Below are 288,358 nucleotides of genomic sequence, written 5' to 3'. Positions count from 1 at the left end.
CTGGGGCTGAAAATGGGAACTGGGAGTGAAAATGGGCATGAGGGAAGAATTTTTTGCAGGGAGGTACCAGGGATTTAACCCAGGAGTACTTAACCACTAGGCAAAACCCCCCCCTTTTTTTTTTTTTTTTTTTTTTTTTTTTTTTTTTTTTTTTATTGTACACAAATGGGATACATGTTGTTTCTGTGTTTGTACATGAAGTAAAGGCATACCATTTGTGTAATCATAAATTTACATAGGGTAATGTTGTTTGATTCATTCTGTTATTTTTTCCCTCTCCCCCACCCCTTCCAGCCCTCTTTTCCTTCTATACACTGCTTCCTTCTTCCATTCTTGCCACCCTCCCTAACCCTCACCCTAAACCTAACCCTAACCCTAACACTAACCCCTCCCACCCCCCATTATGTGTCATCATCCGCTTATCAGCGAGATCATTCGTCCTTTGGTTTTTTGAGATCGGCTTATCTCACTTAGCATGATATTCTCCAATTTCATCCATTTGCCTGCAAATGCCATAATTTTATCATTTTTTATGGCAGAGTAATATTCCATTGTATATATATATATATATATATATATATATATATATATATATATATGCATGCCACAGTTTCTTTATCCATTCATCAATTGAAGGACATCTAGGTTGGTTCCACAATCTGGCTATTGTGAATTGAGCAGCTATGAACATTGATGTGGCTGTATCTCTGTAGTATGCTGATTTTAAGTCCTTTGGGTATAGGCCAAGGAGTGGGATAGCTGGGTCAAATGGTGGTTCCATTCCAAGCTTTCTGAGGAATCTCCATACTGCTTTCCAGAGTGGCTGCACTAATTTGCAACCCCACCAGCAATGTATGAGTGTACCTTTTTCTCCACATCCTCGCCAACACCTATTGTTGCTTGTGTTCTTGATAATCACCATTCTAATTGGGGTGAGATGGAATCTTAGGGTAGTTTTGATTTGCATTTCTCTTATTACTAGAGATGTTGAACATTTTTTCATATATCTGTTGATTGCTTGTACATCTTCTTCTGTGAAGTGTCCATTTCCTTAGCCCATTTGTTGATTGGATTATTTGTATTCTTGGTGTAGAGTTTTTTGAGTTCTTTATAGATTCTGGAAATTAGCGCTCTATCTGAAGTATGAGTGGCAAAGATATTCCCACTCTGTAGGCTCTCTCTTCACATTACTGATAGTTTCCTTTGCTGAGAGAAAACTTTTTAGTTTGAATCTATCCCAGTTGTTGATTCTTGCTTTTATTTCTTGTGCTCTGAGAGTCCTGTTAAGGAAGTCTGATCCTAAGCCAACAAGTTGAAGATTTGGACCTACTTTTTCTTCTATAATTTGCAGAGTCTCTAGTCTGATTCCAAGGTCCTTGATCCATTTTGAGTTGAGTTTTGTGCAGGGTGAGAGATAGGGGTTTAATTTCATTCTGTTGCATATGGATTTCCAGTTTTCCCAGCACCATTTGTTGAAGAGGCTATCTTTTCTCCATTGCATATTTTTGGCCCCTTTGTCTAGTATGAGAAAATTGTATTTATTTGGGTTTGTGTCCGTGTCCTCTATTCTGTACCATTGATCTACCTGTCTACTTTGGTACCGATACCATGCCATTTTTGTTACTATTGCTTTGTTGAAGATGTGGTATTGCAATACCCCCTGCTTTGTTCTTTCTGCTAAGGATTGCTTTAGCTATTCTGGATTTCTTATTCTTCCAGATGAATTTCGTAATTGCTTGCTCTATTTCTGTAAGGTACGTCATTGGGATTTTAATTGGAATTGCATTGAATCTGTATAGCACTTTAGGTAGTATGGCCATTTTGACAATATTAATTCTGCCTATCCAAGATCACGGGAGATCTTTCCATCTTCTAAGGTTTTCTTTAATTTCTTTCTTTAGTGTTCTGTAGTTCTCATTGTAGAGGTCTTTCACCTCTTTTGTGAGATTGATTCCCAAGTATTTTATTCTTTTCAAGGCTATTGTGAATGGGGTAGTTTTCCTAACTTCTCTTTCTGAAGATTCATCACTTATGTATAAAAATGCATTGGATTTATGAGCATTGATCTTGTAACCTGCTACTTTACTGAATTCACTTATGAGTTCTAAAAGTTTTCTGGTGGAATTTCCAGGTTCCTCTAAATATATAATCATGTCATCAGCAAACAGGGATAGTTTGAGTTCTTCTTTTCCTATTCATATCCCTTTAATTTCTTTGGTTTGTCTAATTGCTCTGGCTAGAGTTTCAAGGACGATGTTGAATAGAAGTGGTGAAAGAGGGCATCCCTGCCTTGTTCCAATTTTTAGGGAGAATGCTTTCAGTTTTTCACCATTTAGAATGATATTGGCCATGGGCTTAGCGTAGATGGCCTTTACAATGTTAAGGAATGTTCCCACTATCCCAATTTTTTCTAGTGTTTTGAGCAGGAAGGGATGCTGTATTTTATCAAATGCTTTTTCTGCATCTATCAAAATAATCATGTGATTCTTAACTTTAAGTCTGTTGATATGGTGAATGACATTTATTGATTTCCGGCTCTTGAACCAAACTTGCATCCCTGGGATAAAACCCACTTGATCGTGGTGCACTATCTTTTTAATATATTTTTGTATGCAATTTGCTAAAATTTTGTTGAGAATTTTTGCGTCAATGTTCATTAAGGATATTGGTCTGAAATTTTCTTTCCTCGATGTGTCTCTGTCTGGTTTAGGTATCAGGGTGATATTGGCTTCATAGAATGAGTTTAAGAGGGCTCCCTTCTCTTCTATTTTATGGAATACTTTGAGGAGTATTGGAATGAGCTCTTCTTTAAAGGTTTTGTAGAACTCAGCTGAGAACCCATCTGGCCCTGGACTTTTTTGTTGGTAGGCTTTTGATGACCTCTTCTATTTCATTGCTTGAAATTGATTTATTTAAGTTGTGTATGTCCTCCTGGTTCAGTTTAGGTAATTCATATGTCTCTAGAAACTTGTTGATGTCTTCAAGGTTTTCTGTTTTTTTGGAATACAGATTTTCAAAATAGCTTCTAATTATGTTTTGTATTTCACTCGTGTCTGTTGTGATATTTCCTTGTTCATTCCGAATTTTAGTAATTTGAGTTTTCTCCCTCTTTCTCTTTGTTAGAGTGCCCAGTCTGTTTTTTATTCTTTCTATTTTGAGAGAGGGTTTTGCTAAGCTCCTTAAGGACTTGCTAAATTGCTAGACTATCTTTGAACTTGGGATCCTCCTGCCTCAGCCTCTCAAACCACTGGGATTATAGGTGTGCCCCACAAGGCCCAGCTATAAGGGAGGGATCTTTAAGGGGTAATGGAAATCCAACTTTGGATATAATCAAGTAACTCAGCAAATTCACTAAAAATCATTGAATTCATTCTAAAGTGAGTGAACTTTATAGTATGTAGATTATACCTCAAAAAATCTATTAATTTTTGAAAGCAAATCAACTTAAAAGCAGTTTACAGAAAAACTCCTGAGAAATGAATAGCACCGTTAATATGCAAATGGTGCTTGAGGACAATTTCCAGGTAATGGAAATTGGAGAGACTCTTTGTTCTACGCACTCAAGTTCCATTCCAGTATTCGTATTCCTTGATGCTGAGACACTGAGTTGAAATCAGAATTTATCATGGAGAATCACAAAGACGGTAGATCTGCCAGACGCAGCACCTTGCTCAGATTTTCAGACCTCCATTTTACAGCTGTTGTCATTTAAAAAACAACAGGTATGGAGAGAAAGTGTTCCATACCACAATTTCCATGTAAAATTAAGAAACCAAAACAGTAGCTGAAATCAAAATGGTCTATCCTATACCAGTTTCTTGATTTCACTAGAAAATTTCACCCAAGTGCAAAATCCTGTGTAGTTTAAAAGGTTTACCCAGTTCTCTGGCATTCTGAAATTCATTTTCAGGCTGGAAAGTGTGGGAAATATCTGTTTCTTGAAAAGAAGTCCAGCTGTACTCAGAGAATAAATGAGCCAAACTAGAGAATCTGGCGAGACATAAACATGTGGGTTGCCATTATTTGTTTCCTAAAAATATGTTTACTATAGTGGAGTGTGTTTCCAGACTGCCAAGATGTGGAATCCTCAGTACATTCTTTTAATTCTCCATCTGTTCAGGATTTTGCCACTTTTATTTTTATAACATGAAGATATTTCAGTCTTAATAGAATAAGAGACAAAGACTAGAAAAAGGCACACACACACACACACACACACACACACACACACACACATATGGCATATCTATATACACTTGATCAATATAGATATATTTTTTTCAGTGTGCAATAGCCTCAGAGGGTTTTTCTCAATAGAGTTTAGTTTTTCTTCATTTTTCATTCTAAAGAGAAAATTGTACCTTGATGATCATGAATGATATTATATCAAAATATTTGAAAAGCATTTTATGAAAAGCAAAATCATGTATAAGAGCAATTGGGTAATGGAAAGAAAGCTTTGTTCTCTCCTGGCTATGTCCCAGTACATGGGCAAACTGCCTGGCTTTTTGAGGCTTTCCCTTTTCTTACCTTTGAAGTACTGCAGAGATTTGGGGAAGATAATCTGTTGAGTGCCTCCTAGGCCTAATATCTATGATTCAGGAATTTTTTTAAATGAATTTGTTCAACAGACAATTAAACAATAGTTTTGTAAATAATGTTGTGTAGTATCACAGAAATACAATGGTCTTTGGAGTCAGAAATCTGCCTTTGCCACTTTTAAGTTTATGAACTTGGTCAAGTTATTTCAGCACTCAGAGCCTTGATTTCACTATCAATAAACACGAGATTAATTCTTCCTGTTAATACTTCATGAGGCTATCCTTCATCGATTTGGAATATGGTGAAGGGTAACACCAGTTGCTATAATGGATAAATCCCCCAAGTTTCAAATTACATCATGGAAGTTTATTTCTTGTTCATAAAAGATTACAATAGCAGAAAGGGAGCAAGACCTCTTCCTGTGTAGGTCTGCCATTATTAACACACAGTTTCCCATGTTGCTGTGGAAGGAAAAAGGAAGAGTGGAGAAGGCATACATACTTCAAAACAACAGTACCTCTGCCCCAGGCATCAGCAGGCCTGTGTTCCTTCTGAGGGCCGTAGGGGATAATCTGTTCTTTGACTTTTCAGCCTCTGGAGACTGTCCACCTTCCTTGACTGTGTCTGTATAGTCCAGTCTCTACTGTCATTGTCATATCTCCTTCTTTTACTCTGATTCTTCTGTCTCCTTCTTTAAGTACCCCTATGATTACATTAAACCCACCCAGAGAAACTAAAAATAATCTCCCCATCACAAGATTTTTACTTTCATCAAATCTGCAACATCTCTTGCCTTTTAAATTTATATATTCCCAGGTGTTTGAGATTAGGACATTATTTGGGAGAAGAAGGAACAATTTTGCCTCTTATAGACATGAAAGAAAAGAAAGGAACTGCTTATGCTTTAGGATTTGGAGTATGACATGCACTTGAAAACCAGCTTTTCCTGATGAGATAACCTTGAAATTGACCCCCACTTTCCTCTTCTGCAAAGTGGGGATGACAATAGTGGTTACTTCAGAGTTAATTGTAAGGTTTTAAGAGATAATATATATATATACAACAATGAATCCTGCATGCACACACAAATAATTATAATGCACTAATTAAAATAATAATAGAAGGGAGATCAGTAGAGTAAACGAATCAAGAGAAGGAAGGAAGGGAGGGAAGGGAATGATGAGATTGATCAAATTATGTTATGTGCATGTACGAATATGGCATAATGAATCTCACTATTATGTATAATTACAATCACAAATAAAAATAAAACAAAACCTTGTTGTTATAGAACTGTAGGTTGTATTTTTTAATAAGTCAACAGATTTAATAATTGATAAATTACTAAACCCATTTAAACGAAAAAGAGAAAGAGAGATAATGTCTGTAAATTGCCAGAAATATTTAGATGCTCAGGGCAAGAGTTTCATCATTATTTTACCATTTCATGGTATTTTTTCGAATCCATAATACTACTTTATTATCCTGAGGTCCTCTAACATCACAAATGAAACAGAAATGTGTAACATAGTTTCTTAGTACCATGAAGAGCATAAAAAGACTATCAGTCATATTTAGCATACTGACCTGTTGGCAGGAAAGCACACTAATGCATTTTAGAGAAATTTGCAGTAGAAAAGACTGAACAATATGGTCCTTCTTCTATGCTTCCCCTATATTCCAGGATATTGTCATGGCCTAAGCTTTCTGACCACTGTTGTCTTATTATGTACTTGATTACTCAAGAAGTCATTTGGCAAGGAGGAAGGAAGTGGAAGCATTTTCTCCATGAGGTATATATAGGTCATACAAACTGAACACAAGAATTTAGACACAGTGATCAGGAGTTAGAACGACTTTCTGGGAGGCCAACTCTTAGCATGAGAATCAAAGCTTCAGGGCTAAACACCAACTCCAGCCCAACACACTCCACTTCTAAGAGGTTTAAAAGCTTCCCTTATTAATCTTGCCACTGTTCTAAGGTGTCATTTCCAGTTAGAGAAATCTTCTGTTTGGTATCCCATCATACACCAAAGATTTTTCAGAATTAGATTTATCATAAACAAATTTTACTTCCAAGAGCAAGTAATATGGTCATATTAGAGTTAACTTTCAGGTAAGATCTAATCACCCAGAATGTCTTCAAAGTTCCTTAATTTCCCCCAGCAAAACAACTATAATTATGTATATGTGTCTGTGTATCCATACATACATATGTGTGTGTGTGTGTGTGTGTGTGTGTGTGTGTATGTGTGTATATATATATATATATGCAACTCCATTCTAACATGGTAAAGCCCCACCCCAACATTAGTTTTGGATGTTAAAACACAATAACCTGAAGTCCTTTAGAGAAAATCAAAGAAAAGTTTTTGATGTTCATACATAGGGCAGTCCCAAGGCAAGTGGTAAGGGGAATGGATTTCCTGGAGAAGGGCCAAAGGAAAGAGGTCACTGTGCACAACAGCCTTTTATAAAGAGGAAGTCTACTGGTAGCAAGAGAACCACAGTCCTGAGGATTAAAGAGGTCATAGAATAGCATATGAACTAAAGGGATGGAGCAAGAGTGTGTACATAAGTTGACAGACACAGAGTGGGAGAGGAGACTCAGAGTACTGGCACTAAAGCAAATGTCAATCAGCAGGTTCAGGGTTCTTTCCTTATTTCTACCTATTGTTGTCACACATTCATCCATGATATTTGGGTTAGCATACAACCTCCCAGGATTCCTGCAAATGCTTGTACTTGAGAGACCAAATTTGCAAAGCCAACCCCCACAAAAACTAATCATCACCATCATCATCATCACTACCACCACCACCAGTGCATGGAGAAGCCCTGAGAAGAAATCTGTGGCGTGCAGGGAATATCCTGGACTATTTTGTTTTGTTGTCTCATCTTTTTAACTATTCTGGAGACTATTCCTGTGTTATTGACCCAGATGCAGTAGGAGGTTTCCTTCAAGGCATAAACTCTCATTTCAGATGCCAGAAGGTAGCCTAATATTGATCTGTTATTAGGTACCCTAGGAACCAGGGAACTTTCTCCGTCATTCATGGAATCTATCTTGGGCTCTTTGATGTGACAAGAGGGTTGAGCAGTGCCACGGGAGAAACAATAACCCCAGGGTCACAGAGGTTGTAGTTTCTGGTAGGCAAATTCGGATCAATGTAGACATGTGAAGACCAGATGAACTCAAAGGGGAGAGAGGAAAATGGGAGACATCGCTGTATGTAATATTGTTTGGTAGGAGAAGTGGGGAAGGGGAAGGGGTCCATGAAGCAAAGGGTAATGAGGAAGCCCCTGAGAAGGTCAAAGGAGAGCTGAGGAAATCACTAGGGACAGCAGGTTACTGGGGAGAATGATGTGTAGTTATAAAGGGGTGGAAATTAGTCATCTAAGTAGTCTCCCAGGCCTGGGCACCTCATAGAATGCCCAGCAACTGCTGCAGGTTTAGCTCTCAGGTGACGTATTTTCTTACTGTTTCAAGGATACTGTCCATCAGGTTAAGGAAAATAGGGAGTGGAGCCAGGAATAGAGGAGAGTGAAGAATGGGTAGGAAGAAGAGGGGAAATCAGAGCTGATGTGGTTGCAGCCATCATGGTGGGGAGGGCAGATATAGGGATGATTTTTGTACCAGATTCCAACTGATGGCAGGAGGTATAGTGCTAAGTTTCTGTGTTGGTGTGAGTGGGGATCCCAATTCATATTTTAGACATGCAACAAAAAAAGGATAAGACTAGTGGGACTAAGTAAGTTAATTAGAAGGATACTTATTTACACCAAGAGGAAACGCTATGAAGAAAGAGCAGCTTAGCACAAATCTAAAAAGGCTGAAGGGTATTGGCTTCTTGCAAGACATCCTCATATTGTGTAGGAGACAATATGGAGTTCACAGAGACTTACATAAGTAGGGTGGATGGGACCTGTAATTAAGCAGTCTCAATAGCCATGGTGCCATTGCCATTGGTTAGGTTGGAAGCAGAAAATAAATAGCCAGAATAGATTGAAATTTAGAGAGCAAATAAGGAGGTTGAGAAGTTATAGGGGATACAGGTAGAGGGGAAGAATCACAGTTAGATATGGGAGAAGTGAGAGGATGAGGTAGCAGAATCTCTATTTGGCAAGTTTCAGCTTGGAATTGAGTCAGCAGGATACCTTGGGTTCCCAGTGTTGAGAATGGGACTTTGGAGTGTGCTGAAATTACCATTTGGGATACCTTGGTCTCCTGGACTGGGGTCATCATCTAGGATGCCTTAACCTATGAGTTGAGGTCATCATTCTGGAGATGATGAATATGCTGTTAATTGCTATTGACTTCTGGATAGTACCTGTGAGGTCCCCAGGGTGGTTGGAGTGGATCCTTGGTATGAGCCCTAGATAAACCCCAAGACCTTGAGGTAAAGATTTACACATGTGGAATCATTACACATTTGACTGAAGATCAGTATACCTTTGACTCTAGAAATTATGCTATGTATATGAATGTGTAGGGGTGCTTTGAAAAGTTATTTAGAAGAAAATAGTAATATTTTGTTACTAAAAAATTAACAAGATAATTTCTCCTTTTAACATATCCATTATTTCCAGAGACTCGTTTTTCTCCTCTGCTATGAATCTTTTTTTAAAATATTTTTTCACTGTAGATGGACACAATAATTTATTTATTTATTTTTAGGTGGTGCTAAGGATCAAACCCAGTGCCTCACACATGCTAGGCAAGCACCCACCAATGAGCCACAACCCCAACCTCTCTGCTATGAATCTTGATTACTGTTATCTTCACTCAAATGTAACAAGCCTGATGCCCCTCCTATCCTTCCCCTTCTCTACTTCAATAAATTTTGAACCTTTTTTATTCTACCATATAAATTTTCTCAGATTCATTCTTCTTTTTCATTGTCTCTGTTACTACCTTACTCTGATTCTTTCTATTCCTCCTAAATTTTTATGATGGACACTTATGTAGACTATCTTGTCATTGCTCTATTTTTTTATGCCGCTACCGAAGTATTGACTTATTATTTTAAAAAATTATTTTGGTTATATAAATGTATGGGATACGGCCTGATATTTCAATACACATATACAATAGGAGCTTGTTAAATCCTGGTAATTAATGTAGACACAAGGAAATGATAAGGAGCTGGAAACTTTAATTACCTTGAAATAACTTCTTAGGGGACTCTGTGGATCGACTGCTCCAAACAAATGGGGTGACAGTGTGTGCATAAGGAAGTCTGTGACATTTGACATTGAGTTAGAGTGGTAGAATCCCAAAACTTGCCTGGAGCAAAACAAGGCAGAGCCAGGCCAAGCCAGAATGTTCTGTAGTAATATGTTTTTGGTTTTGACATGTAGGACTTGACATGCTGGGGTGCCTGTTTATTATGATGATAGTCATGATCATCATCATCCTGAATCCTGCAGTAGTCCCCCATTCTGTATAATCATAATGAGGTGAAACAAGAGGCATTCTACTTAGGAAATTAATTGGAAACTCATTTTAAATCTCCTTTTTCTCCCTGGAAGATCCACCCAGTTATAGGTGTGAGACAAGTCACCAAGATTTTTACTCTTACAAAGAAGGAACTCCAATTAGCCAACTTCCAAACCTTCATATCAGAAAAGGATAGAAAATATTGGCAGAGCACCTCTGGGCACATAGGATTACCTGTTTGGGGAACAAAGCAACCCAATTTTCAGTGGGTTCTATTCCATTATCCACCATTGATCCAGAAGCCAATCTGATATGCGTTGTGTTAGGATTGAAATGGGTGGCAGAGAGCAGGTGAAAATAAATGGAAGGGGAGGTCTGCTTGGATGTTATACATTACTATATAGATGAGCACTGCCCTCTTTTATGGTGATAAGGTCACGGGGAGAGGAGCTCTTGTTGCATTGTGGTAGGGTGTCGTAGGACATAAAAGTCAAAGTTTCAGGTTAACCAAGGCAGTGAGCAAAAGAAGTCCATATGGGAAACTCTTGTCCATTTTGTAATTTAAGAGAATGTCCCTGAGTAAACTATTTTGTCTATTAGGGCTGATGCCTGTGAATGATAGGAAAAATGGGAGTTCCAAAAAATGTTGTACATAGAGTCCACCCAAAATGAATCAGCAGTAAAGTGTGTATCCTGTTCATGATACTTGGGGACATGAAGAGAACTAACAACTTTCTGGTGACATCTGAGCTAGTGGTTTTGGCAGTAGAATTCTGGGAAGAGCTAGCCAGGAGTAGGCCTATCTAAATATTAATTATTATTAAGTAAATGCAATTTGTAATTGGCAGGTTGGGGCCATTAATAAAATCATTTTGTAAGTGAGAAAAGGAGTGCTCATACCTTAGTATGGATACCCACTGATCATATAGCCAGTGGTGGGACAGGTGGGAGTATTGGGTTCAGACTAGAGCCAGTGGCATGAAGATGTTAGGGTACTTGGTCTAACTTCCAAACCTTCATATCAGAAAAGGACAGAAAATATTGGCAGAGCCCTTTTGGGCACATAGATTTTCTTGTTTGGGGAACAAAGCAAGCCAATTTTCAGTTGGTTTCATTCAGAGCCCAGGGACTCTGATAAGCAGATGTCTTTTAGGATCATCAAGCCAAGGGCAAGGACATAAGGTAATATATTACTTTATTTGAGAAATGGAACAAGTTGGTCAATTATTTCATAGATTGGGGCCTTAGCATAAGCTGAGGCATGAGAGACTCTATCTGTAATGTGTAAATTCTGAGCATCGATATAATCTCAAGATGTTTGTGTTCCTTGGTCCTAATCTAGTGGCACCCATTTTAAGGGTTTTCCCTTTAAAATTTTTGATAGTTCACAAGGAAAGTAGGTAACCTTGGATCCAGCATCAATGGGTGTGGTGAAAAATTGGGAATATGTGGAAATCAATATACCACCAATGAAATATATGGGGGTGGTCAGTGTGTCCAGTGACTGCCAGATCTCTCATGGGGAAAGGGACAGGGAGCACCATTGTTGCCCTTCTTTGGAAGGGCAGTGGTAGAGATATGAGGTTTATTGGAACTGTGAAAGGAGAGGCTTGGGTTGTAGCAATGGTTGGTATGGTGGCTGGAGGAGCTGTAGCAATCATTTGAAATGACATTAGGAATAAGTAGTTTTCAAATGGCCTGTTGAAGTAAGGCTTGCCACTCGTAAAGTTCCCCAAAATTAAAGGACCTGAATCCCTGAGCTTTCAGTACCAAACATTTAGAATAGAACAGGATCTTAATGGATCATTATTTGTGAGACCCTTGTTTCTGTTCTTATAATCATTATTACATTACAAATTTTATTGGGGTTACACAGTGCTTCAATTTAATACATGGTGGCACCTGGGACAGACTCATGTGCGAGCTAATAGTTCTAATCTGTTTAGAGCAATGTTCCCTGGCCTATCAAATGCAATAATGAGGCTCAATAAATGGGAGGAGATACTTGCAAGAACTGCTGGAGGATGTCTGGGTCTAAATCGACCTGTTCAGGGCTGGTTAGGACATCTCTTCCTTCAGGGTATTTGACATAGTGATAGATTATAATAGGACCAAATAGGACAATGTCTGTTTTCTATAATAATTGGCAACTCTCCTCTAAAGTAATCCAATTACTAAGGACATGAGCATTAAGAACTATGGCAGTTGGGATAACTGTTCTCTGTGCCACTAGCACTCACGAGTTGCAAGGTCAGAGAATGAGTCTGCCTGCCAGGTGGGGGAAGGTTTGGGTACTTTTTGAGGAGTTAGGTCAGGGATCTCAATGGGTTACTAACTGGAGGAGACACTGGCCATTTGTCTTCTTCTAGGATTATGTTGAGTTCTGAACCTATATTAACAAAGTTCAATAATCAATAGGCCCTCCTTTAAAAAAAAAACAACTTGACTGACATATGAACTGAGGTTTTAATATAATGCATGTATTGTGAAATGATGACTACAGTCAAACAAATTAACATCTCCATCATCTCACATAGTTACCACTTTGGTGCGTGTGGTGAGAACACTTAAGATCTACGCTCTTAGCAAATTTCAAGTACATAGTACAATATTATTAACTACAGTCACCAAACTCTACATGAGAACTCTAAAACTGGCATTATAATGATAAACCAATGTAAGGTATATTATTGCGTAGCTGAGGGATTTGAGTTAATATTCATTCATTGAACGCTAATTGCCAAATTACATTTTCCTGACTGCTGGGAATGGTGCAAAAAGAAGAAGTTTCAAGAAATAAATTTAGGAGAGTGGTTACTGAAGAATACTAGGATAAATTAGGGAAGAGAGACATATCTGTGACATAAGGAGGGGAGGGAGGAGGGGAAAGAGAGAGAGAGAATCATAGTGTAAGATGCCTATAAGCAAAAGAATAATGGCTAGAATGAGAGAGAGTGCTATGTGTGCCGCTTCCCACTGGAGCAGAGGAACAGAAGACAGGAGGGGGTGGGAACTCTTCACCTTCCCCATCATACTTAACAGTTTCCTCTAACGCCTCTTGTTGAGTGTGTCATTTTTTCACATTAGCATTTAGTCCTTTTTAAAATTCTTGAGATAATCATAGTAATTATTCTGAAGCTACAATTCACATAATTAATGTATCAGGACTGGCTGTGTGAATTTTAGAGCAAAATCAAGGTTAAAAATTTGAAGTTATACTTTGTCGTCTTCCAAGTTGTAGGTAAATGTCTCCCACCTCTCAACTCCAGCAGCATTTATCTGTTGTGCTTTGGATCCCGGTATTTGCATAAATTGGAATCATCTCTAATGGCTGTAAATTCATTGAACAGAAGGACCATGTCTCTCTCATCTTTGATCTCCACCGCCTAAAACAATCCTACCATATTGCAGGTGTCACTCCAAGTCTTAGAATGAGCGATAGGAGAAAGACATCATTAAGAAAATTAGCCTATTCCTTGGCTATTTGTTCTGGATATTTCTGTGATAGATTGGAATGTCTACTTGAAAGCTAGAGATATTAGAGATATTAGATATAAGACTATTTTGACCACACATTGGATGCAGGCAATTTGGGGCATTCTATGAAAGTAATAATAATAATAATCACAAATGTTGGCAACTCACTTTGCAAAGAACTCATTGGCAGTTTGAGGACTGTTCAGACCTGATAACTTTTTTTTTTTAATAATCTCAAATTCTTTTTAGGAGTTACCAATTTGCTATTACAATATGATTTTTTTTTGTGGTGCTGGCGATTGAACCCAAGGCCTTATGCATGTGAGGCAAGCACTCTACCAACTGAGCTATATCCCAAGTCCTCAGACCTGATAGCTTTTCTACACCTATGCAGCAGGATTTTTTTGAAAAGTTCTTCAGTTCAAACTGGTTATGTTTGAGATGTAGGTGCAAAAGTTGTACACACAGTTGTTGCAGAAATAAGACATATTTTTTGGTGGGGAGGTGCTGGGGATTGAACTCAGGGGTGCTTTACCACTGAGCTACATTACCAGCCCTATTTATCTATTTATCTATTTTTTTTCTTTTTCTTTTTTTTTTTTTTATTTTTGAGACAGGATCTCACAAAATTGCTTAGGGCCTTGCTAAGTTACTGAGGCTGGCCTCAAAATTGTGATCTTCCTGCCTCAGCCTCCCAAGTGGCTGGGATTACAGATGTGCCCCACTGCACCCAAAAAGACTACAATTTTTGAACAATAAGAGGAAAGTTTAAATCAGGAGCCAAAATGAGAGGTCAGGAAGTGGGAAAGGTACCTGAGTGCTGAAAATAAAAATGGCAGGCTGAAATAGGCTCAATGTAGCTTAGCAGAAAAAGAATGAAAGTTGCTGCCCTAAGCCTCTAGAGTCTTAGTTATGTGTATGGGTTATCTGTGGAACTTAGATCTAAACTTCAGTTTCTCATGTGCACAAGGGGTTAGTAATAATGCATACTCTGTTTACTTTCAATGCTGCTTTGAAATCAACAAGGACTGCTATGACCTTGTAAGTTTTCTAAATGACATTTTGTAGGTAGGAGTGCTGGACAAGGCAGAGAGGAGCTTTGAAGGGTAGCATTAAGATTGGCAAAAAGGCAAAGTAGAGTGTTTCATGAAGATGAATAGCATGAGCTATGAAATAAAGTAAAAAGTCACACGGAAGGACGAAAATTTTAGCCTAATTGGAGTATGCTATAGAATGAGGACATATCCACATTAAAACAAAAACAAAATACATCTGATAATCAAAGTTAATTTGTGACCTATGTTTTTATTTGCTAAATCTGGCAAAACTACCTAGGTTTCCCCATATCTGTGGTCAATGTATCAAAAACTGAATGTGTCCCTTCCACCAGGTCTTCAATGTCTCCTGGTTAGGAGGTATTTCTCTTCAGTACAGTGAGAAGAAAAGGGAAGAGCTGTATCATTTTGTGTTTAGGAACCTAGGCTCTGGGGTCATATATCCAGAATTTAAAGTTCATCTCTCCTGTTGACCAACTGTGTGATCCAGGACAAATTTATCTGAGACCCAGTTTCTTCTTCTGTATAAGAAAAGCACCTAGTCTGTGGATTGGAGGATTAAATAACCTCTACACACATTGCTTGGCAGAGAATAAGTGTTAATAAAATGTTCGATGCTCTTTATATAGCATGTTTTCCTCCTGAGACCCTTCTCCTGTCCTTTGGGGACCTGGCTCCCAATTTCCCTCCCCTCTGATGCTGTTGCACTGAGCTCCTTTTAAGGACTCTTCATCTTTTGCTCATTCCCTAAGCACTAACAGAGCACAGGATTCTGTCCCTGGCCTTTGCTTTTCACTTGGCATGTTTTCCCTATGTGCTCTCAACAATCCAGCCATCCAGAGCAGCACTGAGTGCACCCTGTAGGGAAGACATTCAGCACACAGAAATGAAAAGCCTAGATCTGCTCAGAGGAATCATGAACTTGACTGCCAAGGAGATTGCACAATTAAAAGAAGCTAAGATCATCCTGCTCCATGTCTTGACTGGTACCTGTCTGCTAATGACTAAAAATCTTGTGTTATTTTCCCAACTCTTCAGTATTCCTAATCCACTGTCTCTTGCACCACAGGATGTATTCAGCCCACAGACACACAAATCTCAACAAGTCCAGGGTAGAACTCCAGGCACTTTATTTATTTTTGTCCTGTCTTACTCCCTGCTTAGTAAACTACACCAACCAGTCACAAAAATTGCTTGATCTTTTCCTCTTCCCTCCCTGAAGTTAGGATCGAATTTGTATCCAGTCTAGTTATTGTTTTTGATATGGTTGTCATTTTGTACTCTGAGCAGTAGGTAGAATTCTAAGTTGACTCCCAAGATTTCTCACCATATCCATGCCAAGCATAACCCCTCAACTGGGAATGTGGTGAATTTCACTCCTATTGTGAGGTTAGGTAATATGGCACAGCTGATTTAAAGAAAATGGAGTTATCTGGATATTTCTAATGTAAACACATAGTCATTTAAAAGCACAGAGTTTATTCAGGCTGGTTGCAGAAAGAGAAGTTGGAGAGTTGGAATCCAGTTAACTTGAAGAAAACAAGCACCCCTATAGTGAACTCTAGGTGGAGAGGCAGGGCTCCCAGAAGCCGAGTGGCCACCCCCTCACCGCTAACAGTACAACTATGACCTCAGTTCTGTGACTGCAAGGAAGTAAATTTTGCCAACAACTTGAATGAGATTGCAAAAGGATCCCAAGCCCCAGATAAAAACTGCAAGCCTGGTTGACACTTTGATTTCAAGGTTGTGTGACCCTATCCGGAGAAGACACCTTACCGAGCCTACTTTTCTGAGCTACAGAATTGCAAGCTAATAAGTGGGTACCATTTTAAGCTGCCAAGTTTGTAGTATTTTGTTGTGCATGCAGAGAACGAATCTACCAATTTATAAATTACAGGCTACTTCCTGTATTTTTCAGGGCAGCTCCGATGAATTCTCACCTAGACTTTTGCAGTTCTCTCCGATTCAGCTCCTTGCTTCGACTCTCAAACTTTCCCAAATTATCCACTTTTACTCATAATGGAAGGATCTTTCTTAAACACAAATCTGCCCACAGAACTCTGCTATTTGAAAGCCTGTCACAGCCTTCCAAAACATTTTTAACATAGATTAAATGTGCCTCTAATATTTTTCTCCTGTGCTCACCTCTGTGGCCCACATTTTGCCCCTCACCTCAGGGTCTTTAGACTCACAGCCTCTCCAGGTCATCCCTCTGGCCCTCTGCTCTTGCTAATCTTTTTGTGGGCATATCCTTCTCCATCTTCTGCCTTTCAATAAGAATCAGACTCAACTATTCTATGCTTTTCTTGGGTATCCTTGTAGAATTAAACTCTGTCTTGGGTCCCCATGATGTCTAATTAATATTTCTAACACAACAACTGAATACTTTGCATAGGTGTTTGCTTACATAATCTGTCACCCATCTGGAGAGGAAAACCTCTGTCTGGTCCACATGTAGGTCCAAACAGTGTCTGGCATGATATGGGTGTTGAATAGATACATGATCAAAAAATAGTTACTTACTGAAGAAACAACCTGCTATCATGCTCCTACTCTCTTCCTGTACCTGCTTTCTGATTCTTTCTTTCTTTCTTTTTTTTTTTTTTTTTTTTTTTTGAGGCAATGGTTAGAGGCATCCATATAGAATCAAATGGAACACCATCTGGGGCAGAAAGAGCTGTCAAGCAAAGGCTGACATTAAACACCATTGCTCCCGTCATCTGAAGAAAACTGTCTGCTATGTCACTTTGTCCAGCATTGTGACATAATCTTCAGGTATTTGAGGCTGGATATTGAGTTTACATAATGTATGAGCATCCTGTTTCCCTGGCTCCTTCTCTTGGACCCTGCATTTTAACATTTCTTTTCACTCACAGGCACGCCGAAAAGGACATAAATTTTATCATCAAGTTTATTACTCGTTAGTAGTCCCCAGAGTGTTAAGGCAGTAGAATAATTTGGTCTTTAAGTCATCACTTTACAGCCAAAGAAGTGCAGCTGTCAAGAAATGAGTGTTGCCTGTAGGATCTCCCCAGTGATTTGAGAGGCCCAGGGCCCTGCAGCACCAAGAAGGCATCCATATGGGGTTTCTCAGCTACGGTTATTCCTGCATTCTGCTTTTGTTGTCTGAATGTTTGTGCCCCCTCAAAGTTCTTAGGCTAAAGCCTAACCACCAATGTGATGGTATTGGTGGGGTGCTTTGGGGAGTGACTAGGTCATGGAGCAGAGCCCCTCATGAACAGATCAGTGACCTTATTAAAGAGACTACAGGGAGCTGCCTGGACCCTCCCATCATGTAAAAACATAGTGAGGAAACCCTGCCTATGAACCAGGAAGTGGAGCCTCACCAAACCCAAACCAAATCTGCTGGTGCCTTGATCTGGGCTTACCAGCTCCCAGAACCATAAGAAATCAGTTTTGCTTGTTTATTAACAAGCAGTTTATGGTATTTTATTATTGCCAGCCTGAATGGACCTAGCCATCCACTTTATAGATTCATACATAGGTCCCAAAATATGTTGGTTGGCAGAGATGATCCAAACTAATGGCTAAAATAAGCATTTGTACAATCTTTTAATTCCCTTTGTCAATCTTTTTCCCCCCTGTTATCTAATCATTTAGGGAAAGGGAGTTGATTTATAAAAGCTGCTTTTTCCCAGTTTGTGTGAGTGTATGTGTGTGTCTGTGTGTCTGTGTGACATCCAGGATCCCCAGACAAAAGTTGCTGAAAAAAATAAAGATCAGTAGCTTTTCATGCAGTAGTAACACTCATCTCAAAATACAACACAGAAAAATTCCACCATGACTACACACACATACACGAGAAATTAAAGCTTATATTCATAACTTGAGTGAGAAATATATAAAAGCTACTTGAAAAAAATCTATAAAACTTTACTGGTGATAGTAAAAGAAGAATTTAATAAATGTAGAAACAACCATGTGTTCAGATAAAAATATTTAATGTTTTAAAGATACTAATTCTCTCTAAATTAATCAGGAAATTTACCACAATTCTCATTAAATTACAAAATATTTTGACAAAGTGATTCTAATATTAATCCAAAAGAGTAAACAGACGAGGAGAGCCAAAATATTGAAAAAGATAAGAGGGATAGATAAGCATTTTCATACACCATGATTTATTGAATCTAAGGTTGCCATAAGACATATTATTAAAAATAAAGTTTTAAGTGTTGCCAGTTAAATTGTGATATAATTCTTTTTTGTATTCTAAGACAGTCTGATTTTGGAGTCCTTAAAATGTAAAAAGAAAAAGAAAAAAGAAAAATCTTAGAATCAAAGAAACAGTATTAGAACATTTTATAAAGCAATCCCAATTTAGACAATGTGATACTAATGTCAGAATATATAGAATATTAAATTATAAATAGATATATTTGTACAGACATAATGAAGAAACAATAAAGGTAGGCTTTCAGGACAGTAAGAAAATGAAGGCTAATTTAATAAATGGTACATGTGTAAATAACTACTGGAAAAAAATAAAAATTGAAACTTTTCTTTTTCATACAGAGAAATGAAGTATAAACAAATTAATGTAAAGCTAAAAAATAAAATAATAAAAATGCTAGCAGCAAATTTATGTAAATTCTTAACAGTCTAAGAATGGAAAATATCTTGGTAAACATTATCTCAAAGGACAAGACAAAAAAAATAAAAAGATTAATAGATTTTATTTCATAAAAATATAAACTTGAATATGTTTTTTTTAAAACAAGGTGATCAAAATGCTAAGTGAAATGATAAACAGGAAAATATCTATAATAAATTACCAAGTTTGATAAGTAGAAGAATGTATAATAGGAAAAGATGAGACCATGAACAGGTTCTATATTTTGTTAATTCTAGGATGCATATGTTTTATATTTTCGTATCTGTAAAATCAGGTTAACTCTTCCAAATGAAATAAGAAGTAGGTGTGTAATAGCAGAGTATAGTGTTGTTTGAATTATTTGATGGTACATAAAACAAAGGTGTGTTCTATAATCAATGGTGTTTTAAAGTCAATGAAATGCCATAATTTTAAAAGGCATAAATGCCTATAGTCAATAAACATAAAATACCTCATAGTAATATGCAATTAAATTTTTAAAGAAATATAAATTGAAATTAAATATTTTTGTCATGTCAGATTAAGAAATATACTGATATTATGCTAATAACCAGTATAGGCCATGCCAGAAAAGGGCTCATCTCTTATACTGTTCATGAGAAGCAGATTGGTTCATTCATATTGAAGTTAAAAAAAAAAAAAAAAGCACAACATTATCATGTCTTTAAAGTGCACATTTCTTCTCAACCGGAAAATCTTCAACCAACTTTTCCCCAACATCCTTTCCTATGAAGTTGATGGGTCAACTCTCCAGCTCCATTCATTGTCCATGGGTGTCATTGGTAAATAAAAACAGAAGAGAAAGAAGAAAGAAAATGGTAAGATCTTAAGATAGCAAATAGCATATGAATTAGGAATGCTGCTTATAATAGAATACCCAGTTAACCTTCGCTGAACCAAAAACACAAACATATTTGTGTTTTTCGAATGACAATACAATGTGAGATAGGTGATTGCCAACACTGGATCAGTAACTCAACAACAACATCATTGAAATCCTTTTATCTTTTTACTTGGCTGTGTTTAACCAACTGGCCTATTGTCCTTACCTGTTATGGTTTGGATGTGAAGTGTCCCCAAAAGCTCACGTGTGAGACAATGCAAGAAGGTTCAAAGAAAAGATGATTGGGTTATGAGTGCCTTAACTCAATTAGTGAATTAATCCCTGATAGGGATTAACTGAGTAGTAACTGAAAGCTGGTAGGGTATGACTGGAGGAGATGGTAATTGGGCGTGTGGCTTTGGCATATATATTTGTATCTGGCGAACAGTTTCTCTCTCTCTCTCTCTGCTTCCTGGTCATCATATGAGCTGCTTCCCTCCACCATATTCTTCTGCCATGTTGTTCTGCCTCATCTCCAGCCCTGAGGAATGGAGCCTGCTGTCTATTGACTGAGACCTCTGAAACCTTGAGCCTCAAATAAACTCTTCCTCCTCACAGTTGTCCTGGTTGGGTCTTTCAGTCACAGGGGTGAAATGCTGACTAAAATGTTACCCTTGTCACATCATTGATACAACATGGTTGTGACTTCTCACAGCTATAGAATGCCTGACACATAATAGGTTCTCACAAATGTTAGTGCCTTTCTCTTCCAATTTCTGGTCCATGATGCAGGCCATGGAAGAGTAAGAAAAGATTCACTTCCTCTTTGTTCACCTAAACAGGTCTACTTCCCCCCAAAAAGGGATGGACTGACCTGCCATCTCTCAGTAGCAGAGATTTCTTGCTCCACAGTCACATATTGTTCTGGTCCAGTCAGTCATGGCTAAGATATTAGAACTGAGATCACCCCAAGGGTACTGCCCATGCTCTGGAGTTTAGGAAGAGGAGATCCAAGTCATTAGAACTTCTTTCTTTACAAGGTAGATATGTGGGAGGCAGGTCTGGCATCTCAGGTTTCAGAGATCCTCCAGCAGACCCTGCCTAAGGGAGAGAGGTACACTAGTAGGCAAAGCATTAACGAGAGGGATGAGGAAAAAGGAAATAATGATCTATGGGAACTTTTAGCATTACCAAATCAGATGTGAAGTTTTTTTCTTTTTCTCATTCAACAAGGTTTTGTTTTTGTTTTTGTTTGTTTGTTTGTTTGTGGTGCTAGGGATTGAACTCAAGGCCTTGTGCTTGCAAGGCAAGCACTCTATGAACTGAGCTAAATCCCCAGCCCAACAAGGTATTTTTTTTAACACTTACTATATGCCAGGCACTGTTCCAGATAAGGGAGATATAGCAGTGGCTTTAACAGACAAAAATTCCTTTTTTTCTGTTTACAACACAGAAACATACACATACATACACACACACACACACACACACACACACACACAGATACACACATACACAGAGCTGTGATCTGTGCTCCAAAAGGCTGCCTCCTTGCAGACTTCACATAACTCCCTTACCTTCTAGATTTTGGTAGGGTTTGACCAACAGAAGGCAAAGCAGGAGATTGGAAGCGGAAAGGTACAGAGTTAAGGCATTTCTTTCCTTCCCTCCCAAAGTTTTGAGCCATGGATTCTGTTCATGATTGCTTCCTCTAGTCCACATGCAACTATTAGGTGACCCCTTCTTCACAGTCCCAGCTCTCCCTAGGATCTGTAACAGTCTCCTTACTCCTATATAGTGGTGATACCTCCCTACCACTACTAGTCTATGCTCCCACAAAGGTCCTTGTTGGCTAACTCTGCTCATTCTGTACATATTCCCTTATCCTAAGTCCTTTGAACCACTGGAGTCACATTCTGTTTTCTGCCAGGACCTTGACTCAAAGCCAGCTACAGGGACTGGGATGCAGCTCAGTGCTAGAGCACTAGCCTAACATGTGTGAGGTCCTGGACCCAATCCCCAGCGCCACTGGGAAAAAATAAAAAGTCAGCTACAGAATCTCTGAGGCCTAGCAAGATGAAAATGTGAGGACAGGGTATTCAGGAAGCATTTAAAAGGTGTTGTTAAAATGTTAAAATATGCAATTTTTTCCTTTGAAAAGATTTTATTATAAAATATAATAGAGTTAATGGTGATTCATAAGTAACAATATAAATGTACATACTGAAAAGTAATATTTCTGGCTTCATACTTGTATCTAATGTAATAAATATTATATTAATGTTACATCTTAATTTATCATAAGATTTTTATCTATCTCACTTTACTATAAATCAATTAGGTCAGCAAATTTTATAACTTTAGCAACTTCATTTAAAAAAATGTGATTCAAGAGACTTCAATCATTTTTAACAAATGATTGAAGATTGCAAATAATTTTTGATAATTTTTACTTTCAAGAAGTAGTCTGCTGGTATAGCTATCACTGGAACTGTTAAGAGTATTTTATAGCCTATGAAAACACTCGTGTAAATTTCAGACAAATTATTTTTTATTTTATTTTTTATTTGTTTTAATGTTTTCTCTGATATGTGGATGCTCATTCACAGTAAGGGGGGATAGGGAAGAATAGAGTTACTTTATGTTAGGTAGAGGGGAATGAAGGAAGGGAAAAGTGTTTGGGGGTAGGAATGACAGTAGAGTGAAACAGACATTATTACCTCATGTACATACAGACAAATTATTTTGAAATGTAAATTTTATTTCATCTAGAGCTAATAATTCTTATTTAAATTTCTTTCTAAAAAGATTTAACTGTACATACAAATGGGTTTCATGTATGTTACATTTAATTTTAAATGTAAATTTATGCAATTGTATTTATTTCCTCTGACTTTCTTTAACTTGAGAATTCCTCTAAAAAACTGAACTTGGTTTTATGATTTGTAAAGAATTCAAAATGCTTGTTTATGCATTCTATGACTATATTTTCAATTATAAAGAAAAGTCAATTTTTAAATTGTCTTCCTTGTTATTAATTGGTTCATCTAAAGCTTCACATGATAATGATGTTATTTTCTGTCAAATGCAGCAATCTTTATATTAATTTCTATTTCTGAGCTTATAAATATTTATTTTGTAGTGTTGCAACAGTTTTTAAAATCACGGACTCCAAACTCTAAAGAATTACAATAACTCCCTCTTAGGCTTTATTGCAAGGTCAATGTATACAACATTTTTATTTTCTAGTTATTTGCTGAAAACATTTACTGTTTGAACATCAGTAATTTCTGTCCTGGTACATAAGCCAAGAGTTAATATTTGTAGAAAGCTTCAGGAGCTGCTCCAGGGATGGACTGGCAAGTCAACCACTTGCCAGAAGAGGTCCTGGAGCTGCCCTCTGCAGAGACCCTCCTCATTTCTGCTGTGCTGCTTCTGCTACTTTCGTTACTGTCATCCCTGCCAATCCAAGCCTGATGGTAGCCTTCAACACTGCCTCAGGGCACCATGGCACCCTGACCTGCCCATGGCGCATGCAGGCACATCAGTTGGCTGGTCAATGGCTCACGTGGGCATTGCTGCTGGACCAACTATGTGTGCATGCAGCATCCTGTGCATCATCTTGGTTCAGCTTCTCTGTGCATCCTCTACTGTTACATTGGACCTCACTTATAACACACAAGTTCAAAGGTAAATCATTGAGAGCTTCAAGAAGTAGCAACAGAAGAGGTTAAAACCAAGCACACGGCCCTTCTGAGCATCGGGCCCTGTTCAATTTGTACAGGTCACACAGTCATGAAGCCAGCCCTGCCCTGACATAGACACTCCCTAAAATTTGTATTCTTGTGGAAGATGAACAGATAAACAAGCATTGATCCTGGTAGAGTTAATCAGGTTTTATGAAAAATAAAGCAGGGCAAGAAGACAGTGTCAGGGGACAGGTGCATGTACTCCAGTTAGAGTGGTCAAGGCAGGCCAATGATGAGCTGGCACTTTTGCTTGGATGCTTCCTGATCACTTTTCTCATGGCAGACTCCTCACTCTACTGATTCAGCTTAAACCTCACTTCTTGGATGTAACACCTTATCCTTATCCCATGTATCTCCCCACAACTCTGTCCCTGTATTTTTTTTTAATTCCTTCATAGCTTGAACGACAATGATAATCACATTATCTCTTTGTTTACTCACTTGAATATATTTCAACTTTATCTAATACTATGGATCGACCATTATGAGTGTATGCCCCAAGAGTTCATGTGTTAGAAGCGTGGTCCCCAATGAAGCAAAGTTAAGAAGGGCTAGGACCTTTAAAATGTAGATTCTAGTGAGCAGTCACTGGGGTATCAGCCTCTGAAAGAATTTAGGTAGATCTCATAGGACCCTGGTTAGTTCTTGCAAGGAGGAAATATAAAATTGACCTCTTCCTAGCCTCTCTGGCTTCTTGTCTTACCCTCTTACACAAGCTCCTGCCATGGTGAAGCCATGCACCACACGTCCTTCACAAGATCTGAGCCTGGTGCCATGCCTTTGGACATCTGGAACTGTGAACTAAATAAACCTCTTTTACTCATAAAGTTCCAAGGCGTTGGTATTTTGTTATAGTAACAGCAAATGGTCTAATGTGTCTATTTAATTTTGTTTTATCTCCCAAACAAAATTATAAAATCTATGAAGACAAGGACTATGTCTTCTTATTCACTGCTGCCAGGGGATAGTCTCTCATAGCACCAGGGACACAATAAGGGATGCAAACAAATGAAACTCTCTTCTGTATTTACCACTACAATACAAATTCTGTGACTTGGCCTTCTGTTCCTGCACCTGACATTAGAGAATTTCATCCCTGCACTTGCCATCTACTAAGTGTGTACTTATATTTTAAGCCTGCATCTTTGCCTCTTTGAGGAAAGGCTCAATTCTTACACACAAGCACACATACACACTTCAGTTAATCCAGCTATCGTCTTCCTTGAGTTCCCAAAGTACTTTATCCCCTCCAGTGCCACAGGACCAGTACCTGGTGTCATATTGTATGATAATTATTTGTCTCTGTCTCCCCTTAATGCTATAATCCTCTTGCGAACAGAGAGCTCACTTCAGCAATCACAGTTTCTAGCGCTGCCCTAGCACATGAAGGCGATCCGCGTATAGTTGGAGAATAAGTAGATTCATTTTAGGAGCGTTTTTTAATGCACTAGCTGCTTCTGTGATCGGATCAAACAGACCCTGAGGTTAAATAAGCATGGTATTATTTACATAGTTTTATGACTTTCAAATGAAATTTTAAACACAATAATGTACACTCTTGAGCTTTTAGAGTCACTTTGCAATTCAATATCCCATCCTACCTCCGACTGTGAAAGAACACAGAGTATTTGCAAGGTCTTGAGTCCAGAGGTAAAATGCTGAACCACAAAGACACCATGTTGGCTCTCAGCTCTTGTTATTAACTAACATTTACTGCTGGACAGAAACAGACCTGCAGTGGGCAGGAGAAGCCAGAGGTGGAACGGGGCTCCTCTTGATGTCAGCTCTGAAATAAGACAGCCCCGTAATTTTTCCATTACAGGTGGACACAGAGGGCCAATCTCTAATTACCTAGGTGATAATTATCCTTAGGCCGGCAGCCAAAACCTAATCCTGACTCTGCCCCAGGCTGGCAGAGGGAGCAGGTGCATCACAGGGTGGGCTTATTAGATTCGTTAGAGATTAGGGCTGTTCCTTAGAGTGTGGTCAGCTTGAGCAGGGCATAAACTTGCTTTAACTCCAGTTATCTGATTCTCCTGTCATAGACACAACACTTGGTGCCCTTCTGCCATACCATCTCCCCAATTTCCTCTCTCTGGTTCTCAATGAAAGAAATTGTAACCTTCCTTGGCTTTATATGTTAAATTTTAAGTGTGAAATTTAAAACTTTGAGTCATAAATACAAAGTATTTTGTAGCTAGAAGGAACCTTAAAGATAATCTAGTTCATTTCCTTCAGAGCTGAGGGTAAGATGGAAGATAAGATGGTCGTATCCCCACTGATCGTGTATCTAGAATGGCCAACATGTCTGACTGAGCCTTCTAGCTCCGTATGAGAGTGTCCCAGAGTAGGATTGCTCTATTGAAAACTCCTTTTCCGGCTCTGTGATTATAGCCTTAGTCCTGGCTTCCCTTCTTGTCCCTCTATCTCATGAAACATCTCAGAAGACAATAATATCCTTTCACCCAAACCCACTACAGAAATACTTACAAAATTCTGCCACTCCACACCTTCCAATTTGCAGGCAGTTCCAAGTGAAAAACAGAAGTGCCACCAGAGAAATTTTTAGTAAAAGCATTTTTCATATCCCAGGGGTAAAAAAGTCAGTTTTCAGGAAGTCCCATAGGATAGAAGACCCTGGTAAACCCTGAAAAGCCAAAACAAATCCTTTCCATTGCTCTAAGACATCTGAAAAGACTATGATGTACAACCATAAAGGACAAAAATAAGCTTCCTACTCAAATAAATATATTTTATGAATTTCCCAGGGTCACCTCTTTGACTGGTGACCTGAAAACTGACCTCAAATTCTGTGCAACTAGACAACAATATTCCAATCCTAAGCCCAGAGCCCCACATCTAACCCCAGAGAGAAAAGTCTCACATATAACCATGATCCCCAGCTCAATCTTCACTCAGAGCACAGCAAGGAAGAATCCTAGGGAAAAACTTGCATCAGAACAGATGCCAGAAAACCACTTCAAGAGTCTGTTTTCCATCAGGCAGAGAAGACTAAACATGCTTGCCAGCTTATAAGCAAATTGATTCTTTAAGAATCAGCTCAAATTCCACCTCCTCTTGATGTGGACCCCCCAAAGCGATAGGTCTGCTTTTTCTTTATGCCCTACTCCAACTTTTTAAAAAATGTGAACCTCTATGGCTCTGTGGATCTTTTTCATTACTTGTATGATAAAATTTCAGTCAGCAACTGTCACTCAGCTTTCCGTTGCTATGACAAAGTACCGGAGGAAAAATTTTGTTTTGGCTCATGGTTTCAGAGTTTTCAATCCATGGTCACTTGGCCCTGTTTGGACTATGGTAAGGCAGAACACCATGGCAGGGAGTTGTGTGGTGGAGCAAAGCTGCTTACCTCATGACAGCCAGGAAGCAATGTAGGAGCAGCATTCAAATATCCCCTTCATGAGCACACCCCAATCACCCGACTTTCTTCCATTAGGCCCCTCCTTCTAAAATTTCTACTACCTCCCATAAAGTTCCAGACTGGTGGTCAAGACTTGGACACATGGCCTTGGAGGATATTTAAGATCCAAAGCATAATAGTGACCAACCATTCAGACACAAATCATCTCAATCACTCCTAAATGGTTTAATACACATATCAAATGAGTTTCACTCCTGACTCTGTCCCTCCTTGCAGAAGTTATTTAAGCTAGTAGAAACCCAGATTCCTGATTTGTAAAATGAGATAACAATGCCTAACTCTCTGTCCTGAGGTCAAAGTGAGATAATCTACCTAAAGTAATTTACATGGTTTTTGATAGTCAGTGAGGTACTCTATAAATGTTTTGTTCCTTACCCTGGTCTCTTTATTTAGGCATGTAATTCACACATGAAAACTCTTGCAGTCAAAAAAATTTGGAATTTTCATATTCATAACATCCCCATTGGGTCTGGGTTAGTATGATAAAAATTTAATGTATTTTTTTCAATAATATGCCAAAATACCTGGCATGTGTTTAAATAATTGGAATAAAGTATATAAGTGGCTCAAATCAGTCTGGTCAGATTTATTGTTGAACATGAGGTACAAACTTCTGAAAAAGTTTTGATTTTCAAAGTCCTTTGTACTTTGGAACCATAACCAAGAGATGGTGGATCTGTGTTGATGATTTATAAAGGTACTGGATTCCACTCTGTTGTTGTTGTTTTTTTTCTTAGTAGATATTTTTCCTTTTTAAATTTGTTTTTATTTTTGCAAACTGCATTTTGATTCATTGTACACAAATGGGGCACAACTTTTCATTTCTATGGTTATACACAATGTAGATTCACACCATTTGTGTAATTATACATGTATATAGGGTACTGATGTCTGTCTCATTCCACCATCTTTCATACCCCTGCCCCGGCCCCATCTTGTTTCCCTCTACATAATCCAAAGTTCCTCCATTCTTCTCTTATCCCCCACGCCCATTATGTATCATCATCTACTTATCAGGGAATACATTCAGCCTTTGGTTTTTTGGGATTGGTTTATTTCACTTAGCATGATATTCTCCAATTCCATCCATTTACCTGTAAGAGCAACTTTTGCATTTGTGTTTCCTTAGTGCCTGCCTCCTGGTAGAAGCTCAATAACACTTTTTCAATGATTGAGCAAATGAAAGAAAAGAACACACCCTCCTTAAGAAATATGAAAGTGAACTCCTCCTTCCATCTCTCCAAGTGGATTGATCCTTTTGCTTTTCCTCTGCACTTGACCCCCTGCACAATTACATTTCATTAGATACCAGGGCTTAGGGGGAAAGATACAACATGAGTGTAGACCTACGCTTAGGGGCAAGGGAACTTCTGGCATTTTCCTCCTTGTGCTTGTATAAATTAGTCTTTCTGAGAAAGAAATATGATTGGATATTTTCTAAATGAATTTACTCAAATGACTGCTTTGGTATTTGGAAATCAGTTTTCATGGTATAAATGCACTTAAAGGAACAGGTTAAAATTTTAAATTGCTTTGTACACAAAGAGCTGAAAATGTGACTCAAGTTTGCTATGATACATTGAATGCTCTTCTACATTTGATGCCAACTATCTGATGTCATAATAAGTACAACTATTTGTGCATGCTCAATACAGCATTAAGTACCTTAAATGCTGGGCAGGTGCTGCACATACCAGAGAAGTTGAAGGGTTAGAGAATGGTCCATGAAGGAGGCCAAATGAGAAGGAATCTTGATCATGAGATTTGGGATGGATTTACCTTTCTTGGGAATGCAGATACCCTTTCTACTAACTGGGAAATGAAAGAAGCCATAAGGGGAAATATGGATAGATCTATAGGTAGGAGGTGGCCAGAAGATGGGGAAGCATCACCCCAGTGGTTATATTTTCTTGGTAAGATGTGGCACAGGGTTATGCCCTGAATGAGCAGAAGGAATGAAGCAGAGAACTCGAACAGAGTGAAGTCAGAAAAGACAATGGGGATGTAGGGCATAAGGCTCACTTGAGAACCAGAGATGACTGTTGAGAGTTCTGTGGGAGATGATGGTCATGACTTCAGAATCAGAGCTGTTGCCAAAGTTCTGTGGGCTTCTCAGCAGTTTTCAGCACCTGGGGTTCAAGAGCAAATTAAAAAAAAAAAAAAAAAAAAGAATATCACTGATCAAATAAAGTTAGGGGATTTCTCCTTGTGGATATAATAGAAGTTTCACAGGAAAAGGAGTTGAGAATATTTACAAGAGAGTACTTCAGTCATTGATTATGTACTCTGCTCTTAGGAGTAAAGGATCTGAGGACATGGCAAGAGATTTGATCTTTCTTCCCATATCTGCTCTTTCAAAAGGCGAGCCACATAGAGTTAAGCACACAGACTTTGGAATTTGACTTTATGCATTCAAAACTCACTTACACTTGGTTACATGATCTTGGGCAAGGTACTTGACCTTTCTATACCTCTTAATAACACTCACTACACTGGGTTGTTGTATTAAATGAATTAATGGACTGGAATTTACAATAAAATAATCTTTGTAAATATTATCTATTATTCCTTTGGAAGTCTCCGTTTCAGTAACTGCCTCTCCATCTACCTAGGAAATCATTATAACAACTTGACAGTTGTCCTTGACACCATCCTCTCTTTACACAGAAAATTCATTTCAAAGTCCTACCACATTTATCTCCAAAATGGATTTAAAATCCCACTACTTCTTTACTTCCATGACTACTATGTTAGTCTAATGTACCATCATCTCTCACCGGATACATGGCCATATCCTCTAACAGCCCCTGGCTTCCTGTCTTCCAAGTCAGTAATTTTTGTTCACATAATAATTGGGCATGGGGCTGGAGTTGTGGCCCAGTGTTAGAGCACTTGCCTAGCATGTGTGAGGCCCTGGGTTCGATCCTCAGCACCACATAAAAATAAATAAAATGAAAGATTCATTGATAGCTAAAAAAAGATTTAAAAAACTAATTGGGGTGTTTCTCAACCTCATCCTTATTGGCATTTGGGACCAAATATTTAGGGGAAGAGACTAATCCCGTGCATCTTACTGTGTTTGGAAACAGCTTCTACCAACACAATATCAGTAGCAGCGCCCTCTTTCCCCAGATGTAAAAATGTAAAGTCCCACCAGAGAAAGAGAAAAGGGCTGAGGTCTCCATATTGTCTTCACTGGCGGTTCCCAATGACCTAACTTCCTTCTACAAGGCCCTACTTCCTAAAGGTCCCCACCTCCCATGAGCCCCAGGCTTCATCACCTTCTTCTTACTTGTCTTCATCTCAACAAACTTCACATTTTGGGAAGCTCTTCTGGTCCACCACAGCATCCTAAGCAAAATACGGAATTGATCTCAGTCTCAACTGGGCACCAAAAAACTGCAGGTCAACTGAATGAGAGCCGTTAAGGGGGAGGCCCAACATGTACATTCTTGTGAAGTCCTATTCCTAACTCAGGGGGACATCAAGACGGAACCACTGGAGTAGTTTTTCCATAAACAACATTAACTATCTGATTGATGAAGGGGAACTCTCTGCCCTCCCTCTATTTGACTAAAAGCGGGATACAGATTCACAAAGCCAAAAGACATCCTGCCCCTTCTCTTAATCACAGAGGACAAAGTTTAACCACTGAAGATAGCTTTCCATCCTCATGGGCCTTGAGATGACAAGAAAAGGAAATTATACTAAGAAGTTTTACTAATTAGCATTTATCTGCCTTCCCCCAAGATGTCTCCTGTAGAAATTCAAACTCCTTTTCCTTTGTATTGTCACTTTTTTTTTTTTTTAAACACTTTACTCTTCTTTGGTGAACTTGCTGTACAAGCTGGAATTCAAAGCCACCTCTTTGAGAACTACTTGTTTTCTGGGGTGGGTACCGGGGATTGTTTCCCCATTCTATATAAAATATGCCTGTTAATAAACTGGTTTTTCTAATGTTAGTCAGTTCTAAGGGGAGTCTATTTCAATGATGAACTCCTGAGGGTTATATCTTTTCCCTGTGTACTTGGTGTGTGTGTGTGTGTGTTTGTGTGTGTGCGTGTGTGAGATATATGTGTATGTGTGTGATGTGTGTGATGTGTTTTGTTACATCCTCTTCACCCTATTCTTGAGGGAGGGAGTCTTGCCCTAGGGCTCTGAGGATGGCCAAACACAGGACATCTGACATAGGACAGATGAGCTGTCAGGAGTTTATTAATCGCCTGGAGCAGCAGCCTGGGGTAGGAGGCATCTCTTGCCATGTGGAGCCACATAGATGCACTCAGCAGAAAGAACACACAGGAGCTGTAGGAGACAGATTTTGCAGTAACAGGAGTGATTGGCTTGTTTGATTAATCCTATAGGCTGGTAGTAAAGTAAAACCCACTAGATTGAGGACCAGATGGGTACCACTGATCTGGCTGAGAAGAGAGCATTTCCCATGGGGTGGAGGACACAGTAGCGAGAGCAGGGGAACTCGCAGTTAGGCTTTTGAGGCTCTGGGGGGTTCAAAGATTTCCAGGCATGCCAGGCGTAATCCCAGTGGTTCAGGAGGCTGAGGCAGGAGGATCACTACTTCAAAGCCAGCCTCAGCAATAGCAAGGTGCTAAGCAATTCAGTGAGACCCTGTCTCTAAATAAAGTACAAAATAGGGTTGGGGATGTGGCTCAGTGGTCAAGTGTCCCTGAATTCAATCCCTGGTCTCCCCCCGCAAAAAAAAAAAAAAAAAAAAAGATTTCATGGCAGTACATGAAGTTTTAAAACTTCCAATTCAGTGTGTGCAGGAGGATAACAAAGCACACGTGATAGAAACGGTCCTTGGGAATTTAGTGAAAAATGAAGGTCAATCATTATTCACAGGGATATAGGAAATGGCACTGGCAACATGCTGGTTTTTCCTTTTGAGGGGAGAAGCCAAGGAAGGAATATTTAACCAAAGACATGAGCGTTGAAGGCAGCTGGTAGTGCCTACGTCTTTCTGACTCCAAAGCCTGGGTTCCTCTCTTTGGTCCACCAGGAAGCATTCTTTGCCAGAATTCTTCACATTTACTAGAATCACACTTGACACATGGTAAAGACTGATAAAATTTTTGGGCATAAATTTATTCCTTAGAATGAGTTTAAAGGTATGTATTAAGACAATAATTTTTTGTCAGGTTGACGAAATGGAAGCTTCTGTTTTTTTAAACTGGGACTCTTGTGTATTCCCCTTAGTATTCCACTAACCCCTGGAACTCTAAGAATAAACTTGGTCTGTCACTTGTTGAGGTTATATTCTTCTAGCGGACACAAACAAAAAACAACAGAGAAAATGATATAAAAATTGCTAAGTGTTTTATAAGAAACAAAAAGTCACAGGGGTAGAGAAAAACCAAAGGAAGAGAGAGGTACCACTTTGGATAGCATGATGAGGTCTCTCTGGGAATAAAACTTAAGCTGAGACCCAGAGTTAAAGAAAGAGAAGAGTGGGTGGGCCAGTGTTGAAAGCAGAGGAGTTGGTTTGCACCAGGACTCCAAGGCAACAGAAACTTGGATTGACTCCGGGAACGGGAGTTGCGGGAGGGGGGGGGGGGGGTTCATCTCAGGGAGGCAGAGAGCAAAGGAAAGAAAGGGCAGAGACCACGATGAGGAGTTTGGAGGGGTTTTTTTTGTTTTTTTGGTTTTTTTCCTGAATGCAATGAAAGAGCTGAAGAGTTTTAAGCAGAGGAGTGGTGCAGGGTCTAATTTACATTCTAAGAAGATCACACAGGCTGACATAGTGGTAGACAGATTGTAGGGGGAGGGGGACAAAAAAAAAAAGGTAGCAAGCAGCCAGCAAAGAGATCATTAGCTAAGGCAAAAGGTAATGGTTGACTCCCCAAGGCAAAAATGGATATGGAGAGAACGAGGTGGCCTTGAGATAGAGTGTACTTCACTAGTGGAATCAATAGGAATTTCTAGAGAATTGATTAAGAGTTGAAGTAAGAAGAAAAGAATTCAGAATAGTGCCCATGTTTCTGGCATGAGTAAATAGGTGGTGCCATTTTTGGAAAAGTAGAAGAATATGGAAGAAAGGAGTTTGGAGGCAAAAATCTAGTGCTCCTAGGCAGTCCAAAATTGTTAACTTGCTTGAGGCCACATAGCTAGAGAATGACACAACTTGGATTAGAATTTATCCTGGGATTCTATCATATTTGTGAATAAATTACAAACGACCATGGTTTAATCTGGGCAAAAAGGGAAATAAATTTATTGTGATTTACAGGTAATTACATTAAGCTGCAATCAGGCCTTTGCTATTTTAGAAATAAAACAAAGAAAATAAGAAAAAAAATGGAGAGAGAATTACTACAACAGATTATCGATGTATGCATTCCAATCAATGGTGGTGTGTTTAATGTTGCTAGGTACTGAGAAGATATCAAAATTGACAAGACTTGGCTCCTGACTTCAGAAAGTTTATAGTCTATTTCATTGATTTCCAAATTATCTGTCCAAGAGATATCTGTAGATATTATAAGAAAATGGTTCCATGGGCAATGAGTTAACCAAATATAGATTTCTAAATTGCAGAACTTCTCAGAGCCCTTATTCCACCAATGCACTTTGTGAGACCTGAGGGTAGCAGGTGTGTGTGTTGTGGGGAGGCGTATGCTTTATGGCATTTTCCAAGCTTGTTTGAACAAATAATCTTTATTTGGCAGACCCCCTTTGTCTTTTAACATTGTAGCATACTTGTGTTTCATAGAATAGCATTTGGTGAAAGTTTATCTAGTAGAGAATGGAGGAACCATGAGGCTCTCTCTAGCAGACGACAAGCTCTCTAATACTATAGATTTATACACAGTAAAGGGACTCTTTGTGTTAATAACAACTATATTCACTCATAGCTACCATCCTAGGAATGTTGGCTGAGCCCCAGCCTCTGCCAGACTCTCTAAACTAAGTGCAGTACAGACAAGAAACCAGATGAGGTCTGTTATTCCTGCCTGGAGCTTAGAGCCCATTGAAAAGACAAGGTAACCTCAGTAACTATGTGAATATTGCATTAAGTGCTGCGAGATTCTTATGAAGGTCAATAGCAGAATGGTTCAATCCACAATGTAGATAACAGTGGTTTTGCCTGAGAAAAGTCCTATAAGAAGCCATCACCTGAAGGTTGAGCAAAAGTCAAACAAAAGGCTAGAAAATAATCCAGCAAGAGAGGCTAGCAGGCAAGAAAACCCTGAGACAGAAAGACCCCAGGTTGATGAAGCACAATGGGCTAAAGTTCAGCAACCCAGGGGAAGAATTTGGATTCAAAGTTGTATTTCATTTAATCCTTAAGTGAACCCCATGAGACTGGTGACAGGATTATTAGTGTTCATATATTACAGATGAAGAAACTAAGGTCCAGAGAGTTTAAATAACTTACTCAAGGTAATGCAGCAAACAAGTGACATGATAATTAGCCTCTTAATTCAGAACTGCTTAATTAAGTAATTTAGTACTGGGGATTGAACAAGGAAAACAACCATTGAGCCACATTCTCCTTATTTATTTAATTAATCAATTTATTTATTTTTTTAGGCAGTGTCTAAGTTGCTCAAGGCCTTGCTAAACTGCTGAGGCTGGCTTTGAACTTGCAATCCTCCTGCCTCAGCCTCTAGAGCCACTGGGATTACAGGTGTGCATCACTGTGCCTGGCCAGGACTGATTAATTTTTTAAAATTAGTTAATTTAAAATATTCTCATTGAAACATAAATTTTTATATATGCATGTATATATAAATAAATTTATGGTTTATAACATGATGTTTTGAAATAGATATACATTGTGGAATGGCTAAGCCAAGCTTGCTAACATATGCATTACTTTTAAAGTTTTTCATGGGTGAGAACACAAAAAAAAAATCTCTTTTTTTCAAGTATAGAAATTTTCAAGTATAGAAATATTGTTATGGACAATAAAAATGGTGATTGTACAGGCCTGTAATCCTAGCAACTCAGGATGCTGAAGCAGGAGGAACTCAAGTTGTAGTAGAGGAACTCAGTAACTTCGCAAGGTCCTAAGCAACTTAGTGAGACCCTTTCTCAAAATAAAAAGTTAAAAGGGTTGGGGATGTAATTTAGTAGTAAAGCACCCCTGGGTTTAATCCAGAGTAGAAAGAAGAGGAGGAGAAGAGGAAGAAGAAGAAGAAAAGGAACATTGTAATTAACTATAGTCATCATGATGTGCAATAGCTCTCTTGAACTTATTTCTATTGCCTAATGGAAAATTTATATCCTTTGACCAACATCTTTCCCCCACCACCCTCCAGCCCCTGGTAACTTTGATTCTACTCTGCTTCTGAGTTCAACTTTATTAGATTCCACACTTAAGTGAGATAACACAGTATTTGTCTTTCTGTGTCTGGCTATATATCTTAACATAATGTCCTCGGGATCATCCATATTGTCACAGATTGCCTTCTTTTTAAAGACTGAATAGTGTGTGTATATATATATACGTATATATACGTATATCTATGTATATATATGTATGTGTATATATATATATACATATATATATAACTTTTATTTATCCATTCAGCCATTGGTGGACACTTGGTTTGATTCCATATCTTAGCTATTTGAATAGTGCTGCAATAAACATGGGAGTAGAGATGTCACTTCAACAAATTGATTCCATTTCCTTTGTATGTACAGCCAGTAGGGGGATATTCTCTTTAAGTTTTGGAAAAGAAGGAAGGAGAGAAAAAGTGGACTGAACTCACAAAGGGGCAAGGTCGCTGTCCTCACACCTGCCCCATCCCCCACCTCCTCATCCCCCCCCCCACCTCTGCTGCTGTTGGCTGTCACTCCCCTGGATAATTCTTCTCAGAGTCTTTCCCTGCACATGCTGATGAAGCCACCCTCCCCACCCAGTCCCACCACCTCCTGAGACTGGGCCAGACTGGTCTGAGTCAGTTCTCCCCACTAACCTTGGCTGTCAGGTCCCTGTCCTTGGAAACTTCTCCAGGCTCAGCTGTTTACCCTCCCCCAACTTTTCTGTTTCTGGAAGCTTCATTCATGCTGTGATTATGAAGGGGAACCCACAGATAGCCTAGGAGGAGGTGAAGGTCTATAGCCATCCACACCTGCCCCCAGATATGACCTTAATGAGAGAGATCATTTCCTGGAATGTTTAAAATCAGGAAACTTGTGCCCAAACCTGCAGAAATGGGAACAGAATTGAAATGAAAACCTGTACTAGTGTTGCTACCACAGCTATAGCTTATGGAAAATTCACTGAGTGGCAGATACAGAGCTTTACCAGCACTATCTGCATTAAGCCTCACAGGAAACTTATGAAGCAGGCATGATTAGGATCCCCACTTTGAGGACAATGAAAGAGACAGAGAAATAAAACCTCTGACCCTAAGTCACACAAGGTGTTGACAGCAGACCCTAGAAGTGAACCTAGGTCCAACTAAGTCCAGAGCCCTTGCTCTCAAGTCCTGTGCCTGTACTCAATGCCTGGTAAGGGCCCCTGTGCCTTGATCACGTGTCTCAGTTTTGCTGAAACTATATACCCAACATCAGAACTTGCCACTTAAATTAACTAAGACACTTTCAGTGAAATTAATTGTCAGTGCTTTTTAAAATCAGAAGCATACACAAAACAAGAGTTTCTTCAAAGGTTAATTAATTCAACTCAATTCATCAAATATTTTTGAATCTCACCTCTGTAACAGACAGGGGTGGAGGAGGGAAGGTGAGAGGCCAGAGGAGGGAACACAATAGGAAAACACTCAGTCCGTGTTCTCAAAGAGCTTTTTATCTGTAGGTGAAAACACCCTGTGATCAGAACAGGACCTACATAAGTTTGTAAAATGAGTTAGTCATTAAAAAAAAAAAAAGAAAGAAAAAAGGTGGATAAAAATATTGTCTGAAATGAACACAATCCAGGCTGACATTTCATTGGGCTCAAGTGTTGGAGACAGAGACACACACCCCAGTCTCCCCGGCTCTGCTCTGCCTCACCATGGTAACCGACGGGGCCCTCATCCGCCAGATGGTTTTTTATATCCTGAGTGTAGCTGAGGAGGAGAATATGCATGAATGGATGGCTGAATTACCCTCACTCTCTCCGCAGCCCAGTGACCCCAAATATGTCTCTCAAAATGAATCCCTTTACAAGCAGCACATCTTGAGAAATCTCATAACTACCTGCTTTGTATCAGAAAATGAATGCCTTCAATAGGTACAGACCAAATCCCAAGAATATCAGCCTATGGCACAGAGCTGGAATGGCGCACTAGTTTGCTAGGGCTTTCAAGACAAAGTACCACAGACTGAGTGGCCTAAACACCAGGAGTTTACTTCCTCATAGTTCTGGGGCTAGAAGTCCAAGGTCAGGTACTGGCAGGTTTATTCTTCCCTGAAGTCTCTCTCCTTGACTCTGAAGCAGTGCCTTCCTGGCATGTCCTTACTGATCTTTGCCTTTGGGGATGCATCTCTGGTGGGGTTGTGTGTGTGTGTGTCCAAATTTTCTCTTTTCAAAGGATACCTGTCAAATGAGGGACCACCCTAAAAACCTCATTTTAACTTTATCATCTCTTCAGAGATCCTGCCTCCAAATGCAGTCATATCCTGAGGTGGAGACTTCAGCATGTGAATGTTGGTGAGACAATCCAGCTGATGACACAAGGGACAGGAAAATGGGGCTCTTAGGTGTTCTCCTCCTCCATCTCAGGCCCCAGTAACTGCCTTCAAAGTGTGTCAGATTCACTAGAAGGGTACATGTGAAAAACCCAGAGTTCCTTCCACTGCCCGGGGGTAACACGCAGGGAGGTTTGGACTTCCCGAGATGAGAAGGCAGGATCTTTGGCTTTGAGAAGCCCTCGCCGCACAAATCGGAAGCAGACACAACTGTGGAACAGCTTTGCCAATGCTTGTACTGAGGTATAAACCAGATTCAGTGGGAGTGTTGCCCATCTTGGTGCCTTCTGTCTAGGGCAGTCAGAAAGGACTTCTGATGGGGGAAGATGCTTGAGCTGAGTCTCAGAGAAATGAAGACGAGGAGACTGCCCACAGAAGGAAAGACACAGTCATCTGAGGAGGGAAGTACGAATACAGAGGAGCAGAGACTGAGAAGTCTTGGTGTCTGAGCAGAACAGATAATAAAGCTGGATCTTAGCCTAAGGGGACCCAAGAGACCCAGCTAAGGATGCCACAGGTAAGAAGAAGTAAAACAGTCTGGAAAAGGGGGTCAAGGCTGGGATTGTGGGGTAGCTTGTGGGGTAAGCCCCATATTGGACCTGATCTTTTGGGGAAAAAGGAGCTGCTGAAAAATTGAATCAGGGAAGCAACTGGTCAAATTTTCATTTTGAACATGTCACCCCATGGAGGAACCATCTCCCCACCCCTTAATGTATCACACCTTCCATGGCTGGACCTCCCCAACCTCTACCACCAGAACTCCACACCCAGCCTCCCCTCCACCATCCTGAACTAATTGAAGTTCCTGGACCTTTTTCTGCTCTGGTTCTCCTGCCTGCTGCTCCCTCCTCTCCATCCTATAGCGCACAGCAGGGACCTCTCTCCCTGGGAAGACTTCCTTCTCAGGAATCCATGGTCTAGAGTAGGATTGCCAACCCCACGATATTTTATTGCCAGTGCATAATTTATTCCTCTCTGACTACATCATAAGTTCTTTGACCCCCATGGACTATATTTTTTACCTCTATAATTATAGTGCCTAGCACAGTGCTTGCTTATTGTTGGAGTTCAATAAACTAAATAGACGGGCACAGTGGTGCATGCCTATAATCCCAGCAGTTTGAGAGGTTGAGACAGGAGGATTGCAAGTTCAAAGTCAGTCTCAGCAACTTAGCAAGGCTCTAAGCAACTCAGTGAGACCCTGCCTCTAAATAAAAAGTATAAAAAGAAAGAGCTGGGAATGTTGCACCCCTGGGTTCAATCCCCAGTAAACTGTCCCCCCCCCCAATTAAATTAAATAAATATTAAAAGAAGAATAAATGAAACCAGGTGAGGAATGAGAAAATGAATTTTTTTTCTGCCTCTTCCAGTAACCTACCTTGGGGCCTGGAACAACTTATTTCACTTCTCTGGGCCTCATGATGTTCATCTGCATTATGAGACTATTTATCTCATCTTCTACTCCATTCCCATCCTGATTTCCAATATCTTAATCATTCTCAGGCAAAGACCAACAGTTCCTGCTCTGTTTTAAATTTTGTTTTCGTATTTCAGAAACACTCATGCTTCCTGCGGCTCCTTGTCACTTGTCACTCATGTCAGTCACCTCAGTGCCTCCAATCTGTTCCTTACTTTCTCATCTTCCCCAGATCGCATCCTGGCCCGTGCTCAAGTCGTTAGCTCTGCCTTCCTCAACCAGCGCTTTTCATTATTGGAGCCTCAAAGCAATTTCTTCCTCTGTGAAGCATTCCCAACCACTCCAGCCCAGAGCTCTCTTTCTTGGCATCCATGACCACAGCACTCAGAGGAAAAAGCTAAAGCATTGCTGCATTGGGAATAAAGGACAAAGGGGCTATTCATCCATTGAACAAGTATTTTTTAGCATCTACGGTTTTCCTGTCTTCTACTGGTTGCTAAAGTTACAATAATGAGCAAAGCATATAGTCCTGCCCAAATAAACTCACGTGTCTGCATACGCTGGAGAACAAAGTACAAATACAGGGACACCACGAACATCCAGTAATTGTGGGGAAGAGATGGGAAAGACAATTACAAAGAGACAGTGAGAAACTTTTGGGGTTGCAACACCTTCATCATCTTAATTGTGGAGATGGTCTTACTGTGCATTCCTATGTCAGAACTTAAATGTACCCTTAAAACATGCACCATTTATTGTATGTCAAATATGCCACAATAAAACTATTCAAAAATAACATCATTCTGATCAAGAAGATGAAAAAGAAGATTTGTGGTGTACATGCTGTGTGTGTGTGAGGGAGAGAGAGTAGGGGTGGAGAGAAGAACAAACTTGGCAGGAGGCTTTTTAAAGACAGGGAAGGAGAATAGACCTGTAAGATATTTTATCCTCTTAAGCATCAGCGCTTAGAAAGAAGTTAGACCCATAATTTCAATTTTCATTTGGGAATCTGAGGCTCAGAGGGTTGTGATGGTTTTCCTAGGGTCCTATAACTCATCTCTGGTCATTAATACCATGAATAACAACTACTTTCATTTAGGCAACCACTAAGAACCATGCCCGGTAAGAGGTGCTTGAAATCCATTATCTCCCCAGTCCTTACGACTTCCCTTCTAAATAGGCATCATTATTCCCTGTAAGAGGAACAAGGAAATGGGCTTTGTTAAATACCTTGCTGAAACCCACATGGCTAGAAAATTGGAGAGCTGTGATTTAAATCCAGGTCAGCCTGAATTCGAAAACAGAGTTTTTTTTTTTCATTTTAATAAAACCTGGTTTTATAATTACTGCGATGGACTTTGATTACAAGTATTGGGTGACAGTACATAAATCTTATAGCACACAGGACCTTTGAGGGTGATGAAAATGTTTTGGCACTCGATAGAAGTGAAGGTTGTACAACACTGTAAATGTACTAAGGCCACTGAGATGCACATGTAAAAATGGTTAATTGAAATTTAAATCTTATGCAAATTTCACTTCAATAAAAAAACAAATGTTTAACTTTAGTAAATGTAAAACAGCATTATCATTAAAATCAGTAAAATGAAGTTATTGTTTCCAGTCCTATTTTATTATCAGGGGTATTATTTTGAAAGCCCTCTGGAAACATTTTTTTAAAGCTGCAGAAGAATAACATAGAACAAAGCAGAGCATATTCACAGCAGAGAAGAACAGCAGCAAGAGCTCTCAAGCATGGTGAGAGGAGCTTCGTGCAGTCAGGGGCCTGGAAGTTTTCCACCTTTCACCCTGGGTGAGCCTTTATGCTTTTTGAAAGCTTGGATTTCTGAAGTGAGGTTTGTACAACCTGTTCTACTTGCTTCAAAGTCTTTTTGTGGGGCTCAAATAAGGGAAATAGTTGGGAGATCTTTGTAAATCTAAAGAGCCAGACAAAATGGAGGCATCATCATTATCATTGAAAACACTGTAATTTGAGGGAAAGCGTCTCTGAGGCAGGGCTCTGGTCAGGAGCAATTATGTTCACAAAGCGTCCAGTGAGGCAGTAGTGAACCTACACAGGCTCTGTGACTCATTTGGCCAATGTAATATGATGTCCAAAGTGATACTGTGTCAGTTTTGGGCACAGTACTTTAGAAAACTGGCAGCTACTATTCCCTGTATCCTCCTGTCGCTCTTGGGGAAGCCAGTCAGTCAGCACGTAAAATGTCCTGACTACCCTAAGACTCCTGTGGTACATAGCAACTTGAGCCTGCTTAGTTTGGAGTACCTCCTTAGAAAGAAATGCTAATCCAGACACCCAAACTCAAGCACTAGACATGTGTGAAGAACCATTTTGAACATCAGCAAATGCCTTCTGGATACAAATGGTAGAGCAAGGGAGAGTCAGAACTGAAACCGCAGGCATGCCCCAGGAGAACTGTATCTGCGGTTCTGGGGGGCTACCCAGAATTGAGGCCCCAGTTGTCATGGAACAGGGATAAGCTATCCCCATTGCCTAAATCCTTACCCCATAATTATGAACATAATTAAAAGGCAATAGATATCCAGAACACTAAGTAAAGAAAGACCATGGAACCTGGAATTAGGCTGAATTTGATTCTAGGTGCTTCTACTTACTCATGATATACTCTTAGGCACTTGAATTAGCATCTCTGAGCCTCAGTTTTCTCACCTCTCCAGTAGGAGCAATTACACCTATATTGCTGGGCTATTGTTAAAAATATGCAAAATGTATGCAGACTTGCAGGCTTGTAGCAGCTTAATAAATGGTTATCATTTTAATTCTTGCTGAGTTTTCAGTCCTGCATAAAAAAAAAAAAAAGTGGAAATATTTTTGGAAACATTTCTGCAACTAATTTGTTAGTTTGATTCAGTTGAATCCAAATAAGCTGCCAGATTGCTTTCCTAATCAGAGTCCCTTTAGCAGGACTCTGCCCTGTGAAGAGCTGCTTTTCCCTGAGGGTACCACATCCTGAACCTCCAGCATCTAGTCCTTCTTTTCCCATACATATCCCTTTGAACCTGAGGCTCTGTATTGGATAGCCAAGGATTGGAGTGCCACAAAAGGCTTCCAGGATTAGGAACTGCAGGTCAGGATCATAGTGTGAGGGTTCAGTCCTTTTGACCCTTCTAGCTATTTAAACTCCTGACTGTTTGAGGGAAAGACATGAGGTTTTGATTTGTAGCCAACTTTCAAGTAGATACTCTGCCAGTCAATTCCAGTATTGCAATTGTCAGTTCTGGATGGGATGTGTCCGGACCTTTGACATTAATGTATATGGCTAATATCCCCTTGAACCCTCTCCTCTGCCCCTTCATTTGCTTTCTCCTACCATAGCGACTATCTGGCCAAGCTGACAGCCCCCACTACCACTGCAGCTGCCAGGGCTCTTTAATTTCCTGTCCCTCCAAAATCCAAGAAGCTTCTTAGTACCTGCTTAGAAAGACTGATTTATCATTTCTAAATACCAACAGCAGGATTGCTGAGGAACGTGAGCAGCCAGCTAGGGAATGGAAACGTGGCTTCTTTATAAATGTGTCAATTTAACTAAATAGGATTTTCTTTACTCGCCCCTCCACCCGCCCCAATAACAAAGTCCAAGTAGTGAAAAGATGAGGAGCTGAAAGAATAGAGTTGGTGAAAGAGATGACCCCTTGGCAGCAAGCCTCACTTGCCACGGCCACGTGAGGAACGTGGGAGGCTCTGAGCAGTCTGCCCAGCCACCCCCAGATAAAAGGCGTCATCATTGGCCTCGGCTCTGTGAAACAGCAGCTGGAGTGCTGCGGTCTTGATATTTATTTCCCGTCTTCCTGTAAACACAGTAGCCCCTTAATTAGTGATCCGGCGTCTCTGACGTCAGACAGCAGCACTCCTGGGGCAGCAAGCCATTTATCACTAGCTAAAACCGGCCTGGCTTCCAGGAGCAATTGGTGCCCCCAGACGCCTCTCTCTGTCTGGAAAGAGAGCCAGAAGGGAGCTGCGGCAGCGAAAAGAGAAATGTTCACACCGGCAGAGTGCAGCTAATTTTCTCAGGAGCTGCTGCTGGCTATTCGCACAGCGCTGACAATAGCACAGAGCCGTGAACGATGCGGGGCGGGGGCGGGGGCCTCTTCCCTCTGCATCTTCTAGAAGGGAACTTGTGTACTGAGCCCCGGGGCTTCAGAAAACCTAATTATGTATCTGCCTCATCCTCATTTCATAAAGGAAGGAACCGAGGCTCGGAGAAGTTTTTGTCCTATAGCTATCGCCTACGTTTCAATTAAAAAAACATAAAAAATTTACACAACTGGGTTATTGAAAACAACAGAAATTTATTCCTCCACAGTTCTGGAGGCTTGAAGTTGGAAATCAAAGTGTCAGCCAGGCCATCGTTTCTCTGAAAGATCTAACAAAGAATCCTTCCTTGCTCCTCTAGCTTCTCATGGTTGCCAGGGATGCTGGGCATCTCTTGGCTTGTGGTAGTGTAACTCCAGCCTCTGACTCTGTCTTCGCGTGGTCCTCTTCCCTCTCTAAACCTGTCTGTCAGAAGTCCTCTCTTATTGTAAAGATGCCAGTCATGGAATTAAAATCCACCCTAATTCAGTATGACCCCATCCTGAGTTGAGTACACCTGTAAGGACCCCGCTTCCAAATCAAATCGATACACAGGTTCTGGGTGATCATGAATTTAGAAGACGCTATTCCATCTAGTACAGCTGTAAGTGACCAAGCACAGATTGAAGAACATATGTTTTCTTTATGACTGATGAACTGTAGCCAGGAAGGAACTCCCTGCTCAGTACCCAGGAAAAACCACAAACTTAGTTCCTGGGCAGCAGTAGGTTCTCTTCATACAGGGTCTTGGTATACAGGGAGGCATGGAGTCCCACCCTGTACCTCACTGAACTTTCTGAGCCCTTGTCCACCAAGATTGCACTCATTCTGTCAACACTCAGACTTTCCCCTGTGTCCTTTTTGGGCTCCATAGGCACAAGCTCAAAGGAAATCTCTAAGACCTGGCATCCAACAGTCCCAAAGCTGATGTACACAATCAACTCACTAACATTGTCAGGTTCCTTCCTGCCACCTCTTCTTTGCACTTCAGGGAAAGAGAGTTTGTCTCTTGAGCTTCTGCCCATGGATGCCCTTCAGGCAGCTTTTTTGTGGCTGCTCAATTGGGGGTTCATGAATTTATAGCCCTGAATCCTAAACTTCCTACAACATTTCCACAGGGTTGTCATTGCCACAGGTTTGTATCAGGGCAGCAAGAGTGACTGTGGTGCTTGATTTGGGTGTCAGCTGGATTGAAGTAAGGGACACTCAGCTGTAAAGCATTAATTTTCCCCAGTTCTTTAGTAAACACAGAGCTATCCAACTTCTGCAGAAAGGGAAACCCAGGTGGTTTCACATTTGACTAGGCTGATTGGCATTGCCCCAGGTTTGTCTGTGAGGGTGTTTCCAGAGGAGGTTGGTATGTGAGTGGATAGACTGAGTGGGGAAGATCTGCCCTCAGTATAGGCAGGTCCCATCCAACCTGCTGAGCACTCCAATAGAACAAAAAGGCAGAGGAATGGTGAATTTTTTCTTTTTCTCCTGGAGCAAGGACACCCTTCCTCTGCTGCCCTTGGATGTCAGAACTCTGGGTTCTCCATTCTTTTGTCTCTGGGATTCACACTAGTGGCCCCTGGCTTTTGAGCTTCAGTCTGAGTTACCATCAACTCCCCTGTTTCTGAGATCTTCAGACAGGAACTGAGCCATGCTATTGATGTCCCTGGGTCTCCAGCGTGCAGAAGGCTTCTCGTGGGATTTCTCAGCCTCCATAATCAAGTGAGTCAATTCCCCTAATAAATCCCTTTCCATATCTCTGTGGAGTCTATCAGTTCTGCCTCTCTAGACAAGCCTGACTTAAACAGTGACATGACAAATAATCATGATTTAGAGTGAGACAGACCAGGGTTTGACCTTAAACTTTGCCTACTTTGAGCTGCAAGGTAAGTTACCTGTCTTCTCAGAGCCTTGGTTTTTTCATCTTTAAGTAAAATAATATTTACTTGATTGGATTGCACTGAGAAGAAAATAGGATATACAGTAAGTGCCAGGTACACAGCCAGGTGCTTAACAAATACATAATAGGTACTGTCAGTGTCCTCCCATGCAGACCCCCTGACCCCTACCCCTTCCATGTGCTGCAGCCTGGCTTCCTGTGCCAGCATCTGCATTTCACCTCTCCTGCTACAGACACCTACTTTGCAACCCAAGAGATGGGCTGAAAGTGTCAGGGAACATAAGTTCCCTGGGAACAGCCCTGGACAAATGACTGTCAGAGCCAGGGTATAAAGCCCCTGCTCCTTGTCTCTTCAGTGAAATGACTTTGAGCTGCATATTCCATGCTGCTTCTGGAGGTTCCTCCGTGGTGACTGGCTTCCGTGCCCTTTTTTTATTGTCTCACTTCCCTGTCACTCTTCTCTCCATGATCCCTCTTTACTTCCCAAATAAGATATTGGCATTGAAATCCTTGTCTTAGGGTCAACTTCTGAGAAACTTGAAACTAAAACAAAAGAAAAGATATTACTATTACAACCACATACACAGCTCACTGGTCAGACTCTCTGATAGTTAAAGAGAATTCTTCATTATTTTGAGCTGAAATCTGTCCCCATGTAGATTTCATCCATAAATCTCAAACTTGTCCCCCTAGACAATATGAACTCCTCTTTTTTTCCTACTCCAAAGATCTCTGAAGACAGTTTTCATATGCCACCCATCCTGCCTTTAATCCACAGTGAAATCTTCTATTCTCATAAACTTTCCTGTGATACACTGTTCTTCATATGAAAAGTCTTCTGGTCTGTCTCTCTCCAATTCCACCAGAGTCAGACCTATATCCTCCGGGAGCAACCTTTGCCACCCTGTTCCTAGCAATATCATTTGCTTTGTTTATGCTGAATCTTGAATTGGATCAACTTTTATGGTATTATTATTAAAAGAGAGAGAAGAAGAAGGAAGAGGGATGAAGGGAAGAAGAGAAAAGAGGAGAAAAAGGAGAAAGAAGGGAAGGAGGGCACAATCAGATGAGTAGTGCAGCATTTTCCCTAATGACTAAGATTCATCCAGTACTTCTTTTTCCAGCTTGTGTAGCAGAAAGCCTGATTTAGGGACACATATAGTTCATCCCTTCAACATATTCTCAATGCCTAATATATGCTAGGTCCAGGGGAATTGAGAAAAGATGTGATTCCTGATGCTCAGGAGCTCTCTGCTAATAGAGAACAGCTGGCAGCTACTTCTTCTTAAAATCCTAGCACCCTAATATTTCCTTTAAGGAGCATTCTCTTCCCTACTTTTAGTTCATGTGCTTTGGGTAGAGGTGAATACTAGACCTCGTCCACAAAACTGAATCATTCCCTTGGCCACATAATTGGTAAGGGAGGAACACAGAATCCAAGCTGTGCCAGAGAGAAGTCTACCAAGGCTTTCTCCTTCCTCTGAAGTTGTCGAGCAAGTAGGATGTAAGCTACCTATGATCCCCCTCTCATCTTGGTGGGGAGACCCATGTAATAGTGAAGCTAAGTCAGAAAGAGACAGAACTGAGCGTTAGAACAGAGGGTACCCACCGACTTCACTCCAAATATCAGCTGAGCACAAAAGGTGACCACAAGTAAAGACAGCTACCTTTTCAGTGTTAAGAATCAATAAGCTCTGCTTTTGTACAAGTTGAATTATTTCTATCACTTGCAGAGAAGACAGTCTTGACGAACATACAGTTGAGCTAACACCTATAATATATGGCATGTGCTATGAGTCAGCAAATATTTATTGAGCAGCTACCCTGAATGCACTTTAATTTTCCATATTTCCCCTGACCTATTACAGACCATTTTAATTTGCCCCATGGACTGAGACAGGCATGTCCCATGCTTCTCCAGGGCATGGCAGATGAGCTGGGTCCTAAGGATAAGACTGCAAACAAATTCCAGGCAGAGGAACCGGCATGTGTTGATGCATGGGAGTGAGAGAGATTAAGACATGTACGATGAAGTGAAAGTACTGAAGATGATTTGAAACGATCTGTATTATCTCCTAGAGCTTTAGTTCCCTCACCTGTTAAATGGCTAACTCAAAGAAGTAATTTGAGAATTAAATAATAAACATATATAAAGCATCAAATGCAATCTACAACATAGTCATTCATAAATGTTTGTTGCTTTTCTAAGTGCTCATGTATTATACATTATGTATTTTAAAACTGTCCTGAAAATTCACATTAAATTCATTAAGTGAAGAAAATGACTCCACATGGTAAGTTAAATCCACAAGAACAAATTAAGACAACCAGAAATGATAAATAAAAGGGTAAATATAACAAAAACTAAAAATATTTCTTAGTTCTTCTTCCCTCTCTTAGCTCTTGTAAAAGGTATAAAGTTATATAAAGCAATAAATATAACTATTATTAGGCTTATAAGTTATAAATGTAATATTACTTTAAATAATACAACAAAAAGGAGGAAAAGAAAATAAAGCTATATAAGAGTAACGTATCTATATTTCACTGGAATTAAATTAGTGTAAACCTAAATCTAATTTTAATAAGATGCATATGCTAAGCCTTAGAAGGAACACTTAAGAATTTTTTTAAAAAGAAAAAAAAATCATTCAAAAATTTAAGCTACATTAGAAAATATTTATTTAATGCAAAAAAGCAGGAATAGAAAAACACATAAAACTATGAGACAAAATATAAAATAAAATAGTCAATGAAAATTCATTCATATCAAGAGTAACTTTATATGTGAATGGATGAAACAATTTAATCAGCATGCAGATTGTCAGACTGCATAAAAATGTCCAACTATATGTTGTTCACAGGAAATACAGTTTAGATTCAAAGATACAAATAGTTGAAAGAAAAAGGATAAAAAGATGTTATACAAGCATCAACTATAAGAAATCTGAGGTGACTGTACTAATTACAGACAAAATAAATGTCAAAACAAAGAATGTTACTGGAGATAAAGAGGAACTTTTATGGGTTTTTTGTTTGTTTGTTTTGTTTTTTGGTTTTTGGCTTTTTTTTTTTTTTTTTTTTTTTGGGTACTGGGTATTGAACCCAGGAGTGCTCTTCCACTGAACTATATCCCCAGCTTTTTTTATTTTGAGACAGGATCTCATTAAGTTGTTCAGGCAGGCTTCCAACTTTCGATCCTTCTGCCTCAGCTTCCCACATTTCTGGGATTACAGACCTGCACCACTACACACAAAAGAGGTATATTTTTCAATTATGAAAGGAATTCATCAGGAATAAATAATGACAAACATATATGCACTTAATCTCAGAGCACCATAGTGCTTTAAGCAAAAATTGACCAAAATAAAGAGAGAAATAGGCTTTTCAACAATGACAGTTGTAAACTTCAATACCCCACTTTAAATAATGGAGAGAAAAACTGACAGAAAGTCAAGAATATAGAAAGACTATAAACAAACTAGATCTAACAGATATTTGTAGAATACTATATCCAACAAGAACAGAATATTGTCTCTAGTGCACATAGAATGTTTTCCGGAATAGACCAAATGTGGACCATTACAATACTAAAGAAATGTAAAGGATAGATATATACAAAATATATTCTCTGACCACAGTGAAATGAAATTCAAAATGAGTAACAGAAATAAATAGAGGAAAATCACAAGTATGTAGAAATTTTGAATGTCTGCTATGTTGTTGTCAGAATCTGAATGTACTCACACCTGAGGGTATATTTCTGGTGTATCTTCCTGAGAATTCCAGGTCATTTTCTATATTCTTGACCATTCTTTTCTGTTATGCTTATGGTCAAATAATGATGCAGGAACACATCAGAAAACAAATTTCATTACCTTCTTGCAAAACAAACTGTGTTCCAACATTTCCTAAGTCACATCTTTGCAACTCACAATACATTTTTGCATTGTTCTTGGAGTAACCCACAAACATCATTTAATACTGAATCTGACTAAAATGCCCCCAAGTAAATTTCACTTACTTGAGAGGTGTCCCGTAAGCAGTATTACCAATCTGTCAACTTTCAGGGCAAACACTTCTTTGAATTTCTTTTCTATTTTTTCTTTTTTTTTTTTGGTTGTTCAGCACTTAGGATTGAATCCAGGGGTCCTTTACCACTATGCACTATGTTATCTCCCCAGTCCTTTATACTTTTTATTTTGAGACAGGGTTTCATTACGTTGTTGAGGCTGACCTAAAACTTGCAACTCTCCTGCCTCTGCCTCTGGAATTACAGGCATATACCACAGTGTCTGGTCATTGAATTTCATATTTATTTTTCTTTGTGCCATTCTAGAAGGGATGTCAGCTCAGCAGGAGCTGGAGCGCTGTCTGCCTTGGTCACCTCTATATGTCTACTAGGACTACAAACAGTGGCTGGCACATAGTAGGAGCTCAGACAATACCAACTGAATGAATGGATGGACTTTACTGGCCAAAACAGACAGCCAAATGAATCATCAGCGCACAAGCCCACAGGAGGTGGTAGAATGAACCCTGAAAGGAAGAAGGCCTAGCACAAACCCTTCATCACTGGTTAACCATGTGATCTTCAGCAAGTAACTTCTTCTGAGTCATAGTTCCCTCAGTGTAAAACATCTCTAAAGTCCTTCCCAGAGATAAAACAGTATGGGTGAATTCTTAAATTTACTCATCTCACACAATGCTACTTGAAGAGGGACAGGCATGATTAGAGAAAGAAAGAGAGGTATACAGAAACTTTCCCAGTGATCTTGAAGGAGACTTCTGAGGACTTTGAAGGACTTTGCAAGTGATGGTTGTGTTAGTATAATGTCCTCACTTTCCCAGAACACTTAACGACTCTCTTTTTCCTAGCTCTAAGTATGTCATTAGAGTGTTCTTATGCCCATCATTTGTAATTAGGGCCACTTTTGAGCTCCTGACAAGTCTGGAGAAAGAATTTCATGATATAATTAGGTTAGAGACAGAAAAAGACCTGGAAAAGGGAGATGGTGTGCTCAGCGAGGGGATGGCTTGCCATGGAGCAAACCGGTTTGTGAGGAGTGAATGCCAAGAGAAAAAAGACAGAAAAACTAATCCTTAGGAGGAGGAAGAAAGGAAGAGAGGGGGAAGAAATGCTGGATTAACCAGTTCCTCATTCTGTCCATCCAAAGGTGGTATCAACACCAAGCCGGGGATGTGGGGCCAAGCAATGAGGAATTTACTTCTGTGTGAGAGAGGAGAGAGAAATTACTCTTCTGATGGGTACTGTTGTCTAAACTTGTTAATTGAAGACATTCACTTTTTATTCTGTTTGATTCTCGTGCAACTGGGGTACAGTTTTGATATCGTCATCTGTCATCTGTGACTGCCTCCTCATCCTCATATTCAGATAGGTAGTGAGCTGTGTGCTAATTGCCTCTAGGGAAGAACCTGGCAAGGCTGAAGGCAAAATCTCCCTGAAAACCTATCCCCAGGAGAGTCAATTTGTCCCAGAAAATCATCAAAGTAAAAGGCTTTCCTCCAGATAAGGACACAGCTTATGGCTAGATGAAAAAGGAGGACAGGGGCAGAGAGGTCTGTGTCTCCTAGAACAAAGGGAATCCCACACAATGTGTCAGAGCCACAAAGGGAAGGGACCTAGCCTGTGCCTCCTGGAATGCTGCAGAGTGAAAATGCAGGACCCACAAGACGATTGTTGCCTTCTGGGTTCTAGATAGTCCCAGAAAAACCCCTGTGTCCCAAGCACCAAAGGGAAGCGTGTCACCAAATTTGATGGGAGTCATGACATTTCAATGGCTTTAGAAGACAGGACACCATTCTATACTCCCCAGTCCTCAATAAAGGGGTGTGTGTGTGTGTGTGTGTGTGTGTGTGTGTGTGTGTGTTGGCAACTATTGTGTATTAAGTTTTATCCCCCAAAATATATATTGAACTCCATCTAAACTCCATTACCTATAAATATGACCTCATGACCTCGCTTGGAATGATGACATTCAGGACACACTAACCCAAAATAGTTGAATATTTTAAATGGAAGGAACTTGAGAAAATGACCTAAGAGGAATGTATCCTTGACTTTCACTAACTCTTTTCCATTCAAGCAGGTCTTGAAACTTGGGAAGGATTTTCTGACCTTCCTGAGCAGGTTATAAGAACCTCATGCATTGCGTGTCCTCCCTATTCCCAAAGGAAATGAGTGTCCTCATCGCTAAAGATGAAGGGACATAGAATGGAATCTGAACAAGAAGTCCCTGATAAGTTCCCCCCAGTTTACATTCACCTCCTCCTTTCCACTCCATCATGTCTCTCTACAACTGTCCACTTTTCATCAAACGTACTCTTCATAAAATACCCAGGTTTCATGTTTCTTTGGCTCTTGAGTCATGTAAATCCTATATTAGATACATTTGTATGCTTTTCTCCTGTGAATCTTTTGTTACAGGGCCACAGGCAACCTAAAATGGATAATAGAAAAACATATTTTTTTCTCCACTACTTTGTATTTTTTACTCCACTACTGGTAATAGGGCCTTTGCAAAGGAAATCAAGCTGGTATGAGATCATATGGATGATGGTGGACCCTAATCCAATATGACTTGTTTCCCTATAAGGGAAAAGAGACACAAACCCTAAAAGAAGATACCCTTGTGAAGAAAGAAATTAGAATTTTGTACCTTTAAGTCTAGGTGCTCCTTAGGCTACCTGGAGCTGGAAAAGGTAAGGAAGGATCCTCTCCTAGAGGCTTCCAAAGGAACATGGCCATGCCAACAACTTCTGGCCTCCATAACTATGATGGAGTAAATTTGTCATCTTTAAGATTTTATATTTAATTGCTTTTCTCCACAATTTCAAGAGGGACAGAGATTGTTTTTCACTGGACAGTTCAAGTTTGGTCTTACAGACAGAAATTAATTTGAGTTATTAAGAAGAAAATATTTCCCATATTTCATCTGTGGGATATTCAAATGTTCCCTCTAGGGTTTTTCCAACTGAAACAAATTGACAATAGGCAGATTAATAGGAGAAAAGACAAGCAAATTTATTCACATGCATTTATGCTACGGAGCCACACAAAATATGAAATTCAAAGAAGGGCCTAATGATTAAGGCTTAAATTCCCTCTTCATGGGAGAGAAGAAAATGGAATGAGAGACTATAGACAATTTTAGAGGAGAAGTAAATGAGTTTTAGGGAGAATGAATGAGCCCAGGGAACAGACAATGACTGGTACAAAATTCCTCTAGGCTCCAGGTATGATGTTTGAGTTTCAGTCTTTCCCTGGGATACAAGTTTAATCTTCCTTGGGTAATGAAATTTCAGTAAGAAGATTTGAAGCAATTGCATTCCTCTTTGGCTGTTCTGGCCTTTAGGTAGATAAGGGAAATTTGAACAAACCTCTTCCCTACATTTGCTACTCCCTAGGTACTCTCAATTTGAAGTCCAAAGTGTCACATTTTGGGGGTATCATTTTCTTGATTCTAAGAAGCACAATTTTTTACATTTAACATCTCTGAAATTAGAGTGTATATTTGATGACATGTCAGAGTTTAATCAATAGCATTTTTTACTGACATATAAAATAGCCATGTTTCATTGGAATCACTGAAATACTGTTTCTTCTATGATTATAAACTAAGTTTAATTCTTGCTACAATTGAGGGGTACACTCGAGAGTTATAATAGATACTCTGGGTTCTAATCCCATCTTCTTCACTTACTAACTGCCTGATCATACCGCAGCACTCAGATCTCTTGTGCTTAGTATTTGCATTATATTCCTTTTTCTACTCATACATTTTCAACTATACTGTTTCTTGATATTTTAACTGCATCTACTTTTCTATCTAGTCTAACAATCTTTGTGTTAATGGAAGCATTTAGCCAATTTGTCCAACCCACCATTATTTTTATGGATGTGTTCCTTTTTTCTCTACATTTTTTGGGTGAATCAAGTATCTAATTATATTTCTTTTTTTCTGTTATTTATGTCTATTATGTATTTCTATTATCATCTATTACTGTTATTTATTTCTCTTATTATTTATGTCTATTATGTATTTCTATTATCATCTATTACTGTTATTTATTTCTCTTATTTTTTTTTTTAACTACATATTCTTTGGCATTTTCTGAAGCGGTTCCTCTAGATCACTGTTAACTTATCATAGTCCACCTTCAAATAACAGTGTTAAGGCAGTTGAAACTAAAGAGGAGACCCTGAGGCCATCCAGATATTAGCCTCAATATAAAGTTGTGAACAACACTGGGGCTAGAAGAACAAAGGGGACAAATAGTGCCAACCAAAGCCCTGATGCCAAAGATACTTGGGGAATCTGAGACCATGGTGTGAAAGCCTGTTGGGTAGAAGCTAAACCATTGGCAGAGATACCCCTCAAAGCAGAGGAGAGCAAACACCCTGTCTTCATCCTCACTCTGGCCCTGTAGGGAAATATAATTAAAAATCTGCTCCCAACCTAGAAAACCTGTCCACAAAGGCAGAAGAGGAAGTAAACAACTTCATGATTGAATAAGTATTAAACTTGAATGTGACATGCATCACAGGCATTCTACTAAAGATTGTAAAGACAGAAAGAAATCTAATTCTCTTATATGGCTAGGTGTGTATGATCCATTACATTCATGTTTTTTTTAATAGTGCAGTTTTCGGTTTTGGTTGTTTTATTGGTTATTTTTAGTTATACATGACATTAGAGCCCATATTGATGTAATTATAAAAGCATGGACTATATCCTGTTCTAATTCAATCCCCAGCACCTCTCCTTCTCCTTCCCTACCTCCAGTTCCCTTCCCTCTATTGATCTTTCTGCCATTTACCCATAGTTACACATTTTTATTTTGTTGTTTCTTTTTAATTATACATGATGGTATAATTCATTTTGATATAGTTATGTGAGCATGGAATATATCTTATTCTAGTTAGAACCCCATTCTATGGATGTATATTATGGTGGGATTCACTTTGGTGTACTCATATATGTACATAGGAAAATTATTTTGCATTTATTCTACTATCTTTCCTTTTCCTATCCCCCCTTAATTTCCTTTTGTGTAATCTACTGGATATCTATTCTTCCCCTCTCCTCCCTTACTGTAGATTAGTTTCCACATATTTTTACCACAAAATTGCCATGAAACCATGTCTGAGAATCTTTCTTAACTGAACTCTTTCATCTGAAAATGTGAGGTTAACTTTAGGAGTAAACCTAAATGTCTGGAGAAGTGCATTTGGCCACTATGTCCTTCTGTGGACCTGATTTGTGACTAAGTCTTGCATCACAAGTCTTGACCATAGTGCCATATATCTAGTGATTTCTGGTATTCAGCTGTAGACTAACTTTACCTAGCTTTGCCTGAAAGGGGAGGAAAAAAATATCTTTCTTTCTACACTTTTAAGATCCTGGCTGGGGCTACTACAACAAAAGACAGACATGTTAATGAGAGATAAGCATAAGAAATTATTTAATATACATGACACAGGATCCACTATGAGGAAATGAAGTCCTGAAGAAGTGCTTAGACCTGAACATTTTTATACAAGTTTTGGTGAAGAACAACAGTTATGGGAGAACATATTAGGATTAAAGTATGAGCTAAGAATAGTAAACTGGGAAAATTTTAGCAAGGCCTATTCATTCAGATTCTTCTCAGCATTTCCTCTATCATTGAAAATAAGCTCTTCCTTTCTTCTGGATATAGGAAGGGCACCTCTCATATGGGAGTCTGATGGTCTGCTTCAGGGAAAAGCCAGAGAATTCTTCCATTTCTCAAATTCTTTCAGCTAAGGTGCAATTAAGTCTTGAGTGAACAAGGTACCTGCAGCTAGGCTATTCATCGTCTATTAATTAATCTTCTTGCTAATTAACTTATCAAGTACCTACTATGCACCAAACACTGTTACATACTAGAGATGACAAATTCCTCCACTCACAGTATCCACCTTCCCAAGGACAGAAAATCTTCAGATTGTCTGTGTCACACAAACCCAGGGAACACTGTTTATATTTAGAATATATGAATAGAAAACATGACCACCATATCCCTCCCGTGCTCCAATTGTGCAACACAATTAACCCTGCTCAAATTTCTCAATTTTAACATTTAATTCATTTTTAAATAGAAGTTCAGGCAAGTCAAGCATAAGATTATCTTTAACTTGAATAAGACTGAATAACAAGAAACTCATAAGATCCTATAAGATTTTTGGTCTCTTAGATTGCAGCTTTAAATAGGTCAAAGGGCAGAGAAGGCAACAAAAGTAGTTTGTATTTGGACACATTCCTGCTCAGTGGAATTCAGACCAGAGCCAATAATTCTAATGGTTCAAGGTGCCTCTGAATTGATTGTTCAAAGTATGTTTTGCAAAACACAAAAGAGCTGTTGGTGAAAATCCTTCTGAGGTCAGATAAGTCTGAGAAACACTAAGTTAAATGGGATTCTTTATTGGAGAAAGTCTGGGAGACACAGATCTGCTAGTGAGAAATGTGGATGTGTAAGAAAAGAGAAAGGTGTGGATTAGACCAACAGAACACTTTCCTCAGGAGGCAGATGTCAGGTGTGGGGAAATTCTCCTTCAGGTGATCCTTCAGCCTTGACAGAATCACCTGTCCATACATACATGGGTGGAAGATGTAATATATGGCAATGAACAGAACTGGGGTGGGGAGACACAGTGTCCCTCAGGGAAAAGGTAAAATTGGATTTTATGATACTCTGTGAACTGATCTTCGAAAAATAAAAACCAAGACCAGGCATTCAGCTCTCTGAGGGTAGGCATCAGCTCTGCCTCCTCAGTGATTGTGGTAGTGTCCATCACAAGTTGTTACTCAAAAAGGGTTTGTTGAAATAAACTCAATGCTCAGGTAAGCATACACATCACTGGCTTTGCCACAGCACAATACGGGTTTATATGACAAGCAACTGCGTTCCCTTAATTCATCATAAACATTTTGCCATATTATACCCCTAGCTCTGCATGTGGGGAAAAAAACCGTTCTTATCAGCAACACAGAATATAGTATTCCTTCATTCTAATTTCCTCTGAAATTACAATACTAATCAAGAGGAAATCAGCCCTGCTGCTGAGGCTGAGAGGCACTTACAGGTGACCTTTTCAGCATGGAAATTGTTACCCTCTTGGCTGTACCTGCCCTGAAATTTCCCAGCACTGGGAAATAGCTACCAGAAAACAGACATGGGGCAGCAAATGCTGTCCTCACACCCTGGCTGATTGTGGTATAGCAGAGAGCAGCACAGCGAACAACGAATATTACTTTTACCTATCCCTTTTGGAAGAAAAACTAAGCAGCCATGACCTGCTATGGGTCAAAATTTCTAAGCAGTGTTATTTTTCTTCTGGGTTTTAGATGATTTCCAAATTCTAAGAATAAGGACAGGATACCTTCCGGACAGGCTGAAGCTGTGCTATCGGTTTTTGTGATTCTCTCTTAGTGTGTACCAGCAACAAGTCCAGCATATTAAGTGTTTGGTGAGCCTATTTTTCTTTTCGAAAATGTCAGTGCTGTCGTAATCTATAAGAAGAACCTAACCCCCTAGGGGAGCAATTTGGAGAGAGGCTTAGTCATAAGGACACTTGTATTGATTTCACCTGCCATCCCCTGAGCTCTGCAAGGACCCAGAATTTTCAAAGGAACAGAGCCTTTATTTATTACCTTTATTTTTTACTGAAATCTTTCCATTAACAAGGCTGAGCTAGTTCTTTTATTTTTATTTGCTTGCTATGAAGAAGTAAGAAAAAGTAAGAAAAGTCAATAGTTATGAAGGTTTTGTCACATCGTTTTGTCCAAGCCTACTCCCTTCTTCTATAGGATTTTAAAGCAAATCCCAGATATCGTGTCATTTTCATTCCTGTGTACTTGAATATACATCTCTAAATACATGACCAAAGTAACAAAGTATAACAGCATAATTCATATGGGTAATTACATTTGAAAATTATAAATTCTCCAGTTGTCTTTTTGATGGTCTTTTTTATTCAAATCGGGTCCTTAAAATAGGGTCACACATTAAATTTTCTGGTCCCAGTACAGCTTCTGTCAAGTTCAACTCTTATCTGGTTCCTAAACCCATGAGACTTCTTCCCTATCTTGCTTCTTTCCCTAATTTGTCTACACCTTTTTGTTGTTGTTGTTGTTGTTGTTTTCAAAATGAACAAGAGGAGCTATCTTACAATTATTCCTAACAGGAATCAAAATACGTTTTTAGTCCCAAAGCTCTGTGCTGTGATACGTAATAAAAAGTAGAGAGAAGGAACAAATGATGATACAAGGAAACCAATATGGCAGTTTTGAGAACACCCATATGGGAAGAAGCACCAACCTGTTTCCCAAGGTGGGCTGCAGGGAGCTGGGGGCAAGGCGTAACTGATGCATGATTCTGCCTTTCTGTTGGCCTACAGTATTCATTTCCTGTTGTTTGCTGTATCAGATTATCACAGACTGGAGCTAAAACAATACTGATGTATTATCAGACAGTTTTGGAGGTCTGAAGTCTGAAACAGGGTCCTGTGGGCTGATATCAAGGCATTGGCAGGACTGTTCCCTCTGGAGACTCTAGGGGAGAATTCATTTCCTCGACTTCTCCAGACTCTAGAGGTCTTCTGCACTCTTTGACTCACGGTCCTTTCCACCATCTCCATGTGTCTCTGCTTCTGTCATGACCTCCTTTTTTAACTCTGATCTTCCTCCCTCGTTTTTATTAAGACCCTTGAACCCATCCTGATACTTCAAGATGAATTTCCTGAATCAAATTTTTTTTAAATTAATTGTACCTTCAAAATCTCTTTTTCCGTATAAGATAACATACTCATAGGTCTAAGGAATTAGGCCATGGACATCTTTGAGGGGTCATTTTTCAGTGCACCATGCTTACTAAAGATTGTCTAGTGAACAGTTGAACTAGGAGAGAAAGTACTATGGAAGTTACTAAGGCAGTTTGTGATTCTCAGCATTTTAAAACTTTTAGAAAAAGAAATTGGGAGTGTAAGCACTGATAAACCAGTTGAATAATGGTCCTCTATATAATGAAGTGTACAATATGTATAGGGGAGCCAATCGGAGCTGATGATTATTACTCTGAATAATGAACATCTCCAGGCATAAGATGTATGACTCTTATTATGCTAATGTTTAGGAGCTTAAAAGCAGAGCATGAATAATAATCATGATTCACTCCTTTATGTGCGATATGAAAGAGGCAATAAAACACTACTATTGTTAAGCACAGGACTTGAGTTCTTTCTCTACCTCTTATAACAAAAGTAATCTGAGGTAAGCAAGGGATACTTTCTCATCTGGAAAGATGAAATAATAACTTTCTTGTATGGTTGTTCAGAGCATAAATGGAGGTAGGGCTGGGGGTGCTTGTTCAAGAGCACTTTGTCATGTGCCCCTTAATTAGACTACCCACGAATGAGCCACTATTCACTGTTACGTGGTCCCCACTCCTTCCAGACTCTGAAGAATTGCCCTTTTGCAGGCCCCTTGATGTTAAAAGGAGGCATGTAACTTGCTTTAGCCAACACAGCGTAACTGAAGACTGCAGCCAGTCTCCCTCAGCCTGCCATGGTCATTGTAGGAGCAAGCCTTGAAATAAAACGTCACTGTGCAAAATGCCTGAAATCCTGAGCCTACAGATAGAGGACAGGCTCACTAAAAAGCAGCCCTGGATCAAAGCAGAAGACACATGAACAATAAATACACCATTGCTTAAAACCACTAAAATTCTGAAATGTTTCATCCTGTAGAATTAAATAACTTACTCAAACTTACTATTTCAGAGATAAACTTTAAAGTTGGGGAAAACTGTCCTGGGGGGATTTTGATATTAAATGCCTCAAAGCTTCACAGCTTTCAGGGTATTGTAGCATTATTAAGAATGGTTGTGTTGTTGTACAAAGCTTCTTGTACTCAAAACACCATGTTAAGCACTTGAGGTTCTTTGTGCTATGTCGTTATTGTTCACGCAAGTATCTGCAGTGCCAAGAGTGACACACAACACAGTGGGCACTTAATAAACTTTTGATGAATTAATGTGTTTCTGCTTCCTATCAGGAAGGTATTTTGACACTAACAAAGAAAACTAGAGTTTGAGTGGTGATGGATAGAAGGCGATGGTGTGTGAGCGTGTAATGTGCTTCACATAAGCATTTGTTTGCTTTCGTTCTTTCTCCTTGGTGTTAGCTGTCTTCCTTACCCAATGCATTGAGTAGCCTGAGTAGACTGTCTTCTTCTACCTCTGCTGGTTTGCTGAGATGCTTTAAGGCTATCAATACAGAGGCAAGGTGAACAAGCAAACGGTGACAGGTCTCTTTTTAAAATTAAGAAATATACCCTAAAATGCAAAAGATTATGTATGCATATTGGTCTAGTTTAGAGTAAAAGGGGAAACATATACCACATGCCCTCCCAGAGTTTCATCAATAGAAATTCTAGTACCTCTGAAGTTCTCCGGCTGCACCACCTGATCACCCTCTCCTTCTCCATCCATAGGCAGTCAACCTGCTGTACTTTATGGTAATCATTTCCTTTCGTCCTTAACTTGTACTTCCTATTGTACTTTCTAGATAATATATTTTTGCCTATATTATACCTAAAATCATTCTATCTGTATTCTTCCATAATTCTATTTTGCTTAATATATTTTTGAGATTTATCCATATTGATACATGTTCATTTTCACTGCTGTGTATGATGCTGTATGAATTTATAGGAAAAAAGCATCCATTCCATTTTTGATGGACATTTGGGCACTTCCTCATTTGTTTCTGTAATGAGCAATTGTGTTATGGTTATTCTCGTACATGTGCAGGATCTTTTTTTCCAGGTATTGTCTTAGTTAGGCTTGAGTTTAGCCCTGAGTGTCAGAAACACCTGGAATTCTGTTCGGCTAGATCAGAAATTCAAAGGCCAGTTCTTCATTAACAATGGAGTCGTCAAGTACCTCACATGTGCAAAGCACTAACAAAGACAACATTACAAACGCTTAGAGCAAGCTCACTCACAGACAGGACAATGCGGTTGAACTGCCATAGGCACAGGAGGTTATCTGCCACAATAAGTGCAAGGAGCACATGTGAGGCACAGGGTGTACCTCTCCAGGAAACAAGCCCAAATGTAGGTCTCACATTTAATTTTCCCAAAATATGATGAGAAGTCTTCTTTTGATGTAGCACCCAAGCTGAGGGTTTTTCTTTTCTACTGTAGTTATACTTCTACCAGCACTATTGCCATTCCCCTTGCCTAGAAAATTACATGTGAACCAACACAATCTGACCCTCATGTAGACATCGTTCTTCCCCACCTCACCCTTAATGAATGGTGTGTAAGCTAAACACTATTACAAAAATACACATGCAGCATGATTTTTTTATGTGTGTACTCATGGTTTTCCACAGTTGACCACCCAATCCTTGAATGCAAACCCTTGCTGGATAAAACTCAGCATCCCCAATCCTCTATCCCTATCACAGTATTTGATCACTGCTCACTGACTAAACTTTGCCTGAACAGTCAAGTAACAGCATGATGCCTGTCTACCCACACCAGGTTTGAACTTGTAACCTTGTTCTAATTAGGCCTCAGCTTTAGGCAGTTGAATGAACCAGTGACAAACAACCAGGAAGCTGAAACAAGGAAAGCAGCTGCCATTCAATAAACAAGCACTTGCCAAAAATGAGTGCACAAAGCATTCTCTGTGTGAACACCAAAGTGGACCCTAACCGGCCCCCAAATGGGATATCCTCTCTATTAATATTATAAAACAAATCATGGGATGATGTAAAGTGCTGTACAACCTGGTAATCAGTAGCAGTTGCTGCTTTTGGAGTCCCCAGAGTTGCTTGTGAAGGCTCCACAATGTGGTTTTGTGACATGCTGAACCATCTATTATGCTGAACTAGACAGGACTCCTCTCTGCATGCGCACACACACACACACACACACACACACACACACACGTATACACCACATCTTAGAAGGAATCGTAGCACACCATTGTATTAAACTTCATCAACCTAAAATAATCTAAAGATAGGAAGTCAGGAAACAGCAAGACATTTGACAAGCCTTTTCTCTACGTGGCCAAATTTCTTATCTTGGGTGTCCTTTACTTCATTTAGGAGATACAGCCTATGGAATTCCTCATTTTTAGTTTTTCTGGGTCCAACAGACCATCACAGTGTTGGGGACACATTGTCAACTGAGTCCTATCTTCTCTTGCTTTTATTGGAACCCAGGAGTTCCAGGGTACACTTTGATGAGAGGAAATGGAGATTTCCTTAGCTAGGTGTCATCCTTAGTGTCCTGCATTTGTCCCCTACCTACCCCCACCCAGAATATCCTTCACTACCCCACAAAAGAGGCAGGGGAATCACTTCCTATTTCTTCTGAAGATATTCACAGTTTATCAATCCACAGATCTTCATTTCCTGCTTAACCCACCCCCATAAGACCTCTGCATGGCAGAAGCCAACTGCTGATGTACCTCATACAACTGGACACTCAACAATCATATGTTTAATTGAAATGGAAAACAGTAGGCTTGCTTAAAGTACCACAGCAGCTTTGGGGATACTGAGAAATTACTCAGAAATTCCAACTGGGAAACTATGGGAGGCCTACCAGAGAAGGTGGTATCTAAACCAGACCTCAGAGAATGGAGTCTAACTTAGTAGACAAGTAAGGGGATCAGGCATTCTGACTGATGGAATAGCATGAGTAAAAGCATGTTCAGGGAACACTGAAGAATTTGATAGCACAGATCATATGAATTGATGAGAGGTAAATCTGAATGAATGGACTAGAGTTAGATCATGAAGATGCTTGGATGCCAGGTTAAGAATCTGGATATGCCCCTTGGCTCAGGAAGCTGAGGCAGGAGGATTGCAAATTCAAAGCCAGCCTCAGTAACTTAGTGAGACCCTAAGCAACTTAGTGAGATTTTGTCTCAAAATAAAAAATAAAAAGGGCTGGGGATGTGACTCAGTGGCTAAGGGCCTCCTGGGTTCAATCCCCAGTACACCCCCCAACACACACACACACACACAAAAAGAATTTGGATATGATTCTGCGGGTGGTTGGGAGCCAATAAAACTTTTTGTGAAAAGAACTTCACCTGTCCTTTAGAAAATCAGATATACACACTAGGGGGGCAGTTAGAAGCCTACAGTAGCAGTCCAGATGAAAGGTAGTGGATCCACAGAGAGTCACAGTAGGAGTGACAAAAAGGGGACCACATTAGCAAGCCACTGGGGAAGCTCGTACTTCGATGCTGATTCTCTTATTATTAAACTGAGTTGGTTTAGGGGCTGGTATTGTGGCTCGGTGGTAGAGCACTTGCCTAGTGCGTGTGAGGCACTGGGTTTGATTCTCAGTACCACATATAAATAAATAAAGGTCCATCAACAACTAAAAATTTTTTTAAAAAACTAAAAAATTGAGTTGGTTTAGATGAACCAAAGATAACTAGAAAAGATTGTCCACATCCCCCCCCCCGCTTTTTTTTTTTGACCATCCACATTTTTATCCAGGGGCCAGGGAAGAAGAAGTCCTATTAAATAAATACACAGAAACATGGAAGACACAAATAAAATAGATTTGTAGCAAAATTGCATGAATCATGCACTTTCAGCATACTGGTTACTTTAGGATCTTTCTCCTACATTCACTATGAAAACCAGTGTTATTCTTAAGTTCAGATGAGCATCCTCAGTTGGTGGGAACTGCTCCATCTCCAAGTCCATGTCATATTCGAGACAAATCATTTTGAATGGTCTTTCATGCTGAAGGGACACTGACATATATATTAGAAAGGACTTGGGAGCCAGACAGACCTGGGTTGGAATAGATTTAATGCAAAATTGCATGAGTCATTCACTTTTGACATACTGGTTACTCTAAGATCTTTCTCATGCATTCACTATGAAAACCAGCATTATCTCTAAGGACAGATCAGCATCCTCAGTAGATGAGAACAGCTCCATTTATTCATTCAACAAATACTTATTGATCACTTACCATATACTAAGTACTGTGTGCATAGTGAACGAGGCAGTCCTTGCCCTCAAGTTGTTTTGTCATCTGGGAGATGCAGGAAGTCTCACAAAAGAGGCTATTTCCATTGACAGCGATGTCAATTATGATGGAAGCCAGCACATGGTGCCCCTAGAACAGAGGGGACAGTTAACTGAATCCCAGAGGAATAAAGAGACACTGGCAGAAAGGTGGGAGGGCAAGGAAGGGGAGGACATTCAATAAAGAAGATTCAGAATAAAAGCTTCAAGGCGAGAGAGGGCTTGGTGTTTTTGAAGGAAGCATGACCCCTGTCTGATGGGAGGTGAGGATGGTGAAGTCAATGGTGTGTGAGGACTGCAGCTTCCCAAACCATCCCAGGGAGCTGGGATTATGTCCCAGGGGAGTGGGAGCCACTCAAACCCTATAAGCCAGGAAGCAAGAGTCTTGTGTTTTACAAAGCTCACTCTGGCTGCAGAGAGGAGGGTGGCTAAGAGGAAGGTGAGGCTGCAGCATGGCTGTGTACCATCCATCATGGGATGTCTCTTCTGCCATAGAAATCCTCCTCCTTCAAGACTCAGCTCCGCTACCCCTTCCTCTGTGTTTCCCCATCCATCACAGTTAACTGTTCCTTCTTCAGCATTTCCACCCTCCAGTTGCATATACCTTTATTTCCCTTAGTAAGTCCAGCTCTAAAACACTTCCTGGGGTCCTGAAATCAGGAGGTCACCCTTGGTGAATTATGAAATGTTGTGCAAATGTTTGCAATGTGATGGCAGAAGAAATGAGGTTTTTTTTTTTTTTTTTTTTTCCTTCCCAGCTAGATCGAAAGTTCTCTGAAAACAGTTGTGTACTAAATCTTCCAAGGACATGTCTCATTTTAGATAAATCCTTATTTCAAATGATCTTTCATACTTTGAAGGGGTACTGACATATCTATTAGAAAAGACTTTAGAACCAGACAGACGTGGGTTGGTACCCACAGCTTCTGACTCAGTTAAGTAGTTTTGAGTTTGTTTTCCTGAGCTTTGTCTGTATCTATAAATAGAAATAAAAATAACTATCCCACAAGGTTGTTGTGAGGATCAGAAGTAACCTATAGAAAGTGCTGGCATGGTACCTGGTAAAAAATAGACCCTAAGTAGTAATGACTCTTATCGTCTCCATTTGTATACACATGCTGGTGAAACTGAGTCTCAATTTAGAAAATGATATTCTTAAGAAACTAATAGATGAACAATAAAAGCTGGAATAAAAAATTCTTTGCTCAGATAAAATTCAAGGAACATATCTCAGAAAAATCAAGTTCCTTATAGAGAGTATACTCAGAATTTTCTGTAATGAATTTTAGGCCAAAGATTTTCCATTTTATCTGCTATTCCCTACCTATCCTTCTGTCTGTCCATCCATCCATCATTAATTCAGTCAAAAATTTTTGAGTGCCTATTACAAGCCAGACATTGTACAAGGTACTGTGACAAATAGAACTATGAGTCAGTCACAGATCCTACTGTTAAAGAATTTATAATACACTAGAGATATCTGCTATGGAGTTGTGTAATTCTAAACAGAGACAGAAAGTGATACGCACTTTGAGAGAATCAGAACATCCTGAGGAGTTCTGATGCAGGAAGAATAACAGTTGGGAGACAACAAGAGTGATTTTCATGGGAGGAGGCCATTGTATAAGAACTCTGTGTGTAGACAGAAGTCTTTTGAAATTGATTAGACAAAAGAATTACCCAACAGTAATACGAAATGAAGGGGAAAAAGAGAGTGAATGCGTCTAAGACTGATCAGAAATGGAAGACTCCCAACTGGTGAAATGACCTTTTTAAAAGAGTGTACGAAGATTTTTAAGTTTTGAACCAAAGGGAGAGAGCTTGAAAAGTAGCCAGTAACATCTAGGTGGTAAAGAGAAATGTGCTTCTAAATTCAGGGAACATTTCCTGCTCAGCCTGAACGCTTGGAGCATCTCATGGGCAAGGATAACATAAAAGCTTGATACAGCTGCTTCCAGAATAGGTTTGGAGAGAATCTAAATCAACATATATAGTAGAGTTAGAACAGCTAAGGAAATTGGAAAGCTGAGCTTTTGGAAATAGGTCCAACTGTTAGGAGTATTAGGGTGGCAGTTATTGCAAGCAAAGTGACTACGGTCTAGAAACTGAGATGGTCCGGAGATCCTCAGTGTTTAACTGTAGTCTGCATATTTAATATAAAATATAGGTGTTACTGAGCATTTCCTGTTAAATCTATATTTTACCATGATGATTATTTGCCCCATATGTTCAATATTTTCTATTATGGAAGGAACATGCCAATAAGAAATTATCCCATGAAACTAATTTCTTCATGGAATTAATTAAAAACTGTTATGATTAAGGTAGCGCATACCTATGATCCCACCAAATGTTCTGAGTCATGCTATTTCAGGAGTTAGGTGAGATCAATTCTAAAAGATCAAATGATAATACTTTCAACCATTCAATTCAACCAAAGAGTTTGGGTGCAGGAAGCACATGTGGCTAAATCTGTTTTCTTCCCTGGACAGCCTGTGAAGGGAGAAACCATATCTTAATCCTCTGTATATCATACCCAGAAGATACATATGTTTATCTGAACACCTATATATAGCTTCCCCTATTGCACCTCCAGCAGTCAACACGGTCCTTCAGACAACCTAGCTGGTGGAGCTGATTCAATGATGTAGACAGTAAATGCCACAGGAATTCACTCCCCAGGTAGGTCCCCAACACTACTGCTTTAGATATGGTAATACTTGCACTAGAAGAGAGCAACAGAGGATGCTTCCTAGTCCTTGAGTCCACTTCAATGGCAGCCCAGGGAAATGGAGTTGGAGATGAGAGCCTTGGAGGTCAGAGGAAGAAGAGTAGACCTTGCAGAGTATCATGAAGGCATTGCACCTATGCACAGAAATGGGAATTCAAGCAAGTGAGATGCCCTAATGGACAGGAGGAGAAGAAATGCAGGAAAAATGGACCAAGTCCCTGGATCAAACCTCTTTAAGGGTAGGAGTAGAAGAGAAGTCAATTCAGTAAAATTCAAAAGAGGTGATGGGGTAAAGCCTCATCCAAGTCAGAGCAGTGCCTTGGTTGAAAATGAAGCAGGTTTCTGCAAGATAGTGTCAAGGAGGAAAGTAGATAGTTGTTTTTTTTTGTTGTTGTTGTTTGTTTGTTTTTCCTTTCTTGTAAATGTTAAGTTGAAGAAGAAGAAGAAGAAGAAGAAGAAGAAGAGGAGGAGGAGGAGGAGGAGGATACATTAGAGGAAGCATCTAGAAAGAAAAAGAAGTGAACAGGCCTTCAGTGAGGTGCAGCACACGTCTTTGAGTCTGTGTCTCTCTGCTTCCTCCCCTTTTCCCCAAGCTTTGATTCTCCACCAGACGCCTCAGTGTAATTCCTTTTTTGGGGTAGAGCACTTACCAGGTCTAAAATAAGCCCCTCTCCCACCCTCTGCCATTGACTCATTAGTTTGTTAAGGTAAAATAAATGTACTGAAACACATTTTTCTTGTGGTTGTCAGTTAAGTTCTTTCAGGACTAAATGTACATTCACTTACGACACTGAGAAACCTCTACATACCTGTGACAAGAATTTGTCTGAAACAGTATGTGATGCTCCTTCACTCTTCTCCTCTCCCCTCTAATGTCCCACCCACATCTATCAGGGCCTGGGGTCTTCCCTGAAGGGAAAATGTGTTTCCTTTGAGAAGTGACTGAGTAGTCAGCAAGCATCATGACTAAGCCTGATGGCTGAGGTGTGCACATCTCCCATGAGGACTCTCCACCTCAGGGACTTGAGAAAGCACCTGGATTCTGTCATCCTGACATAGAAAAGCAAACTTTAGTGATCATCTTGGTTGCACAGAGAAGGAAGGGAATGATAGACAGGACTTCCCAAAGCCAGGACAGAAGTCTCAGATCTTTTACCACAATGGCAGAGCAGGGGCAGATGACATCCTGGCTAACAGGCACTGATTATAATCTGCTCTTTGTTGCTAAAGAGGACAAAAATAGTACCACTGACATTTGTTTGAGCACTTACTATAGGACAGTCACTGAATGCTACATATATGTTTGTTCATTTAAAACCACTTTATGAATTAGATACTGTCCTCAAGTCAATTTTGTCCAAAAGAGAAAAAAGCAATTAAATAACAGCAGATAAAGCAGTCCACTCTGACCACCATACACTAGCCCCCTGGGGTTCAGATTTTTCTCTTTGCATTTACAAATAGGCATTTGATGGCTCTCTAGATTCTGCCCAGTTTTTCCCTGGTATACACAGCATGGTGTTGACCATATCTGCACCTGCCTTCCCGTGAATGTGCAAGTCATTCATCAGAAGAGACGACAAGAATTGGAACTGATGGGAGGAAGGCAATTTGAATTTAAAAAGTTTTATTAGATGTTCCAAATTGTCCTCCAAAAAGGCTTTTTCGATTTATATCGTCACCAACAGTGTGCAAGGTGTAGGTCTTTTGCTACTCCTCAGGAAAACCTGCTGTTATCAATCTTCTTACATTTTGTGTCAATCTCCTGTGTGAAAAATGATGTCCTGTTATTATTTTAGTTGATTTTCCCCTGATTACTAGTGAGGCTGAGCGTGTTTTTGAATCTTTTAACACTGGCTATTTTTCTTTCTTCTCTGAATTACCTCACCAGCTCTCATTTATTTTTATTTGGGGCTATTTGTCCTTGGCTCGTTGATTTATAAGACTTCTTTACATATTCCACATTCGTGATTTGTTCGGTATGCTGTGGATATTTCCTCCTACTCTGTAATTTCTTTTAGTTTTAGTCTATGGGATCTTCTTCCATTTCATTTTAACGTGTTTATCATTTCCTTACTTGCTTTTGCATTTTATCTTCTGCTGTATTTTATTTTATACTTTCATGGTTTTGTTTTTCCATTTGATTCTTTAAAACATCTGAAATGTATTAAACACGTGTGCCAAGCTCTTTCCTCTTACCTATAGACACAAAATATGATGAAGAGAATACTAGTCATAGAGCTGAACCCCAAAACAAGACAATTGAATGGAAATGACTGTCCTTCCATCTGAGAGTATGCTGGGAGGTGCTAGCAGTCTGTATCCTCGGCTGTGTATGTACAGCACCCAGACAGCTCAGAGGTCAAATTATTTTCAATGTTTTTCAAGGTGAACACTGAAACCACTGCACATTAGTACTCTGAGATATTAGTAGGATATTAATAATTACCAATGTCACTGTAAGTGGGAGAAACATGGTTAAACAACTTTAATGGACTTTGGTGGGTAGGAACAGCTCAATTAGGGAACATCTACTTTGCTCATAGGCTACAAATGGTCTTCAGATGGAAGTTTACATGATATTGAAAAATCCAAGGGATGATTTAGTTCAGAGCCAAGATTCTCAGATATGGCTACATTTTGTTATGTCCAAGGAGCAGAGGAGAAAGGGGGTGGGGTGGGCATTGATTCAAGTCTCTCCACTCCAGGAATTGAATTTAATTACTCCAAGGTGTGGTTTGGGCATGGGGATTTTTAAAAAATCCCCCAGGGATCCTAATGTGCAGCCCAGGTGGAGGACCACTGATGAGTCCAATAGCTTTGTTTAGACAGGAAGACAAACATCTAAAAGGTGGTGAAGCATCATGGCCAGTTTGGGGAACAGTGGGGACCAGATGCAGATGTCCAAATCCCAGGCCTAGCCTTTCCCTTCACACTTTGCTGCCTTTCTGTGACCCATCACGAGGTTGTAGGGTTCAACCTCGAGCACGCACTGCAGGCACTGGCTTTGGCAAAGAAGGTCCGCACTCATGATAGGGGAAATATATTCCAAGGCCCTAAGTGGATGTCAGCAGCTGCAGATAGCACCAAACCCTGGGTATACTCTGCTTCTTCCTATGCATACTTACCAATGATAGCATTTAATTTATAAATTAGGCACAGTAAGAGAATTACAGTGACAATGTGCCATACATTTTAGCAACAATTTTTTTCTCTACTTATTGAGAAGTTTTACTTAAAGGAAGAACTTTACAAATTCTCTTTGGCAAATCTGAATTGCCAGCATCACTACTCTTGCATTTTAGGGCCATTAGGGAATATAAAGGTGACCTAAACACAAGTTGACTGCATACCACAACAGTCAACTAAGGTGACTTCTGAGTGACAAAAAGTGGGTGCTGTATACTGTGCAGATACACTGAACACAGTGATGATTCCTATGAGGAACATGAAAGGGAGCTGGTTGATTAAGATTTTATCACATTGCTCAAAATGGTACACAATATAACACTTATAATTTTTTATTTCTGGAATTTTCCATTTAATATGTTTAAACCCCGGTAAACTGCAGTAATGGAAGCCTTGAAATTGAAACCTTGGATAAGGGGATATGACTATTATCATGTGCTTGTTGTTCTGAATGTCCTCAGTTTCCTTGTCTGTAAAAGGAACTGATCATATTCCTTTTCCCTCATCTCAGAATTATTCTGAGAATTGAATGAGCTAATACATATGGAAGTGTTTTGGAAAATGAGCATTGTGCAAATGGAAATTAGAGTGGGCAGGTAAAGGCAGGAAAGAGGAATAACACAGTGCTCTGTTCATAAAAGAGGTTTGGGAGATGTTTATTGACAATAATTTATGATGAGAATAAAAAGCAGCTGCTCTTACATAACGGTTTCTTCACAAACACACCTGGAATCCCTGGCTTCACAGGCAGGCTGTCAGCATCACTTCCCTCAGGGAATCCTTGATTACGGTTACCATATTTCCAGCCCCAAGCATTCAGAACATAAATCTCATGTAATTAACATTTACATGCATATGCATGAAAATTTATATACTTTTGCATGCTGTGTTCAATAGCCTCCGAGTTAATAAAGTAATGCACCCTGTGGTAGTCACGCTGTGGCGTCTTTTTCCCTGGTATGGCCCCAATTATAGAGGACAATCGTCAGTCCCAGAGCGACTGGACACAGGGAAGGAGCTGAGAGAAGTGGCAGCCAAGGAGGAAGAATCCCAGCACCCAAGTGCAACGGCTCATCCCTGACAAGAGCAAAGGAGTGTGGGGCCCTGGGGCTCTCCTGGAGAGTCATGAAATGGCCATCTGTTCCTGCAGAGACTTGGAAACTTTTAGGGCTTTGAAAAACCAACCTGCTCAGTGCCTGGGGACCAGATCACTGCTGAGCCACAGAAGGAATTTACAGAAGTCTGAAAGGCATAAATGATCACCACAGACTATTCCTTCAGCAACCAACTCTTGCTGACAGCCCCAGACAGTCTGTGTCATTCATAATTAATTTATGTGTTGGGTGCTGGGGACACAACAGTGAACATATAGACCCCATTCTGGTACCTGCAGAGAACACAGTTGCATGGAAAATACAGATGAAAAGAAAGTCGATGGAAGAATAAAAGAATCACATTTTGCAGTAATATGAAAGAAGCAACCAAGGGGCAGGAAAGCATGGATGGGTGGGGGAAAGAGGACATATGCTTTAATGAGGGTGGCTGGAGGAAGCCTGGTGAGACTGCAGATAGACTGTGAGGAGGAGTCCAGCAGAAAAGCAGAAGTGGGGAATGTGAGGGGGGACCAATTGTACCAGCCACAAGTAGGTGTGATGTCTAGATGCTTGGGTGATGGTCCCGGTAATGTTCAAAATAACCGACTCCTGGCATGGGTGGACCTGGATTTGCAGAATTCAAAGCTTATATGACTTGGGGACTTTATTTAAGAAAACAAAAATCTTAATATCATCTCACAGGTTTAAAAAAAATCTGACACAGCCTTATGAACATGGTCTTTGAAAGGTGTTATGCAAGTAAGGAACCCTGAAGCTTCATTTTCATAAGCTTCACAATAAATCCACCTTTGAAGACACTTAGATGTGCCAGGGCTTGTGCCAGACATGAACTCTGCTACTGCTGTCCTGGAGTATCCCTGCTAAATCTCAACAATGCAGGAAATGCGAGGTTTCTTGGGGAAGAATACCTCAGAAGAAGTGAGGCAAAAATATTAAGGATAGTGGTGACAATCATAGCTTCCAAATCTAAGTTGCAAAGCTTCATAAATTTATATTTAATATATTTTTAAAATATTCAGAAGGAAGGAAAATGATGGAGGCATCGATGGACTAGAGATCTTGTAGAAGTCCTAGAATTTTTCAGGTGGGGGTGCCAGAGAAAATGAGCTGAAAAGATGATGGAATGATAGGAGAGTGGGTGCCTGAGATCTGTATACTAGAAGTGATTCATTTTCTGTTGATGATCAGGTGTAGGAAGTGACCAGGAGGTGGGCGGCAGGTTCAGCATGGAGGAAATGTCACTGGCATGGAGGACTGGTGTGTGGGATGGCTCACCCATGTGAAAACTTCAGCCACAAATAACACCATCACAAGATGGGTTGAAGGCAGGCAGTGAGGGTTGTTTTTAATCAAAGAGGAACACTCCCCATTGTGTAAAAATCACCTATAGCTCTCATTTCCTCAGTCACTAGGTGGGCTGTACAGGATCTGGAAAGAAAAACGTATACAGCATCTTATTTTTCTCCCAGTGGGAGATTCTGCTGCTGGTGTTAAAATCACAAGCAGATGCTACTGCAGCTGTCTGGGACTTGTCTGAACCCATGGTTAGTTATAAAGTTATAAATGTTGTACTTTTCCTTTCCTTTCAAATGGCCACAATCTCTACAGACAAATGTGTTATTAAAAGGGAGGGGGAAATGCAAAATAATAACAAATACTGTCACCACATCGGTCTGAGGAAGTCTCCAAAGACAGAAAACTCTTCTTGGACCTTCTAGGTTCTTGACCAAGTAGTAGAGTAAGAGAAAGTAGTACCCACTTTAGAACAGAGGTGTGGTGATCTCAGAGAGGACACTGAGTTGCCTCCTTAGTCAGGGATTTTAACATTTGTAGAGAGACAGCAATGAGGGAACAGAACCAGAGGAGGAGTCAGGGTGGGGTTATGCAATCATGTCAATCTTCCTTGCGCTTGTGCATTGCCCTCATGTGTTCAAATTGTGCTTCTTCCTCCATATCTCACTGGCATCTTAAGTCTTCACCCAGGGGCATGTGTCTTACAATTATAATAAGGCTAGGGTCATTTTTTGGTCTCCAGTCTTTGATGTGTACACTCCCTAAAGGAGTGGTTCCTCCAGATGAGCCATGGTTACCGGTATCTTGAGGTTTTGTTGCCTTTTAGCTATCAGCAAACTGCGGGCAAGGATGTGGGTGCAAGGACATGGGCTGGTTGCTCAAGAGTTGTTTGTTCTGATTCCAGGGTTTATGGGCTTTTCTCTTTGGAGACTCAGTGCTCTCTTTGTATCCCTCAATTCCTATCTTCAGACTTTACAATATGTAACAGTTTTTGTTTTGTAAAAGCTGTTCACATTTATTATCTCATTTGAATCTCAGAATGAACCCATAAAACAGCATATCCCCATACAAGACAGAAAGAAATCGTCTCCAAGAAGGGACTCAAAGTCAAGGGTCAAATGTTTTGTTTCATATATGGAAACTAAGGCATGGGGGTGAGGGGTGTTAAAAAGCAGGGGGAGAAAAGGTCTCATGAAAATAGAAGGAAGACCAGACCAATGGAGCAGAGGAAGGTTATCCAGAGGGAGGGAGAGTGGAAGAGCATGGGGAAGTACTGGGGAATGAAATCTACCAAATTGTGCCTTGTCCATGTATAAATAACCAGAATGAATCATTTGTACACACACACATACACACACATACAGTGCTTTAAGTAAAACAGTAACAATAGAAGGGAGATCAGTAGAGTAAAGCAGCAGATTTGGGGAGAGAAGAGGGGAGGGAAAGGGAAGATATTGGGGAAGGAGATGGATCAGATGAATATTATGTGCATGAATGGTTATGGCATAATGAATCCCATTATTATGTATAGTTATACTGCACCAAGGGGAAGAAAAGTTCTAGAATAGAAAAATGAACTCCAAAGAATTTTTAAAAAGAGAGAAATACTGGAGCTGAGACATCTGTGGCTGTTCAGACTCCTTTTCCAGTGCTCTGTCCACCCTATCACATGCCTCCCTCATTTCTTTTATGCCACTGTCATCAGCTCAGCTACTTCTCCCAGATTGATCGATTGTCTCTAACATCGCAAGCCTGTTGATCTCAGAGCAGAGGGGCAAAGGAGAGGGCCTAGGACTGTGGCATCAGACCTATGGGAGTTTGCTTCCTTCCAATGAAGTTTGCTCACTAAGGGGACCCTGCTGGTCCTGAAGGTCATGAAACCCACTGGAAAAAAAAAGACTAAGTTGTTGACGATTCTTGTTAATGAGGCTAAGTAGTAATATGGGTAATCTCTAATTTACCAATTTAATATGTGAGGGTCTGTCCACAGGTATGGATGCACATATACCCCAGGCAGCACAAGGAACAAATTCCCAAGCTGCCTTGTCTCTGCATTTGTGCACATAAATGCCATCATCTGGAGTGGCCTTCATGTCATCACTGCATGTCTTAACCTCATGTCCTAGCTTAACTGCCCAACTCTGAAGTGATCTTGATTTTCCTGTCTAGAGATAAACGTTTCCTCTTCTGAACTCCTTGTTGCCCTCCTCAGACCTCACTGAAGTTACTTTCTATCTTGAGGCAGTGGGAGTTAGAAAATAATCTATATAGAGAGAATACAATACTTTAAGGCCAGAAAATATGTATTATTCATATTTGTGAATCTCCCAGCATGATCATAAACACAAACATGTACGGGCTTTGTCAACAACCTCCAAAGAGGGACTGTTCATTTATCGGGTCCATCAGTCTGCACTCCACATTTTTATTTGAGGCATCTAGAAGCACTGACTATAGAGGTCTTAGCTAAGATGAGGATAGACAGATTGCAATTGTGGAGCTGAGAGGTAAAGTCAGAGTGAATGAAATCACCCCCGGAACATAGGATTAGCAAGAAGTGAAGTGGTCTGAGGCCCAAACCTCAGACAAAGAGAGAGAAGACAAAGAGAAACTTCTAAGAAGGAATAAGCAGGATGCAGAAGAAGAACCAGGGTAGAGCAGTCTTAGGAAGGAGTGGTGGACAGTGTCAACCTCTAAAGGGATCAAATGGGAGCTTGCTTAAAAGAGTCTATGGGATTTTATAACAGAGAGGATGTGATGTTCTTTGCCACAGTAGATTGTGTGAAGTGGTGATCCACAGTACCCAGTTGCCTGTGTCCAGGATGTCCAGGATGTGGACTTGCAGTGCTAAAACCAGGGAAGCTCTGGGCAAGTGAATGAATTGGTCATCCAAAAAAGAATCAAACTCTAGGGTCGAAGAGTGACTGTGAGGGAGGAAGTAGCAGCAGAACTGGAGAGCGCTTCTAGGGCCACAGTGAAATTGAGCCAAAAAAGGGAGGATTCCTATAACAGACGCCCTGCCCTTTGTATGTACAGCCCCCTGCTGTTATCCTGCTCCAGAGAGGTATGTTTGTTACGATCAGTGGACCCACTCTGACACACCATTACCACTCAAACACACAATTTTCACTCTTGTACATTCTTCAGGTTTTAACAAATGTATAATGGCAGGTACCCACTATTACAGTGTCATAGAGTAGTTTCACTGCCGTAAAAATGCTTTGTGCTCTCCCTCTCTAACCCCTAGCAGTTTTTGCCTTTTTTTTTTTTTTTTTTAACTTTCTCCATAGTGTTGCCTTTTCTGTGTCTGTGTGTGTGTGTGTGTGTGTGTGTGTGTGTGTGTGTGTGTGTGTGTGAATGGTGATTGAATCGAGGGGTGGTTCCTCACTGAGTTACATTTCCAGCCCTTTTTATTTTTTATCTTTTTATTTTTTATTTTTTTTTTGAGACAGGGTCTCACCCAGGCTGGTCTTGAATTTGCCATCCTCCTGCCTCAGTGTCCTGAGTTACCAGAATTACAGGCACCACCATGCCTGGCTCTGTCTCTTTAATAGCAAGAAAAACATAACCAGACACCTCCATCAGACCTCTGTTCACACTTTGTTGGGCAGAACTCAGTCCATAGCCACCCCTGAACAAACCCACTGGGGTTGGTCGTGCGTGTTAAATAAGCACAGTTCTGAAGCTAGAGCTTGCCTTCCCCCATGCCTCTATAAGTAATAGCTGCCAAGACTACCCTTAGGGTTTTCTTGCTTTATCTTCAAGAAACTTGCAGTAATAAACACTTTTGTTCAGTTTGTGCTGCCTTCTCTCTACGGATACTGGTTTAACACCATATGGCTGGTTTTGTCATAGTAGCTGAGAAGATGACCATGAACACAGTGCTCAGGTGACGGGGAGCCAGCACCAGTGTCTGGCTGTGGTTCTGCATCCTGCCATCTGCGTGATGTTGCCTGTGGTGCTTGTCTGTTCCTGGGCCCGCATTATTCTAACGGCTGGAAAATGACTATAATGAAAAGTATAGATATCTATCTATATTTATTTTATTTCAATAGCAAATGCAAAGTTTCTGGATCAGGTATCAGCCCAATTATTTACTTAGAGCAATATCATTAGTGGTTCCCCATGCTCCATTTACCCCCTTGTGATGATGTGAGAAGGACAGATGTTCACACTGCTTGCAGAAGGAGGGAGTCTGTCCTACAGGAAGGGACACCTGAATTTTGAAAATGAGAGTTTATGTAAGATGGACTGCCTGGCTGCCACCCTCCCCACCACAGAGAGGTAGAGAACCTTTGCTCTCTCACATAAACAAGCCCTCTCTGGGCAGAGAAGGGGAAGGTCCCTACCTGTTTACAACCCTTTAAAATGTAAACACATAGCTCCAGGGCAGAGGAACCTCTAATTTGTCTGAGGTTATGAACCGACTTTAACTTCCAAAGTTTGTTTGCCACTTGCTCATAGTTTGCCAGGAATTTTTGCTCGTGAACTTGACATGACATACAGAGCTCCTTCGAACCTGGTCTCAATCAGCATCCCCCTCTCTCTCATTTCCTTCTACATAATCCAAAGTTCCAGGGGGGGTATGAAATATGGTGGCATGAGACAGGCATCATTACCCTATGCACATGTATGATTACACGAATGGTATGAATCTACATCGTGTACAACCGTAGAAACGAAATGATGTACCCCATTTGTATACAATGAATCAAAATGCAGTCTGTAAAAAATTTAAAAATAAATAAATATTTTTTTAAAAAAAATCAGCATCCTCTGCTCCACAGCTCATTGTTCCCTTTCCCTCTCACACCCTGTCCTCTCCCATATTCCAGCCACCCTGTACTCCACTCTCCTTGAACACCAAGGGCACCTCCATGTCTCTGGGCCTTTATCCACTTTATCTCTCTTCTAAGAATGTCCTTGACTGAAAAAAACAAAACCTAATGGAATTCTTCTATTATGCCTTCATGCAGAGCCTTCGTACCCTTCTTGTGTAGACCTCCCTGATGCTTTAACCCGGGTCCCACCATATTCTCTCCACTCTCTAGCAGGTAGCCACACACCTCCTGTCTCCTTCCTGGCAGGCTGGGATTTTGTCTAATTCATGTAGGCCCTTTCAGGGTCAAGCACAGGGCCTGGCTAACAACATAAACATATTAAATTGAGCTCAATTGTTTGTGCAAGCTTGAGGAAGAAAAGTCTGAAAAGGGAGTGGGCATGGGCTTCATAGAATAATATTCTCTTGACTCCCCAGAATTTTTAGACATCTCAGATGCCACTGAGCTGGAACCCCTGCCTTCCTGGGGTCCTGTTGCTACTGTCCCTCTCTTCTCTTCCCTCCCAGTCTCTGGTTTTCCTGCTGCCCCTCCTCCAATTGGCCAGTGACGGTGGCTTCTGCCTCCTTCCCCTCTGCCTTGCTGGATGGTACTGAGCAGAGGGAGGAAGGTGACCTTCCCTGGAATTGTCTCCATGGTGACCAGGAATGTAGCAGCCAGTCTTCCAGCTGCAGGCAGGAGAATGAAGCAGAGTTTCTGGCCTGCTTTCCTCTCTTTCTGAAGCAAAATTCATGCCTGACATTATGGAAGCAAAGAACTTAGGGCAGGTGGTTCCTCCTCTGTGATGCAGACTATTCCTCTCGGACTTTACCTTTTCCTGTCATCTCTGACAGTTGTCCATCTCTCCCCAGAGATGCATTTCCTATGGAGTGAAGACTGGGTCTACCCAAAAGGCAGAAAGCAAGATTATGAAAACCCTTACACATCAAACCATCTGTCCTGCTGATGGAATTCATTTGCAAGGGCACCATGAAGAGATACTGAGATAGAGCCTTCTCTTAGCACAGACTCCTGGTCATGGCCTTTTCCCTTTCTGAACATGGTAATGATCATCTCTGTCCTTACATGGACCGTAACATCTTCCCTCCTTAACCCTTGTTTTCTAGCTGCCTGGCCCTGTAGCCCATCCTTCTTGTGACTTGTAACTGCTATATTCAGACTGACCAGACCCTCTGGACAGCTTTGAAAACACATCTACCATCCATCCTTCCTGCCCCCACATAATCTTGCCAAGATCCCCATCAACATACTCACTTTTAGGGCTTCCCCAAAGCATAGCATCGACATATGCTGTCTAACATGGTTCCAACTAGCTGTATGTTGTTATTTAAATTTAAATGAATCTAAGTAATATAAAATTTTAAAAGTCATACTAATTACATCTCAAGTGCATAAGAGTCATGTGTGGACACAGGCTGCACACTGGTCAGTGTGAGTTTAGAATGGAGTACAGATCCAATTTTGCTATGTCCTTTCCATGTGACCTGGGACATGCCATTTCACCACTTAAATCTCAGTTTTAACAAAAGAAAATGAGGATGCTCATTCAGATGATTTGCTGTGTAAGGGGTTTTGTAATCTTTGCCTCCTACCTTACCTAGGTTGTTCTGAAGATTAAATGAGGTAATTATGTGAAAGTGCTTTATGAACTCTAACAAAATACAAGGAGTCAAATTGTGATTTACTGATTTTCTGTGTGAATCGTATGCAATGTATTTAGAGGCATCTAGATTAGTTCTTTCTCTGATATCATCACAAGAACACTATGATCCTCAGCATCATGTAAATACCCACAGTCCTCAGAGTGAAAACTCAAAAGTACAAAGAAAATTAGGTACGCTACCATCCACTTACACTTCCAGTCGCAAGTGAGAATTAATTTTAATAATTAGGTGAGTTTCCAGCACAGGTTTTCTTATATTACAAATAGATTATAATGTCCTATATCACAACTTTGTGTTGAAAAGTATTAAAAAAAAAAAAAAAGTTTACACGTGCACTGGTTTCCTCTCTCCTTGGGGTAGTTTGGTGCTTTGTTCGCCTCATAAAAAATACATGAACATCAAATTTCCCTAGCTTTGTCAGCCCAGAGAGAAAGTAGGATCATGGAACCAAATAGTAATTCCCTGACTGTACCTGTGATTTCTGAGATTAGGGGACTGTAAAAGGACTTGAGCAGACACCTCCACCTATTCACATCACAGGCCTCTGGGCCTCTGTGCTTTTCTGTTACTGTGCTTCTCCTTGCAAGGTTCATAATTGAAGTCCAGATTGAAGCATCTCTCACACACCTACTGATGACTTCCAGGATCACTGGTGCCTATATTGCAGTTCCTGGGAGGTGACCAGGGAGTCTGGTTCTCTGACCAGGCTCCTCTGACTATATCCTACTGCAACATGGCCAACTCAAACCAAGTGGAGAAACACTTGTCATCTAAAAAGCAATTACATTCTTGTTTCCACTTCCCTTTCCAGGTTTTAGGCAGAAATTCTCAGAGGAAAAGACAGAATAAACTGAAGTATGAGTAGGACACCTCTTATTGTATTTCTCGCCTAATAATGATCTTTTTGCTATACTCAAGTATGCCTCCTTTGACAGATTTTCCTCTTAAATTCTTTCCCTTGAAGATCCCTGGACCAGTGGACAAGGTCTACACGGACCTATCCCTCCCTTTCCACTATGCAAACACGTATCAGTATATTTGCCTATCTAGCTCACATTTTAGAACCCTAAATATAAGTTCATCATGTCTCACCTGACCTAAGTACAGGCCTTCAGCTAACGCAGATATCACAAGAGCTGAGATGTAGTGCCTTTGGAAGAGTCCACCATTTTCCTCCTCCTGGAGGTGGAGACATTATAGCATACTGTTTAAGAGACTGGACTTCAGAGTTGGGATGTCTGCATTCACATTTCAACTCAACCTTGAGCAAGCTTCTTCAACCCCTTGAGTGCCAGTTCTCTTATCAATAACATGGAGCTATAATAATAAATATCTCATAGTGCTGTGGTGAAGAAATTAGAATTGTTTGTAAGCTGGGTCATAGACCAACTAATTTTAAAGTATTCAAATTATTCAAAGTATGTCTGTCCTCTGGAATTAAATTAGAAATAAATAATAAAGATCACTTGCTTGGAGATTAGATAATCCATGTATCAAATAAAGTACTCGAGCTTTGTTAACCTGATTTTTCTCTGTGCACTTATATCCTTTAGTTATCAGTGAAAATTTCTGGGGAATAAAAACAAGCTTCCCAAGCAGGGAAGCTAATTGAGTGCAATCTCAATGAGAAGTATCCCTAATCATTGCACTCAAAAAATACTGAATAATACAGGACACTCAAAATCATGGAGTTGGGCTTCTTTTATCATGTGGGAAAATGTGTTCACAATAAACATGAGATTCATCCATCTTAACCATACATTTGCACAAACACACAACTAGGTGAATTTCTATAAATGCTTTCCAAAGAACCAAGCATATTTTATAGATTTCTGAAAAAGAAGTCTTAGAAGCACGTCACAGTCTATTTCCTTTGACTTTTCTCTGTACAATAAACACAGGAATCATAAGAGGGAAAAACTGGAGATTAAAGATGCTATTTCTGAGAAGCAGAATTTACAGGCCACAGGCCCTGGGGGAGAAGAAAGGATGCTATCTGACTCACTAGTGTTCTTATTGAGAGGACCGTGTAAATTTTCCCAGCTTGCTAAACAATTTGCACTTGGCTGGAACCAGGACATTCTGTATTTGCACTCATGCCTAGCATTTCCATTACCACATACGCCAAAGATACATCTCCTAGGAAACAGGAGAGATTGATGATGAAAATGTGAGTCATCACTCAGGGTTATGAATTAAGCAAGCCTTTTCCACTCAACAAACATTTATAGAGCAACTATATTTAGTGAGACACTGGGCTGGGGCAACAGTGCCACTAAATGTAAACATCCAGATGGCTTGTTATACAGAAAGCATTGGATCGATTTCACAGACAGGCGGTCTAAGAAGTGAACAATGGACATGAAGTTGAAGGTTAGTTTCCTAGTTCAGCTCTGACACACCCTCACTCTCCATCAGCAAATAAGTTTATTAACCTTGCTCATTGCCACACAAGGCAAACAAGAGTAAATCGTGCCTAATCCACCACACACCTCCCCCCCACACACCACTTCAGTAAGATAAAGAATGTGAGAGCTGTTTTAATAGAGTTGAGGAAGCTCTTTGTGCAATACCGTGGGGCATCTCCAAGAAAGTATTGTTAACTGTTTTTAGAAAAGGTAGATAAAAAAAGCTTCCAATTTTTAAAGAAGAAAGAAAAACAATATATCTATGTAGTGTTTAGCGCACAGATATGTTTGAAGATACACACATACACACACCCAGTACTGCCTTTGAGAAAGGTTACAGTACAGAAAGCTAATAAGGATAACAGGGAGGTGTTTTATTATATGTCATTTTTGAATGTTTAAATTGTGAACCACAGAAGTGATTAACTAGTCAGAAAGCATAGTACTTAAATAGATATAAATATTAAATCATTTCAAATATAATGACTTTTCTGTGAAGACCAGTGCTCTCAATAGTTTACTATAAATATTTGTAAATAGAAACTAGTTATTAATATGAAATCAATATATTCATCATGATAGGAAAGCTTGCTGAATAAGAGGGAACAAAGTCTCAACCCAAAAGAATCAGAGGTCATTGGTACAATGACAGCTTTCAGAAATGGCAGATAGAAAGAGAAACAGAATCTTGGTTAAAGTTCTTTGAGAAATCTTCAATAAAAATGGCCAGCAAATGTATGAAAAAATGCTCAATATCTTTTGCAATCAGGGAAATGAAGATCAAAACTGCACTGAAATTTCATCTAACTTGTTAGAATGAAAATCATCAAGAATACAAATAATAAATGCTGGCAGGGACATGAATAAAAGGAACACTTTTACACTGATAATGGGACTGTAAATTAGTTCTAAGAAAATCAGTATTAAAGTTCCTCAAAGATTAGGAATAGCCCAGCATGGTGGTGCATGCCTATAATCCCAGTGACCCAGGAGGATAAGGCAGAAGGATAACAGGCTCAAGTCCAACCTCAGCAACTTAGCAAATCTGAAAATCAAAATCAAAATAAAAAAAATAAAAAAAAAAAAGAGGCTGGGAATGTAGCTCAGTGGTAAAAGGCCCTGGGTTCAATCTCCAGTACCAAAGAGATAGAGAGAGACAGACTGACTAGGAATGGAACCACCATATGACCCAGATATACCACTCCTTGGTATTTGCCAAAAGAATTAAAGTCAGCATGCCATAATGATATATGCACACCCATGTTTATAGCAGAGCAATTCACAGTAACCAAGTTATATAATCAGCCTAGGTGTCCAGCAGAAGATGAGTGGATAAAGAAAATGTGGTATGTATACACAATGGAGTTTTATTTAACCATAAAATGGAATGAAATTATGTTATTTGCAGAAAACGGACAGAACTTTAGAGCATTATGTTAAGCTAAGTAAGCCAGACTTAGAAAGTCAAGGAACTTATGCTTTCTCTCATGTGTGGATGCTAGAGGGGACAAAAAGGAGAAATGTGTGAGGGGTTAGCTCAGGGACATCTTAAGAAAATAGAAGGCAGACTGGTAAAGCAGAGGAAGGGGACAAGAAGGAGAGGGAGGAGAGGGAAAAGGGAGGTTCTCAGGTACCAAATTGACCAAATTCTGAAAGAGCCAAGAGTCTCCTCCAAAGTTCCTAAAAATAACCCCTAAGGAGTTACAGTGGACCTTTACAGTTGGAAGGAAAGAGGTTAATTTTTGGCCAAGGTAGGGATCACCCACTTGGTCTTGATCACCCTGCACAGAAGTAAAACCAAAGATACAAGTGGTAATGTGAGGGTGGAAGAAAAGTCAAAGAGCTGTCCTGCATGGACAATTAAAAGGGAAAGACAGTGGCCCTTTAAACAGAACCGGAGATACACACTTGTGTCAGCCCTACCAAAAGTAAGCAAAGCCTAGACCTCATGCAGATGGGGTTCCTACCATGATTGTCTAACCCTGAAACCCTTCCACCAGGCACCTCCTCAAGGAAGGCAGGACTCATGGTTCAGACAAGTGTCCTCTGTTGTTGTTTTGCTTTGCTTTGTTTTGTTTTGGTACCAGGGATTGAACCCCGGGGGTACTTAACCACTGAGCCTCATCCCCAGCCCTTTATTTTTTTTATTTAGAGACAGGGTCTTACTAAGTTGCTGAAGCTGGCTTTGAACTTGTGTTCCTCCTGCCTCAGTCTCCTGAGCCTCTAGAATGACAGCATGAGCCATTGTGCCCAGCTTCTGTTTAGATAGAGCAAGAAAATGGCTATTTGTTTTCTGATCCTAACTATGTTTTTTAGTAGTCTATACTCAGAGCAATTTTAAACAAGAAAGACCCACTATATGATTTGCTTAGTTAGGTATCTTCTGACATAGACTCCCTTTGTATTCTGCTTTACAAATTTATAATGATACTTATGCTTCTAGGTTTAAGCATCTGTTGCTTTTTCACTTCTATGCTTCCGTCCTTGTGTAAAGACTAGTTTATCACTGAGCCAAGAAACCTGCAAAGCCACATTGGCTGACACTCTAATTCCCTGAAGGTTGAGGAATGGACAAAAGACAGAGAACAAGGATTTAGACTCTTCACTTTGTCTGCGAACTACAGTGGATGGCTAAAAGCAGGATTAAGGACTTGGCCTCTCTGCCTCCACTTTGCATCAGTCTCCTTTACTCCAAGTCACCTTAGAATCCAGGATCAAGGGCTGATCTGTTAAACATCTTATGAGTTAAAGTCACCTCTCAGGCAATAACAACTTTCTTATGCCAAAAACGGCCCTAACCCTGAGAGACCAATCCTGAGATAATGATGGACAGACCACACCTGATCAAGTTCCCCTGCCTTAGCACCTGTGAAAAGCCTCCAGCTGTGACAACTCCCAGCCCTTTCCCTCCCTCATTGCCTCTCTGTAAAACCTCAGTCATTGTCAGCCCCTGGAAGACAGGGCTAAGGACATGGGTCCCTTGTCTTCCTAGTGTAGCTACACTAATGCAAGCTTCTCTCATGCATTTCAAAATAAATGAAAGAAATTGACCAACTTACGTGCATGTCTGAATATGTCACCGTGAATTCCTCTATTATGTATAATTGCAGTGCACCAATAAAAATTAATTTAAAAATAACAAAAAGAAAACCTTTAGTTCCTATACCATCCGTAGTCATGGTCATGATCTTTGAGTAGACATAAGCTAAGTTCTTCTCCACTCCCCATATATATTCTATCCACAGAATATGTATGTTGGACAGTTGGTTGGATGAGTTGACAGATCATCCACTCCCAAAGGCTTATCAGTTTGAAAGATAATAGTTCTAGTCCTTACTCAGAAAAGAGAATGTGGTACTGAGACTGGCAGCTGACCAGAATTTATAGTCTTGTGAGCCCTTGAGTTCACCCCTCTCTCCCAAGCCCCATAAAGCACTGAGTGAAAACTTCACAATGTATGATTTCCTAAATGTCCCTAGGTCAGATGGTGGCAATAATCTGAAAATTCCATCTCTACCCATCATCTTCCTCTGGGTTCCTACCCACTCTCCCACCAGCGTTTACTTATGTCTTCTTTAATTGACTTTGGTGTGTTTTGTAGTTTAAATTGTATAGGTCTTGGACATGTTTCTTTGAATACATTCTTAGATGTGTTTTATGCTACTACAGATGACATGTTTCTTTCACTTTCTGAACATGGGAATTCAATTAATATTTGCACATTAATATTGTATTCTGCTACCATGATGAAGTCACTTAATGGAGTTAATAAATGTTTGCTATTGTTATTGCTATTTTGTAGGTTCCTTTGCATATTTTATACATACAGTCTTGTCATCTGTGAATACAATTTTTTTTTTCTCCTCCAATTTTCCAATTTTTTAAAACTTTTTTATTGCCTAATTGCATTTTCAGCACTTCGAAAATATCATTTGGGTAGGCATTGTCTTTAGTAAGTCTGCTAACCACTAAGCCATATCCCCAGCCCTTTTTTGTATTTTATTTAGAGACAGGTTCTCGCCAAGTTGCTGAGGGCCTTGCGAAGTTGCTGAGACTGGCTTTGAGCTTGAGTTCCTCCTGCCTCAGCCTCCTGAGCCACTGGGGTTACAGGCGTGCTCTCCTGGACCCAACTTTGCTATCATTCTTATGCCCTATAATGTTCTCTGGATTCCTTTAAGAGTTTATCTTCTATTTTTGAGCTTTTTACATTTATGAATGTAGATATGTTTTTTTCCATATTTAATCCTGCCTGGGATAAAATTCATGTATTTGATGAATAATTTTTTCCATTATATTTTAGGGAAAAATGGCCATATTTTTCAACTGGTTTTTTGGTCCCATTTTGTCTCCCTCTCTCTCTTCTGTTTTGGGGGCTCTGATTACACTATATTAGACCAATTACCATTGTCCCATACATTCCTGACACCGTACAGATTTTTTTCTTATGTATTTTTCTTTCTGTTGTTCATCTCTTCAAATGCACTGATCCTTTTTTCTGCAGTTTATATTCTACAGTTAGACCAATTCAATGTATTCTTCCTTTCAGATGTTGTATCTTCAGTTCTAAAATTTCGTTCTTTAAAGTTCTTGTCAGTTCATTCTAATATGTGGATCACCATGGGACTACTACTAATGATTTTTAAGTAGCTTATTTTTTTATTATGTAGGAGACATTGTGTATAAAAGACTGGAGGAGATGGTGTGCTAGTCAGTTTTTAATTACCATAACAAAATATCTGAAATAATTGGTTTAAAGAGAGAAAATGTTTGTTCTGGTTCACAGGTTTGGAGGTTTCAGTCCATGGTCTAGTGGCCCAATTGCTTTTGGACCTATGGCAAGGCAGGGAGTGCATGCTGTAGCAAAGCTGCTCACCTCATGGCAACCAGGAAGCAAAAGAGAGAGGGTATGGAGGGGCACTTAGCAAAAGCACTGCAGATGGCTAGGTTGATTTTTCTTTTCCTAGAGAGGCCAAACACTTTTCTATGTTTGGAAACTGAGATTAGGGAGCGAGCATTCAGCATTTGCTAAGCATCAAGTTCCTTTGGGTTGAGGTCTCACTTTCACTAAGAGTGAGCTCACCTTGACTAGCCTAGTGACAGGCTGTACACACCTGCAAGAGCAGCTAGGTAAACTCTCACCTGAGACGACTGAGGGTGTTGTCATTATTGGGCTCAAAGTCTTTGAATTTGAAGAAAGAGGCTGGAAAGGAAAGAAAGTGAAGCCAAATGGAAACGATGCCCTGAAGGTGTGAGATTCTTGCCGAGGATTTTTGGATGGTTTTATGTATCTACCAGTAGACGTTCAGGACATTGTGATCAGGCAGTGAGAGGTCTCAATCTAACATTTCTGTGGTTTCAAAGAAATGACAATGTTGGAGGGGAAAAGGTACACTCATACATTGCTGGTAAGGTTAAAAATTAATGCAGTCACTCTGGAAAGGAATATGGAGATTTCTTAGAAAACTTGGAATGGTCACCATTTGACCCAGCTATCCCACTCCTAGGCCTATACCCAAAGGACCTATAATCAGCAAACTACAGTGACACAGCTAAATCAATGTTTATAGCAGCTCAATTCACAATAGCTAGATTGTGGAACCAACCTAGATGCCCTTCATCAGATGAATGGATAAAGAAACTGTGGTATATATACACAATGGGATATTATTCAGTCATAAAGAAGAATAAAATTATGGCATTTACAGGTAAATGGATGGAGTTGGAGAATATCATGCTAAGTGAAAAAGACAATCCTAAAAAACCAAAGGCCAAATGATTTCTCTGATAAGTGAGTGATGATACATAACAGGGACAGGGGGAGGCAAGAATGGAGGAAGGATGGATTGTATAAAGGAAGATGAAGGGTGGGGAGGAGGCAGGAGGGAAAGAAAGATAATGGAATGAGACAAACATCACTATCCTATATACATGTATGATTACACAAATGGTGTGACTCTACTTCATTTACAATCAGAGAAACGAAAGTTGTACCCCATTTGTGTACAATGAATCTAAATTTTTTTAAAAATTTAAAAAAAAAGTAATGACAATGTTAAGGACCAGGTGTGACCATGGAGTGGAATGGAAGTGAAGTTGTTGGCATGAAGGAGGACCAGGCAGGGGGGACTTGTCTGACCCCAGGGGATCAACTTGAAGTCTGCTAAGACTTTTAAAACCAAGAGGAACAACTTCAGCTCCTTTATCACAACAGGCAGGTTATGTGAAAGTTTCTGGAAAGAAATACAAAAGGGTCTGATGTGTGATTAAAGCAGGGCAGCCAGAGTCATGTTAAGAGAAATGCGTGAACCAGAGCCTCAACAAAAATACAGTGAATGAATCTCCAATTAAGTGAATGGAACTGAATGATGTCTAGCCAAACATCCCTGAAGTGAGCAATGCCTTTTGGGAAGGCGCTAACAAATTAAATTGGACATTTTCTGTTCAGACATCTGCTGAACATGAACAACATTTCAATTAGTGTCGCACAAGAAAGATTATTCCTGTCAAAATAAGTGATTTTTCTGTAGCTTTCAGGGATGTGATGCCGAAGAAGAAAAGAACAAACTTGGGACATGAATGCTGGGTATGTTTTTAGAGTCACTGTGGTTTTGTATTCACTGGTGTCAGAGAAAGAAAAGCAATTTAATGAAATATATAATGTCATCAACCAGGATAACACGTCAATCTGGAGATGGAGGGTAAATGGTGGGCAGACTGAATTCCACAGGTGATGGTAGATAGTGAGCTGAGACAGCTGTGAATGGCTCCAAATCCTTGAAGAATCCACGTCTGTGTCTCTGCTTCTGTTTCCAGGTTGCCAGGAGTAGAAAAAAGTATGTACCTTGTGGGTTCAGGAGTCAATCAGCTGAGGTCCCAGTCTGTGAATACCTCTACTGGATTCTGGTTAGTTCTAATTCCCACTCACCATAGAGACTACACTCAAACTTTAACACTGTCCTGTTTCAGTTAGGATTGTATTGGGTCTATATAACTGAAATCAAAATGGCAGTTTGCAAAAATGCTAAAAGATTCTCAACCAGATTTAAAAAAAAATCAGAGATTATCATTTCAAGTATACTAAAGAAATACCACTAAGTTATTGGGACCTAAGTACCTATCGTTTTGCTCTGTCATGCTCAGCAGATATCTTTTATCCTCCAAGATCCAAAATGGCAGCTGGATGCCCCAGCCATCATGTCCACATTCTAGATAGCAGGAAGATAAAAGGAAAGAAGAGCAAAGGGGTACTCATCAAAACTGAGTTACCTCCCCTTAGAAAGACTTTTTGGAAGTTCCCTACACTTCTGTTGATATCTTACTGGTTACCTGTGGAAGTGCCATCCATTTTTACATAGTTCTTACAGGAAGAGGTTAAGATGTTAAAACCCGTGGTTCCCATGTGGTTTCTCTTGTCTCTTTTCATATTAACCTGTGGAAATCATATACTCACTCAGCTTTCTTCTAATGCTAAGCTTAACCTAGGCCTTGGAAATGACATAAGTAATTTCAAATCAAAAGGGAGAGTTTTAGGAAACCAAGTTGTAGCAAGATTCAAGACACATCCACTAGGTGATACTTGTTAATAATGGAATGGATACATTGGTCTCCATATGTTGGCATCTTTATTCATTCCTCTGTTGATTTTTAACTCAGAGGAAGAGGCATGTGGACTAATGCCCCCTTAAAGTCCAACAGACTCCAGTCACTGCATCTGTGCCAATTGCTCCCAAGACTCTCGGGGCAAGATTCTTCTTTCAACTGTCCTTCTGACTGTCTTCCTCACCCATTCCAAACTTCTCCTATATTATTTGTTTGGTTGGTTTGTTTTTAAATCTTGAACTTTAAGCACGATTTTTGAAGTTACAAAGCATATGACTCAAGATCTTGAGGTTCAAATTTATTAAACATCAGAGAATGACATACTCCATGAAGATTACAAAATGGAGGAATCTCAGGGTTAGGAAGATCTATCAAGTCATTTTTTCCACATTCTTGGTCTTGGAAGATGGCCCCAGTACCCCCCAAATTTCAGGAAGAGGAAAATATGAATGGCAGAAGAGAGACCAGAACAGAGCCCCTCATGAAGAAGGCAACCTCGTGTCCCTTTTAGACCCTCTCACCATCCCAGGACTACTTCTGGGTCCTTCAAACAGTGCTGCATTTTCAACTCAGGGTTCTCTAGATGGTTTCTCTCCCTTGCAAACAACATCTGATGTTCATTCATTCCTTATACTTGCTCCTGAGTATGTAACACTTAATGAAAGCGCATGTTTTTGTTTTGCTTTGTTTTTAATTTTTTTTATTTTTTAATTTGTTCTAATTAGTTACACATGACAGTAGAATGCATTTTGACACATTGTACACAAATGGAGCACATCTTCTCATTCCTCAGCTGTACATGGTGCAGTCACACCTGTAGTGCAATCATACATGTATATAGGGTAATAATGTCTGTCTCATTCCACTGTCCTTCCCATCCCCACATCCCCTCCCCTTCCCTCACTCCCCTCTGCACAATCCAAAGTTCCTTCATTCTTCCCTACCCTACCCCTCCATCATGGATCAGCATCTGCTTATTAGAGAAAACATTCAGCCTTTGGCTTTTTGGGTTTGGTTTATTTCACTTAGCATATATTCTCCAGTTCCATTCATTTACCCTGAAAATGCCATAATTTCATTCTTCTTTAAGGTAGTGTAATATTCCTTTGTGTATATGTACCACATTTTCTTTATCCAGTCATCTGTTGAAGGGCATCTAGGTTGGTTCCATAGTTTAGTTATTGTGAATTGATCTGCTATAAACATTGATGTGGCTGCATCACTGTAGTATGCTAATTTTAAGTCTTTGGGGTATAAACCGAGGAGGTCAAATGGTGGTTCCATTCCAAGTTTTCTGAGGAATCTCCATACTGCTTTCCACAGTGGTTGCATCAATCTGTAGTCCAACCAGCAATATATGAATGTACCTTTTCCCCCACATCCTCGCCAACACTTATCATAGGTTGTATTCCTAATAATTATCATCCTAACTGGAGTGTGATGAGATCTTAGAGTAGTTTTGATTTGCATTTCTCTAATTGCTAGATATGATGAACATTTTTCATATGTTTATCAATCAATTATATTTCTTCTTCTGTGAAGTGTCTGTTTAGTTCCTTAGCCCACTTATTGATTGGGTTATTTGTTTTTTGTTTTTTTTTGTTTTTTTTTTTTTGGTGTTAAGTTTTTCAAGTTCTTTATAGATCCTGGAGATTAATGCTCTATCTAAGGTGTGGAAAGCACATGTTTTTAAGTACAAAGTAACATACACACACTCCCTTCCTTCATTTGCTTCCCCACCCCCCACCCTGGGGATTGATGGATTGAGTTGAGTCCCTCCTCTGCTTCCTTTCCTCCCTTCCCCCTTCCATGTACCTGTCCATACTGCAGAAATTGGGAAGTTTAAAACATTTTCAGACTTCTTCACAACTAAGGTGCAGATATAAATTATGTCCCACCAAATAGATGCACATGTGCAAGATGCAGATGGTAGAAATGGAGCATAGTCCTTATCACCTTCCCCTTTGTTTTCTCCTAGCTAATGTTCTCTTGGAGACAGGAGGTTTTTTACAGCAGGGTTGCTGTGTATTCTCCACCTTGCTGGGTAGAGAGGCTGTTGTCATACAGGCAGTGGGGATGCGGGCCTCTTGATATGACTTCTTGATCCTTGGAGGCAACATTCAGATAGTTCAATGCGGGCTCCTTGGCTGCAGGGTGTTGAGTGTTGTTCTGTGAGAAACATGCTCTTGTGTCCAAGCCCAAAGAATGGAGTAGGAGACACAGGAGCAGCAATTAGAGGGGCTTTACTTTAATGTCAATCTTGCAAGATCGGGTGACTGGTGGTCAGGGACCCACAGTCTGGATACAGTGTTTTATCCCCTAGAGCACAAGATTGGCTGAGCACAAACTTCCTGACCATCACCTAGGTTTTACTATCTCCTCTAGGATTGTTCAAAGAAATATACCTTAACTTTACCCCACTTCCCTTTGTCTTCTTGGGGCAGGAAAATCCCCTGGGATCGAGTGCCTTTTGACACATACACAGTTTACCTCTGTTGCTCAGGTTGGGGGCCCCTTCCTTCTCACCTGTTTGTCAAGAGTCTGTGAATTTTTACACTCTGGTGTTAACTGCCTGGAACTTTTCGTTCTGTTCTTCCCTCCAGCTGCCCTTCTTACATCCCAAGTCATTTTACATTTAAAGCTAAATACTGTATTCTGAAAATGGTCCACCAAGATTGTCTATTTCTCACATGTTCCTACTCAAAATTTCCAGGGGTGGCCCGAGAGATGGTAACTCCCTCAGGGATGAAGAGTTGTTATTCTGGGAGTTAGGATTTCTCTTCCCCACCCTCCCATTATTTTTACTAACATCTCATTTCCTACATGAGAATACTTTTTGCATAAAATACCTACAGTGTCTGTCTTTCCTGCACTGACCCCTAGCTGATATACTATCCTACTTTCTACCCTCAGCACCTGCAAGGTTAGGGTGGGAAACTAATGACATTATGGCCAAGTACCCAGCAATGCCCAAATCCCGCTCGGTTTATCTCCTGTTCCTGAGGGAACTATCCACAAAAGGAAAAATAAGTAAAATTTAAATTCCCACTTATTCTTAGTGTGCACAAGCTTAACACCTGACTGCAATGCTCTGGTAAAAGCCACAGTGGAACCTGGGACCCCTAATGTCCATCTTATCCCTCTGAGAGACTGAGTATAAACAGGAAGAAAGTCGAAAGAATAGACCAACAGAGTCATCTAGAACCTGCTACTGCATCCAGCTGTAAGGAAGGAAAAAGGAAAGAAGAGGCCTATGCACATGAAGACACAGTAACCCTGCCCACTAGTCAGTATGGCCCAGCCAACTGTGCTGGACTCTGACCACTCTGACTGACTCTGCTGCCCATGGAGGGATCTAGGAAAGTTGAGAGAAATGGGCGACCATGGGAAGAGGTCATGGGATACCAAGAAGGGGCTGACGGGGACAGAGAAGAGGGACAAGACTATTGAATACCCCTCTGGGAGTATCACAATCTCTCTTCCGCCCCAGTGTGAGTGCTGGAATATGTAGTTGCATTCGTGTCTGTCCCACTTGCCGATCTGGGACCTTCAAATCTGCACAGACGTATAGTAGGTAGGAGATGGTATGTGAAGGAAAAGGAGGGAACAGTGATGGACAGCTGGCCTGCGTGGGTCAGTGGTGATGAGGCAGGACGTGTTGATCATTATCACCAAATGGGTGTGAATTTTTAAGATTAGTTGGCCTAACGAAAAGACTAACAGAGACCCTGCTAGAATACACTGATTTTTCTGAGCGAAAGAGACTGAGAGCAGAAATCCTGAATGCATTTCTATTAGGCTACTTGACCTAAACATTGGAAGGGAGCAGGTGACGTGAACTTTAAAGTTCCTTCTGAAGTCCCTTGACTCCACTCTGTACTCTGGAAGCACCTCAGAATTTCTGTAGCCTCCAGGACCTCTTAACTCAAAGAAATCAACAAACACTAACCTCTACACTGGTAAAAACTGCCTCCTTCAGCCCCCTCTGCCTCTTGCCATCCCCACCAACATGGTCTCTCCCCCTCCCATACCTCCAGCATGATCCATCTACTGCAAGGCCCTTGACAGAGGCCAAACCAACGGTGTCACCCAACCTTGGACTTTCAGCCTCAGAACCGGATCTGGAAAGTGCTGGTTTTGTGACCAGTGATGTGACTTCAGTGCAACACAAAACCACACAATATTCAAACCATCAGAAACATGGAGAAATTAAGCAAGCTGCGCTATCATATGACCTAGGCAGAGATGCTTTTGTTACTCACTAGAAGAAACAGTCTCTGTTTTCGTCCAAGATGTATTTTTTTTTTTTTTTTTTTGCAAGGGAATGGAACTTGTAAACCACATTCTTGCTGAAGAAATTCCCTGTTTCAAATCTTGGAAATGAGCACCACTGCAGGAAACTGTTATTCGAGAATCGCCAGCCTTCATTGTTGAAACTCACCAACTCGTGGCCCATAGAGGCGAGTTGGTAAGTGTTGTTCCATTAAGGATGAAGCCCTTGCATCACTGTGTTAGTCTGTCAACACGTTCTCATGGTGACAGAACTTATATGAGGGTGCATACACTCCTCAAGAGCAAGATGACAGCCCAGCCTGGGGAGCGAGATAAAAACTTAATGAAGGAAGCACCCAAGCATGCCACCTGCTTATAATGCACAGAGATGTTATTTTCGCAGTGTAAGATCATTATGGAAGTCGTCCTCTGTTCATTGCTCATCTCATTCCAGTTCTGATATAAATGACAAAGAAGGAAGAAAGAAACATCATCAACAGAAGGACAGGTGGTGTCCCCAGAGTCTTACAGCTTTTAATCAACGATTATAAGATATTACTGTGAAGTCTTGTCTGGAGAAATTATGGAAATATCCAGACATGATGTCTGAACTCTTGATTTCAAGGTGTGAAGGAAACCCAATGGAAGTATCCGTGGATACAGATTTGGTTGACACTGTTCCGGAATCTTCTATACCTGTTGCCCTTGGTTATGTAGGGACCATGGACTTCTACATGTGGAGGTGCTGTATAAAAACTGATGCAGGAAGAAACTTAAAGTCAAACATGAGGTTAAGACAAGTTGGTGTTGCAAAAAAAAAAAAAAATGGGGGTATTGTCAGGCTATTCTAAAGACCAAAATATAGCTCTCGTGGAGGATTCAATTGTGAGAGGCCATACCATCCCACCCAGAATAAAACTGCTCAAGGCAGAAGAAATAAACATTAGAGAAGCTTCACCACCAGTTGTGTATTCAAGCTTCATGGGAATGAAGTTAAGCACAAGAGAAGATTTCAATACCAATAAACAAGAATCCAATCACCTTGCAGGGTACCAAGGAGCAAAACTGTGCTGTATATCTGTCAGTAGGAGAAGTATTGGTTTCCTCTGTACAAGAAGAAATAAACTTTAAAAAATAGAAAGTGAAAAAGCACAATATTATAACTTGAGAAAACAAAATGGTCTGGGATGTTCTAAAAAGAACAGTCACTGTGCAGTTCTCTCCCTGGAAAACACCCTGCAGAATCCGAGCAGAAGCTGGTAGAAATAGATGTGTTCCTCCAAGGTATGAAGTTGGTGAAGAAGTTAAGTGATTACACCTTATCTGTTTGTTCTTACTCTGTTGCTACAATATAAAATTCTGAATGCTTATAGTTACTTCTACAAGATTTGAGACTTTGTTTTTTTCTGAAAAGGGCACCAAAGTGTGCTAATTGTATGTAATACAAAGATATGTGACGTTCTTTTTTGTTTTTATTTCTTCTTGTGGTACTGGGGATTGAAGCCAGGAGCGCTCTATCACTGAGCTGCATCCCCAGCCCTTTTTGTTTATTTTGAGACTGTGTCTCCCTAAATTGCTGAGACTGGCCTAGAACTCACTGGAACTCGATCCTTCTGCCTCAGCCTTCCAAGTAGCTGGGGTTATAGGAGATCAAGAGCCACCATGCCCAGCAGGATTCTTTTTGTTGTTGTTATGTAAACTCTGGCTAGTCTTTTTCACATGGTCAGAGATGGCTGGTGGTGAGTGGCATCTTTCAAGTGCATTCTTTAAAGGGTTTGCAAGAGGTTGGACCAAGATAGGAGATATGATATAAACAGAACAGGTTAAATGTAACATTCCATGCAACGTTCGAATTCATGCCCATGAGGTGTCCAGCCTCTATAGTTCTAATTCTATGACCTTGGCTTCCCTGTCAAATCTTAGACACCTCTTTGGGAAAAAAAAAAAAAAAAAAAAAAAAAAAAAAAAAAAAAATCTATCTCTTTGTGTCTCAGTTTCCTTACCTGTGTAATGGGATATTTATATTATCAAATAATTAATAGGAATGTGAATGTCAGTTTTGGTGCTTAGAACCATAATGTCACCTCTAAATTTTAAGAAAGTGCATGATTACCAGTTTTCAAACAAATTTTTTTTTTTTTTTTTTTTTTTTTCCAGTACTGGGGATCGAATCCAGGGCCTTATGCTTGCAAGGCAAGCACTCTACCAGCTGAGCTATCTCCCCAGCCCCCCAAAAATTTTTGAAATTAGTATGCAACTGAGATTTCAATCACAATCAAGGGGGACATACAGTTTGCCAGATCTTTGTCATCTCTCTTTGAGATGATGTAAGAATGGTTATAAAAATAGCAGAAAAGTTTTTCCTACATTTTTCACAGGAAACGTGACCCATAATATTTAGTACCCTAACAGTATAAGCCTAGCAAGTAAACTAGTACATTGGAAATAAAAACCGAAATTTCAAAATCCAACACTCTTTATCCACAATAATTTTCATATTTTTTCAAATTAAGTGCTTGATTGCTTGCAAGCATGTATACATGTATGTGCACATACACATACATAGGGTTGAAATTAGTGGTAAAGTAGAAACACCCCAAGGGCCAATTTTATTTTAGGATGAAGGAAACAATGACTTTTTTGACATAAGGATGCTCATATCCAAATATTAACTCACAATCACACTTTTCTACTTCATTTTATTAGGATCTAATGAGTTCATCAGGTTTTGAAGCTTTTTCATGCAACTGTGAAATTTTAAAGATTAGGAAGACCTGTTTACCAACCCCTGATCATGTAAGCTTTTTAGAACATTGGTGTCTGTTTCTGTATTAGGTTACCACAATTTAATGTACACAGCATCCAGGGTCACTTAGAACTATGCTGCTTATTAATAACTGAAATGGTTCATCTTCATTGGGTGTGCAGTGCCATATGTTGTATTGTGGCAAGTCGAGATAAAGCTGGTAGCTCCTGAAGAACTCACACAGTGGACAGAGAGTGTAGCCCAGTGATACAGCACTTGCCTAGTATAGGTGAGGCCCTGGGTTCCACCCCCAGTACCAAAAACAAAACAAAGCATGATTCTGTGCTGCAAGGCTCAGATAACTCTGAAGCAGCGATGTGGGCAATCTGGCCTTGCAAAGCCCTAGGACTTTGTGCGAGTGTAACCTTGAGTTTTAAATGTATCCTCAGGGCAGCATGGAAGTGGTAAGGGCTGTGGGTGGATTTTTGAAATGCTCTTTGTTAAATTTGATACTTAAAAACAAGAGATTTAGGAAAAGTACCGAATCAAAGTCTCTGATTTAACTTTTGTCTTTTCCATAGTTTTTATTTTATTCTGTTGAGATACTTTTATAAAGGTAAATAATACTGTGGCAGTTTGGTATCCTGTAACTTTCTTAATATTTGTCCATCACTGACTTCATTTCACTTCAGGTTCCTGAAGTCTGGATTAAATTACTCTTTTTTAACCACTTTAGCTTCAAAAGTTGTTTAACTGCTTTAAATTTTCATAAATAGAATATTAAAAACCACAGAAAAGATGAAAAAATGTATTTCTACAAGATCTTATTGTGAACTAAAATAGGCCTACTTTTTGTGACCATTTTATGACCCCTTGGTGACAAACATATGTAATAAATAGGTTTAAAAAAAAAAAAAAAAGACAGTTTCTGCCAATTCCCCTTATTTTTGTTTGGACTAAAGAAAAAAATATATCTTTCTGAAAGCAAAGCTGCACTTCAGAATTTTTTAAAAACTCAAAAATGATTCATTATGAAAATGGGCAGAAGAAAGTAAGAAAAGTTCATTGTGCAAAAAATAAAATTCTACTTTGTATTGTTGAAAGTGTGGTTTACATGGTTGGATGATCTAATCACAGATTCTTCAAATTTACTTCACAAGCTCTCTGGCAATGCTAAGGTGAGTACCACTACACCTGGCTTTCTTAAGTCTTTCTTCTCCATTTTTCCAGATTGAATGATTTTATCTATCTTCAAGCTACTGACTTTTTATTCTATAATACTAAATCTGCTTTTCATCCCACCTCATAAATTTCTTGTTTCCATTACTGTACTTTTAAACTCTAGATTTCCCTTTCCTTTTTTATAATTTCTATTTATTGATTGAGAATTCCCTCTTTGCCAAATCATCTTATCATATTTTCTTTAATCCTTTACAAGTAATTTTTTTTTACTTGTTTGAACATATTGGTAATAGCTGCTTTGAAGTCTTCGCTACTAAATTCAACATCTGAGTCTACTTAGAGATGGTTTGTTTTGATGGTGTTTTCCCTCAGTAACTCTTATACTTTCTGGTATCTACATGTGTCATAATTACTTTTTAAAGTATTAAAATATATTGCAGTGCTGGGTGCGGTGGCACATACTTGTAATCCCAGCCTCTTGGAAGGCTGAGGTAGGAGGTCACAAGTACAAGGCCAGCCTCAGCAACTTATCAAGGCCCTAGGAAACTTAGTGAGACTCTGTCTCAAAAATAAAAAATAAAAAGGGCTGTGGATGTAGCTCAGTGGTAAAGCATCCCTGGGTTCAACCCCAGTACCAAACAACAGCAACAACAACAAAAACCCACTAAAATATATTATATATTGCAGTAACTCTTCATTTATTGGTTTATTTCTCTGAAATATTGTTGTTTTGCTCTGTGTAGTAACTTACCTGTACTTAATTTGTAGAATCTATCTCTCATGCAATATATAGCCATTCTTGTCTCTGCTTAGTATTTTTAAATTCTTATTTCTATTTTTTTAATCTAGTTTTTAAGGGGTACCCCATCTGTATCTTCTGACCAATCACTTGTTGATCTTAGCAGTCAGCCAGTGATTGGACATAAGATGCTCAAACCTTCAGCCAGCAAGACTTCCACCAATCCTGATGGAGCAGAGCATAGATTGACTTTTGTGCATACAAAGTTTTCAGGTACATCTCCAGGGTGCTCTGGATTTTTCTTTCTACTTGGGCACACTGAGACTTCCTGTGCATGCACGTCCTCTCAGTCAGACAGTGATGAGCGGAGAGCTTATCTAACACCCAAGGTCTCCCTGTTGGATTTCTGGCCCTAACCCCAGACAAGCAAAGTTGAGGGCTCTTTCTGTGTATCCCCGAGTTTTCTAATTTTAGTGACAGTGCCCTCCACTCCAAATCAAGTCAAACCCTCCTGGCAGCCAAACTACTGGTTTCCACAAGCAGCCCCATATCACCATCGTGTCAACAGATCTGGGGCAGGGGTACAAGCTAGCCCTAAGCAAGAATGCCACAGACTCCCATTGTTCTTGTCCAAAGTTCAGCAGTGTTTCATGATAAATGTTTCTCAATTTGTTGTTTGTTCCAGAACCCTGAAATGGTTGTTTTCAACAATTTTTTCCAATTGTTTTTGGGAGAGATTTGTCTACTTCTTCACTCTGCATTATTGGAAGTCCTGCGTCCAATTCACTTTAATGAGGTTTGGGTTTCTCATGAGTAAAATTAGGTCTCTTTCTTTTTAGCCCTATGCTATTTCCATTGATCCAAGGCTTCCAGAGGTTTATGAGGAACTAGAGGCATATTAAAAAATGACAAGGATGTATATGATATGAGCAACCTTGCTTGACTATGACTAGCTGAGGCATTTTGGAAGAATTTGAGGCAGCTCAGAGACAAGAACACCACTAGTACAAATTTCAAAAGATGATCTTGCCTCAAATGTAAATTTTAAAAGATGCTCTTTCTTCAAATAAGAGATTATTCAATTATTATATTATTGTAAAACTAAATACCACATAGGCCACTCAAGAAAAATGAAAACCAAAAAGGTAGCTACCTCATCTATTAAAGAAGGGAGGAGAAAGGACTGAATGAAAACAGGAGGGACAAGAGAATGCTGGTTTCAATTCCATAAATTGAACTTACTTTTTAAATATGTGGCCCAAATATATGGGCCTACCCAGAATAAAGTAAACTAAGCCAGGTGCAGTGGTGCACGCCTGTAATCCCAGAGGCTCAAGAAACCGAGGGAGAAGGATCTTGAGTTCAAAGCCATGCTCAGCAATGGCGAGGTGCTAAGCAACTTAGTGAGACCCTGTCTCTAAATAAAATACAGAATAGGGTCGGGGATGTGACTCAGTGGTCAAGTGTCCCTGAGTTCAATCCCGAATACTCTCCAAAAATCCTTTCTAGTTAATCTAATCTTACCTGTGTAACAACAAATCTTTGATTTCTATTTTACTGAAAAAATAATCAAGTTCAAAGGATCCTGGAAAATATGTCCATGAAAGACTGAGGTAGTACCAGGGATCAGGGTTCAGATTGTGGGTGTCTCTGCTGGTGTGTTTAATGTACAAGGTAGCTAAGTATTTACCTGCCACAGTCATCTCTCCTGCTGGACTCCATAAATTCCTTGCGGACAAGGATTGTGTCCTATTAAGTTCTGCATGCCCAGCACCAGACCTGCCATTTACACAGCAGGTGTCTGATGAGTGTGCTTATGATTAAATTCAGAATCTAAAGCTGCCCAGCAAGGTAGTAATTCCTCTGAAGGTGGTTCTCACAGCCTCAAGTCAGCTCAGAGTGTGGCCCAGTAGTTTTTTCAAAAACTTCTAATACCCTTTCATGTTTTCCACTAAATTGGGCTTTACAACTTTTCCTCTTAGTTGTGAGCATTTATGTGGTTAAGTTGTTCAATGACAAATTGCACATGATATATCATGTCAGTTCAGAATCATCAAGCGAATTTATCATAGAAATTACATTACATGGTTTTATTAAGAAAAAGACCCCTTTTCCTAACACAGTCATATATTCCAATTAAAAAATATATTTTAGAGTGTGAATTGAACAAAATAAGCATTTCACAGTACAAACCCAAAATTAGAGAAAGATTAACTGTGTTTTAAAGTGAGGTGAACAAAAATAATTTATCAATTATATTGTTTCAAGGGAGTGGACCAAAGGATGAAAATGTATTTTTAAAATTCTATTACCATGAAAACTCATCTGGGGACATTTATTTACAGGGAAATGAAGTAGAAGCAGAAGGCTGCTTGTCAATAGGAAGCCTGCCAGCCCCAAAGCTAGAGCCATTTGGGAGATAGTTCCCAGAAATTAATTAAGAGGGCACATCGAAATCAACCAGACGTGGGTCGAAATCTAGGGCTTAGCATAAAATAACTACATGATCTCGATCAAATTACAAGCTCTGTACCTTCATGCAGAAAGCAGGACACCTGCAGCGGAAGCCTAGTTAACCAGTACACTCTTCTAGTATCAACTGCTGCCTTACTGTCTATAAAGTTTGGAGTTAATTGAAACTATGAACTGTCCCCCTAGAACATGTGTCTGACTCTCTAACAAATCTGAAGAAAAGGGCATGTGACAGTGATGGAGCATGGCTCTGGATCCACCATGGAGGGACATCAACTAAGGGAGGAAGGGTACAAACAGGAAATTACTCCCATTTCACTCAAGGCAGGGTCCTCGGGTTCATAGGTCAGTCTGCAGTAGGCGGTTATATTATCATAATGAAGAGCAGGGACTTGTCAGTCACTCTGGATTCTAACCCTCACTTTATCACTCACTAGCTAGCTTTGTGACTTAGGAAAAAAAAAAAAACCTGTCTTCCCTGTGCTTCAGTTAGGTCATTTTCAAAAAACTGCATAACAATGCCCATCTGATTGGATAGCCATCAGAATTAAGTGTGGTCTGTGTGGTGTGTTTATCACACCAAGGCTTGGCACATAATAAGTGCTCAGCTTACTCTTAGGAGTAAAAGTAGTTTTAATATGAATAGTACAGTCTCCATTTCCAAGTTAGTCCGGGAATGAAATACCTCTCCCAGCATGATTAAGAATTGAAAAAAAAATAAAAAAATAAAGAGTCACAGTTCTAAAAGGACAGGGTTATCAGGGAAGATGGGGAGGGCAGCAAAAGGCAAAGGTTCAGACACAAAAACAAGGTGTGTGTGTGTGTGAGAGAGAGAGACCAACAACAGGGTAAAAAGACAGTAACAAGAATTGGGACAAATATCAGCTTTTACCTAGCGGCAGGTATGCCTCCATGGGGTTAGGCCAAACTGAGTAGCAGGCAGGCTGAGCTGATGGCAGAGAACTCTGGGAAAGCAGATGGTCAACTCTTGAACTCAAAACCTGAAGTGCAAGAACTCTTGATGTGTCCAGAGAGCATGTACTTAGCAGCATCTTCCACAAACTAAACAAACCAACCAACAAAAAATGCTTCCGAGCAATATTTGTCATAAAGACCACAAAACAGAGTGCAGGCATCTCTCTTACTGATGGGGAGTTTGTCATCTCTCCATTCAGATCCTCTTTAACCTTGTTTTACAAACAATTTTAACTAACATTTGTGTTTGGTTTCCTAACCCATGACAGGTTTTGGATGAAAGAGGAAATTGGTGGGAATCCTGTCAAAAAGGGAGACATTACAAAATTATTTTTTTAAAAATAGAAACAAAACCTTAGAAGATGGAAAGATCTCCCATGTTCTTGGATAGGCAGAATTAATATTGTCAAAATGGCCATACTACCTAAAGTGCTATACAGATTCAATGCAATTCCAATTAAAATCCCAATGATGTACCTTACAGAAATAGAGCAAGCAATTATGAAATTCATCTGGAAGAATAAAAAACCCAGAATAGCTAAAGCAATCCTCAGTAGAAAGAGCGAAGCAGGGGGTATCGCAATACCAGAACTTCAACTCTATTACAAAGCAATAGTAACAAAAACAGATGGTATTGGTACAAAATAGACAGGTAGATCAATGGTACAGAATAGAGGACATGGACACAAACCCAAATAAATACGATTTTCTCATACTAGACAAAGGGGCCAAAAATATGCAATGGAGAAAAGAGAGCCTCTTCAACAAATGGTGCTGGGAAAACTGGAAATCCATACGCAACAGAATGAATTAAACCCCTATCTCTCACCCTGCACAAAACTCAACTCAAAATGGATCAAGGACCTTGGAATCAGACCAAAGACCCTGCATCTTATAGAAGAAAAAGTAGGTCCAAACCTTCAACTTGTTGGCTTAGGATCAGACTTCCTTAACAGGACTCTCAGAGCACAAGAAATAAAAGCAAGAATCAACCACTGGGATAGATTCAAACTAAAAAGCTTTCTCTCAGCAAAGGAAACTATCAGTAATGTGAAGATAGAGCCTACAGAGTGGGAGAAAATCTTTGCCAATCATAATTCAGATAGAGCGCTAATTTCCAGAATCTATAATGAACTCAAAAAACTCTACACCAAGAATACAAATAATCCAATCAACAAATGGGCTAAGGAATGAACAGACACTTCACAGAAGAAGATGTACAAGCAATCAACAGATATATGAAAAAATGTTCAACATCTCTAGTAATAAGAGAAATGCAAATCAAAACTACCCTAAGATTCCATCTCACCCCAATTAGAATGGCGATTATCAAGAACACAAGCAACAATAGGTGTTGGCGAGGATGTGGGGAAAAAGGTACACTCATACATTGCTGGTGGGGTTGCAAATTAGTGCAGCCACTCTGGAAAGCAGTACGGAGATTCCTCAGAAAGCTTGGAATGGAACCACCATTTGACCCAGCTATCCCACTCCTTGGCCTATACCCAAAGGACTTAAAATCAGCATACTACAGAGATACAGCCACATCAATGTTCATAGCTGGTCAATTCACCATAGCCAGATTGTGGAACCAACCTAGATGCCCTTCAGTTGATGAATGGATAAAGAAACTGTGGCATATATATACAATGGAATATTACTCCGCCATGAAGAACGATAAAATTATGGCATTTGCAGGCAAATGGATGAAATTGGAGAATATCATGCTAAGTGAGATAAGCCAATCTCAAAAACTAAAGGATGAATGATCTTGTTGATAAGCGGATGAGGACATATAATGGAGGGTGGGAGGTGTTAGCATTAGGGTTAGGGTTAGGTTTAGGGTTAGGGATAAGGAGGGTGGTAAGAATGGAGAAAGGAAGGACTGTATAAAGGGAAAAGAGGGGTGGGAGGGATGGGGGAAGGGAAAAAATAACAGAATGAATCAAACAACATTGCCCTATGTAAATTTATGATTACACAAATGGTATGCCTTGACTCTATGTACCAATAGAGAAACAACATGTATTCCATTTGTTTACAATAATTAAAAAAAAAAATAGAAACAAGTCTTTCAAAGCATAGCAGCATTGTACAATTTTATGCGAGAGCAAATTGCCTTGGAAGCCTCATAAATCAAGAAAGGACATTATAGTACCGGATATTCATAATGATAATTTTCAATCTCCTCATCTTAGTAAAACTATCACCCACCCCCCCAGTGGATCAAGCCCACAAAACCAGAAGTCACTGTCTCTGCCTCATACTACATTGCCAACCCACTGACAAATCATATCAGTCATGAGTGAAAATATGTTCTAGATTCATCTGTACACTCTTCCTTACCTCCATCATTACCACCCTTGTCCAGCTGCCACGGTCTCTGCCTGGATCATAGCAACGGCCTCTAACTGGACTCCACAGTCATCCTTCATCTCACAGAAGCCAAAGTGAACTTTGCAATCTAAACATTGTTGTATGTCACCTCCCTGATTTAAACTTTGAGACTTTATTTTTTTCAGTGGTTAATAGACCATTATTTTATTGATTTATTGATTTGCTTGTTTATTTATTTATTTGGGCAAGTGCTCCACCACTGAGCTACAATCCCAAACCCTAAATTTTTAGCCTTCTATCACCTTAAAAGGAGAATAAAAGCTCAGTATTCCCTGTGAGATTCCGCCTTTGCTTCCAGCACCCCTGTGCTCCACTCTCCAGTCACACACGTCTTCCTTCCTTGGCTCTGTGGCTTAAATATGTTGAGACCTCCCCACCTGAGACGCCTGCACTTCTCTCCTCCAGGAGTGCTCTTCCCAGGCCTGCACAGACACCACTTCAAAGGGCATGTCCTCCCTGTCTCCAACCACTCAGTCCAAAGTTACACCCAGTCACTATTTTAAATTTCGACTGATACTTAATTGGACATTTTTTTCCTGTTTTAAAAATAAACAAAAACAAAACAACTTTGACAAAAAAAAAAAAAAAAAAACTAAGTTATTTCAGTAGTTTTGGGCTCAAAAAATTCAATGGGACAACTGTGTTTTCTCCTCCAGGTTTACCTTACAACCAAACTCAAGCAGAAGCTGCCCCACCCCCAGAGGCCCCATTTTGCACAAGAGGGAAATAACAGAGAATTCAGCAGGGTGGCTCCCTCTCCCCTTAACCCTTCCCAGTTCAGTGCACTGGAGGGAAGGAAAATCCCACCCTAGCCAGTCCACCAAGTCACTAACTCTGGGCATCCTGCAACAGTTCCATCTGACCTGAGCTCACAGACACTGCGGGGGTGGAAGAGGTGGAATCACAGCAACTTCAGCAATCTTGAAGCCTCCTTCCCAACTGGGTCCCCAGAAGAGTAAAGATGTCCATTTCCCTGCAGCACAGAAAAGGCCAGAGGAAAGCAGAACAGCAAACCTAGGAAACCGGCCCATCCACAAGCACAAAACTCCCTTTCCATGAGTAACCTATTCTCAAGCCCACTGCAAGGGATGGGCCAAGTCACTCAGGAGAGGTAGAGGGGCCTCCCTGAGGATGTCAGGGATCTTCTGAGAAAGGACAGAGCACGTGCCCCCAGCAGGCCCAAGTCAGTCAACACACAGGAGCCCCTTCTCCTCATGCCCAACGGGCAATTTCAGGATGCTACAGGCCAGGGCTCCTGGCCTATTTTTGGACCCAGTAACAATGTTATTCAGAACAAAAATATGTTGGTTAATAAAAATCTAGAATTATTGTTTCTTAAGATATAAAAAAATGGGGTATATGGCTGTTGGACACTATCATCAATGAAACAGCAAAATTAAAAAAGAGGGGAGAAGGAAGAGATGAAGACCAAATGTGATCTGTTTCACAGGGAAACTCAGGGAGGACCCTTGCCACTGCACTAATTGGACATATTTATAGGGTACAGTCAATGATTAAATCAGGATAATCAGCATATCTATTGCCTCAAAGATTGATCATATCTTTGAGCTGGGAGGCTTCAAAATTCTTTCTTCAAGTCATTTTGAAATATGCAATAAATTATCATTAACTATAGTCACCCGATTTTGCTATTAAACACTAGAACTTATTTCTGCTGCCCAACTGTATTTTGTACTCAGTCACTACCAACCTCTCTCTGTCCACCCTCCCTTCCCTTCCCACTTTCTGGTAACCACTATTCTACTTTCTATTTATGTGAAATCAGTTTACTTGGCTTTCACATGAGAGTGAAAGCATGTGGAATTTGTCTTTCTGTGTCTCACTTATTTCACTTAACGACCTCCAGGATCATCCATATTGCCACAAATGACGAGACTTCCTTCTTTTAATGGATGAGTAATATTCCATTTTGTGTATATATATATGCTACACTTTCTTTATCCATTTTCCTGTTGATGGACCCGTCAGTTGTTTCCATGTCCAGTCTGTTGAGAATAGTGCTACCATGAACATGGCAGTGCAGAGGTCTCTTCACTGGTCATTCTACTACTTCACCCTGATTTTTTTTCTTTTTTACATGACATTTAACACTACCAGATATTTCTTGTTTATTTCAATGATTGTGTTGTCTCCCCACACTGGAATGCGATCTGGTCTTTCTCATACTCCCTTATTTCCCCAGTATTCCCAGTACCTAGAATAGGTGCCTAATAAATGGTTACTACACATGGATATCAAGGAATAAGCCTATCCCTCAGGGTTTTTTTAAAGGAACAATCTATAGTTCTCAGACTTCATTACTATATGCAAACAAGTCACTCACAGCCCCCTCACCACTACTCAGGTCCTGCCAGGGACCAATCAGCTCTACTGTGGCCAATAAAAAGAGTTGAGGGTACATATACACAATAGAATATTATTCAGCCTTGAAGAAGAATGAAATTATGGCATTTGTAGGTAAATGAATGGAACTGGAAAAGACCATGCTAAGTGAAATAAGTCAATACCAAATAACCAAAGGCCAAATGTTTTCTCTGATAAGTGGATGCTGATCCATAATGGGTGTGAGTAGGGAAGAACGAAGGAACTTTGGATTGTGCAAAGGAGAGTGAGGGGAAGGGTGGGGTAGGTGGGGATGGGAAGGATGGTAGATTGAGACAGCCATTATTACCCTATATTCATATATGGAAAAACATTTTAAATAAAAAGAGCTGAGGTGTTTTTTGCAAAGGAAGGACACTGATGGAGAAGGTATTTTAGAAAGGTGGATCTGGACAGGCAAGAGCCAGTTTGGCCAGCTAGATTTCCATTGTATCTGTCCAGGTGTGAAGTGATGGAGGCTGAACTGGTGACAGTAAAAGGAAGGAACAGACACAATGATCTTTCTGGTGGAAGAAACAACATGTTGGAGACTGATCCGATTTGTGGAAGGAACCACAAGGTGGAACCCTGAAGCTCAAAATCTTGAAATGAAGTCCAATGTATATATGATAAATCTTACATAAAGTCCAATGTATATATGATAAGCTCCTTGACTTACAAAGAAATATGGATTCACAAATTGATAACAGCAAAATTTTCCTTTCAATTTACCTGACATGATAATTATGAAAACAATGCTTTTTTCAAAAAGCCTAGATTTATTTGATACCAATAAGCATATCAACTAAAAACCTTTCAGTAATTATAATTGTGTACTGTGCACATACAATTATTTTGAATGGTTTCAATTAAAAGTAGAAGTTGGGTCTTCTTAACATTTTGATGATTTAACACTTTGAATTTTCCTTGATGTGGTGCATTAGTTTTTTACTGCTGCTGTAGTAAATTACCACAAACTTGGCAGCTTAAACACAGTTCTCCAGGTGAGAGGTCTGGCCCAGGTCTCACTGGGATGGAGCCAAAATGTAGGCAGGGCCACTTTCCTTGCTGGAACCGGGAGAGGAGAGTCCATTTCCTTTTTTTTTTTCAGCATCTAGGCCACATACATTCCATGGATTTCTCCAACCCCAAAGCCAGCAGCTTTACATCTCTCTCACCCTCTAAGGACCCTCAGAATTACAATGAGACTGAGACAGTTCCCTGTCACAACAAACACAATTCAATCATCCCTGCCCACTCCCTTGTGCCACACAAGGTAACATATTCACAGGTCCTAGTCACTGGGGCAAGGGTGTCTTTGGAAGGTCCTTATTCTGTTATATGTGATACTATATAGCTATTATTATTATCTTTAAGAAATATCTTTTCAATGTGCTCATTGCTGTGTTCTATATCTGGGTTCTCCTAGTAGCTGCTCACAGTCGTAAGACAAAGAGGCAAATCAAAAACTTGGTCAATGTTATTTCCAATGTTTTAGAAAATTCATTTGTTTGATTATATATACCCCCTACCTTGTCCTAGGCAACACTATGGAAGTTTGAAGCTCCTAAAAAATATGATAAGGATGGTGTTCCAGGTACAGAACATCAACTTCCTCCCTTCCTATCCTTTCATGTGGACATCCTGCAACAGCAGAACCCCACAGTTCAGAACACAGGCTCTCGGGCCAGTCTGGTGCCTGGCTCTGTCATCTACTAGCTGTTATCTTTGCACATATTACTTAATTCTCTGTGACTTAGCTTCCTTATCCATAAAATGGGAGTTCATTTATTCAACCAATATTTATCAAGCACTTATTATAGGAAAGCATAATTCTAGGCACTGAGGATTCAGCCAGGAAAGACAAGTACAGATGGCCCCCAACTTATCATGGCTGGATTTAGTTGGATGTTGACTTTATGATGGTCTGAAAGCAATATGCATTCAGTAGAAAATGTACTTGATGGCCAGTTTTAAATTTTTATCTTTTTCCAAGCCAGCAATATGTGATACGACACTCTCTTGTGATGCTGGGCAGTAAGCCACATCTCCTAGTCAGCCATGCAGTCATGAGGGGGAAACAGCTGATACTATAGTGCACTGTGTGGCTAAGCTGTGATGTTAGTAGGTTAGGTGTATTAAATGCATTTTTGAGTTACGATATTTTCAACTTACAATGGGCTTGAGGACATAACCCCACAGTAAGTCAGGGAGCACAGGTCCTCTGTGTTAAGAAACTTTCTACACCCAACCTCAACGTCACATCTGTCCCAACCTCAGCCCCACAATTCTCTGGACTTTCCAGGATCCAGCAATGGAATAGGTGATGCCCAGGAGAACAGAGGCTGCCCAGAAGCTTGCCACAGTGCCCCTGCTGGCATCTGCGGGCTGCACGAGAGCCAGGACTCAGTGTGTTTAATATGATCCCTGGATACAGCAGGGAAAGGAAACACAATCCATCTCGGACCTGGACGGTGAAACAAAGAAAGAACAATAGACAGGTCATGAAGAGGAATTGAGCAGAGAAGGAAAATAGTGTCAACTTTAAATAAAGTGGGCATGGAAGGCTCACTGAGAAGGAAGCATTGGAGGAGAGACCTCAAGAAGGAGAGGGCGTGAGTCCTGTGGGCATCCTGAGAAGAGCAATGAGACCAAGACCCTGAGCGGGGAGCAGGTCGGATCTGGTCTGGCAATCCCAGGGAGCCATAAGTGAACCTGGAATGGAGGGAAATCATAGAACCTTCTTCACAGGACAGTGGTCAGGGTTAAGTTGACTACATTTGATTGGCTAATCAAATGGCTGTGACCTAACCTCTTAAAACAAGGTCTAGCATGAGGTGAATTTAAAATAACTCCCAAAACTCTTAATCCAGGAGTACGCCCCTTGAACAAATTTCACTTTTCCTCCTCCCTAGAGTTGAATTGCATTACTCAAACCATCTTGGAGTACTCCAATATTCCCTGGTTTTCATGTGACGCTGAAGAGCCTTCTCTCTGAATAAGCCAGCACCTTAGACCATGTCCATGGAGATATCCAGAAGTAACAGGGTCCTCTCGTACCCCAGGATTCTGCAGTGTCAGGTCCTGCATGCCCTTCCTATAAGAGAAGAGTCTAGGATGTTCAGCAATTCCAAGCCTGAGTCCAAATCTTTAATAGTCACTTTACATGTAATGCCTTGGAGATTCAAAATAAAGTAAAATTTCTACCACCTGAAGGGTGTGCTTTTCTTCTCTTCTTCCCCTAAACATCCTGCTGGCCACTCTGTATTTGCCCAGGACTATAAAGTTCTCCCTTGGGCTTTTCTAGCAGGTGCTCAGCAACGGGCAGTTACTTCTTTATGATAAGGATGGTAGCCTGTATCTCAGTGACTAAGGGACTCAACTCTAGGGAAATGATTGGTCTATGATGCAGATATTCAGTCCTCAAAGGGCTGTAAAATCCCAGTTGAACCCTCTCCCCCACAAGACACACACACACACACACACACACACACACACACAAAGTAATCAGTAGGTCCAACCCCCCAAATATGGTCAAATCAACCTTTTTTTTTTTTTTTTGTAATCTTAACTCCTTGTCTTCCAAAATTCCAGGAGTTCAATGGCCAACTTCCCTCAAAATCAGTTTTCCCAAGCAGCAGCCTTGCCCAACTGATAAAATTGTTATGTCCCAGATCCAGAATAGTGGGTGCATATTTGTCACATAAGAAACTTCTAAACAGACCACTCAAAAAAGCGGCACAGCATAGGAGAGACAGGCCTCTCTTGATAACACATATATCCACACTGTGCAGATTAAAGAGCAAACACTGAGGACAAAATCAGATAATGCAGTGTGAGCTGTTTGTGTCTGACATTTTTATTTGATCTGTCTAAACATCACACTACATCTCATTAATTTCCTCTGCCTGATTTGGGTGAGCCCTAGAAGACTCGAATAATTAAGATGTACAGACAGGCACACAAATAGTGTAACTGCTCTTTGAATATGTTGGTTACTGACAGAGCTTTCAGAAAGATATTGTGATACAGAAACTCCATTCTGTTCTCAGTTAAAAATGTTCAAGAGCAACTTGCTAGCAGACAAATGTCCTAAGGACAGGCCACGACAAGAGCAAAGTGTGAATACTGTGGGCATGCACTACGCAAAGCCCAAAGAAATCACGTGTTTCCTCCCCTGTGCTGAAAAGAAATGATGGTAGGGCACATGGTTCACTCTTAATTGTGCATGATAGTGTAGAGGCAAGTGATTTAAGTTGCATGATTTAAATAAGCTGAAACAAACACATTCTGCTCACCGGTATTGTTAAATAGTTTGTGAAACAACACTTTGAGAAGAGGCTGCTCCCTGGCCAACAATATCCGTGACTATTTTAATCTGCAGATCAGTTGTCACAGGTCTTTCAGTCTGAAGCTTATTGAAAAATCTCAATTTCCTCTCAAAGGGAGAACTCATTAGGAGTCAGCACACTCGGTCTCTGAACTGCGTACACCTAAGCCAGGGATAATGAACAAATTTTCATCTAAAGGGCCAACTCTGATAGACAGGATTCTGCATCAACATTCAGCTAACAACCGAGGGTAACATCTGTGTGGGCGCAAGACGGGCAAGAGCAGCCAACGAACGACATTTTCTTACTTACCTTGGTATTACCGATGCCTTGAACGGCACACAGCTCAGAAAGCATTCAGTGTAAAAGCTGGTTGAACAAATAAGCAGCAAATTAATTGAACTATAACCTCTGACTGTCATTTTTTTAAAAGTATGAAATTGTAGAAAACACACAAAAAACTACATGAGCCAGGCATGGTGTTGCACACCTGTAATCCCAGTAACTTGGGAGGCTGAGGCAGAAGGATGATAAGTTCAAGGCCAGCCTCAGTCACTTACTGACACCTTGCCTCAAAAAAGAAAAAAAAAAAAAAAAAAAAAAATAGAAACATCTGGGGATGTAGCTCAGTGGTAAAGCACTAGTATAATCCCTGGTACCAAAATACAAAATAAAAAACTAGAAGACATTAGCTCCAGGGCTAGCAACTACCTGGTTAGTTCTTTTTGCCTCTGAATCTCAATTTCCCCTTCTATAAAATGTATGCAGCAATGTCTCTGATTAGTCAGCAGTTGAAAAGATGTCCTATACTGAAAACAACACAGCACCATATATTTTCTAAAGCTAGATCCATCAATTCACCACTTTGCTATCCACTTCTCAGAATGAACCTGTCTCTTACAGCCTGTCTGACCCTCAGGACCTTCCTAGAGATGTGCATTTTTCAGTGCAGCCCCCTCCTGCAAACCAGCCTCAGAAAGATAGAGAAAGACAAACAATCAGAATATTGGAAAATGTAGTTTGCAGTGAGTAGTCTCATCCTGATGAAATTGTTAACTCCTGGGCAAAATTACAAGGTGAACTTTACAATAACATAATAAAAGGAGAACATGAAAAATCTAAGTGCTACACAGTGACATTTAGATACAAAAGAAGAGGTCTCCAGAGGTATCTCCTTGACAACCAAAGGCAGAGTGGAGGGAGCGTGACCTTCCATAGCCTGTTTCTGTTGAAACAAACTATCACTTCATTATATGGGTTCTAAGTGGGGGGCTCTCTGTGCGCCACACATGTAAAAAAAGAAAGTTATTCATTAGGGTAGATTTCCTGCTCAGTGTAAATGATTCAGAAATGAAAATTCCATGAACATTAGAGAATTGTATTCAAACTATTTAGGCAACATTCCAGCTCCTCAAAGATCAGGATCCATCTATTCCTCATTCCCTTTCCTTTATGCAGATCTCAGCAAAGACTTGTCCTCCCTTGGGGTGAAATCCAAAGTCCTGGTAATGCTAAGCAAGTCTGGGCCCTGCAGGTGTCCCCGGTGCCTGGGCTACTGCTTGCCCCCCTCCACTCTGCTGTGGACATAAATGCCTTGGACTTGTCATGCGAGTTCCCATTCTAGAACTTTGCATTCACTGTCTCCTTTCCCTAGAGCACTTCCACCTAGAGATTCACAAGAACCTGCCCTCCACTTCCTTCAGATCTCTTTAGACTTCTTGCTTGATCAGAGAGGACTCCCCACACCCGTTCTGAGTTCACAGCCTCCACACCAACTCTCCAGTCTCTAAACTTTTTAATGCTTTTCTTCTGGAATGTTTCTCACAGGTGTGTGTACACACACATTTAAACGTTTTTTACTTGCTTGTGGTTTATCTCCCCTTAATAAAATGTAAGCCCCCCAAAGCAGGCAGAACGTTTCACCTTCACTGCTGTATCCTCATGCCTAGAATGGTGTCTGGTGTGCACTCAGTAAAAAATGTGTTGGATGAATGAATAAAGCCTTCTGCCCAGCCCACTCTCCCATCAAATCCAACCGTTCTCCCTTTTGCCCACACTTCATGCACCCTGCCATGTTATCCCCTTCCTGTTGTTCCCCCACCTAGTCCAGTTGTCCCCTTGTGTTCCCAGGTCAGGGGTGGATTTCTGTCTGCCACACCCAAGGGCTGAAGTGACTGGAAGAAAGGACAAATTTGTCAGAATTTTCCAGAAAAAAAAAAGATCACAGCAGAAAGCAATTGTGACAGGGAAGCCATGGAGGAATGGAAGGATAATTTAGCCTAAAGAAGAAGAAGGGACAGACTGAGAGAGAAGATAGTGATACCATCCTCTCTAAATCTCAGCCTGAGACCTGTGTTTGAGGGTCTGCACGGTTGCCATGGTCCACAACGTAATCCTCACTCCTCCCTTTTCTCCCCACTTTCCATCAATCACAATCTTATCTCAGGATCGATTTAAATGCCCCCTCCCCAACTTCCGTCATCTGCCCTTTGGAGTTCATGGCCCACTGCAGCCTTGGCTGGGGCCTCCAGTCAGCATTTATGCAGTGTTACTGTATCAGAAAGGGGTCTGTGGGCTTTTTTTACTTATTTTTTTCTCCAACTAGATAGTAAACTCCTAAGGGACAAAAGACATATAGGCTTTCGAGCTATTTGAATCCTGACTCTGATACTCGCTACCATATTTCATTGGAATAAAACTAACATAAGATCGCATTTTTATATGCCTCTAAAACCAGAAAAATACTGCCAATTAACTGTGGGATGCCACAAATTGTAACCTGTATGGATTTCAACGATCTGAGAATAAGGAAAGGGTGCATCTAGAAATTGATGGAATGGGGGAGATGCATGACCTTAGACAAGAGCCCTGGGTTCTTTGAATTTCAGACTCCTCATTTGTAAAATGAAAAGCATACTTTTCCAATCATCTGACAAATATTTATTTTGTGTTCATTTGGTGTTGAGATTTAGATTTTTTCCCCCCTTCAGGTTGAAAAGAACAGCAGGAACTGGCCTTGATTAACTTGAGCAAAAGGGAATTTACTGGAAGGGTATTAGGGGCTCAGAGAAGTAAAAAGAGACTGGGGGCAGGGAGGCTCAGCAATGAACTCGAGGAGCACCCAGGCCTGGCCACAGCCTCTCACCAGGATGGGCTGCTCAGGACAGTGATGCTGGCATTCCACCTGTCCTCTGGACCTTGGGTAGCTTCTGAGCCTCAGCTGGCTGGAACTTGCTCCCTGGGTGCAGGAATCCAGAGCTGCAACGTTTGCCCCTTTTGGCTTCCATAACACTGAATTTGCCATCCCATCAGAACCATGCATAAGAGAAGAGAGGTAATTCAGCGGAGAGATTTGAAAGGCAAGGAAGGGGGGATGAGTGCCATGTAGCCAAAAAAAAAAAAAAAAAAACCAGATAAATTCCACACCTTCCTATTATGTGCCAGGCATTATGTCCCAAAACAGTCCTGGTCCCTGCTCTCAAACAGTGACCGGTCTTGACATAACTTAGAGGAAACCGTCCTCATGGCTTTCCTCCTCCTCCTCTGGCGGGTCCTTCTTTGCTAGACTCTCATCCACTCTTAAGTGTTGCCCTGTCTACACTTGCTCCCTTGATGAATCTATCAAAGCTCAAGGTATTTTAAAAATATCTGTACACTAAAGACTGCCAAATGTATTTATTCAGCCAAAATAAATCTTCAGACTTACATATCCAACTGAAGTCTCAGTATCTCCATTGAGATGTCTAATTTGAGGTTCAAATTTATCCTGTCTAATTCCTTGCCTTTCATCAGTCAAGCCTACCCTACCATAGTCTTCTCGATTCAGGAAACAGTAGCTCCACCTTGCCAGGAACCATGCATTCATCATCAGCTCCTGTCTCTCTCATATCCTATAACTGATCTGTCAACAAATCCTGTTGGCTCCAGGCCTGACCACCTGTCACACCTCCACCATCATGAACCTGGTCCAAGCCAACCTCATCTCTCCTAGATTATTATAATAGCCTCCTACTTGGTGTCCCCAATTCTGCCTTTGCCTCCCTACATTCTAATTTCAACACAATGTTTTGAGCGACTCTTTGAAAATCTAGATCATATCATGCACCTCTCCTCAAAATCTTGTGATGGCTCACAAGACCTCCCATGATCTTGCTTCGAAACTCTCCTAGCCTTATCTCCTGACTCTCTTGTTCACACACTCTGCTCTGATCCTCCACCAAGGTTTTGCCATTGCTCTTGCCTCTTGCTAGAATATTCTTTTCTCTTTATACACATTTTCCTCCCTCATCTTCAGCACTTAACCAAAATGTCATCATTTAAATTAGGCCCTCCCTACCTGCCATATTTAAAATTGCAACACTCCCCCAGACACAACCCCCTTCCCAATTTTCCATGCCTCTCATCACTATCTGGCATACTATATACTTTATCTATATGTATTTGCACCTCACTAGAATGTAAACTGCATTAAGACAGGGCTATCCTTCTCTGCTTCCAACAGTACCCAGCACAAGGTATGCTTGCAATAAATATATGCTAAGTGAACTAAGTTACCTAACCTTTCGAACATCACTTGAAGTGAATGTAGGCAATAACTCTACCTGCAACACAAGATTCACATGAGAGCTAGTAAAATACTATGCACTGTACACTGAGCTGCAGGGTATACATGTGAGAAAGAATGAGAATCTGCTTTCCACCTGGCCACATTTTCACACCTTGCCCTTTAGCAATCCTTCACATGGACTAAAAATATGAAAATTATTTTGCTACCTGCAAAACAGATTAAAGATCCAACAAAACTTTTTCCTTCTTTCCATAATAAAGATACATTTTCTATGTACTTCTCATAAAGCTCTCATTACCAATCCCCAGAAAAACCCGCAAACAACACAGGAAGAAGCTGAAAGGCAATTTTATTAGATAGTATTCATTGGCAACATTTCAGAAAGCATATTTTAAAGCACACAAATATTTTTGGCTTTTATTAAGGAAAATGAAGCATCTGGTGGCCTGAGCAAGTAGGAAAGGGAGAAGATATATACAGTGGGGGAAGCTGGCTGACCTTGCTGTAAAAATATTCCCTGCGGCTGAATCACAGGCACTAGCATCAATTAGACTTCTTCCCCAGACAAATCTGAGCTATATGCATATAATCATACATTCTATGTGAAGCTCCAAACAAAATGAGCTCTTGGCCCTCTCCCACCTGGGAGACTAGGAACATATGATTATAACAGATAGCAACGGTACATGTTTCAGTAGATTAGGAAAGGCAACAGAACAGAGAGTAATTGAACTCAGTGCGGTGTGTTAGGAAGAGGCTGATCTTCTGGCATTTGCATTCCATGCAGGAGCTTTCTCTCTCTTCATCTTCATGGCTTGCCTGTCCAATCAGACAAGTCAATTGCAGAAGGATTCCATCTTGTGTAAATGCAGAGCAGAGGAAGGATTATCCAGGAGAAGCACCTGCCAGGAGCAAGGCTCAGGAGAACCTGAAAGGCAGCCACCATCTTGCATGACTCACAAGCTCTACTTAGGTAATCATGCCTGGAAAGCTGCCCCTGTTGGATGCTGGTGAAGAGTAGAGTATGGGGCCAGAAGAAAGGGATAAGGGCCATTGTGGGAATAATATAATAATAAGATTACGTATTAAGCGTTTACTTTTTCCCAAGATGGTGCTAGGAACATTAACAGGCACACATTGTGTAATTTCATACTCACACTGACTCCATGAGATTGGTACTAAGAATATACTCAATATTCTACATGTGCAGAAAGCGGTTCAGAGAGGTTAACCAAGGCTTCTGGGGCATCTCCAGTGCTAACACTGAGCCTCTGAAGGATTAAGGAACTTTTCATAATATGAAGCACCAAGTCACAGGTCCGACACACATACACACATAGACTAACTACCCCGCATTAGTTGCCTTATAAAGGGCCACAGAAGGACCTTGCTCAAAAAGCCACCTCCACCTGTGCACTTTACCTGAAGAACTCAGCAGATGGGCTGCACTCACAAAAGTTCTGACTAAACTCTGGCTGTGTGCCCCACAAGAATCCACATTGATGTAGCTGAGAAGGTATGGCTTCTAAATCTGGGCTTTTATAAAGAAATGTTGCCATCTGCTGGATACCCAGTTACACTTTTAAAAAGTATCCATGGGGAAAAAAAATTAAAACAAGGGAAGGGTGATGCATCTTGAACTTGAGTTGTTCTTGTTTAGTCTCAACTGTTTCAGCTTCCATTGTAGGGCCTATCTTTGTACTCTGCAACTAAATGGGACTTCTTCTCTTTGTTGACAAACCCCAAGCTTCAGAATTTTCATTCATCTAAAAATAACATACTGCTATCCACTGCCTACCACCCTCCATATAAATCAAGTCCTCTTCTTGTTTTCATCAGCCTAGTAATGTCAGCTCCATCAACCAGGTTGTTTAATTAAGAAACCTGGGAGCCATACCTGCCATCTCCATTGCCCCCACAACTCCACACAGTCCCTCACTGGGTCCTAACAGTTCCATCTCTAAAATATACCTCAAAGTCATCTGCTTCTCTCTTCACCCACTTGGTGGTTGAAACTATCATCTCTTGCTTAGATTAATGCAATTTTTCTGTTTCAGCCCTGGATCCTGACTATACTGCTAAATTCATCTACACATCTCATGTTGCTCTTCCATTCTCATTGTATACCAGTCTTCTTTGGGTTTCTACAACACCCCAAGTTTTTTCCTGCCTCAGGACCTTCACATATGCTGCTCTCTCAGCCTGTTGCTCCTGACTCCACTGTGCTTGAATATCATCTTCTCAGTGTTCAGGTAATTGGACATATTACATTAGCTTCAAATATATATTAAATCTCCAATGTTTTTATGGCATCTTAGCTTTTGTTTTTCCTTTCAAGATATATTCTTTTTGTATTTGTTTTAAATGTGTGTGTGTGTGTGTGTTAAGTTTTCCAGTTATTCATCCATTTCAAGATTTTAAATTCCCTGAGGGAAAGAGTCATATCTATTCAGTTTACCTTTGCATCCCTAGTGTACAGTATAGAGTATTATGTATAGGATTTTTTTAAAGAGAGAAAGCTAGCTTACAATTATGACCAATATTATTACTAATATTATTAATACAAATACCTTATATTGTTAGCTTGCAGTTTATTAAAAATACTGGTTGTCACTTCACCAAAGAGATGGCAAATAAGCTAGTGAGAAGATGTTCAGTCTTATTATCTTTTAAGGAAGTGTAAATTTAAAATAGAATGAGATATGGCTACGCTTTGGTCAGAACAACTAAAATAAAAAATAGTGACAACACCAAATGCTGGTGAGGATGCCATCTCACTCTCACATTGCTGGTGGTTATATAAAATGGAACAACCAGTCTGGAAAATAGTTGGTAGCTTCTCAAAAATTCAACATACAAATACCAAACCCAGTAATGCACTCTTGAGCATTTATCACAGAGAAATGAAAACTAATGTTCATATAGAAATGTGTATACAAATGTTTACAGTCACTTAATGGCAATAATCCAAAAATGAGAGCAGTCCATATATCCTTCAAAAGGTAAATGGTTAGGGGCTGGGGAAATAGCTCAGTTGGTAGAGTGCCTACCTTGTAAGCACAAGGCCCTGGGTTCAATCCCCAGCACTGCAAAAAAAAAAAAAGGTAAATGGTTAAACAAACAATACTACACAGCAATAAAAAAAGAAAAAGAACTACTAATACACACAAGAACTTGGATGGCTCTCCAGAGATTTATGCTGAGTAAAAAAAAAAAAAAAATCTAATCTCAAAAGTTTATATAATTTATGTTTCCATTTATGTAACAACTTTTGAAATGACAAAATTATAGACCTGGAGAATAGATAAGTGGTTGCCAGGGGTTCAGGACTTCAAGGCCTGTGGTTATAAAAAGACACCACCAGGAATTCTTGTGATGATATGAATGAGCCGTGTCTTGTCTGTATCAATGCCAATTTCCTGCGTTTGATATTATGCTATAGTTTTGCAAAATGTTACTATTGGGAAAACCAGAAAAGGAAAACAACATTTTTCTGTGATGCTTCTTACAACCGTATCTAGTCTCTCCACCTTTAGGGCTTAGTCTCTCAATTGGTGTACCTTGACTGGGAAACAAGCTTTCCTTCCCTTCCCTAGGTCATACTTGATGATCATGATGAATCAACCTCAGTGAAGACTTGAGGGTGTCTGAGATCATTTCTGACATGGAGCATGGAAACTGCATGAAGCACAGTGTCAAACACAAGCACTCCATATCCATGGACTATTCCCTAGGCATGGTTGCTCCCACTGTTGTTGGACCCATGTTCCAGGGCCACTTCTGCCCAGATCAAAGTCTTCCCTCCTCTCCCTCTTCCTTAATCTATCTCTCCTTCATACTGCATCTCAGGAACTATGTCATTCCTTCAAACTTGTCCCCACATCCAGGGAAATAAAAGTAGTTTAACTTCAGAATAATCTTTATCCAAGGAGAATATCTTTTAAATTTTACTAAAAATATCTAAGAATATCTTTTGCAATTTTGCTAAAAGGCATCTTTTTGTCTCAGCTACTCCTGTCTGATCTAGACCCTAGTTTTTGCCTTATCTGTAACCAAAGAGCCACCTAAGTGTTTTGCAACCAAGAACAGTCCTTTCATCCAAGATGTGTCAACAAACTCCTAGACCAATGTTTTTCAAGTTGAAGGTCCTCGACCCATTAGTGAGTCAGGACACCCTTGGAGTCAGTTGACACCAGCATTAATTTAAAAGATAAAACAGCAGAAAAAATACCACAGTGCAGCATGAATAGTATCTTAAAATTCAATATGTGTATTACTGTGAGTGGTAGTAAAAGAAATTGTTTTGAATTTGGAATACAGAACTAGCTACAAGAAATATTTAAAATATTAACTTTTTTCTTCATCTGTTTCAAAATAAAATTTAGCCTTCTAAAGTCTACTGAATAAAAGTGTTAAGAAGGAAACCTATATTTTCTTCTCACATTTCTGTATCAATTCACAGAAAAAAGGACACTTCCATCCATCTTCCAGGAGAGAAAATTCCTACTCATGCTTCTCTAGACCCCATGACACTGCCCCAGGAGGAGCCAGCAGGTGCTAATTCCAGTGACTGAAGCCAGATTCACAAAGGGCCGCCTCTTCTTTTTAAAAGCTTTTATTTTAAAAAAGTTAATGTGTGCATTACAGGAAACAGAAAAACATAAGAAACAAGGAACACAGTCATCCAATCACAAGCAGCTCAGGTGGACCTCCTGAGGGTACATACCTAACATCCCAGTGCGTCACACAGGCCAGTTTGTAATGGCTGCTGGTCTGCTTCCTGCATCCTCTTCTGCTTCACGTGCCTGTGTGCAGAGGGCCATCTCCCCTTCCTACCCTGCCCCCTTGACCCCTCAGGGAATCACATCCTGGACACAAGCTGTCTCTTAGAGCTTGCGCTTGCTGGACTACAACAGTGTGGGTGAGGTCTGCCTGCCCTTCCCCACTGCCTAGCCAGTGAGTTCCCTTTATTAGAACAGTCTGAACATGTCCAGGCCTGGGCATTCTAGACTCAGCCATCTCCCTCCTCCCCTGAGAGAGGAGAAAATTCTGTGAGGCTTATAGACACAGCCCTCCAGCACTGCTAACCAGATAACCCCTACTATTCTATGAAGTAAATCTAGTTCCTTGTCTTTTAATTGGCTTCTAATTGGCTCTTGATTGGCTTCTTTGGTATTGGAGGTTTAGGGCATCAAACTCCACCTCCAACTCTTAGCAAGGAATACATGAAACTCTTCTAATAAAAAAGCCGGATTTGTTTCATGAATGCAGTCAGCCTCCATAGCTGCAGCTTCCTCATCAGGGAGTTCAGCCCCCTGCTGATCAAAAGAGAAAAAAAAAATTTTTTTTTAAATTGCGTCTGTGCTGAATATATAGAGACTTTTTTCTTGTCATTATTCCCTAAACATACAGTAGAGCAACTACTTACATAGTATTTACATTGCGTTAGACATTATAAATAATCTAGAGATGATCTAAAATATACTGGAGGATGTGCTTAGACTATGGAAATATACAATATTTTATTTGAGTATCTGAGGATTTTGGCATTCTCAAGGGGCTCAGGAACAAATACTCCATGTGCACTGAGGGATAAAGACTGTGTTTATAAATTTGCTAATTTTCTGTAAGACTTTAGGCAAGTTTTTATTCTTGTTATCTTACATTCATCAAATAAGGCAGTGGGGCTGGACGTGATGTGAACGCCTGTACTCCCAGTGACTTGAAAGGCTGAAGCAGGAGGATCACAAGTTTGAGACTAAACTCAGCAACTTGGTGAGGTGTTAAGAATTTAGTGAGACCCTGTATCAAAATAAAACGTTTTGGGGCTGGGGGGGAGATAGCTCAGTCGGTAGAGTGCTTGCCTTGCAAGCACAAGGCCCTGGGATGGATCCCCAGCACCCAAAAAATAAATAAATAAATAAATAAAACATTTTTATAAGGGCTGGGAGCATGGCTCAGTGATTAAGCAACCCTGGATCCAATTCCTGTTACCAAAAATAAATAAATAAGGTAGTGGGACCTAATATCTCATCCATGAAAATGGAGATAATACCCACCTCACAGGGTGAGGCAGAGATTTCATAAGGTAATATGTATAAAATTCTTAAAACTATTTCTTGTATACAGACAAGACTTAATGTTAACTACTAGTGTACCTGTTATTTTCCTCCAAGTCCTTAGAAAACCTCTTTTATAAATTATAATACATGTATGCAATGACTCGGAATTTAATCTGAGATTCTCTCTTTTTGTAGATACCAAAGAAGAGAAAACATGAAAGTCAATAGTAGAAAGTAAAAGAAAAGAAAAAATGTCATTAGAAGGAGAAGAAAGTTAAATAAGACATATTCTAAGGACTGAAAGAGAGGGAGGGAGAAGGGGAGAGGGAGAGAAAGGAAGAAAATGAGCCATGATAATGAGGCCTGGAGTCATGGAAGTTTATGTATCTTCCTGTGATCTCATTCTAAATTCAAGCAATAGAGCTTCACACAGATGTGACTATCTGAAAATCAGAACCTGATACTGCCACCATCCAGACTGGCACCATTTTTACCTGTCAAGCAAGCACTTTGTGCCTGGGTGGAAAGTTGCTGTACATGATTAAATAAAGTTGATTGATCACAGGAGTGTCTCTATTGCTTCCTAACCTTATCAAACCAACATTAAATGAAAAAAAGGGGAAAAAAAAGCATAGGCCCTTAAAAACAAGGAAAATGGGAGACTAGAGCAGACAACAGAGGGAAAATAGATGCTCATTCAAGTAAGAAGGACTGGCTTAGCAAAATCAAAAGCTGAATCCAAATGTTCACTGAAGGGAAGGAGAACACCAACTAAAGCAAGTTAATTCATTGTATCAGAACCCAGACAGGCTCAGAAATTCAAGGCACGAGCACTTTTGAAGATAGGGATATAGGGTGAGGCTAAAAATAGGAGGATTGGGGTCTTTATTTATAAGGAACCCTTGGACCTCCAGATCCTGCCACTTCCTTTTGTAGGAAAGGAAGTTAGGGAACCTGCGTCCTCACCTGGCCAAACAGTGGAGCTGTGTTCCTATTAGAACGTAGGCCCAGGTGGGCAGGGTGGGTCATCTGTTTTGTATACTGGTGGGTCCCCAACCATTTAGAATTGTGTCTGGAATAATACTCTAAGGGGATGTGTGATAAATGTTTGCTGAATGAATGAAAATTAAACATCCTAAGAGTATGGACACAAGTTGAAGGCACAGAGTACTACAAGGAAAAACAAGGAGATTAAGTAAAGAGCTAGATTAAAAACAAGAAGCCACCAGGAGACCTCCAGGTTCCTGGAATACCAGTAGCCAGGCTTAAATCCTTCCCCAACCCCAAGTGGGATAGCTAATCTGACTAACCCAAGGGACCTGTGGAAACCAGAGTTCTACAGACAATACAGCCAAACCTCTGCTATATTACCTTACCTATTGCCATCACTCAGGGAACCCTGCACACATGGAGGATCCAGTCAGAATCAGTCAAGGATTAATGGACATTTGAGGAAAGCAACTAACACGAAATACATAAATGAAAAGGAATTTTAAAAAGAAATTTTTAAAAAGTTGGGCTCAGAGACTGAGGCAGAGAATCATAAGCTTGAAGCCAGCCTCAGCAACTTAGCAAGACCCTGACTCAAAATATAAAATAAAGGACTGGGATTATACCTTGGTGGTAAAATGTCTCTTGGTTCACTCTCCAGTACCAAAAAATATTTAAAAACTAAAAATAGAAAGCAAACCAAAATACAATTAAAAGAACAGAAAAAAAAAAACCTCTAAAAATAAATAATTACTAGTCTAAAAGAGATGAGAAGAATCATATTTTACTGTTAAAAAGCAAAATGTATGCGTGGAGTTGTGGGACTGAAGAAAGCAGCATTCCAAGAATAATGGCAATCTTTTAAATGCTAAGAAATCAGAACAACTGTCAATAAAAATAGGCACCATTAGACTGTATACCTTTTAGGGCTGGGGTTGTGGCTCAGTGGTAGCATGCTTGCCTAGCACATGTGAGGCTGTGGGTTCAAGCCTCAGCACCACATAAAAATAAAATAAAGGTATTGTGTCCACCTACAACTAAAATACATACATATATATATATATATATATATAGAATGTATACTTTTTAGACAGAAAATTCAAAATAATTTTGAATTTTAAAAAATTTTACATATACATTTGTTAAATAACACATATTTTTAATTTTGTTTATTTAATTACTTAATTAATTTTAACTGATATATATTATGCATATTTATGTTCTTCCATGTGACATTTTGATACGTATACATTATATATTCAAATCAAGGTAAAGTATCCATCTCCTCAAATACTTATTATTTATTGATATAGGAAACATTTAAAATCCTTTTTCTAGAAAGAACCACATGCATATACATCATCATTATCTATCGTCACCTTACTATACAATAGAACACCAAAACTTCTTACTCCTATCTAACCATAACTTAGTGCATTTAATCAACCCTAAGAGAGGAGGGATGGGGAAAGGTTGATTAACACTTGATATATATATATCATTAGAACGAATGCAAATAAAAAGGTACAGGTCAGAATTAGAATGTTTGTCTATGGATAGGAAGGGAATGGGTCCAGGAATAAAAGATTAAAAGGTTTCAAATGGGAAAAAATGGGTCAATTAAATAAGATCCTTATCCATATAGTAATAACACAAGTTACCAATGGAGAAACATGGTTAGGCAAAGCTTCCATGTTTTAAGAGTGTTAAAAGAGAGAAAGCTATTGTGTTCTTCACAATTGTTTTGGTTGCAAATGACAGAAACCCAACTTAAACTGAAAGCTATGTACTGGCTCACTGAAAATTCCAGGGGTAGTTCTGTTGCAGGTAGAGTTGGATCCAGGTACTCAAATAATGTCTACAACTCTCAGATCTGCATCCCCAAGCTTAAATCTTACGATGACCACATTGCTTTGTTCATTAGTGTATGTGTGTTAGAAATTCAGGAATGGCTCAGCTGGACCGTTCATTTCTGGTCTATTTGGTGTCAAGTGGGCAGGCCAAGGTCAGAGTTTCCTCTTTCAGAATGTCTATTTCATTCACATGCCTGACATTTCAGTGCGCCTTGTCCCCCCCCATACACACACACACATACACACACATACACCAATATGTTGTAGCTTAGTTTTAACTTAATTGCTGCTTACATAAACTATCCTATGGTAAATAACTTAGCACATCTACAATTCATTGTATCCATATCTCTTGAGTAATTCAGTCTGTCAATATGTACTGATGAGGCCTAGGAATGTTCATGGTCTTGTACTTATTATTCTAGGTCCATTGTTTAGTTGCTAGTTTAGTGGCTAGGTGGAGCTAACAGGCTCCACAAAAAACTAAGCATATATGAATCTTGGTGGAGAGTAGACACTGTGTTCTTCTGAAATTAAAAGCCTGTAGGTAAGTTCAGTGCAATTGTAATTGTAAAATTAGAAAATGCTGCACAAGAGTAGGGTCATTAACAGCTGTGAACTGAGTACTGAATGTACATAGAAAAATGCCATAGAAAATCTCTTTCCAACTTTAGTTTGTTTTAAAAGTTGTTTTATTATAATAAAATCTCAGATGTTTTTTTTTGTTTGAGGGGAATAAAAAAGAGGCATGATAAGAGGTGCCTTGTAGAAAGAGCAAGCCCATCTCACCTAGAGGGGATTGGGAGACTAGATCTGTCATCTAGAAACATTTTTAATTGTGTACTTCATTAGTAAGGATGTGGAGCATGTAATCCCAATATATGTGCCTTTATTTCTAAATTGCATATCAGAACTATTGTACTAACCAAAGGAAAATTAATAAATAAATAAATGCAGTTTTGTTTTCTAACATGTTTTCCTGCACCCTGGTGGATCACTTTGGAGATTCAATAAAAAAGGCCAGTGGAAACACCTTTGCAATTATCAAGTGTAATTTTTAAGAACATTGTTCAATTGTTAAGTTCATCTGAGGACACTAACTATTTAAGGATATCACTGTAGTCTGTCCCTAGATTTCTTCTTAAGGAAGGAAAACTAGGCAAGCTTCTGGAGAACTGAAGAGCTAAACACAGGGCCCAGAGTTACTAGTTCAAGAAAAGTCTCTATTGTGAGACATAATTAATATTTGTAAAGGACTTGGAGCCAATCATATTAAAGAGGCAGCGTCAAAAGCAAGATTCATTATTACTGCCAGGTTCCTGAATTCCAGGTAGACTCCAAAAATGTGACCTAATCTGTCAATATCTTTGGCAGATTTACAGACTAGTTTGAGCAAAGTCACCAGTATTGCCACCCCTCAAGGTCCTCACACTGAAAATGAATCTAACTTGACCTACATCCTTCTCATTTCAGAATAGGAATAGAATAGGAGTCTCTCTCTCAGGAGAGTCTGTTCAGTTTCCTTGATTTGCATTCAAGACTTCCCTTTATCTGGTCCTGGTCTGACTTTCATTCATTTATTCAATATTGAATGAGCACTACTATGTATCAGGCAATATGACAGGTGATGGGGAGACAAGAGTGAGCAAACAGACATAGGAATTGCCCTGGTGGAGCTTATAGTCTAATGGGAGAAGCCAGACAGTGATATTAAATAACGATAAGTAGAAAAGAAGAATGCATGATTTAGAGTGATGTGGGAACTTCTGCTCTTAGTGGAGTTGGAGAAAATAAAGTGGGTTTCTCCTTCTACTTGAAACAAACAAGTAAACAAAAAGTGGTAAAAATATATGAAATAACAGTTTTCAAATAAATTTACCTCAAATTATGAAAGCACAGCAATCCCTGAGATATGGAAAACAAGTGAGGTGGATCCAACAAACTCCACTGAGGGAGTTTCCAGGCCATAGCATAGAGAGGGAATTCAGGAAAAGGGTAGTGGACTTGAACTGGAGACATGTCTTAGCCAGCTTTCCACTGCTGTGACCAAAATACCTAAGAAAAACAACCTGAAGGAGGAAAGATTTATTTTGTCTCATAATTTCAGAGGTTTCAGGGCATGTGGTGAGGCAGAAGGGCTTGGCAGAGCAAAGCTGTTTATGGCGGCTAGGAAGCAGGGTGGGGCCAGGGACAAGGTACAGTCTTCAAGGGCACACCCCCAAAGTACCACTCCCTCCAACTAGATTCTACCTCCTACAGTTTCCCCCACCTCCCAATAGTCCACTCAACTATACATATGTTAATAGATAGCCCACCAATGAGGTCAGAAACCTCAGGATCCAGTCACTTCCCAAAAGCCCACCTCTGAACATTTTTGCATTGGGGACCAAGTCTTCATTGCATGAGTCTTTGAGGGACATTCCAGATCTAAACTATAAGAGGAGATAAAGATGAAAGTAGAGATCAAAATGACTAGAATTACCAGGAAAGAGAATCAGAAAGAAGGAAGTTGTGCAGAAGGAGAACCCAGAGACTAAAAGCTCCCCTTGAATATGAGGATGAATATGAAGAATGAAGATGAGCTCATGCAGATATAGTTACCTGGCTGTATGTACCTGGGTTTCACCAACTAGAACAAACCTCAAGGTGGTGCATGAACTCCAGAATAGTATTCCCTACTAACTACCCAACACTGGAGAAAAAGCTGTTGGCAAGAATTAGAAGTAACAGTGCCTATTGCTCACACAGGACCAGGAAGAGTGCCTTTTCTTAGCCACCAGTCTGGAAAATCTCAAGATTTATTGAGCATTGGGTAGGCACACAGGTCTTATTTCTATAGAGGAAAAATTAGCCCTAGAGTGACAACCATTCCAATCCTGCCAAATAAATCTTAAAAGCAAGATCCAAAAGGATTCATGTTTCCAATTAATTTAACTATCTTCCAGAAAAAGCTCAAGGGTTGTTTTTTTTTTATAGAAATACTCAGCACAATCCACCAGAGACCTCCATAAGTAGATCCATGCCCCAATTGGAATGGGACCATAGATGATGATTTAACATAAGATATTCAACTTTCTCTAGTAATCCAGGACCTAGAAGGAAAAACAATAATAGGGGGGTTTAAACAGGAGAGGAATGTGGTTAGAACATTCTTTAAATTAATGCACCTTTATTACCTTCAAAATTTTAATGTGGTATATACTCTCAGGATAGTCTCAAGACAGAAACAATCCATATTTTTATTTTTAAATATTGAGCCAGGCATGGTGGCACACACGGATAATCTCAGTTACTTAGGAAGCCAAGGCAAGAGGATTGCAACTTCAAGACCAGCAGTCTGAGCAACTTAGCAAGACCCTGTCCCCCACACAAAAAGGTCTCAGGGAGTGGTGCCTGGTGATGTAGCTCAGAGGTTGAGTAGTTGCCTAGCATGTGTGAGCTCCTGAGTTCAACCCCCAGTATCACAAAAAACAAAGCATAACTGAGAAATATCAAAAATAATCCCAAAATATCAGTACTCATGTAATACTGAAATATTAAAAAGAAAAAAGAACTTTAATCACATTTTCTGAAATTCTCCTATACTCAGAAAAAAAAAAGCATTTTAGATATTTTGGGAACTGTGTCAATGGGAGTCACAGAGATTAGAGGCTTGGTACTTTCCATCTCACCAAATTCCAAAGCAAAATGAAATGATCAAATCTGTTATCAGAGCATCAGAATAAATACTTTCCATTCCCATTGCTACTTACTAACCAGTCTACATAGTTGACTACATGAGTCAAAATCCAATAGAACAGGCTATAGATGAACCAATAATCTAATCATTATCTCACAGGCTGCTTTCCTTTCTGACACTGCAAGGGCCTATATTTTCTTCAGGGAAGATCTGAGGTGAGTAGCTGATGAAGAGAATGTTTCTATTGATACATTTAATTACTTAGCATCTGAATACATTTTAAATCAGGGCCAATATCCAGCTTTTCTGGCTGAGTTCTGGAAATGAGCAAGGACCTGGCATTGTTCAGACTGGCATCAGTTACGCTTGCTCCTGTGGTTTCTGCAAGTAGGGAGCTTTGCTGCTGGGAACCACTGACCATGAAGGAGAAAAATCCCTGAACCTACTCTGTGCATTTGAAGGCTAGATGGATTGCATGAGAAGGGTGAGCTGGAGGAATGGGGAGAAAGAAGATATGCTCTATCCAAATCACAGTGTTTTCTCTGCGGCCTGACACGTTCCCTCCGCTTCCCTGGCTTGGTGTCCTTTGGGTCTGGGTCTATTCTTTAAGCCCTCATCCTTCTCCCAGGATAATTATGTTCCCTACTTCTTCAATCATTCTACCTTGGACCCAAACCAGAGAGGGGAAACTCAATCCTCCCTCTGGTCCTCTTTCAAGTGAAACGGCGTCTGAGAGCAAACTTATCACAAGAATGAGACGGAAAGGAAAAGCAGGAGAAAGAAAAGAAGGAGGAAAACAATAGGTTGGGAAGGAGCGGGAGAGAAAGGAGACTATTATAGATCCTAACTCCCAAAATACTGGTATTTTCACTATGTTATTATAATCCCTACCTAGAACTGGGAGATACTTTAAAATATACAGACCGTATTTTTAAAAAATAGAAATTGAGATACACTGAAATCTGAAGAACTGGAGAAACCTAAGTTGCAATATGCCATACTTAAAATGTTTCCTAGTTCAATTGTCTACACAGGGATTGCTACACTTTTCCTAAAGAAATAAATATTATATGTTAGGTTTTGTAAGCCGTAACTCTGTCACAGCTATTCAACTCCACCATTGTAAAGCGAAAGCACCCATAGATAATTAGGTAAATGAATGATGTGGCTATGTTCCAGTAAAACTTCACTTATAAAAATAGTGGTGCTCTGACCTTCGGGTCATAGTTCCCCAACTCCTGGTCTACCCAATTCCTTTTTTTCTTCATTGTATAATATTAAAAAGAATACATTTAAAACATAAAATTATGTGATTCATAGAAAAGCTACATGCTCACTGTTAAAAAAAAAAATTGATGCACTATAAAAAATATAGGTTACCTGAAATCTCACCACCCCAAGAAAGTCACTTTTAATATATTGCTAATTATCATTGCAGATATATTTGTAAAGAAATTTGTGTGTGCCTGTGTGTGTTTTTTAAAGCACGAATTGGAAATTCTTTACATGCTGTTCTATAACCTGCTTTCTATGCTTAAAAATACATTCAGGGTATGTTTTCGTGTGAATATATTTAGATCCATATTTTTTTCATGGAGTACTATGGATGGAGTTACCATATCTCCTGTGATGGGGATTTAGGCTAGTTTCCCAGACCCTCTACACCTCTACTTTTTAACTGACCATTGGTTGAACTCTTCTAATGGTGGATATTGGCTAACTCTTGAGCTCATGTATTTGACCTCTACATAGCAGTATCTGGGGACTTCTGATTTGCATATGGATGGGGTGTAGCTTGGTAATGAACCAGAAAACTCATACTGAGTTAGTAATCAACTACCTTGAGTCAATGCCTCCTTTTTGAGTCACTCCCACCCAGGGCTTTGATGACTTCCACCCATCTGAGGATGGAACTGTGTTAAATTGCCTTCTGATCTGTAGCCACAGTTTTGGTCAAAGTCCCTGCCTGTGGCAATACATGTTTCAACAGGTTTCCTGGGGATTTCCAAGACTATGGGTGCTTCTCCCTGACCTGACTTCTACATGGGAATATGGCAGCCTCTGACCGAGCAGAAAAACCAGTTTGTGAAACACTTGCCCAGATATCCTACTCAGAAAAAGGTAGCTCTCCATAACTTCCAGGGCAGGTTCAGGCAGAGCATGGCCATATGCAACAGGACAAGTAAAATATGTGGGGAGCAAAGCTGCTACCCATACAAATCGTTCTAAAGTCTGGGGATACCTGGTCACCCAGAGACTGACTGGTTTGCCTCATTGTTGTTTTTGTTTTTTTTTTTTTTTTTTTTTTTTTTTTTTTTTAATTTCTTACTGATACTTTGGTTAGGGTATTGTTATTGAATATTGAATAAAAGTTCACAGTAGATTCGTTCATGAATTGCAATTAATTTTAAAATTTGGCTGTCCTGAGATGTTAGATCATTTTTCTTGCTTGCTTTGTGAGCAATTGTGTAATGAAGAAAGCCACTTAATTTTTAAATTTAATTTTCATAGAATCAGGACTTTAGAAACTATTCTCTTACAATCCCTTCATTTAAAGACAAGCAGAGATGCAGTGAGGCCAAGTGATTGTCCCAGATTCATCAGTTTTGTTTGCTAATGGCAAAGACAGGATTTAATCCCCAAAACCTCATCTTATGAGGCACAAATTTCCCTTTATTCCACTGCCACTTCTTCATAAGATATCTGATTAATTCATTTGTTTATTTCAAGTGAAGGGGAGAGTGGAAAATATAGAGCAAGAACATACAAAGGAAAGGAAAAAGTGTAAAAAAAAAAGTCTGGAGAAGAAAATTAGGAAATTAAATAAGCATATAATATCAGGAAGGGAAAGTACAACTAATAATTGCCCCAGTGCTAACAGAGAAGACCAAGTTCAGGTCCTCCAACATTGAGCTGTGTATTCCTATTGTGATTGACTAGGAACCAAATGAGATCCAGAAGATAACCAGCATGTAGTGTATGCTGTGGAGCTTCTCTCAGATCCCTGATCAGGGCTGCCCCAGCTATTCCCCAACTACTGTTAAGCACTCCCAGCTGTCCATCACTGGGTACTGCCCTCGGGAACTTCTTTGCCAAAGGTTTACCACTTCCTGGCAAGATAGGATATGGAAATGCAAAGGTCCAACTCACTGGACTCAATTTGAACAAACTGAAGAGTGACCATGCTTCAGTCCTCCACTGGGCTGCAGGCCCAGCTGAGGTTTCAGTTGTCCCCACATTAAGAGGCAGTTTCTCCTTCCACAAAGTCTACCACTCTCACTTCCTTACATGTGTGTTTTTTAACCACTCACCAATAAACCTTCACAAATTGCATGTTTCCAGGGAACTCAATTGTAAAATACTACCCAGATTCACACTCCTATTGCTGTCAGAATTGGACTGAAACAGGTTTTGTGACACTGAGGTGGTCATTAACCTAGACCATTCTCAATTACTATACTTCTGTGACCAAATCTGTTTACGTACAACTTGGCATAACTCATTCTCCTACAAGGTGGGCCTCTCACGGTGTGGGATGATGGCCACTAGTGTGTTTACACAGATGATTTTTGGTAGAAACTGGCTAGGCTTGTTTTTACTTTAATAGTGATTATTTTAGCTTTGGATTCCCCAGAAGCAAACCTTGAGATGAGGACCCAAGTGAAAATGATTTATTAGAATCCAAGCCGGCTTCACTGATGTGTGACCTGCAGAGACACACACATACCCATGCAGTCATATAGAGCCCTATGCTTGGTTTAATATATGGCTGCTGCCATTTTGAAATTCTCAATTAATTTGTGGACATTTTTCATTATGTATTAGGCCCCTCCAATTCATGTTGCAGGTCCTGATCAGGACGTATTACAAGGGAAAATTGGTATGGGAGTAAGAAGTACAACTTAGAAGAGTAAGAAGCTGAGGAAGGATGTGATATGAAAGTCCCATAGAGGAAAAGAGGAATTTGGCCTCATCACATAGTGAGGGACCTCTGTAGACAGTGTTGGTCCAACTGGGAAAGGTCCAAATTAGTTGCAAAAGAGTTGGAGTATTTTTACCTCCACACTACCCTGTTATTGGTTAAAGGCTAGATGTGAGGATGGAGGAAGTTAAATACCAACCATTTCCAGTTGTTCTGTGTGCAGGCAAAGCAAATGGTATAGCTGAATGTGGTACGCTGACCAGAATACACAGGTACTGGTAGGCAGGAAACACACCCGGAACCAATGTGTATGAAGTTGGAAAAGGATCACAGGGGATATCACCAACACTAGCAGCTATAGCTGGAGTTAATCATGTACTTCAACATGAACTAGAGCACTTGATTTGATTCATGATATTGTGGGTAGAATTGCTAACTGCACATGTAATATATGTAAGAAGTAACAAAAATGATTCAATTAAAAAATGTAAATAAAAAGTAGGAGATACAGTGATATGAGGATGAAATGTGAGTCACTGAAGTTTGGCAAACAATAGCAGAGAAAGAACACTGGATCCAAGGCCATCAGTAAAAGTACAAAATGTAGAGCTAGGTGCCCTGGGTTTGAATCCTAGCTCTGCCACATTCGGATTGTTTGACTTAACTTTCCTGTGCCTACTTGCCAGGGTTGTTAGGGTGATTAAACAATTTAATACATGTAAAGCTCTTAAAGCAACATCTGCTATGCAGGAAGTGCTGGTTAAATGTTAGCTCTGACTATTCTTGTCTTTCAACTAATTTTATCAGGAATTTTTCCAACTATCTGAAGTGCAATTGTTCCTCAAAGCCCATAGGAGAATGGTTCCAGAACCACCTTCCCACCTGTTATGGTTTAGATGTGGTAGCCCCGAAAAGCTCACATGTGAGACAAAGCAAGAAGGTTCAGAGGAGAAATGATTGGGTTGTGGAGTCTTAACCCAGTCAATGATTTAATCCCCTGATAGGGATTAACTGAGTGATAACTGAGTGGTAGGGTGTGACTGGTAGGAATTGGGGTGTGGCTTTGGGGTATATATTTGTATGTGGCCAGTGGAGTCTCTGCTTCCTGGTGATATGAGCTGTTTTCCTCTGCCACACTCTTCCACCATGATGTTCTGCCTTACCTCAAGCCTTGAGGAATGGAGCTGGCCTTCTAGGGACTAAGATCTCTGAAACTGTGAGCCCTCAAATAATCTCTTCCTCCTCTACAGTCGTGCTGGTCAGGTCATTTAGTCACTGCAGAGAAAAAAGCTGACTAAAACCATCACCACCACATCCTGTGGATACCAAAATCTGAGGACAACAAAGTCTCAAATAAAATGATGTAGTATTTGCATATAACCTATGCACATCCTGTATACTTTAATCATCACTAGATTACTTATAATACCTAAAACAATGCAAATGCTACATTAATAGCTATTATACTATATTGTAAAGGGAGTAATGACAAGAAAAAAGTCTGTACTTACTTTTCAGTACTGACTTAATTTTTTCTCAGATAGTTTCAATCTTCAGTAGGCTGAATCTGAGAATTAGAACCTGCAGATGCAGGGAGGGTCAACTGTATTTTATTTTCAAGTTGTTGAAGGCTGATACTTTCATACAAGATAAATATAAAATGGATGAGAAAAGTGAAATAAACCAACATACAAAATCAATGTTTCATCAGGCATAACTGCTATACAGAAGTTTCTACATGTTCAGCTTCAATTTCTGCTCCCTTTCCATGACAAATGAGTAACAGTTTATAGACTCTTACTATAGTATAGTCTGTGACCATACTTTGAATAGCACTGAACTAGAAAATCTTCAATAAGCCACTTAGCTCTGGCACCTCACCTTCCAGATTTTTTAAGAGACTAACGAAAGAAGAATAAAATTAGGTACATGAAAGCACTTAATAAAGTCTATAGTGCCCCGGAAAGGGAAATTTGTGGTAGGGCCATAGGAGTCAATTCTGTTGTCAGGACGTTCTGTTTAGGATATATCCTTCAAATTGCCAGTATCTGAATCAGTCTAGTGTTTCCTAATGTACAGAGCAGGAAATAAAGGGCTTCTCTGGCAGGCTACGACTTCCACCTGAACAACCATGCCATTCACAGGCTGCTAAGACCACACTACTGGAAAAAGGCATCAGCTATAGCAGGGAGAGGAAATGTATGGTTGTCCCTTCTGTACCCTACCCAAATGATTTCACAAAAACTGATACTTGAGTAGTGGTCAAGAGGAAAGCAGGAGTGAAGAGAAAGTCACTAGAGCAGTTCTTGGAGCCTAGCTTCCCTGGGGCCCACTTCTCATCTGCTGGTGAAACTGAACACTTACATCCTTCACCAATGCATCACTCCAAGAATGGACTCTGCCCACACTGGTTCTAAGTGACCCACTTTGACCTCACCTTCTCTTTTATCCACCCTGTCAAACAAGAAAGCAGATACCTAGGAATACTCTAGAAGTCTACTAAGTAGTAATGTAGTAAATTTCTGTACATCCACCTTCTTTATTCTGTCAGGACTTAGAAGCTTAATTTTATTTGTAAATACTGGGGACTGAACCCAAGAGTGCTATACCACTGAGCTACATCTTCAGTACTTTTATTTTGAGGCTGGGTCTAACGCCGGCAATCCTCCTACCTCAGCCTCCCGAATTGGAATTACATGCGTAATTACATGCTCCACTTGCTTGGGGGCTCCAAGCTTTTTTGAAAGTAAGCCTCCTGTCAGATTGTTATCTCCCCATCACCTTCAGCACCACACTGGGAATGAAGCAGGTGCTCAATACTATTTTTGAAAAGCGGTATGAATACTATGAAGTCTGTGGAAGCCAAAGTGGCTCTTCAATCTACCCAACCCCGAATTCATCCAGAAAAGGCCAACCAAATCCAATTAATTCATTACGCAGAACGCTGCCAAATTCTGGGCATTCGGAAACACAAATTTCATGCGGTTGTGGGGAGGTGGAGGGAAACCTCGTGATGGGTGGATACACTTCAAATTTAACAATCTGGTCATACCTCCGCTTCTGGGAAACAAAATCTCTCCGTGGCCCCGGGGCCCTTTAAATGTTACTGTGGCTGCTTTCCTCAGAAATTTCTGGAGCAGAGCCTAACTTTTGTGTAGGGGTTTGGCAGCGCTCATCTTCGCAGCCCAGGGGACCGCTGGCATAAGGGCTGGAGAGGCGTTCGCACGCGAAGGAAACTTGCAAGGAGTCAAAGCGGCCAGCGTTGGGCCGGTGGCGAAGTGAGGGCCCCGGAATCTAACTCAGGTCCTCGGGGGAAATTCGGGGAAGTGGGGATGGCCAGGGGCGCGAGCATTGGCGAGCTTCGCCCGCTAGCCGCGTCTCCCCTCCGCCGGCCGGACCCGACGCGCGCAGGGCGGCCCAAGCGCGGCACTGCGCGGGCGTCCGGGCGGAGGGAGGGCGGGGAGCGGGGGAAGGAGTCCCGGCCGCCGCCCCGCCCGTCGGGCCGTCCGCCCCGCCCACCCCGAGCGAGGCGGAGCCGGCGCCCAGAGGAGCGGGAGGAGGAGAGGTCGCAGCCGTCTCCAGGAGCCCTTAGAGACCGAGTCCCCGGCGGCGGCGGCGGCGGCGGCGGCGGCGGTGGGGCCAGCGCACCGGCAGGCGAGTGAGCACTGGGCGGCGGGCGCGGGTGCCCAGTCGGTCCCCCCGGGGTCAGGGGCGCAGCGCGGGGCAGCGGCCCGTGAGTTCGGGTGCTGGGAAGCGAGATGGAGGGAGGGAACGGAGGAAGGAAGGAAGGAAGGAAGGAAGGAGGGAAGAGTGTCCCGGAGGGCGGGGACTGGGTCGGGGCACTGGGCGCCAGAGAAGGGGGTGGAGGAGGGAGGGCAAGGGACACCGAGACCCAAAGCCAGGCGGCGCGCGCCCTCGACGGGCGGCGGCCGGAGCGCGCGGGGAGCAGGGGTCTCAGGGGCTGGGGCCGCGGCCCGCGGGCTTGGGGGAGAGGGAGGAAAGGTCCCCCCTCTGTCTCGCTTCCTTCCTGGCCCCCGCCGCGCGCCCCGTGCGGGTCGCGGAGGCCCCCACTCTCCCCGCAGTGCTGGCGGTGGGGCCGGGCTGTGCAGGAGGCTGGAGTCTGGGGGCGACGGGCACGCCACGCCCCTCTTCCCTACTTTCTTCCTTCCTTTCTTGCGACAGGCTGGCTGGAGTGCAGCCTCGGCACCCACTAAGCGTTTGGGGGTCTAGCGGGTAAATAGCGGGTCACCGGAGAAGAGAACCCAGGTGACACGCCCCGCAGGGGACCCGGAGCAGTGACCCCGAGGCTGCCCTTTTACAGACTGTATTCGTAGGTGGTAAGGGGGAGGTCAAAGTTCAGGCTGGAGTCTTGAGTGGTTTTTTGTTTTTTTTTTTTTTTTAAGTTGCACGGACACTTACTTCGTAGATCAGGGTGACTTCTTTTCATTTTAATTAGGCATATCATTAAAACTAATTTTGAAACGCTGTCACTAGCGTCTCCGGACACTCAGTTGTCCCTTGCCTTGTGTATTCGTAAACTTCACTTAAACCATTCATAAGTTCCGAAAGGGAAGGGTGATTCTCGTTGAACTCACGCGGTGGAGTGAAACTTTGGACAATTGGAAATCTGAGTGAGGGATCTGAAGAGGCCTGTCATCGTGTGGTCATCCTGTGCGGGCGTGGCTGTATACAAACAAGGGGACCGAGAAGGAATGGCCAAACCCCGGAGTTGGAAGGCAGGTCCCCTGCGCCCACGTGCCAGCGCACGTTAAATGGCTGCACCGAGTGGAAACAAACGGGAATTTATTAGACCTTGTGGAGTTGAACAAACTCCACATGATTAGCTTCCTTTCCATCAGTTATTTCCTCTCCCCACTGCTGTCTTTGCGGACACTGTTTATATTTCCTGGGGCGGTTGTAGCTTCGCCTGAATAGATTGTCTATAATGAATCTTTTGGATGTTGTCAGAGGCAGGGTCTGTGTCTGTGTGTTCTCTATGTTAAAAGCAGAGTTTGACCTTGTTTTTAAAGTGCTAGTCACCACGTTGCACCATTGCTGCTGCTTCTCGGCTCTCGATGTAAATTATCACAGGATCCCGGCCCTCCCCCAGCAGAACCAGGAAGGCAGGCAGCGCTAGGATGACGGGATTGAATTTTACTATTGCCAAAACAATCACTTTCAAGTAAGGAGCTAGGTTTTTTGTTTTTTGTTTTTTTTTTAAGCCAAACTATGTATATTAGCAAGACCCTTTTCCAATAAACAAACTTGTGGTTCACACACACAATTTCTAAAGGTAATCAAACATTGTAGAGACTTTAATGACAAGAGGACTTTTGGATCAAATGTTCTGTCCCTTCACCTTCCTTAACAGTTAACCAGCACCATAAAGCTCTGGTTTAAGTCCAGAAAAAATACAGAACAGTCTAGTGTGTCTTTAGGCCATATAAACAAACGCAATTCTGTTTAGCTCAAGTAATTTACTAGGTAAGGGGCTCTGGCATGATGTATGTCACTTAGATTTGTATAGAAATATATAAAAATGTGAATCTGTGTTTCACAAGAGACTAAAAAAATATTTATGAAAAAATTATGTGTAGAAAGTCCCAATCTTATCTGAAAGACTAACTCTCCAACAGTTAGATTTGTGGTCTTGGGTTTGTGTTGTCACTTGTTAGAGAACATGGGTATTTGTCAATTTGTGAGAGCAAAGGCCTTCATGGTTAAAAATTTTGAGGAAATAGTTAGCTAATACCAATTTAGACTTTTTATATTAAATACCTTTCATATCTAGCAGTAATAAAAAAAAAATCAGGTTTAGAATTATGTCATTTGCTGTGTTAGATTTTCATTAGGTGGATTTGTTTCTTTGTTTTTTTGTTTTATTTCAGCTTAAGCCGAACCTACAAAGGTAAGTTGTGGAAGCCATATAAATTTTTCTGATTCCTAATTTTGAAGATAAGCAGTTCAACAGAGGTTTGGGGTGTGGGCTTTGATGTCAGACAGACTTGGATGAGAATATTAGTTATTTAGCATTTTTTAGTCTAATTTGTAAAATAGGGATAATAATGGCCTCTATCTCTAGAATTTTAATAAGTGTATGAAACTATTTTCAGAAAACACTTTGTACCTAACCTACAGCAAATGTTCAAAATTTTAGATGTCTTACTAATCTAGCTTCATCAGCAAGCTGATGGATAAATTATAAGATGGCAGCCTGAATCTTCCAGAAATACTAGATAGAGCAATTTTAAATTCTAAAGAAGGTACCTGTTGTGTTTGTGTTCAAATATGTATATATGTTTGTCATGTTTCCACCACAGCAGTATGAATAATTATTATTGAATGATTAATAATTTTAATATGCTTTTAGAGCTGCAGTTACGGTTGCATGATATTTTTAGGGCCAGTCAGAAACATTTCATTAATTATCTTTCAAATTTGAAAGGACTGTTTATTTCAAATATTTGTGTTTATTAGCCTTTGGCAGGAAATTAAACCAGGAACAGAAGTATTTGTCTTTAACCAAGTATGATTTTTAATTTAAGTGTGAAAAAATGTGATCTAAGGGTATCTGGTTATTTGCTTTTGCATGTACTAATGTGCAAGGCCAACAGATAAGCCACTAGAAGTGTTAGGACTGATTGTGAGCATTTGTTTTATTTTTAAACTTTTGTGAGAATGGATGTTCAGTTAATTCAGGGACTCTACTCATTGCATCATTGGATCATTTGCTAAAATTTGCAAAATTTTAAAAATGCTTCCATCTTTAAAACAAACCCTTTAAGCTTCTATGTGTGTGTGTGTGTTTTCTTAATGCACATCAAGTGCACAGAATTGGACTGATTGGAATCTTAGCTCATGCCACAGATGACTTCTAATTTTACTAATTGTTCCACAGGGACACAGAGATGGTGGTTTGTAATAATTTCATATGACTGTAAAGGGTATAGTGTTAATATGAACTGTTTCTTGCCTGTGACAGTATGCTCTGAAGCAGTGGATGACTTGATTGAATAAATTATTGATTGCTTGCACTCCTTGAACATCATAATATAATGACAGATTCTTGGCTCATACCTGTAGATGTGCATACAGTGGACACGTTACTTAATCCCTGTGTGCTTCATTGAATTGTTGTGAGGAATTAAATAAGTCAATCTATATAGAACATTTAGAACAGTGCGGGGCACTTAGTCACTGTTCAATGAATATTAACATTAAATTGTTTTTTGGAATGTTATTATATAATGAGCATGCTTATTTTTATAACAGAAAAACAGCTATCTGAAATGGTAACATTTTCCAAAATATTTCTAAGTCTTGGTAATTTAAAAAGTCCTGCCAAATAATAACTTAAAAAGAGAACATATAGTAATTAGGCAATATCATTGTCTTTTAAATATGAAATGGATTATAATCTTAATTATTCAAATAATTATTCTAGATCTCAATTCCATTCTCCTTTCTTTTCAGAAACTTTTAAAATCAGTAATGCATGAAGTCTGCTGTAGAGTAAATGGGGGAAGGCAGTATACAAGATTTAGTGCATTATTACAGCCATCTTAAAAATTTTCAACTATGCATTTTTAAAAGCCTAGAGGAAAATACAAATGGGTAATGGGATTACATCCACCCCAATTTCTCCTGTTTTTCCCTAATCCACATGTATATATAATGATAGTTCATTTATATAATAGTTACTCAAAACAAACTCAGGCTTATTAAAACACTTTAAAATTCTCAAGTTTAATGTCAAAACCTTTGCAATGAGAATTATGTAGCAGAATAAGGGAGGTCCTTCAGAAGCTTACAGGTTTATCTTCATAAGAGATGTTTGAAAAATCCACCAATGGGTAATAAAAATCTGCATGCAGGCCACGTTCACTGACCTTGATTTATGGAAGATGACCATTCCCAGATGCAAATGCTAAGCTGCATTTGTTCAGCACCTTCAGTCCTATCAGACACCTGGCCTACAGTACTTAGGAAGACATCCATGCACTTGGTTATAACAAGAAAGTTTCATAAAGAGTAATCACAACACAGTCCTTCCTGCAGTATCTCACCCAGTTCTCAGAAAGACCCAGATAAGGAGCCTGAGGTTCCCTCAAATTCCCAACCTTGCTCAAGGGGCAGGGACAGAATTTGCCCCAGAGTCATTCTGCCTCCACATCTCCTGAACTAAGGGCTCTGCCAAGAGCCACAGTAGACATGTATCCAGCTAGATCTGGGAGTGAAGAGGGCTTTATGAAGGCAGTTCCATCAAGGAGCTATAAATGAGATCAAGAGAAACATGAGAGGGCACCTTCTAAGAGAGAAAGGAGCCATCAAGAGAATAATCAGGGCCTCCCATCAACTTCACCTCTCTTTAGCCATCTCACGGTCAGTGTCTCCAAAATGACTGTGAGACTCAGCAGGCCTGAAGTAAATGCAGAGGCCCAGTGCTTTGGTGACCTCTGAAGTCTGCCTTTCCCATCCCTGCATGCCCAGAGGAGGTTTGACAGGTCCTGAGGGATCTGGCCTCCTAAGTCCTGCTCTAGAACCAGCTTCTGACAATAGGTCCTGAGCTCTCTCTCTCTCTCTCTCCTTCACTCTTAGGAAGGACAGTTCAGTCTTAAGCAGGTAGCTTGGAGCCAGAGAAGAGTGCAGGTGATTTGACTGAAGGTAACTTGTAACTGGATTACTCCCATTTACTGCCAAGTCTCTCTTGAAAATCATTTCTAGTGTCACTTAAATGTTTGGTTTATCATGTCAGGTTTTATTGGGTATCGTAAAAGTGCTTAGCTGTGAGTGTCTGGTTGCCATCCTGGGACAAGAAGGGTTTTTGTCTTCTTTTAATGGGTCTGCATTGCAGAAGATTACTTTATAATAAAAGCCAGAGTGATGCAAACTATTTAGACTTGTGATATTTCAGCTCTGCTGGAGGATTAGTAGCTAAAAGAATTTTTTTTTTTTTTTTTTTAGGTCTGAGTGAATCAGTTGCTGAGACTCTTTTGTACTTTTCACATTGATTGATTGTAAATAGGTGATGGGAGCTGGGGGCTCAGAAGCTCTTATATTCTGTGTGCTTCCTTAAAGAAATCCCTACCTTTCCTTTTGCAAGCATGGTCATGTAATTGACACAGGATTCCCTTTGGTTGATGGAGGAGAGAAGCATAAGCCTTGGTTGCACTTGAGTTGGCGTGGTCACAGATGCTCACTGGAGTGTGTCTGAATTGGTTGCCATGTCTTCGCTTGCGTTCTATGTATACAGAATTGCCTTCATTCAAAATGGCTGTGTGCAAACCCATGTGAGCCGGTTGGGGGTGGCATCTTATCTTCACTGGTGCAGAATAATCAGGCTTTTATTTAGCTGCAGATGCTGCCAGCCAAGATATCACTAGTCACTGGACACTAAACCCTTAGCCCCCACTGGGACATTTTGACTCTGATCCCAAGCTTATGGTGACCTCAAATTTTGTCTGCTTCTTGAGGAAGAATTATTGCCGAGGAGAACTGTGAAGCTTCTTCTCAAATGAAGATTCAAACTGAAGCCCATGAAATCCCAACATGAGCTAAATCTGAGGATGGAAAAAGGAACCAAAATCCAAACTGTGTTTGGAGTTTATTGAGGCTTACCAAGATCTTATGGAGATAAAACCATCACCCAGGTTGATTCAACCAAAATCTCAGGTAAACTGAAAAGGTGTCAAAACCAATAGACTAGGAGTCTGAGCTATATCTAGGCTAATGAAACCTTTTGAATTATTAGACATGTGTGCACATTAGACCACAGGTCTTCATGTAGGTTTAAGTCATTGACTGTCCTCTGATGGACTTCTTTCTCTTCAATTCTTCATTCCTTAAGGGGCAGGTAAAGACAAGTACTTGGGGAGTTGTTGACATTGTTTACTATTAATTGAACAGAAACATGCTCAGTGTCATCTGATCCATGCTAAGGTACCCTGCAGCTCTGACATAGTTTGTCTGATACAGGGGAAGAAATAGTAATAACTCCTGAGGATATGAAGAGGAATTCATGTTATTCACTGACCAACTATGGGCCCTCCTCCTTGGGACAAGTGACAATGACTGCAAGTGCCTTTGGAATGTCACATTTTGAAAACGATTTTTCTAGTGTAGGTAAAAAGTGCGGAGCCTTGATGCCAGAGCCACCAGAGACTAAAAAAGAAAATTCATTTGTGCCCCCATTAGTGCCAACTGGCACTGCATACTTGCTTTCTCTTTCAGGCTGGTCCTTTAACAAGCCTACTGTCAGAATCAGCTTCCTCTTCCTGGCTTCTGTTCCTGGGAGGCATTTGCACAGCAGGTGGGATGAGCCCTGTTGGGTGGGTGTGACTTCTAAGGCAGTGGTGCTGAGGATAAAGGTGCTGTCCTGTACTTTGGACCTCGGCCTTCTGCTGTTTTATGGAGAGACTACACCTTGTGAAAACAGCCAGCAGGATTAGAAACATGAACACTTTCACATTTAATCTGGTTAAATGTACCATTCTTCAAGCGAACTCAGATTCCCAAAGCAGAAACAGAAGATGATTCCCTATGGAATTTCATTAAATAGCAAACTCTCCTATTGCATTTTCAGTATGATTCAATTTTACAAAATTCCAGCAGTTTTCAACTTTTCAGGAATATCTCCAGAATTGAGGATTCATACATGCTTTGCCCCCTTTTTTAAGGCTCGTGTTTGATGAGCAGCATGCCTCAGCCATTGCTGTCTACATGCTGAGAGCACATAAATGCTACTGGCATGCTGCCTGGAGTGTTTCTACCTTTGCCTTCAGTTCACCTGCCATTCTCAGACTTCCTTCTGGGAGTAATAAATATCAGGGGCTCCAAGCCACTCACACCCAATAGGGCAGAAGTCACCCTGTCCACACTCACTGTGCTCTCACCTCCTGAACTCTGGACTTTTTCTGCTCAGTGACTTCCATGTGAGAACTTTCCTGCCTATACCCAGGTCTTCTTCTTGAGCAGAATTCCAGAGCCTCTTCTTCACTCTCCTGGAAAGAGCTATAAAACCTCTTCATTTTAAAATATAAGCAACATATTTATTTGGTTCCTCCCCCAAATCTCACCACCATATATAAAAAGGAAAACACTGAAAAATCTTGCTCCCACCCTATCCCCCTCCATACCTTGTCTATGTTGTCTACACTAGCAACAGGTAAAAGTAAGTACATAAGAACATGTTTTACATTATTTTCCATTCTTTCATGAAAGATGGTAATATTTATCTGTATGTTCTATGCCTTGCTTTTTTTTTTTTTTAAATCAACAGTAGGTCCTGGAAATTTCTCTCAGCACATAGAGATCTCCCTTTTTTAACAGTAAAATTGTTTTCATGGTGCAGTATATCATGGACCAAGTCCCCTATGTGAGACCCTTCAGTCATATCCAGTCTTTTGCTATTACAAACAGTGCTGTGAAGGATAAGTCTTCTTGCTCTTGTGCAGGTGTCTCTAAGGACTGATTCCCAGAAGTGGGACTGCTGAATCACTGGGCTCTATAACCCCCCTCTGGAAGGCCTGATCACTGTGCCCTCTCATGGCACTATATTGGATGGCTGGTTCCCACAATCCCACTAGCAAGAAAAGTGTCAGCTCTTTTTGGTTTTGCTAATCTGGTTGGTAGAAAATGGCACTTCAGAGTATTTAAATATTTTCTTATTACAATTAAGGTAGAGGTTCAGGGCCATTTGTACATCTTTTCTTGATCATTGTCTGGGATAGTAGGTTTACTTTATGGGTCTTGATTGATCTTTCCTTTTGCATACATCCCTGTCAGAATCTCTTAAATACAGACTTAAGAATGTGATGCCTCATTTGGGCCTAAGAGTAGAGTGGGCTGCCAAATAGTCACTGCAGAATCAAGAGAAGTGGAAAGTAGGGTTTTATGCCAGTTGCTAATGTCTGAATTATGAATAGTTTTCAGCAAATGGTATTATTAAACTGGGGCTTCTCCAAAATCATAATGAAGATGATCTTCTGGTCTAGAATTTCTTCCCCTTGTAAAAAACAAGAGCAAAAGAGAGATTGAGAATATGTAAATTCCAATGACATTTCCCACAAAATCTTTTTAAGAAATCTAGAATTTTCCATTTCTGTGTATCTCCAGAAGGTTTAAACATGCCAAATTTTTTTGTGTGTACTCCCTGAATCAGGCTTCTGATTTTCCTTTGAATTCACTGTCAGAGAGACATTTTATTTCCAAGGTGAAAGGAAAGATGAAAGTAAAAGTATAGTGTAAGAAGGCAGGCCAGAACTCAGGATTCCAGGAAGGGAGTAGGTTTGAAATTGTATCTTGCTTTTTGAGCTGCTCTTTAGTTAGCTCTTGGGGTGTCATTTCAATATAAAATTAATTTTCATTTTTTGAAGATGGGAGTTCCATTGAAAAAGAGGGACATTGTGATTTGGTGAAAAGATATCTGTAGTCTTTTTGTTTTTAGAAATTCCTAAGGGGCAGTAGTATTTAAAGTTGGCCTACTTCTCCATCCAAAAAAGTAGAAACCAAAAGCAAACTAACGAACCCACAACCACAAACTCAGATTTACACCACTAGCCGTGATGGCCCTTGAAATGTCCCACAGAAAAAAGCAGATCTTCCATCTCAGAGCTCTGTGACTTTTAAGCTCCTGAATATGTGGGTTCTTTTGTAAAGTTTGGTGTAAAGCTCTTCCAATGTTTTGTTTTTCTTCTAGCATTTATCTTGATCTGTTACTATGGTGTTGATCTTCCCCACTGTAGAGTCAGCCCATAAGGACAAGGTCTTGGTCTGGCATCCTATCCCCAGCACATAGAAGGATACCAGCACATTTGGGAGCCAGATCCATGGTGGCTCAGATGCTACTGAAGTACCTTCTGGACCCAGCTGGATTTTTGTTGTCAGCTGCATTAGTGACCCTGTGTCAGACACTGACCTGGGAAGGTTGTGTTACCCTTTCCTTGGCCTTTTGGCAGGATACAATACACTACCCTGGGGAGCTCTCTGGAAGCATTTATGGTGGTTTAGAACTTGAATGTATAGTCTGAATTACCTGGGCATCACCTGACCACTTAGATCTGACCATTTGAGAAGCAGAAATAATAACACTATATTTCAACATATCTAAGATGTCATCAATTATAAGATATGCCATTATTCTCTGTGTCACAAGGGGAAAACTGCTGCCAATTAAACTATAACAAACATCAATGACAGGAGTGTATTCATTTTCTGTGACTGTTATAACAAATTATCACAAAGTTAGCAGCTTAAGAAAGTCCAAATGTATTATCTCACAGTTTGTCAGATTAAAATGCAGGGTGGACTTGCCTGGTTTGTCTCCTCTCGGTTTTACAAGGCTGAACTTAAAGTGTCTGCCAGCTGGGCCCTTATTGGAAGCCTGGGAGGGTTGTCCATTTCTAGGCTTCCGTAGGTTGTTGGAAGACTTTAATTCTCTGCAGTTGTTTTGCAGAGCTTTACTTTCTTTGGGGTCTCAGCTGGGGGGCACCTTTATCTCTTAGAGACCTCTCTCTCCAGTCCTTGCCTCTGGACTCTCAGAGCCAGCAATAGGATGGCAGATTCTTCTCATGCCTTAAATCTCTTTGATGTCCCTTCTGATGTATGTCTCTGCCCCCAGCCAGAGAAAATTCTCTATTTATGAGGACTCATTTGATTATGTTGATTGGATTAATGTTTCTCAATAAGTTACTCCTCCTGTATAAGGTCTATAACCTTAATTACATAATGCAAAATTTATTTTGCCCCTTAACATACCATATTCACAGGTTCTAAGAATTAGGATTTGGACATCTTTTGAGAGGTGGGCATTCTGCCTTCTATTATGTAGAGTTATCCCAATATCAGGGGTGATAAAATGTGAGCAAACTATACTTCTTAGTTTTGATTAAGTACTGTCTTAATTTTAGGAATAAAAGAGCTACTGATATATATAAAGCTCTTGGCATGTTAATAAGTGCTCAGGGGTTAACTATTATTGTAATTATAATTGACATTATGATCAGCAAGGTCACATACCACGCATTACCTTTAATCTCAACTGAAACTATTCTATAGTTATGCATTTGTCAAACCCTAATTGAGAGAGAATTGTGTGCTGGCAGTAAATTTGATGTTAGTGATGGTGACGGGTACTCCTTGAGTGCCAACTCTGCACTGGCATGTGCTTGCATCTTTACATGCTCTTTCTCACTCCTTGTAGTAGCCCTGAGTAGGGAGTCTAGCTCTGTTTACAGGAAAAGAAGCAGGTTCAGAGAGGTAGGCTACTGTGCACAGTAATAAATGGAGGTGTCATCCTGCTTTGAATCTGATTATGTTGGACTCTGAAGCCGGTGCTCTTTTCGTGGTACCATGTTGTCTGTCCCCTCACCTCCTTCCTGCTAATACCATAGGAAAAGTGCAACAGGAAAGGTGTCCACCAGGTGAGCTGGAGGGGGTGGAAGGAGAGGGGACAGAAGGGAGTCACGGAAGGCTGTGATTCTCTCTTGTGCTTGCATGTTTCTTTGCTGTTAGACATTTAGTTCATTGTGGACAAAGGCCCTGTCGCTTCAACTGGTTTTTTTTTTTTTTTTTTTTTCAGTTTTTAATAAGCACCAAAATGAACTTTTTTCATTCAACAAATGAAGGTTGCCTACTCTGTGGGGATATATCTTTGAATAAGATACTCCATCCTAGAGAGAAACCAAATTAACAAGACCGATTCAGGTAGGGGTACGTCCTGCGAAGGCACTGAATTTGGGAGTTTGAGAGGAGATATGTCCCCATGGGGACAGACCACTGCCTGAGCCAAAACCCTGGGGAAAGACCAGTGTGCAGAGGTGACATTTGAGCACAGACTTGAGGAGGCTTCCCAAGATAGGAATGAGCTTGGCATGTCTGAGCACAAAAATAAGGCCCCTGTGGTAGAAGGAGGCAGGGGCTACATCATCTAGGCCATTCTAAAAGACGGGATTTAATGAAAATGCAATCAAAACTTTGCAGAGAAATCTGTTTATGTTTGCAAATAAGTTGTAGCAGGCTGGAAATATATAATGTCCTGGGTGTGCATTCTGTATTATTTTCAAAGGGGAGAAGGTTTAGGATTGAACTCCTGCTTTTTAAACTGATTTTAGGTGTAATCAAGACAAAGGAGAAAAGGGGAAGAGGAACAAAGGCAGAACTGGGGTTAAAAAAAAGGGGTGGGGGGAGCTACTTGAACTCAATAAACTACTTCAGAATCACAATCTAAAATTTTCTCAAGGCAACTGTAGATCCTAGATCAACTATCTTAGGCTCTTCAAATTCAGTAGACATTGTTGAAAACTAATCTCATCTGCCTTCAAAACATGTTTGCTTTTCTTCCTGTTCTCAGTTCAGGACCTTTCCCTCCTCCCAGGTTTCCAGGCTCTGAACTCTGAGTCATGTGAATCTCCTTCCTCCTCTTCTTAACCTCCTTCAGCTCAACTCCTTTACCCCATCAAAGCCTGTGGCAGCCCTTCCTAACCAGTAACTCTCTGTGCCACCCTCCTTGCTGTCCTGGTTTCCTCGCTGACTTCAGCCCTCCACACTGCTGCCTGGCTGACTTCCCTAAAATAGATCTGAACAGGTCACTTCCTGGATGAAAGCTGTCAACAGGTACCATAGGGCATGCCAATCTGGTAGTAAAGAGTTCTTGCTACCTAGGTTCAGCCTGGCCACACTGTTTACCAACCTGGAACCTTGGAAATATTTTTATCTGCTCTGTGTATGTTTCACCATCTCTAAAATGAGTGTGATAGTGGCACCTACTGCATAGGTAGGTTGTAAAATTGAGAGGGTTAATAGCAGCACGCAGCATACAGAAACCCTCACTGTTCTTTTCTTTATGGCACACTTAAGCTCATCTTTTCTTTTTTTTTTGTTACTGGGATTAAATCCAGGGGCACTTTATCACTGATCCATATCCCCAGCCCATTTTATTTTTTATTTTGAGACAGCATCTCAGCAAGGGCCTCTCCAATTTGAGACCTTCGTACTTCAGTCTCCTAAGTTGTGGGATTACAGGTGCGTGCCACTGTGCCTGGCTAGAGGTTCATTTTTATTGCATTTTACAAAACTATTCTTCCATGATAAGTTGGAAATTAAAAGGCAGGTCTTTTCCCATGATTACTTTGAGGAGCACTTCTCTACCCCTACATACTATCTCTGTGACTCATACTATTCCTTTGCCTTAAATTTATTATATATTTATTATGTACCTGTAAGCATAAGACTCAGACATACAGTTGAGTAAGATATTGCCTTTACTTTTGAGAAAGTTCTCTCAGACTACCCAGTGAATTTCTGCCTATCCCCTGATATCTATCATCACTTCATTCTTTTGTCCATGAGGAAGACATTGATTAAACACTAGCATTTACTGAGTGCTTTCTGCCTTCTGTTCCTGTCCTAAGGACCACCGAGCTAATGTGGGGACACAGACACGTGGCAAACATTGGCTGTATGATAGGAGTGTTAAAGGGCGGTGTGAACAGAGGAGTGTGGAGCCTGACTTTGCCTTGGCAGGGGCAGGGAGAGGCAATCAGGAATGGTTTCACCATTGAGGGAAAGGCATGTGTCTAAAGATTAAGTCAAAGTCTTGGAGTCAAGCCCAGTCCATAGCCAAAGCCAAACTCTGCCGCTCACTAGTCATGTGACTTAGAGTGATTGCCTCTCTGAACAAGGGATTCCTCATCTGAAAAACAGGAATAGCAGCACCTGCCTACCTCCCCAGAATGTCTTGAGATTCGATGGAGATTGTATACATGGTGTGCTTAGAAGACTTCCTACATAAAAAACTCATAATGTTACCTGGCATGACTGTGCTCTCTCCTTTATCCCCTTCCCTGGACATATTTAAAATTTCCCTTGTCTGGGATTCCTGCAGCAAGCTATTCAACCAGCACACTCTTATTACAATGGAGTATGTAGTTTTATCTACTATATATTTATCTTCCTTCTAGAATGGGTTTTCCCCATTGGATTCAATGGCATTTTTTGTCTTTATATTGCCAGTGATGGGCAGTGTCCAGCTCATAGAAGACTCAGCAAGTGTCTAGAGAGTATGTATTGAATTAAAATAATCTAACTTTGAGAACTTAGTACTTTTCAGAAAGCTTTGTGAGGAGTTTGGTCAAACCTTAATTTCCATCTTACAGATGGAAACAGCTAATTCTAGATAACTCCTGTTGCTCGCCCAAGGTTACAGAGCCAGTAGATGGCAGTGGTGGGACTAGAACCCCAGGCCCATTATTTTCCTGGTTTCTACAGCCCCAGGGAGTCTACCTGTGACTGGGAAACTGTGGGGTGCTGCTGGACTCAACCTCTTATTACCTGCCCACTGCCCTGGGGGCGCTGAGTGGGCAGGAGCCATGCCAGGGGAGGGCACCCTCTTTCCCCACCCTCTCACTCCCTGCTGCCCCACAGGTGTTCATGGGTCACATGAGCCTGAGGTCCCACCTGGAAACCTGGTGGTGGAGGTGGGGCAGGGCCTGGAAGCTGGAGGCCACTGCAGAGTGAAAGGCATGGGGGAGGATCTGCCACCAAGAGTGAGTAATTTGTAACTAATCCCAGAGGGCAGTGCCAGTCAAGTGGGAGGAGCCAGGGAAGTCTGGGGGTTGGGAAGCTGATGGATAAGGATATCTCCAGGGCAGTGGATCTGCTTTGCAGATTGCCCCTGCCCTCACCACTGCCAGCAGCAACATGGTACACTTCCTTTCCTTTGGAACCAGTCTCCTTTACCCTGTTCAGGGGCATGTTCTGTGCGCTAAACACTCAAATCAAGTGTAAGGTGTAATCTTTGTTATGTAGGTGGGCAAAGGGATGAATTCACATGAAGGACTCTGATCTCGAGCTTTCCTGACTTGAAGAAAAGTTAACAGTTTTGACTTTGTACATGTACTTTTCTTCTTCTTCTGTCATTAGAAGAAAAGTAACAGGATTCTCTGAGGGAGCAGGATGTAGTGCTTCTGTAACCTCAAGAAGTCAGAAGTGACCAGGACAGTGCTTCTCAAACTTGTCTGCATGCTAGCATCAGCCAGGAATTTATTTTGAAATGCTGCACTGCTACACCACTGGGCACCTGGCCTATGGAGCCAGCCTCTCCTGCGTGGACCCAGGGCAGCGGATTGCTTTCAAACTCCAGTGATGCCAGCAGGTCAGACTGGGAGCCCTGGAGGTGGCCTTGCTACTGAGGTTATAATCTGGCTATTCCTGTGGATAACACATGGGAGGGAAGTTAGGCCTGGGTTGCTGAGGAGTCTCACAGTTCTGGCTCAGTTTTCTTCATCCATCTATGGGGTCTGGGAGGAACCTGTAAGCACGGATTCTTGTCAGCCCAAAGAGCTGCTTCCTGGAAACATACAATTCTTCTTATTTACAAGCCAATTATTGTGTCCTGCCAGGTAAAGACAAAAAAGCTATCCTGAGAGATATATCTCCTTTTCCTTTTTGACCTAGTAACCTGCAGTATAATAGCACAGCACCTCTGGGGACAAGGGACACAGTTACAAAGTGGTCTTGGCTGAGGCCTTTTTCCGAGGCAGTCTTGCTAGATGGACTGTTTTCGTGAAAAATCAGAATTTGGGGATTGCAGGACATAAGACATACTCATAGCCATGTTCTGCTATGGAGCCTGGGAGCAGATTATTGTTTTCGAGGGGTCTATGTAGATCTCTAGGGTTTGACTAGAAATGGTTTTCATGGTCAACATTAATTTTCTTTGATGTCCAGCAGTATGTTTTGTTTTTTTTTATCTGAGATTTAGTAAAGGAAAAATTGTGAGGGAGGGCAACTTGCAACATTTGCACTCACAAAAACAATTTGTGGCTTTGTTTTGCTAGATATAAATACAGTTGTTATTTTAAAGAAAGGTTTTGTTTGTATTGAATTTCTGATCCACATATTTTTTCCCATTCCCCCTTGAGAGCTAGAAACTTTGGTATGGTAACACTTTCCAGAAGCACCTGAAAGTTCCTTAGGAACATTTCTGGTCACCAACCAAATAAAAATGAAAAATGGAATCTCAGGGGTGCAACTTGGTTTCAAAACTAACCTTTTACAACTTCAATTATGGGAAGGAGAGGGAAATAACTTATTTTTGTGTGCCTACTTGACCATGTATTATAATCCACCAAAACCAAGGAAGTTAATTCATTTTCAAAAGAGAAAACTGCAACTTCTGAGTGATTTAGTAACTTCCTCAATGCTGGACAACTCATGGGAAGCAGAACCAGAATTCAGACCTGTGCCCATTTGACTACCCCATCCATCCTCCTCAGACTTAAAAAATACACAAAACTTAGCGTTATTTTTCTAGCACCTTTAAAAGACTTGTTTTCTTTTATTGTTCACATAAGATTGTCTGGATGAACATAAAACATAAAAGCACATGAAGTGTTACTGAACCTGAGGCTCAGCGGAGCCAACATGGACCCGAGGATACCAAGTGCAGCAAAGAGAAAGTGGGACTATTCCCTAGCAGGTACCATGTTTATAAGGAGCCCAGCAGCCACTCATGCAAATTCGTTTTTAAACTGCCTCATAATAGCTGAAAAGACTGTCATGATCTGTCCCCAGCTCAGTTGTCTTTTTATTATTTGAAACCTGCCCTTGCTAAATACAGAGTTGTAGGTAGAAAGAATTTTGCTGATCATAATATGCCTTCAGATGATGGTTACACTGAAGGAAGGTTTTCTTTTTTTTTTTTAATTTCCCCAGGAAACAATGCTGAGGAAGTTTTAGGCAAAATATTGGAAAAGTGACAGAATTGAAGGGTTGGCATTCTCCATAATTTCTACTCAGGAAGGATTCAGGACCAGCAGTCTAGAAGGGTGCTAGGGACAAAATCTGGAAGCTGTTTGATACTAAGCGCAAGGGCGCGCGCGCGCGCACACACACACACACACACACAATTTATATATATATATATATATATTATATATAATTTTTTTTTAACTTGGTGTTTATGTAATGTTTTCTAACAATGTTTTTGGAAATGTTCGTTGTCACTATTTAAAAGGGGGCTCATGTAGTAGGAACTTGACTGGCAGGATTTAAATTTCCTCTTCCACTTGCTGCTTGTGTGACCTTGAACAAGTTACTTAACCTTTTGATGCCTCAGTGTCTTTCCTGGAAAAGAGATCACAGTGTTTTCCTCCTGTGGTTATAGTGAGTGTAAGTTAATAAAGTGCTTACAGCGGTGCCTGACACCGAGTAGACTAGGCACTCCATAAATGCTTGCTATTGTTATTTTAATTAATTGAAGCTTAATTTAATTTAATTGGAGAGTTAGAGATAATGGGGGTGGGGGAAGATGCTGAAGTTGCCACAGTCCAGCCTTCTGTGAATTCTTCCAGGATAAATAATTCTGTTCAGTTCAGTGATTTGAGGTTTGTAATTTTTGTTTGCTCTGTACTCCACATTTATATTTCCCCAGTTCAGTATAATGGGAAGGTCATTGAACTGTTCGTTTTTTAAAATATGTTCTTATTTTAATTCTACTTCCAAGAGGTGTTGATGTGGCATCTGATGAAGGTATGTATTCTGTGGGGTGGAGATAAAGCCCAGGAAGAGACCAGGCGCTCTGTGCTGGAGGTGTGAGTGTTCCATTGCTGTGGAATAGGGATCGCCACATGCTTAGGCATTAATTGATGCCCCAAGTCATAATAAGCCATGTCATTTTCACTCTATGGCCAAAGGAAACAACCAGTTCTGGAGAAAGACACCTTTTTCCTGATCCTAAAATGCAATGAATTTTATCATATAGCTTCTGATGGGAGGAACACTGGGGACTGCTTCTTCAGGATCTGCAGTCTTTCCTAGTGAGCATTTAGAGAGATTCTTTTTAATCTTAACCAATGGGGTAATTAAAAGCACACTGTCTAATTTGGATTCAGTGAAAGTGTTTCTACATGAAAGTGAAGTTCAGGGGCTTGGTTCTCTTGATGCAGTTTAATCAAAGGCCAAGCCTGAAGTCCTGAAGAAGGGCAGGTAGACTCTCCGATCTGCACTTTGGAGATCAGAGGCAGAGTTCTGGGATGTTCAGCTGAAAGGGCCAATGTGATTATTCAATCAACAACTTCCTTCTTACAGATGAGGAAACAGAGGCCCAGAATTTTGCTTGGGTTCACAGAGCTGCTGAAGGTGGCTGCAGGTTTCTGAATTCCAGGTCTGGCTGATTGTTCCAGCAACCACATCCTTGATCATAGAAGGTATAGGCTTCAGCAGTTCTATGCAGAGGAACCATCTGTGGGAATGGAAGTGTTCATCCTGTCCAGTATATGAGCAACCGGCCACATATGGCTTTTGAGCACTGAAATATGACAAGTGTAACTGAAGGGTTGAATGTTTTGCTTTATTTTATTTTAATTAATAAAAAATCACATTTATGTAGCCACATGAGGCTAGTGGCTACCATGTTGGACATTGAGGAGAGCAAGGCTTGTTCTCACCTCCTGTTTACTTCACTGCCACCCAGGTAAGAGGTTCTCTTTTTCCAGTGACTCCTACCAAAGCAGGAGAATAACCCATGCCCACCACCCCCTCCCTCCCCTCTAGGTGAAAGGTGGTTCTTCTGTAAAACCAGAGCTGGAGTAGATGTTTCTCTGAGACCTCCTCTGCTGCTTTGTGACTAGACCTGGCTTTCCATTGATCTTTAGGGTGACCTTTGGTGGGGCACACAGCCTGCCTGTGCCTCAGTTGCCTCACATCAGCAGAAGTTAACACTTGTTCTGCCCCTCAGAGGTGTTGGGAGGGGACAAACTAGGAAGTCATGAGAGGAACTCCTTTTGCAAACTTGCTTTTTAAAATAACAGTCTTTGGTGTCTGGAAATGCTTTTTTGACTGCGGTACTAGTTGGAGGTGGATTTTCCTTTCTCTGAGACGCTGCAGTTGGATTGACATGCTGTGTCAAAGTGATGCTTGCGGTCAGGGCAGGGACATTCACAACTCAGTCCACATGAAGTCCGAGCTGGAAGACAGGGTGCTGATGAAGGGTGACTGATTTGAACATGAGCGCCCATTTTCAGGAAATCTAACTATGTGTTCCCTTCATTCCACAGCCAGCTGGCTCATCTCAGAAACCACAGTGGACCTCCTCTCTGGGAACCATGTCTCTCCATTCTCACATTTCTCCTTTTACTCTCTTTATTCCCTGTTGGCCTCTGTAAGTCCCTCTTTGATTATCTGTAATGTGTGTTCTTCAGTAAACAAAACCCTCTCCCAGTTGTCTCCTTGGTTATTATAACCTCTATGTCTGTGGTTTTCAAACTTTATTTCTAGACATTGGCTTTCAACTGGCATGCCACAGCTCATTAACAGGCCTCAATTCCCTTCAGGAATATGCCACCAAATTGTGACAAGACATAAAATGTAATTTTACTCTTGCAGAGCAAGTAGGTCTTTTGACCTGATGTAATGTGGGGTACCATTTGCTCTGGGTAGCAGGCAGTGTAACAGCAATCTGGAGCTGAGCCCAGGAAGATGGCTGCATTGGCACTTCTGATAACTGCCCCAAGTGCACAAGATAGTCTCCTTGAGCCAGTAATACAGTGCTGGAGAATGACCTTGGAGTGTGATCCATAGTGAAGTGGCTGAATCTCTAGTAGCCCCGGGAAGTGTGTTTTGTTGATTGTTTTGTTTTTATTGCATCAGGGTTTGCCTTGTAATTATGGTTCAATGATTTACTCTTAAGGCTTTTAATTCTTTCAGGGGTGCCACCAAGAGTTGTATCATCTGTAACTAAGCCACAGAGACTGTTCTCTGTCTCTGAAGTCCCCCTGGGTGACTGCAGGAAACACAGTAGAATCCTGAGGGCACTTGTCGAGGTCTTCCTACCCAGTACAATCAAAGTAATGTGTTTTACACATCAGTCTTATGAAGAAGATCCCTATTGCAGAGAGAATTCCTCTGCTTAAAAAGAAAAACAAAAAAGTTGAAAGCCACTGCTCTAGAGCATGGTTCTTGAAAATGTCCTAGGAGTATCAGAGCTCCTAGTGGGCTGTGATAGTACGAATCTCTGGACCCTCCCCTAGAGCAGTTATAGTGTGTCTAAGTTGCAGGTTGACAATTTGTACTTCCAGTCAGTTCCCAGGTGATGCTCAGGCTGCTGGTCTGGGGACCACTGATTGCAAACTGAACCACTGATTCAGGTGGACACAGGTGATACTAATAAATACCTATTATGTTAGATGTGAAAAAAGGAGGAAGAGAGCCATTCAGAATTTCAGTAACTCACCTGTCATCACACCGCTGGTCATCACAGAACTGGAATTTGAACCAGGTCTAGGTGGGAACAGACCTCCCACAATCAGGACATCTCTTGCCTCTTTTGTAGAGTAGAGGTTCCCAGTCTGTGGTCCAGGGTCGGGTACGGGGTCAGATTAATTGCAAGGTGTTCGCAAATCTGGATGTAAAGCAGGCATTGCCCATGGTGTACACCAATACCTTTTCTCTTCTTTTTTAAAAGTTTTAAGTAGAAAACTTTATATTCTGTTGTGCTTTTAGGTTCCCAGCAATATTGGACAAAGAGTTTAAAGTCCTGTTTATCTGCTGTTTCTCCATGCCTCAACCACCTGCACCAGAACGGTATATTCATTGCAATTGATGAACTTACACTGACACACCCTTCTCAGCCCAAGTCCATAGTTTACAGTAGCGTTCACTCTTAGTGTTGTGCAGTCTGTGGGTTTTGACAAATTTGTGAATGTGCATTTTCCTCTCTAGCATCTTAGTATCCCTCATAATAGTTTCTCTGACCTAAAAATCTTCTGTGCTCTGTTTTTCCCTCCCCTCCTCAACCTCAGATATTTTTACTATCTCAGTAGTTTTGCCTTTTCTAGAATGTCTAATAGTTTTAATCATATTATAGTATACAGCCTTTTCAAAGTGGCTTCTTCTAGTAAAATGCATTTTCACCTACTGAAGAGCATCTTGGTTGCTTCTAGGGTTTGGTAATAATGAATAAAGCTCCTTTAATAAATGATAAAACTTGACATGTGCAAGCTTTGTGTAGACATAAGTTTTCAGTTCATTTGAATAAATACCAAAGAGCATGATTGCTGAATTATGGTAAGACTGTGTTTAATTTTGTAAGAAACTAATGAACTGTCTTAAAGAGTGTAGACTGAAAAAAAAAAGAGTGTAGACTGAACCATTTTGCATTTCTGCCAGTAGTGAGAGTTCCTATTGTACCACATCCTCACTGCCTTTTGGTTTTGTCATTGTTTGGATTTGAGCCATTCTCCTAGGTGTATAGTGGTATCTCCTTTTTAAATTTGTAATTCCCTGATGTCATTTATCTTCTCATATGCCTTTTTGCCATCTATATATCTTCCTTAGTGAGGTATCTCTTTAGGTCTTTTGCCCATGTTAAAATCAGGTTGCTTTCTTATTGTTTAGCTTTAAGAACTCTCTATTCTTTATAACAGTTCTTTATCAGAAGTTTCTTTTGCAATTATTTTCTCTCAGTCTGTGGCTTGTCTTCTCTTTATTGTCTTTGGCAGAGCAGGATTTTTTTTTTTTTTTTTTTTTTCATTTTAATGAAGTTCAGCTTAGCAGTTTTCTGTGAGCATGCCTTTGGTTATATCTAAAATGTTTGTCATTCCTAAGTTCATCTATGTTCTCCTTTATTACCCTCTAGGAATTTTATAGCTTTGAATTTTACATTTGGGCCTGTGATCAATATTAGCTAATTCTTGTGCATAGTGTAAATTATGTGTCCAAACACTCTTCGCTCCCTCTCTTTTTACATGTGGATGTTCAGTTTGGGCACTTTTTGTTGAAAAGACTTAACTTTGCACCATTTTACTGCCTTTGCTCCTTTGTCAAAGATCAGTCAACTCTATTTATGTGGGTCCATTTCTGATTCTGTACTATCCCATTGATCTCTTTGTTCTTTTGCCAGTACCCCGTGTTTTGATTACTGTGGCTTTATACTGAGCTGAAGTCAGGTGGTGTCTGCCCTCCAGATTTGTTCCTCTTCAATAGTGAGTTGGCCATTTTGGTTTTTTTGCTTCTTCATATAAAACTTTAGAATCAGTTTGTTGTTATCTGTGAACTAGTTTGCTGGGATTTTGGTTGCAATTGCATTGGATCTATAGATTACGTTGGGAAGAACTGCTATGTTGATAGTATTGCTTTCCTGTCTGTGGGCATGGAATATCTCTCCATTTGTTTCATTATTAGGTATATTTCATCAGAATTTTGTAGTTTTCCTCATAGTTCTTGTACATATAGTTAGGTGTATACCTGAATATTTCATTTTGGGGGCATGCTAATACAGATGGTAACATCTTTTTAATTTCAAATTCCAAAAGACAGTTTTGTTTCTTCCTTCTATGTCTGCATATCTTTAAATCCTTTTTCTTATTGCATTAGCTAGGACTTCCAGTACGCTGTTGAAAAGTATTGGCGAGAGGGGACATCCTGTCTTTTTCCTTATCTTAACAGGAAAGCTTTAAGTTACTCAGTATTGGCTGCAGGACATTAGCTGTGGGATTTCTATAGATTTTTTTAAATCAAGTTGAGGAAGTTTCCTTCTTCAGTTTGCTGAGATTATTTATCATGACCATTGAATTTTTCCTAATGCCTTTCTTTTGGTATGATCATATGATTGTTCTCTTTTAACCTGTTGGTATGATGAATTTCAGTAGTTGATTTTGAAATGTTGACCCACTCTTGCTTACCCAAGATAAATCCCACTTGGTTGCAGTATAGCGTTCTTTTTATAAGCAGTTGGATTCATCTTGCTATTATTTTGTTGAGAATTCTTACGTTTCTCTGTTCATAAGAGTTATTAGTCTCAATCTAGTGTCATTTATCTGGTTTTGGGGGAAGTTAGGAAGTATTCTCTCTGCTGCTGTCTTCTCAGATTCTAGATAATTTGTATAATTTCTTCCTTAAATGTTTGAAAGAATTTGTGTAAGTTCTTCCTTAAAATGTTTGGAAGGCTTCACCAGTGAAACCATCTGAGCCTGATACTTTATTATCTGGAGAGTTTTTAATTATTGATTCAATTTTATTAATAGAAACAGGGCTATTTAGATTGTTTCTTCTGTGAATTTTAGTGGAGTATATCTTTCAAAGGACGGTGATCTATCTGTTGTTGGTTATCAAGTTTATGAACTTGGAATTTTGCATAGGATTTGTTTATTAGTCTTTTAAAGTCCATCAGATCTGTAGAATGTTCCCTCTTTCATTTCTTTCTTTCTTTCTTTTTTTTTTGGTACTGGGAACTGAACCAAGTAGCACTTTACCACTGATCCACATCTCCAGCCTTTTTCCTTAATTTTAAATTTTGAGACAGGGTCTCACTCACTTGTTTAGGGCCTTGATAAACTGCTGAGATTGGCCTCAAACTGGCCTCAAACTTATGATCGTCCTTCCTCAGCCACCTGAACTACTGGGCTTACAGGTGTGCACCACCATGCCAAGCCCTTTCATTTCTAATAATAATTTGTTCTTTTTTCTTAGTTATCCCTGCCAGAGGCTTTAATTTTAAACAACTTTTAACTTAATTGATTTTTCATTATTGATTTCCTGTTTTCAATTTCTCTTATTTATACTCTAATTTTTTTCTGCTTAATTTGAATTTAATTTGCTTTTTATACTTTTTTCAGGCAGAAACTTAAGTTACTGATTTTAGAGGTTTTTTATTTTCTAAGACATGCATTCAGTTCTCTAAGTTTCCCTCTGAAAAGCAATGTTTTTGCTGCATCCCACAAATTTTGATAAGTTGGATTTTCATTTTCATTTAGTTGAAAATATTTATAAATTTCTCTTGAGATTTCTTCAACCCTTGAATTTTTTAAAAGCATCATTTAATCTCCAAATATTTTAAAATTTTCTAGCTATATTTCTGTTAATGATTTCTAATTTAATTACATTGTGCTCCAAGATCAGGCATTATATATCATTTCTATTTCCTATATATCCATGTGTTTCTGACATTGTTGTTTTTAGTACTGGGGATTGAACCCAGGGGTGCTCTGCCACTGAACTATACACCTACCCCTTTTTCTTTTTTCCCTTTGAGACAGGGTCTCAGTAAGTTGCTGAGATTAGCCTCAAACTTGGGATTTTCCTGCTTCAACCTCCCAAGTCTCTGGGATTACAAGCATGTGCAGTGTTAGGCATATTAAAGTGTTTTTAATGTCCTGGTATGTGGACTCTCATTACATGTTCCATGTGAGCTTGAAAAAAATGTGTAACCTGCTGTTGGATGGAGTAGTCTATAGATGTTATTATATCCAGCAAATTGATGGTACTGTTGAGTTCAACTGTGTACTTATTGACTTCCTGCCTGCTGTGTCTCTCCATGGCTGACAGAGTGGTGTGAAAGTCTCCAAATATAATACAAATTTATCTATTTCTTCTTGTAGTTCTGTTTTTGCCTTGTGTATTTTGGTGCTCTGTAACATTAAAGTTTGCTACATTTTCTTGGAGAACTGACCCCTTTATTACCATGTAATGACCCTCTTTATGCCTGATAATTTCCTTTGTTCGGAATTCTTCTGTCGGAAATTAATATAGTTATTCCTACTTTCTTTTGGTTATTTTTAGCATGGTCTATCTTTCTCTTTTTACTTTTAATCTTTATATGTCTTTACAATTAAAGTGGGTTTATTGTAAACAGTGTTTGATTGACTTGTTTTTTTAATCCACTCTGACAAACTCTTTTAGTTGGTATATCATCCATTTCTAACTTAATTATAATTAGTATATTTTTAGATCCTCGACATTTAAGGTGATTACTAATATATTGTTTAATGACAGGAATACGTTCTGAGATACATCATTAGGCAGTTTTGTAGTGTGAACATCATAGAGTATGCTTACAAAGCCCTAAAAAGTACACCCTACCAAATACTTTGGGTGTATGGTACAGCCTGCTGCTCATAGGCTACAAACTGGTACAGCATGTTCACAGTACTCAATACTTGTAGGCATTTGTAACACAGTGCTGTTGGTGTACTTAAGTAAATCTAAATGTCAAAAGGGTATAATAAAAATGTGGCATAAAAGGTAAAATATGGTACACATATATGAGGCACTTACAGTGGAGCTTATAGGACTGAAAGTTGCTCTGGATGAGTCAGTGAGTGTGAACACTGAGGACATGACTGGACACTACTGTAGACTTTTAAATGCTATATGCTCAGGCGACCCTAAATTTATATAAAAATATTTTTTCATTCTTCAGTAATAAATTAGCTTACTATAACTTTTTAAAACTTCTAATTTTTTAATCTTTTGACTTGTAATAAGATTTAGTTTAAAACCTAAACATATAACACTATACAAAAATATTTTGTCTTTATATATTTATTCTGTAAGGTTTTTCTATTTAAAATTTATCTTTTTTAACTTTTTAAACTTTTTTGTTAAAACTAAGACTCAAATACACTAGGGCTACTTGGGGTCAGGACCATCAGTATCACTGTCTTCTACCTCCCCATCTTGTCCTGCTGGAAGGTGTGACAGTAACAGGCAGGAGTGGTAACAGACAGGAGCTGTCCTCTGCTGTGATAACAAGGCCTTCTGGAATACCTCCCAAAGACCTACTGGGACTGTAACAGTAAAACATATACTATAGTAAAATAAAAAATATACTATAGTAAGTACAGAAACAAGTGCCATAATCATTTGTACATATAAGTGTCTGTACTGTACTTTTATATGCCTGGCAGCCCAGTGAGTTGGTTTATAACAGCATCACCACAAACATGTGAGCAAGGTATTGTGCTGTGACATGCTAACAGGTATGAAGTCACTCAGCAGTAGGAATTTTTCAGAATTGCCTCAGGCAAAGTATGGAAAGAATTATTTCACTAAAGCACCATGTCTGGTTGCCTTTTCTTTTTGGCCAGAGGGTACTGGGAATTGAACTCAGGGGCACTTGACCACTGAGCCACATCCCAGCCCTATTATGTATTTTATTTAGAGACAGGGTCTCACTGAGTTGCTTAGCGCCTTGCTTTTGCTGAGGCTGGCTTTGATCCTCCTGTCTCATTCTCCCAAGCCACTGGGATTACAGGCATGTACCACTGGGCCCAACTGCTTTTTCTTTTAAGAGCAGTAGGAGATGGGGAGGCACAATGTTAATTCATAGATTTTTATTCAAGAAGGTTGCTGGAGAAAGTAATGCTCTTGTGTTGATTGAGTCCCCATGGAGCTTTCTTCCCGGCTCCTGTCTACGGAGGCTCTGTCTGCCTCACCTGCTCACATCCCTTAACCAGTTTTCCCGGCTTCTTTCTCTGTTGCTTGCCAAGGCCAGCCCTTTCTCCTGGGATCTCTGCTGTCCTGTTGCTGTACTCATCAGTTGTCTTCTCTCCTGGTCCCAGTCAGTCTTTGCTCCTCCGCTGTTTCAGTCATATAATGTTTTATTTGATATACTCACTGTGTAGCAGACACCTCTGTGCAGCGGGCACCTCTTCCCATCTTCCAGCAGAAGTGCCCAGGCCTGCCAGCCAGCTCTGCTCATAGTCAGTGCACCCGGACCATGTGTCAGACTTGGGCTAAGTCCTCATCTTGCATCCTTTACCCCTGACCATTTGTGGGTCCTTGGCTAAGTTACTACATTCTCTAAGCATCTGTAGAGGAAACATTACTTCATAAGGCCATTGTGAGAATGAAAGTAAAATAATTTTACTTGCAGAGCACTTGACGCAGAGCCTGACAGGAAGCACGAGCCCTGTGGGGTTCTGGAGGCTTGCCCAAGAAGGGGAAGAGAGGAGCCCCTGCACCCCTGCCTCCCCTGCTGTCTCCATTCAGTCCTCGTGGACCTCTCGTGCCTGTTTCTGAATCACCCTCCCCTCGATCTGCTTCTCAGCCTGTTTTTCATTACCACCACATAGGGAGAAAAACTAATGTAAGCTTGAGTGGACAACTTTAATTAACTTAAATTAAAATTTTCTCCTTAATGAGATAAGTTAAATATTAAGGAATAAAATTTTGAATACAGTTGAGCTTTGGAGGGTCATGAACCATTGTAATATCAAAGAATTTTTTTTAGTCACTTCCCCCACAAACCTCTTCCCTCCCCACTGGTGGAGGCAAGTGTCCCTCCTAGTGAGAATGCACACCGTAGGTCACTCTGCCTTCTCTTTGTGAAGCTTCTTTTCTTAAACCGTCCCCTCCCCGTTGGCTTCTCTGACTAGCCTTTCCCACCTTCTGTGTACTGCTTCTCTGAGAACTCCTTCACTCTGCTTTCCTGAACCACTCAACCACACAACAGGGGCTGAACATTTATTTGCCTTGGGCAGAGATGTCCAGGACAGAGTCATACCTAGGGAGAGAAAGATACCTATGTTCTGTAGCAGGAAACAGACCCAAAAGTGGGCAGCAGAAGGAACAAAGTCCAGCCTGAGCCCTGGGGCTGAGTAAACTTTGGCTGCTGGACTGAGTAGAGGGGAGTGTTGTGGCAGGTAGGGAAATGCAGCAGGCAGGGCCAGAGACACAGGTAGCCTGGCAGGACTACCCCACAATCTCTGACACAGCCCAGGGCTTCAGAGACACCACTGTGTCACTGTTCTTCTTAATGATTGTTTTTTCTTGTTGTTGTTGTGCCATAATGTTATCAGATGATCTTAAAGTGCCACATGTGCCACTTTTTGAGAAACTGGTTCTGGGGAAGGGGAGCAAGAGCAGAATACGCACAGCTAATGCAGAGGGAGAGCCTCTGATCCCAGGTTTGGCAGAGGGACAGGAGTGGCTGGCTACAAACCGGTAGAACCTAAATGTGTTTGGCCAACAGGGGTTTGGAAACTCACCAAAGGTGCTTCCTTTTTGTGTGTCTGACCTGTTTTCTCCCATTGCTTTTCCATCTGCCCTCATTTACAGTGCCATATGTCCCCAAGATATTGATCCTTCACTCTGGGCCCTTCTCTGCAGCAGACTCCCACATCTTCAGGGAAGCTCTCGCCCCTCTGGCACCACGATACCAGCCTCCTTGGCACCTCCATCCGGACGCCCTGTGGGCACCTCTAGATCAGTTCTTTCTTGTGGTCACCCAGGCTTGAAACCCTGGAGTGACAGGAGGCTTCTTTGTTATTTTCTGGTTAGGAAACCAGAAGCAGGGCTCAGAGATTCACTCTCTCTATGACACTGCCCAGGTTTACTCTCATTCCACAAATATTTCCCTCCCACTGCCATTTTCCCTCCTCTGTTCCTCTCCACTCTTCCTCGTCCCCCCCTCCTTCTTTTCTCATTCCCTCTCTCCCTTCTTTCCCTTTTTTTTTTAGCTAATTTTTATTGAGCTAAGAACTGTACTCATTGCTTTGTATGCCTTTATTTACTGCTCAAAATAACTTTATGATATTATGTACTGTTATTTCATTCTGCAGTTAAGGAAAGTAAGTATCAAGGCCATTTGTCCAAATCTGCACAGCTAAGTGTCAGAGAAGGGGAACTTTTTGAGATCTGTCTGAAACCCACTGCCACCCACTGTGGTCTTTACCTAGAACAATGAACTAGAGCTGAAATTGGTCTTTCCTCCTCCTGTCCCTGTCCATTGCAAGCCATCTCAGATACTGTTGGGTTTAATCTTTCCACAGCATAAACACGATTATGTGACTCCTTGACTAAAAAATTCTTCGCATCATGGACCATCTGTATTAACATGCCCATGATTTCCGTCATTGGCATGTGGGGAAACAACATGGGATTTGGGACATGAAGACTTGGGTTCAGTCCTGAAGCCACCACACACCTAACTGTGTGACCTTGAGCAAATATTTAATTTCTTTGATCCTCAGTCATTTAATTTTTCAATGAGTATTTCTTGTGTGCTTTCTATGTGCTGGTCACTGTGTGAAGATTCTGAATGTTCATTAGTGAGGAAACAGGCATGGGGAGAGAAGACCTGCACAGATCATGCTTTATCATCTCCCCCCATCATGTCTTCTGCTTCTGCTCCGCAAATACTCCCTGCACACTTCTAGTTCTTCACTGTTTTTTGAGCTCCTCTCAGTGTTTTACATGGTCTTAACAGCCAAACCAAAAAGGTCTCTTATCCATCAAACCTCCTGGAATCTCCCTACTTAATACGGGTTGTATTCTTTTAGTGAGGAATTCAAGAATTGTTGATAAACCCTTTTTAGTACAGTGTTTTTCACTGTACTAAAAAGCAGTAAAGCGTGGTTCATAAAGTCTCTGACATCCTTTCAGGGAGTCCATCAGGTCAGTTTTGTTTTTATATTAATATTAAGATATAATTTGATGTTTTCATTGTGCTGACATTTGGAATAATGCTGCAAAAGCAGTGGTGGATTAACTTCTGATGCCTAATCATTAATCAAGCCAGTAGTCACCTTTGTTACTACCATACAGAACAATACCACTTTCATTTAAGGATGTCTCTGAAGCAGTAAAACTTATTTATTAAACGTCAGTTTTAAAGCACATGTCTTTTTAATATGTGATATAAAGGGGGGAAAAAGTTCTTCTGCTAATACACTATGGTTTCTCAAGGAAAAATACTTGTGCAGTTATTTTGGTTATAAGCTGATCTAGCTACTTTACCCACCTGGGCAAAATGTCTAACAGATAAGCAGTGATTATGCAGACTTGGATATTTAGCTAACATTTTTTCAAAAAAAAAAAAAAAAAAAGTCAACCTGACATTTTAAGAAAACCACTATCAGTATTTTTTGCAAAAATTAGAGTTTTGAAAAACTTATATCTTGATCTTGACCATTTCCCAACATTGAAAGATTTTCCTGATGAACTCAATAGTGCATTTTGGATATAATGTAATATAATACATCCACATTTGGAAAACTTGCATAGCTCGGTGAACCAGTATTTTTCAGTATTTTTGTAGTATTACAAATCTTGCCTGGGTAAAGGTCTATTCCAGTGCAAGATAATCAGTCTAATAAAGCAAAATATGAAATATTCATTGAAAGGTTTTCAGTTACCCTTTAAGAACCCACTGCCTTTTTAGTTCACTGTACTAAAAAGCTTCTACTTGTCAAAAGATAGTGTTAGGAAAATTAATAGGCAGGTCACAGACTAGGAAATATAAGAGTAACATATCCAGAATGTATAGCACACTTTTACAACTTAACATTCACACACAAACACAGTTTGTGTGTGTATGAGGGGGTAGTTTAAAAAAAAGTACTACTCGTTAAGTGTTGTTATAGTATCAAAGAATAATATCTACAGTTATCTGAAAAGCCTTTCCATGTACATCTGTATGAGGCCAGATGCTCCTCATATACTACAACCAAAACAACATAGCACAGCAAATTGGACTTAGAGCCAGGTACAGTGGAGACACCTGTAATCCCAACCATCCAGGAGGATCACAAGTTTGAGGCCAACCTGGGCAACTTAGACCCTGCCTCAAAATAAAATATAATAATAATAATAGGAGGAGGAGGAAGGGGAACAAGAGGAAGAGGAGGAGAAGGAGGAGGAGGAGTAGTCTGGGGATGTAGTTCCGTGGTAGAATGCTCCTGGGTACAATCTCCAGTATCACACACACAAATGAATTTAGAAGCAGAAATGAGACTCCAATTGTCTCCTATTAAAGAAATTTGCAAAGAAACTTTAAAGAGATTTTTTAAAATGTGGAACAGTTTTTCTTCCCTAAAATTTGTTTCCTTTTGGAAAATACAGTTGTTTTTCATAAAAAGTTTTTGTTAAAATCTAATAGATTTACTGTTTATTATATTTTTAATGTATTTAATATTTTTTCAATTTCTCAGTTTCAATTTCTTGTATATCAATAGATGAATCCAAATAAACAGAAACCCCTTTGAGATTCTCAGCTTTTAAGAATGTTAAAAGTTCTGAGACTAAAAGGAGGACTACTGTTCTAGCACTCTGTAAGCAGTTGTAGTCACTGGCATACATTAGTGAAAGTCCTCTAATGAAGTTGATTCATGAACATCTGTGTGGTCTGGAATCAGTGGTAGCACCTGATTAGGTATGAAGTCAAATAAATAGGGGTGAAGCGATTGCAGAATACGACACAGTGCTCTGCTGTCTGTGACTGAGCCCGGGAATGCATAGTATTGTAAGTGCCTTCCTCAAGTGAAGTTCTCCAAAGAGACTAACAAATGTGCCGCCATGCCTGTAGCCCTATTTTTGGTCTTCTGTCTTGTTCTGGTTTTTAAAAAGGGCTAAAATCCTTGAATCTTCCAGGTGGTATGTTTTTATATGCTAATAAGTTGATCTATGGGTGGTAGCCCTTACATGACTTCATGGTGGGCATTGATTATCAAAAAGATCAAGACAGGATTAGAGGGGTGGGACTTCCAGGCCCATCTTCAGACCTCCTGGGAGGGGAGAGAGCTAAAGGTTAAGTTGGCCAATGATTTTAATCAGTCACACCCATGTAATGAAACCTCCAATATACCCACAAAGGACAGGGTTCAGAGAACTTCCAGGAAGCTGAACACATGGAGGCATCTCTAGAGAGGGCATGGAAGCTCATGGCCCTTCCCACACCTTGTCCTGTCCACCTCTTCATCCAGTATTCCTCAGTGTTCTTTATAACATCCTTTATAATTAACCAGTAAATATCGAATATTTCCCTAAGTTCAATGAAACACTCAAGCAAATCAGTAGAACCCAAAGGGGAAGGAGTGGGGGATGGGAACCTGATTTCTAGCCATTTGGTCAGAAGCACAGATAAATAACTTGGGACTTTTGACTGTCATCTGAAGTCTTGGGGACTGAGCCCTCAACTTGTGGGATCTAACCCTACCTAAAGTGTTAGAATTAAAATGAATTAAAAAGACACCCAGCTGGTGTCTTCTATAGAATTCTTGCTTGGTGTGTGGGGGAAACCCATGTACATTTGGCTGCAGAAGTCATTGGGTTGATTGTTGACTTTTCATTCTTTTCTGGAATGCGCTCCATGCAATGAATTTTCCTCTTGGTACTGCTTTCATAGTGTCCCAGAGATCTTGATATGTTGTATCATCATTCTCGTTGACCTCTAAGAATTTTTTAATCTCCTCCCTGATGTTTTTTGTTATCCATGTTTCATTCAATAGCATATTATTTAGTCTCCAAGTGTTGGAGTAATTTCCTTTTATTATTCTGTCATTGATTTCTACTCTCAGTCCATTATGAGCTGATAGAACACAAGGCAGTATCTCTATTTTTTTGCATTTCCTATGGGCTGCTTTGTGGCATAGCACATGGTCTATTTTCAAGAAGGTTCCACGTGCTGCTGAGAAGAAAGTGTATCTGCTCGTTGATGGATGGAATATTCCATATATGTCTATTAAGTCTAGGTTATTGATTATGTTATTGAGTTCTATGGTTTCTTTGGTTGGATTTTGTTTGGAAGATCTATCTAGTGGTGACAGCGGTGCGTTAAAGTCGCCCAGAATTATTGTGTTGTGGTCTATGTGATTCTTGAAATTGAGAAGGATTTGTTTGATGTACAGGGATGCACCATTGTTTGGGGCATAAATATTTACTATCGTTATGTCTTCCTGATTTATGGTTCCCTTAAGCAGTATGAAATGTCCTTCTTTATCCCTTCTGACTAACTTTGGCTTGAAGTCCACTTTATCTGATATAAGGATGGAAACCCCCGCTTTTTTACTGAGTCCATGTGCATCGTAGGTTTTTTCCCATCCTTTCACCTTTAGTCTGTGGATGTCTTTTTCTATGAGATGAGTCTCTTGCAGGCAGCATATTGTTGGGTCTTTCTTTTTAATCCATTCTGCCAGTCTATGTCTTTTGATTGATGAGTTTAGGCCATTTAACATTCAGGGTTATTATTGAGAAATGATTTGTATTCCGAGTCATTTGGCTTATTTTTGGTTTTTAAGTTGGCTTGGTTTCTCCTTTGAGTGGTTTTTCTCTAAGGTAGTTCCTCCCTTTGCTGACCTCCATTGTTGTTTTTCATTTCCTCCTCATGGAATATTTTGTTGAGAACATTCTGTAGTGCAGGCTTTCTATTTGTAAATTCTTTTAACTTTTGTTTATCATGGAAGGATTTTATTTCATCTTCAAATCTGAAGGTTACTTTTGCTGGGTATAGGATTCTTGGTTGGCAACCATGTTCTTTCAGAGCTTGAAATATATTGGTCCAGGCCCTTCTAGCTTTTAGAGTCTTGGTTGAGAAGTCAGCTGCTATCCGTATTGGTCTCCCCCTATATGTAATCTGATGCTTTTCTCTCGTGGCCTTAAAAATCCTATCTTTATTTTGAATGTTAGGCATTTTCATTATAATGTGCCTTAGTGTGGATCTGTTGTGATTCTGTGCATTTGGTGTTCTGTAAGCCTCTTGTATTTGATTTTCCATTTCATTCTTCAGGTTTGGGAAATTTTCTGATAATATTTCATTGAATAGGTTGTTCATTCCTTTGGTTTGTATCTCTGTGCCTTCCACAATCCCAATAATTCTTAAATTTGGTCTTTTCATGATGTCCCATAGTTCTTGGAGATTCTGTTCAAGATTTCTTACCATCTTCTCTGTTTGGGCGACTTTATTTTCAAGATTAAATATTTTGTCTTCATTGTCTGAGGTTCTGTCTTCCAAGTGGTCTAGTCTTTTGGTGATGCTTTCCATTGAGTTTTTTATTTGGTTTATTGTGTCCTTCATTTCAAGGATTTCCATTTGGTTTTTTTTGAGAATCTCTGTCTCTTTGTTGAAATGATCTTTTGCTTCCTGCAGGTGCTCTTTCAGCTTATTGGTATTATCATTCATTGCCTGCATTTGCTCTCTTATCTCATCCTTTGCTTCGTGAATCATCTTAATCATGTATAATCTGAAGTCTTTTTCTGATATTTCTTCTAACATACTGTCATTGGATTCTATTACTATAGAATCTAGATTTGTTTGGATCATTTTCTTCCCTTGTTTTTTCATGTTGTTCATGTATCTTCCCCTCTAGCAGTGCAGATCTGGGGTATTGCAGATTTCCCCGTATAGGTTTATAGTGGCCCTATAGGTTTCCAAAACCCTTTCTTTAAGGGGAGATCAATATTAGCAGTGCCCAAATCAGACACTATGCAATTCTAGACCAAATAGCCCCTATGGGGACAATAACAAAATTGTCATAGTAAACAAAATGAGTTCAAATGTTATCTTCGGTAAAACAAACAGGTTTGCAATAAGGTCTGCAGTTTCTAATGGAGGACAAAGAGGATGCAGAGGGATGTAGAATGTGGCTGTTAATGGGATAAGAAAAGAATATACAGAAGTTCTAGAAAATAGAAAGGGTGAGAGTGTAATCAAAAGAAATCTGATGTTAGCATGCAAAAAAGGGAGAAAGAGACTCTGAGGGAACAGGTAAACAAAAGGAAAAGAAAGCAAGAAAAGTAAAGAAATAAAAACTTAATTTTTTTAAAAAGGAAAAAAAAGAAAATCTACTGTATAACAGTCATATACTAATGAAACCTCCCAGTGTTCAGTAGCCTGATGCATGAGAGGTACCTGACAATGAGCTTCAAGCCTCCAGCAGGCGTCGCAGGATGGGATTTGCCCCACCCAAAGATCGGACCTCTGGCTTCTAGGATTATCCAAGATGGCCACTCTGGTTTCTAAATGTGTTGGCAAATAGGGAGCTGCAGCTCAGGGGTGGACATGGTCAGCTGGAGGTCCTGGAGACAGGATGCAGTTGGTCCAGCAGTGGTCCTGGAGGTCGGGTGTGTTTGGTGTGGTTGTGGATCCTGGAGGCCAGGTGCAATCAGTCGGTCTGGGTTCCCGGTGATAGGGCACAGTCAGTTGGTCTGGGGGTCCTGGTGGCAGGGAGCAGTCAGTTGATGTGAGGGCCCCAGAGGCAGAGAGTGATCGGTCAGGCTGAGGGATCCTGGAGACGGGGCTCAGTCAGTCCGGCCAGGGGTCCTACGGGGCCTGGCTGTTGTCTCAAAATGGCGGCAGCCACATGTTATCAAACCTGCAGGTACTGTAACAGTGAACTTCCAGGCGACAGCAGGCAGCTGGTTCTCCACTGGCGGTCTGCAGTCAATCTGCTGGTAGCTGTTGAATGATCAGGAGGTGAACCTCGAGCGTTGGGTGATGGATAGGGGAAAGGCAGGATATTGACAGGCAAGAGGCAGGCAAATGGCGGATGATAGACGTCTGACAGACTGGGTTGATTGTTGAGTGACAGTAGAGGAAAAACTGAGTTTGTTTTTTCTCCCTGCGTTTTTAGAACCCCCTACTCAAAAGGCTTGTTTTCTGCTGAGGAAAGCGACCCTGCACTGTTCAGGAATAAGTGACCATGCCCTACCTAGTGTGATTTCTTCTATCTTTACCCTTCTTCCTTAACCAAGGCTGATTGTGTCAAGAAGAACTGACTCCCAGGTAGCCATAAGCTGGCAAGCAACCTGGTCTGTCCTGAAGAGCTCAGCCCAGGTTAAAACCCTGGCACCATGTGTTCAGTCAAATTCTGTGTATGGATTTCAACTATGACCTCTTTAGGTGAAGGTGAAAATACCTAGGGTGGGGAGAGTGAGCAAGTGCTCACAGTCACCAGGCAAGTCCCAGTGAGGAGAAACTCAGAGGAAGGGAGACCCAAGATGGACATTAGAAGCAGTGAAAGCAGAGACAGGAAGGCTGGGTCATCATCAGTGTGGGATGCAGGCTCCTGCTGCGGACTGAAGAGCAGAGGACTCCAGTCCTAATGCACCTTGGCTCTCAGTTCTCAGCTGCCTTTTTTTGCAGGTAAGGAAAGTACCAGGGATTGAACTCGGGCACTTAACCACTGAGCCACATCCCCAGCCCTATTTTGTATTTTATTTAGAAACAGGGTCTCACTGAGTTGCTTAGCGCCTCGCTTTTGCTGAGGCTGACTTTGAACTTGCAATCCTCCTGTCTCAGCTTCCCCAGCTGCTGGGATTTCAGGCATGTCCACCCCGCCCCACACAGCTGCCTTTTGATCTGGGCAGGCCCTGGTTCCAGAGCCATAATTGTCATCTATATCCTTGCCATAAACCTCCAGTACTTAAGATCACCTGAGGGAGTTTCTTTCTTTCTACAAGAGTTTAAGGCAGAGGAAGGTGATTGGAAGTTGGCTAGTGTGTGTGTGTGGGGGGGGGGGGGGTCTGGGGGTTCTCCTTGGAAGAGATGAAGTTAGCAAGGCCTGACAGGACTTGTCTATACTTAGGGGGACCTTTTAGGGGAGTACTTTCTCCACCTAGTGCAGTAAGTGGGCGGAGTCCTGGTCTTTCAGAGTCTTGTGTCTTCATGGCAGGACAAGGTAAGTATGAGTAGAAAAATAATTTTAGAACTTACTCTGGTAAGCATGGTTTTTGTGTTTTAGTCACTGATTTTTAACTTAAAAAAGTGTTAATATTCCAGGTGAGACTGAGCCAGGAATTGAAAATCAGTGAGCTGAGATAGGAGGCTAACTAACCCATTTCTCTTGACCTTTGTAAAATGTTAGCTTACAGCAATTGCCCTTACCTCTGTGTACCCCATCTGTAAGAAGCTGGTAATTATAACATCAACACCTCATTTGTAGTGCAGACATGACATTTACATGAATTGAAGTATAAGATTCTAGCAAAGATGAATTTAGTGAGCACTACTATGTGTCATATACTCTGAGTTTGGGATTATACTGCAAAACAAGATTGAACTGAGGTTCATAGGGAAGTGCTTACAGACATGACCAGTATGTGGTAAATGTTCAGCAAGTGATAATGCATTGTTGTTACTATTGCTTGAGAGAGGTACTCCCAAGTTCAGAAATACTGGAACAATCAGAGTTAGCCAAATGCAGCATGTAGAAATGCAGGTCTAAGGCAGAAAGCTTCTAAGTGTGCCAGTCTTAGTAGGGAAGGCTGACCTTTGTAGAGCAGAGGCTGGGTCATCTGAATCTGCAGCCAGAGAGTCATATACTGGGCTTTCCACACACCCTCAGCATTCACTGAGTGTGGCCTTCAGATACTGAGAATAGTTTATATGTTTAGCTTGGCAAATAAATAGACATCTTTTGTCAAGAAGCATTCATGTTCATGACATGCACAAAGAAGGTGTGTTTTTCAAACTTGGTCACATGTTAAATTGTGAGCATGCGTTTTGTAAGAATTCACAACATTGCTAATACAGATTCTGCAGAAACAATACAGTAGAAAGAAGAGCCAATTGTCAGTGTTTTATTAAATTCTGGATATTTATTGAACACTTGGGAGAAGAAGTAGTCTGGGAGTCCATGTTCCCATTCTTGTGCCAATTTCCATGCGCAGTTTTTTGCACAGATGAAATCAGTATGTCGTTCTCTGTTGGTCTGTCTGGGTCCTAACGCTCTATATCCTTCTCTTGTGATGGCCATAAAATAAACCCCTGCACAGTTAAGTGGTCATTGGTTTAACTTCTCATCCAAATACTAGACATTTGGGTTGTTTCCAGGGTTTCTCAGTTAGGAACATATTTGCTATAAACATTGTGTACAGAGAGCTTAGTCAGCAAGTTACTGAACACCTTCTGGAATGGGACTGTCTGCCAAGGTCTTTGAAGTGACATCAACTTATTAAATTAAGAGTTTCAAGAACTGGCATTCAGGATTTCCTGAGACAGCATCTTATTCTTTGGCTTATTTTGCTTCACACATTTAGTCAGCAGATATGTATGTAGGAGTGGGCATGGTGATGCACACCTATAATCCCAGCTACTCAGGAGGCTGAGGCAGGAGGATTGAATGTTTGAGGCCAGCCTGGGCAACTTTGCAAGACCATATCAAAATTTACAAAAAAAAAAATTTTAAAGGCTGGTGATGTAACTCAGTGGTAGAGTACCCCTGGGTTCAATTCCCAGTATTGGGGTGGGAGGGGAGATGCATGGTTTATGGAGGACTTGGAATGTGCTGGGGAATGTACAGTCTCTGGTGATCAAGGTAGAAAAGTTCCTGGGAGTGTACAGCAGCCAGTAGGTGCAAAATGAAGTTGTCAGCATGAAGGTTGTCTTGGTGGCTCTGCAGCCCTGTTGGCACAGTCAGACTTCTGAGTGAAAGCAGACCTTTGTTCTAGTGGCACCAAATGTCCAGAAATGACACACGGTAGCTACCTTACTGCAGATGGCGAGGTTAGGGGCAGTCAGAATTGTAGACTATTAGGAAGCAATGCAGTTTTTATTATTTCTGAATTAGGCCAACAAAATGATGGCTAGTGTTTGAAGTTGCGGGTGTAGTTAAAAGCACAGGCTTGTGAATTCAGATGGTTCTAGGTTTGAATCCTAACTCTGCCGCATGTAGGCTTTTGTTTGAGGGAAAAATATTTAAACCCTCTGCTCCTTGGTCTCCTTATCGCAAAATTGGATATAGTATTTTCTGTCCTTTGGGCTGTTCGTATCCCCATTGCCTAGTAAAGTGCCCAGCACAGGGTAGGGGATCAGCAGTTGGTTGTTGGCAGAAAAAAATTTTTTTTCTTAAATGTTAGAAGAGTGGTTAAATATGAATAGGCAGAGTGACAACTCTGGACTGAGGAAGACTGAGGGCCTCTGTGATAAATATAAAAACTTGAAGGGTAAGTCATTATAATTATAATGTACTAATAACATTTTTAAAAAGGGTAAGTCATATTTGCTCCATTAGTCGGACATTTGCTAGGCAAAAATTTTTACTTCTAAGTCAGAGGAGACCAAATTAAGAAGGCATAAGCCTGTCTTTTGTCCTCTCCAATATATGAAGACTACAAATAACAGAAAAGCAAAGCAGATTCATTGGGACCCTAAGGGTCTTCTCCACATCTTCAGAAACTCAGGAGGAGGAACCTGCTTCTGCTATGTGTCATTAAAGACCTATGCTCTTATCCCTTCTATTCACCCTCTTGGTTGTGTTGAGTTTTTAAATTTTAGACTTGCTTTCTTGTGGTTACCAGATGACTTTCACAGTCGTGTGGCTTATGTCCAGCTGCAATGTGGAGAACCCAGGAGGCGCCTATCACACTGCCCCTGTCTTTGGTGAGGAAACAAAACCCTTTCCCAGCATCCTCCACACATTGCCCCTTGGACCTCCCTGGGTAGGGCTCCTGCCTTTCCTGAGCTCTGAGCTCACTCCAGCAAAGCTGGGTGTTAGCAGGGCTGTGTTGAGGATATAGTGTTCTCACATTTTCACACAAATCACAAGAGAAAGGAAAAACTTTTTAAAGTTCATCAGGTATAATTTACTTGTAAGACATCTGTGATATGGGGCTCAGTTTTAGGATTTCGTTCACTTTAAGCTGAATAGAAATGTTTTTGTGCTTGTATGTCTCTTTGTTGTATGTGGGAGTTTTGTCTGCCCCCCCCCCCTTTCTGGAGATGGCAAAAGAATAGAGGAATGAAAGAGTTCAAGAGGGAAATATTTTCTTGGGTTAGTGCTGGGCCTCTGAAATGCTCCAACCCTGACTCATGCCAGAAACTCTATGCGAAAACCAGCCAAAGGACTATTAACAAAATACAGTGTTTGGGGAGGCTGGAGTGGAGGGCAGGCGGAAGGGTTGGCAGGGAAGCTTTACAGAAGTGTGCAGGAATGTGGGGGTCGTTCAGAATGTCCCCAGTTTTGGCTCTGCCATGTTCAGTGTTCAGAGAACAGAGGAAGAAAGGAAACCACTTTCACAGCCAGAGTAGGATGCAAAGACTGCAGAGGAATTAAGTCCAGAGTTAAGTTACACACACATTGTAGGAATCCAGATTTGTAACTTAAAAAAAGAAAGTGTTTTTGTGGAATCTTTTGACTTGGATAACAAAATACTTCCTTCATAATCGAGATCTACCATTTTTCTCTTTGATACAAGTCACCCAACAACTTAAATTCCTAAATGACTAAATAGAATTCTATGTCATATGGAAACTTTTAAGCTGTAAAGAAATAGTTACACATGTAAATAAAAGTTCATCAAGTTGCATATGATTTATTGCATTTTATTTATTGAGGAAGTCAAAGGGCAGAACTGATATTCCATCATGTTTTCTATTTATGTTATTTCTAGTGTTAGAATTTGACCAGATTCTTGAACTGTACTATGTCTGAATTATTCCTCAAATGATTCATGACTAAGAATATTTTGTTTTTCTGCATGAATTCCAAGTCTTTTCTATAAAAACTGCAGAAAGATTATTATGCTTTAAGAAAAGGAGAAAGGAGACAGTAGACAACAACCAATTGACTGAACTCTCTGAAGCTGAGGCTTACTAAGAGGCCAAGCACAGGAAAGGCGGAATTCATGGAGAGTGATAGTGATCCTGTGGGGTGACGTTCACTGCCTTCCAGGGAAGATGGCAGAAGACAGGTACAATGACTGCCTCCTTAAGCTAACACTGCCATTTAGTTCATCATGATAAACAGGGATCATTCATGAAGGAAAACATGGCTGCTCTGAAAAACACCCATATTGGCCAAGTAGCCAGAAACCCAATGTATTGGAGACCCCTGGCAGGAGGAATTTATGAACACGTCTGGGTCCTCTCCTGAGGAGTTTTCTTTCATTCCACTGTACTTTCTGTGGCATGTTCCATACAACAAAAGTAGTGTAGCAGACCACTTGGCATTGAACTCTGAGCCAGCTGAATTCAGAAACAACTGAAAGAAACTCCACAGTTACATAGATAAGGCAGACAGGACTTTATGGGCTTGAGTCTATGAGTATTTTTTTAAGATAACAAAGCTTGAAGGTTTTAGTAAGAAAGAACTTCAGAAAGTGCCAGATCCTTAGCAAAAATTGAGGTACAATCATGGGTTTTTATACATTCAACCATCACATCATTGATTTTCAAGGCAGGGGGTGGCATAGGGCACAGTGGGGTGTTTCAGAGAGGGCAAATGACAGACTACAGGGGAGGCGTGTGTAGTTTAACAATCACACATTATTTTATGATTCACTTGGGGAAAGGGGAAATATTTATTTTCATAATACAAACAACAAAAAATCAAGTTCAACAAAATATTTCTGGCTAGTTAAGAATATGCATTCATTTAGGAATAGAAAAAAAAAAATATTGAATGCCTAGTCTGTGCCAGGCTTGCCTCAGGCACTGGGGGCATAGCAGGGAGCAAACAACGTCCTTTTCTCATGCAGTTTACATTCCAGTGAAGGGGAGGCCTCATCACTCAATAGATAGAAAATAGAGTGCCAGGAAGTGCTAAGTGCTGTGAAGAAAGGCAAAGCAGGGCTAGGGAAGACAGAGCAGGCCCCTTCTGAAGAGAGGTGACTGAACCCAGAGCCTACAGGCAGAGAGGCTGGGAGCTTGCAGGCCTCTGTGTCTGTAGGAAGAAGTTCAAGAAGCAGGAAGAACATGTGTCAAGGCCCTGAGACCTAGAATTGGGGGTTGATATGACTGGCTGGCTGGAGTGAGTGGGGCCAGTTCCTATGGGCCTGATGGCCCTGGGTAGGCTTCAGTGGTGTGCTAAGGGAACTGGAGTTCTGAGCAGGGGAGGGAAGTGAATGACTGACCCTCCCTTGCTGGGTGGAGTCATCCTGGGGCAGTGAGCCAGAAGGCCCAGAAACTAGGGGCTGTTGCATCTCGGGCAAGAGGTGCTGCAGCTTAGACCAGCCAGGAGTAGAGGCTGTGCTGACACATGGTTGGATTCAGAAGGTATTTTGGACATAGGGTTGACAGGAATTGCTGATAGATTGACTGGATGTGGAGTTGGTGAAACAGGAGACAAAAATGCAATGAGAAGTTGGACTTGGAGGGGCGGAGTCTTTGGTGTCCCTCTGAAAGGGGAGCTGAGGAGTGGAGCAGCCTGGGCAGATGATGATGAGCATGTGGGCATGTCTGCTGTTAAATTTGAGAGACCTGATAAGGTATCCTAATAGACGAGTTACAAGGCAGTCAGATAAACTAATCCGGAGTTCAAAGAGAAGCCTGGGACTAGGGACAGAGATTGGAGAGATGTGGGGCAGAAGAGTTGAGCAAAGGAGCCTGAGAATGCGAATCAGTTTCCCGACAGTGAGGCAAGGGTGTGCCAGAATCCGGGTAGGGATAAGGTTTTTATGGTTATCAAAAATGGGTGTGTAAGTCTTAAAAGGTTAAGAAAGACTGTCTACATCATCAGCATCCACAACCCTTCATGGAATTAGGGACACATTCACAGGAGTGAAAACTAGCTCTGACAATAAAAGATAAATAGCAGCTATATTTCTGTTAATTTTATTTATTTATTTGCAGTGCCTCATGCATGCTAGGCAAGTGCTCTACTACTGAGCAACATCCCAGTCCTGTAACCTAATTCTGAATTGACTCTTCTCTTCCCTTTCTCCTAAGCCACTGTGAACATTTCAATTATAGATAATTAGGAATAAAACAAGCATATCTAGAGCTCCCCCCACCGATTTACTGAAAATCTATGATGTGTCAACTAATTTTTATGGGAAGGAAAAGAAATACATAGAAGAATAAAGTATAGCCCGTGCAGTCAGAGGACCTTATAATCAAGTTGTCAACACAGATACATAAACAAATGAGAAACAGGAGATCCGTAAGAGAAGGACTGAGCATGGAAGTCGCTGGTTTCACAGGATGTTGACTGCCCCAGCTGCCTTTAAATCCCCTCCCAGTATACAGTGGGTGATAGTTTTGTTTTGTTTTTTTCTAGCTCTGGATTTTTTTGTTGTTGATGGTATAGTACAGTAAATATATGCTTGTATACTCCCCAAAGCATCGTCCACAGATTTCTACATAGTTCTAAAAGCACAGGGAGGTGTAGGAACAGGTGGGTGGTACAAGTGTGCAGTTGTCTTTCTTGAATTAAGACCTTGAGGTCATGTTGAACACAGCTGAGTTTGTGGGAGCTGTGCATCTCCTAATGATACAGGAAAACATAAACAAAAGCTTGGAATCTTTGTATCTTACCTGCTCCTTTGATTATTTTCAGTGACCAAAATCAAAACAAAAGCAAAACAAAAACAAAAAATGGTCAGTATTCCGCCATGTTTTGGTGGCTATAGTTGAAGACAGAGCACCCAAGACCAGGGTGCGATGTTTTCCAGCCCACCTGCTTCTTGTGTGAACTCGGAGTCTGGCGGGCTCTGCTTACTGCCTCACCTGTGTCCAGGGCCTGGTGAAGTCGACTCTTCCCCGCCAGAGGGCCAAGTGAAAACAAAACCTTCCTTGGCTTGTTTTCCTGACCTGGATGGGACAGTGCCCTCTGCTGCATCCTGCACTGCTCATGGGGCCTTGCTCTGTATGGTGGAAATGACCTGAATATTTCTGTGATGACTCTATCTCAGTGTCTGATGGAAAGTGTGTCATCAAAAAAAGGGATGTGATTAGAGGACTATGCCACATGGGCAAAATGTTTATTTTGAACAGAGAGCAAAATCTGTTACCCAGAATACTCCAATAAAACTGGAATATTTAGAGGGGAACGTAACTATGACATATATCACCAGTGGGAAATACTGCTAAATATTACTCAGATTTTTCCCCATTTTTGAAGCTAATAAAAATACAGCCCTGTTTTCTTAAATAGTTTTAGATTTTTCTTAAGTAGCTCTATTCAAGCATGGTTGGATTTCAAAAATACTTTTTCACCAAGAACTAACAAAATGTGTTGGATATGATTGCTTTTTGTGAGAGAACGATCGCAAGGCTCATATGTTCATCCATCCTGTGATTCTTGCCAAAGAGCATGAGGCCTGGATGACCTTGGCTCAGCTTTCTGGGATGCTTTTGGAATCAGGACTGACTGGTAGGCCCTTGACACGGATCAGCTTGAAGTCTTCCTGGATCTTCTGCTGACTGAAAGACATGTTGCCTCCAGTCATTACCCCTGTTATAAGGAAAGGAGTATGAATTCTTGAACAACTCTTGCTTCCTTTTCTCAGAAAAGGACTGTGTGCAGCAGCTCAGAGTTGCACTGCCTTAGTCAACAACCCTGTAGGAAAGCTCCAGTCCAGCCTGCGTCTCATTAACAGTCGTGCTTACTTTCTCTTCTGTGGTTGTGTATGTCTCCATTTTCCACCATCATCACTCTTTTGATGAAGATTTATCAGGCACCCTTCTCTATATCGAAATAGATTAATTTATTTTAGGAAGATTTTTCAATATCAAAAGCTAAAGCTGAAAGATATTTGGTTAACTCTCAGTTGACAACAACAAAAAATTAAATTCAGACCACTCCTCTGGCTATTGATGTTTTCTAAAGGTATTAACCATGTAATTTTTTAGCATGAGAGATAGTAATCACTAGGCCCTCAGCTAGTCTGATGCTTTGCAAGTATTATCCGGTATGGATTACTGCAGATGGTATTAGAGTCCCAGAGAAGCCTCCAAGCTGTTCCAGAGGGTCCCACAGCTCAAAGGGTCCAGGTGAGCCGGGGCAGGGGGCTGGGGGTAACACTTAACTTTTCACCAGTTCTTCGCAAATACCTGGGTTGTACCTCTTATTGCCCACTTTATGCGCTTAACAAACTCTGAGTCAGCTATTTTGGCTTATATGACACAGGGATTGCTAGGATAGGAGACTTTCAGTGCTAAAACTGGAAAAATCCCAGGCAAACCAAGATGAGTTCATTTCTAATTCAGAATCAGGATCAATTAGCAGAAAGGAATATCAATAGGTACTATCTTCTCAAATGAGCAACTTACCTGTTAATGGAGATAACTCCATCTCCTCCTGCACTTGTGATAAGGCATGCTTACTGTTCCCATCTGCTGGGTTGGGTAGCTTATTGGTTTTTTCATGGGCTTAGGACCAGCATTGTCTTCAGTGAGGTTATAACTGTGGGGCCCTCCATGTTTTCTTGGCCTCCAGAGGCCTGTTGCCTAAAGGAACTCTGACTCTTCCCTCTGTCAGTGCTTGGTTTGACAAGGTGAGGATGTAGAGATTCTGAGTTCTTTCCATTGGCCCTGTGGGTCTCGCTGTATTTACCCACTTAGGCTTTGCCTGTTACCTCCTAGCTAGTAAGGCCTGTCTCCCACTTGAAATGCTTGCCCTGCACTCTAAGCTCCTTGTAGCCCTCAGAATACACAGGGACTCTTTTCTTCTTCTGGTTAATCCTGTTCGTTCATCACATTTTAGCATTGACCCTGCTTCCTTGTGGAAACCTTCTAGGATCATACCAGACTGATTTGGGTGGGCTGTCCTTGCCTGTATTCTCACAGCTTCTTGTGCGCACTGTAGTTAGATTATACGCCACTAGAGCTGTAGTTGCCTTATTAGTTATCTGTATGACTTATTGTAGGCTCCTTGAGGAGAGGGGCATTATATTGTTCTCTGTTGTATCCCCCAGCATTGTCCACTCTGCCAGGCACATGGTAGGTACCAGAGAAGCTTATAAAAGGAGCAGCATGGTAGAAGAGCCAACAAGCCACAAACCTCCTTCTTCTACAGTTTGCTTTGGTCTTGCCTTAAGATCTTGCCTGTGGCTGTTGGTCACTGTCCTTTCAGTTCCCCGTGAGAGATAAAGCACACTAGATTTTTTTCAAAAGACTCAGTTCTCTCTATCCAGGGACCACCATCCACAGTAGTTAGGTCTTAGCCTTGTCCTGTAAGGCACTGGGAACTTTATGACAATACCTGAAATGGCTAGCCCAACAGGTAAGTGTTACATAAACATCAGTGGGAAGTGTAGGACTGAAGATTGTATTGTGTAGGGTGGGGCATCAATGTTATGTTTATTTTTATATATATGAATAAAATTATCTCTAGCCAGGCTCCATGGCCTGTGATCTCAGCTACTTGGGAGGTCGAGGTAGGAGGATAGCATTTGGAGATCAACCTCTGTAACCTAATGAAACACTGTCATAAAATAAAATTAAAATAAAATAAAATAAAATAAAAGGGCTACGAATGTAGATCAATGGTGGAACACTTGCCTAGCATATGCAAGGACCAGGGTTCAATCCCCAGCATCACATACACACTCATAACACAATTCTACAGTGACAAATATTTCAATAAGATATGTAATCTTCCCCTCAGTTTTGAAGATCTGGTGACTCACAGGCTATACTGTATTAAATTATTAATTTTAGATGTTTTCAGTTTATAATTTGATCGAGATTATTTTTCTTTCTCCCTAGTTAACATTAATCACTTCCTGTGAATTTTCCTGATATTAGGAAACAGCTGTTCCAGTATGTTTTTTTTTTCCAAACACTGACCAAAACTGGATTTTTGAGGAATGAGTTATATCAGAACTTGCAAATAAAAGCATAAACAAATATTTCTGCAGAATTCTACAGATTTGTCCAAGGTTGGAAACATTTTTGGACATTTTTTTAATACAGGTGGTGTTGTTTAGCTAATGCAGACTTTTGGCTCAAGAATGCATTGGAATTGTATCTCGATGACATGCTTGCCAAAAAATGGAGTGATATTGCAAAACACAGTTAAGGCAACTTATACTTCAATGCTTTCATTTTAACCAGATTCTGCTTTTTCTTTAAATGGCTCTTAACTACTTAAAACTCTTCTCTCCCCACATCCCCAACCAACACTGAATTGGTGTAGGATGCTTGACAATTTAGGAAACATAACTACAAATAAAAATGGTTTTTTGGGTCCTTACCATCTACTATAAGAAGTACAACATATTCTGAAATACCTGTTATAAAAGGTAGAAAGTGGAAAAGTATAAAGTCAGGGAGAAAAGTGGTTTTACTGAACCTAAGAATGAGGGAATCCTTGGGAGAAGACATGACTTTCATACCAGATTTTTAAAAAAATAATGAAGCAAAACTTAATTTAGGTCCAAGTTATTTAAGTTATTTTGCTTGCTTAAAAAGGTACATTAAGGATGGTCCATTATGTGAGCCATCATTTTTACACATTTACTAAATTCACTAAACATTTCTTGAGCCTCCAGAACAGCAAACCTGTTGGATTCCTGATGCTTTGCGTAAAGGTTTTCCAATAGGAAACGCCATAGAATTGGTACTCTGAATAATAATCCATTTTGCACAAAATCTATCTCTTCAGTTGACCTCACAAGCTTCCTTTCACAAGGAGTCCTATGGTTCAAAGAAAAAAGAGACTCCAACAGTGGTCTTGGCCAAGTCCAGCATTCAGGGCCCTACCCAAGACACCAGACTGGTCTGTCTCCCAGTTTTCCCTAATGTTCATTGAGAATTGTCCTGCTCCCCAGCACCCTAGCAAGACTTACCTTGAAGGTCAAGGTGGATATAAGTGGACTTTGAAAAGCAAATCGAAAGCCAAACAGTTTGCCAAGAAGCAATGCCACAGCTTTGTTTAATGATGTTTAAACAAAATATGGCAGTTGCATATTATTTATTAAATACCATAAAAATGATGTTTATCAGAATTGCAAGTTTGGGGAATATATTTGTAGCAAATACACATATTAATTGTGGATGATCATGGACTATAAAGAAGTCATTCAAATTCATAATATCAATATTTTAGTCCATGAATGAGCAAAAAATATAAACATTATTTTTCAAGGTAACAAACTTAATGAATAAACATGAAAATGTTTATATTTATTATCTTAGAAAAGCAAGATAGAAATTGCCCTAACAATACCATTTTACATATAAAATATCAAGATCTTAGGAACTGTTCGTTATTTTGTTGATATTATAGTTAGTAAAAACCCCATTAAGAAAAGCAAGGAATTAGGCTCGGTGACTCACACCTGTAATCCCCAGTGGTAAGGAGGCTGAGCCAGGAGGATTGTGAGTTCAAAGCTAGCCTCAGCAAAAGTAAGGCACTAAGCAACTCAGTGAGACCCTGTCTCTAAATAAAATACAAAGTAGGGCTGGGGATGTGGCTCAGTGGTTGAGTGCCCCTGAGTTCAATCCCTGGTACCCCTCCTTCCAAAAAAAAAGCAAAAAAGTAGGCAATTCTACGCCTTAGAATTTAAGGGAGCTAGAAAAATAAGATAAAGAAATGAAACAGCTAGAGCATAACAATGCCCAATGTGATTATATTTGTAATAACTGGAAGTAACAAATATTCAGCATTGGGGGGTGATTTAGTAAATTATGGCTTTTCATCATGAATGAAAGACTTTGAATATTTAAAATTTAAAGAGAAATGAAGAAACAGTAGCCATCATTCATGGAGTTTGGTAGCACTTGCTAACTTTTTTCTTTTTAATCTTTATAGCAACTATATGTAAGAGGAATTACTAGTCCCATTTTATAGTTTAGAAAATTGAGGCTTAGAGTTTAATTGTCCAGGAGCAGCTTTTTCGCTGAGGATTCAGCATTCACCCCAGATCTCTCCATCTGCAAAGCCTATACGACGTTTATTATTAGTGGCTTATAATCTGCAGCCAGAGTCACATAAAAACATATGTCTATCAAAAGTAACAGGCAAAAATAGATATCAGCACTAGCATGGTGGGAATATGTGTAGATTCCAAAGAAGCTTGCCATATTTTTTAAAGTGCTACTGCCCTTTGAGTGGAAACATAGGGGAAAAGATAAGTTGAGTGTAATATTTCAATATATTGTTTACTCTGACTTTTAATATATTCTGTCTTAAAGTGTAAAAAAATGGAAATATATGTGCATTTTTTTAGATTTCACACTGACTTTGGCATTATCAGAATTCTTTCCCCTTCAGCTCATCCACTTGTTAGTTAAGAACATACACTGCTAGCTTCTCGATTAAGAACAAAATTTTAGTCTGTACATTAAGAATGGTGACCAGGTACAACCAGAGAAATGAAAAGTTGTACTCCATTTGTGTACAGTGAATCCAAATGCATCCTCCTGTCATGTATAACTAAATAGAACAAACAATAAAAAAAAATATAATAATAAATTTGGAAGTGTTGAAATTAAAAAAGAAGAAGGATAGGGACCAGGCAGAAGAGTCCTGACAAACAGCCCAGACCAGCTCTTCCAGCCAGGAGCCAGTCTCGAGGTAGGGATAATGGGGTGGTTCCACTTGGTTAAAGTAGGCCAGTTTCTCCTCTTGGGCAGCTATCCCTGGGACAGAGACCTTGCACAATGGGGCAAAATGTCAGCATCTTGCTTCCTTTTTAGCTTTGGAGTTCAGGACTTAATTTGTGTTTCTTTAACACATATGGCATTGCTTTATAAAGTCATCATTCTTGCCAACAGCTAATAATAGATTTCTCTGATAGACTTAAAGCATAGGGTTGGTTTTTCCTTTTTCTTTTTTTCAACTTGGCCCCACCTTCGTGGAGCATATATCATTTATTGCTATAGTAGGGTTCTTTACGTGCATCATTACATCTGTTTTGCCATTTGAGATAACATTATATCAGAATTTATGAGTAAAAGCAAATAGACCTGACAGTGGAGTTGCTTCCAGAGCTGTCCATTCGGGGTCACTCCTGACTGTGTAGGTGGGGAAATGGAAGCACACATAAATTAAATGACTTGCTGAAAGTCACTGGTAGAGAGGAGAGAGCTGGAAGCCAGGCCTGTAGATCTGGTGTTCATGCCACTTGTTTTTTTCCTTGAGAATTTAAGTTAAACAAGAAACAAATATATTCAGGCAAATCAGAATCCAATTGCCATGTAAAAATGGGATCTTCCAGGGCTCCAATTTTATATTTTATAGTTGCAGTAAACTTTATAGTAATAAAAGGAATGCAAAAGGTTATCATGTACATTCTAGACAAAAACTTTTTACAGTGATGGAAAAACCTATGCTGTTCCACACAGTAGCCACTTCTGTGGCTACTTGACCACTTGAAATGTGACTCATATAAGTGGGAAAGTGAGTTTTTAATTGTATTTAATTTATATTTAAATACCCATACATACTAGTCTCTATTGGGCAGTGTAATTCCTTGCCATCTCCCCTTGAATGCCTCAGAGTTAACCAGCTCAATCAGAGTTCTTGATTTTCTTCCTCGATCAACCTGTTTCTCTTCCTGAGTAAGTGAAGTCATCATTGACCCAGTTGCTTGAGCAAAAAAAAAAAACCTAGGTGCCATGCCTCACTTGCACTTCATCAGCAAGTCTGAATTGCTTTACCTACAGGACCCATACCAGATCCACCCACTTTTCTCCACCCTAGGCCAAGGTACCATCACATCTCACCTGAACCGTCAAGTGGCTTCATAGTTTGTCACCATTTGCCTACTGTGGCCTCTTCCATATGCCTTGCACATGCTAGGCATGCACTGTACCAATCAGCTACATTCCCAGCCCCTCCTATTTACTCTTTGGGGACAGGGTCTCATAAAATTGAGCAGACTGACTTCAAACTTTTGATCCTCTTGCCTTAACCTTTTGAGTGACTGGGATTACAGGCATGAGCCACCACACCCTACTGAATTTACTTCTTTGTGTACATGTTCATTTTCTGTCTCCCATTACTGTATAAGGACTTCAAATCAGGAATATTATTTACCTTATTCACTTCTATGTCTCCAACATCTATACCACGCCCAGCACATAATTTGCACTCAGTAAACCTCTCAATAATAACAAATTAATGTTATTATTTATTACCATTAGGTAATAAAAGATGAGCTATCTAGAGTCAAACTACAGATTTAGAATTTGATTGTTAATGACAGATGATGCTGATATCCATGTACACTAGAAACTAGTGCACAGGTATCTTATATTCTGGATGCAGTAGGAAGTTATGACTGCTTTCATTTATCTGTGAGTGACAGACTTGACCACAGCCTCAGTGCAGTCTCTGATGGGAGATAGAAGGTGCTCTTCTCTCTCTAGAGGTCTGTGTATGTCCCAGATCTTAAGACTTTCGTTGTTTCCACTATTTAGACAAAAAGAAGAGTCTTTCTACAAGGTCACTTTTCATAGTCACGCAAGAGGAATTTAGAAGGTAATGGAAAGAAACATATCATAGAATGCTAGGGCAGAGATTGTCCAAGCCATGTTCAGGCAGCCAAAGGAGATTTTTCAACATGTGTCTTTCTGACATTCTTCCCCTCTGGCCAGCCAGAATCATCGGCATGCTGTTACCTAAGATCCGCATGCAAAGTAGAGTGAGCTGATGAACTCACTGGAGACACGATCGAATCTGACAAGCTTTGGGTTACTTCTTTTCCCTCTGTTAGTGAAGAGGCCTAGAAAGTGATTGTCTCCTTTTTACTGACTGAATTTAAAAGATGAGGTTAAACTTATTTGTTAAATTTCATGTTCAGAGACTGTCTATCCTGGAGTTTTCATTCAGCCCCTGCTTGTAACCCTGTCACCCATCCTACCAGTACTGATCCAGTGTTTTCCTGTGTGCCCCTTTATTGAGCATCTATTATACTCTAAACACTTTGCTAGGTCTTGGAGAGAAAAGATGAGTTAGAAGAATGATTTTCAACCATCAGGGATTCTGTAAACAAATGAGTTGAGAAACCAGTACATGAAAAATTGAAGGATAAGAGCTACTTAAAGTAACAGGAAGCATGAGCACAGTTAGCATAGATGGCTGTGGAACCTAGTTGGTGGCGGGTATGGTAGAACTGTGAAGAGTACAGGCTCTGAACCAGACTGGCCGGGCTCACAATCTGGCCCTGCCATTTATAAGCCTTATGACTATAGGCTACTGAATGAACTTCTGTACCTCAGTTTGCTTACCTGCTAAATGGAGCAATAAAATCTACTTCATAGGATTACTAAAAGGATTTAAGGCATTTGTGAAGCACTTAGGTATAGCTCCATAAAGACCAGCTTTTATTGTTACCAGCAACCATCAACTGAGTTGAATGAATACTGCTTGTTTCTTTTACCACAGAGTTGTCCCTAGGCCATTTGGGGAGTTCATAAGGATTCTCAGAGGTGGTGACTTTTGAACCAAAGCATGAAGACAAGCTGATGCTATAGGGAAAGGACGTTTGGCAGAAAGAACAGAATCTGCAAAGGCAGAGGAGGATGGGGGGTGTTTAGAACCCTATAGATAATTCTGGATGGCTGAAAGATAAGATGCCCATGAGGAGTTGTACAATGTGGGGCCGGTACGAGGTCATGGGAATTTTTTTAGACAAGGTTGAGGAACTGGACTGGACCATAAAGCCTAGAGGAAGCCTCGGGAGGGTTTTCATCAGGTTCATTGCTCACTGTAGGAGGTGGGCGACAGTGCTCTGCAGCATCCTGAGCTCGTGGCCTGTGATTCTGCAGCATGGCTGACCAATTGACCAACCCCTTTCCAGTGTGATTTGGGCATGGAGCTCATATGTGGATCTGAGCTTGCTCACTGAGTTTGATTTGGGGATGGAGGGAAGGCTTTGGATTAGTAAGGTGAAAGAGGATGTATTTTCTTTTTTGTTTTGCAGAAGTGGGAATTGAACCCAGGGTCACTCTACCACGGAGGTACACCCCAGCACTTTTTTTATTTTGAGACAGGGTCTCTGAATTGCCTAGGGGCCTCGAACTTGGAATCCTGCTCTCTCAATCTTCCGAGTCACTAGAATTACAGGCATGTGCCACAGTGCCCAGCACACAGGATGTGTTTTCTTAATTCTTGTCTACTTCATTCTTCCTGTCTGAGGTCTCTAGCCCTGTGGAACAGATGCAAAGGTTGATCTCTTTCAGGCCCCTTGGAAGTCTGATGAAAGATATTGGCCCGTCCCTCTGGCAAGCCACAAAGACAAGTATTTCTAGAGAGCACAGCTTAAACTCCCCTCCTTCTACCCTGGTTACCCAAACAGGCCCCCACGTCTGTCACAGTCTCTCTGACCCCATCCTGACTTGTGGTTTTCATGCTCCTGCTCCAGGTTGTTTCTTAATTTAATTTGCCAGCACAGCCAGTACCTCTTTCATCTGCTGTCACTGCTATTATCTAACCATGTTATCATGAGAGCAGACTTTGGATCATTTGATGGTTATAATTAAAACTGAAAGTAATGATCTTATTCTGAGCTGTTCAGATTTAATCAAGAGCATAGTGGCTTAGAGTATGCTCTAGAGGCAGACTCTGTCACCACCTGTAACCTTGGGTAAGGGACTCAACCTCTGTGTGCCTCAGTTTTCTCAACACAAAGTGGGAACGATGATGGACTTACTCCATAAAGTTTTTGTGAGGATTAACTGAGGTAATGAACAAGAACAGGTCCTGGAGCATAGGAGTGCTGTATAAGTTATTTGCTGTCACTGCTTTATGACTTTTATTAAAATGACACCATGAAACAGGGTAATGATAGATTACTGGGAGAGGAAATAGGTGAATAAAATCTCCATGTGTGCTGGACTTGCTTTGGAGCCTTGCCAGTACCTGAAGGCCAAGAACATACTCCCTAGACCAGTGCTGTCTAGTGTGCAGCCACTAACCCGTTTGGCCAGCCTGAGTCGAGATGGACTGGTTCTTAAAGATTTGCTATGCAAAATCAAGGCAGGGGAGGATGTGGGGAGATGCTGCAGATATGCACAAGAGAGCAGGTATGCTGGAGGAGCAAGTTTAGAGATGTAATATAGGACATGAGGACCAAAGATAATAAAATCCCATTGTATTAGGGACTTTTATTAAGATTTTAGCTACTCTTGTCACAAAAAGTATGTAAGATAATAGATACGTTAATCATCTTCATGATACTAACCATCTCACTATATCTAGAAAACACTGTAAACCTAAAATATACACAATAAAATTTATTGAAAAAAAGTTGTAAAATATCTCAGTTTTTATATTGATTACATGTTAAAGTAATAATATTCTGGATAAATTAAGCTATGTTAAATATGTTATTAAAATTAGTTTCATTTGTTTCTTTTCACCTTTTTAATGTGGCAACTGGAACATTTAATATTGTTTGTGGGGCCGGCATTATTATTTCTGTTGAGCAGCAATATCTGAAGCTCACCATTATCAGTAAGACACAACTTCATGGGTTTTTACATGATCAGGTGGCCCCATTTGAAAGCCTGGTGTGGACCAATAGTTTGTTTGGTTCCATAGAGGCAGCCATGGCTCGGTCCTAGCAGAAGGCAGCTGAGGGACCAAGGCAAGAGCAGCAGTAAGGATCTCACTGACTTGGAGGGATTTGGACGAAAACACTACCATTTATAGTTATACTGGTCTCGGACTTTCAGCACGCCCTGAAGTAGATGAGAGAGTGCTCTCTGTTCAGGAAGTTGAAGTACGTAGGCGAAAAAACACTCCCTATTCCATTCAAAGCCAGAAAAAGCTTTGTTAATCTTTAACTAAAAGAATAAATACTCAAACATCATGGCAGTCACTTGGGATTGGAAGCACACTCTTTCCAAGTGACTGACTTATGGAATGTTTGTTTAATTCTATTTCAGATTCATCCTACCATTGAAAACCTGAAAACATTGGACCACACAAGGTCTTACTGGTAAGTTCTCTTTCATTATTAAAACAAAGTGACCGTATGACATTATTTTTGAAATGACAGTCATCCTTCTAAGTTAGATGCATCCCTACCAGTACTATGACTAGATGTCTATTTATTTGCTCTTTTTTTCTCTCCCAAATGATTTACAATGTTTTCATGCCTTAAACAGCAACCCATGTTCTTTTGCTAAGAACATGGGCAGTAGAGAGATTCATGAGTATGCCAAATACTATTAAAATAAAGCCTTTTTTTTTTTTTTTGGTAATGAAACTATTTCCAGGCCCCTGTTGATGGTCTGCTTATTTCAAGCAGTATCCAAAACAACAGTGTTTCTTTAGCCAAGGAATTCAGACAGTTCCTTATACTATGTTGTAATGAAAATTGGCTCATAAGCTCCAAGATAGAGCTGTACTCTTCTTAATGCTTTATTTATTTTTTTTCTCATCTGTCATCTCACCTAAACATGATGGTTGTGTTAAAAATTTGGCAGCGGAAGAAAATATCCTTTAGAGCTAGGAAAATAATGTGCTTTTTAAGTGAAGAAGTTTTTTGGGCTTCCTGGGACATCAGTTCTGATAATAAAGTTGTACTAGTACTTGTGATATGTATGAGTTAGCTTTTGTTGCATAACAAACCACCCCAAAATTTACTTACTCACAATAGCAGTCATTTATGTATCTCCCAATTCTGTGGGCTGGCTCTAAATCTCCCAATTCTGTGGGCTTGCTCTTGATTTGGGCTGGACTCAGTTGTGATTCATCTGTTTTCAGCTAGAACTCCTCTTGTGTCAGGTCCAGGTCTGGGATTCACCTCACTGTCAGCTGACATGATAACAATGGCTAAGCCACCTGCCTCATGGCCCTTCAAGATGCTCTTCATTTGTTCATGTTGGTGTTTGGGCAGGGTGTCAAGAGACAGGCACATATACGAGGCTGAGGCTCAGAGTGGACACAGCAGCACTTCCGTTGCATGCCCTTGACCGAAGCAAGCTCTGTGGCTAGCCTGGATTCAAGAGCTGTAGCTTTGGGTTCTCCTCTTGATGAGAGTTGCTGCAGAATCACAATTCGAGGAGTCTGGATACAGGGAGGAGGGTAACTGTAGTCATATTTCTGAGTCACATGCAAACAGCTGTGTAAAATTAGAAGAGCATGGAGAAAGAGAGGTCTCAGGTAAGACTCCTGTCTCCTGGCCCGTTCTTTCGCCCCATCATGGTGGCCAGCCCCCTTGGAACCCTTCTTATTCTTTGCCATCTGGCATCACAGTCAGTTCAGCAGGTTCCTAGGTGGTCCTGCCTATCCAGGTGTTCACCCTCGAGGCCTCCCTTCATTCTGCATAGCACTGCCACATGAGTTGTCCTTCAGTTTATGTATCAGGACCTTCCTCTGCTCAGAAGCCATCCGTGCCTCCCTCCTTGCCATCCATCACGCAAGCCTGGGCTCCACTCTCTGGCTCCTCCATTCCCTTGCTCACCTCCTGCCATTCCCTTTTTTCTTGCCAGACTAATCTATTTATCATCTCTCTTGAGGGCATCTCGTTCTGCTTATTCCTTCCCTGCTTTGAAATCCTTCCCATTTTGTGAGGCCCAGTAAAATCTTCCCTCCTCTGTAACGCGGCCCTGCTCCTGCCATCTGTGATCTCAATTACTCTGACCTCTTCGAGAACTAAGCCGCGTCATTCAGGGTTCACTGTGCTTTCACCTTGGCTAGTCTTCCTTCCTCAATTGCTTTGTTAGTTCTTGGAGAGCAGAAGATCACACGTCTCCCTCGTGGTACCTAGCACAGGGCTGAGACTACAATAGGAACGTAGTCAGCCAGGAAGCAGCATGAACTCTGCTCTGGTTCTCCCACCAGTAGCTCATCAGGGTCTGTTGAAATACAGACTCATAGTCCCTTCCACTGGATCATCCACATTTGTCAAGCCTGGGGTGGCCCTGGGGATCTTAGAGCCCTCACATGTTTCCCATGTGATACTTTGTGGTTGACGACTTGTTATGGAGAGAACAAGAAATGTAAGGCCTGGGTTTGAGCTTGGCTCTGAGACCTTACAAACTCAACCTCTCTGAGCTACAGTTTCCCCAGCTGCAAAATGGGAATAATATTTAGCTTGATGATTACCAGGAAGATCAAAAAGGACAATGTATATAAAATGCTTTTATAAATCATAAAATGTAATTGCCATGCATTAATTGATTGTGGATCTCTAGCTCTCCGGTGTTATGAAAAAGACAGTTACGTGCATGCTGGAGGGACAGGAATAGGCAGAGTAGTTGAGTGGTAGTGGAGGGAATGGTGGGATTAATAATCATAGCAGCAATAATAGTAATTAGTGTCTTCTGCTTACTGAACGTGGAGGGTATACCTGGTATTGTGCTAATGGTTTTACATAGAATTACTTGAGATTTATAGGAAGATTGCCTGTTCACTTGCATCTGTACCACTTTTTTGCAGTGTATTCCACCATTGGTGAATTTTTCCTGTGGGTTTTTTTTTTTTAACTCTTCAAAATTCCTTGTTAAAATGTATGGTTCCTGAGAAAGCAAGGACCTTTTTATCAATCATTGACAATTTACAGTCAAGTACAAGGTCCTGCAGAGGGGGGATACCTTTGGATTTGGTGGAGGAGTTAAGAAAGGGAGGGCAACCCAGAATATTAAGAGAGGGTAGGTGTGAGTGCCCCGGCAATGGACCTCAGGGTGCTCAGCTGCCTCAGAAAGGGTGGAGCATACAGGCAGTAAGCCAGAGAGCAGGAAGAGGTGGGAGGGGACTAAGATGTTGGCTGACATGGCAGCTTGGCCCAGGGACATTCCTGGTCCACCACCCTGAGCGTGCTAGGTTGCAGCTTCCCTGTAATGACTGCCATCCATCATAGGCAGCATTTGTGAAGTTGTCCTCCACTCACGTGTGTTTGTGACTCTGGGTGTTTTACGTTTTGATTGCCACCTGATCTAGTCTGTGTGCTTGCCCTCCATCAAAGATTTTTCAGTTGCCTTTTAAATAGTCATGCAGTGTAATGGGATTCAGAAAAATAAGGAAGGAAGGAAATGTATGGGGAAGAAAAAGTAAGATGAAGTCAGAAATAAGATTAGGTCCCAGCATGTGATGGGAACCTGTTCATTTGATAGCAAGTCCCACAGTCTTGTCCCTGGGCTTCTGCAGTCAGTACCAAAAGGAAAACACACATCGTTGGCAATTTGCAGTGACTAGGAGGAGTGAAAAGCACACTAGTTACTCACAAGAAGCAAGGTTGATGGTGATTCAAGACTCGGGAGCTTCTACAGAATGCTCGTAAAGATGATAGCACAAAGGGTAACACAGTGTCCCTACAATAAGTATAATAATGGAGGCCTGCTGTCAGTGGCGGCAATTGATGTGACACCCAAGAGTAGTCCAGAGAAGCCTTCCAGGCCAGGCGTGCACTTCTCCACTGGCCTTACTTAACCCCAAGACAAAACTTAATAATTTCAACTGGAATAACAAGTACATGTATGTATTCATATCCCCCCTTTCTCTGCCTTGCTTCTGATGGACTTCACAGATTGTCACCACTCTTGATGCTGACCCTTGACATTGGGCTGTGGTCCAGGTTTGGCACTGGGTTGACACTGACTACTCTCCTTATTCCAAAAGAATAACAGACAACCTTCCTGACAGTACTCTGTGATTCTATTTCTCTCCAGTCCCAATTCTTTTAACTTATTATGCAGTCTGTGGGGTGGCTTCTCCATGCAGAGCTGTCTGTTTTGACCTGTGCAATCTTCTTCCTTTGCACCACCTGTATCCTTGTTTTGAACCCCGTAACTCTAGGCCATTTCTTACACTAAAGTGTTCAGTACCTCTTGGGGGCAGTTTGAGAAGCTTGTGGGACTTGACTCCAAGTGTGTGTTTGAGGGAAGCCAGCTATAAACCGCGCTATCATTGCCCACTGCTAGGTCTCTTCTCTAGGTCTGACTTTGATATATATTCCAGGAGGTGGCATCTGCTTGGAAGCAGCACTGTTACGATGAACCATCGGTGCAGAGAGTGGCATGGAGGTTGGGCTGAGCCTGAACTTTTTGCAGAAATGTCACAGGAAGAAGCAGTTTTAATTAAGTCAGGTTTATTGTCAGAAGTCCAGAATTCCCTAAAGGACTATCCATGAAGGGGAATTTCCTTCAGGACTTTATTTTCCTTTAGATCAGGTTTGCTAGTTAGAATTATTTGGGTTGCAATCAATAAAAATCCAGCTCTAACTTGTTGACCGAGGTAACTGGTGTGTTCATGCTGCCCAGGCTTAGACACAACTCTTCAGTGGCTCAAGAGATATGTTCAGGCCATTCTGTTCTCTCTCCCACACTTCTGTTTAACTCCATCAGCTATGTTCTCAGGCTTGCTGTCCCTCATCACAGTGGCAGAGGTAGCTGTTGGCAGCAGCCACTGTTTTCACAACTATAAATTCCAGTGAAGAGTGACTCTGCTGTAGTTGAAACAGTAATACCAAGGAGTCCTCTTCATTGATTATTGCTTGTTTGAGTCAGTGTGGCCAGTATCTCTTTGATAAGCATGTTCCTGTGTCCCATGAGAGAGGAAAGATCCCACCAGCATCACATAGAAGGGGTTCCCTATGAAAAAGGGAGGGGTCATGTTACTAGGGGAAGGCAGGAAAGAGGATGCCAAACAGATAAAATTTCCATGTGCCAGAAATCCTTAATTTGGAATCCACTAAACTTGAAAGCTTGAAAATTAGATTCAGCCTTGGTAGCATCGAATAACTGTTTCACGTTTGATGTCATGATTCAGAATATCAGCAGTGAGCATGTGGCAAAGATGAGTGATGACCCCACTGCGGGGTCTGGTAGGCAACTCGGCCTGCGGATCTCAGGCTGCAGCCCAAAGATCTACAGGGGTCATTCTTAACCTGTAGGCAATAATTGAGTTTCAGTGTATTGAGAACCTTCTGTAACTATTTGCAAAATTATGCATGTATGTTCGTGCCCATTTTTACTGGAGAAAGGAATCAGGTTTTCTTTCCATCATTTCCTCCTTAGACTCAGCTCTTCCCCTGCTGCTAAAGAGCCATTGCTTGACTTTCTCTGGCTGGTTTAGATTTGACTGGCTTGGTCTTGGCTCCACTAGTGAAGTTTAGTGTCCATGATAAACACAGCTCCTGATGGAACAGACACAGTGATGTCAGTGGCTGAGCATGTTGCATTAAATTATATGTTCAGGTTTTCAGACTTATATATAAACTTTTCATGATCACAATTACAATTTACCTAATACCAGGCTCTGCCAAGCACCCTATGTGTACTATCTGAACTATGTATTTATACACAGGACTCTACTCCTGAGAACCTGGTTCCTTATACTGCCTCCTTCTAGCTGCTTCTGTGGGATTACAGGATATTTACTCTTCCTTTCACTCCTGCCTGCTATTAAGGGTCCCCTTTCTCCACCTTCCCACCCATAAGTGATATAATCATCAAAGCCCAGTGTTGGAGGAGACCACTAGGATAATGCAGTTCAGTGGGTCTCAAACTCTGCTCTTTTCTAGCTCAGGGACTCCTGAGAAAAGAAAAATGAGCAGGACTCAAGTCCCTGGCTTCCTTCAGTCACAAACATTCTGCAGAAAGGCCCTTGTCTGGAAGAACACAAGAGTTCAGGGTTAGATCTCAGATAAGGTTGAGTACAAGTTCTGATCCCTCTGCTCATCTACCTTTGTGACTCTGTGCAAGTTGCCTAACCTCTCTGAGCCACAGTTTCATTATCTGTCAAAGGGACAGAAATGTCTGCCCCATAGAGTTGTTAGGGATGATAAATGAAGTAATGTCTATGAAGTCCCCAGCCTGGTACCTGGCACACAGTCAATGCTTAGCAAGGTAAACTGTAAGACATGCTCATGGGCCATAATTAAGCCCCAGTTTGATTCTTATATGTCTCTACTCCTTTCAAGTTTACTCAGTCAGGTGTGTTTTCTCCCATTTCCTGGTTACTTTTAGACAGTGAAGAGTCCTGAGGCCACTTAAAGTCAACCCTACCTCCCTGTGAGTACCCATGCACACATATTCATTTTGGAAATCTGCAGTGTGCTCTAAACAGTCAGCATTCATTCTGAGGGAAGTCTGCCATTGGGACCAGGGACCAGGGACAGATGCCAGGTCTTTCTAGGCAGTGGGGGAGGGAGAGGGTGCAAATCCTTCCTGATTGCATCGTTACACCTGCCCCGAGCCCTCTGAACCTGGCTGATGGGGAAGAGGAACCTCTTTCTCCCCTGGCTTCCACCCTGGCTTCTTCAGGACTAGCTGCTGCTGGACATTTCTCTCTGGACCTCCTGGAATCAGGAATTGCCTCCTCTCCTTCTGCCTCTGGTTTCCACGGGGCCCTCTTTTGGTGTCCTTTCAGACTCAGGGCAGGCCTCCAGAGAGCACCAGTTCTGAGGAGCCTGGGGCTACATCCAGGTGCCCAGGGTGTCCTCATTCCTTTAGCCCCCAGTATGGGAGGGAACACAGCCTTCTCCGCTGTCTTTTGCAGCTTTTGTTCCCTCAGGCAGATTTCACATAGGAGCCACCTAGGAGATACCGGTCAAACCCCTGCCTCTGGGCCTGAGGGGGAAGGTCAAACCTCTTTACCTCACCCACCTGGGTCCTAGGAATCAGAGCTTTTCCAAGGGACCTTCCTCCTCTCTTTCCATTGTCCTGACAGTTTATAGCCTCCTTATGGGTCTAGAGCCAGTTAGGTTGACTTCTTAGAAATTTCCATGTAATGGTCTGGGCCCTTGCTTTGGAATTTCCCATCAGTCTCGTCTTGATGCCGCAGTGGAAACTTCCACTTCAGCATTTGTTAACTCTCAACCCCTGACCCAGTCAGTATAAGAAACTCCACTCCGGTGCCTGAAAAGTGGTTCTTCATCCTGTGCTTGAAACTTGTCCAGGCATGGGGGTGCTTACTCTGCCTCCCTATCCCTCCCTCTCCTCTCTTCTCTCCCTCTCCCTCTTCCTCTTTTCCTCCCTCCCCAATCATCCGATTCGATTTTCCAATGAAGTTGTTGGAAAGGTGCCATTCCTACCAAGCCAAACCTAGCTTCCAGTAAACTTTGAGGGGTCAGAAAGTTGTGTGTGTGTGTGTGTGTGTGTGTGTGTGTGTGTACACACGCGCGCGCGCGCTGAGAATATGCCTCATCCGAGAATATGGGTCTAAGTAGGAGGGTTCCAAAGTGAGGCTGGAATACCCTGTTCTCTGAGACCACAGAGAAGCCTTTGATCTGTGTCTCCGGGTAGATTTTCTCTACCTGCATGCCAAAGTGCACTTGATAATGACCTCCACAGAAAGCTAGTTGTGTATTTGGAAGCTGTGCTCAGTCACCATTTCTCATGCTCAGGACCCTGACATAGTTTTTCTTGATCTGAGGGCTGATTTGCTGTGCTGCATGGGGGCATTTGGATCAGGGCTCCATGCACAGTTTCTGAACTCTGCAAAAATTTCAAGCTTTGCAGAATGTGCCCCACTTGGATCCAAAGACTCTTGCCCTCCACCTTTTTAACAAGTTTGCTTTAATGCTAAGATTTTCTTTGGAGTCATCCATTTTCTGTCTTCACTGGCCCCAGCACTTTGATCTCAGCCTCTCTGCCAGCAGGCCCTCCTTTGTCATGTGCAAGTTGAGCCACTGTGGTGTTGGGTCCTGAAACAATTAGGTCACTCTGTGTTTAGGCCCCCCACCCAAAATGAAGGCAGCAACTCAAATGAGCAAATGATACATGCTAGCAAAAAGCTTGGGTCAGCTAAAGTTGCAGTCACTCTGGGACAGTGGTCTTAAGAATGTATGAAATGCTTTCCATCGTGGACTGGTTCCCTTGGCAAGACTGAACAAGTATACAGATGTGAACAATGGTAGATGGCAGAATATATCTGCCTCCTTCCTTTCCTCCTTTCCCTTCCCATAGACGTATCACAAGGGCCTGTGCCCAGATGATGTTGGAGCCAGAGGCTCAGAAAGCAGAACTGAACTCCCCTTAGACAGCTCACCTGTCTTCTCTTGGCCTAAAAACACAGAGCAGCTTCCATTAGGCCACTCAAAGATATGTATGCAAATATGAAATAGCTAACAGACTACAAACTAAAATATACTTTCTGTTTACCTATATTGTACAACAGGGAGGTAACACAGTGTAGGCAGACAAACTAGAGTTCAGATCTTTCCTCAGCTACTGAGACACTTTAAACAGGTGACTTAACCTCTCTGAGCCTCAGATTCCTCGTCTGTTAAATGGAGATAAGTCCATTTGCCTCACAAGATAGCAGTACTAAACGAAACATTGCACACGATGAACTCAGCACAGTGGCCTGTCATTCAGGATACATTCAGATTATTATTTGCATTTGACTGTTTTCACATTTTCTTGACATATTTAAACCCCTAAGAAAGTAGCCCAACTCTCCACCAACAGGTTTTTTTTTTTTCTAGTCAAATAGGAATTTGAGAGAAAATCAAAATATGTGCATCTGTCTGCCTTGTAGAACTCATCAGTTCTCTGTGGCAATGTGGCAGGCACTGAGAATCAGGCTCAACCTGTAGAGCCCCAAATCCATCGCAGAATACCTGCATGGCCATGGGCAGGTCACTTGCCTCTTGAAGCCTCAATTTCTGCACTAAACAGGGATGATACTGCATAGGGTTATGGAGAGAAGTAAGTGACACTGTCTGAAATGTGCAGTACAGGTGTGGCTCTGCAAGCGCCAAGTCCTGGTGGCCACCATTTTCCCATCCTAGCAGTATCTCCACTGGCAAAATAAGAATTTGCAGAAACTGTTCTCCTTGGGATCAGTGGCTCCATGAGGACACTGATATAAGAATTGTGCTCACTGTTTTGTTCAAGAAAACATTTAGTGGTTGGTTTGCTTAGAAAGACCAAACTGTAGCACATATGAAAATAAACTACATTAACCAAATTAAACAACTTTCCATTTTTTTTTTTTTTTTTTTTAGGCCTCATTTCATTTCACTGTTAAGATTTGAGTAACAGATTTTTTTGCCTCCAGATTAGGAGAAATTTATTATTTTTACAAGGATGATGAAAATGTGTGATTGCAACTACGCTTAGCTAAATGCTCTGAACTCACATTAGTTTAATTTGCTCTTTTAATTAAGCCTGGCATAGGTGGCACCTTTGTGCAGCCCTAAAAGGTCTGAGAAGGGGCTGTCATTGCCCATGGGTGGGAAAGGGAAAGGAGACAGGGCCTGAACTAACAGGATGACCCAAACTGGAGAGTGAGGCTGGGTCTGGCAGGCGTGGAGAACCCAGCCGCGGAGAGCCGGGGTGCCGTGCGAGGAGGCTCGTGCCTTTCCCGTGGCAGTGCGGTGTTCCCTTCAGAAGTTCCTCTCCAGGACCTGTCTCCATGCAGGGACAGTCCCAAGAGGGTAGAGCTCTAACTCCGCCGTGTCTTCCGACCTGTGCTCAGACGTTGCCAGGTACAAGTGTGTGAGTGAGGGGTACGTCATTATTGACTGCACTGATTTTTGTAGTAGTATAACTCAGGCCTGGGCACTGTGGTGAATGGATTATCCTGGTGAGCACTTGTGTTGGACCTGACTTAACACCACTTCCTGGTACTAATCTTTTTTTCTGTGAAATGCGGCTAGTCAGCCAGAGAGAGAGGAATGGTGCAGCCTTAAGGGGAAGGACAGGTCAGTGGCAATCAGCTGGGCTGCTTCAGTTGGCTGGTCAGTGAGTGAGTGATGAACATCTGCCATGCACTCAGACTGAAGGAGAGAGACTTTGGGCGACTGGTTGCCTTGCATGCTTCACTGCAGAACCCCTCAGCCCACTACCTGAGGCAGAGGCTGAGCCACATAGCCTTAGAGAAGCCGTATTTTCTATTTTGTGGACAAGGTTTGTGGGAGCTCCTTACCAACATATTCCTCAAATCAGCAGAGCCTACCAGGAGCTAGTGGCAATTATGAAGCTAAGCTTTCTGGTTCTTACAGTGGCAACAACTTCTTCCCATTCCTTGTAGCTAATGTGGTAGTCTTAATTTTGTACTCTTGATCTAAAGAGGATTCTCAAAATTGTGAAAGGTTCAGAACCTACAAAACCTGAATCTTGGTGAGGGAAGAGTTGATTGGCACGACCTCCAGGCCTTTCCTCTATTATCTTGTGTGGCCACCTAGTGACTGAAGCTAACTTAGATTTGCTTCTCTCTCAGGAACAGGCTTTGGCCTCATGTGTTTTCCACTGGGAACTTCTAACCCTTCAAGTGAGGAAGAAGGGAGGCCCAGGGAGAAATTGCTGTCTGGGCCCTTTCCTGGCCACCAGACACCTCCATGGAGTGGAAAGGTCCCACCACTCCTGTAGGATGGGAAGTGGGGAGAGGTCAGACCTCCAGTAGCTTTGTTGTTGCTCAGAGGTCTTACAGAGGAGGCATGGAGGGAGGGAGGGAGCCCATGTAAGTCTTCAGCAGGCTGAAAAAGGCCCAGTGGAAAATTCTTCTTTAAAAAAAAAAATCTTTGAAACCATATCAGCTTTGGAAAAACCATAGCTTCTACTTAAGATTTCTGTAGGCTGGCTAGCCCACAGAATTGTGCTGATAATGTGTATCCCTGCTCACTCTTAGCCCTTAATCATGTTGCTTGCCTCAAAAGAGCTGGAGTGCTTTGCTGATCAGAGTGAACTGTATTAAGAAGAAATGGGAGGAGGGAGAGGCCCCTTGTATATGTATATCTTTGCAGCACTATGCAGATTTCAAAGTGTGAAAATGAATTTTTCAGTGAAATGCTGGTCAACTTCGCCCCCTGGAGGAGATCTAGATAATTGTTTAAAATGGCTTCCTCTCTGTTCTATCTGGAAAAGATTGTCAGATTGTGGTGATCTAGGACCTTGGTCCATGGGACTTCTCTTTCTTTTTTGCCGGCCTTCCTCCTTGAGACAATTATCCTAAACTTAGTATTGACTACTCCATTATACCTGAGAAGCGTAAAATGGTTTAAATGCCCCCAAGTTTAAGGCTCGTAACTACTAAACCTGCAGTGGATATTTTTGCAAAGCCTTTACCACCATTGCTAGTTATAGCACAGCCTCATTAGTTTTGAGCTTCCTTTCCCTCCTTGAAATTGTAGCAGAGACTTAAAACCAACCAGGGAACAAGAATTTTCAACCACAAACTGAATATGTTAGAAGTCCTAAATTATAAAGTTCAACTTTATTGCCCACATTGGAATCTTTTGATTTCGACCTCGCTAGTTTAAATTGTTTGTATCAGTTCATTTAACACTTGTAGCTAACAACTGCTAGGAAATAGCTCCTAGTCACAGTTAGGTTAACTACTTAATAGTCATTTCACTTCTGTGTCCTATATTTTTTTGAGTCTTTTTGAAAGCAAAATGAAAATCAAACTCGGAAAGATAATGATTGAAGTATAACAACCTTCACATATATTTCATTGTTGATAATGATTGAAGTTTAACAACCTTCTCATATATTTCATTGTTAAGCCATGATCTTATCCTGACACTTTTATTAAACCTTTGTTAATTATTCAGTTGCTTTTATTTGCTAGATTTGACCCAATTATTTAGCATCTATTGTGTCTCTTATAAATAGAGGCTTCATAATAAAAATCTCATCTCCTGTCTTTTGTTCACCAAGTAGTATTTCCCATCCCTGGATGAATATGTTTATTGTCTTCATTGTTCAGGATCTTCATCCTGTAAGTGAAAGATGCAATCAATTTTATTAGTGGTGATTTTAGTGGTTTGTTTTCTTTCTTTGCTCTCAGAAGAACTGAGTTGCACTTTAGTATCTGCAAGCATGGCATTAAGAGGTTGTTGTTATTCATATATCAGATTAATTGCTTATTGGATGCTGGCTTTCCTTATGAAGAAAAATCATGTGCACACATCTCATAGGTTATTAGAAATTACTTTTTCAATATCTGACAGAGGCTTCTAATAATTAATTTCTTATGTATCTTGTCTAATTTTATTCATCTCATACAAACTAAAAGTTTTCATCTCATGCAAAATTTAAATTTTTTTATCTCTTGCAAAACAAAAGTTTTTTTTTTTTTTTCCTTCACAGTATCATGTGTTTGTTTGGAAACCAATTTCCCTAAATATTTAACAGGCTTTACTTGGGTCAGAAGGAATGTTTTTCTCCTAGGGGTTCCTAGGGGTCTCCTCTCCTTTTGCCTCTTGACTCATCTGATGAAGTCCAAGGTGATTGTGTGTCCCAGGGAGCTGAAATTCCTGTGGGACCAGAGTCCAAAGCACAGGGTGGTTGATTTTCTTGTGAACACCCATCTTTTTGCCTATGGCCACAGCTGCCACTCTTATTATTTACAGAAGAATACACATGTGCGCAAGCGCACACATACAGCCATTCATTACCTTACCTGTCCCCCCTTTCTACTTTTGAAAGTAGCCATTAACATAATGTTGAGACAGCCTGATTCATTAATGGTCCCTTGATGTCAGGTAATTGCAAGGCTGAGCTGAGCAACCTCAGAATGGTATGTAAATTCCCTTTAATTTCAGAACATTTTCAGACTTTCATTATTATTTGCAAATTGCAACATGCTGAAGTTTTGACTCTGCTAACTAGGACAGACAGGGAGGAGAGAAAGGGCAGACTTTGGAAATGGATACCTAGGGCAGGTCTGAATAGGGCTGGTATTTTTAATAAGGACTGTATTTTGTAGACATTTTGATAGAATTTCAGTTGTCCCTCAATACTCACAGTAGATTGATTCCAGGACCCCCAACTCCATGCAGATACCAAAATCCACAGATGCTCAAGTTCCTCATATGAAATGGCATTGGAGTACACATAACCTATAAGCATCCTTCTGTATACTTTAAATCATCTCTAAATTACTTTTAATATCGTATACAATGTAAGTACGATGTATGTAGTTGTTATGTTGTATCATTTCGAGAATAATGACCTCCAAAATGACCATACATACAGTTCAGTACAAAGGGATTTTTTTCTGAATATTTTTTCTTTCTCTCTACGTTTTTTTATTGGTGCATTATAGTCGCAAATGATGATGGGACTTGTTGCATTTTTTTTCTGAATATTTCTGACCTGTGGTTGGTTGAATTCACAGATAAGGAATTCATGGACACCTGAGCACAGTGAGCCTGCTGTGGGGTGAAATCCAAGGCCCCACCCTCTTGCTTCTGTCCTCCCAGCTGCAGCCACTCGTTTGTCTTTCTCAACCAGCTTTTCCCTGTTTCCCTGAGTACTCCCTTTGGGGACTCTCAATTGCACCCCCTGTGTATTTCAGATCTCTTACCGCACTCCGTATTATCTTGTTTCTGTCTCTACTGAGCTCCTCATTTCATGCCTAGGACACTGGCCCAGAGTGGACGCTCAGTGGATGTTCCCCATGAATGAATAAACGTGAGAACAACAGAACAAGCAAATGGATATGCTCAAGGTCGTGGTGGGAACAGCCTCTTTTGTAACCATACCTACCTTAAAATAGCAGTGCAATACTAATTTTTGTCTTTCCAAATTAAAATGTAATTTTTAGTATGTCAGTATGCAAAGCTAGGTACCCTGGGGTAAAGTAGTCACTCATCCCTTGTTGGACTGCAGAGTGATCACTTTTTATTAAAAAGTTGTTAATAAAATATCAACAGCCTTAATTCTTTAAAACAAAGAAATTATTAATATAGAAATTATTGGGAAAAAGCCAATAGGTAGTTTATAAAGAGTTCATTTTAGAATTATATTAAAATTATAAAACAACCCAAGATTCTACAATGAGAAAGTGCCCATGTAAAGTGGAACCTCATTATAGTAATTAACACTAATGCATATTCATGTGGTATCCCTGCCCAAAGTGCACCTTGTATCTCATCAGGAAAAAAAATCATCTAACAAACCCAAATTGAGGGGCATTCTGCCAAATACCTGTCCTTATTCTTTTTCAAAAAAATTTTTTTAGTTGTAGATGGTTACAATACCTTTATTTTATTTATTTATTTTTATGTGGTGCAGAGGATAGAACCCAGGGCCTCACACATGCTAGGCAAGTGCTCTACTACTGAGCTACAACCCCAGCCCCTAGTCCTTACTCTTAAAAAAGTCAAGATTTTTGAAACACGGAGACTCAGAAAGTGTCCCAGGTTAAAGAAGACTAATGAGACATGACAGTTGAACAGGGTATGTAATTTTGGATTTTCTTTTGCTGTAAAGGACATTATTTGGACAATTGCCAAAATCTATTAAGGTTCTAGATAAGATAATAGCACTGTATCAGTGTTAATTTCCTGATTAGACTAATTGTAGTGTGGTTACATAAAAGAACCTCTTATTCATAGGAAGTACATACTAAATATTTGGGAGTAAAACAACATGGTATCGCCCCCCTCTTTCTCTCTGTTGCGGGGTGGTGTGTGGTTCTGGCAAATGAACCCAGGGGCGGTTTTTCCACTGAGCCACATCCCCAGCCCTTTTTATTTTTTTATTGTGAGGCAGAGTTTCACTAAATTGTTTAGGATCTCACTAAGTTGCTAAGACTGGCCTCAAAATTCCAATCCTCCTGCCTCTGCCTCCCACGTTGCTGCGATTATAGGTATGTGCCACCATGCTCAGCTTATTTGTCTCTTTCCCTTGCCTATCCTGAGAGGGTTAGATGGGTTTTAACGTAAGCGCCTTGAGTAGTTGACATTGGCGGGATCCATATCTGGCTGAAGGATATCAGAGTCTTCTTGTACTGTTCTTGCTGTTATCCTCTTAAGTTAAAAATTATGTCAAAATAAGTTCTAAGCCCAATGCTGTGTCACCCCAGACCCTTGGGAGTTTGCAGTAGGAGAATTACTTGAGCCCAGAAATTTAAGACCAGCCTGAGCAACATAGTGAGACTGTTTCAAAATAGAAAAAAGAAAGAAAAGTTTTAAAGCACAATGCTTATAAAGAATTTATTATCACATAGGGCTATGCTTTTGCTGAAGAGGAACAAAGTATAAAATTGTGTAGCAGAGCATCATTTCAACTACCTTAGAAACTCACATAGAAAAGATTAGAAGAAAATAGAGCCACATGTCAAGTTTTGTTATTTTTTATCCACTTTAATATATTTTATACATTTGCTCTAATAGTATGTATTTCTTGAAAAAAAGGAAGAAAACATTTTTTAAAAAGATGAAGTCTAACTCTCACAGAAGATCTGAGAGAATCTTAGTCTTACCACCATGCACTCTATTCATGCAGAAAGAAGCCATGTATGAATGTGTGCACATACATACACTGTATGGTCCCAGAGGCTCATGTGTTAAAGACTTGGTCCCCAATGTAGCAGTGTCAGAGGGGGGCCTGTGAGAGGTGTCTGGATCATGAGGACCTGACTTCATGAGTGAATTAATCACTTATGTATTAATAGGTAGAAAGTGGAAGGTGACAGACTTCAGGAGGTGGAACCTGGTTGAAGAAAGTAGGTCATTGTGGGCATTCACTTAAAGGGTATATTTGGTCCCCAGGCTTGCCCTTCCCACCCCACCCCCAGTGATAACAGAATCACTGAGCGATTCTTTATAGATCACAAATTATAAATTTGTGGGTGTCTACACCACTTTGGAGGGTTTGCTGATCTCTTAGGTACTCAGTGGAACTACTGGAATGTGCTTTATTCATTTGGAATCATAAATAAAACCAGTTGACTTTGCAGGATCCAGGTGTGTGTTTGTATGTCTATGTGTTCGTGTGTCTGTGTATCTGGAGATTCCCACAGTCACCCCAAAGCAGTGTTGTTAAGCAGTGTGCTCCCCGTTTCTGTGGACCGAGAACTTGTCTTTCAGCTATTCATCTAGGCCTGCTGAGAGTCTGAGGACCCCAATGTGTAAATTTTTTAATCTGCCATGTAACTAAATCAAACAGAAGCAGAACAGTGGTTAAAAATCCCACAACTGGATTGGGTTGAAATCCTCTCCATTTATCTTTGGACCTCCTTAGCCATTTTAAAGTTCTTTTGTGGGTTGTTGGCAAGATTGCATGAGCCAATATCAGTGCAGGGCACAGCCCAGCTCTTAGTGAGCGTTCAGTGACTGCCAGTCGTTGTCCACAGACACTGACCAGTGCGGTGCAAGAAGAGGGAGCCTGAGACTTGTGGTCAGACCTGGTTTCCAGTGCAAGCTCCACTCCAAAGTTTTGAAAAGTGAAAAGAAACTGAGCTCTAAAAGATGCTTTAGGAGTCATTTAGTGTCAGGATGGGAATGTAGCCCGGTGACAGAGTACTTGCTTGTCTGGCATTTATGTGGCCTTGGGTTCCATCCCCAGTACTGCTAAAAGGAAAGAAAAAAAAAAAAGATGAAAAATAAGAAAGAAATCTTTTAGTATCTAGCCCAATAACCTCATTTTCAGAAACCTAGACCTTGAAAAGCATAAGAACCCTAAGTTTATTACCCATAATTAAATATTCTCCCTCTCATTTTTAGAGCAAGACTAGTAATCAGCATCCCTTGTAGACTGTTTTGAAGACGAGGTGAGTTAGTGAACCACAGGCTCGGTCTGGCGGCAGGCAGGGTAAGTCCTTAGTACACATGAGCTGGTGTGGTCACCATCAGCTCCCTGTTTATCTTCACCTCTCGTTGACTGTGAGGATAAAGACTTGTCCTGCTTACTTATTATGTCCCCACCATCTGGCACAGTGCCTGACGTAGGTGCTCAGTCCATGTTTGTTAAATGAATCCAGGAAGAGCCCTCCTGCGGATAGAACATAGACAAAGTGTGACTTAGAACCCGTCCTGGTTTTCCACAAGATTCCCTCTTGGCTTTTATTTTAGAGAAGTTGCTTCATTTCCCTGTACCTCAGTTTCCTAGCCTTGACGGGCTCCGTCAGGTTTCTCCAGGTTTCTCCACCCTGTGTGCCAGCCTTTTGAGGAGACCTGTGTTTGTTCCTGACTGGCCACTAGGTGGCGTAGTTGGTCAAATAGCAAAGAAAAAGGTGGCGTGGAGAATCAAGCCTTGGACAGATTGCCCTACTCAGAGTGTGGGGGAGTGATTACCCCAGTGAGCTGGCTGGGCCCCTGGGGAGGCAGAGGGCAGGAATAGCACACGTGGACTTTGGGGCCAAGTGTGGATTATGACCCACAGCTCTGCTCACCCCCACTAGGCCCTTAGACACAAACTTCATAGGACCCTTGCTCCAGCAAATGGTGTACTTTGCTCAGCACTTGGCCATAATGAAAAAAGGGCTCCACACAGCTAGTGTCTGCCATGGCTAATTCTGGTATTTAATACTGTGAAACAGCTTTTCTGTTCCCTGCCAAGCCAAGTTCCAGAGCTAGCAGGCTCTGTGCCTCGCTCCCTGTTTCTCAAAATCATATTCTTAATAGTCCCTTAAATAGTAGCGTGGATACCTCAGTCCCACGTTAAATGGCAGTCTAGAATATTGGAGGGGCATCAGAGCTTCTAGGAGTGTCCCTGTGGATTGTAGTCAGCACAAGGAATAGAGTTTTGTACACAACTTGGACATGGGGTGGAGAGAGGAGAATAGACATTGTCACAAAATGTCCTTATTGAAATTTTTCAAGGAAAGGATTTCTTTGTTGCCTGAGCCTTCATTTAGATCTGAATATCTTATTTTTAAAATAATTTAAGGAGACTCTTCTACGAGTAACAACTACTCGTTTTTGTTGTACCCTTAGTTTGTGCAAGTTGTTGTACTAAACACTCACACATAATCATCTATTTAAGCCTCACAGTGACCCTATGAGGTAGGTAGAGTTATTGTGCCCGTTTTTGTAGATGAGGAAATTGAAGTGTGTACAGAAATATTATGATAATAGCCAACAGGTGTCAAGTACTTACTATAGGTCAGGCATTATTCTAGAAACCTTAAGTACCATTCTTACAGTAACCAAGAGGTAGGAACTATTACTACCTTCATTTTACCGATGAGGAAACTGAGGCACAGAGAGATCATATAACTTTGCCAAGGCCATTTAAGGAAAGAGTGAACAAATTTGAATACAAACCCAGGCCCACCTTATCTAAAGTACTTTTTTTTTTTTTTAAATCATTGTGCTGTACTGCTTGCCATAGTTCTTTGTATACAGTAGGTACTTGATAAGTGTTTATCAAATGGAATAGTTAAGGGACTATAATTAGCCAACAGAGAAGACTCACTGAGGAGGAACTGTGTGGGCCTAACACTCCTCCCATCCAAAACCACACCTCTGCCTGCCTCCCTTAGTATTACGGGTTACATAGGCCATTCTATGTGCTACAATTAACTCCAGACTTCAAGTTAAGTAGTAAGGTACTTGTCTCTCCGAGCAGTCGGAAAAGTCTGTCCTCATGGCAAGTGTTTTCAGGAAATACTTCCACAGGGAGCATCTGAGCTCATTTTACTTGCCTCACATTTTTCTGGCAGACATTTCTTGGGTTTGTTTGTTCTGGAACTGTCGTGTCCAGCATCCTCTCTGTAGCCTCTGAAATTCAGAACGAGGGTTGTCAGTGCAGTGCCCAGTGTGGCACCACCAGTGTGTGCCCCTGTGCATAGGGTGCCCGGTCTGCCCCAGGCGGGGCGCCCTGATCTCGACACTAGGCCAGTGCCAGGGGCCGTGAAGACTGCAGGAACCCACTGCCAGGTTGGTGAGCTGGCCACTGTGACCAGACAAGTGTTGCTGCGGTCTGAGGAGGGAGAGCAGGACTCAGGCCACATTAATCATTCTCCAGGTACCTATTCAATCCCATAGGTTTGGGTACTTGTTCTTTTTTTTTAATACGTCACCGTAATAGGAAGCACAAACAAAACTAGACTAAAACTTCCTCATCAGACTTGAGATTCTGAGCCCGAGGTTGGTTTTTGTAACCCCCTGCCTACCACTCTGTTCTCATTTTCGATGACCTGAGCCATCGACAGTAGTTTTCAGACTTCTTAGCCCTCTCCAGCATCTTGGGGACCCCAGGCTCAGCCTTCTCAAGGAAAGCAGTGCCTTTCCTCCTGAATTTTCTCCCTCTAAAGCAAGACTGTTTGCAAAATGCCACCTATCCAAGGAGACGGGGGGAGAGTCTGGGGCTGTGGTAGAGCTAAGTCCTCAAGAAGGCAGGAGACATAAGGTTGAGCACTCAGGTGGGAAGGCTCCTGTTTGTCATGGTCTTGTCAGACCTCCTGCTTGTTACCTATCAGTTGTGTCTGTCCTTGCTCACCCCTACCCCCATTACGCAGTTGGAAGTAGGTTGTTGGCCTTGTCCTTAGAGATCTAATGGACACTTGAGTAACGGAAGATGATAGAGTAAAGAGGACTCCGGGCTCGTGTGGATGTTTTCCTTTTTCTTGTCTGGAGCAGTTCTTGCCACCTGTTTCATCGTGATCACACGCTTGGAGAAGTCATGCTATAGGATGGAGGAAGATGCCTGTGACTAGAGACTCTGGGCTGCCCAGGCCCCGCCCGACCAGCTGGAGCTGCGTCAGAAGGCACACAGTCTGAGAAACTCTGGTCCAGAGAATCGTAAGCCTCGGAGTGCAGAGACCACTGCAGTCCAGTTGTTTGACTTCAGAGGTTGTGAGGCCTAGCCATTGCTGGGACTCATGAAGAAACTGAGGGTCAGAGAGGCGTGGCCACTTGAGCTGGTCATGGAGCAGTTGGTGGCTGCCTGGATCACTCATCCCTGTGCTCTCGTGGCTGTGGGATGAGGTGAAGGAGAAGGCAGGACTCCACATCACACATGCACATACACGTGCACACTTCCTCTCTCTCACTGGGTTCAACAAGAGCTACTGTGCTTCTTTGAAGGACTCGGCCTTCCATAACAAAGTACTGTACAAACAAAAAGAAAATTGACAACCACTGTATTCTATCATGTTGTTTCCAACTCAAATCCACCGCGATCCTGAGCCCAGAAGATGGGCAGCTGGTACCCAGAGTCATAAACTTTGGGCAGCAGCCACAGCCATGTGCTCTCGGGAACCAGGCCTGGTTTCATTGGTCATCAGCCTGTTTCTTGCCAGAGAAGACCTGGGTGTTCCACAGCAAATCTCTGTGGCAGCGCCTCAGTGGTAGTCTCAGCCTTCAACCTTTTCTCTCTCACCCCGGATGCTGCCAGAATGAGCATTTTATAAACCACAGACCTGACTCTGGTCTTCTCCTTTTTATTTCTTTCTTCCCCTCTATTAGGTTGATGAATGTGCCCTTTGTGTTTAGATGCAGTGTGGGTGTTCCTCTGGGAGGCTTTTCCCAAGTGTGGAGTTGGGATACCTGTTGTACCTTTTACCTTCCTCTTAGGACATGTATCACACTGAAGTTGCTTTTCTGGCCCCCAGACCCTGGACTCTTAGCCCCTTGAGGACAGCGGGTCTGTCTGATAGGTGTCAGAGCCCCAGGGTCTGGTATAAACAAGGTAGGCCTTTAGTGCACATCCAGCTTTTGCCCCACAGTATGATGCACAGCTCTGCTTGTTCTATTTAAAGCTCTCTCATCTTGGTGAATCAAGGCTGTCACATAAACAAACAGAAACTTACCACTAGGGATGTCCTAGGACCAAGTTATATTTAGCACAGTTTGTTGATGATTACTGTTCATTGTTATGACCCTAGGACTTTATAAAAGTCTTAAGTGCTCTTGACTCATCAAAGGCAAATTAAATTATTCATTTAGCAAACATTTTGACTATGCACTTTGCACAAGCAGGTGCTCAGTATGGCGAGGGATGTAAGGATGCATAAGGTAGGTTTTCCCCCTAACATGGTCCATGGGGCTTTTATATTGTTTGTATTTCTACCTATATTGAACATAAAAATAACAAATTAAGTCCCCCAAAGAGGGCTCCCTTTGGGGGTAGTGAGGCCAAAAGATAGTGGTGGCCCATCATTCGAGCACAGAAGTGAGATAAGCCCCAGTCTCTGGAAGATACAGGATGTGTTCAGTGCAAACCTGCCCTCCTAAGCCCACAGACCATAGAAGAAACAAGATTTGTATCTAAGTGTCTATAAGACAAAAGGAGAGGTACAAAATGCCCAAGAGACTATATGTTTGAGCTATAAGTAACTCAATTCCAAATAGCTGAAACCAAAAGGGAACTTATCTTCTCATATAAAAAGAAGTTCACGTGTAGAAGCTCACTGCTGTTTACTCACTGAGCAGCTCATTGACAACAAGTTCTTTTCATCTGTTGCGCCATCTTACAGGTATCACCCTGCCCTCACTGTAGGTTGCAGACATCCCAGTCCTTGGTAATAATGCCAAGGCAAACAAGGGACTACCTGTGGTGCATCTCTTGTAAAATGAAGAGACCTTCCGAAAGCCCCCAGGAGACTTACCCCCATGTCTCATTGGTCAGAACTCAGACACATGCCCCTCCCTGAGCTCATCCCTGACAAATGGACTGGGGTCACCTTGTGGCCAGACTCATCTGGATTCACCTGAATCAAAGGACAAAAGAGTGTCACGCAAAGAGGAAGTGGGGAGATGTCTGTGGAGTAGCAAACTCGCATGCCTGCCATGGAGGGAATCATGGAAAACTGCATTGTTCAGAGGAGAGCAAGGTAGGCCCTCGCAGAGTTTGCTTCTGCTGAAGACCCCCAGCAAGCCTTGTTCCAGGGAGGGAAGCACAGGTGCTCTCAGCCAGGCTTCCTAGAGGAAATGATGTTCATGTTATGGAAGAAGTTTTTAAAAAGATGGACACAGATTTTCCTTCAAAAAGACAATCTGGCCTTGGAGAAGGGATTGGAGAGGGCTGTGCTGGAAGGTAGGGAAGCTATTGCTACATGGCACTGACTCCTGGGAGCTGCTTAGTCTCCGCCAGGGCAACGACAGTGGAGAAAGAAGCATACCAATTTGAGAACAACCGAGGAGGTGAAGTAAGCCAGACCTGGAGATGACAGAATGGGCACCATGAAGGAAAGGCCTGTTCAGAGTGACTCCGGGGGTCTGACTTGGGCAGCTGCCTGGATGGCAGTGCCACTCCCTGAAACCAGCAGTCTGGTGAGGACAGGAGTGATGAGTTCAGGTGCAAGACCGAGCTCAGCGTGTGAGAGGAGGGCAGATCAAAAATCAGCTGAAGAGGTGAGGAGGCATGAGCCATGAAAGCCCTGGGCCATGCTGAGAGGTCACACGTGGTCCCCTGAGAACCTGTTCAGAGATGGTGGTGAGGAGAGATGGACAGACAGCAAATGCTGGAAGCAGAGTCAGAGCGGTCACACCTTTCCTGACCCCAGGCAGGGACAGCAAGTCACCATATGTGATGGTAAAATGGGCCACACTAGAGGTGCTAGAGGAGAGGGCAAGTGGACACGCTCGAGCGGCTGCACCTGCCCTGGTACCTCACAGGGGGGAAACACCAGCACCTGCTTTTAACTTGGCAGCTTGCTTGCGTACACTGTCACACTTGGCGACCGCTGCCTGTCCTGCTGGAGCAGGCTTCCATTAACAAGTACTGCCCCAGCCATGCTGAAACTGCCCAAGGCAGTCAAGGCACTTCAGGAAGGAGCTGTGGGTTCTGCTGTCTCAGGCCAGTGCTCTGTTTAGCACAGACCCCTGCAGAGGGTCTTCATTCACCACTGACCAAGCACTCTCCTAAGTGCTAGGGATATAGAGCACAGTTCTGTGAGGAAGGCACGAAATATACCTGCAAGCACAAAGGCAAAAACAGAACCGAGTAGCTGTGACACTTGCTGTGCTCTGAGGCAAGTCATGTGCCAAGAGCAGGCTTGCTCAAGTCACTGGGGGCTGCCCTGGCCCCGGCCTGCATCCTGGCTCCCATGCCCAGCACGCTTTGCTTTGGATGTAAATCACCTCCAGTGGTAGCCATCTGTTCATTGTAGAGCAGGAGTTGGAACTCAGAGCCTATTTGAAAACAGAGCTTTTAAAACAAACTTCTTTCAATATATTTACACAATGCTCACAATGTACTCCACAGTGTTCCCGGTGCTGGACATTCACAGTTGAGTAAGACGCAGGTCTTGCCTTCATGACGTTGAATAGGAAAGACAATCACATCAGCAGACCATTGTGATGCCTATAGGAAGCCAAAGGGGGAACCTCAGGTTCAGCCTGGGAGTCACCAGGGAAAGTTGCTGGAAGCTGTAGCACAGATCAGATTCAAGTTGCCTTTCTCTGCCTTGGGATTTTTCTAAAGACACAGGGACATTTGATGGCACTTAGTGGCTATCAGTATGTGGCACATAGTGACTGGCAGTGAATGCTAGCTCTTATTATTTGGAACTCAGATTAGTGGCAGGATTAACTGAGAAGAATACAAAGAATGTTGCTAAAATAATGATACCTTAGTTAACTGTCAGTTGCACTAAGGTAAGAAATTGAAATGTAGGAAATCAGTTAAAAACAGGACGAGCTCACTATTTGCAAGTTATATACCATCTACAGTTGACCAGAGCTGGGAACTGAAAAGAGATTATTCATTAACTCACCCTGGGCCCAACAGGAAAGAGCACTGTGATGCATTCCTGATATCTGCCAAGATGACAGGAGGGGAAGAGACAGCCTACACACCACAGGTCTGACACCCTGAAATTAGAATCATAGTTCAAGTAACTGGGATTTGACTGCATAAAACCTAGAACTCCAAACGCCATACACTGACAGTTTTCAGAGACAAAGTTAACACCCATACTTGCAAACAGTCTGTTGGAATACAGGTTCACTGAAACCAGTCTGGAATTCTTGCTATCTCTAGACAGCTGCCCTTTTGTCAGTGGTCAGACCTAGAAGCACAGTAATATTCTGAATCACCAAGAAAAGATGAATGCAAGGTAATTAATTGCTATGCTGATTCAGTTATATTTCTTTCAGTGATAGGGAAGTGAGGGAATAGATGTTGGACCTTCCAAAGGAGCTGATCCAAGCGAAATGTTCCTAACAAGAATATCCAGTTATCCAGAACTTCTCATTAAAGGGTCATCCCAGTCAATCAGGGTTGAGCCATGTGGAGTTACTAAGATGTGCAGTGGGGGAAGTAGGAGACTGCTCTTTCTTGTCAGGATAATAATTTGCTGAAAGGCAGATGTGATACAAACACTGGTACTTGTCACGCTTCACAGTCATTAACCTGACATCTTTGTTGTACTGAGTCAATGCTGGTTTGGGTTAGAAAGGCAGCTTTGAACTCCAAAAGAGGGGGGAAGGCACATTTCATTTTGCACATGTTAGTGTTTGGGAGGTTAGGTTTGGCAGAGGTTCCTGTTGGCTTATTTGGTTTGGTTTGGCTTATTTCAGTGTCCACCTGATAACACTTTCTACCAATTTTAGAGATGACAAGATCTATCTTATTTGCCATGCTATAAATAAGTTACATTTCTCTTTTCAGAATGCCATTGAATGTGAATAGGGCCAAGGTATGGTTTCTTGGGTTACCAAAGTGTCTAGGAAGTGTTGCAGGGGAGAAGTATGACAGTTGATTTTGGCATATATGTTCTTTGGTCCTCATGGTACAAACCCAGCAGCCCTTATCTGTTTGAAGTTCTCAGCCTGGAGCTGCCATTCTGTAGGCTCTGAAGAAACTGGGCACAGAGGCCCCAGACTGTCCTCACTATGGGCCATGCAACTGAGGGTCTTTGTCCTCTCTGAGCCACCAAAACTTTTTTTTTTTTTTTTTTTTTGCCCATAGATACGGTATAGTGAGTGCTATTCCCAAGGCAGATGATTAAACAGTATTCCTACACCCCAGGGATAAGGTGTCCTGCAGACTCTGTTATACTGTTGAACAACTATGTTTTTAGTTGTAAAACTGATGTCAGTCATTTATTTAGTGGAATATACACAGATGCATATGAATATATAGATACTTAGTAGAGTTTATACATGTATAAAATCAGTACTGGAGGCTTTGATTTTTACTACAAATCTTTTTTGGAAATAGGTAGAATGTGAGTTGGTATATATGTGCATGTGTGCATATATGTGTAAACATTTGGGAAAATCTTGAGTAGTCTGAATAATAACCGAAGTTAAAAACTGTTGAAAAAATACTTTACCACAAAAGGAAAACAAAAAGTACATGCATCTTTTTAAAATGATAAGCACAAATAACTCCTACCTCTCCCTCTTTAGAGTTATTTTTAAGTACCTAGCATGTAGTGTTTTTTTGTTTTTGTTTTTTTGGACCAGGGATTAAACTCAGGGGCCCTTCACCACTGAGCCATATCCCTGCCCTTTTTATTTATTTATTTTTTTTTATTTTGATACAGGGTCTTGCTAAGTTTCCTAGGGCCTCACTAATGCTGAGGCTGGCTTTGAACTTGCAATCCTCCTGCCTCAGCTTCCTGAGCCACTGAGATTATAGGCATGCACAACCATCTCTGGCCTAAGGTGTAAATCATTATCTGATGCTACATGTAATCTCATAAACTATAAAAATACAACTAATAAAGAAAAATCTCTGCAATCAATGTTGCTGTAACTAAAATGAATCATTAAGGTAAATTTAAAGAACTGAAATGTAGTCTGTAGTATACCGGCTCCTAAAACAATCCCTTTGCCCTGTTGTGCATGCTGCCTTCTGGCAAGAGCTTCCCAGGGGCTGTGATCTGTAAGTGATTGCATGTGGACCTTTCCTGATGATACTGTAATTTAGCACTGCCAGTCTGATGGGAGTCTGAGATAAATGATAGAGCCCAAGAATGTATATAAATATGCAGAGGATATTCTGAGAACTGAGTGGCCTGGAAACCTAAGCCCCAGTTATAACACTGTTTCTATGGGAAAACATGCTCCGTAAGGACCTTCTTTGAAACCAACTTTTGAAACCCTGCCGATTTATAAGTTGGGGGCTAATGATATAAAGCGATCACCTACTGATCTGTAAAATTCTCAGCACTAGTCTGTCATTAAGCATTTATTGAGTAACTGCTGGGTGGATTAGGCTGTGATAAGCATAGCAGGGAGAAACAAAGGAAATAAAGGAGGGTTTCTGCCCTCCAGAAGTGTGCCCCTAGTTGGAGAGAGAAAACCTGCCTACAAAGCAACCTGAGAACTTTTACGATGCCTGAGCCTACAAAGCAGGAGTCCTGCGGGCAGCAGCATGAAGGAGGGATGTGAGGCAAGTGTGGTTAATCAGGAAAATGCGGGGTTCCACCCGCAGAGCATGCTCCCTATTCATTTGTAATCCCCAGAGGCACACCAAAGACTCCTTTCTCATTCTTCCTGGAGAGCCGGCACAAACGTGAAGCTGTGGCTACAGTGACTGTCATATGATCCCAGCGTGCCAGGCAACTCGAAACCACAACCGGCATGTGGCATTACCTTATTAGGAAAGGTGCAGGCTTTTCTTTCTTCTACATTTTTTCAAGGAAGACCAAGGCTCTCAGCAGGCTGGGCGATGGGTCCCTCCTGTCCCAATTGCTAGCTCTAAAGCACGCCCTGGTGAATCAGAGCCCTTCTGAGAGCCTCGGATTTGGAGCCTGACTTGGTGTGTTTTTGTGTAATTTTCTGGGAGAGTCTGCAAAGGAGACAGACCTTAACTGGTGACTCAGTACTGGAGGGGCAGAGCCCTTGCCTTACTTGTGAGACTGAACTGTTGCTTTCCATTTCCAGCAAGCCTTGAGTTCACCAAAAAGGAGAGGGGAAATTGGCAAGGGAGACCAGGTGGGGGTAACATTCCTGAGTGTGGGGCTGTGGTGCATCCCACTGGGAATGCCGACAGCCTGCTGGAGAGGGGTTGTGGCTGAGCTGCAGCCAGGTAAGGCATCTGGATCAACCAGTCTGGCCTGACTGGAGGCTTCTAAAATAAGTCCTTGCTCTGTTGTGACTTCTGAGAAGTGCTCCCCTGTAGCTGCAATCAGCAACTAATTGCATCTGGACCCTTTTTTATGATACTGCAATTTTGCCTTTAGAAGTATTGAATCCTCTCCTCATGCACTCAGGGAAAGGATGGCATTTCTGTCCAAAGGGTTTACATCCTCCTCCTCCTCCTCATTGTTGGTAGCAGAGAATGTTTATTGAGTACCTACTATGTTCCAGGTCCTGGAAGCACTCCCTGTGCTTTGTCTCACTTAACTTACCATATAGCCCTTACCATATAGCCCTTTAAGAGATTTTACATTATTCAAAAACTCCTAATAATGTTATCATAAAATAATAATTTTGACCTAATTAAAGGTTCCCTTTTGCAGATTTGAAAACTGGGGTGTAGGAAAGTTAAGTAACCTGACCTTTGCTTCACCACTCATAAATGACAAGAACAGGACACAAACCCAAATGGAATTATCTGTTCTTCTCAGATGCCTTTTTATTTACTATTTCTTACAGATATTATTTCTGCTTTATTCTCCTGCACTCCTTGGGAAGAAGTAGACCTCCCCACCCCTCCCAGGGGAGTAGGAAGAGGGTGAGGCCTTGGAAAAATAAGTCCAAGATGAAATTATTTTGAAAAAGGAGGGTTTGTGAGGGAAGTGTCAAATTGGCTGGCAGCAAGGGAGAGGTCTTTCTGCACTCTGCAAGGGCTAGGGAAGAATGTGTGGAAGTGAGTGGGAGAAACAGTGAGTAAACCAGGCAGGATCACATAAAGGAAGCCGGAGAGTCAGCAGGAAAGGGCAGTCCTGCCTTCAAAAGTAACATGTTAATGATTAGCACTCTGCAAGCCTGTCCCATCTCCCAGGCTCTCTGCAGTGTGCAAAGCTCCCTTGTTTGGAGGGGAGAGTTTTGACTTTCAAAGAACAAAACCAGGACATTTGTTTCTGAGTTTCTGTAGGGACCTGGTGAAATCACCACTGGTAAAACAAGAATGGCAATGCATGTTAATTATTTCAGGAACTCTTAGAGGGTACAGATAAGACAGCTGCCATCCCAAGGAGGAGTCACTACAGTTCTTCCTGCACCCCTCTCCTAGCTGCCCCCAAGCCCTAGCCTGCTGCTCGTGCCCTTTTCTGCTGAACATCCCACACCTCTTTGTGTGTCTCTGAAGAGGGAAAAAAAAAAAAAAAAAAAAAAAACAATTCACAGATTTCCATAAAGCAAATTGCATCTTCCCAGTGGCCTCCTCTGACACTCCATCGGATTGATCTTTGACTGGTAACCTACCTCCTGACACCCAGGCTTCTCTGACAGCAGCCTCTGAAAAGCCAGGAATTTCTTACTGATCCTTAACCAAACACTTCAGTACCCAGGACTTCACCTCTTCAGAAGAAACATTTGCAAGCAGAAAAATTCTTCAAAATGAATTGTGAAGTGAATTGTTACCCGCTTTGCCGGTTCCCTCCATTGGGGGGAAAAAAAATCCCCTAAAAGGAAGATTTTTATCCCTCAACTCTCCCTCCTTCTCTCCCTGCAGACTAACAGTCTCTTGTTCTGATGTGGCAAGTTCTGTAATTATTTGTCCTTTGCAGATTAGGATAATGAAACATTTCAGCCACTCTGCAGGTTCCCACTTTGCCCCAGAGAACAGAACTATGCACCGACATCCTTTTCCTTACAGCCTCAAGTCCCACCGTATCTCTGCCTTGGCACAGGGAGCCACATGGTTTGCATAGCGAACATTCCTGGACAATTGAAATAGCCAGTTCAACCTCCAGAGCATCCCCATCCGTTTGTGGGTGTTTGTTTCGGGGAGAGGGGAGAGAGATGGTGACTTTCATGTTCCACACGTGACTCTGTACACACACACACACACACACACACACACACACAAATACAAATCCAGATTGTTAGAGATTAGCTGAAAGTTGTGCTGCTGAAGTTAGCATGTAAAATCAAGCATTTAAAGTACTTTAGTCTTCCAATCCAGAGCAGAAAGCTTGTTTCTTATAACGCTACTCACCCACCCACCCCACTGTCATTATACCAGAGCCTTTTAAACAGCCCAAGCTCATCTGAAATTAATCTTCATCAGTGAACATCCGTCATAGCACACCTTTCTGGAAACACATTCTGGTCATGATTGGTGCCTAATGAGGGGGAGACTTGAACACTCTTATCCTAAGACCCAACCTTGCAATACCCACCGCTAAGAAGATTCTTTAGTCTTTCAAAGCTGCCTGTTGGCAATTATTTGCAGTGTTGTAAGCAGGAAGGTTGGATCCAGAAAAGACATCAGGTAAGACTAGAGTTACTTAGTTGAAATGCACCAATTTTCTTCCATTCTTTTGAGAGGAATGATAGCTCACCAAAAGAAACCACTTTTTCAACTGGAGTTAAAGCCTTCTATATCATCTCAATCACTTCCTTTTGTCTCTATTTAACCTTTCTCCAGATTCTGAGAGAATACATGTTTTAGAACCTTGAATTACTTAGCAGTACTCACTAGGTTTTCAGCATAATTTTTTTCACATAATTAAAAATCAAAACACCAACTGGCATGTTGAATCCAAACTCCCTATTTTTAGAAAAGTATCATAAAATTGCAGTTTTTTTTTTTTTTCCAGCCACATTGGATGCACAGAAACAGGACAATCCTGGGCACTGCTCCATCCCTTGGTAAAGAGCTGGTGTGACCATCTTCTTGCCTGGGCAGCTGCTTACCTCCCAATGTCCCCCCCCCCATCCCCAAGCTCCAGTACTTCTGAGGCTCTGAGGAATTGGTTACTGGAAAGAAGGGATACTAGAGGTTTCATTTTTTAAAAATAAATAACTATTTTGTAACTTTCCTTTTAGTTCTGGTGATTTAAGTGCTCGATGAGCTTAGGGAGGAGGAATGTAGACTTTTTAAAAAATTAGGAATGAAGGAAAAAAGTTTCCCTGTATATTCTTAGAAGAACCAACTTAATTATGCCTTTGTCAGCAGGTAGTTTATAGGGGAGTCAATTTAAAAAAGGAGAAGACTCTAGCCTTTAATTATCCGGTTGGTATTCAGCTTTAGAAAGTCTGTACCTGCTGAGTATGTTAATTTAGCCACTTTATAGTATCTTCACTGTGTTTTTCCCTACCCAAGCCACCTTCCCAAAGAAAAGAATCCAGAAGTCAGGTGATAAGAATGGCTTTACCCCCCCACCCCCCCACCCCCCTGTGTCTGCATGTCTATTTCTTAGGCTTTCATTAGCCTCTAGGTCAGTTCATTAGCTCCGTGTATTCCTACTTTCCACTCAGTCCAGAAGTATTGGTTAGGTGCTGACTTTTTATCAAGTCATACCTGCTTTTAGGGGTCTTCGATTCTAGCGGGTGGAGAGATTGTAATAAACAAATAAGGGAGTTTACTTCAGACAGTGGGAGGTGCTTCAGATCATTTTCACAAATGTTTATTAAGGTCCACCTGCCACCCAGCCACAGCCAATAGGAGCCCTGTTTGTAGAGGACTCTTCCAGTTGCCTTCTTATTTGCTCCCAACCCTAGCATTATTTTCTCCGTTTTAGGAAAGTGGAAATTGAAACTCAAAGAGATGAAGCAGTTATAAAATTCATGTGTGGGAAAACTGGACCCCATGAGCCCTTTCCTTCCCTGCTCTTTGCTGCCTTGTCATGAGGGACAGTTTGACCCTGGGAGGAAACAAGGCCTGGAGGAGCTGGCCTTCTCCAGTTTGTGCAGCCAGTTCACACCAGTTCTGAGACTAAAGCTTAGGACCCTTTTCCAAATGTGTTCTTTAGTTCAACAATTCTGACGGAAAGTTACCAGGTCCCACAGCCCTTGTTTGTGATGGGCTTGCTGTATTGGCCACTACAGAAACTGATTTATGTGTATTTTTTCCATTGAAAAAATATCCATTTTCTTACTTTATATGCCATCTGTGTATAAGAGGAAGTTTTATATTTCTTATTTTTTTGCATACTTAGATAAATATGCTCTCGTCTGTGTATCAAGCACCATTCTAAACACTTTGCAAATATTAATGCATTCACTCCTAGATGAATAGTAATTGTGCCAATAGGATAGGTACAATTATTACTCTCATCCAGTTGTAGAACAACGCACAGGGAAAATAAGTGACTTACCCTCAGTCATACAGCAGGTAGGTAGGTGGCAGAGCTGGTCAAACCCAGACAACCTGGCTCCAGTTATGAACTTAGCCCCTGACCTTGGCTGCTGCTTTAAACAAGATCACACACTCCCTTAGGTGATATGCTAAGAGAGACAGAAGATTTGGAGCTAGAGATTCAAATTCTGAATCTACTCCTTGCTAGCTGTGTCATTTGGCACAGATGGTTGAAGTTCTCTCCTCCCTCTGAAACCTGGAGCTTATTCATGCTTTGTAGGGTTTTTTTTTTTTTTTTTTTTTTTTTTTTTTGTAGGTGGAGCTGCAGGGAGTTAGCACGTGCAGAGTCCCTCCCAGCAGCTGCCCTATGAGTAGCAGCCACACACCGGTGATTCTGGAATGGTGCCTTGTCTCTGTCCATTTCCGCAGAGCTAGACTAAGATATGTTGGCTCTCTGGGCAGACTGCAAATTGGCACTCCTCACAGACATTCTTTGCATATCTGAAAACCAATTATTTAGAGAAGTGCCTGGGCATGGTGTGGGGCATAATAGAGGAGCATGAGGGGTAGCCCCTGCCTTTCCTCCGATACCCCAGAATTTGAGCTTAGGCCCTAGATTACTGTGCAGCATTTGGTAATACAAAAGCCCTGCTCTTTAGCCCAGCACTCTCTTGGCTTAGAAAGTAGCCAAAGGGGGGGAAAAAAAGAAAGCCAGCATTTAAGAGTAAAGGTTAGGGGTCAGTCTACCTCTGCAATTTGCTAGCTCCAGCTGACTTCATTTCTTCTTGCCTTAGTTTCTTCATGTATCAAGTGGAACCCTGTCAGGGTGAGCGTAGGATGAAATGAGACGGTCCTTGTGTAGCACTTAGCACAATGCCTAGTACATACGAAGTACCCAGTGAGGGCCTCACCACTGTCCTTAGTATTACCATTCAAGCAGTGCCCTTTGGGGATCTATCTGCCTTTGTCTGTCTCTCACACACATACACACTTGGAATGGCTTACTATGTTATTTCCACTTCCATTTTCAGTACTCTGCTGACAGTTAAATACCATTTTCTCTACTTTGATATATTTCCAGACAGTTGTTTAGCATCCAGCTGATGTTCCTAAGTCTCTGAGGGACAAATATACTTGAAAAGAACTGGATGACTGACCTGCCTCTCCTATTTCTGTATGCATGGAATTCAGTTTATTGATTAATAGAAATATAGAACTGTCTTAAGCATTACAGAAGCCTTTAATTACTCTTTGACTTTTTTAAGTTTTTAAAATTTGTTCTTTTTAGCTAACATGACAGTATATTTTGACATAATATAAATACATGGAGTATAACTTATTCTAATTAGGATCCCATTCTTGTAGCTTTACATGATGTGGTTTTTTTTACAGTTTAAAAATAGATCATTCATTTAGATGGAACTTTTTTTGGTAGGGAGGGAGTCAGAAAGCAAGTTCAAACCTAAACAGACAAGGATAAAACTAAATAAATTGTCTGATTTCCCTAGGGCCTCAACTGGCAAGGAATCCCTTTCTGCAGAGACTTCCTGGGTTGTCAACGTTCTTATCTCATCTGGGTGCCACTTTCCTTTTGCCTTTGTGTCCTCAGCAGATAATAATCTCTATCATTTGTGGCATAGAAACATTTGTGCCTGAATCAGGTGTCGTTTTTATTATGTGTTAATAAAAATGTGTTGCGTTTTGTCCCGTTTGTGTTTTGGTGATGTTTTGCCCACCTACCTTGCTTCTGCTTCAGGTACTAGGTTCAGAGCATAGTAAATCTTGACATTGTAAATCCAGGATGCAAATTCTTTAAAACATTTCATTCTCTCCCAGCTGTGCTTCCTCCCAATTAGGCTATAAATCCAGGAAGGTAGCTTGGGGACTCCACCCTGAGAAGCTGAATCCAGTGTTTATTGTGAATTTTGTACCAAGCAGCCAGATACCTTTGTTCTTCCTCATTAATAGGTAGACAGTTTGCATCTTTACTCTTCTAATGAGGTAGCATATTCTAATCACTCTATTTTAAATTAACTATCATTCATAAAGCCACTGGTTTGATATGTAATTATCTTTTTTTCTAACAAACATTAATATAAATATCAGCTTTTTATATTAAAATAGATATACATCTGTGTACCACCAAAAATCATTATACCTTCCCAAGAGTGGAAAGTTGCACTCTTTGATGTGGAGACCAATCAAATGGCATAATTTGCCAGTGATCTTTCACTGAAATTTAGTGAATTAGCTGGTCAGGGGGAATCAGCAGAGACTAGAGTCATGAGAATAAAATGTTGCTCAGTATTAATTAGTGTATATTGTGGTAGGCTGTCTTTCTGTAAATTTCAAGTCATTCCTGCAAGAGTGTTAGAGAGTCCTCCACCTCATCCTCATCTGTGCCATCTCCAAGTGGAGAGGCAGAAAGGACTGAACTTCAGTCCCAGCATTTTGATTCCTAAACTTGTTCCTAGCCCGATTGCCTGTTTGAAGATGTCTTACCCAGGGTATCAACTGCAGAGGCCTAAAGGTTGGGCAAGTATTGCATGTAAAGAGTAAGGCCACCCTGTCCCAAGGCACCACTGCCACTCCACCTCAGCCCGGAAGTCTTGGGGAGTGTGCTCTCTGGAAAGCCAGAAATCTGGATTTTCATGTGAAAGCTCCCAATTCCTAAATATTAGCTCCTTTTTTTTTTTTTTTTTTTTTTTTTTTTAATAATTCTCTGTGAGCCAAATAAAACAATTCTGCAAGCCAACTCCAGCCTTTCAGTTGCTGACTTTTGGCTTAGATTTTATTTCTTTGATTCGATTTTTGGCAGTGTCCCAAGTTACATACAATTTTTAATTAATTCTAATGTCACACATCTTGTTCAGTTGGTACAGTCTCTAACAATGCCAGAGCCCAAGAGTGGTTTGTAACTTTGGTGGTCAGTTTCTCTTTGTAGCCATGGCAATCTGAGCTCTGGACCCTGATTGGGAGGCTTCAGTCCTTCCCCTGTCAACAAGCAAAGGAAACAGATACTGGGCAGCTAAGGGCACAGGTACTCCTTAGGGACTTTGGATTGAATACCATGAACTTCCAGGGTCAATGCATTATCTTTTTTTAGTACCAGGGACTGAACCCAGGGGCACTCAACCACTGAGCCACATCCCCAGCCCTTTTTATTTTGTATTTTGAAACAAGGTCTAAGTTGCTGAGGCTGGCTTTGAACTTGTGATCCTCCTGGCCTCAGCCTCCCGAGCTGCTAGGATTACAGGCATGCATCATTGCACCCAGCTCAATGCATTCTTGTGGTGCAACAAAGAATGGTTTGGAAGAGAAATCTACCTTGTCTGCACGTGTTGGTGACCTTACACAGGAAGGTGATGGCTGTGAAGTTCAGGTGTGCAACATCAGAAGAGCCAGGGACCTCTGACTGTTTGTCCTTCCCAAAGGCCAGATCTTTCAAACGCAAGCAAATAAACAAAACGCTTAAATTATAAGAAATCCTTTTCAGTTCTCAGCAGTAGTCCTTAACATAAGAAGTTTTTTTGTCGCCTCTCCCTGGTCTATATTATATAAAAATGAACTGGAATTCAATTTAGATAATAAGATTTTTAATTAATGTATGTCCTATCCAAATTGAAATAGAAACTGTGAGGAGAGTTATTGGGGGTGATATTTTTTTGGGGGGTGGGGCAAACTGGGGATTGAACTCAGGGGCACTCAACCACTGAGCCACATCCCCAGCCCTATTTTGTATTTTATTTAGAGACAGGGTCTCACTGAGGTGCTTAGTACTTCACTTTTGCTGAGGCTGGATCATGGTTTTGAACTCATGATCCTCCCGCCTTAGCCTCCAGAGCCACTGGGATTACAGTGTGTGCCACTGCACCCAGTGGGGTCGTAGTTGTTTTATTCTTTTTTTTTTTTTTAAGATCTAGTAGTAAGGAACGTAAGGTGTAGCTCAGTGGTAGAGCACTTGCCTCACATGCATTAGGCCTTGGGTTTGATCCCCAGCACCACAAAAAATAGAAGAACTATTAGATGATAGTATAAAACATAGATAAAACCCTGTTCATTCATCCATATTCATGGAGTATCTGCTAAGTTATTGTCCTAGTCTGTACACATTGTGATAACAAAAATATCATAAACTAAGTGTCTTAGACACAACTAAGGTTTCTTGCTCACAGTTCCAGAGCCTACAATGTCCAACATCAAGGCTCTCTCAGATTTGGTGTCTTCTGAGGTCTGCTTCCACTTAGATAATGCATTCTGACTGTATCCTCACACCATGGTGGGGGCCAATGAGTTCCCTTGGGCTGATTTTATGAAGACATTAATCCCATCATGAAGGGATCTAATCACTACTTCCTAATACCTTCACTTTGGTAGTTGGGATTTCAATGAATGAATTTTATTTGTTTTTATTGTTCAAACAATAGTGAAAGAATATTCCTAGATATGAACTTCATTTTTGTATGTTCTGCCCTCTCTCCATTTCATATGTAAACTTTATGTATCTTGTGAGTTACACAAACAAGAATATATAATTTTTTACTTAATGTCATATCCTAAACATTTATTTTATTTTTCATTAGTTCTTTTTTAGTTATATATGACAGCAGAATCCATTTTGATATAATTCTATAAGCATGGAATGTATAGAGTTCCATTCTCATGGATGTACATGGTGTGGGGTTCATTATGTTGCTAGACACATTTTATATAGCTATACAGTCTTCAAATATACCTTCAATGGTTCAGGATGCACCCTCCAGCTGGCTTGAATTTTTATTTTTCTCATTATATATATATATGGAAGTAAAGTACTGAGGATTGAACCCAGGATTGCTCTACCACTGAGCTGTATCACAGCCCTTTATTTTTATTTTTGATTTTTAAAATTTTGATCTTGCTAAATTGCTCAGGCTGGCCTCAAACCTGTGATTCTCCCTTCTCAGCCTTCTGGGTCACTGGGATTACAAGTGTGTACTACCATGCCCAACTCATTTTTAAATTTTTAATAAATAATTTTATAGTGAATATCTTCACTCACATATTTTGGATTATTAGGATAAATTCCCTGGTTAGGATTATTGAGTCAAAGGATATGAACATGTTTAGGCCTGTTGTTTTGTTTGTGGTGCTGGGGCCTGAACCCAGGACCTCAGGCATGCTTGGCAGGTGCTGTATCACTGAGCTACATCTCCTAGCCCCCAATTTTTATGCATTTTGAAAGAGAATGAAAAGCCCCCAATTTTTATGCTTCAAAACAGAGTTGCTACTACTTAACTGGGCCATTGCAAAGGTACTGTTTCACAGTGGCTTTTATGGCTAGGTTAGGCTTAGAGTAAAGCAGGTCATTTGTTCTCTGAATATCCGAACTCAGCCTGTCTGATTCATGCCCAGCACTGATGTGCAGGAGTAGAAGCATAATTCTTCCTTCATCCCTGATGTTCACTGTTGGATAATTTGAGTTATGGGAGCATATCATTAGGCGATATCTTAACCTTTCAAATGGAAGACTTTGAAGGGGCATCTTCCTTTAAAGGTAGAGACCTTGGACCCCATTTCCAAAACTGGCTGGACCAGAGAGAGCCCCTTTGCTCCATGATTTCCCAACAGCTATCACGTCCCCACACAGTACCACACCACAATTTATCACCTGCATGATGTTACTGTATCCTCTGCTGCATCTCTAAAGCCTCACATGGGAATAGTGGGTATTCAATACACTTAGGTTGCATTAAGATAATTCCGGTCCCTGTGATCAAGTATCTGTAAATGCTACCTCAGCAAGAAAATCTCAGGAAGAATCTTTTAGACCTGAGCATTTGGGTAAATGATGTCATTTCAGAGATGGGGATTGCCATCAGAAAAAGGATTTTAGATTTTCACAAGCATGGCGGGGAGAAAATCCAGAGGTTTGCTTTACAAACAAGAAGTTTGAGATGAATTTAGATATCCAAGTAGAGATGTTGAGCAGACAGGTAGAGATTATGGATCAGAACTCCAAGAGAGGTTGAAGCTAGAAATAAAACAGAGGGGAGGGCTCAAGAATCATGTTAAAGACTTGATATAGACCAGTGATCTTGTCTACTTTATTCATCTGTCTTTACCCAGCACAGGCATTTTGTGTGTGTATACACACATGTGTATTGGAAGAATAAATTAACCTGTCATTGTTGTACAGTAGGTGTGGTTTACTGCATAACAAAATCACTAACTGAAAAATTTGCTTCATTATTCTGAACAAAAAATAGAAAGCTAGTGAGTAGTTTCTTCAAAAGTGTTTGACTTGTGATATAATCAAAGCTTGATACTGAAAGGAACCTTTGAGTTCATTTAATGCAAAGGTTCATAATATATAGGCAACAAATGGAAAGGGGAGTGGGTAGTTTATTACAAAGGGTAAGGGCATTTTTGTAGAGACCACACATTGATAGTAAACTGAATAATAATGTATTAAACATAAAGGCACTACTCTTGTTCAATATATGAAAATGTTGCAATTAATAGAACATTTGTGTTAATTTTTTGTCATTATATGATCTTATAACCAATAGGCTTCAAAAGTACAACTGTCTTTGGAGGAGCAGAATCTAGTAAGAGTTTGTACAATGAAAGCATCTTCTTGGGCTAGAATTCAACTCCATGGTAGAGCACTTGCCTAGAATGCATAAGACCCTGGGTTCAATTCCTAGCGCTAGCATCCCCTAAAAAGAAAAATCTTCATATTAAAATGGATGAGAGACATTGATCTGATCTAAGCCCTATGTTTTACTGATGCAGGAAGGTCGGAGGGCAGGGACAGGTGGTTTGCAGTAACCTAATTTGGGGGCCTGGGTAGACCCCAGGTCTCTTGACCTTGAGTCCAGTGTGCTTCCCATCATCTTGTGCCTCTTCTATCTTGGTACAACTTTCCTGAGATCACTAAATATACTATTAGCTTAGAACAGAAATAATTTATAATTGGTCATAGACTTGTTTTAGTGATTTATTTTGCTAATGATTTAAAATGGGAATTATAATTTGCTTTAGCTAATTTCAAAACCCATTTGCAATCCCCTGAGAACATTCTATTTGGTAATGCAAAAGAATAAGTAGCCCAAGAAGAGTTGATGCAAGTAAGATTTTTAATTTGTAGTAGATAATTTACCAACTGAGTAATGTTAATGTCTGAAAAATTAAGAATTGATTTTAGTTGTAAACATCACTTTAAAGAAGCTTAGAAGCCTGTGTAAAATTTCAGGAGACACTGTACCCACAGTTTCTGGTTCAAATCTTGGCTCCATGACTTGCACCTGTACTGACATCAACCATGCTCATTCCTCCAAACCTCAGTTTACATGTCTGCAAAATGGAGAATAAGACCCTTTCTTTTCAGCATCAGTGTGAACATTGGAAATCACCCACATTTGGTTCCTGCCCTAAGACAGAGCCCCTTTCATCTTACACATAAGGCTGTTTGCAGAAGTGACCTAGGGAAACCATTTTGAGTTCAGTCTGGAGTTCAGTCCCCTAAGTTTTAATCATCCTCCACCTCTTTCCCCCATTTCCTGAGGTTACTGGCTTCACCCTCACCAGGTTGTGCTTGCCAAGGAATTGTTTACCCTACCACATGGATGGGTTCCCTGGCAGAGGGAGGCAGGGGCCATGCTCCTGGGGATGGCATCAGGCATCTGAGCCTGCAGGCTGCAAGAGCAAGTTCCACTGAGAGCTGCCCTGGGCCCCACTGCTCCGCCACTCACACATCCCTGCCACAGGACACAGCCAGCCCTGCCCGCACAGGAACAGGAAAACATGCAAAATCCTCACAGTTGCACAACAGGAAGCAGGCCCTTAGTACAGAGCTGGTCTGGTCCACTGAGCACATTGCCTTAGGTGCCCGGGTGGGTCCTAGAGCAAGGTGGCCCCCAGCTTACACACAAACAGCCGTGGTTGCCTACTGCAGCCTTCTCCCAGCCTGCTCCGTGGAGTTTTTGGTTTGTTTTTTGTCCACCCTCACGTGTCTGGTAGGCGTGACAGGAAGAGTGCTGTGTTGCTGGGAGGGTGCCTTTGTGGAGTCAGAGTTCCTGACAACACAGTCCTTCAGCTCCTCTCCCACAGCGACTGCAATTGAAACGAACACAGATGCATGAGTCAGTGTAAGACGGGAATAGGGAACAAGAAGGTGTCCTGCTGATGCCAAGCCATTTTCAGTTCAGTGATGAGAATTCACCCCCAAGAAAGTTAGCATGGATCTTCCCTCTGTCCCAAGCATGGTGGGCGTGACCTGATCCTTTCTGTCCTGAGGGATGACCCACTTGTCAGCACTCAGAAAATTGGCCCTGTCCTCTGTCTGCCTCTGTTACCACGTCAGAGGATCATCTTTGCAAAGAAACTTTTTGTCAGAGGTAGTTTTTAAAAAATATTTCCCTGTTCCTCCTTTCCTTAGAATGGTAATATACTCTGAGTGCTTCAGGGTTGTTTTTTTGTGAGGATTTTGCATGTTTTTCTGACAAAAACTGCTGTTGGTAATGCACACTCAGAGGTTATAGTACTTGCAGTGATTCTCTGCTTTTTAAAGTTGAAATCTCACTTCTTAAATTATTTTAGATTCTTTACTATCATAAGAGTTTCCCAGCACTAGAGGCCAGCACTCAGAAGCTGAGCCTGCAGGACCTGAGGCTCCTCCCCCAGTGCCCAGTCCACTGTGGGGAGCTTCCAGGAAAGCTGCAGGTGATGGGGCAGAAGCTTCAGGGTTGTTGTTTTTGTTTTTGTTGTATTTTGTTTTTATCTTGAGATAGGGCCTCACTAAATTGCCTAGGGTCTTGCTAAGTTGCTGAGGCTGACCTTGAACTTGGGATCCTTCTGTCTCAGCCTCCTGAGCTACTGGGATTACAGGTGTGTGCCCCTACTTCCAACCAGAGCCAGGCACATCTTAAGAACTTTACATATGTATTTCATCTTCAAATAGTTCGATGAGGTACTCAAACCACATTCTTTTCCTGTCCCAGATGAGGAGACAGGTTCCAATTCAGCAGTTTCAAGAATCACACAGTTCAATGGCAAGAATCAACCCTGTTCCTAACAACTTCCTTTGCCAGCATTTACTCACAGTGTGGTCAGCAAAACTACTAATCTCATGAGAAACTGCTAGGAAAACATTTACATGCTCAAATAATTTGGGGAAATGCTGCAAACTATATGTTTATTGCAGATCATAAATGCATCCTAGTGTAGAAGAGACCCTCAGAAGTCTTGCATGAAAGAAGCCTGCTAATCTTTGTTTGAAGTAGGGTTTTCCAAACTGGAAATGACATGGAACCCTACTTCTAATTGTAATACATTTTGAGATCGACACATCAGTTTAAGAAGGTGTGTGATATGTAGGTGCATGGTTTTGGAGCCACAGTACTGAGTTCAAATCTTATGTCTGCTACTCCCTAGGTAAATCACATGGTTTCTTGTGCCTTCTTTTTCCCATCAGTATAACAGGGAAAATATTATAGCATGCACTCACAGTGCAGTTATAAGAACTAAATTATTCAGTGCATCTAAAGGGCCTAAATAGTGCTGTACACATAGAGAAGTACTCCATGTTCTAAAGGCAGCAGAAGGAATCAGAACGTTCACTACCCATGGGCTCTGCCCATAGCCAAAATGCTGTTTCATGGATCTTGAAAAAACATTTCAGAAAGGAAGTATGCCCTTACCCCCTTTCCCCTAGTGCTCTCCCTAGCTGCCCTGTACCCTCTGCCCCTCCCCATCTGGTTGCTCCAGATAGCAGCCCAGAACTGGACTCAGATCTAGGCAGTAGGTCTCTGCCCTTGAGTCAGGATTAGCATGCACTCCTGGGACAGAGGATAGCTATCAGGGTTAGCCACACCATGTGGGTGGCCCCACAGAATCTGCAGAGAACATGCTAGTGAGAAAGGAACTTGAGTTCCCTCTGTTTGAACAAGGCAATTGCCCTTGCAAACCACTGGCTCCTGGATTTTAAGAAGGGGAAACTCTCAAAGCATCGCACTCTCACGGAACCTGCTTCTGCCCTGTCACCTGCAGCTTTTCTTAAAGCTCCCCCCTGCCAATGGATTGGGCACTGGGGGAGGAGCCTTACAGTCCTGCAGGCTCAGTTTCTGAGTGCTGACCTCTAAGCCCCAGGCCTGTTTGGGCCACTTGTTGTGAAGTCCTGCACCAGGCAGATATCATGTGACTGGGTTTTGCTGGCCCCCTCCCCTGCATGTTCTGAAGCTGATCCTGCATGAACTCCCGGAAAGGTCTGGGGAGGAGGTCCATTATAGCAATTTACTAATTTTCAAAATTGACCCTAGATATTTCTTATACTGCACTTTTTGCTTTTTCTGTACATTATAAATGACTCAAATGAGAAATTAAAATTAGAAAAACACACCAGCCCTCTGTATGGGCAAGGTTGATTGCACATGATATGTTTGTCGTTAAACGAAAAATGCAGTTTGCAGAATTATATGCAAATATCCCATTTGTTTAAAAAAATCGCGTATGTGTGTATGTTTTGTGGGGGGGGGGTGTGTAAAGGTCAGTAGGTGTGGCGGGAAAGAAAAAAGCTATTGACAGGAATTACCTCTTTGGTGTGAAATTAAAAGAAAGTTTTCTTTTTATTCTAGTCACATGCTTATAGTTTGAATTTTGCAATGCACTTACTTTTGTTGTTTAAAAGAAAAAGAGGCAAACACCCTGAGCTGTCTCCAAAAATAGGGCTAGACTAAATAGTAGTGGCTAGTAATGGGTGTTACTGCCTGACCGCCTGGAAGGCTTTGCAGTTAAAAGGAAGCTTAGACCAGAAAATGGGAATTCCAGTCACAGTCAGCACTGCAGGGTACACATTAAACTGGGCCATGCAGGATATAGCTTTGGAGCGCTGCAGTTGCAAATGGTACTAAGTTCTGCTTTTCCTTTCCCACGCCCTTCCTCCCTCCCTCGGGTAAGCCACACCAGCTGCTCACATCCTCCCAGCTTCAGCTTCCACACATTGCCCTGGGCCAGGATAAAGCACATGATCACCCAGGCCTGCACCAAATGGAGGGACCCATCCCAAGCTCAAAGACAAATGTGCACAACTTCCAGAAGGGCAGTAGCTATCACTGGGTCATCTCTGGGGAGTCCTTGCCACACCCATGAAAGTTACTTCCCCAGAAACTGTGAGATCGAGGGGAGGAGCCTGGTCTGAGAGTCAGGAACCTGAATTCTTTTCCTAGTTCTGAGGGATCTTGGGCCAGTCATCAGATCTCCTTATGTGCCAGCTGGACAAAGTAATTTAATTACAGGGTGGTTTGAGGTATGATAATATAAGTGAAAGGGCTTCAAAAGTAAAAGGTGGTGATGTACAAAGAAAAAATAGCATGGGGAACATGATTATTAGCTGTGGCAAGCTCTGGAGCCTACCACCCAGTGTGGACCTGGGAGAGAGTGGACCTCTCTCTCTCCTGGTGGAGTGTTGTATTCTTTCTTGATTTAGAGGTGGAGCCCCTTTCTTTGCAGCATGTAAAGCTCTTTATTCCTTTTTTAAAAAAGTATAAAAATACCGAAGTTCAACCTGAGAGGTTGAACAGTTCGTTTCTCTTTCCCTCCATCCCAAATCCCACCCATCATCAGGAAAGAGGGCCACAGTGAGACTGGACTCTCTGGGTTCCTGTTCCAGGTGCTGAGCATCAAACAGGACTCTCACTACATCAGTCCTGATCTCAGAACATAGACCTGGACATCACCCCGCACACACACTTCCCCATAGTCTTAAGGAACTTGAGTATCTCCTTTGCCATTGCAGTCTTTCCTCCATGTCAGTCACTCTGAATAGTGAGCATCGTGGTGTCCACACAGGGTCTGAAGGTTGAAGGGACCCTGTACTCCTCCAGCTCTGTTTGTGTTGGACTCAGGGTGTTTTTCTCTTCTGTGCTTTCCCACCCACTTTCCTCATTTTTCAGTGGTGATTGCACATTCATTTGTTAAATATTTATTGAGTGCTGCTATTTGTAAGACAGTGTGGTAGAGTTAGAACCATTCTTGTCTTCCATTCACCTAAGTTGGGTGGAGTTGGGCAGAGTGTGCAAGCAAACTAGCTGGTAGAAGGCCATGTTATGCAGAAAGGGGCAGGGAGGAACCAGGGCCACAGAACCTCCAAAGAAGAGATTATCTTTATCTCATTCATTTGGGGGACTGAGGCATATCCCCTGAGGCATATCATGCCCTACTTTACAGTTTCCTGTGGCTTTCAGTTGCCTGTAGCGTAAAATCCAAGCTCCTGAGCCTAGCAGCTGACCAGTTCACTCCCACCCACTCCTTCTGCCATCCTCTTCTTCATGGTGTCTCTGCTTAGGGGAAACTGCCCTTCCCTGCACAGGTTCAGGGCTTTCACAGTGCTAGTCTTTGCCCTCCACTTAGAGTATCCTTCCCACCTAGCTCTAAATCCCATAGGCAGTGCCACTCCTCCATGAAGCCTGCCTAGATTTTCCATAGCCACGAGGAATCTCTCCTTTTTCTGAATCCCCCTGGATTTACCTGCTCCTTCTCTCCTAATGCTGCTTTTTTGATTAAAATTATCTGTGATACATCAGGTTCCCTACTGGTGGAGAGTTCGTGTGAGCAGGGATAAGGGTTCATTGTACATCCTCAGACCCCTAAGGAGTAGTTGTGGGGGAGGGGATAGATTTTCGTTGGAGGGTCAGCAGAGACTTGGTGGTAGAAGTAACCTAATGTAACCTAGAAACAAGGGTAGAATTCCATTGGGGGATTGGAAAGGGGAAGACTTTCTGGAGGAAAGAAAAACAGGAAGAAGAGCAAGTCATGGAGTTAAATTCAGGGATCTCTTGAGGAACAGCAACTGCAATTGTTCTTTGCCCTATCAGGGATATGGGGAGACTGAAAATCTGGCGAATGCTGTGGATGATGCTGTGGAATGCTGGGCATGCCTCTCCCCAGAAATGTCCACAGCATCACATTTCACAGCGGATACCTAGATTCTTGAGAGGTAAAGAAGCCCCAGAGTAAGAACAGCGACGGCCATGAGGCTGGCTCATAGCCATATCAAGAAGGGCTTCTGGGCCACAGTGACAGCTGCTGTCAGCCCAGCTGTTAGTGAGGCACTGAATGGAAGGTTGGTTGGTTGGTTTTAAGCTTTTTATGGAAGTATGACAGACAGAACAGGACCATGATCATCAGTAGAGTGATTGATTGACAAGCGAAGCACACCTCGTCGTCAGCACATGGTGTGTTCCTTGCCACTCTGCTCTTAGGAGGATCACCACTGTCCATTGTCCTGACTGCTGATGGTGTAGATCAGTTTCACCTGTTGCAATGCCAGGTGCAGCTAGAACCACATGGTGTGTGTTCCGTTTTCACTCTGGTGTTTGGTTTCTTTCACTCAGCCTTGCATGCATGAGACTCATCCATGCTGTAGCCTGGTGGAAGCTTGTTCTTTGCTGTTCTCTGTGTAGTACTCTATGAAGCGACTCCCGTTTGGTCATTTGGGCAGCCTTCATCTGGGGTGAGAGTGTAATGGTGCTACTGTCTTCTGCTGAATGTAGGGGCACCTTCCTGTTGGGAACACACCTGGACTAGAGCAGTAGCGTGTAAACATTCTGCCCACATAATTTGCATATCCACCAACACGCTGGTGTTTCTGAGGGCCATAATACCATCAGAGATGAATTTTAGGAAGATATACCTGCATTGGTGTCTGTGGTGGCTTTCAACAGTGGTTTCAGTTGTTTCAGAGGCCCTGGTGGTGTCTGCAGATTCCCACAGGCTGCCCCAGGGGAGAGAGGGAAGGTGAGCTAGTGGTCATGCTCCAGGCTTCTCATGGCCACCCCACCTCCACCAGCATGGCCTGCTTGTGTTTCAAGTTCACTTTTGCCATTATCAAGGGCATCTTGGCCATGGCCCGCGGTCTGACAGACAGAAAAGCCTTGAAGGACAGTTCCAGGGAATTGAAAACTCCAAGGCCGTTGCCATCATCTCCCAACACTTGTGGAGCAGGGCCTGAACCAAAGGCTGCTGGTGGGGACTGCAGAGTGAGGTGCTGAGAAAAATGGAACTGGCAGGGCTAGCTGGCCGTTTGCATGTGAGGGGGCATGGTGGTGGTCTCAGAAACAGAGCTCAAGTTTTGAGTCTAGGTAACTGTAATGACATTTTATTTGGAGAGCGCAAGGAGGGTTGAGTCCAGAGGAGGATTTCTGGGCCTTTGAATTCAAGGGCACTGGGAGGAAGAGGTATATAACCCTTTGGTAGCCAAGAACTGGCAAGCTCTCTGGTTGAGGGAATGGGTCTGGGTTCAAGGACAGATGCAGGAATACTGTGCAAGAAATGGGAGTGGAGGAGAGGAAAGACACAGGAAAACCAAGTATTGGGACAAATCTTCAAGGTCATCTGTATTTAAAGACAGAACAGGGAAGAGGCAGGGCAGGGGCCGTCTGAAACCTGAAGAGGTACCCAAGGGAGACCTGGCCAGAAACCAGGAGAGGTTAGCTTAGCCATGTCAGCGTCAAAAAGTAAACTTGTTCAAAGTTTCAGTTTTAGCTGAAAATAGGAAGTTTAGCAGAAGTGTTGTCTTTGTCATCATTCTGTGTTCTGGGTTCTATGTGCTTGTGCTGTTATCTTTGAAAATTATCAGCAGCCCTTGCTCATGGCATCTCATCCAGAAATTTCAGTTTGCTCTGATACCCTTTCCCAGAACATTGTACCTAAAAGAGCTTCCTGTATTTGTGGTCATGGTTCCCTCCACCCAGACATCCATTAGCACTATTTTCTCTCCTTAATACTCACCTGCCTATAACCCCATGGTAAGGAAAACATCCCTCTCCCCATGTAAGCTGGTCCCCAGTTGTAAAGTCTTCCAAGACTTCAGAAGCAGCTCAGTACTGACCCCTGCATACCACCCCCTAGCGTGATTCTGTTGGCAGTAGCCATAGTTGTTTGTATCACTTCTACAGTTCACTTTAGTGACACTCAGTTCCTACCTTGACCATTAGGAATCTTACACCGGTGGTCTGAGTAGTGCTAAAGAACAGGAAAGGAAGGGCTGCTCAGAGGGAAACCAAGAAGTGGGGTGCAGAGCTTCTATATTGCTCCCCTCTGTTAGGGAGAGGAAGCTGAGGCCCTGAAGGGGAAGGGACTAGCTCCTTTACCAGGCAGAGCAGTCAAGAAGGCCTCATCCTTGTGACTGAGCAGTCCTGCCGTAGTCTAGTCCTGTGACTTTTAACCAGGAGTGCACATCAGAGTCACCTGGGGCTTTCTCAGAATGCACCTTGGCTAGATTCTACCCTGATACCCTGATTCTGGAGGTATGGAATGAGATTAGGCCCTGGGTGCATTGAAAGAGCTGCCCAGGTGGGTCTAGAAGGCATCCCTCTTAGGAAACCATCTGGCAGTCACTTCGTTGGTGCTTTCTGTCTTTCATGTTGTTGTACCTTTTGAGTGCAGGTATAATCTGCTTCTAGAGAAATACAAATTGTATATTAATCTGTTTTCTGTTCTATAACAAAATACTTAAGGCTGTATACTTTATAAAGAAGTTTATTTAGGTCAGTTTTGGAGGCCGGAAGTCCAATGTTGGGTGGAGCTTGTGGTGGATGGCATCACAGTGGCAGGTGTATGTGCAGAAGAGACCCCACAGTGAGACAGGAAACCAGAGAGACTTGGGCCCAGCTGTCCTCTTTGGTAACAGCCAGCTCTCAAGGGAACCAACTAAGGTCCTGTGAGATCTCCATTAATACTTCCAGGAGGGGCATCCCCAGTGACCTGCTCATCTTCCACTGGGGTTCCACTGCCTCTCAACACTGCCACACTGGGCACTGAACTTCCAGCACATGAACCTTTGGTGTTACACTCAAACCATATCCTCACCATTGCAAATAGCTTCCATTTAAGAGAGAAGGGAGAAAGAAAAAACAAAAATCAATCAAAAAAAAAAAAAAAACTTTCTCTGTTGAAGATCCACATGAAATTATTGAAACCAAAAATGCTCTAAATATTTACAAGAGGAAGCACTTGATAGGCTACTAATGAATAGGGCATTTCTTGAGGCAGAAAAATTGTTTCTTCCAGTTATCTGCAAAAATACCAATAACATAAATTTACATGGTAATTCAAAAGGTTCACAGAAGTCCATAAGTAGAAATGAAAATAAAATTAAGTAATTAATTGACCTTGCACAATGTAGATGGTGTGTAAGAAAGCACTTTTCAATGCTTTTGATGGCATTATTATTGTATCAGGTTTACCACATTACAAGTAGGACAGCGGGGTTCTGCGTTGGGTGAAGGTGGAAGTGGCATACAAACATGTGGCAGCATCTACATTTGATAGCTAGGTGTGTGTACCCAGATCTCAGCTGGGAATAGTTTTCAGTTGTTAATCCCTTCAACCTGTAAGAGCACAAGCATGCAGGGATCACGTGAACACCAGGTCTTTTCATTTGTAAATGTTTACACTAACAGGTAATGGCTGGTTTTAAGAATTGCATGCAAATTCTTGTAATCTTATAATTTCTGGTGTAATATAAACACGTGCCATTTGTTCTGATTTTCATTGGGCATAAAAGAATCTCATAGCCAAGGGTGGTAGTGTATGCCTGTAATCTCAGCAATTCAGCGGGACCCTGTCTTAATTTTTTTTTTAAATATGGATTAAAGATATAGCTCAGTGGTACAGCATTCTGGGTTTAATCATCAGTACTGCAAAAACTACATACATGCATACATACATACGTTACAGAATAAATCTTCACATAACTTAAAAAAAAAAAAAAAAAAAAAAAACTCATGCACTTCTAAAAATATCCTCAGGACAGACTTCTGATAGAATCTGCTTCAACCTTCTGAAACTCCTGTTTGGTTACAGACAACCAAATGCTGATCTCCTGTGATCTTTCTTAGGAGTTTAATCCCTGGACCTCTTCAGTGTTAGAAAAGTTTAATTGACTTTACTATTAAGGACATGATTAAGTAAAAGTCCTGAATATTGTTGTATTCACCATTAGGATTTACTTGCAAGTATGTGCCCAATGCTGCTCGTAAGATGATTTAGCCTTGGGAAGCAGCCTGCTTCCCTCCACCCTAAGTGCTTGACCTGCACAGGCAGATTTAAGCAAAGAAAGGACTTGGGGTACTGCTTTCCTTCAGAGCTTGTAGCTTCAGAAGCATATTTTCCTATACTGGTCTTTAATACAAGGAGGAAAGTGCCACCAAAGAAAGAGCTGCTTTGTGAAACCAAAGATAGTAGGTATCCTAAAATCAAAGTTGATATCACATTCCCATTCACAACTACAGGAGTGGTGAGAGCGTGTGCACTAGTATTTACTTTTGTTTTGTTTTGTTTTGGTACTGGGGATTGAACCCAGAAGCACTTCATCACTGAGCTACATGCCCAGCCATTTATATTTTTTATTTTGAGACAGGATCTTGCTGAGTTCCTGAGGGTCTTGCTAAGTTGCTGAAGCTGGCTTTGAATTTGGAATCCTCCTCCCTCAGCCTCCCTGGTACTAGGAATTATGGGTATGCACTACTGCACCCAGCTCACTGATGTTGTACTTTGGAAGCTGAAGTTGAACTATGCTCTAGACACACAAGCAGTTGTAGAAAAGTTTTATGTTCTAATTTAGAGATAGTTATTATAGTTCCTACCTGATACTTAATTAGGACCAAAAACTAATTAGTTTATCTAACCTAACTTTTTTGTCTAGTAGGCAGTGCATTTGGAAAAGTCTTCTCTGAAGGAATCCTCTTATAGCGTGACATCATCTCATTTTGTTTCAGAAATGCTGATTTTCATACATGATAAAGGTTTAGGCCTTTATCATCACTCACCTAAGATACTGTGTTATCATTTGATGGAATTAAGTGTTCATTGAATTCTTGCTCTGTGCCCAGCCCTAGGAATATGTTGTGCATTTCCCAAATCATGAAGAGGAATTGCAGGGTCATCCATGTGTCTGTGATGAGTAAGTCAGGAGGTGTATTTGTGTATTGCCTGTGGAAGGTACAGAGAACTCTGTAATGCACCGTGCCTGCCCCTTAGGAGCCACCGTCAGGTAGCGTGTGACGCCGAAGGAAAGTGGGTGAAGTAGATGTCAGTGCTCGCAAGAGGCTGGATGACCACAGCTGTAAAGCCGACTCTCAGAACTCGTGGTCTAGAGAAGCAGAATACTTTAAGTTCGTCTGGCCTGGGAAATCAGGATAAAAGTAGCCATAGAAGTTCTTTTTTGGAGTTTGCAGGTGGAAATCCTGCACTCTGTTCCAATTGAAGATCTTATTTTGTGAAGTTCTTGAGTGTTAAGTGAACAAAACTTACTTGGCAACTTGAGTGTTAAGTGAACAAAACTTGTGTGTCGTACCTGCTGCCTATTTAAATTGCTGTCATTTCTCCAACTGTTCTAAGTGATGATTTTTTTGTCATGATTTGTTTGCCTCAACAGTCTTTATCCTACACCTCATCTAAAGAAAAAGATTAACGAATTTGAATTAATTTGTATTTCTGAGAAATTTTATATCATTCCTTTAGATGAACTGGAGACATTCAGAAATTTTACCGAATGCAGTGAACCAAAGAAGTGTGCCTTTTACTGCCACATTATTTAATCACACTACTGCCGCTGCTGCTGATGTTTGAACCTTCAGCGACCCACCCTTGTTTCCTGTTCCCTGTTTTCCCTCAAGTAACATAAAAAAAAAAAAAAAAATTAGAAGTTGTTAATCAACAAGTTTGCTTTCAGCGGTAGAATTCTAATCAATTTAACAGAAAATGAGTTAGAACGATAAGAAGTCAACTTGGGAACCTCTTGTATCCTCAATCCTTTTCCCTTTGAAAATATATAAATATTTAGGTACCGTAAAGCCCACACAGAATGCTTCCCTGCTGTAACCCAGGAATGTTCCTCCTCAGCTCCAGACATAGGTTCATGAGAGAAGGTGAGATGAAACATGAATGAAGTTTCCTACTCTGCATTTTGGCATGGAAAGTCATGGGTATCTGGACCACAGTGTTGCCTCTCATTTTTATGGATGTCTGAAGGGAGCGATGCTTCCTGGCAAGGTACCCTTGGGCATCTGTGACCCAGAGCTGAGCACTGTGTGAAATGGGCGGCAGGCCTGGATCATGGCTTGTAGTCCCATCTGTGCCTCCTCAAAAGGCAGTTAGTTCATTGCCCTGCGGATGCTGTACTTACTGGTTAGAGCTGATCTGGAGAGGAAATGAAGGAAATTAGATAATCATTAATGTACATTAATGTACATATCTGCCATTCTTTAATGACAGATCCCAGCTGATAGTGATTGTCATGTAATATATTGTACAGGATCATAAAAATTTACTTTTAACTTCTTACTCTTAAATTTTTCAGCCATATCCAAAAGTAGGATGAACCCCATGCAACTTAACTGTAGAAGCCACCCAGGTTCAACAACTAACTCATAGCTAGTCTTGCGCCATCTGTCTTGCCCACCCACACTCTGCCCATTTTTAGTTTCCGCCACCATAGATTGGTTTTTCCTGCTCTTGAATTTTAGAGTTCGAGTGGCCAGTACATGCTTTTTTGCAGATGATAGCTTTTGCTCATGGGTCTGCAAGATTCACCTGTTACATGTATCACTAATTTGTTTAGATTTTTCTTTCTTCCTTTTTGTTCCTTTCTTCGTTTTGTTAGGTTTTCAGCCTGAGCTCCTGGCTCCCTACTCTGCTGTTTTTTTCATCTCTCTTGTACCTTCAGGTCTCTTTTTTGGTCCCTCCTCCTCTTAATTTCCCAGCCCAGTCCTGAGCTCATCATCTTCAGCACTCACAGGTAACCCTCCTTCCAGCATCCTCACTCTCTACTTTCTCAACACTCTAAACTCTGCTTTCAGAAAAACTCCAATGCCAGCCAGGTATAGTGGCTCATGCCTGTAATCCCAACAACTTGGGAGGCTGAGGCTGGAGGATCATGTTTGAGGCCAGCCTCATCAGTTTAGCAAGAACCTGTCTCAAAGTAAAAGATTAAAAGGACGGAGATGTAGCTCAGTGGTAAAGTACTCTGGGCTCAATTCATAGTACCAAAAAAAGAAATGCTCTGACACCACCCTTCTAATACAACAGTTCTGCCCACTGAAGGCTTCTGTCCAATTCCTAGTCTTCACTACACTGCCAAATTTCTCTAAATACTCCTCTATCCCCACTGCTGGTGTGTCCCTGAGTTAAGAGTTTCCTCTTCAGTTCTTTATTATTTGACCTCCGTTCCCTTCGCACTGTGAAAATTACTCATGTAGAGGTCCCCAGTCACCAGCTGGCAACTCCCCAGTCACCAAGTCGAGTGAGCTAGTTTTTGTTCTCTACTTCCTTTATTCCCATAAACCCCTCCTCCTTGTGTGGTAAATGACAATTATGGGATGTTTGCTGTTTGGTTATAATCATAAAAGTGTCATGTGGCTGAGAGCACAGGCTCTGGAGCCGGGTGCTGGTCTGAGTGCTCCACCTCCCTAGTCCTCCCTGACCTGGACTGTCTGCCTCCCTCAGTTCCCTCAGTTCTAAACGGGAAGAAGAATAGTAACAACCCGTAGCATTGTTTTGAGGAATAAGTTTATCTGTAAAGCCCTCAGAACAATGCTTGGCAAACCTAAGTGCTGTGTGTTATCTACTATTACCAAAAAAACTAAAGCTTCAAACTGCAGGAGTACATAAAAAGCAGCACCAAAATTCCCTAACGTTGTTATCACCTCGCAGTAAGTACAGCTTGGAGTGTGCTCGTCTTACGTGCTCTCTGGGCATAAACAAACATACAACATTAGCTGCCCTTCTTCCCTAACACTGTCCCCCCTCCTCCAGCTTTGGTGACAGTGTTGCCCAGGCTGAGCACGTCCCCTGCTGCTGCTCTACTCCTCTGAAGGTGCCCTGCTTGAGCCTGTCCCTGTGAGAAAGCCCCAGGGCTCATAGGTGTGCTCTGCCCTCTCTTTCCTGTGCTCGCCAGCAGCCATCTTCGTACTGTCACCCCCTGTTCAGCCCCACGAATGAAATTGTGTTCACTCTTACATTTTCATATCTCTTGTAGTTTTTTTTCTTTTTTGCACTCCGGTTGTCTTCATCTGTTTGCAGTCTCATGCTCTAATTCCTGATGGTGATAAGTACTGAGTTTTTTCCATGTGTCAGCTTTTTTCTGTATTTTTTTCATTTAATCATGATACTCCTAAAAGGTAGGAAAAACTGTCTTATTTTGCAGTTAGGGTATGTGGGAGTTCAGGGAACATAAATGACTTAACATCCTACTATACTAAGTGGCAGAGCTCAGATTTGCACCCAGTTCCATCTGACCCCCAGACCTGATCAAGCGCCAACCACCAGACCTTCCGTAGGTATCTACCTTGTCTTTCCCTGTCTCTCACTTCTAGTCCTCCCAGCCTGAGATTGCTCAATCATTTTGCCATCAGCCCTCCACTTAAACCTGCCATTCTGCCCAGAAACTTTTGGTGGCTCCCATTGTACATTAGAAAGTCACTTAAATCCTCACTCTGCTGCTCCCCTCAATCCCTCAATAACTATTCTGAAATCCTCTCCATCTCTTCACCCCCATCTGTCCGGTTCCCACCTTTCCAGGAATAATTCAGTTCAGACCTGTGTCAGCACTGGGCTGCTTTGCCTGCTGCAGCACTCACTCACCATCTGTCTCTGAGTTCCTGATTCCTGCCTTTGATAATTTTCTTGGCCTGCTTACACTGCTTATTCATATTCAGGACTTAATCATAAGCCCTTCTACCACCAGTCAGTAACCCCATGTTTATTGTTGGCGATGCCCAGCCCCAGCCTTGAGCTGCACAAGCTTTCCTCAGGCCTTTCCCAGTCTGTTCCTCTCTGAATCGTTTCTCCTGCCCCTTCAAGAAGGCAGCACCACTCAAAGCAGGGCAGTGGCTACCATTGCCTCTAATCTTTACTAGATGCAGCCTCGCTGCCCGGTAGCCTTATTTACATTCATCCCATTAGGCATTTGGGTTTTTTGCTTTTGTTTAAATGCATGCATAAGGGACCAGCCCCTGTCTCCTTAGCAATATTAGAAAGCATGCCCTCTATTCAACGTGAATCAAACGCTAGACCTTGAAGGCCAGGGTCCTAAATATCTCTCTTCTGATTGCTCTGTGTAGACAACATCCAGGGTGAGAGGTCCCCAGGCAGGAAACCTCCAGCCCTGCTCAGCCAAGGGGGTCATAGACGGTTGAAGGCAGGTCCTTCAGGAAAGCTGATGGGGAGGACACCCAGTTGGTCACGTAGACGGAAAGGAAGGTGCAGGTTTTCTGGGTTTAGGTATCAGAAGAGCCACAGAGCACTTTGTCAGAGCTAAGAGGTGGAGTCCTCAACCTGGGCCTGTGGATGTTCTACCTCCTGGCTTAGACAGGTGGGACTTACATCCCTTCTACTTCCTCAGGATACAGGCTGCGTGTCTTTGTATTGTGGCTCTCTGCTTAGTCCTAGGATAGTGTGGGAAATATGGGTCAAGCTTGGTTTACCTAAAGTGAGTGTTGGTTTATAGACTGATGGACGCTTCTGCTTACAGCTCCGATTCAGAAGTCACTTCGTCTAGCACTGTGGAGTGTCACAGTCACCCAGGGGCGTGTTAGAACACTGATGGTCAGGGCCCAATCCATTTCTGATTCTGTAGGTCTGGGCTGACATCTGAGAAATTTCCATTCCTAAGAAATCCCAGTGATCCTGAGGTTGCTGCTGCTGGCGTAGGCCACAGGCTGAGAGCCACGGTGCCAGAGGACTTCCTGCTGTGTGTGTGGGTGGCGGGAGGGGTGCTGTGTCTCTTTCCCTTCGCCAATGCCTAGCACCTTGAAATACAGTGAAACATGTCCTGGGTACATTTTTATATTGTTTTGAAATTCCTTACTTCATATTGTAGCGTTGCCCTCAAAAGCAGTGAGTCCTTTTAGGACAGAGTTTTTGTCTTTTACATCCCTGGTCATTCCCACTTCTTCACTGGCCTCAGGAAGGTCCTAGGAGATGCAGGAGGGATACAGTGTAGAACAGTGGTTAGGGGCACCAGGCTTCATTTCAGCCTTGGCATTTATTTTCTGGATATCTCTGAGAGCTTCAGCATCCCTGTTTGGAAAATAGAAGTCATTACATATTAACATTAACATGATCTCCAAAATATAGTGTTAGAATAAAACAGGTACAGAGTAATGAATGTAACATGCTCCCTTTTGTATTTTTAAGATAGATACATGCATGATCATGTCTGTATATGCATGGGATGTCCTCAGAAGGAAATATGAGAAACTTGGAGCAACAACTGCCTGGGAAAGTCTAGAGTTCAAGGAACTAGTTTATGTTGAAGACCCTTTCAAACTATTTAAAATGTTTACTATATACTTATTTCTTCATTAATATTTGAAAGCTAATTAATGAAGTAAAAGTAATATCTTTTTCAGGAGCATTGTGAAAAGTAAATAAAATAACTTTACATAAAGCCCTTAACACAGACCCTGGCAAAAAACAAAAAACAAAAAAAAAGGAGGGGGGATGGGGATGGGAAGGTTGGTGGAATGAGATGGACATTATCACCCTATATACATGTATGATTGCACTACCAGTGTGACTCTGCATCATATTCTGCCAGAGGAAGGAGAAGTTGTGCTCCATTTGTGTACAATGTGCCTAAATGCATTCTACTGTCATGTATAACTAATTAGAACAAATGAAGAAAATAAAAAGTTTAAATTTAAAAAAGCACTCCATTAATGTTACCTTTTGTTTTCAATATTAAGTAGTGGTTGAGTTCATCCATTCTTTTATTCAGTCATTAGGTAAACATACGAGACATCAGGCCATCTTGAGCCAGCCATGCAGATATAAGCAAATCTTTCCTCAGTCAGTCTTGCAACACTAGGTAAAGAGGAAAGCTTGTTTGTAAGTGTCATTCTCAGTGTTGACTATAAACACATGTCTCTATGCATGGCTGGATTCTGGCGTAGCATAGCATGGAAGAGGCTGGGTCCTACACCTGTGTGGGTCAACATCAGAGGGTACCTTCTTGTGATCCCACCTTCAACAGCTGGAAACCTGTTTGGGGCACAGTATGCAGGTACATTGCAACATGGCTCTTAGAACCTGGGAACCACACAAGTGGGCATTCCATGCTGGAGGTGAAAGTTCAGAATTAATAATTGACACTAAACAAGTATGTGGGAACCCCAGGAACTCCACCCGGACTTCTCAGAACTATGCAGGGAACCAAGCAGGTGGGTATCCATTGACTCACAACAGTCAGTATTTTGCAGAATACCTGTGGCAAGGAGCAGCAAAGTGTATCTTGTTTCTAAGAGAACAAACACTGGACTCTCAAACACCCCCAGGTGGTACGTTCACTTGCTAGCTAATGTGTTGGTTGCTGTATCATGTCTTAATCTAATTAGGTATTATTGAGGCCTCATTCTCTACATTAGTCAATATGAAACAGAAGGTGGCATGGGATGCCTCATCTGCTTGATTAGGAGATGGCTTTGAAGTTGAAGAAATCTGAATTAAAATCCTATTTCTACCACTTAATAGCTATGTGATCTTTGGCAAATTATGTAACATTCTCAATGAGTATGACAAACCAACCTCTTATGTTTGTATTAAATGAACTAATATCTGTATAGAGTACCTAATACAGTAGTGGCACATAGTAAGGAATAAATGTAGCTGCTGTATTACAGAACTAAGAGTTTAGTTGGAAGACAATATTTACACAATGTCAGTTACATAACAATAGGCATTAAATAGCTTACAATTTTTTGAGAACTTAATAATGGTTATTAACCCTCTCCTCAGGAAAACAAAACAAAACAAAAAAGTCTAGACATACACCCCAAATTTTGCATATGATTTTAGGATATTCAGAAATACCTCCCCCTGCCTACCCATTCTTTGCATGACCAGTCCTCAGGTGACCTTGAACCCCTGAACTATATGCACATGGCAGGAATTCATAAAGGGAATTAGTCACCATAAGGAAAAGTAGGGAAAACTTCCTTCCAAGAGGTAAAAATGCGATCTGGAGCCTAAAACAACAGAATTTAAGCCAAGAGAAGCAGGTAGAGAGCTTGGGAGGGGGATCACAGGTGGGACTTGAAAGGGCAGCCCCTGAGGCCAGGGCCTGCCAATGTACTCTGTCACTGCAGCCATATAGAAGTAGAGTCTCCTGGTCTGGTCACTGCCGTCCCCCTAACTGGGTACAAACCCTGGCCCAGCAGCTTGCCAGCTGTTTGGCACTAGGCATACTTAACTTCATTGTGCCTCGGTTTCATTTGTAAAATGGGGGTGAAAACAGAACCTGTCTCATAGGGCCATTGTGAGGACCTAGAAAGATACCAGACTGACAGTGTCTGGCATATAGCCTGGTGTGTGACCTTTAGCAAGCTCTAAGTAAAAATAAGCTTCTTTGGTGATCAGGATTTTTATTATGGTAGTAGAAACATTAGAGAGGATCTTGAGGGTAAAGCCAAGCCCATTGGACTTCTCTTAGGGAATCCTGGGAAATCCCAGGAACTTGTTGGAGCCAGCTTTTCAGAAGAATAAGCTGAAAGTGGTACTCTATCTGAACAGAGTGTCAGGAGAGGATGTACTGGGGGAAGATTAGGGCCTGGAGTGCTGTAGCAAGCAGAGGCAGCAACCCTGGCTTAAGGCCCTGGGAGCAAGACTCACAGAAAGGGGAAATTAAAACAGTTTTTCAGAGTCAGAGTCATGAGAATTTGGAAAGTGCCAGAGTCTAAGGTTGTACTGTCTATCATAGCAGACAGTGTTGTGTCCAGTAAGGCACCGGGCCTGCAGAGCACTCCAATGTGGCACGTCCAGATTGGGACATGCTGTAAGTGAAAAATACACACTGGGTATTAAAAAATGAAAACTACCTCAATAATTTTTATAAGGAATACCTGTCGATTTTGTTCATATTACTTAATTTCACTTTTTTTAATTTTTATTTTCATGTAGCCAGTGAAAACTTTTAAGTCACACATGTGCCTCGTATTTCTGTTAGGTAGCTCTTGATATGAGAAGTTAGGAGAGCTGAGACCAAGGGGTGCTCAATGACCAGGATAATGGAGGGACCAACAGGGGTGTTTCATTGGACTTTACCTGTGACTATGGACCATTCTAGGGTACATTTAAATGGACTACCATTTGAACATTGGAACTGAGGTAAAGATCAAGTGCATCATTGGTCACAGCCAAAGTCGTAGGGTGGAGAGAGCATCCTCTTCCTCCCCTGAGGATCGATGTGTGTCAGGCAAGTCCTAATTTACATGTGTCCCCTCAGTTCGTCCTAGAAGCAGCCCTTTGAGGTATTTACCAGTATTATCCCTTCCCCTTTCACAGATGAGGCTCAGAGAAATAAAGCACCTTGGAGTCCTAAGTAAAGAGCCACAGTTTGCATTTATCTAACTATAAAAGCCTTTGTTGACTGCTATCAGAGCCCCAGGATTGAATCCTGAGGGTACCTGGTCAGAAGTAGTGAGAGCAGTAGTGAAGGGTACCACTGAGCAGGGCGAGATGGGGATGTCTAGCCTCTGGGCACTTTCCAGAAGCAAGTGGCTATTAAGAAAACAAATTTAGACTTTTGTAGCAAAGAAATATGTTAAAATGAGTGATTTCAAACTGAAGGAGGCTTGAAGTCCTGTAGGTGAAAGTAATTAAGCAGAGAATTTTTCAGGACTTGTTCAGAGCTTTGACAATTTAAGCATAGATAGGAGGCGGCATTCTTCTAAATTGACCTGTTTTAATTCCCAGGTAGAAATAAACACAGGCAGGCTCTGGAAGCAGAGACTGCTTATCATCTGACTTTCTCAAGAGAAGCTGTCGGAGTCACGTAAGAAGTTTGTAAATGCAGCATCTTGAGCCCTGGACCTATTGAATAAGGATTTTTTTTGTTTGCTTTTTTTTTTTTTTTTGTAGTTGTAGATGAACAGCATGCCTTTGTTTTATTTAATTTTCTGTGGTGCTAAGGATCAAACCCAGTGCCTCACATGTGCTAGGTAAGCACTCTGCCGCTGAGCTACAGCCCCAGCCCCTGAATCAGGTTTTTTTTTACCAAGTGCCCAGAGTGTTCTGGACACAGTGAAGTCAGGAACTTGCTGCCCAGGCTCTGCAGCAACCTCTCCTTCTGGATTTATTACCTGGTTTGGCTCATTCTCATGACTCCCTGCCAACTTCTCTGGGGCTCTGAGAGATGATAGGATCATCTTGTGTCTTTAGCAAAAGCCTTACCTGGAATCTGGGGCAGTTGTTCTTTTAACTGAGAACAACCTATTCTCCTTGGTTTCCATCTTGTGAGACTGGTTAGCTCCTCACTTCCTGCTGGCAGTGTGTGGGGACCACCTCTCTAAGTGAGCCTCAGCCCCTGAATAGGGCACAGTGTCTTCCCAGAAGAGATTTTTGACTGGCACCTGCCCCTCCTTTCTCCCCACTCCTTCCTGTGTTCTTTCTGTTTAGAGGCAGGTGGTACAGGGTGGTGATTGTGACCTTGAGAGTCAGGTCAGACAGAGCCCAGCTACACCATGTAAACCAGTATGATTCTAAGCGTGAATTTTTTAACCTCTCCACTTCATCTGAAAACAGACACAATAAAAGGATGTATCTCCCAGAATTATTATAAGAACTAAATGCAGTGGTGCATGGAATTTTGTCACCTGGCACACTTCAGTGCTCAGTAAATGGTGGCTGTCATCAAAATTAATCATATGTTTAACTTACCTTTTTCATTATTATTCAGAGAGAAGCTCCCTGGAAAGCAGGTAAAGTCAACTAATGATTTTAGGGTACCAGACAAGGACCTCAAAAACATTTACAAGTCTAGAAGCCTGCTACTCTTACAGAACGACTTGCTGAGGCCTTGGGGGAGCTGTTTTATTTTCCATTCTGCTGATTCTTTGTGAATTTCTCTTAGCTCAAGACACCGTCTCTTCCCCATAGCAGATCACGTTTTCCACAGTCTCTGCAGCCCTTCCTCTGCTCTCCCTCTCATTCTCCTCCTCCTAACCAGCAGCTTGCTCTTTCTGCCCTTTGCTCTCAGAACTGTGCAGAAGGGGCAGGACCTGCAGCTGAGCACAGGTTCCACCACCATTGGCCTCACAGCCTGCTACTGGTCTGACTGAGAGAGAATTTTATGTCTTACTCCTCCCTCCTTTCAAGTCCTAGACTTTGGGGTGTTCAGCAGTGATGGCAAGGCAGTAATAGAAAGCATAGCTAATATCTGCAAGTTATTTACAGTTTACAGAACAGCAGATTAGCAGTTGTGTGTCGTTCATGGTTCAGTTACAGCAAACAGAAAACGCTCTTGGCAGTTTCAGTATAATGGGCCTGGTGCAGGGGTTGGGTGCTTGCCTGATCACCTGAAGTCTGGAGGCGCAGCCTCTCAGAGTCCCTTGGAGGGACTGCCAGCACCATAGAACTGGCTTGGCCCCCAGGACCCAGGAGGCTGCCACAGCCACAGGGACTCTCATCCTCATTGCTGGTGGCTGGGATGCCCCTGCGTCCACACCCAGCAACTAGCCCACCACCCTGCTTGTCAGCAGAAACCAGTCTTCCTCTTGACTGCCCCCTGTCAGATCTCTTCTCAATATATTGATTGGCAGAACTGGCATTCTCCTGTGCCCTGGCAGCAGGAGAAGCAAGGTGTATTCGTGTGCTAGGGACACCATAGCCAGCTACCACAGATTCAGGGCTTAAGCAGCAACAATTCATTTTCTCGTGTTTCTGGAGACTAGAGATCTAAGGTCAAAGTGTTGGCAGGGTTTGCTTCTCCGGAGGCCTCTCTCTCGTCAGCTTGTGGATGGCTATCTTCTCTCAGTCTTCCTTCTGTAACCCTCTGTGTCAGATTCCCTCCTCTTCTAAGGACACCAGTCATGCTAGATTAGGGCCCATCCTCAGGATCTCATTTTATCTTAATTTCCTCTCTGAAGAACCTTTCTCCAAATACAGTCAGATTCTGAGGTACTGGAGGTTTAGAACGTCAGTGTATGAACTTGTGGGGGACCCAGTACTTCTCACGGCCCTGGAAGTGTCATTTTTCACTTTCCAGCCCTGTAGTCCATGAGCCACGCCAGGAAGAGGGTAGGGCTGCTGCCCGGTGCCAGCCCATGAGGGATTACAAGGGCTTGTTGCACATCACATGGTATATGACAAGAAGATACAGGTACTGAACAGGCACAAAAACAAATTCTTTATATTTATTATAGTGATAGAATTTTTTTTTTCTCTTACAGTGTTAGGGATTGAACCCAGAGTCTCTCGCATGCTAGGCATTCACTGTCACTGAGTTATATTCCTAGCAGCCCACACACTTTTTGTTTGTTTTTGTTTTGGGGGTTTCTTTGTGTTGTTGTTGTTGGGGTTTTTTGTTAAAAGTAAAATCTCTCGATTTCTCAAATGTTGACAGTCAATTTAAAGTTCAAACACACACACACACCCACACACACACACACACACACACACACACTGGAGCTAACTCTCTGTGTGTGGCCCAACCAAAAACATCTGTAGTCTGACTCTGGCTTGCAGGCTCTGAGAGGAATAATAAGTGCTCATGAGAACAGAAAAGTTTCTCAACAGACTGCTCCGCACTCCCCCATTCCCACCAAGGCCGCTTTAGAAAGCCGTGGCTACCTGGTCACACAGCCTTGAAGTTAGAGAGTAGCTGTCTGATCTTCCTCTTGTTTCCCTCCGCATGCAGGAGCCCAGGGAGCCACATTTGCTGGGTGCACTGGGCAGTGCTTCTGTCTGCTCCGGAAAACCCTGAGAGGTGGCGCTCTTTTCCCCTTTTTACAGAAGAGGGAAAACAGAGCTGGAGTAAGACATTAGAAGTTGAAGGCAAGATCAGAAGGGAATTGGAAGCCTGTGACTTTTTTTTTTTTTTTTTTTTTTTTGTCCTACGCTGCTCTATCATTATAGCCACAGGGGTGTGTTTGCTCATGAAAGTTGGCTTCACTCCAGTGATGCCCATGAAGCTCCCTGGGGCCTTCCTCCCAGAGCATGCTTGGTGACACTTTCCATCCCTACTCTCCTCCTCTCTTGACTTTAGCACCGCCCACCTCAACAAAGTTTAAAATGTCCATATTTCCCTAATGGGACATCTTGTTCCTGGGAATTTCTAGGAACCAGAGAATTCAGATGAACCACAGCATTAAAACCAATGCAAATGATTTGACTAGCTGAATACTACATATGTTTATTCAATTCTGTTACCCTTTCATAAAACTGAAATAAGGCGACAGAAGAGATAGCCATGGTTTCACCAGATGGTGGTCTGCACAGGCTCACACAGGCCTTGCCCCCTCTGGGTGGGATGGAGCACTGGAGCTCAGAACCCCAGATGTTAACTTCAGCCCTTGCCCAGCTGGTGCATATGAGAGGGGAAGACTGCTCTGCAGGCACCAGGTAGACAAACAAGATGCCTTCTGCCCAAGAGGGGTGTCACATAAACACAAGGTGGTCAGCAGGCCCACTGCCCCCAAGTTAATGAGTATCAATCACTCCTAAGAGCCACATTGTGGAACATTTAGTGATGCCCTCAGTGTGAATAGATTTAGTTGGAATTGCTCCCTTTCCTTGGATTTAGTTGGAATTTGCTCCCTCTCCAGAAGAGTAGCTTCTGGCGAGAAAAGGATTATAAGGTGGATTGTGGTGTACAAACTGGGTTGCTTTGAAGCCAGCTTTTCTAACCTCGGTTGCCTCATCTGTAAAACAAGGATGGATAGTAATTCCCCATTCAGGATTCTAGTGAGGTGTTCTGGAATGATGCAGCCTGAGCCCTTTTGGGCTCCATACAAAGATCAAGGGTGTCTGCCTTGGAAGCCTTTTTTTTTTTTTTTTTTTTTTTTTTTTTGGTGGGGAGGTGGGGTACTGGGGATTGAACTCAGGGGCACTCGACCACTGAGCCACATGCCCAGCCCTATTTTATATTTTATTTAGAGACAAGGTCTCACTGAGTTGCTTAGGGCCTCGCTTTTGCTGAGGCTGACTTTGAACGCAAGATCCTCCTGTCTCAGCCTCCTAGACCACTGGGATTACAGGCATGTGTCATTGTGCCGAACTGGAAGCTGTTCTTGATGTAAGGAAAGCAAGTGAGTGGCATTAGTAGCACAAACAGTAGACATCCCTGCCATCGAAAGACCAGAGCAAGCCCTCTGAAGGTGCCGAGATGTTTGCAGATAGCCTGCCCAGCTGTTGAGGCAGTGCAAAGCTCTGGGAGCACCTTGCCCCTCAAGAGTGAAGGGGCCTTAAGACCAGGCAGCTCAGCAGAGAAACTCAGAGTCCCTAGAAGAGGCTCCTCAATTTCAAACAATATAATTTTGATCTGATTTCTCCATAGGAACGAAGTGATAATCAGAGATGATATCATTTTCCGGTGGCCCAGTGTACAGTGTTTTCTAGGGATGCCCTCAAATTAAATGGGATGCCCCATTTAATTAACTTCTTGAAGCTATTGCTATATGATACTGAGTAGAAAGTTGTTTGTGTTAAATACCTTTGAAGCTATAAAAAAATCTCCCATCTCCAAAACTTTAATCAGTTATTCATTTACCAGCAGAGGGGAAGGAACGTTCAGGAAAAGATTGAGTGGGAACATGAGAGCAGTAGCAGGGGTTGGGCTCTTTGTGAAGCACAAGAGGAAAGGATCCTCTTGTCTAATGTCTCTGTGAGGGCAGAAGCTGTATTTTTTCTTAGCCTGCTGTACCAAGTACCAGAAGCACTCATTTAAAAATGTTTTGCAGCTGGGCGCAGTGGCACACACCTGTATCCCAGCAAAGGATACAGGCTTAGCAACTTAGTAAGACCCTAAGAAACTTAGCAGACTCTGTCTTCAAATGAAAAGGACTGGGGTTGTGGTTAAGCGCCCCTGGGTTTAATCCCACAAACAAACAAACAAACAAACAAACAAACAAATAAATAAATAAATAAATAAATAAATAGATAAATAAATAAATAAATAAATAAAAATGTGTCACATACTAGTTCCCAACTGCTCGGAGACTGAGACTGAGGAAGGAGGCTCACTAGGACCCAAGAGTTCCTGTTTTTATCTTTTTTCTGTTTTATTTTGTTTCTTCTTACTAGCTAGCTGTTTTAAATCCTGATTATAATTCAGCAAGAAGGAAAAAAGTCCTCCATGTTCTAGGTGCCAACTTTCTCACCACTTTGAGAGGGACCTACCCAGGCTTTTTATAAATAGAGCCTGACTGTGGACTATTTGCTTATGGTCACACGGGTGAGAGCAATGACTGATCAAGGTCCTATATGTGTGACCCAGTTGCAGTTACAGGAAAACTTGCCCAGACCTTGGAAAGTTTATGCCCTGGAGGTGGAGGAGAATGCTTGGCATTATTCTCACGCAAGTGGCACATTTAGAAAATCCTGAGGGTGTATCCTGGAAACCGCAGGCCACTCAGAAAAGGTGTCATGTTCACATTCTGGAGGCTGAGAACAGCCACCAGCTAAAGGGCAGCCCAGTTCAATGTGCTGCAAGGGAATGAAATTCATAACCAACTCACTGGGCACTGTTGGGGTGAGGTTGCCCATGGCCTCAGGCACATTTCAGATGCTGGCCTGGGAGGGGTTAGGCCAGGTGACTGGGTATGGGTGACACCCCCAGGGAAGAGACCTGCAGCCTCTCCTCGGGTGGGGCAGCAGTACCTCTGAGTCCGAGGAAGAGGCAGCTAGTCCAGGTATGTGTTGAACTGAGATTGCCCAAAGCCAGCACAAGGCAAGGCCACCCTGCCCTGCCACATGCTTCCTCCTCCCAATCTCCTGTACTTGTTAGGGCTTCTCTTTTCCTATGGCAATCCTCTGTCGGCTATCGCCATCCTTTCCATTCTACCAGAGTGTGGCAGAAGTGCCTGGGGGCAGACTCAAAAGGGCTGATCCCTGAAGCCCTGCCCAGACGCAGTCAGTCAAAACCCTTGATACTCACTGACCAGGATGGGGGAGAGGTGGGCAGAACAGACAGGTAAACAAGGAATACCAGTTCATGGTCTATGTGTGACCCCCAGGATAAAAATAGCAGTTGTGTTTTATGGGAGTGCCTTGGTCCTGTGCTAACCCTTATGTGCCTCAGCAAATGAATCCCAAAAAGGCTTTTGAAGTGGGTAGTAGTATTTTTATATTACAAATAAAAATAATAATAATAACTTGAGTGTGGTGGCTCATGCCTGTAATCCCAGTGACTTGGGAGACTGAGGCAGGAGGATCACAAGTTCAAGACCAGCCTGGGCAACCTAGCAAGACCTTGTCTCAGAATAAAAAAGGCTGGGGATGTAGCTCAGTGGTAGAGCAGCCCTGGGTATGCAAGAATAAAACAACAACCACCAAAAAAACTTGGGCTCATAGAAGTGAAATAATCTGCCAACTTTCGCCCATCTGGGAAGTGGCAGACACAGGGTGCAGACCCAAGAATGTGAAGTCTGCTGGTGAAGCTGATTTGAAAGTTCTGCACCCAGTTAAAAGTCATTTTATTTGTGCACTTGACTCAATGCTTTCTCCAACCTCAGAGGGCAATCCCCATGCAGGTCCTCGAACTCAGTCCTGGGGATTTTATAATCTGATGAAACCAGTGTTGGGGCACCAGAGTGCCCACATGGTGGACAGCATGGAGCCTGTGGCTTGCTGGTGTTTTTTGCAGCCTGTCTGGTCTAAGTCTTCATGCAGCCGCAGGTCCTGATGAAGGTTGAGTCAGCCTGGGTTTGCTGCTGGCGCCAAGGCGCCCAAGACTGCTGAGTCCTTGCCTAGTACTGGTGAGACACACCTACTGTCCACCTGCTCCTGTGAGTCATAAAACTGCCACACTGCTGCTCGGCCTGCCAGCTCTGCCTTTTCCTCCATTCACCACCATGCAAGAGAAAACTTAACCATATATGGCAGGGGCACCAGGCAGTGCTTGTCCCAGGCCTGCCTTCCTCTTGAAATGTGCCACTGGAAATCAGGCAGGCCAAAGCCCAAGGGCCAGAATGTTTCCGTTGTTTTACATCAGGTGTCTGGGGAGAGAGGGCAACAGGGCAGCCTGGAAATCAAGGGCTCTGATGAAAGAGGAGAGTCAATCCTTGCCAAACATACAGGGGAAGGGGAAGGTAATAGGATTAGCAAGTGCCTTGGCCACCAGGATGAGGCCAGGGAGAGGTCAAAGGAAGGAATGATAAGACTTTATTGATTATTTCAGACTTCCGACTGCTCATTTGACAATGATCTCATTTGACATTTACTGTGACTCTATCATTCTTTTCAGCTAAAAGATTTCCCACTTTTCCTTGAATAAAGACTTGCTTACCTGCCTAACATTCTGAAAACATTTGCACATCTTGATAGCACCTGAAAATGTGCCTTTGTGCAGAGATCTCTGGAGGAGGCCTTCTCATTGTTTTCTCTTGCCAGTACTTACATCAGCCTGATTATTGGGTAAGAGAATCCAAAAGAAAGAAACTCAGAGCTTCTGTTAGAGTATGTAGTTGTCATATTAAATTGACATGTAATGTAGCCTCTGGTAGCCAAAGGCTCCTTAACTACTGCAAATGTTGGTATGTTTTTGTTTCTTCCTAGAAAATTGTTTAAAAGGCCACTCTTATGCTATATGTTGGGTTACATTGTTTAAACTGCTGTTCTGGGTTTCTGGAAACCAATTTTATATAGACAGTCAAATAGATGACAAGCTAGAACATCTAAGCCACCACTGGAATTATTCAGGGTGCTTTAGTAACTGCCTCCAAAAGGTTGTGCTGATGGGCAGATCAGCACGTTTCCCTTCAAGTGACACACATTTTCTATGAATGTTTAAATAACTTAAAGATGACTGTTACTCACCATTTGATAAAAAAAAAAATTTCTCTTCAGATTACAGGGAATAACAACCATTGAAGATGTCCAGCAAAACAGCAAGCACCAACAACATAGCCCAGGCGAGGAGAACTGTGCAGCAGCTGAGACTAGAAGCCTCCATCGAAAGGATAAAGGTAAGGAATCTGAGGGTACAGGCCATGCCTGCTGTGGTCTCCCCTGCTTTTCCAGGACTGGGCCACGAGACAGAGGAGATGATGCCATTTAATCCTGCTTGCTTCCAGGATTTTCCTAGACCAGGTCAAGAGCTTCACAATCTTAATTTTCATTACCTACCTAGCACAGGCCTCATTTCAAAAAAACTGAAGAATCAGAATCTGAGTTGATCCTTCTGTTTGTAAAATCCTGGAGAGGATTTCCAAAGGACCTGCCTTTCCTAAATGAGAGAGGTCAAGGCCTGTGATTGCTGTGTTCTAAATTGAGACAGCGGTTCCAGGTGGATTTCTAAAACACCCTTCTCATCCCTCTGGAATTTCAAGTTTTCTAGGGTATCAGGGCAGCTGAGAGTACTTTGAAGTCAACAGTTAGGGTCTTCCTTTTAGGAAATGCAGCTTTTTAAATGTGTGCCCTTTATTGACCACTTTCTACTCCCAGGGTGAGTGCAGATCCCACAGAGGAGCTGGAATGCATTTCTTAGGTCACATGACTTTGAAGTCTTTTCCCTTTTGGTCCCAAGAGAGGACTAGGCAGTGAGAACCCTGGAATGTGGTGACTAAGGCTGGTTCCAAGAACAGAAGCAGTCACCTGATAAATTCCTCTAGACTGGAGATGGTCACCTGTCCTCAAAGCAGGAGACTGCCCTGTGCAGAGCTCCATAGAGCCAGCTCTCCCACACTCATGGCCTGGGCACCTGACCTGATTATTACCTGGGGCCTTCCACTTAGGCTTCTGAGAACAGGGTATGGCATATTCCGTGCCTAACTCAAGCTGGGGTAAGACACAGCATTTTTCTGTGTCAGTTTTGCAAACTTTTGTATCTCCTCAAACCCAAAAGGTAACAATAAATCTTTTCTTGTTTATTCTGCCCCCGTCCCCCACCCCATGCTAGGGACAGAACCCAGAACCTCAGTCATACTAGGCAGGCGCTCATCCACTGAGCGGCACCCCCTGCCCTCTAACAGTAAATCTTGAAGCTCTACAACTTGGCTCCAGAATTCTGACTTCAAGCCAGTAATTCAGTTCTGTTCTGCATTCCAATCTATTTTTACCTGGATAAAAACTAGATAAAACCTTCCCTTGATCCACACACTTTTCCTTTCCTGATGCACCCCACAATTTTTACTCTGAAAAATTTTAAACCTCAAAAGACTTGTAACACTAAATATTCATATTCTCTTCATCAGGATTTGCCAGTTCTTAACATTTTTTCATCATGTTTGCTTGTATCACCCCCACCTCTCTGTATACACATTAACAAAACACATATAACTTTTTCTGTAAGACACTTGAAACTTATTTATATTTCTAATAATAATATCTAACACGTGGTCCATTTTTTAAGAACGCAGTCCACTCATTTTTCAAAATCACCCTTGCTTCGGTCATGCTCCTTTGCGGATCAGATTCTGGTTAAGCATTTTGGCAGGAATACCAGCTAGCTAGCTGGTGTGGTATTCTCAGTACTCACACGTGGGACGACCATGCGCCAGTTTATCTGATCACTTGGCTAGGGAAAGCCATCCCTGCCAGAAACCATTCTCTTTGCACCTGACTGAGAATGATGTTCTAAGGCTGATTACACTGTTTGAATCAGTCTCCACCCCGTGGCTTAGCATTCACATGCACTCTGGAGGTTTCTGAATAAAGGATTTTCTTTCTTGTTTGTTGCTTTGTTTTATCTCCTCCTCAGGTCTCAAAGGCATCAGCAGACCTCATGTCCTACTGTGAGGAGCACGCCAGGAGTGACCCTTTGCTGACAGGCATACCAACTTCAGAAAACCCTTTCAAGGATAAAAAAACCTGCATCATCTTATAGTGGAAGAGTGGAACCATTCCTTGCCTCTTCCCAACAAAGCAAATCCTGAGCAGCTCCTTGAAGAGATTTGCCTCCAGCTTATTTGGTAACCACTGCTAATAACTAAAATGCTCTTCTCTTGGAATAATAGACTCTAAAGTCTTTATTTTCCAAGTTGCCCTTTCTTTAAAATGCCCTTTACTGATTTAATACAGAATAACAATCTTGTTTTCCATTTGGTAACTATGGTATTACTTTGGGTTGCTGTTTAAGGAGAGTTGGCCCAGGCCTTCTTAAAAACACAATTATATATTTCATATATACAGTTGATTCAGATATGTCAAGACCTAAATTGCCTAAGCACCTGTCAAATTAAAATGCCAAGAATAACTTCAGTCCTGAAACCTTTATATCATATTCTATCCTTAATAAGGTTTGTGCCAACCTGTATAGTGTACACGGGAGAGGGGTGTATTTTGTATATGTATGTCTTTGTATGTACACATATCAAAGCTTTTTTCCTCATCAAAACTCCCCTCTCTATGTAACATCGTTCCTCAACTCCAGAAGTTGTATTTATCTTCAGCTATGTAGGTAGAATAAAAATTATTTTCATATAGTTATTGTGCAAAAAAATAAAGAAAGAGCATCCTAAAGATTATATTCATTGTGATCAGGTGATACATCATCTCTCCTCTCTTGAAATCTTGCTGGACCTCTTAGGTGATAATGAACCATGCCAATTAAAAACTGAAACTGAACTGAAAGCCCTTTGATAAGGTATTCATTCATAGGGATCCTTTTGGGCTTCAACCATCTTGAGTCTAAAAAAGGGGAGGGAACCCTTAGTAGCTGTGCTCTCCCGGTTCCTGATTGCTGCTGGGTTAGGGCTAGCCACCTCTGAAATTTCTGCCCTGGTGATTAGAATAAGACAGTGAATAGTGAGCCTGGCCAAGGGGAACAAACGTGTGAAAACCACCTGCTCTTCTCAGCCCAGATTTCCAATGTCCCCCCCTCTTCTTTATTCACCTTCCCTGAATCTTCCCTCTGCTGCTCGAGTATTTGTTTTTAGAGGTGACAGTCCCCTCCCAGCCCCACGAGGATGGGACATGGTGGGAAAGAAATAGACTTAAAACGTTAAGGTATCAAAACACCTATGCTCTCCCCAGATGTCTGCAGTTTCACCAATTCTGCTTGTCCATAGACCCTCCAAGGGGGACTACAAGCCTCCCAGGAGGGGCTTGGGCTCAGTGGTACACTCCTTGGACCCTAGGGTCCCAGCAGCTGGACATGGAGTTCCTCAGCCTTCCTCTGGACAAGAAGATAGCCCTATGTCCTCAAGATGTCCAGTGGGAAAGCCAGAGACATGCATCTCTGGCCAAAGAGGAATCCTGACTTTCTCAAAGAGGAAGGGAGGGTCCTTTTTAAATGCTTATTTAGGGGCCCATACCATACTGAGGATTTGATACTTTAATCCACCTTCAGCTCATTAAAAGTAACTACTGGGCTGGGGATATAGCTCAGTTGGTAGAGTGCTTTCCTGGAAAGCACAAGGCCTTGGGTTCAGTCCCCAGCGCCAAGAAAAGAAAAAAAAAAGTAACTACTAAGGAAAGGTTAAAAACTTAATCACAAAGGATTCAACCCTGAGAAAGAATTATTTACAGTGATTTTCTTACCTGTGTACAATCTGCCCTGAAAAGCAAAACCCTTTTAAAATCCAACATCCTGGGCTTGAGCATCGTGCTCATTGGTGGTGAGCAAATACGGTCCTGTTTTTAAATGGCTTGAACAGTCAGTATTTCTCCCAGTCACCTGTCTAGTCAGCACTGTGAACTGACCCTGTGAAAGTCACGGCACTGCCCTCAACTTTTGTCACCTACTGCTTGGTTCTGCGAAACACTCAGCCCCAAGTGAATTACAAGCTTCTGCATAGGAGAGAAAGTGTTTTACCTTTCAAAAGGTGAAATTGGAAATATACACTAAAGAGACAACTTTACATTTAATGCTTCACTTAATGAGACATTCTTTTTTTATAAGCATATTTTTCTACTGACAGTTTCAGAATACTGATTATTTTCACTCTGATTTTTAACATGTTTCTTTAAATATTTATAGCACAACTTACTACAGAATCTTTTCATGAAATCATTCTTACTATACCATCTTGTGCACATTACCAGTAGCAAGTGTACTTTATTCTTTAGCACTAAAACATAGTCTTTTGCCTAATAGTAAACAAGCAGGTTTTGCTATATATTTGTTAATAAGCTTGTTGTGGTAAGAAATGGGCTTGAGGTCCCAGGAGATTTCATTTTATTTTTACTGGTCAGATGGAATAAAGTCTGTAAGTATGAATGTCAGGTAATTTCCTAACCAGGTGTAGGGCATGTTCATTAAAAAATGGAATCAAACTGTCCACATTTTCCAAGAGGGGAAAAATTGTAGCCACATGTTGATTTCTTATAACTAGATACTATGTGAGGAAAATATAATATATGTATACATATATATGATATGCAGAAGTCACTTTTATTTATCTAGTCTGTTCTACTTGTGAAGCCACAGTTAAACTGTCTGCAGCAGTTGGTTTGTGATAATGGTAAGTGCCAATTTGTGTTATTTTTTTTCTGCTACCACTATAATGACACACTTAAATATATACAGGCAGCTTCTTGGCTTCATTCCCATTGAACTATTTAAAAACACTCAATATATTTTGTCTCTAATGCTTCTTCTGTTAACAGTGATCTCGTTCCTTTTTCATTCCTATATTTTCATTAGTTCATCATAAATTTGTCCAGTTGAGGTCTCATCACATGGCAAGATGGGCTAGGCCAAACACATGAGTCCAAAGTATTTTACAAAAACACTTTTTTTTTTAAAATAGGGAAAATACTTTATATAAAAGGTGGTTCACATGGGTTGTAGATAAATACTTTTTTTTCCTTTTCTAAAAAAAAAAAAAAAATCAGGTTTTTAAATTCTTTACCTTATTAAAGTGAAAAGTACCTTACTTACTTTTTAAAGAAAAGGCCTGTTTTGTGGTCTCCATGTTTGGACTACTTTACTCCATGTGTGTCTACTTTACTAATCTTTAAATTATCAGGAAAAAAAAAATTTTGTACCAATGATTCGGTAATTTTGAGGCTTAGATTAATTTTCATAATAGAAGATGTGACAATTTTCAGATTCTGTCTTTTCATCCAATTTATAACTAAGGTAGTAACATCTGACTGATCCCTCTGAGTTTTATTTAAGATATATACAGGTCCAAGAAGTGAACAACAACAGTACATTGCAGGCATTTCTTGATGAGATAAATGTAATACCAGAGTATACTATGAATTGTATTGATCTATTTCATGATAATAGATCAGTAGGAAAAGATACATCAAATCAAATCAAATAGTTACATAAATATATTAAAATAGAGCACTGACCTAAAATCAGTGGCCTGATATTTAACCTTCAATCATTTTCTAGCCTATCCTGTTATCATCTTACTTTGGACAAGGCACTTCATCTCTCTGGGCCTCCATTTTCCCATTTGTAAAATAAGGGGCTGGCAGCAGACGGCCCCTGAGATCCCTTCCTGTCCCAGATGCCTTGTTCAATACCACTGCCCCTCTGCTGGTCCTGCCAACGTGTTGGTGCTACAAGCTACTTCAAATAGAAACGGTTTGTCTATAACATGTGCTCCCTTGATAGCTTATGAAAGGCCTTTTTGTTATACAGTGCTTTTTTCCTAATTTTACAGACTTGGTTACTGTAATGATGTTTTTAGCCATGTAACTACAAACACTTACTTTCTTGATATCTGGGTAAATTTGCATTTGATATATTGTTGGTGAGATTTTGTTGTTTTGTAACATTCTTTGGCTACTCATCTGTCCAGCATCTTATTAACCTTAACACTGTGATCATTGTTTAAAATATGTTCTATGGAAAGAATAAAAGCATTTACTTCACAGCTAGCATGTTCACAGATTTGAAAGAAAGTGTATTAAAAGCACTGTTGCTTTTGTTACTGAGTCAGTGCCTCGTATCGTTTTGCCCGTGTTGCTCAATAAATTAATAAAAGACCATTTCTCTTCATTCAGTTAACGTTTCCTGAATACCTGTTGGAATATGGGTACTGAGAGTCAGGCTCTGGTGACACATAGACAAATTAGACTCACACCAACCTGAGAACCAGGGTCTGGAGTGAAAAGGGCAGGAATGACAGACAGACACACACATGAAAGCACCATCCGAGAGGTGCCGGGACTCATGGGCACAGGTGCTGAGAGCCCAGAAGAGACAGGGACCAGCTCCACACCAGAGAGCCTTCTGAGAAGGCTTCCAAGGGAGGGAATTGTGAGCTGGGGCTTGAGAGGCAGAAGAAACACTGTGTGCATTAACATGAAGTCTTGGGAGATGACAGAAGAAAAGTGGACACAAAGCTAATGTGCAGAAGGTCTCCCATGCTAAGTGTCTATCCTGTAAGTAACAAGGAGACCGAAGAGGTTGTTAAGAGAGAGGTGGTGATTCCCCATGCCCAGAGGGCTGTTCCCCATCCTGAGACCCATCTGTGACCATGGCAACAGGTAACAAGTGGAAAGGTCGATAGACTTCTGGTGACTCATTCACTCACTGCTTGCAGAAGGTACCTGCCTCCTCCTCTGACCCTCCCCCCAGGCTGCATTTCCCACAGAGATTAAGGGAAAGCAACATCTTCCCAAAAAAAAGAAAAGGGAAGCAGCTAAAGAGCACCAGATCATGAATCTATCAAACTAGAAAGATGGCCCATATCTTAGAACCAGTACACACATGCCAAGAGTGGCAACTACCCAGCACAGCGACTCAGGCCTGTGATCCCAGCTACTCAGGAGACTGAGGCAGGAGGATCACAAGTTCAAGGCCAGCCTAGCAAGACCCTGTATCAAAATAAAAAGGGCTGGGAATGTAGCATAGTGGTAGAGTACCCTGGGTACAATCTCCACTACTACCAAAAAAAAAAAAAAAAAAAAAAAGGCATGAACGAAAGATGGTTACTCAATTCATTCTAGTAAAGGACAGAGGAAGAACCCAGGTACTATGTTCATGAGAACTAGGCAACAATTTACAGTTCTGACCAAATTCCCCAAATTCTTGTGAGTGAGTGGAGAACAACTGTATTGGGGATTGTGGACAGGATTGGATAGAAAAGTTTTTAGAAAGATAGAAGCCAGGGACAAACCTGTGGTATAATCCCTTGGACTCAGGAGACTGAGAGAGGAGGATCACAAGAAAAAGGCCAGTCTGGGCAATTTAGCAAGACCTTGTCTCAAAAAATAAATAGTGGTAGGATGTAGCTCAGTGGGAGAGCACCAATGGGCTTTAATCCCCAGGACTACCCAAAACAAGTGATGAGATGAGAGGGGTGTGTAAGTAAATGTGGCAGGTGAAATGTTACTGCCTTAATGTTACAAGCAAGAAATAAGCCTGCAGGTGTGATGGCTACTTATGTGGTGATCCCTGTCACATAACCTTTCAACTCTTCTGGATATGGATTATCATCAGCTTCTCATTGGCAAGAGGGTCAGTGACAAATAAGCACTATGAGCCTTTTGGGGGGACCACGTAGACAGTCTCCTGAATACTTTTTCCTCCCTAAGCCCACCTTTGCCATCTTTCAGCTTAAGCTCAGACTGTGTTTGTAGGACCTGATCCCACTGTCAGCTTCAGCTATCTTTGCATAACCTGACACAGCCACCCGCAGCTGACTTGCAGACCTGGGCTCTGCCTGCTACTCCACCCTTTCCCTCTTCAAACAGCAAATAACCTTTTCCTTCAGATGAGCCCTCTGTTACTCCAGTTGCTGTCTCCTTATCTGAGCCATTAAAATCTATTAAGGCCATTTAACTATCGGCCAACCCTGGGCAAACATGAGCTGTGATCCAAGGAACCCTCATCTCATCTGTCAGTTTTTTTAGAACCAAATTTTTTCTTTGCCCTGAAAGAAAGTACTAGAGACTTAATATTTCAATCTGTAGACCACTGGCACTGTAAAACAGAACTATGGAGGAGCAATGCTTACTTAGCACAAAGCTTGTACTTAAGTAAGGCAACATCCCTTTTGAGAACGGTACTCTAAGAATTGCCCATTAGAACACACAGGTTCACGTTTCTACATTTAACTTTGAAAGTTTTTCCTATGGTCAGTGCATTGGAAATTATTTGTCCTAAGTGAGATCGTTAGATCTATGACAATGAAGTACATTTTGATATGGACTGCACAACCTGTCAATATTCATAGACATCTGTGGAAGGCATTGGAGAAAGGAAGAACCCAACAGTGAACTCCAGACACCAGGCAGGCATTTTGCATGTGACTACCCATCAAAGCCTCACAGCTGTTAAACAAAGGAAAATCAATGTGATTTAATTCCATCTTACAAATGAGGAAATGGGCTCCGAGAAGTAAAGTTGTGCCAGTTTCCACAACTAAAAAGTGCAGATCCTAAGTTAATACACCGGCTCATATATCAGCCAGATTCCCATTGGTCATCTTCATGCATAGTTTGAGTAGGGAGGGAAAAAAATGAAATAACTTTGGGAATGTTAAAATCAATCAATTAAGGTAAGTTGAACAAACAAGTTCTTTAATAATCAAGTTCTTTCATAATCAAGAATGTAATATCTTGGGCCAGGCACATGCCTATAATCCCAGAAACTTGGGAGGCTAAGGCAGGATTGCAAGTTCAAAGCCAGCCTCAGCAACTTAGCATGACCCTAAGCAACTTAGTGAGACTCTGTCTCAAAATAAGAAATAAAAAGGTCTGGGGATGTGGCACTGTGGTTAAGTATCCCTGGGTTCAATTCCCAGTACCAAAAAAAGAAAAAAAGTAGTATCTTGCACTTACTAGTAGTAAGAATGAACAGTAATATATTCTAGGCATTTACTATAACCAGGTACTGTGTTTAACATTATGCATCTATTAACTCATTTAATTCTCACCACAAATCCAGGAGGGAGCTACTAGATCATCCCTACTTTATAAACGAAGAAAGAGAATCTCTTTTTGGAGAGATCCAGAAGCATATTTTATATGCTTTTCAAAGAAACCTGAATCGTTCATCATAGTCAGTGTGATTTAAGAGAAAGAAAGAACACATACAGCCCCCACTTGGTGCCTGGGGGATATGTTCCAAGACCCCAGCGGTTGCCTGAACTACAGATAATACCAAACCCTATATATAGAAGATGTTTTTCCTATACATATATATATCTATTATAAATTTATGTTAGGTGCAGTAAGAGATTCATAATATCAACTAGTAATAAAACAAAATGATTATAACTATAAATAATACAGTAATAAAAGTGAAATTTATAAACTTTATTTCTGGAATTTTCCATTTAATACTTTCCTACCTTGAGTGACTGAAACCTTGGACAAAGGGGGACTACTGTACCTAAAAATTAGGAAATATCTCTTCTGGTCTGATTGCCACCAATTTTCTGTGCAATCTGAGGACAGGGCTTCTAGTTTGGTTTCCTCATCTAATAACAAGGATTTAGTCTAGGTGATACTTAATGTTTCCTCTAGTTTTAAATTTTGCATAAATCTGAGAAGGGAGAACAACTTATTTTCAGTTCTTTGGGTTTGGATTTTTTTTTTTTTTTTTTCTTTTTTCATCTCCTCTCTAAGGCATTTCACATTTTCCTCAGTGAATTGAAAATCAGGAGAAAAACCAAAGTCTAGGGTATGAAGTCAGAGAAGGGTATGTGGGTTTGCTGTGTATAATTAGAGGTATTTAAAAGATATTTAAAGAATCATTTCCTGATACTTCAGCTACTGACTTCTCAGCAGGACTGGAAAGAATTTTATTTTTTTCGGTGCTGGAGATTGAACCCAGGGCCTTGTGTATGCTTGACCAGCACTCTACCACTGAAATACACCCCCAGTCCTGGATAAATTTTTTAAGGAAAAATGAATTGCAGAAAGTTATTTTTATTTTAGGACGGGGTTGTGGATCAGTGGTAAGAGTATTGCCTAGCATGTGTGAGGCACTGGGTTCGATCCTCTCAGAACCACATAAAAATGAAAAATAAAGGTATCGTGTCCATCTACAACTATGTGTGTGTGTGTGTGTGTGTGTGTGTGTGTGTGTGTGTTTTGGATATAAATTTTTAAAAAATGAAAAAAAATTATTTTGAATCTCGACATGCTGTAATTTTAGAATTGAGTAAAGTTCTTCAGGAAACTAAAGTATTAACATGCCTTATGAGTTTGTAAAACATAACTTCAAAAGAAGAACAGCACACTCAATAATGTGAATGATGGGGACTTTGGTTTTTAGACAGGAATTCATTTGTTTGTTGAGCTGCTACTAGGATAGTAGCTCCTATTAGCATTGTGGTAGGTGTGTCTCAGGATAAACCCAGTAAAGATAGGATCTCAGAATAGTTTGGATGGGAATAACAGGGAGCGGGCAGTAGGAGGCAAACAGATAAATTACTGTGAAATGTGGCAGATGCTATAATAAGACGTTGCTCTGCCTGAATGAGTCAGAAAAGATTTTACAGAAGAGTAAAATATCAGTTGGGCTTCAAAGGTTGAATAGGAGTTTTATTGATGAAGAGTAAGGAAAGACTAGTCTCAACAGTGAAAACAGTGTGTGCCAAAGCACTGAATTCTCAAAAAGCCGGGGTGTCATGACAACAGAGATCTTTACGGAGGAGACAGGGAATGTTGATGAGGTTGCAAAGGAAGGTTGGGTCAGATTGGCGGTTTGCATTGAATTACGTGGTATAGGTAGTTGGTAGAGATTTTTAAGGAGAGTCTTAACATGATAACCTTTGTTATCAGGAAGATAATTAGAATGAACAAAGAGACTAAATCATAGCTGAGAAAAAGTGGTGGCAGTGTTTCTAATCCCTACTGGGTCCTAAATGATATTCCAATCCTTTTGTTAGAGTTTGTTGAACTCCTCCATTCCAAATGCTCATAGCCCTCCAAGTGCCCCTGTCTTCTACACCAAATACACACACACACCACACCACACCCCCCCCACACACACACCATACACCACACACACATGTATACACACACCATACACCACACATACATGTATACACACACCACACACATGTATACACACACACACACACACCACATACCACATGTGTACACATACACACCAGCCATCTGGCCTGAATTCTTGAAACTTCCTGCCTTCCCATATCCCCACATCTCCATCCCATCCACCTGCCGTCAGGCTCACAGGTTGAGAGGTGCCCTCCCAGTCAAGGTCAAGCCCTCCAGCTTTCACTTAGGCCCCATCTTCTGTCCTTTTATCAAAAGGTTTCAATATGGAGGTGGGGAGAAGAATGGAAGTTCACTGGATTAGACAAAGGGGGATGAATGGATGAAGAGAAGGGGCGGGTGGGAATAGGAAAGTGGAATGAATTGGACATGACTTTCCTATGGTTGTATATGAACATACCACCATGTGACTCCACATCGCAGACAACCACAGAATTGAAAGTTAGACTCCATGAATGTTCGATATGTCAAAATACGATCTACTGACATGTATAACTAAAAAGAACAACAAGAATTTTTTAAAATTTTGTTTTCAATGTGCAGTCTTCCCCATCCTCCCAGGGAACTATAATCTGGCTTTTACCTCCATTATTGCAATGAAACTGATCTCACAACTGAGTGACCAGGGAACTCCTAATTTCAAAATTCAATGAAGCCTTTCAGTCCCTGCCTCATGGACCCCTCCAACAGTGTGAATCATCCTCTTCCATAAACTCACCATTCTTTTCCACTAGCCTCTGTGACATCATCTAAACATCCAGCCCCAATCTCTTGTCCAAGCATCGGATTCGTCTGTTGCCTACTAGACATTTTTAACAGTCACGCAAGACCCTGAAACAGCATGGTAAAATCCATCTCCTCTCCCTGTATTTTCCCCAGTGCTGGGGACTGAATCCAAGGGTGCATTACCACTGAGCTAGATCACCAGCCATTTTTATTTTATCTTGAGACAAGGATCTAAGTAAGATGCCCAGACTGGCCTAGAACTTGTGATCCTCCTGCTTCAGCCTTCTGAGTCTCTGGATTATAAACCTGCACCACCACTGTGCCTGCCTCCCTAAAATTTCATTGGTAGCATCATTGTCACTAAGTTACCCAAACAGGAAGCCTGAGAGGCATTCAAGAATTATCTCTCATTCCTTATACTGGTCTAACTCAGGCCTGTTTGATTTTCCAAATACTGAAATCCATCTGCTAGTTTCCTAAACAACTGGAACAAGTTGGACATGTGTCCTTCCCTAACTGAACAACTGCACAAGTCTCCCATCTAGGTTGCAGTCTCCATATTTGACCCTGGCTTGGTTTACTTGGGACTGTCCCAGTTTTAGCACTAAAGTCCCACATTCCAGAAAGCTCTCTGCCTCCACTGCTCATCATCTTTTGGTTCCGAATGAAACTAGTTTAAGCACATAACTGCAAATCCAGACCAACTTCAGGTAGAGCCGGATTTGGGAGCTCTACTTTTCAGTCTCTTCTCTGCCCTTCTTTCTTGAACAGGCTTAATCTCTGATAGGTAAGATGACTGCCAGCATCATAGACATAGCCGTCAGCTAGGCCACACCTGAAGAGGATCAGTGTGACAGAAAAGTCCCATGGAGATCTCTGATTGGCCAACGGAAGTTACTTATCCATCTCAGTCACCAAGGCAGAAGGATAGGCCAGGCCTCCAAGACAAATCTATCCTGGAGACTGGAGTGAGGAGATGGGAGGAAAGAAGTTAGCAGAAGGAAGAGGGAGAGAAACAGGACAGATAGCAACGATAAATAAATGTCCCTTTACATTACCCTCAGATCCCTTCCAGCACACTGTGTCCTGGGCAATTGAATCCATCTAAGAAAAGTGAGCCACAGTACACTCAGATTTGAACATTTTATCCTACATAAAAATCCTCAGAACCTCCTCCTCATTGCCAGCAGGGCAAAGTCCACACTCCTGGAAGGACACACAAGGTCCTCTGTGATTTGTCTCTGTCCACCTTTCCATCTTACAGGTCTCCACTCCCTTCACACCTAATCCTCTAGTCAACAGCACAGAATGAGACCCGCCTTGGGCCACGCCCTTCTTCCCTGAGCTCCTAATCATACTTCAAGACTCCTGTCAAGCGTCTCCCTTTCCTGGAAGGCTGGCTCCCTGACCACCACCCTGCACTCCACGTGCTCACGTGCACACACGCCCACTGTACATGCCCAGACATGCCATGACACTAAGCTGGCTTGACAGTTGTCTTGTGTCTCTCAGCTTCCTGTGCCCACATCCGAGACTGCAGGCAGACTCCAGGCATAGTCATCTGTATGGAACAGGCTGCAGCTCGATGCTTGGCATGCAGCATGTTCTCAGCCCGAGAAGCTGAACAGAACTGCTCTGAGAGTCCAAGTAAGGGATAAAGAATTGAATTGGGTTCCCTGAAAGGAGAAGCCAAATTAGTGAAAATTAACATAATGTAATTGGATGGTGTCTTGCTGTATTCAGTTAGGTTGGGCTATGCAGCTTGGGGGGGGGGGTGAGAGGGCAGGGCAGTTCTTTTTTTATTTAAACAACTCTCTAATTTGCAAATTTAGAATAATGCCATAGAAAACATACACACATACATAGAAAATTACCAACTCATGGGAAATGTAATTGTTATTTGATTGCACATATTATTTCTAGGAACTAAGCTAAGTGTTTTCAATGTATTGTTTTCTTCATCTTCACAACACTCCCCATCCCCCACCCTCTTTTATAGAAGTAAGGCTTAGAGAAGTTACATATTCACTTTCCCAGGATGCCAGCCCAGGTCTTGCTGGCTCCAAAACCCCACTGTCTCACCTCTTCTGCTCTCCCCTTTTCTTTTGCCAGCCTCGTCCTTCATAGTCACACAGAAAAGCAAAGTGAAATGGGAAGACTCTTCTCCAAGCAAGCCTCTTCTTGTTGAGTACTTATTTCAATGTTTGTTTCATGATTGCAATATGGTGATAGAATCGTGTAAGTTTGTTGCTTTTCTGAATAAATCCTTTCTCAGAGCATTAATTCCAGAAAAAGATGTTAGTTAGCATAAAAACACTGTGAAGATCTCTTTTCCCAGTGATCTGATTCTATGATGCCAGAACAATTCTTAGAATACTCTCCACCCTGCTTTTCATCTCCTTAACTTTTCCTGAGGCTTGGTCCTGTTTATCAGGGTTAAGTAAAAGATTAGATTCAATTAGCTTCATCCTCCCCAGGCAATCTCTGCTGTCTGGTTGGCCTTTTAGAGATGGCTTCAGTATAAAGAGGATTGGGTTCACTGGAAAATTCTGTTCTTGCCAAAGAATCTTGGGGATGTCTCTTGACTTCTCTGAGCCTCAGTTGCTTTAAGCAGGAAAACAAACGAGTTAATAAATATGGAAAGTACAGTGTACTAGAGGACAGAAGAAAAATGGGAACCCACTCACTCTCCAGAACCTGCTACCTGTCTTACACCCAGCAGTATGCCTGTACAACAATACCAGTACAACAACTGATTATGCCAATCATCTTCTTCCTCATCTTCCCACTGCCCAGCACTGTGCTGGAGCATAATAGATCTGTTGACTGATCAGTTGGAGGTGGAGGTGAGAGCCTTTATGTTTGTGAACTTTCCTACCTTTTGAGATTCCGGTAACTTGTTGTAGCGATCACATTAGTAAACTAGTGAATTTTAACTCTGTCTCCATGTGGCATATGGTTCTGCTACACTTCTTCCCTGGGAATCTCTGCAATTTGCAGAGGTAGGTACATTCATTCCTCAGCTCCTGGGGGTGCTGACATCAAGGAGACAATGTTGCTCCCTGCCTCCCCACCTCTGGGACTTGCAAAGCGGCAGAGCTGCATCTGCAGAGGTGTTCTTCAGGCTTTCCTGATAACAAGACTTACCCAAAGCGCTTAAAGAAATTCTGAGCCTTATCACAGTCCCACTTAATCTGAAACTTCTGGGAAGGGATTTTGAAAATTAGTATTTTTAACAAGCACTCCAGGGCCTTGTTTTCATCAGCAGTTTGAGAAGTTCTGATAGTGTAGGCACTCCTTTTGATGCAAGTAGATTCTGAGTCCTAGACAGAGAGATGATAGTTTTAAAGATTGGGGGTGAAGAGCAGACCACACTTGCCCACAAGGTTAGGGAGGGAAGTCTACTTGCATCCAGCAAGCTAGAGTTGACTGTAGAGAAGAGTGAGGTCTGTGGCAAATTAGAAATCCTAGTCTAAAAGGGAGGAGCCTCCTCTCAGCTCCAGCCATGGCTACAGCATATAGCAAATCTTCAAGAGGTAATAGTAATCAAGATTTTGCAAAGAGTTTTTCCCACATTTAAATGTTAAAGCTGATATCTTAAAAATTGCTAAATATTAAGTGAGCCAAATTTTTCTTGGCTATCCATTTCCACATTCCTGCTCGGACTTTGTGTGTCATGGTGTCCTCTCTGTGGTAGTAATAACATTCTTTCTCTTCTCAATTTTTGTTTTTTGCTTTGTTCTCCCCCGCCCCCCTTGGTATTGAGGATCAAGCCCAGGAGCACTTAACCACAGAGCTACATCCCCAGCCCTTTTAATATTTTATCTGGGGAAAGAATTTCACTAAATTGCTGAGGGTCCTGCTAAATTGAGAGGCTGACCTCAAACTTGTAATCTTCCTACCTCAGCTTCCCAAGTTGCTGGGATTATAGGCATGCACATCACACCCAATTGGCCACCAGTAATTTTTTAAATCTTTTTTATTTTTCCTCCATGATGCTGGAAACCAAATCCAGGACTTCCCTCACGCTAGGGAAGTGCTCTGCTAACTGAGTTACACTGCAACCCAACGCATTATTTTTAAATTGCTTTGCATCACCACTGGAAAAAAGCTTGGCTTGCAGCAAAATCATAGTTAGAGTCCTGCCATTTTCCCCATGTCATCACCCATTACCGAAGGACAATTCCGCGCGTCTGGATTTGCCACTTACTAACCATTATGACTCTGGGCACAATTACTCTGTCTGTATATCAGTCTTTTCACCTTCAAAATGGATACAATAATAGTACCTACTTCCATAGAATTGTTTCAAGTGCTGGTGAGTTGCAATAGGTAAAATACTTAGATCAGTGCTCAGCATAAACCTATATTATTGTTGTCGTCCCCAGAAGCTAGCCCTAAGTATGCCTTGAGCTGTAATTCCTCCTCCAATGAATAAGTACCCTTCACTGTCCTCTGGCAGGTCTCTTCACCTTTCATGTCTCATTGAACCTGGAAAACACACCTTGACCCAGGAACACTTAGGTCTGGGGTATATCACTTATCATTTATTATCACTCATCACCTAGTTTTACAGGTATCAGTCATCCCTACTAAATTGTGTACATCCTTGTGCTTCATCTTTTATAGCCCTGGAAACTAACACAGTGCCAGGTACATGATAAGTATTTGGTAAAGAGCATTAAAGGAATGAATGTGCTTATCTTGATCTCCTTATAGATTATCAATTTAAGGGCAAGGGTTCCCACAGGCTGGATCTTAGTAGTAGTCTCTGTAGCACCTAGTAAAATTATATTCAATCAATCAAGAATTTTTCGCAAGTTGCAAAATGCAGTGCTATCTTCTAATCAAAGAACTTAAACCTTTTCTTCCCTTCCATCCCTCTATGCCCTGAAGATTTCTACCCTTTAAACTTCCCTTAAGATTCTCTTGGCCTTCCTTTTGTTGCTGGGCATTTTCTGCTTTAGATTGTAAGTATCAATATACTTAACTCCTTGCTTCTCTAGATGGTGAGCTCTCTGAAGTCAGCCTGTCTCGTTTTTTTCCCAAGACTTCAGTGTAACCAGCCTAGTCCCTTGCCCATAGTGAACGCTCACTGTTTCTTGGTGGTTTCTATGATTACAACATTTTCACAGAAGTTCTTATGTTTAGGAAAAGATTGTAAAAAAAAAAAAAAAAAAAATCCCTCAACTTAGAATGAACTCTATTCAAATGAGTTCTATTCAAATGAGTTCTATTCAAATGAGTTCTATTCATTTGAAAGAAACACGCCTCATTGCTCACAGCCTTGTAGCACATGTCAAATAATAAATTTTAACCCTTATAGTTGAAAATAAAGGCAACAATTATTTCATGAGGGTTATAGTAAGCCAACTAAAAACATTCTTTGAAAACTTCTAATTGACAGTATACTAATAGCTCCTTCCTACAAATAATCTTTTTTTCTTTATTTGAGAAATAGTAAATAACAGGAGATTAGCTACTTTCATGGGTCCTTTCCTTATAGATGTTTGACTTACTGAGGTCCTTGATTAATTGTGAAAGGAGGAGGCAATGCTATTTATGATGCTGAGGTTAAGTTGCCAGTAGAAAAAAATAGGTATTTTCCACTTTTCAACACATAACACACGTTAGGCAGATGAGGGGATTTTTGTTCTTCTTGTAATATTTCCACCTGGCTTATGATAAATAAGTATAATGATTTTTACAAGCAACAGCTGAAGAATATTGGCATGGATTAGAGGCAGATGCTATCCAAGCAATTGTGTACTTATTTATAATTAACTGTTTCATGATTGGACTTTTCAATGCCATGTTAACTTATATTATGTTCAGAAAAGAAACAATGAAACAAATCTCAAACAATAGCATTGCACTAATTGTTGAGATTTTATACAAACAAGGCAATCTGAAGACTGTATGCTACTACTTCATATCCCTAAGCCTTATAAATTTAGGATAAAGATTCAAGACTCCTTTTTAATTTTATATATATATAAACATACATATACATATACACATACATACACACACATATGCATATTATAAGCAACAGACAAATCTCTATAAAGCCTTAAATGGTTTCTAATTGCTATCAATATGACACCCTCTATTAAACAACTGTTATATGCCAGTAGTTAGCAGTCATTCTTTTTCTTTTTCTTTCTTTTTTTTTTTTCCCGAGGTGCCAGGGATTGAACACAGGGCTCACTCTTGCCAACCATATGCTCTGCCACCCCAGACCTGCACTCATTATTTCTAACCATTTATTTAACAAATAACATTCAGCACCTATTGCTGCCATGCATGTGTGTTAACCACTGGCCTACAACCACAAACCAGATATTAATTCCTGCCCTCAAGTTGTAGGAAAGACAACAACCCTGCAAGACAGGTCATTTTATCTCCATTTTATAAATAAGAATGGAACGGAGAAGGACCAACCCAGACTGGCTGCTACCAAGGCTCTTTTCATCAAAGTTGCTTTTCTCCACCCTGCCTACCTGGTTTAATTCACTCATCTTTGCAGAAGGGTTTTTAATCAAACGTAGTAGTGAAAAAAGATTGAAAATCCTTACTCTGGTGGGAATGCAAAAAAAAAAAAAAAAAAAAAATGCTGTTTAAAACTCACTGTTCTCAATTTTCTTGTAATATAAAAAGAAAAGATAAATTCCAATTATGGTTTAGATTTTGCTTTGGCTTAAAGATGTACACCTAAACAAGCCCACATAGAATTCTAGCAGACAGAAAAAAGCAGAAACATCTATGCAAGTTGAAAGGCTCTTTATGAGGGGCTGGGGTTGTAGCTCAGTGGTGGAGCACTTGCCTAGCACATATGAGGCACTGGCTTCGAACCTCAGCACCACATAAAAATAAAGTACTGTGTCCATCTGTAACTAAAAATAATATGAAAAGAAAGACTCTTTATGGACCTGTTATAAGATATGCAGAAACTTAAGAGGGTTTTCTTTTTCTTTGTTGTTGTTGTTATTAGTTGGTTTTTCTCTACTTTTTCCTGATCATATGTAAGGATGGGAGACCCATAGCAGGGGGGGCATGGGAGGGTATGGTTTGAGAAGTAAAAAAGAAAAACCCTGAGGACCGAAGTTATGCTAGGCCTCGCCTCAGTAAGCATTTTTGCTTTCTTTGGCTCTGTCTAGAGGAGATTGTTGCAGTTAATTATCAAGTGACTGTGCCAACTCAAAGATGATTGTTCTGCTGAAAACTTTCATTTCTTTTACTTCTTTCCTCTCTGCCATCTTTCCCAATTGACATAATTTAACCAGACCACTTAGAACTGGTGGAAATGTTCAGTTGGAGGGTAAAAAACCCTAGGAAGAGGCTGAGGGCACCACAACACTGCCAGGTCACTTTGTCCCCTAAATAAGTTCCTGCTAAGTGTGCAGCCTTAGACTGATAGTCACTTTCTAATTGGCCTCTTTACCTCATCATTCATCCCAGTAGCGGTTTCTCACAGTCCAATGTTATCTTCTAATACGGACTGTGCCACACAGTTCATGAAGGTGTCTGCAGGCTGCTCATTTACAGAAGCCCATATGCATAAGGGTGACATAGAATGCCTTCCAGTCTGGGCCTAATCTCCACCTACCTTTTCAACTATCTCTCCCTTATCTGTCCATACCAGAGGTACACAGAGTCACTTTGTTCCTGGAACAGGTTGTGATGTTTTAGGCCTCCACACCTTTGCACAAACTAGTGCAGCTGCTAGTAATATCCCTGTCTTCTACTGAAGAGAAATGAAACTTTTTAAGACCCAAATAAAAATAATTCTCATTAAAAGTCTCACTCCTGCTGCAGGTATCTTGGTAATTCCTCTCTGCTTCCACATTTTGCATACAATTTTACTAACATCATTAAATTGTAACTTTTCATACTTTGCAAGTTGAACCTCATCAAGGTTTTTGGGTTCGCAGTGCTGAGGATTGAACTCAAGGCTTGGTGCATGCTAGGCAAGTGGTCTACCACTGAGCTGGATCTCCAGCCTGCAAGTTGAATATGTAACCTTTTTTTTTTCTAACCCCAACCCCAATTCCTCTTAAATTACATGTTTTTCTGACCTAGTGGTAGAGCAAGCCACCAGCAAAATATCTGTTAATACAAGTCCAAGCTAACAAGACAAAAGCATACACTGAGAATGATGCTATTCCATATCAGTTTATTGTAGGTATTGTTTCAAAAAATTTATAGCATAAATAACCTTTCATGTTATAAAATAACTTAGTACAATTTATAATAAAACTTTTGAGAATTTAACATCTCATCAAAATACAATAAAATATGGTTTTAAAATATGATTAACCCTTTCAGTGTTTTTTTTTTTAACTTGAGGGAGGAATATAAACCAAAATACCCAAACTACTGCTGCACATTTAAACTTTTAACAAAGAATATTTGGTTTATTTTAATGTAACTCAACCATACTAAATTAATACATAGTTTTCCTTCCCACATGGTTCTTTATAATTTTTGTTCCTTTTGACTTGTATTTGTTTCAACACAGCTTCTTTCTTCATTTTCACCTTTCCATCTGCAAAGTCATCTATCTCTGGGCCCCCAGAACATGTAGTTGAACTCACTCAGCCCCTTGACATCAGTTTCTGTAATCCTTGCATCAGTGTAGGGAGTAACTGCTTGAGTAACTACAAAGGTATTTCAAAACTTCAGTGCAATTTGGTTCAGTTATTTTCATTCAGATGCCATCACCGTTCAGGGAGATTAATCACTGGAACCCACTGATCCATGTAGCGACTTTCCCGGCAGAAACAAATAAGTTGACTTAAAGCAGGATCCTTCCATTGTGATGAATGTGGATTCTGGAAACAAATTTAGAAAAATTAATTTCTCATAAAAATCATCAGTATTTACTAATAATTACACTACTAGTGAAAGGAAGATACCTGAACATTCTATATTTTGGCTATGTGACAAGGAGACAAGTTATAAGCACAAACAAAATAAATTCTTCTAGGTAGTTGGGTTTCCTGTAAAACCATTAAAAGTAATTATGTATTAAACTGTACTCTGCAAAGTCTAACCACATGAAATCCACAATGGGCCATGAACATAAGTTTGCATATCTATTCAATTTTGCATGAGAGAATCATTCACAGGTTTGCCCTCCAGTATTTGTACCCTGGCAGAGCCTTGAATGTAACAATTCTGAAAAGTATTTCCATGCCGTGTGTGCACTAAGATGGGAGCTGAACAGCTAACTGAAATTGCCACCTGTTATTTTCCAAAAGACAATGAGTAGTACTTCTCAGAAGTAGCATTAGGAGGTTGCACTTCCCTAAACCAGTCAAAAAGAGCAAAATTCTGAAGACAAAGCCAGCACATTTACCTCTAAAAACATCTTGTCTACCTTCCAAAAGCTTTATGGGGTGGGGGATGCATTTAAAAACTGCAAGATTTTCAAAGGAAAAAAATTCCACTGAAGTCTCTTAATGTATTTCTAGGGAATTAATAAGGTCAGTCTCCTACACCATTTCTATTTTTAGCTTTGACTGGCAGAGAATGAAGCTGACTTCTTAATGAGGGGTGAGCCAGGAATTTATTTGGCTTTATCTAATCTGCCCTGCTAAAGGAATTAGTCACGCGAGGTAGTGCAGATGTAGGTAGGGAGTAGCCGGGCTGACTGCTGACTCACAGGGATCTCTTCCGCTGTTGGCACCAGCCAACGTGCTTAGACTTGTTCTGTACCAGAGAAAATCCTGATGATGAAACTAGTACCTCTCGGCTGAAAGTCCACCACACACTTTAGTGGGGCAAAGGCAGCCACGCTCTTGACTCCCACCCATACAGGTCTGCAGCCGGATCACTCAGCCCTGGCTCGCTTCCTTCCAGGTTTCTAGCCCCAGTTGGTCGCAGATCCCTTCTCCCTTACCGTAACAAGCACGCAGTGCAGGTCCGGGGGCTGCGCTGCGCCCTCGCTCGTAGTTGGGCTCGCGTCTGTTTCCAGCAGTAGGAGCTCCGCCAGCCTGCCCGGGTTGCTGACGCGCAGGATGTTGATGTCGTTCTCACAACAGAACGCCTGGATCAGAGTGAAGTGGATCTGCAGAGCCACATCCCTATCGTCGTCCTCGTCTGCCGCCAGCAGGCACAGAACCACATTATCCGGGTCGCTGAGGGCAGTGGGCAAAACGCGTGAGTGCAGAGGCTCCCCCGACACAGGTGGGCACCCGCAACCCCAGCCGGGTCCCGGGGTCACCTCCGGCCTCTGACTCCCCCCACCCAACCCCGGGCAGGCAGCAAGCAGCAGATGCACTGCGCAGAGAAGCACTGAAGGGTGAGGGGCGTCCCGGAGGCGACCTCCGCAGGCTGGGGTGGGAAGGGGGTGCCACGAGGGGACAGCGACGGCCCCACTTACACATTGAGTAGCTTGGCCGCCTCGTACACCCCGACGGTGATGGTGCGCTGACTCAGGGCTTTGCTGAGCACTTCCTCCAGGGCATCGCCCACCTTGTCCATCCTATGGGCGAACAAAAACAATAGGACCTGTGAGCCCTCGGGTCACTGCCGAACCCTTCCCTCTGCACCGGGAGCCAGAGCACCCGGGCTTTCTGCAAACCCGGACTGCCCCGGCCGCGTCACCCCTTATGACCCCTCTCACGCCCGGAGGCCGGGTGTCCCGTGAGAAGCCCCGAGAGTTCCCCGTCACCCTCCCCGGGGGTCACGACCACAGGCTCTCTGCTACGGAAGCCAATTCAGACTTCGCAAGGCCCCGGCGGGGTAGTTTCCGTTGACGGGTGCCCCTGGATGATCCCGAGGGAACGAGGGCGGGAGGTGCCCTAGACAAACTTTTCCGCTTGCTTCCCTGCAAACCTCCCACAGCCCAAACACTCCCTGAAATGCGCCGGGAGGGCGAGAGGAGTTCAGGCCGGAGAAGTTCGCAGGCAGACTTACCTTTCGGTCTTCTGCTCTCCAGCCGAGAATTCCTCCAAAGTCATATTGCAACTGCAAGTCCTTCACAGAGAGCGCGGCGTGCGGGCTGCTCCTGCCACCGTGAGCGCGCGGGCGCCAGCTCTCTACACTCGCTCTCGGGCTTCTTGTGGCGCGCTCCGATCCCGCGCAGTCCGATAGCTCCTCGCCCGCCCGGGCTCCTCCTGCAGCGATCAACGCTGCCGCGCCGTCCCTGCCTTCCTGACCCGTTCGCCGGGTCGCTCGCTCGCGGGCCCTAGCCTCGCCAAGAACCGCGACACCACTAGTGCAGCTGCTTCTCAGCCACTGGAGGACAAAGGGTCTGGCTTGCCGGAGTTATCCTGCCAATCCTCAACCAACCACATTCCGTCTCATTTGCATGCACTGCAGTCATTGGTCCATGCAAATTAGACTGCTTCGGCAATTTGACCCCGGCTCTGAGAGCCCGGCTGAGAGGAGCGGAAGAAGGAGGAGCTAGGAGGGAGGAGAGCGCAGGGAACGCGGGTGGTGCAGAGACCGGGAAGGCGGGGCCCGAGCGGATTCCCTTATCCGGTTGGTGGGGGGGCCATCTGGAGTGGAGGACGATGCGGTAGCAGGAGGTGACTTCAGTTTGGGCTGCAGCAGCCTACCGATTGTTTTTCTAGTTGGTGCACATTTTAAAATTATTGTTTCATATCTTTTGTTTTAAGGAATTGCTATTAGAATCTATTTCCAGGGTTAATGCACCCAAGCCTAGTAATTATTAGTAAACAGGTTACATTTAAAATTAAAAAAAAAAAAAAAAAAAAAAAAAAAAGTATGTCCAGACCTCCCGGGCAAAGTTTACCTCAGAAGTTTTGTATAAGTCTAAGCAAAGCTGCTTATTAGTAGTAGTGGTATTTCGGTGCCCTGATGGCTGGTTTGATTTATTTTTGGAAAGTTGCAAGGTTTGGAAGCTCAAAAAAGAAAAACCAACACATTTGTGTTTAGTGATGGCAGGGAACCAAGTTGGAAACTTTTCCACAGAAAGCAAAAAGGCTTCCCACCAGCAACGTGTAGCTCTGGGAAACCCTGACCTAGCGTGTGTATCCGTGGGGAGCTGGTGACCACATGTCAGAATTTCAGCCTGACAACCCAAGTTCACCTTTCTCAAAGTGCATTTTCCAAAGAAGGGTCCTTCTGTATGCACAATAGCTGAGAGTCAAATATCTGACACCCACACAAGCCAGCCACAGCCAAAATTCAAAATGCTCTGGATATGCTCTGAACTTTTTTTCTGAAGGCAAGTGAGTATGTCACTATCTTCCACAGAAAGTCTGTGATCTCACTGTGAATTATTGATGTCAGATGCTGAATCATGAAGCTGTAGCTATAGGACTTTTTAGTCACATGCTGAAATTTCACCTTTGAGATAATGGCAACTTGTAGGTGGAAAGCAGAGCTTTATAACTGCAAGCAGAAGTTACATGTTTTTTAAAAACAAACTTTAATGCACAGATTTCACTGAATAGTTCAGAAGCCCCTTCCTTTATTTTATGAGTTTATGCAATATATGAAAAAACATTTCATAAACCTACTGAAGTCACTCAAGTGGTGAAAAAGGCTCCCATATGCTTGCATTCAAAACATTACTTACATTATTAAGGTCTTGCACTGCTACAGGTCACAGAGGTAAATTTTGCAAAGGTACATGGGAATTTTGTGATCCTATGCTTTTATCATTCTAGGCAAAATACTCTCCAGCTCCTTGGATCTTTATTTAGTGGAAAAGAAAAGTAATAGTTTGGTTTTCTGGTTCATTTATTTGAGCTGCCACTTTGCACACAGTTCCTAAAAGGGACAATGTTTGAGTAAAGGAATAGTCATCATCAGTGCCTAATTCACCCACGGGAGCCATGTATTTCGTGCCTTAAATCCTTACATGAGATGTCTTTGTTAAAGAGCTCCTCAACATTGGAGCTGGGGACATAGTTTAATGGTGGAGTGTTTTCTGAGCATCTGTAGAGTTCCTGGGTTCAATCCCCAGCCCGGCAAAACAACAACAACAACAACAACAAAACCCTCAACATTGAAATTTAGGTAGGTATTGAAGCATTTTAAGTTTTGCAGACAAAACCCAAATTACACAATCTGGCCTAAGTCAACATCTCGAGATTGTTTGAATGTGTTCCACGGAACTCCAAGGGTCTATCCACTACCTATTTCTTAGAGGTTCTTTAAAAGGAAGCGTGACAACAAGCTGACAAAGAATTAGGAAATAATGTGAGTTTCTTTTCTTTTCTCTTTTTTTTTTTTTTTTTCTTTGTAGTACTAGGAGTTGGACCCAGGGGCACTCTACCACAGAGTTATATCGTAGCCCTTTTAATTTATTATTTTTTTTAAAATTATGATTAATTAATTAATTTATTTGGTGGTACTAGGATTGCACCCAGGGGCACTCTACCCTTGAGCTACATCACTAGCCTCCACTCCCCACATTTTTTGAGACAGTTTCTAAGTTGCCCAGGCTGGCATCAAACTTATGGTCCACCTGCCTCAGCCTCCGGAGTTACTGGGATTATAGGCATGTAACACCACTGCAGGCTCATGTGAGTTTCTTTCTTTCTTTTTTTTTTTTTTTTTTTTTTTTAGTGCTGGAGAATCGAACCCAGGGCCTTGTACCTGCAAGGCAAGCACTTTACCGACTGAGCTATCTCCCTAGCCCTTATGTGAGTTTCTTGACAGCAAGGACTGACTTATCAGCTTGGTGTCCTTAGCACCTAGCACATTTCCTGCATTTAGCAAAAAAACACATTTGTTTATTGAGTTGAATAGAAACTGAGAGTTAAGAAAAATCTCAGAATCCTGCAGTTCTGTGCATTGAGTGAATTCTGATATCCCACCTCAAACATTAGTTCAAAAATACTTTTTATGTCCTATTATATACCAAGAACTGTACAGTTCCTGGTTTTTTCCTGTAAAGAGCTTAGAATCAAATTCATATGGCCATGCTTCAACTGGATTTTGAGACAAAATAGTATCCACTGTCATCAGCTAGCTATGCTGAAAGTCCCATGACTTTAGTCATCTGAATGGAAGCCGTGGGATAGTAGAACTCATGTATTGTTTACACCAATTCAAATGAAACACAGTCCTAACAGTGCCCCACCCAAGTCAATTATATGCAGTAAAAATGTGTGATAAAATGGCAAAAATATAAGTTTAGTCTCTGCATGCTGTATTTGACCACATAGGAAAGTTATTTGTTCAAGTGTTGTGGAGTTTTCTCTGTGAGATACTCTTAGTCTTCCAATATTCAAAAATATTCCTTTGTCACACTTTGTGACTAGCATATGTTATATTATTTTACCTCATTGATGAGTTTACCCAGAATGTCTTATCTGTGATTCTCCCAAATTGCCCTCATAGCTGGAAGTAGGAACTGCATTTAGCTACACAAATTGCACTTGTATATTAGAGTGACCATAGATTATTTATTTTGTAAATGTTATTAGTCTTGGAAGGAGTTGGTGTTTAATGGTAAATCAGAGGAATTTCTTTAGATCAGTTTAATAGCTAGCTAGCTAGATAAATAGAGCTTTATAATCAGTATAACTCCAATAAGTCATTTTTAAAACTCTTTGGTAGCCTCAGGTGCTACAAGCACATAGGCCTACAGTGACATTGTACTAGAGTACTTATAAGAATGCCAAATGATTATGTTTGGAAGTCATATGGAAATATGTACTTGGGAACTGTTAAATCTCTGGGTGTGGTGGCGCAGGCCTCTAATCCCAATGACTCAGGAGACTGAGGCAGAAGCATCACAAGTTCAAGGACAGCCTCAAAAACTTTGTGAGATCCTGTTTCAAAATAAAATAAAAGGGGCTTGGGATGTGGCTTAATGGTAGAGTACTCCTGAGTTCATTCCCCTGTGCCCTGCCCCCCCCCCCACACACACGCATCCCAAAATAACTTATTTTAGCACTGCTACCTGCTTTTCATATTTTAAATATTTTTTTTATTTTCTTCATTCTTTTTTTTTTTTTGAGGCGGGTTATTGGGGATTGAACTCAGGGGCACTCGATCACTGAGCCACATCCCCAGCCCTATTTTGTATTTTATTTTAGAGACAGAGTTTTACTGAGTTGCTTACTGCCTTGCTTTTGCTGAGGCTGGCTTTGAACTTGAGATCCTCCTGCCTCAGCCTCCTGAGCTGCTGGGATTACAGGTGTGTGCCACCCAGCTTCATTCTTATCCTATATACATTTCTACTACTGGTTCTGTAATAGAGAACTATAATGTTTCTTTTTTCAAAGAGTAGTAAATGCTCTAACATCTAAAATAAGTGTTTGTTATATCAGTATTAGATCATTGTTCACATTAAAGGATAAGATCAAGCAGAATGTGGTGGCACACCTGTAAACACTAGCATTAGGGAGATTGAGGCAAGAGAATTGCAAATTCCAGGCCAGCATGGGCAACATAGTGAGATCATGTTTCAGAACAAAATAGAAAAAGAACTGGGGCATAACTCAGTATAGAGTGCTTTAGCATAGTGGAGACCCTGGATTCAATTCCCAGTATCATCAGGAAAAAAAAAAAAAAAAAAAATGATAAGATCACTTTTTGATTTTTTTGCAGTACTGAGGATTGAATCCAGGCCCTCACCTATGCTGAAGCATTCTACCACTGAGTTACATCTCCAGCCCTTTTTCTATTTTATTTTGAGATGGGCTCATTAAATCACCCAGGCTGGCCTCAAACTGTGATCCCCCTGCCTCAGCCTCCTGAGTTGCTGGGATTACAGGTGTGCACCACCACGTCTCATCTGACTAACAGATGTTTTTACCACCTTCCTAGAATTGTATTTCATTGATAAATCACAAGGTTGCTAACATCTTGATTTTGTTATTTTGTCTATTTTTTTGTATTAGCCTGGTGATGTTATTTTCTCAAAGTAGGCCTGTGAATGTCCCTCAGTTTTCCCCAGAGACGATTATTCAACAATATTATGGTCACCCAAAATATGAGCTCTTTTATAGGATCAGTACTTCCTGTTGAATTTAACACTAAAGTTTAGGTTCTTGTACCTTCACTGTGGTAGGCAAAATTCTAACATGACCTTGATCTCCAGTCTCTGGTGTTACACTCTGATTAATCCACCCCTCCTTCAGTGTGGGCAAAACACAGAACTTGCTTTAACAACAGAATGTGGCAGTGGTGCCAGACCCCCCATGATCATATAGCATTTTGTTGCAAAGGTGAAAGGACTTTGTGGGTGTGATTAGGGTCCCTAATCAGTTGACTTGACTTAAAGAAAGGAACATTCTCTTAGACAGGCCTGACTTTATATAGGTGAGGCCTTCAGAAAAGAACTAATCCTTCTCTGAAGAGAGACTGGATCCATTTCTCCACTGTTGGTTTGAAAGAAGCAAATACAGCTTGTGCAAGGAAACAAATTTTTCTGACAACCCAAAGAAACTCAGAAACAGATCCTTCCCTAGTCAAGCCTCCAGATGGTAATGCAGCCTGGCCAACAGGGGTTTTATCCTTCTGAGATCCCTAGAATCCATCTGGGTATGCCCAGACTTCTGATGGACAGAAATTGTGAGATAATAAATATATGTTGTTTTAAGCTATGTTGTGGTAATTTTTTACCTACCATTAAAAACTAATATAATACCCCCAGTGCCATCTTTTGTGTGTTTAGGAAGTCCTTACCTTTGGAAATTCTCTTTGACTGTTCAGAGTCACTGATAGTGGACTCACGGTATCGTTTTGAACTTTGGGTCAACCTCTTGCTGCCACCAGGTATTTGCATTTCACCAGACACACAGGCCCAGCGAGTGGAGGTGTCAGATGAGGAGGATTTCTTTAAGAGTTCTTCACCCCATTTCACCAACTCCCAAGTGGAACGTGTGCATCAGAAGGCTTCCAGTACAGGAGGAATGTTCTGAAAGTCTCTGCCTGGTGGACTAATCACTGGTGAGGAAGGCAGGTTGTCTGAGTTGGTATTCAGCCACTGGTTTTTTGTTCCTGCACCTTGAATAGGTTTCTGAAATAGAGGAGGTGATTCTAGGTGATTCTATTCACTCATCAATTTCATTACAAAGTTTTCTTTTCCTTTTTTTCTTTTTCCTGGTGGTACTGTGGATTGAACCCAGGGGTACTCTACCACTGAGCTACTACACACTCAGTCCTTTTTATTTATTTTATTTTCATTTTGAGACAGGATCTCATGAAGTTGCTGAGGCTGGCCTCAAACTTGAGATCCTCCTGCCTCAGCCTGCTTAGTAGCTGGGATTATAGGCATATACCACCGTGCCCTGCCCTTGCAAAGTTTTCTTCTTCCTAACCTCTTAACAGCTCAGTCCTTGAACTTCTTCTCTAAATCCTCACTCACTCTCTTGGTGACTTCATCTGGTCTCATGTCCTTAAATATTTATATGCTGATGACTCCCAGATGTATTTCCAACCTGGTCAGTCATCTCTTCTGAACCTCAGAGCTTACTCATAGTCATTGTGCCAATGTACAATAAGCATCTCCAACTTAAAATGACAAAAGATGCCCTCTTGATTGTCCTAAAACTGATCCTACTGTAGGTCAAGGATAACTCCATTCTTCCTGCTGTTTGGCCTCCAAATCTGGGTATTACTCTTTTTTTTTTTTAAATTTTTTTTTTAAGTTATACATAGTATTAGGATTCATTTTGATATAAAAGCATGGAATATAATTTGCTCTAATTCAGTCCCCAGTATTTTCCCTTTCCCTTCCCTCCTGCCTCCTCCTTTCCCTTCTTTCTATTCTACTGATCTTTCTGCTATTTACTTTTTTTTTGTTTTGTTTTGTTTTTTTGTTTTGTTTTGTTAGTGCCTTGCAGATATACATGATGATGAGATTCACTGTGGTATATTCATGTATGTACATTGGAAAGTTAGGTCAAATTCATTCCACTGTTCTTACCTTATCCCATTCTTTCTCCCTTCCCCTCAGTCTCCTTTATCTAGTCCACTGATCTTTCTTCTATTTTGATGGAATCTACCCGCCTTTTTCCTTTCTCTATTCCCCCTTTATTTTGTACTAGCTTCCGAATATCAGAGAAAACATTCAACCTTTGGCTTTCTGAGTCTGGCTTGTTTCATTTAGCATGATAATCTCCAGTTCCATCCATTTACCAGCAAATGACATAATTTCATTCTCCTTATGGAAAGGTAATATTCCATGGTATATATAAATCACATTTTCTTTATTCATTCATCTGTTGAAGGGCACCTTGGTTGGTTCCATAGTTTGGTTATTGTGAATTATGCTGCTATAAACATTGATGTGGCTATGTCTCCATAGTATGGTGATTTTAGATACCAAGGAGTGGGATAGCTGGATCACATGGTAGTTCCATTTCTAGTTTTTTGAAAAATCTGCTTTCCAGAATGGTTTCATTACTTTGTAGTTCCACTAACAATCAAACCTGGGTGTTATTCTTGACTCCTTTCTTTTGCAACCCACATTCAGCCCATCAGCAAATCCTACTGGCTTTACTTCAAAATGTAAAATCATTCAACCTTTTCTCACCACCACCACCATGTTCCACCTGGATGAATGTAACAACTGGTTTCTCTGCCTTTGTCCTTTGTCCCTTCACCTCTAGCTGCTAAAGTGACTATTTCTCTTTTCACTCGCTCAGTAAGATTCAAAGTCCTTCCTGTGTCTCAAAACACCCAGCAAAATCTGTTTCTTATGTTGAAACTATACTAATATTGAGAGATTATTAATTATCAAATTGTACAACTCTCTGAATATAGTAAAACCCATCAAAGAGTACATTTAGGGCGAATTGTATGGGTTCTGAATTATATTCTGTAAAGCAGTTGTATTTTAAAAAATCTGATTCCTACCCCAAACTCATCTTTTACTCCTCCATGCTCATGAATAAGTTGGATAGGCAGTGGACCCCAATTAAGATTTTTTTCAAATGTAAAGATCACTCCATGAAAATCTGTAGAAATATTCCAAACATTCCAGCTAAGCCTTTGTCTAGAGCAGAGGCTGGGGAGTGGGGAATGGAAGTGGGGGTGTACCCAAATGGAGTTTACAGGAAAATTCAAACTTAAGGCTAAAAGAGTACAACCAGTTAGAAAGTCACAGACCAAACCAATAGCATTGGTACTTTTCCAAGACTGGATTAGCGTAGAATTTGACCAATAGAGTTGGTACTTTTCCAAGACCTGATTAGCATAGGAATTGATCAGTGCCTCTATCCAGTAGCTATATAAGCTCCTAGACTTGTATTTAAGTGGCAATCTGCTCTCAGGTCCCCTCTTGCCTTGCCAGAGTTCTATCTTTTTTCTTCTCACTTAAATAAATCCTATTCCTTTCACTTTTGCCTTTGGTTATTGTCCATGGCTTTCATTCTTCAAATTTACAAGACGAGAACTCAGAAAGAAATTGTCAGTGAGCTTCTGGATTCTGCTACAACACTGGAGGGCACATAGCCAGTCATTAAAAGCTGCAACACACCACTGGATAGTAGTGGAGTGGAGAAGAATCTGGTTTTGCTAGCTGCAACCCTCGGAGCTGACACCAGCAAGTATCCACTTCTGTGATTAGCTGCTAACACTAAAATGGGTTTTTTTCAGCTGCAGAGGCATGTAGCTTACACAGACCGCCCCCCACCCCCAATTCCTGCCCTTGCAGCAGAGGGAGGCAAATAGAGATTTGTTTCAAACTCGGGTTTCATCTTTCCTTTCTAGCTGCATTGGTCTCCTTTTGCCTCAGGGCCTTTGTACTGACTGCATGCCTGGAATATCCTTTCTTGAGATGCTTACTCCCAGTCCTGGTCAGAATGAATGAGGCTTACCCTGTTCACTCTTTAGTTGTAACACCTCTACTCTGTGACACTTCTGAGCCCCAAAGTCCCATTCTCTCTCTTTTTAAAATCATACCACTGGTCACCTTCTCACATATATTTTTTACTTATATATATTTGTTATCCGACTACCCTCTCCTGCCCACCCAAGCCCTCAAGTATAAGTTCAACGGGGTAGGATTTTGTTTTGTTCACTGTTTAATCTCTATGTGACCAGAACAGTGCCTTACATAGAATAGACCCTTAGTAAATATTTGTTAAATCAGATATTACAGAAGGAATAATACGTATTTAAAGATGTAATGAATAAACCAGAACATAGGGCCATAAACCTTCTGATCTCTTTTCACATATCAGAAAGGAAGGTATCTTGTTAGAATTCTATTTTGCAGCTCATATTTTTTAACTACAGAGGATTTTGACCCTTATCTGCATTTTATTCTTCAAACTTCCTCCATCCCACCCAAACCTTTGTCACATATATATATATATATATATATATATACACACACACACACACCCCAGGAGCTATAAACTGATCCATTTGGTAAACTAAGGATTTGTGATCTCTACTAGTCTGTATTGTACACACATAAAACCCAATAGATGAATAGGTGCTTAATAGCCAAGCTTCAAGGCTTATTCTTTCAGTGTAGCATAAAGAGATGATAAGGATGAGGAAAACAATGTTAAAGGTTTTATGGAGGTGATTTTTGAATCGGGAGATTTTAAAGAACAAAGATGGGATATTTTATTATAGCAGCAACATGCAGCAAGCACTATGAAGATGAAGACAAGCAAGTCGAGAAGTACTTAGGAGACTGAAACAGAAGAAATAAGGAGTAAACGAAAATTAGAGCATTCTTTATGGCTATTGAACTTTAGCGCTCTGTCTTGGTGCTGCTAAGCATTTAATCTTTATTAACTGGAAATTTCCATCAGTAAACTTATACTTTGAAATTGCTTATAAGATTTCTGTTGTCCTGTGCATAATATGCATGTGACTATTTCTCTTTGGTCCTGCTTTACTTTGGCAATGAAATGTTGGGCTCCAGGTCTAGAAGATATTAAATATTAAAACAGGATAATTTAAGATTAAGCCTTGTAAGACTGCGATCTTTCAAAAAGGGCCTAGGACGGGGTCTTTTGGAGCCCTCATTTCTGGATGACTGGTCTTAGAAGTTGGCCACAGCCACATTTATCTGACAGCACTCTTTCTGGCTATCGTATGACCTTATATCGTAGAGGTCCAAAGTAGCCTCCTTTTTAGTAACCAAAGGCTACAGTGAGCGCTCTGTTTTCTGGCTGTCCATTATGGACCCTCAGTGTTTGTGCTTCATGGGCTGCATCAGTTTGCGGCAAAGTGATGGATTGTACTTAACATTCTGTCATTGACCTGCATGGATTTTTGCCATATGTTCCAGCTCATCCCCTTAAAAATAGTAGGGGGAAATCTTATTAGTATCACTGGCCACTAAGCAGAAAAGTGTCAGGGATTTTGCTTTCTCAGCTGGAGCTTCAGCCTTGGCAAGCTGTCCTCCCATTTTGGGGAAAGCATCACTATCAAATACCAAAGGTCTGTTTATAGACTTATTTGGTTGTTTGTATCTTTTTTTAATTTGTTCTAATTAGTCATACATGACACTCGAATGCATTTTGACACATCACACATAAATGGAGTATAACTTCTCATTCTTCTGATTGTACATGATGCAGATTGTACATGACACCAGTCATGTAGTCATAGATGTACATGGCATAATAATGTCCAATTCATGCTACCATCTTTCCTACCCCCGTGCCCCCTCCCCTCCCTCACTCTCCTCTGTCTAATCCAAAGTACCTCTATTCTTCCCTACATGGTTGTTTGTATCTTACATCTGGTTTGTACTTAAGGAAGTTTTAAAATTATGCTGTAAAATATGATGTAGATAGCTACTTTGCATAAATAGCCAACTATGATAAATCTAGTTTGATGTCCTTCCAAGAATGTGGCTTGAATGATGTATCACCTGAGGCAGGTTATTTACCCTCTCTATTCCTTGGTTTCCTTATTTGTCAAATATTTGTAAGCCTTTTTTTTTTTTCCCCAAAGAAAATTTCCTTTTCCCAAAAGACATAGAAGGCATACTTCCTACACATAGATGGATAGAAACCAGGTGTGCCTGAAGCAGCTTGCTAGGAGTGGGGGTCAGGGCAGAAGTCTGCAAGATGCAGGCTTCCACTCACCCCTGGTCCCAACACACCTATAGCCCTCTAGACACACTCACTGATCATGACTCTAAGTCACTTCTAGTTCTAACACTCTTGACTTCATCATTTTGTTATTCTGTATTTATTCTATGATTTTCTTCAGTCACTTTTGTAGTACTTACAAAAGTTTTAAAAATTCAATCACCGGAGAATGTATCTAAGGAATTAAAAACACAGTCATTTTCCTTGCTTTGATTCGAACTTTTAAAAATTTCAGTCCATTTCCACAAGTCTACTGAGGTTTTGTTAGAACTTGCTGTATTAACCTCAATATATTGTCTGGTTACCAAATGCTATGATTTGGCACTGAGTCCTAATAAACAGGTCACACCTGGGAGCTAGTGGGAACTCTCCCATCTGAGAAGAAACAGCTACAACAGATGGTAAAACGACTACAAACCAGGTGGGGTCATTGTTTAATGACCATCTGAATTAAGTTTGGTTAATTTGGCATGTCTCTAATTATCCCTAGCAACTGGACCCTCTACTCTACTTTAAAAGTTTGGATTTATGTCTTTTATGTAAACTATCAAAACAAGTCCATCTGTGATCCTGCAGCTAAACTTGCCCTACGTCCGAAGGTAATCCTCATTTCTTTGATTCTAGCTGTGGGGAGCCCTTAATGCCAGGCTTTTACAATGCTGTGATTTAGTTTTTCTCAGGTTATTTCTTGACATCCACGTCATGGATGTTTCCCTTCATTCTTTTCTAAGTTTTTATCAATAAAAAAGAACTTCCTCTTAACCTGAGACACATATTAGCATAGTTTTCAACAATCAGAGATGTCAAAACGTCAACCCATGTGTGCGCATTGAGAGGACCTTCTTATAAAACGTGTGCAACAGTGAATTGGTTTCCAGGATGTTTTGAAAGATGAAGAAGTTGTGCCATCACCACCACTGTAATAGCTTCAGAGCCTGACAGTCTCTTTAAAGACTGTCTCTCTGATTATGCTTGCTACCCATTAATAACAAAACCTAATTTGTTAAATACTTATCATATGCTTGGCACTATGAGTAAATTTTTATTTATATGACATCACTAGACTCTCACAATAATCCATGAGGCTGCTATCTTCTTCATTTCATTGCTGAGTGGGCTGTAGTCTTTTGGAGAAG

The 288,358-nt window shown here is 41.2% G+C and overlaps 2 protein-coding genes across 8 annotated transcripts; one reads left to right on the top strand and one right to left on the bottom strand.

Annotated features, from left to right (window-relative positions):
• The first annotated feature begins 133,991 nt into the window (after positions 1 to 133,991).
• GNG12 (G protein subunit gamma 12) lies at positions 133,992 to 259,523 on the top strand. Of its 7 annotated transcripts, none has more exons than XM_079133569.1 (4): positions 133,992 to 134,091; positions 187,819 to 187,871; positions 253,468 to 253,586; positions 255,320 to 259,523. In XM_079133569.1, the coding sequence occupies exons 3-4, from the start codon at positions 253,494 to 253,496 to the stop codon at positions 255,443 to 255,445; spliced, it is 219 nt and encodes a 72-aa protein (XP_078989695.1). In that variant the 5' UTR covers positions 133,992 to 134,091; positions 187,819 to 187,871; positions 253,468 to 253,493; the 3' UTR covers positions 255,446 to 259,523. The 7 variants fall into 7 exon arrangements, with proteins under 7 accessions (XP_078989695.1, XP_078989690.1, XP_078989691.1 ...); XM_079133564.1 differs by lacking the exon at positions 133,992 to 134,091 and adding an exon at positions 134,278 to 134,423; XM_079133565.1 differs by lacking the exon at positions 133,992 to 134,091 and adding an exon at positions 134,287 to 134,427.
• A 13,860-nt stretch (positions 259,524 to 273,383) lies between these two features.
• GADD45A (growth arrest and DNA damage inducible alpha) lies at positions 273,384 to 276,488 on the bottom strand. Its single transcript, XM_079131607.1, has 4 exons — positions 276,145 to 276,488; positions 275,609 to 275,710; positions 275,126 to 275,363; positions 273,384 to 274,055 (listed from the first exon to the last, which is right to left on the bottom strand). The coding sequence occupies exons 1-4, from the start codon at positions 276,186 to 276,188 to the stop codon at positions 273,942 to 273,944; spliced, it is 498 nt and encodes a 165-aa protein (XP_078987733.1). The 5' UTR covers positions 276,189 to 276,488; the 3' UTR covers positions 273,384 to 273,941.
• Between the last annotated feature and the right edge of the window lie 11,870 nt (positions 276,489 to 288,358).

The sequence above is a fragment of the Sciurus vulgaris genome, assembly GCF_902686455.1.
Source record: "Sciurus vulgaris genome assembly, chromosome: 1".
Lineage (NCBI taxonomy): Eukaryota > Metazoa > Chordata > Mammalia > Rodentia > Sciuridae > Sciurus > Sciurus vulgaris.
This window is presented reverse-complemented; position numbering and strand designations above follow the sequence as displayed.

Bases quoted from the DNA above. Each gene is read 5' to 3' on its own strand.
- GADD45A (XM_079131607.1), bottom strand. From the start codon at position 276,188: ATGACTTTGGAGGAATTCTCGGCTGGAGAGCAGAAGACCGAAAG. The intron at 275,711-276,144 runs GTAAGTCTGCCT...GTTCGCCCATAG, and splicing joins GGAGAGCAGAAGACCGAAAG to GATGGACAAGGTGGGCGATG. The intron at 274,056-275,125 runs GTAAGGGAGAAG...ATTTGTTTCCAG, and splicing joins TGCACTGCGTGCTTGTTACG to AATCCACATTCATCACAATG.
- GNG12 (XM_079133569.1), top strand. From the start codon at position 253,494: ATGTCCAGCAAAACAGCAAGCACCAACAACATAGCCCAGGCGAGGAGA. The intron at 253,587-255,319 runs GTAAGGAATCTG...TCTCCTCCTCAG, and splicing joins CCTCCATCGAAAGGATAAAG to GTCTCAAAGGCATCAGCAGA.